Below are 288358 nucleotides of genomic sequence, written 5' to 3' on the forward strand. Positions count from 1 at the left end.
CTCTGAACTTGAAGGTGGGCTCTGCAGACCACCACAAGCCCTTTAAAGACTACAAAGCACCTTTCGCATCATGCCTTACATGGACTGGCCCTTACAGACCCCCAGGCAGTGCAAGTAAGATTCTTTCCATTTCCCAGATGGAGGTACTGAGGCCCAGGGGCAGAGGCCTGCCTTGGGAGATCAGGGGGTCACACAGCTAATAGTGAGTGCTTCACAACACCCCATGTCTCAGTATTATCTCCTGACTTGCAGAGAGCATGCCGTGGGGGACTTGATTCACTCAGGCTTGGATTCCCTTTCTGGGGCTGAGCTGCCCTGACTTGTGAATGAGCCCACCTTATCTAGCTAGCCCCAGACCAGGCCATGCTGCTGCCCTTCCCAGCCATCAGTGTCCATGGCTGCACATCAGCCAAAGAAGAGGCCCTCTGCCTCAGACAGTTTCATGCTTTTCTCTCATGTAACAACTAGCTGTGTGACCTCATCTCTAAGGAATCAGGGGATTTGAACAGGTCACCTCATCTCTCTGAGCCTCAGTCTTCTCAAGTGTAAAATGGGCTCCTGATACTTGCATGAACTCCTTTTTCTAAGGCTGCTGTAAGGAAAGGGTTTGGCGATCCTGAAAGCTCTGAGGTAACAGGTAATATCATTGAGATCTTTAAGGCTGGCAAAGCATCTTATGTGTCTAAGGGTGGGGATGGATTTAGGCAATCCACCATCAACCTCTCTACCCCACTTAGCCCCTACCTGCTTTTATCAGGGGAGATTCCATCCCAATTGAATCCATCAGAGGTGTGAACCAGGTGTGAACAAGGTCTGGCCCTCTCTGACATTTCAGCTAGGTATAACAAGAAGTCAGTCCCTAATAGTTGTGGGACTGGCTCATGCCTGGGCAGGGTTTGTACAAAACCCTCAGAGTAGTTTGGGACCAAGAGACTGGAGCCTCTGGCTATTGGGTGGTAGAAGTCTGCAGCCCAGCCCCAGAGAAGGAATCTCTTGGCGGGGGCAATGGACGATGGAGAGCATGGGCCTCAGTCTCCTCTGTCCCCTTCCCTTGAGCAGAGGAGGGTCTTGTAAATGCCACAGGGCCAGAGGATTTTGACTTTTTAGACATCCAACAGTGTCCCCAACTGATGGAAGTGTCTGTAGGAGGAGTTAAGGACAGATGGGACATCATGAGGAAAAACAGATTCAAGGATCTACAAGGAGCCCAACAGGACAGCTACACCAGAATTCAAGGAGGCATCCTGGGGGCTCCACAAAAGATTCCCAGGAGCTATGTGTTACCCTTTAACCACATGTATTCACTAAGCTTGAGTCCACTTTCATGTGTTTTTAAAAAATTTTTTTCAAATAAATATCTTCCTTCTCTCCCTTCCACTCCCTCCATTGAGAAAGTAAGAAAAACAAAATCTCCTGTTACAAACTTATATAGTTAAACAAAAAAATTTCTGGATTGTTCACATTAAAAAACATGTCTCAATCTGTACTCTGAGTCCATCACTTCTCTATCAGGAGTCCTCTGGTCACTGTGTTGATCAGAGGTCCAAAGACTTTAAAATTTGGTTGTCTTTACAATATTATTGATGAACCCACTTTCCCCAAGATTCTTTATGTAGTGGTGGAAGACTGAGTCACAAAATTGGGGAGAGGTTGTCTTGTACCAACTGTATAACAACAGTAAATACCCTTTTCTAAAAAGACAGCTAAATCAGGCAGACACATTGATATCAGTCGCTGATCCTGGGGGAAGCACACTGTTGAGAGCTCATAAGTCTTGATGACCCATTCCTCCAATTCTTCAAGGCTATATCTAGAATCTTTAAGAGAGATGCAGCAGTGGCTTTCTGTGGACATGAGCTGCCAGTGTGAATGGGAACAGGGAGAGTACCTCTAAAAACTGTGCCATAGAAATTGTCCACTATCTCATTTGATTCTTCCACCTAACTCGGAGGTATTATTATCACTATTTGACAGATGAGAAAACTGAGGCTCAGAGAGGTTTACTTACCCATGGTAACACAGCTAGGAAGAGGCAGAGGTGGGATTCAAACTCGTGCTTCTTCAGACTCAAAGCCGTCATTCTTTCCATTATACCATACTGGCTGATATTCCTCTCCCCAATAGCAATGTCACTTCTAACAAAGAAAAATAGTTAAGCAAAACTGATCCATAATGTGATCATATCTGAAAGTGTATACAATATGCTGTATCTGTAGACCATCTCCCACTCCATACAAAGAAACTGGAAGACCACACTGCCCCTTGAAGAAATGTTAGGTTCTACCAAAATTCAAGGATTTACTGTGGCTATTATCTGTAACTCTACAACCCTATCACATTTCCTCAACTTTATGAGGTGATATGGTCAAAGAAATTCATGCTGACAAGCACACTTAGCTAAGCTGGTCAAAGAATCTTAGGTCAAGAACTAGAAAGGACTTCAGAGGACATCTAGTTTAAACCCTTCATTCTGTTTATGAAGAAACTAAGGCTCAGAAAGGTTAAGTGTACCAGTCACACCCCCTCCCTTGATTTTCCCCTCCAACTGGACATCTTAAACTCAACATGTCAAAACTTGAACTCAGTATCCTTAACCTCAAACCCTCCCCATTCTCTTCCTAACTTCCCAATTACTGTCAAGGTTACCAATATCTTCTCAGTCATCCAAGCTAATAAGCTTGATGTCATCCTCAACTCCTCACTCTCAGTTATCTCTCGCATCCATCCAATAGGTTGCCAAATCCTATTGTTTCTATCTTCATACTCTCATACTAGGGGACTTCAACACACATATTGATACTCCTTCAAACATCCTGATCTCTCAGTCCCCCAACTTACTCATTTCCCATACATATGCTCCCACTTTCCCAGCCACACACAAAAATGGTTGTATGCTTGGTTTTGCCATCATCTACAAATGAACCACTTCCATGTTCATGAACTCTGAAATTCCTTTATTCAACCATAATCCGTTAGCATTTTATTTCTCCCTCTGCCTTCTAATATGAAACCCCCTGTTCTCTGTCTACACCATGACCTCCAATCCCTCAACCCCTCAGTTCTCTCCCAGGCTAACACTCCTACACTAGTTATACTCTCCTTCTTTCACCCTTATTGACCCCTTAGTGGACCAGGTCAGTTCTATACTTCCTTATTCTCTAGAGTTCCTTGTCTCTTTATTATATCACCAATTGTGCCCTCCAAAGCTTCAGTGTTGGATCACTCCCACCACCTACTGCCTTTGTTCCTATGCATATGCTGTTGAATGAAGGCAGAGAAAATCAAAAAACCATCCTGACTGGGTCCCCTATAAATTTGTTATGTAACTTCAACTGGACCCTCACTGCTACTAGACAATCCTTTTATACATCCCTAATTATCTCACTATCCCATTCATCACAATGCTGCTTCAAAACTTTTTTATCCTTCCTCAAGCCTCTCTTAGCTCCCCCTCCCACTACCCTCTCAGCTAAGAATTGTCATGAAATGTCATGTTTCCTTCTGTTGAGTTCATTGACTAGCCATTGCCAATTTATTGACAGTGAGACAGAGACGGGGCACTGCAGCTTTATTCACTCAGAGACACACTCTACCAGCAAGTAGACAGAAATATATGTCTGTTGCAAAATAGCTAGTCACATTTATATACCACTCATTATGTGAGATGAAAAAGAAAAATGTGTTTATTACAACTCAGCTTATTACATTAGATAAAGAATAAATGTGTTTGTTATAACACAGTTGATTACATGAAATAAAAAGGATATATGTATATCACTTGTGATATGAGGTTGTTGTTATTTGTCCTTTGTTTTAAAGAGGACCAATGACATCAATGAGTGATGTTTTGACTTCCAAGTGAACTGGATTTAAATGAGGCAGAGTTGCACAAAGTTGGCAGCCTCACTCTGTTTTCCAGTGTCATTGAAGTCCAGTGGCAAGACAAAAGTCATGATAACTGGCAATCGCCTGGGATGCAGTGGATAAGCTTAGCATCTTTGATGTCTACCAAGCTCTAAGTACTCGACAGCACCTGCTCATGGACGTTGGAACAAATTGTTCTCATCTGCCCATTCCTGGGGAAAGTCTTCACATGCTTGGGGTAGGCATCCCCCTAACTCACTGATGGGTTTGAGGCCTGTCAGTTATCCTCAATCTGGTTTAGCCCATCTACTGAGACAGTTTTACTGGATGTGACTGATGCACATACTATAGCCCCTTGGAGCAAAATCACAATGCAAGAAAACTCACAAACGTAAAACTAACATGAAACATAATGGATTTAAAACATGAAATAAAACTTATTGCCAGTCAAATTATATTAGTCCAGTTGAATGTATCTTCAAATCAGTTAGATGGGGGAAGAAAATAATTCTATTCATCTATTAATTTTGGTATTCTATACTATTTACATTCGGAGACCAATGTAGGGTATTATTTGTTTTGCTCTAATAATTACAAAGGTGGCTCTAGCAGTTATTCAGAGAAGTGATCAGCTAGGTTTGAAAAATAATTTCCTCAATTAATTTATCAAACCCAACATCAATCCAAATTTTAAATTGCTCAATTTAAAGTGCTGATATATGATTCCAGCTTCTTTTCCACATCCACAAGAATTTTTAAAAATGTGAAATAAAGCTTAGAAATAATGAGAAATCTCAAAACTAACTTTAAATTCCTGAGGAAGAAAAAAGTATTTCTCCAAGTAGAGTTTACAACTTTACGGGCAAGGAAATCTTTCTATTCTCCTCTTTTCTCAATGAAATCTAAAACTTCCTTAAAGTTCTGAAACAGTCAATGACCAACTCCCTGGTCCCTGGTGCAAGAAGCTTAGGACGGTGCCCTCTGTGACACATGAGCATAGCTCAACTTTAAAAGTCACAAAATAATAGGCTGAAAAATTAGCAAAAAAACAAAAAACTCTAACCACAGGGAAGATCAAAACAAACTCAGAAGAGGATAACAATGTCAAAATGCCTACATGCAAAGCCTCAAAGAGAAATAAGAATTAGTCTCAGGCCCCAAAAGTCCTCATGGAAGAGCTGAAAAAGGATTTTTAAAAATCAAATAAGACAGGTAGAAGAAAAATTGGGAGAAGAAATGAGAGTTATACAAGAGAATCATAAAAAAAAAGAGTCAATAGCTTTGAGAAAGAAAACAACTTAGGGGCAGCTAGGTAGCACAGTGGATAGAGCACTGGCCATGGAATCAGGAGGACCTGAGTTCAAATCCAGCCTCAGATACAAAACTTACTAGCTGTGTGACCCTGAGCAAGTCATGTAACCCCAACTGCCTTGCCAAAAATACAAAGAAACAAACAAAAACTCTTCAAAAAAACCCTTAAAAACAGAATTGGCCAAATGAAAAAGGACATAGAAAAATCCACTGAAGAAAACAATTCCTTAAAAACTAGAATTGGCCAAATGGAAACAGATGTATAAAAGATCACTGAAGAAAATAATTCTTTAAAAATTAGAATTGGGCAAGTGAAAGCTAATGACTCTTTAAGACATCAAGAATCAGTCAAACAAAATCAAAAGAATGAAAAAATGGAAGAAAACGTAAAATATCTCTTTGAAAAAACAACTGACCTAGGGGGCAGCTAGATGGCACAGTGGATAGAGCACTGGCCCTGGAGTCAGGAGGACCTGAGTTCAAATCTGGCTTCAGACACATGATAGTCACTAGCTGTGTGACCTTGGGCAAGTCACTTAACCCTGATTGCCTCACCAAAAAGACAAAAACAAACACCCCCCTCAAAAAAAACCCCCACAACCAACCCGAAAAATAGATCCAAGAGAGTTAATTTAATAATTATTGGACTACCTGAAAGCCATGATCAAAAAAAAAAAGAGCCTAGACATTATCTTTCAAGAAATTATCAAGGAAAACTGCCCTGATATTGTACAGCCAGAGGATAAAATAGAATTTGAAAGAATCCAATGCTCACTTCCTGAAACAGATGCCAAAATAAAAACTCCCAGGAATATATAGCCAAATTCCAGAACTATCAGGTCAAGGAGAAAACATTGCAAGTAGTCAGAAAGAAACAAATCAAATATTGAGGAGTCACAGTCAGAATTACATAGGATTTAGCAGATTCTACATTGAAGAATCAGAGGGCTTCTAATATGATATTCTAAAAGGCAAAGTAGCTTGGATTACAACCAAGAATCAAATATCCAGTAAAACTGAACATAATCCTTCAGGGGAAAAAATTGATATTCAATGAAATAAGGAACTTTTAAGCATTCCTGATGAAAAGACCAGAGCTAAACAGAAAATTAGATTTTCAAACACAAGACTCAAGGGAAGCATAAAAAAGGGCAAAGAGGAAATAAGAAAACACAAATTTTTCAATAAGGTTAAACTGTTTACATCCTTACGTGGGAAGATGAGACTTGTAACTCTTAAGAACTGTATCACTATTAGGGAAGTTAGAAGGAGTATACCTAGACAGAGAGTGTGGGTATAAACTGATTTTGATGGGATCATACAAAAAATTAAGGAATGAGAAAGAGAATTGCACTGGGAGAAGAGGGAAGGGAGAGGCAGAATGGGGTAAATTATATTGAATGAGGAGGCATGAATGACCAATTACAGTGGAGGGAAAGAAGGGAAGGATAGTGAGTATTGCTTAAACCTTACATCAGATTTGGCTCAAAGAGGGAGTAACATGCACAATGAGTTGGGTTATCTTACCCTATAGGGAAGTAGGGGGGGAGGAGAACAAGAATAGAGAAAGGGGTGATAGAAAGGAAGCCACACAGATGGAGGTGGTGGTCAGAAGCAAAACTCTGGTGAGGAGGGACAAAAATAAAATGAGAGAGAAAAATATGAACAGGAGACAAATAGGATGGAGGGAAATACACAGTTAATAATCATAACTGTGAATGTGAATAGGATGAACTTGCCCATAAAATGGAAGCAGATAGCAGAGTGGATTAAAAGCTGGAATTTTACAATGTGTTGCTTACAAGAAACACATTTGAAGTAGAGAGACACACACAGAGTAAGGGTAAAAGGCTGGAGCAGAATATATTCTGCTTCAGCTGAAGTAAAAATAAAAACAGGGCTAGCAATCATGATCTCAGACAAAGCAAAAGCAAAAATAGATCTAATTAAAAGTGACAAGGAAGGAAATTACAACTTGCTAAAAGGTACCATAGACAATGAAGAAATATCAATATTAAACATACATGCACAAAATGGTATGTTATCCAAATTTCTAAAGAAGAATTTAAATGAGTTACAGGAGGAAATAGTAAAACTATACTAGTGATGTACCAAAACATTCCCCTCTCAGAACTAGATAAATCTAATCGCAAAATAATCAAGAAAGAAGTTAAGGAAGTGAAAAGAATTTCAGAAAAGTTAGATATGATAGATAGACCTCTGGAGAAAATTTAATGGAGATAGAAAGGAATGTGCCTTTTTCTCAGCAGTACATGGCACCTACACAAAATTTAATCATATATTAGGGCATGAAAAACCTCACAATCAAATGCAAAAAGGCAGAAATATTAAATACATTTTTTTCAGATCATGATGCAATAAAAATTACATATAATAAAGGGCCATGAAAAGTAGATTAAAAATTAATTCGAAAATTAAACCATCTAATTCTAAAGAACGATTGAGTCAAAGAGCAAATCATAGAAATAATCAATAATTTCATCAAAGAGAATGACAAGAATGAAACAACATGCAAAAATTTATAGAATACAGCCAAAGCAGTACTTGGGGAAAAAATTATAACTCTGAATGCTTACATGAATAAAATAGAGCAGGAGCAGATCAATGAATTGGTCATGCAACTAAAAAACCTAGAAAAAGAACAAAATAAAACCCTTAATTAAATACCAAATTGGGGGGAAGGGCAGGAAATGGAGCTAGGATAGCAGAGAAAAGGTAGTGACTTGTCTGAGCTCTCCCAAATTCTCCTCCAAATACCTTTAAAATAGTGCCTTAGAACAAATTCTGGAGTGGCAGAGACCACAGTGGGATAGAGTGAAACAATTTTACAGCCCATGAAAAATGAGAATGTCAGCAGGAAAGGTCTACTGAACCAAGATGAGAATGGAGCACAGACCAGTGCAAGTTATGTCAGCCCAGACCAGGCAGGAGAAATTGCTCAGCAAGGCAGGAGAAGGCCTTGGGAGTGACTGATTCAGTAGTGGCAGCAACTGCTTCCAGAGCTCTCAGCCCACAAATGGTAGGGGGTCAGATAACTGGTCAGAAGGAGATTGCAAGGGTCCCTTTACTGGCACTGGGGGCAGAACTCTGTTGAATTGCCCATATTCAGATCTGGGTCACAGTCCTGGGATACAGTCCCCAGGCGAGGAGGAATGCTAGCACGCCAGAACTTGGGGTCACAGGAGAGAAGGGACCCTGGTCACAGCTCCAGGGTAGAAAGGAGTGCTTGTGGTCTCTCACAGACTAGAGCACAGGCCAGGAGAGTAGTGAACACACCTCTCCTTATATCATGTCACTTGGAAGAACTGAGAGATGGCAAATCTCCAGAACTAGCTCTGAAAACAGCTGTACAAAGAACCTGAAGCTTGAGAAAGTGCACCCTCCACCCTAGAAGCAGAGTCTCACTTCAGCATAGAATTAAAAGTCAAGAAATACGCTGGAAAAATGAGCAAACAGAAAAAATTCTGAGTATAAAAAGCTATCATGGTGACAAGGAAGGTCAAAACACACATAGAATATGACAACAAAGTCAAAACAGCTACATCCAAAGTCTCAAAGAAAAATATGAATTGGTCTCAGGCCATGGAAGAGCTCAAAAAGGATTTTTAAAATCAAGTAAGAGAGGAAGAGGAAAAATTGGAAAGAGAAATGAGAGTGATGCAAGAAAACCATGAAAAAAGAGTCAATACCTTGTGAAAGGAGATACAAAAAACAAAAAAATGGAAGAAAATAACACCTTCAAAACCAGAATAGGCCAAATGGTAAAAGAGGTACAAAAATCCAATGAGGAGAAGAATGCTTTGAAAAGCAGAATTGGCCAAATGGAAAAAGAGGCACATAAATTCACTGAAGAGAACTCCTTAAAAAGAAAATTGGGGGGGAGAAAATTCTGGGAAGATGGTGGAGTAGGTGAGAAAATTCCAAGCTCTCCAGATTTATCCCACAAATGAGATAAAATAGTACCTTAGGGAGAACATAGAACAGTAAAAATAAATAAGAGAAAGGGCAGAACAGAGGTCCTTCTGGGACAATTGGAGAAAATCTGAAGAAAAATCCCAGGACAAGGTGTGGTCCCTGTGAAGAGTAAATACCTCTAGGCTAGGTTCACTTAAACAACAAGTGGCAAGGGGCAGCTAGGTGGCACAGTGGATAGAGCACCGGCCCTAAAGTCAAGAAGACCTGAGTTCAAATATGACCTCAGACCAAACACTTGACACTTACTAGCTATGTGACCCTGGACAAGTCACTTAACCCCAATTGCCTAAAAAAACCCAGCAACAACAAGTGACAAGCCCTGGGGTTAGTTGGGTTGGGAGGCTGCCTCAGCCCCAGCCACAGGAACTCTTACCCCCGGGATGGTGAGGGGAGTTGGGCATCTGATCTGGAAAGGATTGAGGAAATCTCTGCTGACAAGGAACACCAGACCTAGCTGTGCTACAGAGATGCAGCCAGGGGTGAGAAGGAACCAGCACACTCCTGGTGAATGCAGAAGCAGTGGGATGGGGACATTGCTAGTTGTGGGCACTTACAAGAGGCTGGAGGTCTTGGTTTTGGTTCCAGTCCAGAGGGGAGAACTGAAGGAGAATCTGAGGCCAGAGGCACAATCCCCCCTATGCCAGGACTAGAGGTGATTAAAAAAAAACTAAGCTGCTACAAATTTTTACTTTTTTATATTTTTATTTTTTTATATTTTATTTTTTTTGTTTTTTGTTTTAGGCAATTGGGGTTTAGTGACTTGCCCAGGGTCACACAGCTAGTTAAGTGCCTAGTGTTTAGTCTGAGGCCAGATTTGAACTCAGGTCCTCCTGACTTCAGGGCCGGTGCTCTATCCACTGCACCACCTAGCTGCCCCCCTGCTATAAATTTTTAAAAAATGAATGGGCAAAAAAGAAAGAATCTAACCATAGAGAATTATTATAGGTATAGAGAAGACTGAGGTTCATCTTCAGAGGAGGATACTGAAGCAAAGAAACTGTCTTCTACCCCAAAGAGTAAGGCCAAATGGTCATCTGCCCAAAAAAATAGTCATAGAAGAACTTTAAAATGACTTTAAAAATCAAATGAGAGAGACTGAGGAAAAACTAAAAAAAAAAAAAAGAACAATCCGAGAAAAACAAGAAGATTATGAAAACAAAGTTAACCAATTAGAAAAGCAGATTCAGAATCTTAAAGAGGAAAACGACTCCTTGAAAATCAGAATTGGATAAGGGAAAGCCAGGGAAGTTATAAGAGATCAAGAAATAATAAAACAAAATATAATGAAAAAATAGAAGAGAATGTGAAACATCTCATTAGAAAAACAACTGATCTGGAGAATAGATCAAGAAAAGAAAACATAAGAATAATCAGACTACCTGAAGGCTATGATAAAAAAAGAATCTTGATACAATGATACAAGAAATAATTAAAGAAAATTGTCCTGAAGCATTATAACAAGAGGAGAAAGTAGAAATAGAAAAAAAAATCCACCCATCACCACCTGAAAGAGATCCTACGAGGAAAACCCAAAGGAATATCATTGTCAAATTCTGAAACCCCCAGCTCAAGGATAAAATATTATAAGCAACAACAAAAAAAATTGAAATATGGTGGTGCCACAATTAGAATCACACAAGACCTAGCAGTGGCAACATTAAAAGACCACAGGTCTTGGAACACTATATATTGAAGAGCAAAAGAACTGTGGTTCTGGCTGAAAATATCATACCTAGCAAAGCGAAGCATAATCCTGAATGGAAAAAAATGGATATTTAATGAAGTCAGACTTTCAGGATTATATTAAAAATTGAAAACCTGAAATTAATAGAAGATTTGATATACAAGAGCCAAGAGAAATATAAGGTACATACCAAAGACTAATTTCAAGGGAGTCGATAAAGGACAGATTGTCTACCTTTTATGTGTGCAAAATGTAAAATGTATGTCTAAGATTGTTATTAGTAATTGAGTAGTTCATAAGAAAGATTGGGGTAGATCTGAGTACAATATGATTTTAAAAAGGAAAACCAATTAGGAACAGCTAAAAAGAGTAATTATCTTATACAAATGAGATGCAAGAAGAAGAACCGACACAGAGGAATCAGATGGGGGAGGAAGGCTGGTAGTTCTGGAAACTTAATTTCAAAGGAAATGGGTTCAAGAAAGAACAGAGCATTATATATCTGGAAGAGTATAAAAGTCTTCTAAATTCAGAAAGAAATAAAACACTAAGGGGATAGGGAGTGGGGAGAGGATAAAGGAGGAATCTTTAGAGGGGAGGGTGAGGAAATAGGTTAAAGGGGGTATAGAAGGGTGTTTAGAGTAATGGGAATGGGAGGATAAGGGAGGGATCCTGGGGGGGGTAGATTAAGTAATAAGAGAGCAAGGTAGTGGTTAGAAGTAAAGTAGAGGAGTTAGAAAGCATAGGAAATAAAAGATATGCACAAATATAAAATAACGTTCAGGAGTAGAATTTAAGGAAAGTATATGTCTATGTATGTATGTGTATATATGTATATGTGTATGTATATATCTATATCTGTATATAAATATATCCATGCTTAACTACAGCCGAGGGAGAGGGAAAGGGTAAGAACAAAGTAAAAATTACACAGCAGTAGATGGCAGAGTAAACAGTAGATCTGCTGTCCTCTCCCATTCTCATCCCTGAACAATCATAAAATAGCACCCCAGAACAGATCCTAGAACAACAGAGCCAGTGGAAAGATTTTGGTCCAGGAAATTTGGAGGACTGGCAAAAAAGTCTGTATCACTTACGTAAAAGTGTAGTGCAATCCAGGACAGGAGGCATCCCAGCAAGCTGGTGGCAGGCTCCACCTCAGCAAATCAGCAGATCTTGAGCCACAGAGCAGTGGAGCAGCAAATGCCAACACCAGGACTCTGCCATGTACCTTAGCACAACCAGGGGAACCAGCAAACTCCAGCTTGGAGAATCACCATGTGCTTCAGTGCAGCCCTGGGTGGGCAGGCATCCTCCAGGGGCCAGACCTCCACATGCCTCAGTGTAGCACCAGAGAAATGCAGAAAAACCCCACCTGGCCTCAGCACATGCCAGACCTGACCACTAGGATCCCAGCTTGGTACCTGGTAAACTGCCAGACCCCTACAGCCTCTAGCTGCCAGCACTTGCATCCCCAAGGCCAAAGCCAGTGGTCTCTAGCACAAGAAGGTCCATCAGGAGAGCTCAACTTTAAAAGTCAGGAAATAGGCAAACAAGATGAGCAAAAAGCAAAAAAGAATCTTGACCATAGAGAGCTTTTATTGTGACAGAGAAGATCAAAACACAAACTCAGAAGAGGACGTTATTATTATTATTATTATTATTATTATTATTATTATATTCCCCAAAGGAGAATATGAAATGGTCTCAAGGCCAAAAAGCTTTCTTGGAACAGCTCAAGAAGGATTTAAAAAGTCAAATAAGAGTGATAGAAGAAAAACTGGGGGAAAAAATGAGAGGTATGAGAGAGAGAGAGTCAATAGCTTGGAAAAGGAAGGACAAAAATTGACTAAAGACAACAATTCCTTAAAAGTAGAATTGGCTAAATGGAAAAGGAGGTACAAAAGCTAACTGAAGAAAACAATTCTTTAAAAATTACAATTGTGGAATGGCTGAGCAAGTTGTGGTATATGAATGTAATGGAATATTATTGTGCTATAAGAAATGATGAACAGGCTGACTTCAGAAAAACCTGGAAAGACTTATATGATCTGATGCTGAGTGAAGTGAGCAGAACCAAGAGGACTTTGTACACAATAACAGCCGCATTATGCAATGACTAAGATTGTTAAACTGAACCCTTCTCAGCATTACGAGGATCTAAGACAACTCCAGAGGCCTTGGGATAGAAAACGCTGTCCACATCCAAAGAAAGAACTATGGAAGTAGAATTGCTATCACTTATTTTTACCTTCTGTTGAGTTTTGTTTCATCTTTCTGATGGTTCCTCCTATTGGTTATAATTTTTACTTACAATTTCACTAATGTGAAAATATGTTTAGTGGGTATGTAAATGTAAAGCCTATATCAAATTGTGCGCCATCTTGGGGAGGGTGGGCGGGAGGAAGGCGGAGAAAAATTTTCAACTCAAAAGCATATGGAAGTGATTGTTAATAAATCAAAATAAATTAATAAAATTTTTTTTAAAATTTTAAAAAATTAGAATTGGGCAAGTGACTCTTTAAGACATCAAGAATCACTCAAACAAAATCAAAGGAATAAAAAAAAGAAGAAAATGTAAAATATCTCATTGGAAAAACAATCAACCTGGAAAAGAGATCCAGGAGAGATAATTTAAGAATTATTTGACTACCTGAAAGCCATGATCAAAAAAAGAGCCTCAACAGCATCTTTCAAGATATTATCAAAGAAAATTGCCCTGATATCCTGGAATCAGAGGGCAAAAGAGGCATTAAAAGAATCCACTTGATCACCTCCTCAAAGAGATCCCAAAATGAAAACTCCAAGGAATATTGTAGCCAAATTTCAAAATCATTGGGTCAAGGAGGAAATACTGCAGCCAGAAAGAAACAATTTAAATATCATGGTACCACAATCAGAATTACACAGGATTTAGCAGCTTCTACATTAAAGGATTAGAGGGCCTGGAATATTATATTCTGGAAGGCAAAGCAGCTTGGATCACAACCAAAAATCAACTAACCAGCGAAATTGAGTATAATCTTTTAGGGAAAATAAAAGATGGACATTCAGTGAAATGGGGGACTTTACTTCCTGATGAAAAACCAGAGCTGAACAGAAAATTCAGTCTTCAAATATGAAAATCAAGAGAAGCATAAAAAGGTAAACAGGAATCATGTTATTCATTAAAGTTAAATTGTTTATATTCCTACATGGGAAGATGATACTTGTGACTGTTGAGAAATGTATCTTTATTATGGCATTGACAGAGGGTGTGGGTATGAGATGAATTCGATGTGATGATAAAAAAAAATTAATTAAGGTGTGAAAAAAGGATTGTGCTGGGAGAAGAGGAAAGGGGGAAGTAGAATAGGGTAAATTACATCAGAGGGAGAAGCACAAAGACCTATTAGAGTAGAGGGAAAGAAGGGGGGTGGTGAGCATTGTTTGAACACTACTTTCATTGGATTTGGCTCAAAGCGGGAATAACACACACATTCAGTTGGTTATAGAAATCTACCTTACTCTATAGGGAATTAGGAGAATGGGGAAAGAAAAGGGAGAGTAGATAGAAAGGAGGGAAGAAGTATAGGGAAAGGGGAAAGAAAAGCAAGATGGGCTGACAGAATGGAGGGGAGATTAAGGGAGGCGGTGGTCAGAAGCAAAACACTACTAAGGAGGGAAAGAGTGAAAGAAGAGAGAAAAGTATAAAAGGGTGGAAAATAGGATGGAAAGACACAGTAATCATAACTGTGAATGTGAATGGGATGAACACTCCCATAAAATGGAAGTGGATAGCAGAATGGATTAAAAATCATAATCCTACATTATATTGTTTACAAGAAACACATTTGAAACAGAGAGATACACACAGAGTAAATATAAAAGGCTGAAGCAGAATATGTTATGCTTAAGCTGAAGTAAAAGAAGAAGGGGTTACAATTGTGATCTCAGACAAAGCAAAAGGAAAATTGATCTAACTAAAAGAGATAAGGAAGGAAACTACATCTTGCTAAAAGAGACCATCAGTACTAAACATATGTGCGCCCAGTGGCATAGCATCTAAATTCTTAGAGAAGTGAGTTAGAGAAACAAATAGACAGCAAAACTATACTAGTGGGGGACTTCAACCTCCCTCTGTCAGAAAGAGACATATCTAATCACAAAATAAACAAGAAAGAAATTAAGGAGATGAACAGAATTTTAGAAAAATTAGATATGGTAGGCCTCTGGAGAAAATTGAATGGGTATAGAAAGGAATATACTTTTTTCTTGGCCATACATGGCACATACACAAAAATTGACCATGTACTAGGGCATAAAAACCTCACAATCCAATGCAGGAAGGCAGAAATATTAAATACATCCTTTTCAGATCATGATGTTATAAAAGTCACATGTAATAAAGGGTCTAAGATAGACTAAAAATTAATTAGAAACTAAGGAACCTAATCTTAAAGAATGAGTGGGTCAAACAACAAATCATAGAAACAATCAATAACTTCATCAAAGAGAATGACAATAATGAGACAAGATGCCAAAACTTATGGGATGTAGCCAAAGCAGTTCTTAGGGGAAATTTTATACTTCTAAATGCTTACATGAATAAAATAGAGAAAGAGGAGATCAATGAATTGGGCATGCAACTAAAAAAGCTAGAAAAAGAATAAACTAAAAATTCCCAATTAAATACCAAATTAGAAATTCTGAAAATCAAAAGAGAGATCAATAAAATTGAAATTAAGAAAATTATTGAATTAATAAATAAAACTAAGAGCTGGTTTTATGAAAAACGAACCAAAAAATAGATAAACCTTTGGTTAATTTGATGAAACAGAAGAAAATCAAATTACCAGTATAAAAATGAAAAGGGTGAATTCACCACCAATGAAGAGGAAATTAAAACAGTAATTAGGAGCTATTTTGCCCAACTTTATGCCAATAAATCTGACAATCTAAGTGAAATGGATAAATATTTACAAAAATATAAATTGCCCAGACTAACAGAAGAGGAAATAAAATACCTAAATAACCCCATTTCAGAAAAAGGAATTGAACAAGCCATCAATGAACTCCCTAAGAAAAAATCTCCGGGGTTAGATGGATTTACAAGTGAATTCTATCAAACATTTAAAGAACAATTAGTTCTAATACTACATAAACTATTTTGAAAAATAGGTGAAGGAGTCCTACCAAATTCTTTTTATGATACAAATATAGTGCTGATACCTAAACCAGGAAGAGCCAAAACAGAGAAAGAAAATTATAGACCAATTTTCCTAATGTACATTAATGCAAAAATTTTAAGAAAAATATTAGTAAAGAGATTACAGCAATTTATGATGAAGATAATATACTATGAGCAGGTGGGATTTATATCAGGAATGCAGTACTGGTTCAATATTAGGAAAACTATCTGCATAATTGACCATATCAATAACAAAATTAACAGAAATCATAAAATTATCTCAATAGACGCAGAAAAAACTTTTGATAAAATACAGCACCCATTCCTGTTTAAAAAAAACCCCACAAATGCTCTAAATCTCTATTCATTAGAGAAATGCAAATCAAAACAACTGTGAAGGGGCAGCTAGGTAGCACAGTGGATAGAGCCCTGACCTTGGAGTCAGGAGGACCTGAGTTCAAATCTGATCTCAGACACATAACAGTAGCTGTATGACCCTGGGCAAGTCACTTAACCCCAATTGCTTCACCAAAAAGCAAAAAACAAAAACAAAACAACTCTGAGGTACCACATCACACCTATCAGATTGGCTAACATGACAAAACAGGAAAATGACATATGTTGGAGAAGATGTGGGAAAATTAGAACACTAATGCATTGTTGGTGGAGTTGTGAAATGATCCAATCATTTTGAAGAGCAATTTGGAACTATGCCCAAAGGGCTATAAAAATGTGCATACCCTTTTTGACCCAGAAATAGCATTTTATGGGCTGTATCCCAAAGAGATCATAAAAATGGGGAAAAGACCCACATGTACAAAAATACTTATACCAGCTCTTTATATTTATAACAGCTCAGACTATAGTAATCTACTGTTTGATTAAACCCAAAGACTCCAGCTTCTGGGCTAAGAACTCACTATTTGACAAAAACCGCTGGGAAAAATAGAAAATAGCATGGCAGAAACTAGGCATAGAACAGCATCTTACACCATATACCAAAATAAAATCAAAATGGGTACACAATTTAGATATAAAGGCTGATACTATAAGTAAACTGGGAGAGCAAGGAATAGTTTACTTGTCAGATTTATGGAGAGCAGAAGAATTTATGACCAAACAAGAGTTAGAAACATTATGACATGTAAAATGGATAATTTTGATTATATTAAATTGAAAAGTTTTTGCACAAACAAAGCCAATGCAACCAAGATTAGGAGGGAAGCAGAAAACTGGAAAATAATTTTTACAACCAGTGTCTCTGATAAGAGCCTCATTTCTAAAATACATAGAGAACTAAGTCAAATTTATAAGAATACAAGTCATTTCCCAATTGATAAATGGTCAAAGGATATGAACAGGCAGTTTTCAGATGAAGAAATTAAAGCTATCTATAGTCATATGAAAAAATGCTCTAAATCATTACTGATTAGAGAAATGCACATGAAACAACTATGAGGTAACACATCACACCTATCAGATAGGCTAACATGACAAAAACAGGAAAATGATAAATGTTGGAGAAGATGTGAGAAAATTGGAACACTAATGCATTGTTGGTGGAATTGTGAAATGATACAACCATTTTGGAGAGCAATTTGGAACTATGCCCAAAGGGCTATAAAAATGTGCATATTCTTTGATCCAGCAATAGCACTTCTAGGGCTATATCTCAGAGAGATCATACAAATGGGAAAAGGACCCACATGTACAAAAACATTTATAGCAGCTCTTTCTGTGGTGGCAAAGACTTGGAAATTGAGGGGATGCCCATCAATTGGGGAATGGCTGAACAAGTTGTGGTATATGAACATAATGGAATACACTTGTGCTATAAGAAATGATGAGCAAATGAACTTCAGGAAAACCTGTAAAAACTTGTATGGACTGAGGCTGAGTGAAGTGAGCAGAACCAGGAGAACGCTGTACACAGTAACAGCCACATCGTGTGTTGACTAACTTTGATAGACTTAGCCCTTCTCAGCAATGCAAGATCTAAGACATCTCCAAAAGTCTCATTATGGAAAATGCTATCTACATCCAAAGAAATAACTATGGAGTTTGAATACAGATAGAAGCATTATTATTTGCTATTTTTTTCTTCTGTTTTGTTATGTTTCCTCTTTCTTGTGCTTCCTCCTATTGGTTCTAATTCTTCTTTACAACATGACTAATGTGAAAATATATAGAGAACTATGTCAAATTTATAAGAATACAAGTCATTCCCCATTTCACAAATGGTCAAAGGATATTTCATATCAGGCAGTTTTCAGATGAAGAAATTAATGCTATCTATAGTCATGTGAAAAAAATGCTCTAAATCACTACTGATTAGGGAAATGCAAATTAAAACAGCTTTGAGCTACCACCTCATACTTATCAGATTGGCTAATATGACAAAACTGAAAATGATAAATATTGGAAAATTGGAACACTAATGAACTGTTGGTAGAGTTGTGAACTGATGTAACTCTGGAGAGTGATTTGGAACTTTGCCCAAAGGGCTATAAAACAGTGCATACCTTTTGATCCAGCAATACCACTACTAGGTCTGTATCCCAAAGGGATCATAAAAAACAGAAAAGGACCCACATGTACAAAAATATTTATAGTAGCTCTTTTTGTGGTGGCAAAGAATTGGCAATTGAAGGAATGTCCATCAATTGTGGAATGGCTGAACAAGCTGCTGTATGTGAATGTAATGGACTACTATTGTGCTATAAGAAATGATGAGTAGGTGGATTTCAGAAAAATCTGGAAAGACTTACATGAACTGATGCTGAGTGAAGTGAGCAGAAGCAGAAGAACATTGTACATAGCAACAGCATCATTGTGCAATGACCAACTTTGATAGACTTGGCTCTTCTCAGCTATACAATGATCCAAGACAATTCCAGAAGACTGGTGATGGAAAATGCTATCCACATCCAGAGAAAGAATTGTTGGAATCTGAATGCAGGTTGAAGCATACTAATTTCACTTTATTTTTTTCATGTTTTTTTTCTTTTGTCCTGTTTCTTCTTTCATAACATGACTAACATCAAAATATATTTTACATGATTGCATATATATATAATCTATATCAAATTGCTTGCCATTTTAGGGAGGGTGGAGGGGAAAGAGGGAGGGAGAAAAATTTGAAACTCAAAACTTTTTAAAAATGAATGTTAAAAACTGTCTTTATATGTAATTGGAAAAAATAAAATACTATTAAAAATAAAGTTCAGCGATACTTTACTAAAATCTGGGCTTTTACTTTGGCCCACAATGGACATTTTGATAGCTAGCAAATATGTGGACCTTGTATTGTCCAAACCTGGGTGAAAAATAATCAGTTCTCTATTCCTGCTTTTGGGAAATCCAAATTGAGTTGCATTTTTAAAACTTCAAAAATCACTATTATGTACTTCTCCACTGCCCGTTCACTGAGTTTCACAGCCACACTGTATCCAAGCAAACAGTCTACAACTTCTTTCATTTTTCTTTCTATTTCTTCCAATAGACTCTGATCAAAGCCTTGCAAATCACAGAATTGCGCCTTTCTATATACACTCATTCAATGATTCATTTTCCTTCATTCCTACTTTCCCAATTCTGTACCTCTTTATCTCCAAATCATATAGCAATATGTCTCCAAAACTTTATTGCCACTGAGTCTTTCCTTTCCAAATTAGCACAAGTTTTCTTACACAACTGAAATTCATAGCAAAATTTTACTTTACCCTGATCAGAACCGATGGTTTCTCATTTTGTTAGGTAAACCACATCCAATTTGTATTCTTACTTAAGTGTTTGCAAATGTGTGGTCTATTTTGATTCCTTTATAACTTTGCTTCTAATTTACTGAGGCAATTAAGTTCTACTAAATAATTTACAGAAGAACACAGTGATAAGGTAAAACATTCTTCTAAAATGAAATTTTCACCAATTCCCAGATTATTTGCTTTCTGATTTACACAAACCTCGCACTTAACAGCTCTACTAGGTGGTTCTTAAGCACCCTGTAAGGATTCCAACTACAAAACCACATTTTTTCCCTCTCCTTTTGGAGTCATTAGAGACCCAACTTTAAAATTGGCTTAAGTTCTGTTTAAGAACTCAGCATTCTCTAGTTGGTGAAATTAACTTTTTCCCCTGCATTAAAATAACAAATCTTTTCACTCTCTAGGGAAGGGAGGGAGTGATAGAGGAGTTTGGGTGCTATTTGCATGCAAATTTTACAGCGGGTCTATTTTTAAAGGCAGCTGCCCTACCCCAAACCTACTAGGATATTTCAGCATATAATAAAAACATTCCAACTACACTCTCTTCATAATTTGAAAATACACATTAAACAGATTACAATTTAGTCACAAATTTAGTCTCTAATTAGTTTGCAATACCATTTGTTGTTGAGTCATTTCAGTCATGTCTGACTTTTCATGACCCTATTTGGGGTTTTCCTGGCAAAAATACTGGAGTGGTTTGCCATTTCCTTCTCCAGGTTATTTCACAGATGAGGAAACTGAGGTAAACAGGGTGAAGTGACTTGCCCAGGGTCATACAGCTAGTAAGTGTTTGAGGCCAGATGTGAACTCAGGTGTTCCTGACTCCAAGCCTGGTCCTCTATCCACTGTGTCACTAGCTGCCTTTGTACAGTCTTTTAAGCTAACAATAATAGTCTTTTGTTTCCTTTATTTCACCCTTTAGAATTTGCAAAATTTCATAATCAATGATACCATATGGTAGCCACAAATGTTCAGTAGAAAATGTATATGTTGGCCAGTTAGATTGACAAAGTTTAGTGAGTCTAAACTTAGAGAATTAACCAAAATATACCCAAGACAGCTTTGCTTTGGAACAGATTGACCAGATGCCATAATTATCCCTGACCACTCAGACATCTATATCAGAATTATATCATTAGAGTTAGGGATAACATTGATCACTCAAGATTTGTGTCAGAATTATAACAGACCATCATTAGGAAGACAGGAAGATTAACAAAACAATACAGTAAACATAGCTGACAGGCATCTTGCTTATTTGCCTGGAGGAGATGAGGTAGCAGGACAAAGGATATGGATTTATCCTGGTCCTATCCTGGGTAGCCACTTGGAAACAGTTCTTTGGCTGAGCCCTTGCATTCTATTCCTGAGTCACTACAAGCTGCTTGAACCAGATGGTCCCAACTCTAGGCAACAGTCTAAGAAATTCTCAGGTGCAAGAGATTTAAACCGATAATACAGAACAAAACACTAACCTCTATTTGCGAATCTCTCAGTTTAGAACACAAAGGTGCTAGACTGTAACTTGATCGGCTTTCCTGATTTTCCGTCTCCAGAAGTTTCCAAATAGGTGAACTCATGTGGTACACAATGGAAAGTTGCCAGAATTAGGGACCCAGGAGAGTCTGAGCTAGTGCAGTTCCATCTGGGTCACCAAAAATTGTAATTGTCATCTGAAGAGACAGAGACAAGGGCACTGCAGCTTTATTGACTCACAGTGAGATACAAAACAGCATATATATCCCACTCTTTACTGAAATAAAGAGGAAATATGTGTTTCTTAAAAGACAGCTGATCACGTTAATAGCTGGTTACACAAGATGAAGAAATATGTGTTTGTTACCACATAGTTGGTTACACAAGATAAAGAGCATATATATCACTTATGCTGTGGGACAAAAAAGCATGGAAAGTGAACCAGTTACAGGAGAATGGGAGGGAAAACAAAAACATTACAGGAAGCTAGGTGGTATAAGTCAATCCCATGGTTTTCCTTACAGCAGTTAGTACACACTGGAGTCATACATATCAAATGGTGAATTTGAACAAAATAGTTAGGTCAACTCTTAACAATCCACTGTTAACAAAACCTCACTTCATATTTTACTGAAAAAATTGGGGACATTCACTGACACCTCTCTCTTCTTCCCTCCTTATCTCACATTACTCAAATGCTTTCTGCCACTATCTCCTCCTTCACACCTGTTTCCTATGATTAGGAAGTCCTTCTTGGTAAGGTCAACCTTTCTTAAAAATTTCCCCCCCCAATTATATTTAAAATCTATTTTTATCATTCATTTTTTAAAAATTTTGAGTTGCGAATTCTTTCCCTTCCTCCTTCCCTTCCACCCTCCCTGAGATAGCAAACAATTTGGTATAGGTTATACATGTGCAGTCATGCAAAACATATTTCCATATTAGTCATGTTGTGAAAGAAAACATAAACCAAAAAACCCCCAAGAAGAGTAAAGAAAGTTAAAAAAAAGTATGCTTTGATCTACATTCAGACATCTTCAGTTTTTTCTCTGGAGGTGGGTAGCATTTTTCATCATGAGTCCTGCATAATTGTATGTTGCTGAGAATACCTAAACCATTCACAGTTGATCATCTTACAATATTACTGTCACTCTGTACAATGTTCTCCTGGTTCTGCTCATTTCACTTTATATCAGTTCATGTATGTCTTTTCAGGTTTTTCTGAAATCCACCTGCTAATCATTTCTTATAGCACAATAGTATTCCATCACATTCATATACCACAACTTGTTCAGCCATTCCCCAGTTAATGGGTATCCCCTCAATTTCCAATTCTTTGCTACCACAAAAAAAGAGATACTATAAATATTTTTGCATGTATAGGTCATTTTCCTTTTCTTAATCTCTCTGGGATACAGACCTAGCAGTGGTAATGCAGAGTGAAAGGGTTCACAGCCCTTTGGGCTATAAAACTGATCATACCCCACCATAGATCCAAATTGCTCTCCAAAATGATTGGATCAGTGCAAAATTCTACCAACAGTGCATTAGTGTTCCAATTTTCCCACATCTCCTCCAATATTTGTCATTTTCTTTTTCTGTAACATTAGTCAATCTGATAGGTGTGAGGTGGTACCTCAGAGTTGTTTTAATTTGCATTTCTTTAATCAATAGTAATTTAGAGAATTTCTTCACATGACTATAGGTAGCTTTGATTTCTTTGTCTGAACATTACCTGTTCATATCCTTTTACAATTTATCCGTTGGGGAATGACTTGTATTATTATAAATTTGACTCTGTTCTCTATATATTTGAGAAATGAGGCCTTTATCAGAGAAACTTGCTATAATATTTTTGGCAGTTTGTGATTACTAACTGTATATTTCCCCCCACCCTATTTCCCCTTGTTTATCCTTCTGTCTCATCTCTCTCATTTCATCCTCTCTCCCAAGTGTTTTGCTTCTGACCACTACCTCCCCCAATCTGCCGTCCCTTCTATTAGTTCCCCTGCCCTGCCTCCCGTTTCTCTTATCCCCCACCTGTCCTACTTCCCTGGAGGGTAAGATAGATTTCTGTACCTGAATGTGTATGTCATTCCCTCTCTGAGCCAAGTCTGATGAGAATAAGGTTCAATTGCACACCTCCTCCCACTTCCTGCATCTTCCCCTCCACTGTAAAAGCTCTTTCTTGCCTCTTTTATATGAGACAATTTATCCCATTCTACCTCTCCCTTTGCCTTTCTCCCCCTGCATTCCTCTTTCTCACTCCTTAATTTTATTTTTTAGATATCATCCCATCACAGCCAACTCACACCCACACCTTCTGTCTATGTATACTCCTTTTAACTGTCCTAATAAAGATATAGTTCTTAGGAGTTACATGTATCATCTTCCTATGTAAGAATGTGAACAGTTTAATTTTATTGAATCACTTATAATTTCTCTTTCCTGTTTACTTTTTTATGCTTCTCTTGAGTCTTGTATTTGAAAGTCCAATTTCTTTAGGTGTCATAGTTTATTAGTAAGGTAAATTTTGTTCCAATTTTCAAAAACAGAGTAGAGTTAGAGTTTTCAGACTCTAGTAGTCCACTGAATTTGACATAATCTCTGCAAAATTTTACAAGTATTTTTCCATTTAATAGTATCTTATTTTTCCAATTACATATAAAGATAGTTGTCAATATTCACTTTTATAAGATTTTGATTTCCAAATTTTTTCCCTCCCTCCCTCCTCTTCCCCTTCCTCAAGACAGCAAGCAATCTGATATAGGTTATACATCTACAATCATATTAAAAGTTCTCACATTAGTCATGTTGTGAAAGAAGAATAGAACGAAAGGGGGAAATCATGAAATTTAAAAACAACCAAAAAAGTGAAAATAGTATGCTTCAATCTACATTCAGACTCCATAGTTCTTTCTCTGGATGTGGATGGCATTTTCCATCATGAGTCTTTTGGAATTGTCTTGGATCATTGCGTTGCTAAGAAGAACTAAATCTATCCAGGTCGGTCATTGCACAGTGTTATTGTTACTGTATACAATGTTTTCCTGGTTCTGCTCACTTCACTCAGCATCAGTTCATGTAAGTCTTTCCAGGTTTTTCTGAAATCCACCTGCTCATCATTTCGTACAGTTCAATAGTAGTCCATTACATTCACATACCACAGCTTGTTCAGCCATTCCCCAATTGATGGGCATCCCCCTCAATTGCCAATTCTTTGCCACCACAAAAAGAGCTACTATAAATATTTTTGTACATGTGGGTCCTTTTCTGGTTTTTATGATCCCTTTGGAATACAGACCTAGTAGTGGTATTGCTGGATCAAAGAGTATGCACAGTTTTATAGCCCTTTGGCATAGTTCCAAATTGCTCTCCAGACTGGTTGGATCAATTCACAACTCCACCAACAATGCATTAGTGTTCCAATTTTCCAACATTTTCTCAAACATTTATCATTTTCCTTTTCTGTCATATTAGCCAATCTGATAGGTGTGAGGTGGTACCCCAGAGTTATTTTAATTTGCATTTCTATAATCAATAGTGATTTAGAGCATTTTTTTCATATGCCTATACATAGCTTTGATTTCTTCTTCTGAAAACTTCCTGCTCATATCCTTTAACCATTTATCAACTGGGGAATGGAAAGTCCAATTTTTTGTTCAGCTCTGCTCTTTTCAGCAGGAATGCTTGAAAGTCCTTCTTTTTCATTAAATTTGCAATTTTCCCTCTAAAAGATCATACTTAATTTTACTGGGCAGGTGATTCTTGGTTGTAAACCTAGCTCATCTGCCATCCAGAATATCGTATTCCAAACCCTCTGATCCTTTAATATAGAAGCTGCTAAATCCTGTGTTATCCTGATTGTGGCTCCATGATATCTGAATTCTTTCTGACTGCTTGCAATATTTTCTTTTTGGATTGGGAGCTCTGAAATTTGGCTGTAACATTCCTAGGATTTTTTATTTTGAGATCTCTCAGCAGGTGATCAGCGGATTTTCTCAATTTACATTTTACCATCTGGGTCTAGGATATGACAGTAGTTTTCCTTGATAATTTCTTTTTTTTTTAATTATTTATTTTATTTTATTTTTTAAACATGAGTTTTTAAAACTTTGAGTTCCAAATTTTCTCCCTTCCTCCCTCCTCACCCACCCTCATTGAAAAGGCAAGCAACTCAATATAGGTTGTACATGTGCAGTTATGCAAAACACTTTCTTAGTAGACATGTGAAAAACTAACTCTTTTTCCCTTAATCCTATCCCGCCCTCCCATCTATTCTATTCTTTCTTTTGACCCTGTCCCTCCTCAGAAGTATTTACTTCTGATTACCCCCTTTCCCAATCTGCCCTCCTCTCTATCACTCCCCTGCTCTCTTGTCCCCTTTTCCCCCTATTTTCCTATAGGGTAAGACAGATTTCCATACCCAACTGAATGTGTATGCTATTCCCTCCTTAAGCCAAATCCTATGAGAATAAGATTCCCTCATTCCCTCTCACCTTCCCCTGTTTCCTCTCCACTGTAAGAGACTTTTCTTTTCTGTTTTTTTTTGTGAGATAATTTACCCCATTCTACCTCTCCCTTTCTTCTCCAAGTATCATCCTCTCTCATCCCTTAATTTTATTCTGCAGATATGACCCCTTAATCTTCAACTCACCCTGTGCCCTCTATCTACCTATCTATCTATCTATCTATACATACATACAATTTTTTTCCTTCAACTACCCTAATACTGACAAAGTTCTCATGAGTTACGAATATCATCTTTCCATGCAGGAATGTAAACAGTTCAATCTTAATAAGTCTCTTATGATTTCTCTTTCCTGTTTACCTCTTCATGTTCCACTGGAGTCCTGTATTTGAAAGTCAAATTTTCTGTTTAGCTCTGGTCTTTTCATCAGGAATGCTTGAAAGTCCTCTATTTCACTGAATGACCATTTTTCCCCTGAAGGATTATTCTCAGTTTTGCTGGGTAGGTGATTCTTGGTTGTAATCCTATGTCCTTTGCCCTCCGGTATATTATATTCCATGCCCTGCGGTACTTTAATGTAGAAGCTGCTAAATCTTGTGTTATCCTGATTGTGTTTCCACAGTACTTGAATTGTTTCTTTCTGCCAGCTTGTAATATTTTCTCCTTGACCTGGGAACTCTGGAATTTGGCTACAATATTCCTAGGAGTTTTCCTTTGGGGATCTCTTTCAGGAGGAGATCTGTGGATTCTTTCAATTTCTATTTTGCCCTCTGGTTCTAATATATCAGGGCAGTTTTCCTTGATAATTTCTTGAAAGATGATGTCTAGGCTCTTTTTTTGATCATGGCTTTCAGATAGTCCAATAATTTTTAAATTCTCTCTCCTGGATCTATTTTCCAGGTCAGTTGTTTTTCCAATGAGATATTTCACATTGTTTTCTAATTTTTCATTCTTTTGGATTTGTTTTACAGTGTCTTGATTTCTCATAAAGTCACTATCTTCCAATTGCTCTATTCTAATTTTTAAGGAAGTATTTTCTTCAGTAATCTTTTGGACTTCTTTTTCCATTTGGCCAATTTTTCTTTTTAGGGCATTTTTCTCCTCATTGGCTTTTTAGACCTCTTTTGCCATTTGGGTTAGGCTGTTTTTTAAGGTGTTATTTTCTTCAGTATTTTTTTGGGTCTCCTTTAGCAAGCTGTTGACTGTTTTTCACGATTTTTTTGCATCACTCTCATTTCTCTTCCACTTTTCCTCTACTTCCTTACTTGCTTTCAAAATCCCTTTTGAGCTCTTCCAAGGCCTGGGACTGATTCATATTTTTCTTGGAGGCTTTGGATGTAGGAACTTTGATTTGTTGTCTTCTTCTGGTTGTATATTTGATCTTCTTTTTCACCAAAGTAAGATAATATATCTGACTCTTTTTGTGCTGCTTGCTCATGATCCCAGCCAATTACTTGAGTTTTAAACTCCTTGTTAAGGTAAGAGTCTGCTTCCAATGTGGAGAGTGTACTGTCCCAAGCTTCAGGGGTTTGTGTAGCTGTTTTCAGAGATACTTGTAGGGACCTGTAAATTTTCAGTTCTTCCAGGGTGGTATGGTAAGGGGTGAGGTGTTTACTCCATTCCTGGCCTGTGAGCACAAGTACTTCTTTCTGTCCTGTAAGTGTGAGGAGGGCTTCCTCTCCACAGCTACTCCAAGCTCCACCACACCAGTGCTCCTCCTCACCCCAGCACTGCTGCCCAGAACTGTGACCCAGATCCACACACAGGCAAAGCAAGAGATTCCTGCCTCAGCACTGGCAAAGAGATCCCTGCAGTCCCTCTCTGATCAGCCACTGGATTCCCCCTCAGTCTGTGGGCTGGAAGCTCAGGAAGCAGCTGCCCCACCTAGGGCCAGGCTCTTGGGGAATGGAGCTGAGACCCCTCCTTCCTCTCTGACCACCGACAGAAACAGACTTTTCCCACTGACCTTCTAAGTTGTCTTTGGCATTGGTGGATTGAGGAGTCTGGAAACCTCCACAGCTGCCCGTGATTCAGTCCTCTGAGGCCTGCTCCAGGTTTGCTGCAGCCTGCACACCCACGCTGCACTCCCAACCCAGCGCAATACACCTTTGTGATCAATCATCCAGGTTGTCTTGGGCTGGAAATTTGTTTCACTCTGTCTTTTTGTGGGTTCTGCTGCTTCAGAATTTGTTTAGAGCCATTTTTTATGAGTATTTGGAGGGGTTTGGGGGAGAGCTCAAGCAAATCACTGCTTTCACTCTGCCATCTTGGCTCCGCCCCTCCTTGATAATTTCTTGAAAGATGATGTCTAGGCTCTTTTTTATAATAGCTTTCAAATAGCCCAATAATTCTTTTTTTTTTCTAGGCAATTGGGGTTAAGTGACTTGCCCAGGATCACACAGCTAGTAAGTGTCAAATGTTTAGTCTGAGGCCGCATTTGAATAGTCCAATAATTCTTAAATGATCTCTTCTCAATTTGTCTTCCAGGTCAGCTGTTTTTCCAGTGAGATAGTTTACATTTTCATCTAGTCTTTCAATCTGTTGCTTTTGTTTTATTAATTCTTGACGTCCCATGGAGTCATTATCTTCCACTTGCCCAATTACTATTTTTAAGCAATTATTTTCTTCAGTGAACTTTTGTACTTGCTTTTCCATTTGTCCAATTCTACTTTTTAAGGAGCTGTTTTCTTCAGTGAATTTTTATATTTTTTCCCATGTGTCCAATTCTGCTTTTTAAGACATTCTTCTCTTCTTTGGATTTTTGTGCCTCTTTTACCACTTGGCTTATTCTGTTTTTTAAGGTGTTGTTTCTTCAGTACTTTTTTATATCTCCTTTACCAAGCTGTTGACTGTTTTTTCTTGATTCTCTTGCATCACTGTAATTTCTTTTCCCAATTTTTGCTCTACCTCTCTTATTTGATATTTAAATTCCTTTTTGAGCTCTAGCAAAAAAAAAAAAAAACACCAAACAACAACAATCTTTTTGGGCCTGAGGCCAATTCACATTTTTCTTTGATGCTTTGGATGTAGCTGTTTTGATTTTGTTGTCTTCTTCTGAGTGTGTGTTTTGGTATTCCCTGTCACCATAGTAACTTTCTGTGGTCAGATTATCTTTTTTTTTTTTGGTTGCTTACTTTTCCAGACTATTTCTTGACTTTTAACTTTATGTTAAATTTGCGCTGTGCTCCTGGGGTGGAGGGGGCACTGTCCCAGGCCTCAGGTTTTTTGTGCTGCTGTTTACAGAGCTAGTTCTGGAGGCTTGTAAGTTTTCAGTTCTTCCAAGGTGGTGTGATATAAGGAGAGGTGTGGTCACTGCTCTCCTGTCCTGTGCTCTGGTCTGTGAATGAACACAAACACTCTTTTCTGCCCTGGAACTGTGACCAGGGTCCTCCTTCCCCTGCGGCTGCTCTAGTGTGCTAGTTCTCCTCCTTGCCCCAGGACTGCAATGTATGGGCAGTGCAACAGAGTCCTACAGCTAGTGCTACCTAAGAGTCCCCTGTAATCTCCTTCTGACCAGTTGTCTGATGCCCTTACTATCTGTGGGTTGAGAGTTCTGGAAGCCACTGCTGCCAATTCAATCAGCCCCAAAGGCTGCTGCTGGCATGTACCAGGTGTGACCTAGTACTGACTGCCTGGTACAGGGATCTGGGGCCTCACTGCTGCTTTTTATTGGGCTCAGGGCTTTGTTGCTGGTTTGCTGGGGCATGGCCTGTGCTGCACTAAGCCCCACTCTGCCTAATGAGACAGACCTTTACTGCCAACCTTCTAAGTTGTCTTGGGCTGGAAAATTGTTTCATCCTGTCCTTTTGTTGGTTCTGTCACTCCAGAATTTGTTTTGGGGTGTTATTTTAAGTTATTTGGAGGGGATTTTGGGAGAGCTCAGGCAAGTCCCTGCCTTTCTTCCACCACCTTGGCTCTGCCCCACAATAAGGCCAATCCATCTACATGCATGAAGTGAACCCATTCCTTCTCATCTCCTCCAGCAGATTATCCCATCTATAATCCTCACTTTCTCATTTATCTTCAATCTCTCCCTCTTTATTGGTTGCTTCCTTAATGTCTACAAATATATTTATATCTCCTTCACTCAAAAAAATTCACTTGAGCCATACATTCCTGCTATCATCCCATATCTCTTATCCCTTTTGTGGTGAAAATCCTTGAGAAGGTGCCTCTATTTCCTTTCCTCTCACTCTCATTTAAACTCCCCACAGTCTTGCTTCTGACCTCATCATTCAACTGAAACTGCTTTCTCCAAAGTTGCCAATGACCTCAATTGCCAAATCTAGAGGGCCTTTCTCAATTCTCATTCTTGAATTCTCTGAAGTCTTTAATACTATTGATTATACTTTTCTCATTGATACTATTTTCTCACTAGGATTTCAGGACACTACTTTCTTCCTACCTATTTGACCACTACAGGTCAATTTGCTTTATGGATCTTCATCCAGGTCACACCCTCAAATCACAGGTTTTCCATAAGGCTCTATCCTGGGCCCTCATCTCTTCTCTCTTTATACTTCTTCACTTGGTGATCTCATTAGCTTCCATGGATGTAGTCATTATCTCTATGCTGATGCTTTTCAAATATATACATCTATCCCTAACCTTTCTGCTGACCTCCAGTGTCAAATCTCAACATTCCTGTTAGATATTAAATTCAACATTTCCATAACCAAACTCATTCTTTCACTCTAAATTTTCTCCCCTTCTAAATTTCTCTATTATTGTTGAGGGCACCACCATTCTTTGATACCCCCAGGCTCATAATCCAGGAGTCATCCTCAACTCCTTATTCTCTCTCACCCTACATATTCAATTTTTATAAAGTTTGTTAATTTTATTTTCATAATATCTCTCAAATATGTTCCTTTCTGTCCTCTGATACTGCCACCACCCTGTTACAGGTCCTGATCTCCTCACATCTGGACTATAGCAATAGCCTGCTGGCTGGTCTGATTGGCACAAGCCTAACCCTTCCCCAGTCCATCCCCTATTCAATCAACAAAATGATTTTCCTAAAGCACAGGTCCAATCATCTCTCTCTCTCTCTCTCTCCTCTCTCTCTTTCTCTCTCTCTTTCTATCCTTCTCTCCCCCCCCCATACACTCCAGTGGTTCTTTATCAGCTTAAGGATCGACTATAAAATCATTTAGTGTTCAGAGCTTTCCATGACTTCACCTCCCTCCCACCTCCCATCTCACCTTTCCAGTCTTCTTATGTCTTATACCTTCCACTCTTGAGGCCAAAAGATTCATCAGTGGCCAACTCTCAGATCATGAATTTTTCTGCACTTTGGTTCTCAATTGTTAGGCACAGAGTAGTTGCTAGGAATTGTACTCAATGCTTTGTCACCTTAGTAGGATCTGTCAGAACTCTGGGTCTGCTGACACAGCCTTCAAAAACTCAGAACCATCCAAAAGTGCATCAGCTGAGATGATTTACAGGTCTCAGTCATAGACAAGCAGCTAACTGGGGCTGAACCTGGTAACATGAGTCTCTATGCCCTGGGCCCTTGGCCCAGGAGAGAGCACTCTCTACAACTACATGCCTTCCTTCATTTTCAAGCTCTCCCTAGCAATTATAAACAGCCCCAGAAAAGCTGGGTTACAAGTATAAGGAAAATGAAAGTAAATTGTGCCTAGGCTTTCAGCAACTAGAGACACAGCTCTTGGTTTTTTCAGAACTATGTCCTGAGAGTAGACTTATTCATGGACTTATTGGGAGTGGCTATGAAAAGGGGGATACTGATGGTGGTTAGAACCAATAAGCTGTAGGCAGGAAGTATGGTCTCCAACTCTGAGGTCTTGCTGGAAAATTTGTTGAATCTCACCGTGATTGGGGCTATAAGAGAAGAGAATGGGAGGAGGAGTATGGACAAAAATGTGGAAACTACCATAATAGTAAGTGGGCCACCAGTTTCCCCTAGCATATGGCTTTCTCCACAGAAGGGTTGCCTAGTATGTGTCTTTCACCACCTAGGACTTTGGGAGGCTGCAGGAGAAATTCAGACAACCTCAGAAGTTACTGGAACAAGAGCTGCCAGAGCATGGTGTGATGGAGCCAATGCAGAGAACCCTCTGGCAACAGAGTTCCATGGGCTTAGGGAGCTCACCGAAGAATTACTTTTCCATACCAGATAAACAAAAGAAGAAATAGATTGTTTAAATAACACAGTATCAGAAAAAGAAACTCCTTCAATTTCTTTTTCTTGTTTTTTTGCTTATAGCTAACATTTGCAATACAATACTGAAAATAATGGTGATAAGGGACATCCTTGCTTCACCCTGCATATTAATAGAAAGACTTCTGCTTTATCTCCCTTACAGATAATGCTTACTCTTGGTTTTAAATGGATACTACCTATCATTTTAAGAAAAGCTCCATTTATTCCTATACCTTCTAGCGTTTTTTAGTAGGAATGGGTGTTGTATTTTGTCAGAAGCTTTTCTAGAAAAAGAAACTGAACAAGCCATAAAAGAAATCCTAAAGAGAAAAACGCCAGGATCAGATGGATTTGCAAGTGAAATGTCAAACAAAGAACAGTTGATTCTAATGTTATGCAAAACTTTTTTAAGTAACAGGAAAAGAATCAATCAATTAAACATTTATAAAGTGCCTACTATTTGCCAGGCTCTAAGTGCTAGGGATACAGAAAAAGGCAAAAAACAATCTCTTCCGTCAAGGAGCTTACAATCTAATGGGGGAGATAACATATAAACAAATATGCTATGTACATGATAAATAGAAAAGGGAAGGCACCTGAATGAAGGAGGTTTTGGGAAAGCTCCCTGTAGAGGTAGAATTTTAGTCAAAACTTAAAGGGAAGTCAGTAGTTGGAGAGGAAGAGGAAGAGTGTTCCAAGCATGGGGGAGAATGCCAGAGAGAATGCTTGGAGCACAGAGATGGAGTATCTTCTTTGTTAAACAGCTAGAAGGCCAGTGAAGGTATCAGAACACTAGAAAGGTAGGAGGCAATGAAGGGCATTGAATGCCAAACAGCAATTTTTTCAGCATTAAATTTTATTTTTAATTTATGTAATAAAACAAGTATTTTCATAACATAGTGATGGGGTGTGGGCCCAAGCTGAGATCTTCACCCCCTTGTCCCAGTGGAAATCTGGCTCCCATTTGTCTACAGGCCCCAGCTCCTCATCTCCCTGTGAAAGCCTTAGCCCTACCTTTTGATTTTATTCAGATGTGCCTTCGCCCTTGTCCTAAAAATAATCTGGCTCCCGTTTGTCTACAGGTCTCAGAAAATCCTTAAACCTTTAGGTTCCTTATCAACTCCCCTTATCTCCCTTTGAAAGCCCTAGTCTCACCTTTTGATCTTCCACCTTTCAAACTTCTTCCTTCCAGTTCCTCTCATTATCTATTCCCATTGTCTATTCAATCTCTCAGCCCTTCTAGTGGGAATTCTCACCTAGACCCTTTTCCCAGCCCCCTCCTCTGGCCACCCAAAGTTACTTTAGTGTATATAAGATCCACCCTGGCCCCCATTCAAATGCTGAGACTCTCTCATGCCCAAAAGGCTGAGACTTTCTCATGTCTGAGTTACTAATGTTCAGATTCCTTAAGAGTTTGGCCTGTATGATTTATCTCTAATAAACTTTTTCTCTGATTGGAAGATTTGAGTTTAATTCATTCAGTCAGGGTCCACATCGTGATTTTGGGGTTCCAGCACCCCTAAACCTCTAGACCTCTTCAATAGCATAATAAAAAAGATGATTGCATATGAAACTACAAATTTACTATGTACAAGTTGCTATTCCTTTCAAACATACAACAAAATTAGCCTGGAAATTTCCTTTTTTTCTTCTCTCCCCCCACCCCTACCCTAGAGATGGCTACCATTAGACCCAAATAGGTGTATAGACACACACATACATATTCTATACATACTTCTATTTGTCAGTTTGTTCTCTGGGTGCAGATAACGTCTTTCTTCATATGTGTTTTATAGTTAATTTGGATAATTATAATTGTCAAAATAACTTATTTGTTCGAAGTTGTTCTTAAAATAATATTGCTGTTACTGTATACAATGTTCTCTTCATCATTTCATGCAAGTATTTCCATGTTTTTCTAAAGTCACAACTCGTCGTTTCTTATAGCACAATAGTATTCCATCACAATCACATAGCGCAACTTGTTCAGCCATTCTCCAATTGATGGGCATCCCTACAATTTCCAGTTTTTTGCTACCACAAAGAGAGCTGCTATAAACATTTTTGAACATATAGGTTCTTTTCTTTTTTCCCTAACTATCTTCAGAAACAGACCAAGTAGTGGTATTGCTGGGTCAAAGGGTATAAGTAGTTTTATAACTCTTTGGGCATAATTCTGGATTGCTGTCCAAAATGGCTGGATTGGTTCATAATTCCACCAACAATGAATTAGTATCCCAATTTTTCCATATCCTCTGCAAAATTTTTCACTTTCCCCTTCTACCATTTTAGCCAGTCTGGTAGGTATAAAATGATATCTCAAGGTTGTTTCAATCTGCATTTCTCTAATCAATAACAATTTAGAGCATTTTTTAAATATGACTATAAATTGTTTTGATTTCTTCATTAGAAAACTGTCTGTTCATATCCTTTTGATGTGGTGCTTGGGTGCTTATGTTTGGGTGCTTATGCTTGGGTGCTTATCTTTGCGTGCTTGTACTTGGACCCTAATTTCTCTCAGATACCCAAATTCAAACTCAAAACAAAATTAGTTATAGTCCCAAGAGCCTTTTTCCTCAAACAGCAAGTTTCACTAATCACAGCTTAAAGCTAGATACAGTTAATTTTACTCCCATGGAGTTGCAATAAGCAATAAAGATTTACCAGGACTCACATACATAAGAGATTTCACTTAACATCTTTCTTTCCCAAATTTAAACTTGTCCTGGTGTAAAAGCCAATCATTAGAAATCATTTCTATCTACTGTACATACACTTGCAACTTCTCAGCAAGCCAAGTTCATTGTTTAAGAACTCCAAACAAGTTCTTTTCTCAGAGCAGATGACCTTGCCCACACAGATTTTTTTCCAGGGACCTTTGCAAGTTTACAAAGTAAGGGGAATTGCCATGTACCCCAGGGAGAGGCTGATCCTGGTGCCCCTGCCTGCCGAACCCCTTATCCTGAGGAAGACTGTTTTGAATGGGCAAAACCAATCTGGATAAGGCTTTTACCCAATCCTCTCTTTTTCACACAGTAATCAATTAACAATTCTAGGTTTTAACATTAAAACAGTAACTTCAAATAACTTAGTTAACAATCTTATAACTTTCATAAGTGATAGTCAGATTGTTTTAGCTATAAGCCCTTCTTTAATTACAGGTAAAGGTGGAAATACCTAGTTTACTAAATGACAGTTATAAAACATTATAAGACAGGGTTAGCAGGGCTGACAAAGTAATATAACTGGTTTTACATAGTTTTCCCACTGTCCTTCAGTTCCTTTAAGTTCACACTTTACTAACATCCAAATTATGAAAGCTGCTTGACATAACAATGCAAAAGTTTACCAATTTGAAATAATACTAGGTGTTTAAAATTAAAACAAACACATTACCAATCTGGTGACTCCAACTCTTTTGAATGCATTTCCAAATTTCCTTACACAGAAAATCAGGCATCTCTTCGCCATTGACATTGTATACTAGTCACATCTAATTAAGGAACTAATAACAGTATTTAACATTTATAGTGTCTGCCCTCTGCCAGGCATTGTGTTAGGCATCTTCCAATCGAGTGAGATAAACTGAGGTAACTTGCTTAATGTCACCCAGTTAACAAATTTCAGATCCATACATTTTCCCAATTTATCTTAGTGCCAAACAGTATAATAAATTCTGACTTAAGCATTAAATTAAGAGCATCACATTTCATTTGAAATATTATCAGAATGAATTAAATTACCTTTTGGTTGTATTCCGGTACACAAAAATTTTTCTATGAGAGGCAGAAAAGATTAAGTGCTGCCTCTCTTTTTGATCTGAGGGGAAAAGGTTCACCCTCTTTTCCTCCCTATCCTTCTCTCTTCTACATTTAACAACTTGGCCAAGGTTGGAATGTAAAGAGAGAGAGGGAGAAAGAATTTTTTCCTAACAATTCTCCAAAAGTTTCAAAACCTTTTTACTCTCAAACCTCTATTCACACTGTGCGAATAAATTATACCTTCCTTAAGCTTTCTACACATACTACTCTCTCCTACATGCTTAAACTTTCTGCCTTTCCTTCTACCTACTTATCCCTCTGATGGACTTTGATTAAAGTCCTTTTAAAACTGCACATATCTTACTACTTTCTAATTCTGACCTGACACTTCGAGGATCCTCCTCAACTTGCTTTTTACCAATCATATAACCTAAATAATAAAGTATTTTTCTCTCTTTCTGTCTCTCATCCACCTGCTCCTCTGAGGCTGCTGTTATCAGGGAGGGAAAGGGGGAGAGAAAAAGGAAAAAAATGGCATTCCAGAGTCCAGCTGCAGCCCTGGCTACAAAGGTTTCAGATTACACACACAGACGCTAACATACCACACAGACAAACATAAACACAGAACAGATATATGATAATGACAAGGAGACTCCAAAAGCTCAGAGAGACTTGTCAGAAATCCCCTGCACAAATCAGACAATTTTTTGTGGTTCTCCAGATCTATAAAAGATAACCTAGGGGTGAATCTTGAGGTGTAGAGGGAGATTGGCCCATCCTCTTTGCCTATAAGCCTTAAAAAAAAAAAAGGACTGGCTCCTGTAGTCTCCTCGCTTCGACCAGTGTCCTGGTGAGGGAGAAAAAACCTGCAGAAGTTCCCAACAAGACATCCCTTGTCATGAGGGAAATCTGCTAGAGCCTGTTGCAGGCTTGACCCAGCCCCAGCAAGCCTTCTTAGGTGCTTGAGGGGTGACCCAACTACAGGGTGACAGGAGGGGGGAGGCTTACCTTGAGTCGAAGGAGGCTTGAGACTTCAGACTAGCCCCATGTTGGGTGCCATAAATGTTGCGGTGTGTGAGGTTGAGAGGTTGTGACCCCTCAAAGACCAGAATACAGGACGGGTCATCTAGAATGAATTCACAGACTCAAGCACTCTTTAAGTCAAGCTGGCAAAGTTTATTGTTACGCTTTTCAGCAGGCAAGGATTCTTAAGGAACCTCCAACCTTAGAGAGGTACAGTTAAAGTTTATATAGGATAAAATACAATAAAACATGTGCCAAATATGCTAACTAGGGGATTCAGGGTGGGATTAGGAAGTGGTTAAGGAGTGGTCAGTTCTTAAAGAAACATGCACTTCTTGTACCTACTGTGCAGGTATTTTACCCAGAGCTCATTAGGAAAAGCCCAGAAGGGCAGCCACATGGAGGTGTGGTTTTAGGCCTGCTACATCACTAAGTCAACCAGAGTTCAAGGTAACTGAGAGCTGTCCAGTCTGCCACCAATCAATGTCTTGTTAGACAAGATAGATGTAGGGAGTATACATATGTCTTAAGTCTAGAATACAGTTAATGAGGAGCACAGGATGTAGATAATGAGGTAGTGCAGTAGGAGATAGTCCAGTGGGTAAAAATGTCTTTATGACCCAGTTCAAAGCCAGTTCAAACTAATAAATCCTTCAGGTGCTGTTTGGAACTGCACCAGGGAGAGAGATAAGGGTCTTGCTGGGGCCCACTCATGAGTAATTGCTAGGCACAGGTTCCTTGGGCTGGGGAGAAACTGTCAGGGACAGTGTTTCTGAGGCTAGGGAGAAATTGGGGTCCAAGTACAAGCACCCAAACATAAGCACCCAAGCACCACATCACTTTGATCATTTATCAATTGAGAATGACTCCTATTCTTATAGATTTGACAATGTTCTTTATATATTTTAGATGTGAGACCTTTATCTAATAAACTGTCTATAAAATTTTTCTCTCAATTTTCTGCTTCATTCTAATCTTCATTACATTTATTTGTACAAAACCTTTTTAATTTAATGTAATTGAAATTATCCATTTTATACCTAACTTTGCTCTCTATCTCACATTTATTCATAAATTGCATTCTGTATTTGTTCCTGTAGGCAATAGGAAGTCACAGAAGTTTATTGACTGGGTGTGTGTGTGTGACAATCAGAAGTGGGTTTTAGGAAGATCACTTAGTGACTGAATGGAGGATGGATAGGAGTAGGGAGAGAGTTGAGGCTGGTTGACCCACCAGTGAGCCCTAGCAATAATCAAGGTTTGAGGTGATAAGGGCCTGTCCTAGTGTGGGGGCAGTGTCAGAGGAGAGAAGGGGGTATATTTGAGAAATGCAGCAAAGGTGAAATCTACAGGCCTTGGTTACAGCTTGGATATGAGGAGTTAGAGATAGTAAGGGATCCAGGATGACTCCTAGGTTGCAGATTTCCCTTCCAATTTCTTTCAGGACATAAATATGGTCTTGATACACAAAGCAGGTAGAAACAAAGTAGAGAGAGAATTATAGGCTATAAAACCAAAATTAATAAATATAATACATCATGTTAACTATATAATTTTTAGAACACATGACAATATCAATAGATGCTGAAAAGAATTTGGAAAACATCCAAGAGTCTTTCCTGCAAAAAATACTAGAAAGCATAGGAATAAAGGGACTTTTTCTTAATATATTAAATAGGATCTATCAGGAGTATACATTAGATGCAATTAAGCCTTTCCAATAAGATCATGGGTAATAAAGTAAGGACATCCATTATCACCAATGCTATTTAACATAGTTCTAAAAATGGTAACAGTAGCAATAAGACAAGAAAGACAAATTGAAGGAATAAGCATAAACAAAGAAGAAACAAAATTGTAACTTCCTGCAGATGATACAATTTGCTTAGAAAATACTAAAGCATCAGCCAAATGTTAAATGAAACAATTAATTGAGCCAAATTGCAGGATATGGGACAAATCCTCAGAAACCAGAAGCATTACAATATGACACCAACAAAACTCAACAGAGAGAGCTAAAAGGAGAAATTACATTAAAAATAACTATATATTATTACATATGTAAATATGCAACAAAATATTTGGAAGTTCAACAAGATGCACCTAGGAACTATATGAATTAAGTTATAAAATACTCTTTGCAGAAAAAAGACAGACCTAAATTATTGGAGAAATATTAACTGCTCATAGGTCAAGCCAATATAACAAAAAAGGCAAGATTACCTAAATAATTCAAGGCTATACCAAATTATCAAAGCATTATTTTGTAGAGCAAGAAAAATTAAAGTGAAATTCATATGTAAGAACAAAATGTCAAGAATATAGAGGCCAATTATAAAAAAAAGTAGAATGGAGGGCTTCTATCAGTAGCAGAAATCAAACTATACTACAAAATAGTGATTATTCAAACAATTTGGTACTGATGAAAAAATACATCGATGAGCAGAATAGATTAGGTATACAACATGCAGAAGTAAGCAAACACAATTGAATCAAAGGCAACAGCTAATTGGGTAAGGATTCACTGTTTAACAAAAAAGTACTCTGAAAACTGGAAAGTAGTTTGGCAGAAATTGGGTGAGGAGCAATAAATCAGAGGAGCAAGGAAAATATGACCTTTCAGATCAGCAAAGGTTTCCCGACTAAACAAGGAATAGATTGTATGCCAAAAGATGAAATGGAAATTTTTGATTATATAAAATCTAAGTTTTTGTACAAACAAATTTAATGCAGTTAAAATGAGAAAAGAAGCAGGTAAGTGTGGGAAAGATCATTGCAGGATATTTTGCTGATAAATTATACAACACACATAGTGTGTGTGTGTGTGTGTGTGTGTCTGCCTGTCTGTCTCTAGAGAGAGAGACTCACACACACATATATACATACATATATACATACTATAAATACATACACAGATTGATAGAATTCATTGAAATTTGTAACAGCAAGGTATTCTTCAAAAGATTAATAGTCAAAGAATACAAAAGATACAAACAGAAGGTTTCAAAGGAAGAAATGCAAGTGATTACTAACTATATGATAAAATGCTCTAAATTGTTAATTATTAAAGAAATGCAAATGTTTTAATTTAGAAAATTAAAGGAAAAAACAACTCAAAGAGTTTAGAAGTCTGATTAATGCACTGTTATACCATGACTTCAGAGGGCTTAAGAAGAGTCACCCTATCAGAGAGATCATAGACTTAAAACCCAGAGAGATGTGCATATATAGAGTTGGCCAATATGGGAATTTGTGTTGCAAGGGGGTTTGTGACTGTGGCTCTTGTTCTGGGATGGAGGAGCAAGGAGGGGACAAAGAGAATAAAAGGAGGGTGAAATGATTGTTGTTCTTCAATTGCTTTCAGTTGTGTCTAACTCTTTGTGAGTCTATTTGGGGGTTTTCTTGACAAAGATACTGAGATGATTTGCCATTTCCTTCTCCAGGTTATGTTACAGATGAGGAAACTGAAGTAAACAGGGTGAAATGACTTGCCCAAGGTCAGTCACATAGCTAGAAAGTATCCGACTTGAATTCAGGAAGATGAATCTTCCCGATTCCAGGCCCTACACTCTATCCACTGTACCATTTAGCTGCCCTCTGGTGAAATGATAATGGCTTGCAAAAATCAATTTTGAAAAAGGTTTTTTTTTAAAATTTGTCTTTGAAAGTCAGTTAAAGCAGATACAAAACCCAGATACTTGACTATCTCTTGCCCCTTTCCATTTATCTAAGATGAGGAGTTGTGCACATCTAACCCCATAAAGAAAAATTTTGTCTGCATCCAGTTGCCTGATAAGGGACTAGAAAGGAGAGGGTAAAATTTCTAAGAGATGGTTTTTGCGGTGGTGAAGGACTTTAGCACTCTGATCAATGACCAATTCCATGCAATCCACCTTCTGACATAAAGGGAATGGACTCAAGATGCAGAATAAGACATAACGTTTTGAGACATAGTCCACGTGGGGATTTGTTTTCTTTGCATGTACATATCCGATGAAAGGTCTTTTTATTTTTCTTTTCTAATGGGGTTGGGTGGAGTGGAAGGTTAAGGGGAGATTGGAACTGCAGAAACGGGAAAAAAAGAGGGTGACTGACACATTTTTTTTTTAACGAGGTACAAAAGAAGAGCCAGGAAGGGACACAGACGGATGCCCGAAACAGTAACGCAGAGGGCCGAGGGCGGGACAGCAGCACCAGGAGACTGGCAGGTCCGGGCATCGTGTGCACGCACGGAAATGCCCGCGTGAGCGGCATCTGCCCCGGAGGAAGTGTTAAAGCCCGTACTGGGCATACCGGACACCGGCGGATGGGGAGGGCAGTACTGGAGGCCCTCCCCTTCCCCCCCCAACCCCAGGACTGGACACGGAGGCCGACCCTGGCTGTGGGGGCGGGGCGGGGGCGGGGGCGGGGGCGGCGAGCTGCACAGGACAGACGTGGTGTGGAGAGGCGCATGCGCGTGGACGTGGACAGACACACGGAGACAAAGACGCAGAACGCGCATGCGCACTCCCACACCCGCATACCGACGCAGGCACACCAGCCCATTGGACAATGGGGATCATCCAGGCGGAGGAGGGGCGGGGATGGGGAGGCGGGAGAACGTCTGGGGGCGGGTAGGGACGCAAGTGGGGACGAGGCATGTTCTGACATTACGTCAGGAGGCGGGGCTTGCCTCGGCCAATGCAAGAGAGGGACCGGGCGAACGACCTACGGCAGGTGGGGCCTTGTGTACTTCAGTGGGGATGGCCTGGGCCCTAAGCTGGTATTTATGGGGCGAAGCACGTTTTTCTCCACCCCCAGGGCAAGGCCTCGGGTCACTCAGCCTGGAGGAAGTCCCGGGTTTCTGTCTACCTGGAGGGGAGGCCGGGTGAGGAGAGGAGGGGGAAGACAAGCTCCGGTGACACAATAAACACCCGAAATAGGGCGGGGGGCGGGGCTTACGGCGGGAGGCGAGGGGCGGGGTCGGGGCGAGATGCGGCTCCGCTGAGTGTCCACCCCGCGTGGGCGTGCAGCCAGGGTGTGCGCGCACGCGCGCGTGCCAGGGCCCGCCTAACTGCTGCGGGCACCCTGCGTGAGCCCCACCTGGTAGTGACCAGAAGGCCGCCGCCGTTGGAATCGGGGCAGGGTGCCTGGGAAGGGACCCTTCCTCCTTGTAATCACAGAGAACGGGGGCGGGGGGTCACGGGGCAACTCACAACCCCCCCCCCCCCGCTGATCGTTTGTCCCGATAGAGTAGTGACCGGGGCGGGGCCGCGTGTGCCCGTTTTGGGGGGGGTCCACAAAATACGCCTTACGTGGGCCCCCCCTTGTCTTTCTAAGCACCTTCATCAGCACGAGGCAGGGAGGAAAGAGCGAGGCTAAGCGTGGCTTGCGGCCACGAAAATGGGAATTTGGTAATGAGCACGGGTCCGAGAGAAATGGGGACCCTGGGGGGCTGCTGAGAAACACGAGTGAATAGCCGAGTCATGGGCTCTTGTCCTTAATTTTGAAAAACGAAAACCAAATTATACCAGTTGCGCAAATGAACAAGAATAAAATGAAGAGAATTGTTAGGAACTGTTTTGTCCAGGTATTTTCCAACAAACCTGATAAATGGATAAATATTTGCAAAAATATGAGACACCAGATGAAGAGAAACAAAAGATGGAGCATTAAAATAGCTCCATCATAGTAAAAGAAACGTAGACCATAAATGAGCCTCCAAATTGGGGGGAGGGGAGGGCATATCCAAATATATTGAATGAAACACTTTGGGGTCAGCTAGGTGGTGCAGTGGATAGACTGCTGTGCCTTGGAGTCAGTCCTCCTGAGTTCAAATCTGGCCTCAGACACTGACTGGGTAACACTGGGCAAGTCACTTCACCCCGTTTGCCTCAGTTTACTCATCTGAAAAATGAGCTGGAGAAGGAAATGGCAAACCACTCCAGTATCTTTGCCAAGAAAACCCCAAATGGGGTCTTGAAGAATCAGACACCAGGCAAGTACAAATAATTCCAATTTTACATAAATTGTTTGCAAGAATAGGGAAGGAAGGGGTCTTGGACAGAAAAAAAAAAACAGAAAATGAAAACCAGAATAAAGAATATCAGATCTGGTAAGGACCTCAGAACAGACTCACAAATAGAAGGGGCATTAGACTACCATATTGGAGCCAAGAGTGATCTTGGAACATAAAATAGTAGATCTTGGAGGGCCTATAGAACCCATATTGTCCAAGTGTGCAGGGTGCTTAGAGCATGCATTGTCAGAGCAAGAAGGGACCTTTACAAATAGAATGTCGGGAGGGTCTCAGCTGGAAGATTTTAGAACATCTCATGGGAGGGCTCTTTGCAAACAGACTGTCAGCTACAAGGAACATTAGAACATAGAAAATCATAGCTTGTGTGTATGGGGAGGGGACTTTAAAAATATAAATGTGCATGCAGAATGTGCCAAGTGTACCAGCAGAAAAGAGTACACCCTGTCGATGTTCTATGCACAGAACAGTGTCTGAGTTGGGAGGGACCTTAAAACGCTGAATGTCAGAACAAAGACTGTCACACCTAGAAGGGACATTCTGTGACACAATGTCACAGACTAAAGGGATCTTAGAACAAGGCAGAGGTAGAGGGGAGGGGCATTAGGACACAGCATTACAGCTTTGAGAGACCTTCAAATAGAGACTGTCAGAACTGACAGGAACCTTACAGCATAGTCACAGCTGGAAGGGACCTTAGGACCTAGAATGTCAGAGCTGGAAGTGACCTTCAAATACCAAATATCAGAACTAGAAGAGGACTTAGAATATAATAAATCAGTGTCCCTGCTAGGATGGCTGCCCATAAAGGAGGCACACTGCCCAGCTTCCACATAACTATTGGAGCAAAACCTTCAATTTGCACGCAGATCAAAAAAGGATCAAGATATCCAATGAGAAGGTACAGTAGGTGACTTCTACACAAAACATGCACAAAGTCAGCCATCAGCAGCATCCCTACCCCCACCTGCCATCACACTCCATCTCTAGCAAGTGTAACCTGAGGGAGCCTTCCAACATCTAGGGACACGTGTAGACTGTAAGACTTGAACTGGAGGTGGAAAGAGTTCGGAAGGCTCTCTGGGGAAAGCAAAGCCCTAGGGTGTTTAGCCCCAGGGTGTGGACCTTGGAAGTCCACAGGAGCAACAGAGAGCTACAACCAGCACCACTACTCAGGGACAGCCCAAGGGCTCTGAGGTCCCTAACACTTGATGCTGAGGCACCAGAGATGGGCTCTGATGATCCAGAACTCCGAAGGTCAAAGATCCAAGTGGGTCCAGGAAGTGAAGGCCAGCACAGAAACCCAGGGAACCCCAAGGGAAGACCAGCTGAGGCCCACAAAAAACTGTGATAAGACTTAGGAAATCTGATCAATTCAGTGACCAACCATGATCGTAAAGGACCAGTGAGGCATTTTATGTGCTTCTGGACAGAGAGGTGGTGGATTCAGTACACAGGAGACATACTTTTTTGGGCATGGCTAGAGAATAACTTTGTTTTGCTTGGCTATTCATATTTGTTACAAGGTGGGGGGTGCTTTTATTTCCCTCAGTTAATTGGGGGAGGGGAGTGTTAGGAAGAAAGGGTATTGTAGCAAATAAAAATCTTCAAAATACTAGGCCCATTGTAATATATTTTTAAATGGACAGAAAAGAAGGAAGCACAGAAAAGCAGGACAGTTCTGAAAGTAACATGTAAAATTTATTCTATATTTTTTAAACAAATTTTAATTTTTTTGGTTACATTTTAAGTTCCAAACTGTCTTCCTCCCTCCCTACCCCACACTAAAGAGGGCCACCATTTCTCACACACACATACACACACACACCCATACTATGCATACTTCCAATTATCAGTTCTTTTTCTGGAGGTGTAGTGAGTCTTTCTTCATAGGTCCTTGGTAGTTAATTTGACTAGTTATAATACTCGGAATAACTCATTCACAGTTGTTCTTCAAACAGTATTGCTATTAGTGTATACAACATTCTCTTGGTTCTTCTCACTTCACTTTTCATTATTTCATGCAAGTCTGTCCGTGCTTTTTTCCAAAATCAACCTGCTCATCATTACTTACAGCACATTCTTACAGCATTGTATTCCACCACAATCATATACGACGACTTGTTCAGCCATTCCCCAATTGAGAGGCATCCCCTCAATTTCCACTTCTTTGCTACCACAAAGACAGCTGCTATAAATATTTTTGGACATAAAGACTCTTTTTCTTTTTCCCTGATCATCTTGGGAAATAGACCTAATAATGGTATTGCTGGGTGAAAGGGTATACACAGTTTTATAACTGGGCATAGTTCCAGATTGCTCTCCAAAATGGTTAGATCAGTTCACAGTCCCACCAACAGTATATTAGTGTTCCAATTTTTCTACATCCCCTCCAACATTTCTCATTTTCCCCTTCTATCATTTTAGCCAATCTGATAGGTATGAGATAATATCTCAAGGTTGTTTTAATTTTCATTTCTCTAAGAAATTATGATTTAGAGCATTTTTTTCATATAGCTATGTATAGTTTTTATTTCTTCATCCCAAAACTGCCTATTCATATCCTTTGACCATTTATCAATTAGGAGAATGACTCGTATTCTTATAAACTTGATAAAAATTCTTTATATATTTGAAACATGAGACCTTTTATCTGAAAAACTGTTTATAAAATCCCCACCACCAATTTCTGCTTTCCTTCTAATCTTGGCTACATTGGTTTTATTTGTACAAAACTTTTAATTTAAGGTAATCAAAATTATTCATTTTATATCTCATTATGTTCTCTATCTCTTGTTTACTCATAAATTCTTCTCCTATCTGTAAGTCTGATTGGTAATATATTCCATATTCTTCTAATTTTCTTATGATATCTCCCTTTATATCTAGGTCATGTATCCATTTTTTACCGTATCTTGGTAAGTGGTGTAATATATTGGTCTATGCTCAGTTTCTGCCAGGCTGCTTTCCAGTTTTCCCAACAACTTTATTTTTTTTTTATCAAATAATGAATTCTTATCCCAAAACCTTAAATCTTTACATTTGTCAAACACAGGGTTACTATAATCATTTATTACTGTGTGTTGTATTTCTACTCTGTTCCACTGATCCACCTTTCTATTTTTTATCCAGTACCAAATAGTTTTTGATAATTACTGTCTTATAGTTTACGATCTCTTCCTTTACATTTTTCATCAATTCATTTGATATCCTTGACTTTTTGTTCTTCCAAATGAATTTTAAAAATTATTTTCTCTAGCTCAATAAAATATTTTTTGGTAATTTAATTGGGAGTGCATTGAATAAGTAAATTAGTTTAGGTAGAATTGTCATTTTTGTTATATTGGTTCTGCCCACCCATGAACAATTAATATTTCTCCAGTTATTTAAATCTGACTTCATTTGTATAAAAAGTGTATTATAATTATGTTTGTGTAGTTCCTGGGTTTCTCTTGGCAGGTATACTTCCAGGCATTTTGTACTGTCTACAATTATTTTAAGTGGGATATCTCTTACTATCTCTTCTTTTGTTTTTTAGGCATTTGGGTTTAAGTGACTTGCCAAGGGTCACACAGCTAGTAACTGTCAAGTGTTTGGTCTGAGGCCAGATTTGAACTCAGTTCCTCCTTACTTCAGGGCCAGTGCTGTCTCCACTGTGCCCCTTACTATCTCTTCTTGCAGGGTTTTGTTGGTAATATATAGAAATGCTGGTGATTTACTTGGGTTTATTTTATATCTTGGTACTTTACTAAAATTATTCAGTTTCCATTAACTTTTTACTTGTCTCTCTAGGATTTTCCAAGATTATCATCATATTGTGTGCAAAAAGAGAGTTTTATTATATCATTACCCATTCTGATTCCTTCAATTTCTTTTTCTTCTCTTATTGCTATTGCTGGCATTTCTAATACAGTACTGAATAATATAGGTGATAATGGACATCCTTGTTTCACTCCTGATCTTATTAAGAAGGCTTCTAGCTTGTCCCCATTACAAATAATGCTTGCTGATGGTTTTAGATAGATGCTTCTTATCATTTTAAGGAAAAATCTATTTACACCTAGACTTTCAAGTGTTTTTAATAGGAATGAATGTTGTATTTGTTAAAAGCTTTTCCTACCTCTATTTATATAATCATGTGTTTTGTTAACTTTGTTATTGATAAAATCAATTGTGTTAATAGTTTCCATATATTAAACCATCCCAGCATTCCTGGTATAATGTTCTATACTTTTTTTTAAAAGCAAGTGGTGGGAAATGTAGTTTACAGTTTCATATATAATCCTCTTTTTGTATTGTGCTATATGTATAGAAATGCTTTTTTCTGTGTTTTAAGTTCTGAATAAAAAATAAAATAAAAAACAAAAAAACCCCATAGTATATAAGAGCTAGAAGGGATCTTAGAACACAAAAGCATCTTTTGGAACCAAGAGGGGCCAAAGAACTAGATTGTGCATAGAATGTGGCTTAGCCATGACAACACTCCTGGGCACACTTGGTTCACATTCTGTGGACATCCATAGGGAAAGATGATAAGAACAACTCAAATCTGTCTAGCACTGGAGGGTTTATGAATGTAAACAAAAACCTTGTGAGGTAGAAGGTACAAGTATTATAGTCCCCATTTTATAGATGAAGAGATGGAGTCAGCAGAGACTGAGGTTTAAGCTCCAGCTCAGATAGGAGCTGTGTTCCCTGTATGAGGGGGAGAAATAAGTAGCTCACATGTGTATAGTCCTTTAAAATACTTTAAAGTTAGCAAAGGGCTACCAACAAAATCCAACAGCAAAAGATAGAAAGAGAAATTCCATTTAAAGTCACTATAGACATTATAAAATATTTAGGAGTCTACCTGCTGAAAAAACCCCATAAACTATATGAACACAATTACAAACCACTTTTCACACAAAGTCAGATCTAAATAATTGGAAAAACATCAGTTGCTCATGGGTAGGCCAAGTTAATATAATAAAAATGACAATTCTATCTAAGCTAATTTGCTTATTCAGGGCCATACCAACCAAACTACCAAAAATTGCTGTATAGAGCTAGAAAAAATAATAAAAAGATTGATTTGGAATAACAAAGGTCCAGAATATCAAGGGAACTAATGAAAAGAAATGCAGGGGAAGGTGGCCTAGCCATGCTAGATCTTGTATTATAAACGAGCAATCATCAAAACTACTTGGTACTGGCTAAGAAACAGAGTGGTGGATCAGTGGAATAGGTTAGGAATAGAAGACACAGTAGTCAATGACTAAAATAATCTACTGTTTGATAAACCCAAAGATTCCAACTTCTGGGCTAAGAACTCACTATTTGACAAAAACTTTTGGGGAAAATGGAAAATAGCATGGCAGAAACTAGGCTTAGAACAACATCTTACACCACATACCAAAATAAAGTCAAAATGGGTACACAATTTAGAAATAAAGGCTGATACTATAAGTAAACTGGGAGAGCAAGGAATAGTTTACTTGTCAGATTTAGGGAGAGCAGAAGAATTTATGACCAAACGAGTTAGAAAACATTATGAAATGTAAAATGGATAATTTTGATTACATTAAATTGAAAAGTTTTTGCACAAACAAAGCCAATGCAACCAAGATTAGGAGGGAAGCAGAAAACCGGGAAAGAATTTTTATAACCAATGCTTCTGATAAGGGCCTTATTTTTAAAACATAGAGAACTAAGTCAAATTTATAAGAATACAAGTCATTCCCCAATTGATAAATGGTCAAAGGATATGAACAGGCAGTTTTCAGATGAAGAAATTAAAACTATCTATAGTCATATGAAAAAATGCTGAATGAAAATTAAAATGAAAAAATCATTACTGATTAGAGAAACACAAATAAAAACAGCTGTGAGGTGCCACATCACACCTATCATAGGCTGACATGACAAAACAGGAAAATGATAAATGTTGGAGAAGATGTGTGAAAATTGGAACACTAATGTATTGTTGGTGGAGTTGTGAAATGATCCAACCATTCTGGAGAGCAATTTGGAACTATGCCCAAAGGGCTATAAAAATGTGATACCCTTTGACCCAGCAATAGCATCCCTATGGCTGTAACCCAAAGAGATCATAAAAGTGGGGAAAGGACCTACATGTACAAAAAAATTATAGCAGCTCTTTCTGTGGTGGCAAAGACTTGGAAATTGAGAGGATGCCCATCAATTGGGGAATGGCTGAACAAGCTGTGGAATATGAATATGATGGAATACTATGTGCTATAAGAAATGATGAGCAAGCAGACTTCAGAAAAATCTGGAAAGACTTGTATGGACTGATGTTAAGTGAAGTGAGCAGAACCAGGAGATCATTGTACACAGTAACAGCCACGTTGTGCGATGACTAACTTTGATAGACAGCTCTGCTCAGCAATGTAAGGATCTAAGACATCTCCAAAAGTATCATGATGGAAAATGCTATCCATATCCAGAGAAAAAACTATGGAATTTGAATGTGGATGGAAGCATACTATTTGCTCTTTTTTCTTCTGTTTTGTTTTGTTTCTTCTTTTTTGTGGTTCCTCTTATGGGTTCTAATTCTTCTTTATAACATGACTAATGTGAAAATATGTTTAATAGGAATGTACATGTAGAGCTTATGTCAGATTTCATGCTGTGTTGGGGAGGGAAGTGAGGAGGGAGGGGGAAAATTTAAAACTCAAAAGATTTTGGAAGTGATTGTTGAAAACAAAAAATAAATTAGTTTATTTTAAAAAAATAGAAATAAAAATAAAATATGGGTCCATACCAATTTTTTTTTTTTGCAAAGGGCTCTACAGACCTTGTCTCACTGGAGCTTCACAGAAACCCACCAAGGTAGCTGCTATTGTATTATTAGCTTCATCTTACAAGTAAGGAAATTGCAGCCCAGAGAGGTTAAGGGACTTATCTATAGTCATACAGCTAGGAAGTTTCTGGGAAGAGATTCAGACCTCAGGTCCAGTGCACTTTCTGATTTCCCACACTGTCTCATGAATATCAAAGCTTGTCAACATACTGTCACTACAGTGGTAGGCCCCCTAAAGTTCAAAAGGAGCTGAGGCTGGTAAGAAAATTAATGATTTTTTTAAAAAAGTCTCCCTACTTCTACTATGCAGAGAGGAAGAACAACAAAGGCCAAGACCTCAGCCCAGGATAAATAGGATGGTGATAATTAATGTAAGATGGAGAGGTTACCCCTTGAGTTTTATTCCATTTTCTCTGCCCAGTGGCCTCTGGTCAGGAAAGCACAGAAGAAAAATGGTCTATAAGGGGCAGCAAAGAAAGCCAAGTGAGGGGATGGTAACAGAGTGCCCAGCTGCCCTTGATGAAGTCAAGTCACTTGTCCCAGGTGAACTATGTGTGACATTAGGCTGAGGGGAAGGGAGGGGAGGAAAGGGGAACGGAATAATGGGGGAGATGCCAAGGAAGGAAGAAGAGCCATGAGGCTGAGGCAGCAGGGACCCATACATAGTGGCCAGTTATTCTCCAGGGCAAACTTCACCCTTCTATACTGAAAGAACTGGCAGATGTGGTGGCTGAACAGCTAAGTGTCAGTGACATTTGAAAGTTTATGGAAATTAGGAGAGGTACCCCAAGACTGGAGAAGGCCAAAGGTCCTTCTGGTTTTCCCTAAAGGGGAGAGAATAGCATCTGCAAACTGTAAGTCATTGAGTGTGGCTCTGACTGCTGACAGAATTCCAGAACAGATGATGAAAGGGATGGCTGCATAAGATGTTGGTCTGAGCTGAATTTCTGCCCAAATGCTCAGAAAAGGCCCATGTGGGACAGTGACAGCTGGTGTTTAGAAGGCAGTCCTGCCTGTTTGCACCTGACTGGGCTTCTGTTGTAGGAAACTGGGGGCAGGGGCAGCTGGGGAGCCTGAGAGTTGGGAAGCAGAGTTTCAGGAGAGGCCTGGGGATGCTCACAGGCCCAGGATGCTGCAAGTCTTTATGATGAGCATCACCCAGGGGGCCTGGAGCATCTGAATGAGTCCAGGCAGCTAAGGGCAGGGTGCTTGTTAAGACAACAATAGGGATAGGGTGTGGATGTGTGATTGATGTGGGGGAAACTCCCAGAAGAGGAAAGTCCCTCTCTCAAATGTGATTGACCACTTCTCAGAAAATTTTCACTCTCAGAGAGTTCCCTAGAGCACTGGGAGTTTCAGTGCCTTGTTCAGGTTAATACAGACAGGCTGGGGCAGAGAGTTGAGGGATCAGCCCCCAAGGCTGCCTCCCAGTCATCCATCCCTGCCCTGAGGAGCTGGTGAGGGCAATGAACATGCTCTTCTAGCTGCATGAGAGGTGGCCATCTCAGAGGAGGGGCCCCACAGGTGAGCCCAAGGAAATGGGGAAGCAACCAAGCCCAGAGGCCATGCATCACCTGCATGATGATGCCCCTCTGTGCAATGCCCCTCCCCCAGGCAAGCCTTGGGGCTCATGCTCTTTACCCCAAATCCAACCTTCCTTTCTATTTAGGGCACCACTATCCTTCCAGTCACCAGGTTCACAGGATCACAGATCTGGAGCTAAAAGTGTCCTCAGCACCCATGTAGGCCAACCCCCTCATTTTACATTTGTGGGAACTGAGGCACAGGGAGGGGAGGTGGCTTGTCCAGTGTTACACTGGTGCCAGAGTCCAGATTCAAACTCAGGTCCTGTTACTGCCACTTCAACACTCTCTGACCCTCAGGGTCATCCTCAATTCTTTCTCCTTCCTCACACCCCCACCCTCAAATCCAACCTTCCTTCTTTCTGTTGAGGGCACCACTATCCTTCCAGTCACCAGGTTCACAGGATCACAGATCTGGAGCTAAAAGTGTCCTCAGCACCCATGTAGGCCTTCCCCTCTGCAAGATTTCAAACTACTTTCTACATGTTGTCTCATTTGATCCTTACCACAATTCTGAAAAGTAGGTGCTATTATTAACCTGACTTTACAGAAGAGGAAACTGAAGCTGAAAATTGTTGAGTGATTTGCACACCATCATTCAGTCAGTTAAAAGGATTTATTAGGCCAAGCACTGTGCTAAGCTAAAGAAAAGTGGGAGAAGAGGCTCTCTGCCCTTAAGTGCTCACATTTTAGTGCAAGAGACAAGATGCCAATTACTATGACCTTGAAAAATTTAGACATTGTAAGTGGAAGGTAATCACAGAGGAAAGATTAATGGTAAAGGGTGAACTGGGGAAGAAGGTGATATTTGAGCAGAGTTGAAGGAAGCCAGGAGGTGGAGATGAGGAAGGAGAACCTTCCACCTATGGAGGACATCCAGTGAAAAGGCATGAAGCTGGGACATGAGTATATGGAGGGCAGGGATATTTAAAGGTAGGAAGAGGTCAGGTTGTGAAGAGCTTTAAAGCCAAATGGAGGATTTTTCTGTTTCCTTGTGGAAGTGCTAGGGAGCCACTGGAGTACACTGAATGGAGGGGTGACATGTCCAGACCTGGACTTTATGAAAATCCCTTTGGGAGCTGAGTGGAGGATGGATTGGAGGGGGTAAGTACTTGACAAAGCACCCAAAAGACTACTGCAGCAGCCCAGGTGTGAGGTGACAAGGGCCTTCAGCAGAGGGGCAGCTGGGCATGGAGAGAAAGGGAAGTACAGAAGGGATGTGAAGGTAGAATCAACAGGACTGTGGCGACACACTGGACCGGGGGTGCATTTGAGTGAGGAGTTGGGAAGGACATGGAGGCTGCAAGCCTGGGTAACTGGGAGGACACAGGGACCCCCAACTGGGGAGGAGGAAATATGAGGTTTTATTTTAACATGCTAACTTTGAGATGTCTGTGGGGTATCCTTTTTGAGATGTCCAAAAGGCCATGAGTCATGGGAATATAGCAAATAGAGGAAAACTGGGGAGTTAGGGTCTGAGGAGTATCAGTATGTAGTTTGTAGTTCTCTAGCCTGGTCTGCCCACCTCAGATCCACACAGCTGTCACTCATTTCTGTTCCTGTTCCTTACCTAGTACACGGCTGAAAAGGTTCTGATTTCTAGATACTGGCTCTCCTGTCCCTTCAGGACTCTGGGTGATGAGTTGACATGACGGATATTCAGAAATGATAGGATCCTCACTTCTGGCCCTACCCTGCTTTCTGCACTGTTAGAAGAGGAAGAGAGAGAGGGAGATGCAAAGATGGGACACACTTAACAGTATTCAAAACAGCCAGTGTTTATTTATATCATTTACCTTCCAATTGGCATCTGCCTTCCCTCCCCTTCGTTTTCAGGAGCCTCATCCATCTTTGGTGTCCACCTGCCACTCAACTCTCACATGTGGCTTCAAGGAGCTGGAGTATGCGCATCAGCCACACCCAGCTGTCTCTGTAGATGAAGGTAACTGACAGGCCTCAAACCCATCAGTGAGTTAGGGGGATGTCTACCCCAAGTATGTGAAGACTTTCCCTGGGAATGGGCAGATGAAAACAACTTGTTCCAATGGCCATGCAGAAGGCTGACACAGGTGCCAGAGCTTGGTCAGACATGGAAGATGCCAAAGTCATCCACTGCATCCTGGGCCATCACTGGTCATCTTGACTTTTATCTTGTCACTGGACTTCGATGACTCTGGAAGAGAGAGTGAAGCTGACAACTTTGCGCAACTCTGCCTCAATTAAATCCGATTCACTTGCAAGTCAAGACATCACCCACTGATATCATTAGTCTTCTTTGAAACAAAGGATGAAAAACAACATATTGTTACCTATATTCTATGTCCAATTATATACAAAGAAAATCTAGCACCCACAAAATCATGGCTTACTGGGATTAATGGTGGTGAGTACAGAGATTTAGTAACAGGTTAGGATCCCTTTAGAGATGAAGGTGACACAAGGATACTTCATCAAGACCTGAAGGGCAATGCACATCTGTGTGAAAGGGAGGGAAGAGCAAAGGCTGATCCTATTTGGATTTCCAGCATACAAGATGCCCCTGTGTACACACACACGCACACACGTTTCTAAAAACCAAGATGTTGACGTGTTGCATACATGTCTCAAGACTAAATCAAAATGAGTCCTGGCAAGCTCTGACTGCCCCCTTCACATCATTGCTCTCAGAGGAGGACATGAAGGGTTGCACCAAGGTCTCTGGCCTCTCCCCTGACCTTACTCCATTTAAGGAGATCAAATTAGATTGGGGTGGGTCCTGGTCCCCAGACAAATCTCCCAGGGGACCAAAGGCCTTATGCCTCTATAATTATCCAGTGGCCACGTGGAAGAACTTGTTACTTGTTGGGACTTTTGAACCCTGGAACTCAAGTCATTCCCAGGGGTTCAAATCCATGAGATGCTAATCCACCAGTGAGATGGGCAGTAAGAGCAATTTGCACAAATGAGTATGAATTCTAGGAATTGATGTTGAACCAGCTTAATAGCTTTAATCGGCACCACCACTCCTATAACACTGCCCACATCCTAGCTTTCACAGTTGTCCAGATAACTGTCTCTAACACACTCTACTCCCCCAGTGTTGCCCCCACCTTAGTGGGTGGTACAGATCCCAGGGTAGGGGTGTGTGAAATAGATAGGTGTTGATACAGGAACTGCTGAATGCCAGAGTCCTCAGGCAAACCTCTCAGTTCAACAGTCCTATTGGGACATCATGGAAGGAAGTGGCACTTGGAGACTGACCACAGATTACCTCAGCCTGAAAAGAGGAGTTGACTTGGCTTTGGTGGTCTGTGACCATGTGACTATTAAAGAGACGTTGGTGGCCAACCTCAGAGACTGGTATGCAATGGTCGACCTGGTCAATGCATTCTTCTCAGACAGAGGACCAGGACTAGTTTGCCTTTAGTTGGCTAGACATGAAATACACCTTTTCTGGTCCTTTGACATGGCTACCTTAACAGCCCTGCAATTTACCATCAGTGGTAGCATGGACTCTGGATAAACTTAAGCTGCCTCTAAATGTAAGGGCAATCCATTATTCATATGACATCGTGTTAATAGGCCCTAATGAATAAACTGTTACTATGGCCCTTGATGTGTGAATTCATAAGTTAAGCCAAGATGGTTGGGCAACTAACCCAGACAAAATCTAAGGCCCCACTTGAGAAGGAAAATTTGGAGTGTCTGTAAGGAGGGGCTCAATGTGTTGGCTCCAAGTGGACTTCCCTATCTAAGTACTGGACATGCTCCTGGCTTTGAAGCTTCCACCAACAAAAAGTAAGGCACAGCAGCTAATTGGGTGTTTTGGATACCAAAAACAAAACATCACCTCTGTTATTGGTCAATCTTTTTTCAATTTTGTCCAACTCTTTGTGACCCTATTTGGGGATTTCTTGGCAAAGATATTGGACTGGTTTGCTGTTTCCTTCTCTAGCTCATTTTAGGAAACTGAGGCAATCAGGATTAAGTGACTTGCACAGGGACACACAGCTAGTGTCTGAGGCCAGATTTGAACTCAGAAAAAGGAGTCTTTCTGACTTCAGGCCCTGCACTCTCTCCAGTGTACCACCAAGCTGCCCATAAAACATTGCCTACCTAGGGATAATTCTGTGACCTTTAATGCCATGAAGGACCACTCTGCACATTTAGAGAGAGGCATAAAGAAGAAGGAAGTCCTGATGCTACAGAGACAGCAACCAAGCAGGTCCTACCCCTGGGCCTTCTGCTGGCTGTTATTAACACTGGACTACAAGTATCCATTAGTGACACGAATGTAGTTCGTAGTTTACAACAAGATGAGGCCAGAGTACACCAGCTATTAGGGTGCTGGACCCCAGCACTGCCTGGAACCATGCTAAACTATACTACATTTGAAAAATAGCTCCCTCCTTGCTCCTGGAGCTTAGTTGGAACTGAGAGGCTGACTGGAGCTCTCTAGCTAGAAATTCCAATCCTTCAGTGGGTGCTGACTAATGCCAAGTCCCACAAGGTAGGCAGAGACATAGAATCATCCATCATCAAATGGAAGTAATATATTCAGAGTTGAGCCAGACCAGGCCCAAGGGGAGTTAGCTGCCCACATGAGACTCTTGCTTAGCAATAGGCTGCCACAGAAGCTAGTCTTGGTGGGCCTCCAATGAAACCCCTTTTGCAAGCTAGGGCTCTTGGTTTGCAGAGCTCCCAGAAACAGGAGATGCCTGGTTCACAAATGGCACAGCCATGCTTAAATATGGCCAAACTCATTGGAATGCCACATCAATACAGTCAGCAGATAGGTCAGTTTACACTAATAATCAATTCACCTGTCTGAGGAACCTTACTGTAGAAAAGCATCTCCTTCAAGCTCACCAATTGGACATTTTATATAACTCATATCTTGGTCCACAAGAACAGACCCTTCCCAGAAAAGCTATACTGGAATGAACAAGCTAACCAGGATGATGCAGTCCAAATAGTTTCCATAGTAATGAGAAACCTATGCAGTAGTGAGGATGAGAGAAGCCTCCACATCACCCATGATAAATCAAGTCAGGCCCTCCCTCAGAAAGCGTGAAACTTGTCAACTCTGGTGTCACATACAAAATCCCCTGCCCCAGAAGACACCATGAGGAATGTGGCTAGTGCAGTCCTGGTCAACTGAATATATAGAGAGCCATGTCTACAACAAAAAGGCCACTGGTATATTCTGATGGCTCTGGATACCTATTTAGGGCATGGGGGTGGGGTGGGGTGGGGTCTGTTTCAACAATTATAGCACATACTGATGCTCAGTCCAGACAATGGCACAACTTTCACATCAGCAGCCACTCAGACATGAGCAAAACCATAACATATATCACATGTCTATTCCATGTCCCACCTCACTCACAAGTAGTAAGGACTGTGGAAAGATAGAACAGTCTGCTCAAGTAAGCCCTAAAGACACTGGACACCAAGCAAAGCCTGAAATGCTGGATCAACAGGCTTCCAAGAGCAGTCTTCACCCTCACCAATGCAATTCCAAGAAACCGATGGTCGCCCCTCACTTCTCTTCTTGTGAACCAAGTATCTGGGGATGGAGAAAGAGGTGAAAAACATATAAAGCCAATACTGGGACACATAGTCCAGAGAACAGATGTTTCTGATTGTATAAATTCACAACCAGATGCCCCTGTCTTTTCCCCACCAAAAGCACAGGAAAATGGAGATTGCACCTTCTTTATGTCAGGCCCTACACACACTGAGGCAAAAGCACCAATCTAGATACCATGAATCCTTCCAGTCACCTTATTACAATCACTCTTACAGTGTGGGTGTCCATAGTATTTTCTTTATCAAGAGTCATTAATTTTTTCCCCGAGCATCTAATATGTAACCAGGGGAACCTATAAGGAACAGACACTTTATTAAGACATCATACACTGCTTATTCCTCCACCCTCAGAGGTGAGTGGACCAGTATGGTGGAAAGATGCAGGGAGTGAGAGGTGGGCTCCCAAGTAGACAGTGGCTCAGGGGACAGGTGATACCTCGAAAATAATGAAAGGAGAGGAGATGCTCAGATTGGTGGGACAAGAAGTCACTGGAGTGGAACATCAGGGACAGATGAAGAATGCGGGATAGGGGGGCATGGGTGAGAGCCATGAGCCCAGTCTGCATCTCTTTCTCTGTTTCTGTTTCCTTACAAGTAACATGGATTGTACCTGACTACTGATGGGAACACCCCAGTTGCTATCATCTGCCTTCTGTTCTTCTTTTTACCTTGTTTTTTTTTAGAGTACTTTTTTTAATTGTTTTTTTAAATTTTATTAATTTATTTTGATTTATCAACAATCACTTCCATATGCCTTTGAGTTCAAAATATTTCTCCCCCTTCCTCCACCAGAGCACAACTGATATAGGCTATACATTTATATTCCTATTAAACATATTTTCACATTAGTGAAGTTGTAAATAAAAATTAAGACCAATAGGAGGAACCATCAGAAAGAGGAAACAAAACTCAACAGAAGAGAAAAAAAAGATAGTGATTCAACTTTCACAGTTATGATTACTATCTGTCTTTTTCTCTATCTTTTCCCCCCCATTTTTGCTTTTCTTTCTCCTTTCTCCTTTCCCCCCACTAGTGTTTTGCTTTTGACCACTGCCTCCTTCAGTCTCTCCTCCCTTCTATTTCCCTTTCCCTTTTCTTCCCCTTTGCCCTTACTGCTTCTTCCCTCCCTTCTATCCCCCTCCATTTTCTTTCCCCTTTTCCCTCCTACTGCCTATAGGGCAAGTTAGATTTCTATACCTAACTGATTATGTTATTCCCTTCTTGAGCCAAATCTGATGAGAGTAAGGTTCAAACAATGCTCACCCCCTCCCTTCTTTCCCTCTGCTGTAATAGGATTTTCTGTCTTTTCCTGTAATGTAATTTACCCTTGTCTGCCTCCTCCTTTCTCAGTACATTTTCTAAGATCAGACTAATCCACTTACTTGGATCCATTTAACCCACTTGATTAGATTTTTTTTTATCATTACATCAAAGTCAACTAATATCCACCCCCTTTATGTATACTCCTTTAACATGGTGTAATAACAATACAGTTCTCAAGAGTTGCAAGTGTCATCTTCCCTTGTAGGGATGTAAACAGTCCGCCCTTATTAACAACATTTTGTATCTTTCTGTCCCATTTACCTTTTTATGTCTTTCTTGAATCTTGTACTTGAAGATCAAATTTTTTGTTGAGCTCTGGTCTTTTTATCAGGAAGGTTTGGAAGTCCCCTATTTCATTGAATATCCATCTCCTCCCTTGAAAAATCATGCTCATTTTTGCAGGGTAGTTGATCCTTGGCTGCAATCCAAGCTCCTTTGCCTTATGGAATATCATGTTCCATGCCCTGTGGTCTTTTAATGTAGAAGCTGCAAGGTCCTGTGTAATCCTGACTGTGGTTCCATGATATTTAAATTGTTTCTTTCTGGCTGCTTGCAGCACCTTCTCTTTCATCTGGTAATTTTGGAATTTTGCTATTATATTCCTTGGCATCGTCAATCTCTTTCCGGTGGTGAGTGGTGTATTCTTTCTATGGTTATTTTACCTTCTGGTTCTAGGACTTCAGGGCAGTTTTCCTTTATGATTTCCTGAAAGATACTGTCCAGGCTCTTTTTTTTTCATGATTTTCAGGTAGTCCAATGATTTTTAAATTGTCTCTCCTGGATCAATTTTCCAGGTCGGTTCTTTTACCAATGAGGTATTTTATGTTTTCATCTATTTTTTCATTTTTTTGGTTTCTGTTTGACTGATTCTTGCTTTCTCATAGAGTCATTAGTTTCCATTTGTCCAATTCTAGTTTTTAACAGATTGTTTTCTTCTGTTAGTTTTTGTACTTCCTTCTTCAATTGGCCAATTGTATTTTTTAGGGATTTGTTTTCTTCAGTGTACTTTTTTCCAATTGGCCAATTGTATTTTTAAAGGACTCTTCTATCTCTTTCATTAGACTTTTAAAATCCTTCTTGAGCTCTTCTAAAAAGGCTTTTTGGGCTTCAGACCAGTTCATACTCCCTTTTGATGTTGCAGATGTGGGTTTGTTGACAATGTTGTCCTTTTCAGAATTTCTGTCTTGATCTTCACTCTTCTCATAATATGACTCTATGGCACGTTTCTTGTTACTCATGGTTTCTTTATTCCCTGGCCTTTAAAGAGATTGAGGTCTCCTGCTGGGGAACAGAGGGCACTGACCCAAGCTTCTTGTGTTGGGAGCCTAGGTCTTGGTCACTGGCTTTATGTGTTGGGGCCTCTTATGTTGGCAATTGGAGGCTGTAGGGTTTTGGCAGCTTACCTCATGTTGGACTGGAATCAGCAAAGCTGGAACTTTCAGGCAATTCTAGGTTGCCTGCTTTTCCTTTCCTTTAGCTTTCTATAGCTTCTTTTAGATGGGTGCTACAGGGTGTTTATCTGCCTGGGGCCCCTTGCAATACTGCCTCCCTCATTTCTGCTAATGCACTGGGAGATTCCTTTGAGGTAGAGTGCCAAGGCACCTGGTGGTTTTCTGAGCTGGTTTCCACTGGTTCCCCCACCCTCACTGAGGCACTTAGAGGTCCAGGTGTTGGTGTTTGCCTGCTCTACCACCTGGGCTTCAGGATCTCCTCCTGGTTGACAGCTGGGTTCTGACAGCTTACCTGGTGTTGGGTTGGAGTCAGCAAGGCTGGGACTTTAGGAAGACCCTAGGTTGCTTTCTTCAGCTCCTTTCAGATGAATGCTGCAGGGTGCTTATCTGCCTGGGGCTCTTTGTAGTGCTGCTTCCCTTATTTTTGCTGAGGCACTGGAGACCCGTTTGCTGGGCTGCTGCACTGCTGTTCCCCATCTTTCTTCTAGTTCATCTGTTCCAGGGTTTTTTTTTTGGGGGGGCTGATATTTTCTGGGTTTTCAGAGGTTGATAGGGGAGGGTAAGAGTGACTACCTTTTTACTCCACCATCTTGGATCCCCCTTTTTACCTTGTTTTACCTGATTTGTGACCTGTCCCACTGTCTTGCCACTGTCAAGCCTCCCTTCCCTTACCATGAAGATGGTATTCAGGTTTATGACACTTCTGGGTCAACCCTGGTCTGAGCTCTCCAGGGAGCTCTATCATAAAACCAGAATACACTAGTGAGACTGGTTGCCTCTGCCATGAAATTCATGGCCAGCTGGTTGTTCTACTCAGCCCCAGGAATACCAGATGGATAGATACAAGACTTTCCATTTAACTCCATACAGTGTCCACCCCCTCAACCAAGAGCAGGATTTAGCCTCCAGGTTATGAATCTCGAGTCAGGATTCAAACCCACAGAATGTCAGCCCATGAGCCCACTCACCTAGGATGGAGTGAGGAGTTTGGATACAAAATTCTAAATGGCAATGAATACACCACTTGTATATTCAACTTTCCAAATGGCATTTCTGAAGTGCTTAGCAATGTTATAGCCCATTGTACTCCCTTTCCTTCACTCATGCCTTCTCCACAGTTTGGGAGAAAATTAGGGTCAGAACTGAAACATTGTCCTTGTGGCCATGCAACAAATTGCTCCTATCTCTATAAGTGTTCAGTTCCTGAATTCTTTAACTGGGTGGAGGTTCCCCTAATGGCATGGACATTTTCTTCTCCAGACACTAGTATTAAAGTAAGATCTCTATTTTAGCAAGTACCTAATAGAACCAGGTATATGTGTGATGGCATATCCTCTCCCTGCCCTCTGCCCCAATCCCTAACAAGGATAGTACTACCAGGGAGTAGTAAAGGGAGGCCAGGCCCTTTACTATACACAAGGGCCCCTTGAATCCTGAATATTTTAGTTACACAGGGTCTGTCGAGACAACATTGCAAGCAATATTCAAGACACTGGGTTCCACAATTTTGCCAGGGCCTTCCTACTTTTAGGGGCTTATGAGGTAGAATACATGGCCTATAACTTTTCAGCCACCATAACCCTTATAGCCAATGGAATGGATAAGACCATCACTGCCTAGGAGGAAGAAAAAAGGCCTTAACTGTCTGGCACTGATGATTTTAGACCAGTGTATTGCCCTGAGTTATCTGTTAGCTAGTGAAAGAGGTATCTATGCCCTAGCCAACACTTCCAGTTGCTTTGGGGTGAATACCAGTGGAGAAATAGAACAGTCCCTCAAGAAGATAACAGAACAGGCCATGGCCAAGGAGACAGAGCTATGGGATTTGTTACCCTAGTCTAGGCTAGGCTCCTGGGGAAGGTGGCTCAAAGACCTTCTCCAATCAGCCACCACAGTCCTCAACCTAAGTGTCATTATATTAATATTGGTCCAATGTGTCCTGAGATGTAGTTAATGGCTCCCACCTCAGCCACTTACTGCGTGATTAGTAGAGGTTGAGTTTCCCAGGTGGTAAAGGTTATGGTGAGGCAGGCCAGGACAGTAGGATCAGGGATGTGAATTGAATAACCACAGAAGTCTATGGCTGCACTCTTCCAGGCCAAGCTTCTGTGACACAACACTGATATGCTGAAGGCTTAACTCCTCCCAGTTCTAGTAAGTCTGCTGAAACTCCTACAAGTTTGCCAATGAGGCACAGTTATAATTCCACCTTCCTCATCCTGGGTAGGCCTTCTTGGTTAATATTTGAAGACCTCCCTTTTGCTACAAGTATATGTTGCCATGGGACTCTATCACTGACTAAATTGCTGTCCATCTGTCCGTAGCCTTCTGTGTTGTGCCAATCATGAATGTAATGTGCAGCGCAATGAATCACCCACCCAAAGGTGAATGGCACAAGCCTCTACCTCTGTTCCTGCCCACTAGCTCTATCCCATGATCCTTACTCCTCTTCAGGCTTTATATCCAATCAATTGCCAAGTTTTGTCATAACTACCTCCTCAAAGTGTCTTGCATCCATTCTCTTCACTGCCTTCACACAATCTCATCACTTCTCACCTGGATTATTGCAGTAGTGAAGTTGGACTCCTTGTAATAAGTCTTTCTCTCCTTTAAGCCACCATCCACTCTGCTGTCAAAGGGATATTCCTAAAGCACTGATCAATAAACCAAACCATTTAACTGTTGAATAAGTTCCAGTGAATTCCGAGTATATCAAGGATCAAATGCAAACCTTGACTACATCCTACATTTTTATCCTTATTATATAATATTCCCTTTCATGCATTCTACTGTCCAGCTAAATCTGAATGCTTGCTGTTCTTCATATGACATTTCATTTCCCATCTACATTCCTATGCAAAGTGTCCCCCAGGACGAGCACCAAGTAGCTACTTAATAAATGCTTGTTGACCAATTTAGTTGCCATTAAGGGACATGGTACAGTCTTTTGGTGATGTCTAGTGGTCAGTATGGATATTACAATTAACTAAAAGGTTTAGAACAGATAAGGAATAACAATAAATAGGTCAAAAGGAACATCATTTTGTGGCCACTTTTAGCCTATCTTGTGTTCAACTCATAGGATTATATTCTGACTCATTCCAGAATCGACTTTAATTGAATTTTAACCCATGTGACTGCTGACTCCTGGAAGGCAGACTGGAACTAAATGAAGCTCTGAATTTATGAAGGGGAGCTAAGTAATAATTCTATCAGTGTAAATAGGAATTAAAAACAAATCTAGATATTATAATTACTTATTAAACACCACTTGATAGAGGATAAGACTTCATAGCAGTGTAAACTGATTTCTACCTACAATGTACATGTTAACCAAGTGACACATGATTATGTATAATTACATCTGATTGCACTATCATATGACTGATATTGCCCACCCCAAAGAGCCAAACTTGAAGGAAATAAATACTAAATAATGGCTGATCTTAGCTTTGAGGGAAATTTATAAAAGAAATATTAAAAAAAAATTGACTAAAACATTATCAATGCCAGACATGCAGGTAAATATTTGCCAGGTGCCCAGGGCTAGTAAAAAGAACAACAAAACAAAAAAAACCCCCAATAACCCTGGGAGTATACAAAAATCAGATAGTGAGGCTACAGTTGTAGTAGGGCTACGATTTCAATCCAGCTCCTTTACCTACAAATCCAGTTTTCTTGCCCTTGCACCATGTTCTCCATCCAACCTTCTCCAACTGTGGTGCTCTATTCCGAACAAAGCTATCTAGTCATCTCTCTCTGTTTCTCTCTGTCTCTTTGTCTCTGTCTCTGTCTCTGTCTCTCTCTCTGTTTCTTTCTCTCTCTCTCTCTGCCTCTCTCTCTCTCTCTCTCTCTCTCTCTCTCTCTCTCTCTCTCTCTCTCTCTCTGTATGTCTCTCTCTCCTTTCAGGGACTACCGAGCTTCTTGAATATATACAGTCTATATAGGCTTGAGCAATTCCTTCTCTACCCAATCATTCCTCTAAGGCCCTAAATGGGTCCACAGGATCATTGTTATACATCTAGAGTTGGAAGGGACCTCAGAGGCCATCTAGTCCAAGTCTCTCATTTTATAGAGGAGGAAACTGAGGTTCAGGGAGGGGAAGTGATTTGTTTGAGATCACCTACCTCCCATTTGTGAGGATAAAATGAGATAATAATTATAAAGCACTTAGCACAGTGCCTGGCACATAGTAAGTGCCAAAAAATGTTATTATCACTATCACACAGCTAGCAAGTATCTGAAACAGGATTTAAACACATGTCCTCCTGACTTGAAATTTGGTGTTATATATACTAGATCCTGCTGCTTCCTATATTCTCATCTCATTAAGCTATCTTCATCTCTCTACAAGTTCTAAGACCAGAAGTGTAAGAGATTGGTTTCTTTTTTAAATGTTAAAAATAAAATAATTTCTAAAAACTCTAAAGTTTCCTTTAGTAAGCTTTCAATATGTAGTAATTGGTCTGAATAAAATTACTTGACTTCCTCTCCACATAATATTCTATCCTGAATGTGTGAATTTTTACCCTAATTTTTTTTTTGCTGAAATGAGAGGTTTGAAAGGATTTATACAGCAGCTTAGTTTATCAGATATCAACAGATATAAAAATCGTTTCAGCACCAAAGATGATGGAAAGCTCCCCTAGGTACCCTGCCATGGAAACAACCAAATCCAATAATAATACTTATGTATCAGATTGCGCTTGTGGTCACACACACACACACACACACACACACACACACACACACACACAGAGAGTTCTGTTTACTAGAGTCTGATGAAGATGCATAATCTCCTTTTCACTCATTCCCACATATTTGGAGACCTCCATAGGCATCAATATGGCAAATGAGGTCATCAAAGAACAAAGAGACAGTCTATGAATCCTGGGTTCACGGTGATCACTTCCCAGAAAAAGACTCATTTTTCCTACAGGGGTTGTGCTAAGGAAACAGAATAATATAATAGCGAGATCAAGCTGCCCATTCCTGTCAGGTGACTAGAACCATTGACAGTAAATATGTTATACTTATTAAAGAGCTGATGTGAATTTCACCTGAACATTTTGTTCTAACATCAGAATGGAGTACCAAAGCTGGAGAAGTACAGAGTACACAGTGCCAGGAAGACCAGATTTGGAGGTAGAGGAACCAAATTTTAATCCCATCTTGACTACTGAGTACAATGATTATAACTGCAGCCATATTTACTATCTGACTTCGTATACTCCAAGGATATTACTTTTTGTTTTTCTTAGCCCTGGGAACCTAGGCAAATATTCACCTACATGCCTGATTTAACACTGGTAAAGTTTCAGACAAACTTTTGATATAGATATTTCATAAACTTCCTTCAAAGCTAAGGTCAACCTTTTTTTGTATTTATTTTCTTTATGTTTGGCTCTTTTGGGTGGGCAACATTAATATTTTATCTACCTAATATGTTCATTGTAGGGTAAAACCAGCTGAATGGTGTCTCCATGGCTATGAAGTCTTATCCTGTATCATATGACCTTTGATGTGAAGGAGAGTTTAATAGATAATTTTGATATTAGTGTGCATTTCTATTTGAACTGACGAAACTATTACCCACTTCATTTCACAAATTCAAAATTCCAATTGGCTCTGTACTGCTTCATAAGGAAGAGCTATGACATGGCTAAAATAGAATAGAAGTGCAGTTTGGAACGAGCCAGAGTGTAATACCAGAAACTGGACAGGAGATTGCCGACTAAAAGTATATTATTTACGTTGGCCATAAGATGCACTATGCCTATTTAGTCTTCTCTTGATCAAAACTCCCAGAAACTGCAATATCATTTTTTGCCAGTAGATGTCACCAAAAATGCAACATTAATCAGTATCACTTTTTGACCACCCAATATCACTGAAAGACTATGCTATAATATCCTTCCATATAATTTCTGACCACCAAGTGTCACCCAAAATATTGTGCTATAACCTTTAACGGAACTAAATTAGTCAAAAACATTTATTAAGTGCCTACTGTGCTCCAGGTTATACCTGGATTTCTAGAGATCCAAAGACAAAAATGAAATAGTCCCTGCCCTCAAAGAAAATATAGCCTACTGGTGAATACAACTTGTACGTTTATAAGTAATACAAAATACTACTACTAATAATAATAATCAAGAAGAAGTATGACCCTTAAGAGGTAAAAGAGGACTCCAAATACTTCCCCCCCCCCCGGTTTCCAGGAGTGAAAGACCCGCTGGCATAGAACATTGCATATATTTTCAGACATTTTCAATGTATCGATTAATTTTATTGATTTTTCTCCTTCTCCTTTCCAAAAATATTGTTTGTAATATGGGATGGTTCTCTGTATACTATAAAATGCTATGTATATACATGTGAACTATCTGTTTGGTGATGGCCCTTACAGTGAATAGGAAGGGTTCAGAGGGCTCAGCTCTGATGGGTGTCCTTCTTTCCAGCAGCCCTGACTGCTAACTTTTTTTCCATTCTCACACCCAGGTCCCTGCCCCTCTTACCTACTTACCTCTTTCAGCCCTAGTTTCCTCAACTGTAAAATGGGAATAATCCCAGCATTCTTTACCTAATAGGGCTTTTGTGAGGAAAGTCTTTTGTCCAGTTTATAGTATTACAGAAATTCAAGTTGTTTTATCATCATTATTACCCCAAAGTATCTGTATCTTAGAAACAGGAGAGAAAGGAGAGGGAGGCAACTAAGAGGAGACTTTGGCAATGGTGAGAGATGGCAAAGAAGTGAGTATAACAACCACCAAGTCCTAGGGAAGACTCGGCATGGGGGGGGGGCCCAGAGCTGGGAGTGAAGTGGGAAATGAGCCCTAGAGTCTGGGCCAGCAAGAAAGGGGCAGGTGGAAGTTGGAGCAAGAGAGGTGAGAAGGGATTTCCCATATCACCCAAAGGAAGGGAGACAGAGAGCAAGGACATGGAGAAAAAAGCTGCCTCAACCAGAGGGGAGACCCTGGTGCTGCCTCAAGGCCCCTGGGGATACAGAGCCTGCAGACATTAAACAAATGATGTCCCCCTAAGAAAAAGAAGGCAGAAAAGAGATCTGGCAATGAGAAGATCATGAAGACATTACAGAAAGGGCCCCATGGGTAGCACAAAGCCCTCCTGGGAACAATCTCTGAGACATAACACAAGATCCCCTATGGAGAAGGGACTGAGCAAGGGCACCAGTGTGTTTGCTATTGAAAGAGAAGTTGCCAAATTTCCAGGAGAGAAGAGTAAAGAAATGGAGATTTCCCTCCCTATAATCCCATCAAAGCAGTGCCAAAGCACAGAGTTCACAGGAGCCTCCAATCTTAGACCTGGAAAGGACTGAGACTCAGACTCTCATTTCCTACTTGAGACACAATGAATCTTCCCTATGATATCCCTGAGAAGAGGCCATCCAATCTCTGCTTGGAGTCCTTCAGTATTGGGTAGCTCACTACCTCCCAACATAGGTCAATCCTTTAGAAAGTTCAGTTTTTCATTAAGACAAACCTGCATCCTTGTAATCAATCTGATAAGCAATCAATCCCAGAAGTATTTATTAAGCACCTACTATGCTTAGTGGATTGATTACAAGGCTGCAGGTTTGTCTTAATGAAAAACTGAACTTTTTAACTCTAGACACACAGCCAAACAATATACAGTGAAGCATGTAGCATAGGGGATGTCATTACATGACTCAAAATTGATACCTTTAGCCTGCTCTCCTCCTATCCTTTTCCAAGGAGACTTTCATTCCTGCCAGAAGAGGTGGCAGGAAGATGGGGCTGGGGGCCACTCTGCTTTCCTCAGAGAGAAGGGGACTGGATCAGAATTATATCTATCTGCTCCCTGAAACATTTTGGGGATGTAGTTTTCAGGTTCAAGCTAAACCATGGATCACTAGTCATTAACAGGGAGAGGAGAACCTCAAGCTTCATATCCAAGGCTTGGCTCCCTTCCCACCAAACAGCAGCTCCACAATGAACACGCATAGCAAAAGAAACCTACTTATCCAAATCAACAGCAAAAGAGAAATCAGAAAAAGTGTACATAAGAGAAAATATATGTGTATATACATATACATACACAATACACACACATACAATGGACGATAAATACAGAGCAAAGGAGCTTTCCCATTGGGAGTGAGGTATCTTAGCTCAACCAAGAGAGACTTGGATCTCCCCCAAAGGGAAACTCCCAGAAGTCTCTATATAGAGAGTAACAAGCAGGGAATACAGACATGTTAGAGATTTCCAGGCCCTCTCATGTTTTCCCAGAGTCTTTTCCTTCAGCAACAGGAAGTGGAGTGGGCTTTTTCTATCTTCTCTCGAAGTTAGAGATTCTAGAGCTGATTAGAGACTGAACTTCTCCTCTCTCCAGCTCTTACTAATTCCATGCTGGTTGCCCACTTCCTAGCCCCATGTAGGTGCAGGACATTGTTCTCCACCAATGGGCTTTAGGATAAGACTACAAATAAAAGGAGCGCTGATTTGTGGCATTTGTGAGGTATAAATGCTCACACTGAAAATTTAACAAATTGGCTCTCCTGATTCAGAAGGAGCTGCTTCCAGCAATGCTGCTGGGATGACATAAGTACAGGAAGCTCAGAAAGGTTTTGAGGCAGAAAGATGCGAGTGTGATAGGAGAAGAAGGGAGGGAAGGGGAAAGAACAGAAGCTATAGATACTGGTCTGGGCTCTTCCACTTCCCTCCTGCTCTCTCTCTAGGACAAAGTCGCCCTCCTTCACACATACCCACCCATACACTCACGTGGGTACAATGCTCACACATGCATTCTGGGAGAACCACATACATTGTCTCAGTCACTCACAACTCCGTGCCTTCTAGGAGAGCTCACTCTCTTCATGTGCTGTGCAGTTGAGGACTTGCTCCCTGTGTCCTCTGGAAACCCGAGTCACTGAGACTTATATCTTGTCACCACAGGGAGTCACAGGAGAGTGACCCTTGCTTAGAGGCTCCCTCCTGTAATGAAGGGTGTAGATACATTCAAAGACTTCCTTATCCCTGATCCATTCTCTCCCCACTTCCTACTCCCTCCAGATATTATGGGAACTTTAGCATTTTACAATCCACTCCCAACTCCACCATGAGCTTTCCTGACAAGCAAGCACACAGGCTCCCAAGGCTCAAAATAAAAGCAATTTTATTTAAAAGTGAATGAATAAGTGAGCATTGGTTAAGTGCTTACTTACTACGTTTCAAGAACCATGCTAAAAGCTGCCATTACGAGTAGATAAAGAGAATCAGTGTACTCAAGGATCTTTTACTCTAATTGGGGACAACAACACACACAGGAAGGATTGCCTGTAGGGTGGATTAAAAAGCCAGAGCCACTAAGGGTGCCAGGGGCAGGGCAAATGACAAGCCCCAGGACTCCCTAGAACACACCAGGGAGCCTGCCCTTCAGAGCTGGGAGTCTGGAGGGGACTGCCCCCCACCACCACTGAGATGGGGGAGGGGAGCAGGCATAAGGGTCAGAATGGAGCAGAGATTCAGGGCTCCCTCCAGCAGGGCTGGGGCATGGGAGCATTGGCAGAAAGGTTGAGGGATGGCACCTTGCTGGGCACTGGCTGATATACAATTAATACCAGTGAACAATTAACACTTTCATCCTTCCCCACCCCTCCATAAACTCGACAGTCTCCATGACTTATAGCACTGTTATAGGTAGGGCTCTGGAAGGTGAGGGCCAGGTGTTGCTTCCCAACACTGGCCCTCCCATCCACAGACTGTGGCAGTGGAAGGTGACTAGCTTCCTGCACCTCTTACCAGGTAACATCAGTCACTGATCCCCAGCACTGCTCCTGGTCACCAACCTCCACAGTGCTTCCAGGCCAAGCCACCTGTGTACAAGCTCAGAGCGGGGACTGCCAGGCAGGCCTAGAGGCCAGAGAGGGCATAGACAGTGTACCCCAGGACCAGAGTCATTATTTCAGCTTCAACTTTCCTATGCCAGGCACCCAGGACAGGACAGAGATCATCCCTGCTCCTCCCACAGATGATACTTGCTATCCCAGATGAACCTCTCCTCTAACAACCAGCCCACTGGGAAGAACTCCCCAGTGTATTTACACACCTTTGCCCTTGGGCCCCACCACCCTAGGCCTCCCTCAGCAGACTTCCCTCAGGTCTATGGGAAATATCTGCCCTTGCACCTCCCAAGTGGTCTCCAACTCCATGGAGGCTCACTGTGACTCTCTGCCTCCTCTCTCTCCTAACACTAGGACACTGGGTCTCCTGATGACATCGGCACTTCCCATTGGGTCCAGAGGTTTAGTCAGAGCACCCCACTCTCTCCCCTCCATCCAGGGCAGCTGAGCTGGGTTATTCAAATTACCCAGGGCTGCTTACTGAAATATCTAGATAAGTTGGGGAGAGGGGAGAGAGAGGGGATGGAGAAGGTCCTTGTGGCATGGTGATAGGATGGGAGGGAGGGAGGAATATTTTGGGCCCCTAGTAAATGAGTATTATTAGCTCTGGAAGGGACTTGAAAGTATGACTATAGAATATCAGAACTGGATGTAACACTGGGTAGTCACCACACTGTGACAGGAGCAGGTGGGTATTATTCTAGTTTAAAAGGAGAAAACATTTCTCTCTGTCTTTCCACTTTCCTGAAAGTGTAGCTATGAATTCTCTCTCTCTGGGACTTCCTGTAAATGGTGCATGCCTTTCCTCGCCCTGGCAGAGATGGCCACCCTTTGCACATGGTCACTAGAGCAGACACTAATGCAAGTGACCCTGAGTCTGGATCTCAAGGCCCTAGCTGCTTCTTTGCTATTTCTTTGACTGAGTATAGCTGTCTGGACGGCAATCTGGAGATGGAGGCTTCCAGCATTGGAGGCAACCCTGTGAGTTCTGGGGGTCAAGGACTCATAGGTCCCTTAGTCAGTGCCAGCTGCATGATGGGAGGTGCCCCTTTAGCTACTGTAGCACTTTCTAGAGTAAGTGATGACCAATAGGAGGAGTAGCCCATCCATGGTCTGACTTTCCAGAAGAGATGGACCTTGACAGTAGTGTTCAGACAGCATAGGACAGAAATGAAGGTGAAATGCCTATTCAACAATCTCAATAAAGTGCTTCAGAGGTTAATGCTTTATATATTGTCTTCCCAGAAGAGGCTAAGAGGATTTATAGGTAACTGTTTCATGCCGAAGTCTTTGTCAAGGCATGCTTGTGACTCTTTTGCATCTGAAACATTTCTTTTGGTGCGGAGAAAATAAATAGCTGTCCTATACCTGCTCTATATAGTGCACTAAGGGCATTTCTAATCCTCTTGTTGAGGAGACCCTAGACATGAACCAAGCCCAAGCTTTCAGAAATTCTCCCCAGGACCTGGGATGGGGGTGTAAAGAACCAGAGAGTTTGAGAAAAAGAACATGACCCCTTCTTTTAGGTCTTGGCTGTCTCAGGACTGAAACCTGCCTACAGGTGGGTCCAGAGCTTCCCTTTAATGGATGAAAGCAAGTGCCCCAGCTTTCTGGGGCCAAGCAGTGGTTCTATGTTGCTACTGGTGACTCCATGATACCAGACTGTAGATTCTTGAAGGAGACAGACCAGTAGATTTAATCTGTCCATCCAACCTGTCCATTTGGCTGAAGACGTTACATCTACCATACCAGTAGGTGCATCTGTGATTTCATCTGATGATCACAAGGGGCCTATGACTTTATCAGTAGGCAAGTATGAGGTAGGAATTGCCCTGAGGCTCAATGTGACTTGCCCAAGATCACACAGTTGTTAAGTGTCTAAGGATGTGTGATTGCCCCCTGCCAAGACTTCCTTTCTCCAGGCTAAACATTCCCATTTACTGTAAAAGAATCTCCTATGACAAAACCTGGAAGCGCTCCCCTGCCCTGATTACTCTCCTGTACACACTCCCCAGCTTCTCTAGAACACAAAATCCCAGATGAGGTTTGACCAGGGCAGAGTCCAGAGGACAATCACCTTCTTATTCCTGGAAACCAGGCCTCTCAAGGCAGAATACATTCAGAGTGGGGTTTTTGTCTGCCAGGGGTTACTGCTGCCTCATCTGAGGCTTGCAGTCCATTCAAACCCCCAGATCTTTTTCAGACAAATTGCTGGCTAACCAGAAGGATGCAGGATCCAGAAGGAGGACCAGTCATTACATTTCTGGCCATGTTGTTGAAAAGCAGAAATGCTTGGCTATACATACATACACACACACACATACATATATATATATATATATATATATATATAACACATATATATATATATATACACACACACACACACACACATATATATATATATATATATATATATATATATATATATATATATATATATATATAACACACACACACACACACACACGTATATATATACATACATGTAACCATTCTTTGCATACTTCTGTTCAACAGTTCTTTCTCTGGAAGTGGATAGCATCTTCCTTCATAAGTCCTTAGCACTTAATTTGAACATTTGTAATACTCAGAAAAACTTCTTGTTGTTCAGTCACTCAGTCATGTCTGACTCTTTGTGACACCATAGACCATTGCACTCCAGGCTCTTCTATCCTACACTATCTCTCAAAGCCTTAAATAGTTTAATCTTTCATACTTATTCTTTTAATACTATTGCCATTACTCTATATGATGTTCTCTAGGTTCTGCTCATTTCACTCCATTATTTCTGGCAAGTCTTTCCATGTTTTTTCTAAAATCAACCTACTCATCATTTCTTACAGTATAGTAGTATTACATTACACTCATGTATTACAACTTGTTCAGCCATTCCACAATTGATGTGCATTCCCTCAATTTCCAGTTCTTTGCCACCACAAGGAGAACAGTTATAAATATTTTAGAACATATAGGGCAGGGGTGGGGAACGTGCAGCCATAAGGCCACATGTGGCCATCTAAGTCCTTAAGTGTGGCCTTTTTACTGAATCCAAATTTTACAGAACAAATTCTTTTATTTTATTAATACATTTTTGTTCATCTTTTATATTTTTGTTTTATTTTTAAAATGAACATATTGAACATACCAAAAAATAAAATAAGTTTCAATGAAATAAGCCTCCCAGAATGACTGACACAATTAGAACATCAGTAAGCCATCAGGGCTAAATTGACAGCTGTTATGCTCATGATTTAGTTCTAACTTCCCCTGCCTGACTAGTGCCACTACCACACAAAGCTGGTTGGTGAGAGTTTATGGGGGTCGAGTATGCCAGTCCGTTATCAGCTTTTGACAGTGGTGGTGTTTCTGTTTTAATTCTGTTAGAATTTGGAATAGTTGCACAGCTCCACAGTATTTTTTAATTCTGTCTGCTTAAAAGCCCATCATGTGAAAGAAGACCAAGAGAAAGCTGAAGGAAGAAAATAGATTTTTGATGAGGATTGGGAATTGCAATACTATCTTGTTTCTGCTAAAGATAAGGTGATTTGCTTGCTTTGTGATACTACAATGTCAACACTAAAGAAATTCATTGCTTATCAGCATTATAACACCCATAAGGAGTACAAATATTTTAAATTAGAGGGAGAGGCAAGAAAGGTTGTAGTGAAGAAATTAAAAGATGAAAAGCAAAAGCAAAGATAATTCTTTCAAGCAGCAATAAGACCTGGAAATAATGCCACTGAAGTAACTTATAAAGTAACTTACATACTTGAGAAAAAAGGGAACCCATTCAGTGATGGAGAAATTGTAAAAGAATGCATTATTGAAGTTTTATGATGCTGGGACCCTGATAATGTTTCAAGTACAAACAATTCCCTCTTTCAAGGAGAACTATAGCAGATTGGCAGCATGAATTACCCTTCAACTTAACAGAATAACTTCATGCAATACTTCAAAAGGAAAATATATATTATTCAATTGCTTTGGATAAATCAACTGATACTACTGATGCAGCACAGGTTTTATGTTTCACTGGGGTCATAACAGAAAATTTTCTTTGCTATGAAGAATTACTCGTTTTGGGCACTCTTGCAAACAGAACAAAGGGAATAGATATCTTCAACAACTTTCAAGATGAATGACGTGAAGTTGGACAGAATTTGGAAAATTTAGTGAGTGTATGTATAGATGGTTCACCTTCCATGACAGGAAAACATAAAGGGTTTATCACACAGATAAAAAAAAGTATTAACAGATCCAGATGCTGTCATTTCTTTTCATTGTATCTTACATCAGCAAAATCTCTGCTAAAGCTTGTATGTTAAGTGATACTTTGCAACAAGTTACAATTATTGGTAACTATATTCATGCAAATGCAACATGGCATCATCAGTTTTGTAACATGCTGAAGTTGAACGATGAGGTATTCAGTGTGGATTTGCCACATCATTCTAAAGTGCATTGGCTACTGCAGGAACTGTTGTTAGCAAAACTTTTATCTCTGCAAAAACAGATAGTTAAATTTTATGAAGAATAGAATCAGCAATGTGAATTATTGAAAGAAGATTTCTATAGGAATTCTGCATTTCTATGTGATACCATGTGAAATCAAAACGACTTGAATATTTCTTTGCAAGGTGAAACTAAGTCTATATACGACATGTGGCAAAAAATCCATGCATTTTTTTCAAAAGCTATCTTTTTTCAAAACCTTCTTCAAAAGGAAATTTTGGATGAACATTTTCCCCAGTTAGCAAAGGTCACAGATGAGCAGGTTGATATAGGGGAATTATTTGAAGACTACACAGCTGTTATAGATCTATTAATTGTAGAATACAAAAGAAAGGTTCACTGACTTTGAGAATCAGGACATCACACTCAAATTAGCATTTCAGCCTCACCTGCTTGTATCACCAAGGCACCTAAAGAACTACAGATGGGGGCAGCTAGATGGTGCAGTGAACAGAGCACCAGCCCTTTATTCAGGAGAACCTTGAGTTCAAATCCGACCTCGGACACATAACACTTACTAGCTGTGTAACCCTGGGCAAGTTACTTATCCCCATCATCTAACCAAAAAGAAAAAAACAAAAACAAAAAACAAAAGAACTACAGGTGGAATTGATTGAGCTCCCAGTAGATGACATTTTAAAGTCATTGTCTGATGATATGAAAGATCCAGTTGAAATATGGAAAAATGCAGTAGAATACCCATGCCTTTGGCAACATATCCAAAAAATGCTTACTTGCTTTTCAAACACTTATTGCTGCAAATCTACATTCTCCTATCTAACCCAAATCAAGATGCCCTTCTTAAGGTCACAAATGACTGATACCCATTTAGAGGATCAACTGAAACTGTGACCTTCATGCTGCAACCAAATATTCAAATGCTTTCCAACAAAAAGCAGACACAGCAAAATCATTAAAAGGTCAGTCAACATTAAAATTAACAAATAGTTTCCATTTTTTGAAATTATTAAATATATAGTATTTAGATTTTTACAAAATAATGTACATTTTTAAGTATATGTAATTGAAGTTTCTTGAATGCAGTCTTATTTGATTACAGCTAAATATTAATGTGGCCTTCCAATATGAAAAGGTTCCCCATCCCTGATACGTTGTCTTTTCCTTTTCTCTGATCACCTTGTGAAACAGACTTATTCATGCTATTGCTAGATCAAAAGGTATACACTATTTTATAATTCTTTGGACATAATTCCATCTTGCCCTCCAAAATGGGTGGATCAGTTCACAACTCCATCAACAATGTATTAGTGTCCTAATTTTTCTGCATGCCCTCCAGCATTTGTCATTTTCCCCTTCTATCATTTTAGCCAATCTGATAGGTGTGAGATATCTCAAAGTTGTTTTAATTTGTATTTCTCTAATTTATATTAATTTGTATTTCTCTAATCAATAATGATTTAAAGCATTTTTTCATATGACTGTATATAGCTTTGATTTCTTCAATCAGAACCTGCCTGTGCATATCTTTTCACCTTTTATCAACTAGGAAATGACTCATATTTTATGCCTGATTTGTTTTTAAAAAGAAGAGAAAAGCCTGATAGAAGGCTTTTCAACAGAACATTGCTCTGTCTTTAGTGTGGGACCTGCAGGCAGCAAGATTGGCTCCCTTGGATTAATGGACCACTCTGAGGAGTGCATTTTTGACCCCAAAGCAATTGGCTCATGACTCTCCTGAAATTGCCTGCTTGGTTTTTGTCCCCACAACAAACCTTGTGGCTTTGGGTGCCTGTAGAGGCTTTTCTTCCTTCTGTCCTTTGTCATTTTTTATGTGATTCTATGGAAATCCCTTCCTGCTCACCCTCTCCCAGCAGGGTATTTCTTAGAGGAAAGTGGAGCTCGGGGCCTTTCTTCTGATATTCATGCATTCATTCATTCAGTTATTTATTGGTGAGGCAATTGAGGTTAAGTGACTTGTCCAGGGTCACACAGATAGCGTCAAGTGTCTGAGGCTGGATTTGAACTCAGGTTCTTCTGATTCCAGGGCCAGTGCTCTATCCACTTCATCACCTAGCTGCCCCTCTCTGGTATTTATTTTAATGACCCTTTGTAGTGTCTTGTGTCTGGGTGAGGGGGTAATGTACCTATGATAGAACATTTTCCTTCAAGTATTTGGATTGGGAAATGCTTTGTGGAAAACCACAGCATGAAAGCCAGGGCAAGAGATCTTGGTTGTGTGGGACTTAACTCTCAGGGGTAGCAGGTCCCTGGGGTCTCTTCCCCAATGGGGTCCCTGGGTCTTCTAGGTACCTGCTCTACTGCTGGGCTTGTGCATCTTGTCTTTCTTTCTATACCCCAGAACAGAGATCTCGCAAATGGGGCCCTGCGGCTTGATCCCTAGTGGCAGGTGACCAACCACTAACTCTCCTTGCAATAGCCAATCATGGGCCCTGTGTCCAACACAGCCACAGCACCCCATCACATCTCAGCCCATCAGGGCAGTTATAACCTAATTTCCACTGGTGGGTGTATCCTCAGCTGAGCTGGTATCATTGAGAAAATCTCCTTCCCCCCAATCTCATTATACCTTACCCTCCTCCCAACAGTGACTAGTGAGTAAGAGCCCTGCCCCTCTGCTTTCTTGGATAAGCAGGCATGGGCAGATCTTCACCACAGATCTCATTATGTTAAGCTTCCTCCCAAACTCTCCTTCCTTTTCAGCTCTCCTAATTTCAAGAGCACCACTAACCTTCTAGTCACCCAGGCTTGGGGTCATTCTCCACTCTTCCTGACCCCAAGTATACAATTAATTGCTTTATTTCCACAGTATCTCTCATTCATGCCCCCTTCTCTCCACTCACACAGCCATCAGGTACCTGTTTGGTGCAAGGCCACATCATTAGCCCTCATCTGGAATACTGCAGTAGCCTTCTGGTTGGTCTCCCTGCCCCCAGTGTCTCCCACAGCTGCCAAAGGGACATTCCTAGGTAGAGATCTGGCCATGTCACTCCCCTCCTCAATAAACTTGAGTGGCTTCCTATGGATACAAAGATCAAATAACTTTCATCTTTAGTTGGTCTTCTAACAGACAATCTTTTCTGTTGTTTGTGTAAGCTTTATAAGCACATATATATCCTTTATAAGAAAATCCACATGCATTTATGAGGCGAGCCATCTAAAAGGATTTAGAGACCAGTGTGCTAAAATTTTGAGTAGTCCAGTATTGAGAAGTCAACCAATGAGTTCTTGGTAATGATGCCAACATATTTCATAGGACCAGACTGAGACTCTTGTAGGACAAGTCAGCAGAGCTTCTGCTTCAGCATCTAGCCCTGATGTTGGAGTGAGTCAGTCTGGCCTCTCTCTCCTCCCTCCTCCTCCCTCCCCTTTGCCCAATGAGGAAGAAGTTAGATTCTGCAGGCTGGTAGAGACTAGGAGGTTTCCCCCTTAACTATGGTCCTAGCAGCAACTAGGCTGAGGTTAGTACCTCTCTGTCCTTGGAGATTCAAATGTTCTGCTCAGTGTTCTCCTCTGCAGTTCCCTGGTTAGATTTCCTTCCTTACTCATCATCCCCACCCCCAATTTTAACATATAAATAAGGAAGGAGGTAGAGTATTAATTGAGTGCTTGCTAAGAGCTAGGGATAGTAAGGCAAAAAAGTTGCCCTTAGGGAACTCTCATTCTAATGGAGGAGATAAAATGCAAAAAAAAAAAAAGTATTTATATACAAATACGTCCAGTGCAAATTTTATTGAGTAGATCATGAGAGATGAGAGACTGGGAAATTAAGTTGTTTTGGGAGGTGTCAATATGTGTGTTGAAGTCTCCTAGTATGAAGGCAAGAGATAGAGAAATAGAGGAGAGGGAAAGGAAGGGAGGGAGGGAGAGACAGAGACAGAGACAGACAGAGACAGAGACAGACAGAGAGACAGTGAGGCAGGCACTGAAATCACTGAGGAAGGAAGGACTGTCACGGAGGTTGGTAGCTAACAGCTACCTGAATCTTGAATGGGTGACAAATAGGGATTGAATCTCCTCCAAGGAGGAGAGGTTACTGAGTGTTGGCCACAGAGGGAGAGACTGGAAGTGCCAATGTGGAGCCATGAGTATTCAGACTCCTCCACAGCAACTGGTGATGGGGGGCAGAAAAGGTGGATAATGACAGGAAGTGAAGCCAATGCTGGAAAGGGAGGCCAGGAACGTTGTGTCACCAGAGAAGAGCCAGGTGTCCATCAGTGCATGGTGGTAGAAGGAACAAGAAGGGAAAAGGTTAAAGATGAAAGCCAGTTTCCTACATATGGAGCTGGTGTTCTAGAGAACACAGTGGAAGGGCTGGGTTGGATCTGGAGTGGGATGTTGAGTAGGGAGGTTGAGAGTAAGGGAGCAGATAGTGGGGGATGGAGAATGGGGTTTGTACAATGCCATCTGGGAGTTCAGAATCACCTGGATGGGGAGACTATGATGGCATGTGAGTATACACGACCATTGAGGGAAAATGTCACACAGATTATCAGTGCTTGGAAAGAAGTCCATTGAGGGAGGAAGCTGATTAGACTGCTCAGGGCTCTCCCTCAACGTCCAACCCAGTGGCAGGTGGTGGTGTTTAGTGCTGAGAGGCATGGAAGGCCCACCTCACAAGAGGCTTCCTGAAGGAGTCTGAACAGGAGGCAGGAACTGGGCCTTTGAGGTGGGTCTGGTCTGGGAACAGCCTCCATAGCACTGGAGAAGGACCACCGGCAAAGACAGAGGCCTACGGAGGCCTGGCTCTGGGCTGATGAAAGGCACCCTGGGAAGACTGAGGACAGAGGAAGCCACAGACAGGTAGGTCTCACCAGGCCTGATGAAGTGGTGAAGGCAGAGGACACTAGCATTGGACCAGCAGCATCCTGGCAGACGGGACGACGGGATGGTAGTCTCAGCCGTATTCCTGAGAGGTCTGCCATTCAGCGCAGACCAAGTCTTCACATTCTAGCTTCTTGAGATGTCATATCACGGAGCTGACTCTTACTAAGCTCACTGCTCATTGAAATTCCCTTTTTCAGACAAATTGTTTCCCTAATCTTGTACTTGTGAGCTTGATTTTTTGAATCGAAATGCAAGAGTATGCATTTGCCACTATGAAATTTCACGTTCCTGGATTTCAGCCTAGTGCTCTCACTGTGCTGACCCAGCCATGCTATAATCTTATCAGGTTTATATCTGCTTTGGTTTCTGGGTCACCGTCCTCCCCTCCTCTCTGAGTTGAGATGAGGAAATTCTCCTTTACAGCAACACCCTATGGAAGGAACACCTTTCTATTTTATCAGAGTTTTAAGGGGAAGAAAAAGGAGAATGAGGTGGGGTGGGGTGGCTGGGAGACAATCTTCTTGTGCTAAACCTATACAACAGACAGAAGATAGCCAGTTTGCCCAGGCCTAGCTCTTCCTGGCCTCTACTGCTGCACTTGAAAGTTCTGTTCTTCCAAAGCCAGTGTTCTGCTAGATAGACCGTGATGATACAAGCACATGATGAGCCCAGGCATGGGAATGCTTTATTCCTGTGATTTTTATTTTTCTTTCCTATGGGTTTAAGCCAGTGCTTGAAGTGGGTGGCGACACTGTGGTGTCTCTAGGCTGCTGGGACATGGCTGGTAGAGGGAGAGAGGCCTGAGCCGGTGCCACTTGGGAGACAGCCTCCTCCATTCTGCTCATCACTGAGCTTGAGACAGGAACACAGAGCCCAAGTTGATGCCTGCTGGCCACGCTAGCCTCTCCACTTTAGCATCTTACTAGGTATTCTGTGGCCCTTCCCCCCAGCTCTGAACTGAAGGGGGTGAGGGGCATGTTGTGGGACAATACAGGAAGGGGAGGGAGAGGTCTTGAATAGTGAACAGGTTTCTAGTCAGCCTAAGCTGTCCAAACTGTCTAAAATGAGACACCCCTGAGTCTCTTAAGCAGATGACTTGGGAATGTCCTCTCCTCTCTCAGAGAAAGGAGCTTCTTGGTAACTATGTGGGGCAGCTCTGACCACCAGGCTCAAACTCCTAGTGCCACCCTCAAGAGTTGGGGAGGGGGGAAAGCTAAGAATCAACTCTCCTCCCATATCAAGAATTTCATTTTTCAACTGCATTCAATGATTGGTCAGTGCACACATAGCGGACATATAGATCTTAGAAGGAATACCTAATGGTACCACCTGTCATGCACTGACTTGTATCGTTCCTCCCAGGTACAATCACACAAGAACAGGGGAACTCTTTTTGATGAGGAGACCTCATGAGGGTTCCCAGCCCCAGATCCATTAGATTGTGATGGTCAGTTGGGTTCCTGAAGTAATGCTGTTTGAGGCCTTTGAGTTCTCTCTCTAGTTGGGAGAAGGTAGGGGAATCATGCTGAAATCACTGCTCTCCCTGCACAGGGCAGCTGCCCCAAAGTGGAAGAGGCTGTCTCAGGAGGAAAGGACTGAGTTCTTCCAGCACTGGCTGGATGACCACGAGTCCTGAATATTATACAGGTGATTGGCACTCAGGCCAGGGCGGGAACGAGGCATCTGAAGTCCCTTCCAACTCTGTGGGTGTGATTGGAAGATTCCATGATTCAAGGATTGCAGCCTTGGCAGCTGAAGCTCATTGCCCTCCCAGCCCTTCTCCCCTCCCCAAATGTTCCACCAGCCTGGGCTGTCACTCACAGGGATTAACTTGCCCAGCCCCTCCTCCTCTACAGATTTCAAGCCTTTCCTCAAGGCAGCTCCCACTGCCTCTCTCAATCAGCCCAGGCAATTTTCTCTTCCCAGAAACCCTCAACTGCACTTTATGCTCCCTGCCCAGCCCTAGTTCACACAGGAGCATCTCTGTGGGCAGGTTTGTGGGGTAGGCTCCTTCAAACAATCTTACCTCGGTACAAACTTTAGCATATTTACACCATCCTGGAAATACTGATTGCTCATGCCCCAGGCAGACTGGGGGACTCTGGAATCAACCTAGATTTGGAGTGGGATATTTTTGGCCACACTGATTAATTGTGGGGCAGTAGAAACCTTCTTCCCTTCCCAAGAAAAATAATGTAGTCCCCATCCACCTCGGGGTGAGGAACTATAGGGGTAGGTGCGAAGGTGAATTTACAGTATTAGAGGATGAAAGGATCATAAATCTTAGAGCTGGAAAGGACCTTAGAGACCAGTGAGTCCAATCACCCTCTCATTTTGCTCATGAGGAATCTGAGGCACAGAGGGGTTAACTGACTTCCCTGAGGTCACACAGCTATCACCTGTGTTTGGCAGAAATTGAACTTAGGCTTCTTGAATTCAAATCCAACAGTCTATCCACTATACCAGACCCCTGTTACAACATTTCTCCCCCTGGAAGAAGTATTTGCCCCCTATCCAAATGACACAATTATGCATTTAGCATTCTCAAAGAACTGGGATAGGGGAGTTTCTCAGAGCCCAGAGAATACATGTGACTTTGGGGGAAGAGACATTCAAAGTACTCTTTCAGGACAGTGTGACCCTAGGCAGCCTGGGGGCATACCAAGGAGATGGAATGGAGAAGGAAGGATCTGGGGAAAAGGTGTGCTTAAAGGAAGGTTGGAGTAGACCAAAGGCAAATTTCAATAAGTTAAAGTTTTCTTCTAAAGATAGAGCAGCCAATGTCAAAATATAGAGTTACTTTAAAACAAAGTGTTAGAACATGGAATGTTAGAATTCAGAGGGGCCTTGAATGTCAGAGTTAGGAGGAGCCTTAAAATGTATCATATTAGAGAAAGAAGAGGCATTAGAGCAAAGAATATCACAACCCTAGAGGCAGTGAGCACATAGAATGTGGGATGTTAGACCTGGGACGGAGCTTAGAACATGGAATGGATGGAAGAAACCTTAGAACACAGTAAGTGAGAGCCAGAAACATCCCTAGAACACAGAATATGTAATATTAGAGCTGGAAGGGAACAGAAAATATAAAAGCACAGAATATCAGAGCTGGAAGGGACAATAAAACTTTTAATAGGAGAACTGGAAGAGACATGAAAGACAATCAAGCACAAACTGCTCATCTGATAGATGAGGAAACTGAGGCACCATGAAGGGAGGTGACTGGTTCAATTGTTGCAGCCACAAATTACTGGTAGAGCAGAGATTAAATGCCAAGTCCTAATGGCTACTGTGGGGCTCTTCTTTTCTTTCAAAGAGTTTGGGTCACATATAAAAACCAGCTCCCCCATAAAGAGGAAGTGGAACCCCTAGGACTGATGAACATGGCATGTCCTTCCCTGAAGTCCTGGAGACTAGTCCTACTGTTTCCCTCTTGGCAGTTATTTTTGTTTCTCTCTTCTACCTTCTCCACATTTTCCTCATCCTCTTTCCAGTCAGTTAACCATCCTAATGGAGCTCTGGCCCCCAACTGACAATCTCAGTAGGACCCTGGCACCTGACTGAAGTCTTCATGGGAGTTGCCAGACCATCTGAACAGTGATCTTGGAGGAATCTGCCACAGCTTCACATGGAGATGACAAGGAATTGGGACTGGAAGAACAAACCCAATCAGTAGCTCTTCCCCTCTCTCATAATCCCAATAGCTGCAGAATTCCCAAGGCAGGTGTGGTGTTGGCCATGGGTAGTCACACTCACTAGGAGACCTACCATTAGGTGTCATGCTTGCACTGAGACTTTTACTTAACTACTTGGCCCAAATGAAAACCACCAATCAAATCCTATGCACCAGGTAAGGCCACTACTTGGATTCCAGAACCCTGCTGAGACCACCAATCAGATGCCAGAGCCCCAGCCAAATTACCCAGTGGATTCCAGACTTCCAGCCAGACCATCAATAAAATCCCAGACTCTGGAAGAGAACACCAGCCAAGTCCTAGCTGCCCTGTGAGACCACCAACTGGTCAACTGGATCCCAGCAGGGTCACCTGCTTCATTTTTCCTCAAACCCATCCCTGTCTCCACTTGCTTATTTCTTTTGAGGGAATCCACATTGGAAATGTAACTTTTATTTTCCTTTACTCTCTTCAGTGAACAAGTATTAGTTTTCTCTCCCTTCTAGATCCATTCCTTTCTTCTTGCACTGAAGACAGAAAAAGAAACATGAAGCACTGGTAACAAATATGCCTAGTTAAGTAAACAAAATTCCCACAAAAGTCTGAGCAAACTTCGAATGATCAGTTTGAACCATGCTGCTGAAAGGTCCAACCAAGGAAATATTTGCAGGATAAATAATAACTTTGTGGGGGTATATCAAGATAAGGTCAAAATGAGTACATGATCTAAACATAAAGGGTGATACCATAAGCAAATTAGGAGAACAAGGAATAGCTTACCTGTCAGACATACTGAGAAGGAAAGACTTTATCACCAAACAAGACACAGAGAACATTACAAGATACAAAATGGATAATTTTGATTATTTTGAATTAAAAAGAGTTTCTACAACAAAAGTAATGCAACCAAGATTAGAAGGAAAGCAGAAAGCTGGGAAACAATTTTATATCTGTTTTCTCTAATAAAGGCGTCATTTCTCAAAGATACAGAGAACTGACTCAAACTTATAAGAATGATAAACGATCAAATCACATGAAGAGACAGTTTTCAGATGAAGAAATCAAAGGTATCTATACTCATGAGAAAAACTGCTGTTAATCACTGTTGGTTAGAGAAATGCAATTTAAAACAACTGTGAGGTAACACCTCACACCTATCAGATTGACTAATAGGACAGAAAAGGTAAACGGTAAATGCTAAAGAGGATGTGGGAAAATTGGGACACTAATGCACTATTGGCAGAGTTGTGAACTGATCCAACCAGTCAGGAGAGCAATTTGAACTATGCTAACTATGCTCAAAGGGCAATCAAACTGTGTACACCTTTTGATCCAGCACTACTACTAATAGGTCTGTATCTCAAAGAGATATAAAAAAGGGAAAGGAACCCACATGTACAAAAATATTAAAGCAGCTCTTTCTGTGGTAGCAAAAGATTGGAAACTGAGGGGATGCCAATCAATTGGAGAATGGCTGAATAAACTGCGGTATATGCACATAATGGAATGTTTTTGTGCTACAAGAAATGACAAGCTAGTAGAATTCAGAAAAACCTGGAAAGACTTGCATGAACTGAAGCAAAGAGAAGTAAGCAGAACTAGGAGAACATTGTACAGACTAAACAGCAATAGTGTGTGATGATCAACTGTGAATCACTCAGCCCTTCTCAGCTCATGATCCAAGACAGTGACCCAAGACAATCCTAAAGGACTTATGATGAAAAAAGCTATCCACATCCGGAGAAACAACTGCTGCAGTCTGAATGCAGATCAAACATACTAATTTTCATTTTGTTTTTCGTGCTTTTTTTTCTTTCAGTCTGTTTCTTCTTTTACAACATGACCAAAATTGAAATATATTTTACATGATTACACATATATAACCTATATCAAATTGCTTACTCTCTTAGGGAAGGGGGAGGTGAGGGAGAAAGAAAATTTGGAACACAAAATTTTAACAAATGAATATAAAAAAGTATCTTTACATGTAATTGGGAAAAAATAAAATACCAGTTTAAAAGAGTTTATGGAGGCTTGGGATTCTTGATTCCTTAATATAGTTCATGAGCTGTGAGAGAAAACAGGTCTAGGAGGAAGAAGCTGGCCCTACAGGCTGATGCTGGGATGGTGGGAGGGAAAACAGGGCCTGTGTTGGGGGCTTGAGAGATGTTATGACTCCTCCCCAAGATTCCAAAGGCAATGAGTGGTAACCCAACCAGCCTGAAGTCAATTCTGGGAGACCACCCTACTCACTTGGGGATGACACATGTAAGAGTAGCCTCAAGAATGAGCCTGAGGATCTAAGACATCTCCAAAAGTCTCATGATGGAAAATGCTATCCACATCCAGAGAAAGAACTACGGAGTTTCACGGCAGATTGAAGCACACTATTCGCTCTTTTTTTCCTTCTGTTTTGTTTTGTTTCTTCCTTCTTGTGGTTCCTCCTACTGGTTCTAATTCTTCTTTACATCACGACTAATGTGAAAATATGTTTAATTAGGAATGTATATATAGAACCTATTTCAGATTGTATGCCATCTTCAGTAGGGAGGAGGGGAAGGAAGTTGAAAAAATGTAAAACTCAAAAGCTTATGGAAGTGAATGTTGGAAACTAAAAATAAATTAATAAAAAAAAGATAAGAAAAAGAATGACCTTTAGGTGATAACATAAGCAAATCAGGAGAGCATGGAAGAAATTACCCATCACATCTATAGTTAGGGGAAGAGTTCATGATCAAAGAAGAGATAGAGAAGGTTATGGGAGGTAAAATGGATAATTTTGATTACATAAAATTGAAAAGGTTTTGCAAAAACAAATCCACTGCAGCCAAAGGTAGAAGAAATGCAGGAAATTGGGAAAAATTTTTATAGCAAGTTTGTCTGAAGGAGGTCTAATTTCTCAAACATATAGGGAACTGGGTCACATTTATAAAAATAAGAGTTTTTCCCTACTTGAGAAATAGTCAAAGGATATGAACAGGCAGTCTTTAGAAGAAGAAATCAAAGCTACCAATAGCCATAGGAAAAATGCTCTCAATCACTAATAATTAGAGAAATTCAAATTAAAACAATTCTGAGGTAGCACCTTAGGCCCATCAGAATTTCTAAGATGACAGAAAAGGAAGATGAGAAATACTGGAGGGGATGCAGGAAAATAGGTCCATTAATGCACTATTGGTAGAGTTCTGAATTGACCCAATCATTGTGGAGAACAATATGAGACTATGCCCAAAGGGCTATAAAACTATGTACGACCTTAGAACCAGCAATATCGGTACTAGGTTTTTATACCACAGAGATCAAGAAAAAGGGAAAAGGACCCATATGTACAAAAATATTTATAGCAGGTCTTTTTCTGGTGGCAAAGAATTGGAAACTGAGGGGATGCCCATCAATTGGGGAATGGATGAACAAGTAATAAGTGAAGTGAGCAGAACCTGGACAATAATGTACACAGTAACAGTAATATGGTAATGATCATCAATTGTGAAAGATTTAATAACTATGATCGATAAAATGATCCACCACAACACCAAAGGACTCATGATGAAAAATACGACCCACCTCCAGATAGAAAACTGATGGACTCAGAATGCAGACTGAAACATACTTTTTTCCTTTATTTTTCTTACTTTTTTTGGAACATGGCTAATGCAGAAACATGTTTTGTATAACTTCATATGTATTATGGGTGTGGAATTTCTTGCCTTCTGAAGGGGCTAAGGAAGGATGGAGGGAGGGAGGGAATTTGGAACTGAAAATAAAAAGAAATTTAAAAAGAAAAAAAAAAGAATACCCTTGGCACCAACATTCCTCTGGGAGCAGAACGTGGGTAGCAGAGAGGCTCTAGACAGCACTGGCTCCAGTCACTTTAAACTTTATGAGCAACAACCCTGTGAGGCAGCTACAATACCCACTTTACAGATGAGGAGAGGTGGAATCTGAACCAAGGTCTTCCCAACTCCAAAGTCTGGCACTCTGGTATTAAATACAAAAGAATTAGAGAACTGACAGTGGGAAGGGAACTCAGTGGCCATCTAGGCCAACTCACACAGAAGGAGTCCCCGATATAACACTCTTGACAAGTGATCATGCAGCCTCTGCTGGAAAGGGGAACCCCCACCTGCAAGGCAACCCATCCCTGCTTGGAACAGCTCTCATTCCTAGGAAATTTTCCCTGAAACTTGGCCTAAATCAGACATTTTGCATCTTTCCCCCGCGTGCTCCTCTCCCTCTTTCAGCCAGCCTCCCACCCTGAAAACAGCTCACATTTATACAGTGCTTTAAAGTTTACAAATGTTTTACCCACACAGTCTCCTGCGAGTCTCAGGGGTGCAGCTCTAGGGCCTGGGGGCATGATTTCCAGCAGGGCCTTGGCACCCTTATAAGCCCCCGAGGCAGGTGTACTGTTGGCAGAAGGCCAGTGGCTCCCTGTGGAAACATAAGGTGACATGATGATGCCCCTATGAAGGATAATAATTACCATAATGAAGCCTCTATTTAGAAGGCTGAAGTTCCTCAGGGCACATTCCCATCCATCCCCTCTGCACGTGTGTGAGGAGAGGTACAGAAAGAGCTGTGGACAGTGATTTTCACCAAGGATTAACGGAACTCATCTTGTTGAGCGTGAAAGGGTGGATCATTTAATTAGGCTTTAAATGGCAGGGAATATTGAATGTTAGGTATCTTCCAGTAGAACACAAGCTCTTTCAGAGCACGGACTGTCTTCCTTTCCTACCCTGCCCCCACCCGCCCCCGCCGGGGTTTAGCATAGTGCTTTGAGCATAGTAAGTGCTTCCTAAATGCTTGCTTGCTTCATTCATTCGTTCCTTGGTTTGTTCACTTACTCATTTGTTCATTCACTGTCTCACGTTAGGGTGGACATCTCTGGGCCAACTGGTATAATAAGGAAGTCCTTCCTTAGGTCTCTATGTATGGAAATTAAAATTAACGGGGGTCGCCAAAATAGTTTTGCCATTTCCCAAAGGCAATCCCTCCCTCCCTCTCGTCTCTTCTCCTCCTCCTCCTGTGTAATTCTGGGCTTAGGTAGGCAGTGTCACTCACTCTGTCCGTCCCTCCACCCCTCCATCATCACATCCAAAAGGCCCCGGGTCTGGGCAGGGGAGGGGGAACGGCACCCCGGCGTGGCACACGGGGAGACTGCGACACCGCGCCGTCCCATCACGAAAGCGCCCCCTCCCCTGTCCTCCCCTCCCCTGCCTGCTTCCCCTCCCCTCGCGGGGGGGGCTGACGTTCCGCCGGGGTCTCCTAGAGACACGCGCGCACATCGCCCGTAATCGGGAGAAGAGCCATCAGCCCAGCATCATCTGGGCACACAGGCAGGCTGACGTCACCGCGCAGCTCTCTCCCTGGACTTGGACTTGGAGAGCAGCGGAGAAGAGGCGGGGCAGCGCCACGCGGCTCCCGCGCCCCCTTCCTTCCTTCCCCTGGCGGCCAGCGGGGGACGTCGGGTGGGGGGGGGAGGACGGAGCAGGGGGAGGGACCAAGGGAAGGTGGGGGGCGCAGTCACGGAAGGCAGTCTCTATGGTGAGGAGGAGGCGGCGGAGGTGGAGGCGGAGAAGCGCGACCGCAGCGGCCGCGGCGCAGGTACCAAAGTACAGGGAGACGAAAAAGGTGCTTTAGGAGGCGAATCTTGGATCTGCTGGATGAGGAGCTGCTGCCTGTTGGCGCCTGAGGCGCCCCCGCGGCGCGCCCCGCCTCTGCCCACCATGCCCACTGCCCATGCCGACCAGAGCCCGCGGATCCGGGAAGTTTGGGCTTGCAACCTGGACGAGGAGATGAAGAAAATGCGACCGGTTATCCAGCAGTACAATTACGTGGCTATGGACACGGAGTTCCCAGGTGTGGTGGCCAGACCCGTGGGAGAATTCAGAAGCTATGCTGACTACCAGTACCAGCTGCTGAGATGCAATGTGGACTGGCTGAAGATCATCCAGCTGGGACTGACGTTTATGAATGAGCAAGGAGAGTGCCCTCCAGGAACCTCCACGTGGCAGTTCAATTTCAAATTCAATTTGAAGGAGGACATGTACGCACAAGATTCCATCGAGCTCCTCACCATGTCAGGGATCCAGTTCAAGAAGCACGAGGAGGAGGGCATCGAGGCACAGTATTTTGCGGAGCTCCTGATGACATCAGGAGTGGTGCTGTGTGAAGGGGTCAAGTGGCTTTCCTTCCACAGTGGTTATGACTTTGGCTACTTCATCAAGATCCTCACCAACTCTCCCTTGCCCGAAGAAGCCCAAGACTTCTTCGAGATCCTTCGACTCTTCTTTCCTGTCATCTATGACATCAAGTACCTCATGAAGAGCTGCAAAACCCTCAGGGGTGGACTGCAGGAAGTGGCTACTCAGCTGGAGCTGGAGCGCATTGGCTCCCAGCACCAGGCGGGGTCCGATTCCTTGCTCACGGGTATGGCCTTTTTCAAAATGAGAGAAATGTTCTTCGAAGACCACATTGACGATGCCAAGTATTCTGGATACTTGTACGGCCTTGGTTCTGGAGCATCCCACGTCCACAAGAAGGCCCAGAGGGGGGCCCACAAAGGCTTCCAGAGCAGCTTCCAGAACGGCTACCAGAACGTCCAGTATGTCCACTATGGCAGAGAACCAGTATGGAGAGCAGACCAGCAAGCATTCACGAGGTGAAATAGAAAGCAGGGCTTTATTCATTTCTTTTTTCATGCCTAAACCCATCTTTTTATACAGGTTTTTATCTCCAGTTAAATCCCTTGGTCAAAATATGGGTTTTTTTTTTAAACCATACCTTCTCAACCTGTTTTCTCTTTTGTCTTTCAGTACTAATTATAACCATTCCTTCCTACCACAGATCGTGATAAGTAGAAGAGTTTTCAGGTTGAATTTTGCAGTGTATTAATTAATCCACCTGTTAGCAAGTATGTGTGGCCGTGGGGAAAAATCCATATCATACTCAATCTTTTGGTAAATATATCTAGTTGGTCTTAGTTTGGCCCCCATCCCTCCTCTCCTCCCATTCCCAGGTTAACAAGCACTGACTGTAACTTAATACCTTGTTTCATTTTTGTCTCTTCCAGTATGCAAGAGATGCCACCGTTTGAGGCTGAGGACCATCAATTCTACACCTATGGAGAGTGAATCAGCTCAGATCCTGTTTTCCTAGAAGGTTGGAGTTTCCTTGATGTTTGCCTGAAAAGTGATCATCCCTCCAATTTCACACAGCATTCCCTCCTTTTGGACCCATGGAGCAGAGTATGTTCACTGTGTTGTAAATTGTTGACTCAGCTTAAGCTAACCCAACAAGGAAAAGAAGAACTTAGTGACTGCTTTTCCTGGTCTTTCATCTTCTAAGCACCTCTAGTGTTCTTGGTTATAAATTGCTATATGTATTAGATCTGTGACTGACTAAATGTTTCAATCCAGCTTTATACCCTTCAGCAAAGTCCCCTGTGACTGGCTTTTCAAGATCTGTCAGGGAGCTGGCATCCAAGGAACGTCAGCCTGAAGTTCTGTTGACAGCATCTTTCCTTTTATCTACTCTTGCCTTTTAATTCTACTAACACTTCTTCTTTCTCCTTCCCCCTCCCTTCACCCTTTTAATATCATCATGCTTACCATGTGCTTAATTTGATGATTCTGCAAGTCAACTTCATAATAGAAAGTCCAAAGAGAGCAAAGTCACCTTAGGTATATTTTATACCAAATTAAATTTGAAGAAATAAGATTGTGCTTTTGTAGTTGCTAGAAAGACAAAACTAATTCAGAGTCTAGTTGTACAACAACAAAAGGTCCCCAAAATTAACTTGAATAATATTAGTCATCTGAGGACTATAATGATTATTTATTTTTGTGTGTATATTTTTGCCATATATTTTCTATCTATTGACAGAAATAACTGTGAAGTACTTTCTTAGCCATGCAGAGTGTGTGACCAGGCCAGATCATGTGAAGGAAGAATTTGGTCATGGGTAATTAAATACTAGTCAGAAATGATGGATGGCAAATGTGTATGTGTATGTTATCTGCACTTCAATCAGTAATATTATCTGTTTGCCAGATGAGCTTGTCTCTCTTGTCTTTTAATACCCTTTTCTCATTAAGTTTGCTAGAACCTTGACTCAGTGGGAAACATGGATTGAGTGAACTTCAAAGGAGGAAAAGTTATGGGGTGTTGGTGGTAGAAGGAGATGGCAGTGGGGAGCAAGGAGTATTCCAACTCCTCCACCTTGATGAGGGAATGGGAGGGAGGGTGGGAGGTGAGTGGGGGGGGAATGAGCAAAACTGCAACCACAGACAGGTCTTGGTGAGTGCAAAAAGAAGGAAGGAGTGGGAGAGAAGGTGGTATCACTCTTCATGCCCAGTACAGTGCCATGAACACGCAGGCATCTGATGAGTGTATGGTTCTTAGACTCTCTGTCTTCCTTCAAGGCTCAGGCAAAGGGACGCCTTCTGCAGGAGGCCTTTCCCAGCTCCCTCAGCTGCTAGTGCCTTCCCCTCGCATATTGCCTTCCACCTACTCTGTCTATATCTTGTGTGTACCTATTGTCTCCCCTGTTAGAATGTGAGCTCCTTGAGAGCACAGATAGTGTTTTTGCCTTCCATTGTATCCCCAGCGCTTAGCACAATGTTTGGCATACAGTAAGGACTTAATAAATGTTTGCTGACTAATTGCTTTGTCTAGTGTTTATTGGGAAGTCCTCCCCTGAGAAGGTCTGGCACATCCCTGGGAGGCCATATGTAGTGGGCTCAGGCCCTGGCCGTTTCCTGCTGGTCCTGCCACCTTAAGAGATGATCAGGAGGGCAAGGCTCACTGGGAGTCATTCTCCTTGGCCCAAACCCTGCTTCCCCTTGCATACCCTAGCACTAGCTCAGCATGTCCAGTACAACAGGAGGCTGGCTGAAGGACTGGTCTGGGCTTTTCAAGCCTACAGCACTGAGCTCCAGCCTCTCCTCTATCTTCTTTTTCCTTCCTGTTCTCCTTTCTCCTCTCTGATTCCTCTTCCTCTTCCCCCTCCTCTCACTCATCCTCTTCTTTCACCTCATCTTCTTTTCCCCCTCCTCCTTCCTCCTTTTCCTTCTCCTTCCTTTCTTTTTCCTTCCTACCTTTGCCTCCTCCCTATCCTCCCTCTCTTCTCTTCCTCCTCTGCTCATCTCCATCTTTCCCTCCTTTCCTTCACGCTCTGGCTCCTGGACCCTGGTGTCAGCCTGAAATCCCCTGCACCAGCTACTGCCACAGCCCTGTCCCAAGCTGCTACAGAGCTGGCAGCAGTTCTCCCCTTCAGCAGAAAGATTCCACGAGTGGGGTATTGAGCAATTTGCTGAGCCCAGAAAGGGGGAGCAGCCCTAAAGGACAATGTGTTTTAAGGAAAGAGGTGGGTAGTCTGGGTTCCCTTTCTGGGGGAGAGCAGGCCTCAGCAACGGAGGCAGAGTAAGAGGCTTTGGGAAGAACTGAGAGAGGATAATGGTTGTGGGGCACAGCAAGAAAGATTTTGGTCAGACACATGGAAGAAACCCTCATATGTTGATAGTGTTTTCTGCCTCCTGAGGATTTTCACAGCCCCTTAGTCCTGCCCCCCTCACCACACCCCCCCCCAATGAAGTAGGTGGGGCAGGTGTTAATACACCCATTTTAGAGAGGAGAAAAATGAGGCCTAGAGAGGTGGAGTGACTTGCCCAAGGTCACAGTACTAGGGAAGTGGCAGCCCCAGGTCTCAAACCCAGGTCACTGGATTTCATGCAGGATGCATGGTATGCTACTGCATAAAAGCAAAAGTCACCACCGCAATTCTGTCAGTCTGTTCACACCATATCAGAAGAGGGCTTGTCTTCTCTGTCTGCTGGTGGGGAGTGGAAGGCTTGCTACTTACTAGTGAGCACCTGCTGCTTACTAGCTGTGTGACTTTAGCCAAGGCTCTTCCCATCTTCAGGCCTCAGTTTTCCCGTCAGTAGAGATTTCTAAGCAAGGTCTTCTGACTCCCAAACCAGTGGTCTTTCCATTAAAGCCCACATGTCCATCCTAGCTTCTTTCTGCACCACTGGAATATTGTGTTTTACCAGGGTCCATCACAGCCCTTTCAACACCTGCCCCCATCTGCCCACTGAGTAGATGATTCCCCTTCCTTTTCCTCATCTTCCTATTCCACTGAATGCTTTCATCTACCCAGCCCTTGGAGCCCACCAATGCTGGCTGCTCACCGACACTTCCTACCCACCTCCCCCACCCCTTTTCCTTTCCACCCAGAGCCCCTGGTACCCAGCTCCCAGTGATGCAGCCTCAATGCCTGCTGTGAAGCTTTTATCATCCCTAGATCCCTGGGGAGGACCAAACTTCAGGACAACATCTACCCAGGGGCCAATCCTGTCCCTCAAGCCTGGGCTCATCAACAATACAGCAGTTTCAAAGCACACTTTTACAGATGCCATCACCACTTGTAAGGTATCTTTTTTTTTTTTCAGTGACAGTAGAACATGGGCTGGGGCACAGTTTCTCTAATAAACTGAAACTATTCGAGTCCTGCCCCAGTGTCCATTTGTTGTGGACTGGAATTTTAGGGTCACAATGAAATAGTAGTAACACTGGCTAAAAGGGCATGTATAGGTTAGTAATTTAGGGGCATAGTTCCAACTTGCCTTCCTGAATGTGTGAGATAGTAGCCTGCCCCAATGGTATATTAATGTGCCTGTTTTTCCCATAGTTCCTCCAACCTTTGTCATTTTCTTTTTTTTTCCTTCTACTTTACCAGTATAATGGGTGTAAGAAAGAACCTCAGTGTTGCTTTCACTTGCATTTTTTATTCTTAGTGATTTGGAAGACTTAAAAAATATAGGTATTGCTACTTTGAATTTCTTACTCCAAAAATTCCCTTTTTATATTATTTCACTATATAAGAATTGTAGAATAGTTCCTAATTTTATAAATTCCAATCGGTTCCTAATATATCTTGGAAATGAGATCTTTTTTCAGAGAAATTTGCTGCAATGATCTTTTCCCCTAGTTATCTGCTTCCCAAATCTTAGCTGCATTGATTCTATTTGCTCAAACACTTTTTAATTTTATATAATCAAATTGTCCCTTTTATCCTCTTTATCCCTCAGCTGGTCATGAATGCTCCTCCCATGTACAGATCTGAAAGGTAATTTTTTCCCCTTGTTCCTCTAATTCATTTGTCCTGTCACCTTTTAGCAAACGGTATAAGATGTTGATCTATATCTAGTTTCTGTCATTCTGGTTTCCTGTTTTCCTAGCAGTTTTTTGTGAAACAGTGAGTTCTTACTCCAGTAGCTGGACTCTTTGGGTTTATTGAACAGTGTACTACTATGTTCATTTACCTAATCTGTTCCACAGATAAACCTCTTTATTTCTAAACCCAAACCAAAATATTTTAATTATTAATGATTTTTAAGATATTTTGATATCTTCCTTCCCATTTTTTATCCTATTTTGTTTGAGACTCTTAACTCTTTATTTCCTCCAGATAAATTTCATTGTAATTTTTCCTAGCTCTATAAAGCACTGCTTTCGTAATTTAATTGGCATTGCACTGAATAAATTTATTTAGTTAATATTTTATTACATTTGTTCAGCTTACCCATGAGCAATTAATACCTTTCTAATCATTTAGGTTTATCTTTATTTGTATAAAAATGTTTTGTACTTGTACTCTGTAGTCTATATATTGATGCAGCTAGGTTTTGCTATTTCCTTTTCCAGTTCATTTTACAGATGAGGAAACTGAAGCAAACAGGGTTAAGTGGTTTGCCCAGGGTCACACAGTTAATAAGTATCTAAGGCCAGATTTGAATTCAAGAAAATGAATCTTTCTCATTTCCATGCCAGTGCTCTATCTAATGTACCACTTAGTTGCCCCAAATCACTCTCGCTCTCACTGACTGGCCAGTTATAGGCCCCAGCTCAAGCCTCACTTCTTCATTGTTTGGGACTCAGAGTGAGTGTAAATATCAGTTGTTTCTGTTCTGGTCAGAAACTCTGAGGGTCTTCCCCTCCTTGACTGATTCTTTTGTGAAAGCAAAATAGGCCATCTTTTACCTCAATTATTACCTAGCCTTTAACTACTGAACAGGTGTTGCCTCAGACAAACTGAGACCTGGGAAAGACCTTAGTTTAAAAAGGCCAAGATCTCCCACTTCATCCTGGGCCATTGCCAGTCCTCCTGATCTATGCCCTGCCACTGGACTCCAACGACTCTGGAAGAGAGAGTGGGGCTGATGACTTTGCACAGCTCTACTTCATTTAAATTTATTTCACTTGAAAATCAAGGTATCACCCTCCTGATGTCTCATTGGTCCTCTTTGAGAATGAAGGACGAACAACAACAACAGCTAGGTAGCTCAGTGAATAGAGGGTTGGAATGGGCATTAGAAAGAACTGAGTGCTAATCCTACCAAAGACAACTATTAGTTGATAACTCTGGGCAAATCACTTAGCCTAAACCTCAGTTTCCTCATCTGTAAAATGGGGATAATAATAGCACCTACCTCACAGGGCTGTTGTGAGGATCAAATGAGTTAACATATATAAAGCCCTTTCAAAACTTTAAAGAACTATGTAAATTCTAGCTATTATTATAATCATATAGTTCTTGGGTATTTCTTGGCAGGCACACTCCTAGGCATTTTAGACACTCTGTAGTAATTTTAAATAGATTTTCTCTTTCTGTCTCTCCCTAATGAATTTTCTTGGCAATATACAGAAATGCTGATGAGTTATATGTATTTATTTTGTATCCTGTAAATTTGCTGAAGTTATTGTTTCAAGTAATTTTTATTTGACTCTCTTATATTCTTTAAGTAAACCATTACATGTAAAAGAATGAGTATTATTTTCTATCTTCATATGTTTATTCCTCAATTTCTTTTCTTTCTCATTGCTATAGCTAGTATTTCTAGCCCTGCAGTATTTAAATAGTGGTGATAATGCTATATTTTATCACTGTGACAGAGAATGCTAGCTCTTACTTTTAGATAGATACTACTTATCATAGGAAAGATGCAGCTATTCCTATGCTTTTTAGTTTTGAAGAGGATAGTTGTAATCTTGTCAAAAGCCTTTTCTGTGTCTATTGATATAATCATATGATTTTTGTTGTCATTAATATGATCTATTATATTGATAGTTTTACTAATATTGAACCAATTCCACCTTCCTGGTATAAATCAAATGTGGTTATACTGTATAGCTTTTGTGATATGTTGCTATAGTCTCCTTGCTAATATTTTGTTTGAAATATTTAAATCAGCATTTATTAGGAATATTATTCTATACTTTTCCTTCTTTGTTTCTGACTCTCCCTGTTTTACATATCAGAAGAATATTCATTTCATGGAATCAATTTTGTAGGACTCTTTTCCTATTTTTTTCAGACAGCTTATGTAATACTAGAATTAATTGTTCTTTGAATGTTTAATAGAATTCCCCTTGTAAATCCATCTGGTCCCAGAAATTTTTTTGTCCCCTGGGGACATAGTTATGGCTTCTTCAGTTTCTTTTTCTGAGATTGGGTTACTAAAGACCTCTAGTTTTTTTCTGTTAATCTGGGAATGTAGCATTTTTATAAATATTCATCCAATTCATATAGGTTATTAATTTTGTTGGCATGCAACTGAGAAGTATAATTTCTAATAATTTCCTATATTTCTTCTTCATTTGTGGTGAATTATTGTTTTTTTATTTTGATAGTAGTTATTTGTTTTTCTTCTTTTTATATCAATTTAGTTAATAGTTTATCTATTTTATTGTTTAATTTGAAGAAACTAGCCACTAGTTTTGTTTATTGGTTTGCTGGTATTTTATTTCAGTTTTTCTTAATCTGCTATTTTAATTTTCAAAAATCTTTATTTTTAACTTCTTTTTTTTTTGGAGGCAGTTGGGGTTAAGTGACTTGCCCATGGTCACATAGCTAGTAAGTGTATAAGACCACATTTGAATTCAGGTCTCCTGACTCCAGGGCCAGTGGTCTTTCCACTGTTAGACCTTCCTGCCCCCAAATGCTTATTTTCAACTTTAATTGAATTTTTCTAACTTATGGGTTTTTAATTTTTTTTTAAAAAATTCCATGCCCAATTAATTAATCTGCTTTTTTCTCCTTCCGTGGATGAAAATCTTTAGAGCTATGAGGTTTCTCTTAAGAAATGTTTTGGTTACATCCCAAAAATTGTTTTCTGTTTTCCCATCATCATTATCTTTAGTGAAATTATTGTTTCTTAGATATTTTTCTTTATCCCATGCATTCTTTAGGATTAAATTATTTGTTTTCTAATGAATTTTTAGTGATTTCTTCATTTTTATTTCATTTCACTAATTACTGGAGATCTATCATATCTAACTTTTTAAAAAATTAAAATCAGGTCTTTAACTTCTTTCTTATTAATTTTGTGGTTAGATTTGTCTAATTTGAAAGGTATAGATTTTGAGATCCCTCACTATTACAGTTTCAATATTTCTCACTATAACTCATTTAACTTTTCTTTTAAGCATTCATATGGTATGCCATTCAGTACATAACTAACATTATTTCATTGTCTATGATGCTTTTCAACTAAATTTAATTTCCTTGTTTATCTTTTTAATCAAGTCTACTTTTGCTGTTGCCTTTTTTGAGATTAGGAATGCCAACCTTTCTTTTTAAATTTCAGGTGAATCATATTAGATTTTACATTAAACTCCTATCTGTACGTATGAATCTTTCAATTTCTGATATATTTCTTGTAAACAATATTTAAAAATTTCTCCTTCTTAGTGCCTTCCCTCAAGACTATATCCAATTTATACTCCATACATCTTATTTGTAAATAGCTGTTTGCATGTTTTCTCTCCAATTAGATCATGAGCTCCTTGAGAAAAGAGTTTGTTTTTTTTTTTTTGTCTTTGTATCCCCAGCACTTAGTACAGTGACTGGAACATAGGTAGCCCCAAATAAATGCTATTTAACTGGCTGATTTCTTTCTATCATCTTCCATTTTATTGATGAGTTCACCCCATTCATGTTCACAAATGTGATCATTAATTGTGTATTTCCCACCATTCTATCCTCTTTTACTTTTTCCTCTCTTTGCTTTCCATTCACTCTTTAGAAAGAAGATGGTAGCGAGGAGTGTTCTCAGTACCAATTCTAAATACTTGATGTAATTTGCTTTTGCTTCCCTACTTCTCTTTCCCTCACCCAGAGCCCATTAATGAGTTTTTATTCTTTCAATCTTTCAAATAACCTCTTTTCAATCCACCTTCATTAATTATAGTTTGTTTTTCTTACAGCCAATCCCTCCCCGAATCTACTCTCCTTTATATTCCCCCTCATCTTTCCTTTCCCATTTCTTTCTTAGTTCCATGTTAAGTGAAATGTATCTCTGTATTCACTTTTCTGTGGGTTCTTCTCACCTGTGACCAGGTCAGATGCAAGTGAATTTCAAGAGTAGCCTGCTCCCCTCACCTCTTCCCCTCCTTTGTATAGTCTTCTTTTTGCATACTCTGATTATGTGAAATAATTTCTTTCCCTTCTCCAGTGCATTCCTTTTCCCCCTTCCCTTTTTTCTTTTGAGATCATAGAAGGATAACAACAGTACTCCCAAGTTTCTAATTTTACTACCCCTAAGACCTTTGATGATATTAGCAATCCCAGAGGACACTTTTATCAGTTTCCCCTATTAAAATGTAAACATATCATCCTTGTTTACTCCCTTATGATTGCTTGCTTGTAATTATCTTTTTTCCCCCTCTCCTAATTTCTGTGTATTTCACATTTTCTACTCAGTTCTGATCTTTTCACTGGTAATGTTTGGAATTTCTTTATTTCATTAAAAGTTCTATGTAGGATTATACTTTGTTTTACTGGGTAAGTTATTATTGGTTATATGCCTAAACTTTTTATGTTTTGGATTAACATATTCCAAGCTCTCCACTTATTTATAGAGGTGGCTGTGAAATCTGTCATTCTGACTTTGGCTTCTTGAAGCATTTCTTCTCTGACACAGAAGCTCTAGATTTTGGCTATAATGTCCCTGGTAGTTTTCATTTTCAGTTTCTTTTAGGAGGTGACCAGTGGACTCATTCTAATTTCAATTTGTCCTCTGGTTCTAAAAGATCTAGGCAGTTTTCTTTCATGATGTTTTGAAATATAATGTCTAGACTATTCTGTTGCTCATGGCTTAAATTATCTCTCTTTGGTCATTTGCTTTATGTTTTCTTCTATCTTGTCAGTCTTTTAATTTTGCTTTAATATTTCTAATTGTTTCATGAAGACATCATCCTCTATTTGGCCCATTCTAAATTTCAAGCAGTTTGTAAGCTTTTGTAAGTTTCATACATCTTTTGTTACGTTGTTAATGTTCTCATTTCTTTTCCAATATTTTTAAAGTTTTTTTTAACACTTCCTTCCATTGTTCTAGGAATTGCTTTGAAGTTTTACTTATAGATGTTTGGAGTCATTCACTCTTGTGGGTTTCTGTCCCGGGCATTCCTGTCATTGTAATAGCTCTTTATGGAGGGCTCTTTTTTGTGTTTACTCATCCTTCCAGTCTTACTACCCAAATTCAGACTTTGTGTTAGATCCAAACACTGAGTACTTCTGGAAGAGGGCTATTACTGCTTTCTTGAGGTATTTGAGTGTGGTATCCCTCAAAGATCTCACGGGAAGTTCAGACTAGAGACCTAAAAACTTTGGACCCAAAACTGTATGATCCACTGAAAAGCCTGCTTTTCTGGTCTGCATTTGCAAGCTCTTGACCAAGTTTTGGGACTGGGCAGCACAACTGTGGGCTTGCCTCTGTTTGGACCTTCAGGAGCCTGCTGCTGGCCCTGACCTCTGTAGTTTACAGCAATAGAACTTCAGGTTCCCCATTGTTCTAAGCTCCTTACAGTGGTTATTCAGTTACAGGCTTGAGAATGAGCAGGGGGTGAAATCTGAGTCAACCCCTCACCCGAGGGTCAGAGTCACACAGCTAGTGCTCCCTTCTTGTTCCTGCTCCAGGACAGGTCCACAACAGTTTATTATCCCCTTGTCCAGCACCCCAAAGAGCAGGTCCTCTCTTCATTCTGCACTGGATCTGTGCCCCAGATCTAAGGTATAAGTGACAGAGATGCTTGTTGGCACTGTTCCTGCTCCTTGCAGTGTCAGGTCCCTCTGTGCTGTGTCCAGAATCTCTTCTGGCCTTAGTGCACAGCTGCTGGCCCCCTAGTTCAGCCTCCATGTTGGAAGGCTCTATGTGGTAGTTTCTTAGAAATATCCTGCCTCCAGTGTCCACAGACCACTGTCAGTCTTCCTATCTAGCTTGGTCCAATGTGAAAGATGAAGTGGTAACGTTATTCAAATGAACTTTATTTAAAGTCATAATTATATATAAAATGCAGTAATTGATTTCAACCTTAATGGAAATATGCAATGCAAATTTTTTTTAAAAGTTGTTAAATTTGGTTAGCATTATAATATAACAGGAAAAAATAAACTATATTTAGGATTTATTTATTAGTAGTTGTAGAAAATAAAAATTTTTAAATGACTGAATGCAGACCTAAAGATAAGCCTACACTGATGACATGATGAAAACATCATTATTGTCATTTAAAATATTTTAGCAGCACAGACTGACTTAACTGTCTTTTCTTTCTTTAAATCTTTATATATCATCTGGTAGGTGCAGAGAGTTTTATTCACTTCTAGGGAAATTTGCATGCTCACATTCTCACACAATGAACCAAGTATAGTTGGATACCTGGGGCATTGCCCAAAACATCAGTAATGCTTTAAACAGGATATTGTTGTTCTTGTACTATTTTTCAACAGCTAAGCTAAAACAAATTGAAGACTAGTCTTTGAAAACATCTTTAGTAACTCATACTTTCTTATTTGACTGCCAAAGAACTGGAAGTGATCAATGGTTGTAGCCTCTCAGAATGGGAGGACTGTGAGACTGATTTAAAAAAGCATTGTTTTATTTTTAAATTCCCTTCTGCATTACCTCCAAATAAAAGATTATCTATACACACTTTTAATCCAGGTTGAGTTTTTTCTTTCTTAGAAATTAAAGTTCTGGAAGAAATCCTTCACCTGAATAAGTGTGAAATTTGTTGATCAATGTATTCACCTTCTTTGATTATATTCTTCAAAACATCAGGCTATTTAGCTCCCATATTGTCTTCCTCTTGGTAATTTTAACATACAATTGAACTTAATTTTTAAAGCAATTGGATCAACCAATGCTTGCAGTAAAAGTTTCTTCAATATCCATTTCATTTTCATTTTTTCACTATTTTAAATAATCTTCAAGTTTTTGTCTGAATGGCTGCTCTGCTAGCAGGAATGCATTTTTAAAATTTCAATCTTCAATCCAAACAGCTAAAAGATGCTCTATTTCTGTCACTGTAACACTTTATTACTTCAGGTTGTCTGCAAACCAAAAAAAGCTGAAGCAACTTAGCCTTTTAAAAAAATTTTGTGTGCATTTTTTATAACATTCCACATCATATATTCAAGCATTCAGACAACTGGTCCTCTTTTAGAGTTACTATGACCACATTCATGACATTCTGTTACATCAAATTTTTGTTTTAATGTAATAATAAGATTCTTTTTTTTTTGTGCAAGCAGTGTTTCCAATCAGGAGTGTTATTCCTTTAGTCCAGACCGTTAAGGGCTCCTTTCAAAACCACTAACTTAACCCAACTGTTGGTAACATGGCACGAAGTAGCCCATTTAATACAAGCCAAAACTGACCTTGTAGAATTTCATAATTTGCACTAATTTGAATTTTGCATTATTTGAACTTGGGTTAATTGCAACCTTGTTGTACAAACCTGGACTAGAAAAATTACTGTGATCATTCTTTGTCTTTACCAATCAGCATTTGGCCTGGCATGATTTCTAGGTCTTTGTTGTATTAATTGTGATGAGAAGCTGGACTATACTGGTTAGGCTCCTTGATTATACCCATTTTCCAGATGAGAAAACCAGGATTCAGAATGGTTAATGTTATTTGACCATAGTAACACAGCTAGTGCTGTGAATGTCAGAACCTTGAAATCCCAAGCCTCAACCACACCTTTTTCATTATTATATACACATGCCTATTGACCTTGGAACTATTTTTTGCTCAGAGATCCAGGAGTGAGTGCAGAAGTGAAGGAGCTTATGCAATCTCTTTCCCTGAAGATCTTTAAGAAGAAAGGAGATGCCACCACTCCACACACCCACTTTTCTTTCATATGGACCAAGGCAGTATGCTTCATGGAGATTGGGGAACAGAACAGATGGCCTCGAGAGGCCCCTTCTATGAGTCAGACGCTAGAGTACATGTTTACCTTGGATCAAAAGTTAGTCTGGAAAGGCAGACAGGAGGGTAGCCCTGGCTCAATGCACTGAAAGCCAGAGCTTTCCGAGCCCCACAGCTCCCCACCTCTTGATACATCCCTAAGACTATCTGTGAATAGTTCTGTTTTAGAGGAACCAAGGATGAGTTGTCAAAGTTTCTGGAGCAGAAGGTGTAGGACCCCAAGAAATCTCATGCCCATCTTCCTCAGATCTCACCTCCCAAGGGCATCAGTCTGAAACCTAAGTGCACAGACTTAAGGAAAGTTCAGGTGGCTACTCTGCAGAGAGCTTGGGAGGGAAGAATTAGACAAACGATATAGCATCCCAGAGTAGAGAGTCTTTAAAAACTATTGAACTCAGCAGATCTTTCTGGATCACAGAACCCCAGTGTGCTGGCAACTGCTGAGAGTGGGATGAGGGAGAGAGGGAAGAGATCTTAGAGGTCTTCTATTCCAACCCCTACCCAGTGTAGGTATTCCCTCTACAGCATCCCTAAAAAGTGGTCATCCAGCCTGCACTGAAGACAATGGGAAATGTGAAACTCACTACCTCCTGAAGCAGCCCCTTTCACTTACGCACCCGTTCTGATCATTCCTTATGTGTGACCCACCATCAGCCTCCTTGAATCACTAGAATGTGAGCACCTTGAGGGTAGAGACTTTTTTTTTTCTTGGAATCCCCAATATTTGGCACAGTGCCTAGCACATAGTAGCCACTTAACAAATGCTTGTTGATTTTCACAGGAATCTATTTATCATAAGATTTGAGAGTCAGAAGGGACCTAGAGATCATCTATTCAAACCTTCTTACTTTACAGGTGAGGAAAGTGAAGCCCAAAGAGGTTAGTGACTTGCCGAAGGTCACAAGGTTTGAGTCAGGATCTGAACCCATGACTCCTGCTTTCAAATCTAGTGTTTTTTCTACTCCCAAATGCAGTCTCATCCCTTGGAAGAGAAGGGAAAGGAAAGAACAAACATTTATATAAATATTTATATAGCATCTACTATATGCCAGGCACTGTGTTAAGGCACTATACAAATATTATTTCATGTAAACATCACAAAAACCCTGCAAAGTAGGTGCTATTATTACCCCCATTTTACAGTTAAGTAAACTGAGACAGACAGAGGTTAAGTGACTTGCCCAGGGTTACACAGCTAGTAAGTGTCTGAGGTCAAATTTGAACTCATATCTTCCTGACTCTAAGCCCAGCCCTCTATACGCTGCAGCACCACCTAGTTGCCTCCTTGGTCCTATATTTGCCCATAGACACAACCATGAATAATTTCACTACCTTTTTCATAACCTCTCAGTTATGTAAAGAGAATTATCATCCTCCCAACCAACTCTTTTATTCTTTAATCTAAACACTCATTTTCTTTAGCACATTATTACTTAGCATCTTGACTATTAAGCTCAGAAAAGAGTTACAGGAAAGGGGGTGAGGAAGCACTGAGGACATCACAGTTTTTAACAAAAAATTGTAAGAACACCATGTATTAGGATGGACTAGAGCCAATGGACTAAAAAGGGGACTAATGGGACCCATAAGGCTCTAGGTTGTCCAAGGAAAAGTGCCTAGATCATCTGATGAGGGTTGCTAAGAAACAAGCTGAGAGAATTATGGGGGAGGTGGAGGGATCCTCCAAACACCTCCCACCAGCCAAATACACCTGAAATGATGGCTGGAGGGATGGGCACTGGAGAAAGCAACAATACCTTCATGAACTACCTGGTTGAAAGGGGAGAAGGCAGGAAAAGGGCCTCCTCCGGAGACCTTCCAGGCCAGATTTACCTCTACGGCGTTTATATCTGGCTCCTGATCCATCTGCTGAGCTGCTTACTCCAAAGTCAGTCTTTCTCCCTCCTAAGGAAGAGATCTGATAACTCAAGGAGAAGAGGTTCCTGATGGGAAGAGAGGAGGCAAGTATTTGTGAACCAGTAAGAATGGGAGGGAAAAGAAGGGAAGAAAAGGAGTCAGATCTATCTCAAACTCGTTATGTCCAAAATGGAACTTGTTATCTTTCCCTGACAAATGTTCCTCTATTTCAAACTTCCCTCTGACTCTTTTTCAACTGTGAATCCTTGCTTTTTAACTATCTGTATTGTCAGTCCTAATTATACTTACTGTTGGACAAGTTCCACAGGGTGCCCATTCAGATGCATTTTGAAATGCTGGCAATGGACATTGTTCATTGGACAGGGATGAATGGACAGGAATAGATGGATTTCATGAATGGATATCTTCCAGGAAGTTCTGCTGTGTCTTGGGGTGATGCAATCAATGCAATGTCATCTACAAACAGGAATATCTGGAGGACCTCACCATACATGTGGGCTCTTTCCTTGACCTAGAGTTTTCCCTGTATCTCCTCCATCACAGAGGTGAATACATTTGGCAAGTATATATCTGTCTCATTTGAACCTTGCCTAATATTTATTAGACAACTAGGCAGCAAAGCAGATAGATTGTTGCACCTGGAGTCAAGAAGACTTGAATTTAAACCCAGCTTCAGACACTAGCTATGTGACCCTGGGCACCTACCTTCCAGAGTTGTTGTGAGGGTAAAATTAGACTGTATTTCTAAAGTGCTGCATAAATTACCTATTATCTTTTATATAATTATTATTGAAAACATTATTTTTGTTGTTATATCTTCCAAGGAAACTTGAATGATTAAGATACATGGGTGGAGACATCTTGCTATAAAAGAGCCTGGAAGGTTTTTTTTCTACCACCAAGTCAAATGTTTTTCCATAATCAGCAAAAAATAAGCACAATGGAATCTTATGTTCTCTACATATTGTGCATATAAAGTAATTTTACAAAGTTGTCATTCTTTCTGTATTTTACTTTTAAAACTCAGAAAGAAGACATACAGAGAGATAGATATAAATATAGAATTCCACTCTAAATAACTACAAAGTGCATAAAATGTTTGAGAGCCAATCTACCAATACACATTCAGGATGTATAAGCATATAATTGCAATACAGTTTTTATCATAATAAAGTAAGGCTTACATAATCAGAGATGGCTAGGCTTTGCCAATCTAATGAAATGACGATGCCACCTAATTTATAGATATGGCAGTATGCCACTCAAACTATCAAGGGATCACTTTATAGAACTAGGCAAAATAATTAAAAATTTGTCTTGAAAAACAAAAGTTAAAAATAAAGGAAGGTGGCCTAGCTATACCAGTTCTCAAACTATATTATAAAGCAGTCATCATCAAAACAGTGGTACTGGTTGAGAAATAGACTGGTTGATCATTGGAACAGATTAGGTACACACTATACAGTAAGTAATGACCACAGTAATCTAGTGTTTGATAAATGCAAAGATTCCAGCTTTTGGAACAAAAACTCACTATTTGACAAATACTGCTAGGAAAAACGGAAAGCAATTCAGCTTAAACTAGGTATAGACCAACATCTCACAACATATACCAAGATAAGGTCAAAATGGATACATGATTTAGAAATAAAGGATGATAACATAAGCAAATTAGGGGAGTACGGAATAGTTTACTTGTCAGATCTATGGCTATGGGAAGAATTTATGACCAAACAAGAGGGGGGGGGAGAGGAGAGATGACTATGGGATATACAATGGATAATTTTGATTATATTGAAGTAAAAAGGTTTTGCACAAACAAAACCAATACAACCAAGATTTGAAGGAAAGCAGAAAACTGGGGAAAATTTTATAGCAAGTTTCTTTGATAAAGGTCTCATTCCTCAAATAGAGAATTGAATCAAATTTATAAGAATACGAGACATTCTCTAATTGATAAATGGTTAAAGGATATGAACAAGCAGCTTTCAGATGAAAAAATCTAAGCTATGTAGTCATGGGGAAAAAAGCTCTAAATCGCTATTGATTAGAGAAATGCAAATTAAAACAACTCTGAGGTACCACCTCACACCTATCAGATTCACTAGTATGACAGAAAGGGGAAATGACAAATGTTGGAGAGGATGTGGGAAAATTCAGACTTTAATGTACTGTTGGTGGAGTTGTGAACTGATCCAACCATTCTGGAGAGCAATTTGGAGCTATGCCCAAAGGGTTTATAAAACTGTGTATACCTTTTTACCCAGCAAAACTACTACTAGGTCTGTATCCCAAAGAGATTTTATTTATTTATGTATGTATTTGTTTGTTTGTTTGTTTGTTCATTTATTTATTTATGTTTAAGCTAGGCAATGGGGTTAAGTGACTTGCCCAGGGTCACACAGCTAGTAAGTGTTATGTATCTGAGGACAGATTTGAACTCAGGTCCTCCTGAATCTAGGGCCGGTGCTCTATCCACTGCACCACCTAGCTGCCCCTCAAAGAGATTTTTTTAAAAAAGGAAAAGACCTATATGTACAAAAATATTTACAGCACATTTTTTGTGGTGGCAAAGAACTGGAAATTAAGGGTATACCCATCAATTGGGGAATGGCTGAACAAGTTGTGGTATATGATTGTGATGAAATACTATTGTGCTATAAGAAATGATAAGCAAGATGCTTTCAGAACAAACCAGGAAAGAGTTACATGAATTGATACAAAGTGAAGTGAGCAGAGCCAGGAGATCATTGTATACAGTAACAGCGATATTGTATGACGATCAACTGTGAATGACTTAGCTATTCTCAGCAACGCAATGTTATAAGACAATTTCAAAGGATTTATGATGAAAAATGCTATCCACCTCTAGAGAAAAAAACTGATGGAGTCTGAAAACAGATTGAAGCATACTTTAAAAAAAAACTTTTTTGTGTTTTTTTTTTTGGTCTGTTTCTTCTTTCACAACTAATACGGAAATGTTTTGCATGACTGCACATGTATAACCTATATCAAATTGCTTGCCCTTTCAATGAGAGAGGGAGAGAGAAAATTTGCAGCTCAAAATTCTAAAAAACCTGTTACAATTATTTTTACATATAATTGGAGAAATAAGATATTTTTAAAAGTTAAGAACCTCAAGCAAAATAATGGGGAAAAAAGTAGGAATAAATGGAGTCTAGCAGTACTAGATATCAAATAGTATTATAAAGTAGTAATCTGGGAGTTCCCTATACCAATAAAATCACAAGTTCAAAAAATTTTTCCTATCCCCATCTGGTACTGGTTGAATACAGGGAAAGCCAACCTATGGATCAGACTAGGTATTCAAGACTCAAATTCAGTTGAACATCATAGCTTAGTATTCAATGAAACCAAGGAAACAGACAACTAGAGCAAGTACTCCTTATCAACAAAAGCTGATGGGAAAACAATTTAGCAGAAATTGGATTTAGATCAATGTCTTTTTGCCATATATCACTACGTTTATCAAATGGACACTTGGCCTGAAGAGAAAAGGTTATACCATAAAAATATTAAATGAGAATGAAAGGTGATAATTTTTACAACAATGGCAAGGGGAAGAATTCATAACCAAAAAAGAATAATGGTTATTGTATAAGATAAAATAGGCACTTTCTGTTAAATAAAATTAAGAAGTTTTTGCATGAACAAAATCAATGTAGCTAGAAAAAGAAAATGTGGAATGGGGAAAATCTTGGCATCAAATATATATAATAAAAGTCTAATATCCAAGTTATACAAGGAATTGATATAAATACATAAAACCAAGAGACATTCCCCAAAAGAAAAGTGGTCAAAGGAATGTGCAGTTTTCAAATTAGGAACGCAAACTATCAACAAACATTGGAAAGAAGATTCTAAATTACTATTAATAAGAGAAATGCAAATTAAAACAAGTTCCATCTGGTTGGCAAAGGTGATAAAAAATGAAAACACTAAATGTGGTAGGGACTATGGGAAAACAGACATACTGACATATTGGTAAAGGTGTGAAGTGGTATATCCACTCTAGAAAACAATTAACAATTACAGCAGGAAAAGTCACTAAACGGTACAATCCTTTGATGTAACCATGTCACTACTGGACACATATCCCAAGGAGGGTAAGGACCTCTAGATACAAAAGTAATTACAGCAGCACTTTTTGTGGTAGCAAAAACCTAGAAATAATGGGGGATTAATGCAATGATGAACTGGGTAATGGTTGAATGAATTTTGGTACTTGAATTTAATGGGATAGTATCATGTTAGAATAAGTGATGAATTAAAAAAAAATACTTGAGAAGTCTTATGTGAAGTAATACAAAGTGAAGTGACTAGAACCAGGAATACAATGTACACAAAATCACAATAACGTATAGTAAAGGAACAACAAAACTTTGAAAGATGAACTTAGATCAATGCAGTGACAGGTCTTGGTTTCAGAGGACAGATGGTTAACCATACCACCCTTCTCTCATCACAAAGGTCAGGCAATCAGTCAATCAGCATTTATCAATTACCTGCTATTTGCCAGGCACGGTGCTAAGCCCTAAGTATACAAGGAAAGTCCTCAAATTGTTTCTGCTCTCAAGTATTTTACAATCCAAAAGAGGAGACAACCTGTAAATAACTAAGTACAAATGAGACATATACAGGCTAAATTGAGAGTAGTCTCAAAAGAAACTAAGATTAAGGAGGATCGGGATTTGTTTCTTGCAGAAGGTAAGACTTAGACTATGACTTAAAGAAAATCAGGAAGTAGAGATGAGGGGGGAAAGAGTTACAGAAATGGGGGACAGTTAGAAAAATGCTGGACACAAATCAGTATCACTGGATCACAGAATATGTGAAGGAGGGAAGTAAGGTGTGAGAAGGCTGGAGTGATATATGTATTGGAGTGAGGAGAGATCAATCAGCAGGCTATTTCAACAGTCTAGGGGTGAGGTAATGATGGCCTCCAACAATATTGTGGCAGTATCAGTAGAGACAAGGTGGTGGTAGTGGTGGTATATGGTAGATGTTATGAGGGTAGAGATTACAGAACTTGAAAACTGATTAGATATTGGGGGTGAGAGAGAGTAAGCAAATGAGGATTACACCTAGGTTGTGAGCCTGGGTGACTGGGAGAATAGTAGTACACTCAACAATAATAGGGAAGATAGGAATAGGACAAGGTTTGGTTGGAAAGAAAATGGAATTCAGATTTGGACATGTTGAGTTTTACACAACTATGGGACATCCAGATCAAGACATTTAATAGGATGTTGGAGATGTAAGACTGGATTTTGGAACAGAGGTTAGGACTGGACAAATAGATCCAAGAGTCATCTGCATAGAGATGGTAACTGAAACCATGGGAGCTGATGAGATCAACAAGTGAAACAATATAAAGGGAGGGAAAAAAAGAAGTCCCAGACACCCATGGTTAGCAGATGGGTAGAGAATCAGGAAAGGAGACTGAGAAGGAGTGATCAAATAGGTGGGACCAGAACCAGGAGAAAGCAGGGGGACTAAAAACATCTAGAAAGAAGGGAGTATCATAAGGAGAAGTTAATCAACAAAGCCAAAGACTGGAGTGAGAAGAGACCATTAGATTTGGCAATCAAGAGATCATTAGTCATTCCGAGAGAGCAGAGTCAGTTTAATGATAATTCATAAGCCAGAATTCAAAAGGTGACAAGGAAAGTAAGAGGAAAGGAAGTGGAGATACTTATTGTAGATAGCCTTGTCAAGGAGTTTGGCCATAAAAGGGAGGAGAGACATAGGATGATACCTAGTGGAAGAGGATGGGGGACACATGGGCATGTGTGCAGTTGGGGAGCAGCCAGTAGACAGGGATAAAATGAAGATTAGTGAGAAAAAGAAGAAATAGTTGGGACAATTTGCTGAAGAAGATGGGACAGAATGGGATCACTTGTTCTTGTAGAAGGGTTTTCTTTGGCAAAGAGAAAGACAACCTCTTCATGTGAAACAGGAGCGGAGGAGGAGATAGTGGGGTATGAGTGATGTGAGAGGAGGTCCATGGGAGGAAAAAGCACTCTTACGACTGGCCTCATTTTTTAGTGAAATATGAGGCAAAGTTCTCAACTGAGGGAGGGAGGGAGGGAGGAGGGGACCTGGGAGAGTTTAAGGAGGGATGAAAAGACTTGTAAAAGCAGCTGTGGTGAGTGGGATAGTGAATTGATTAAGGAGGATGAAAAAGACTGCCTTGCTACAGTGAGGGCCCAGTTGAGATTATGTAACATAAAACTGCAGTGGATCCAGTCAGCACAATTTTGTTATTCTCCACCTACATTGCACAGCATGTGAGTAAAGCATTGGAAGGAGGGAAAGGAGTGGAAGGTGGGAATAATCCAAGGTTGGGGTCTGGAGGGGCAAGATCTTTGTCAGGACAAAGGTACAAAACAGTCAAGAAGACAGTGAGAGCTGAACTGGTTCATCAAGGGGTCATGATGGGGAATGACAGAGTATAGCCAGTGCGAGGGGCACTGACAGGTGGAGGGACTGGTGGTCACAGTGAGGAGGAAGAACAAGGTTTGGAGTTACAAGGCAGAGGGAGAGGTAGAATGACAGCAGAATATGATCAGATAAAGCCATTTCAGAGTTTGTGACCCTGAACAAGTGTTTGTGAATGATGGCAAGATCAAGGGTATGACCATGTCTGTGCTGCATAGCTGTAGTGGCGTGGAGGAGTAGGTCATGGGAAACGAGCACACTGAGAAATTGGAAGGCAGCACATGTTGTCAGACATGGTCAGTGTTGGTTTGTTTTACTTAAGTTTTCTTCTTCACTTCAAGGGAGGAAGATAGGGAGGGAAGGTAGAGAAAGATATTGTTGGGGATTTGGGTCAATGGGAAAGGGTAGCATTGTAAAAAGTAATAAAACAAAAAATAAAGAGAATTTCCAGTACGGAATTAGAGAGTTGAGGAGAATAAGTAGCGAATAGTTGTCACTATTTTCTTGGTAAAAATGGAGGCAAATTCCTCTGGTGAGGAAAACTGGTGGAAGAGGTCTTAGGAGCTTGAGAAAAAATAAGGTTTGCAATGGATCGCACAGGGAGAGGGAAAGAGTTGACCAAGGAAAGAAAAAGGCAGCGATGCAACAGGGATGATCCAACTGAAACTGGACAACATAAATCATCCTGGATTCCTCATTCCATTTCACTCCCCATATCCAATCCATTCCCAAGGCCTGTCATCTCAACCTTTCCAATATCTCTGGTATACATCCCCTTCTCTCCTCTGACACTGCCACTGATGAAGGCTCTGTCACCTTTTACAACCCATTACTTGGACTTCTGAAATAGCATCCTGGTTGGTCTCCCTGACTCAAGTCTTTTTCCACTCCAGTCCATCCTCCATTCAGCTATCAAACTGATCTTCCTAGGGTATAAGTCTGACCATGTCACCTTCCTTAGTCAATAAATTTAGATGGCATCTTATTATCTCCAGCATCAATCAATTAACATTTGTTAATTGCTTACTGTGTTGCCAGGCACTGTGCTAAGTGCTAGGGATAGAAAAAGAGGTAAAAGACAGTCCCTGTCCTCAAGGAGCTCGCAATCTGAGAGGGGAAACAACATACAAACAAATACATACATACATACATATCTATCTATCTATCTATCTATCTATCTATCTATATATATATATATAGATAGATAGATAGATATGCATATTTGTATGTATAACAAGCTATATACAAGATAAATAGAAAATAATAAAAAGAGGGAAGGCATTAGAATTAAGAGGGGTTGGGGAAGGCTTCCAGAAGGTGAGACTTTAGTTGGGACTTTAAAGGAGCCATAGAGGTCAGCATACAGAGTGACACCTCTTGACACTGAGAATTTTCACTACTTTTCCCCTGTATTAGGAATTTTCTCTACCTGGACTCCCATCTTCACCCAATGGATTTTCTGGCTTCCTTCAACTCCTAGCTAAAACCTCACCTTCTGTAAGAGTCTTCCCTGATTCCCTCAATGCTATTGCCACTTCTCTGTTGATTATCTTCAGTTTGTCTTGTACTTCTCTTGTTTGTACATGTTTATTTGCATGTCATCTTCCCTATTAAACTTCCAGCTCACTGAGAAAAAGTGTTGTTTTTGTCTTTCTTTGCACCCCCACTGTTTAGTACAGTGCCTCCCACATAGTAGATGATTAATAAATGCTTGTTGACTGAATAAAAAAGTAAGTCTCCCTTTAAGAACCATAGTCTAGTGGGGAGTAGACAGATGGAATGGGATCAAGGATGTGCCTAAAACCAAGTATAATTCAAGGTAGGACTCAAATCAGAGTATGTATTCCAATCCACTCCAATCCATCCTCCATTCAGCCACTAACGTGACTTTCCTAAAGTACAGGTCCAATTATGTCACTTACCTACTCAATAAACTCCAACGGTTCCCTATTGCCTCCAGAATCAAATTTTTTAAATGCTCTGTTTGGCACTCAAAGTCCATCACAACCTAGCCCCCTCCTTCCTTTCCAGGCTTCTTATACCTTACTCCCTAACAGGTACTCTTCCATCTAGTGACAATGACCTTCTGGCAATTCCACAAACAAGACACTCCAGGTCTCAGCTCTGGGTATTTTCTCTGGCTGTCCCCTGTGCCTAGAATACTCTCTCTCCTCTGCTCTGACTGACCTCTCTGGCTTCTTTTAAGTCCCAACAAAAATCTCTTCTTTTATTGGAAGCTTCCCCAAACACTCTTTATTCTAGTTGCTTCCCTCTATTAATTATTTCTTGTTTATCCCATATATAGCTTGCTTTGTATACATTTGTTTGCATATTGTCTCCTCCAGTAGACAGTAAGCTCCTTGAATGCAAGGGAGTATCTTTTACCTCCTTTTGTATCCCCAGTGCTTAGCACAGTACCTGACACATAGTAGGTGCTTAATAAATATTGATTGATAGATTGCAAATAAAGTATGCCTTGAAAAATTCAAAGTTTCATATAAAAGGCAGTAGTCATTAGACCTTGAGAGTAGCAAAGGAGAGATCCAAGACATCATAAGAAATTTGAGGAGGGAGAGAACATTTTCAGGTTTGGGTCCAGGGAAGGCTTCCTGGAGGAGGCCCCAATTGAGCTGGGATATACATGGGAAGAAGGAATAGAGATCTAGTGGAGATGAGAGAGAAAAAAAGTCTCTTCCCAACCTAGGGGACCATGCAAGCAAAGTGTTACAAAGTTGGGGGAGGACAAGCAGAAAGGAAGAGTTCAGTAGGCCATAACCTCACAGGGACATGGGTGGGGCAGGAATCTGATCCTCAGGAAATCAAAGGATACTTTATAAATTAAGAGAGGCAGCAGGGATCAATGAAAGAGCACTGACTTGAGAATCAAGAGCTTGGGTTCAAATCCTGGTCCTCTAAGACCTTGGGGAAACCTCCTTGTCCTCATGTGTAAGGGGTTGGACTACATAACCTCTGAGGCCCTTTTCTTGTTCTGACATTTTATATTCCAGTGCTCCTTCCAGATCTGGTCTGAATCAAGCACTTACTATGTGTAAAGGTCTGTGCTAAGTGCTGGGGATACAGACACTAAAGTAAGACTGTCCTTGTTCTCAAGTAGCTGCCATTCTAATGGAGAAGACAACATATAGAGAAGGTTCCAGATGTAAGTCACTGGAAAGGCCCCATGGTCTTTTATATGTGGTGGCAAGACAGATGTTAATGCCTTTTTTAAAATGTTATTTCCAGGGCAGTTAGGTAGTGCAGTGGATAGAGCTCTGGCCTTGGAGTCAGGAGAACCTGAGTTCTGGCCTCAGACACTTGACATTTACTAGCTGTGTGACCCTAGGCAAGTCACTTAACCCCACTGCCTAGCCAAAAAGCAAAAACAAAAAAACAAACAAATAAAAAATGTCATTTCCACTGAAAATTAAATTTGGTTTCTGATGTTAAAGCCAAGGGCTTTGGGGACAAGAAGGTTTTTTCTGGGTCTTTAGTAGATGTGGCTGTAGCACCCACAGGAGCAGTTGCTGGGCTGCCTGTATCCCCACAGGGTGGCTGCCCCAGATGATGGCTGTGGTTCTGGGCTAGAAACACTGTTTGCCCAAAGGCCCTTGGATTCAGAAGCCTGGGCTGTCTCCATCAGTCCAAGAAAGATGGTGGTGTTGGTGGTGGTGGTGATAGTGATGGTGGTGGTGGTGATGGTGATGATGGTGATGGTGGTGATGTTGGTGGTGGTGGTGGTTGGGGGGGTGGCAACAGTGATTCAATTTAGTTGAAATAACTGGCCTCCTGTCTCTCCCTCAGGGTTCCTCACTGCTTCAGCTAGGCTGGCTTGCCTTCCCTTCGAATAAGACTTTCTGCTAGGGCAGCTGGTCCCTTCTCCACAAGAGTGGATTCCCTGGCTGATAAGTGTTGGAGGGTTGCTCTGGAAGCTGGACCAGTGGTCTGGGGCAAGGGGAGTTGCTGGCACTTCCAGGGCTCTTGTGCTCACCAGCCTGTTGGTGGTGGTAGTTGTTGCTGGTGGTATGAGGAAAGTGGGCCCCTTTTCCACAATGATTTCCTCTGATTAAGAACATATCCTCCCACTCCCACCCCCAACCCCCATCCCCAACCAAGGCCAAATTAATTGAGCCAAGAGGCCACTTCTGTCTCTGTCTCTCTATCCAAGTGCCTGACAGTGGCATCTTTCTCCTGTAGTTGACCTGTTGCATTTGAGAAAGACTTGTCTGCAGGGGTCTTTGTTCTTTTAAGGCCCAGATTCCTCTCACTAAGCAGCAAGCCAAGCTATGGCCCAGAACTAGGCACCACTTCTGTCTCTTCTGTGCTGCATGTTGAGTGCACGTATATGTGTGGAGACTGAGGAGAGTGGGGGAAAGAAGAAGAGTCCCAAGGAAACAAGCCATTCCTTCTGTATGGGTTCCCCTCCTTGCTTCACGTGCTCAGTGGATAGAGAGCTGGGCCAGGAGTCAGGAAGACCTGAGTTCAAATCTGGTCACAGACACTGACTAGCTGTGTGACCCTGGGCAAACTATTTAACCTTAGTTTGCCATAATCCACTAGAGAAGGAAATGGCACACCACTTCAGTATCTTTGTCAGGAAAACCCTATGGAGAGCATTGGCATGCTATGATCCACAGGGTCATGAAGAGCTGGACATAACTGAACAACTCCTTGCTTCACCACTGGAGAGAGCAGGTTTTGGCTGGGGACTTGAGGAATAAGCTCACTGCCAGATGCTGAGGGTGAGCCTCGAGACCTAGAAACACCAATTGGACTTAAGTGCCTTGTGGGCTGCTGCCCTTTTGGCTTTCTATGGAAGAGTGGGTTCAGGAAAAGGGGGCTCCTTTCTGCTCCCTGTTCTAGTACATTGCAGACAGGTTCCCAAATGCCTGAGGGCCTCTGGGAATCAGAATGCTAGAGATATGAGACCCAAGTCCATAGGCTAAAAGGGACTTTGGAAGATGAATGTCAGAACTGGGAGGGTCCTTAGATCAGAAAGCATCCACATGCAAAAATGTGGCGCTTCACTGATTATCCCACCCCCTTCAAAGTAAATACAGTTGATCCTCAACTTTCCCAGGGGTAACTCCTAGAAAACCGTGTGAAAGTAAAAAATATTAATGTTGATACATTGAACCTATGGGAAATAGGGGATTTGCCAAAGATCCAAGCTTTTGGAACAAAAACTCATTATTTGACAAAAACTGCTGGGAAAACTGGAAAACAGTATGGCAGAAACTAAGTACAGACCAACATCTCACACTGTATGCCAAGATAAGGTCAAAATGGGTACATGATTTATACATAAAGGATGATTTAAACAAATTAGGAAAGCATGGAATAGTTTATCTGTCACATCTATGAATAAGGGAAGAGTTTAAGAACAAAAAAGATATAGAGAGCACTATAAAATGTAAAATAGACAATTCTGATTGTATAAAATTAAAAAGTTTTTGTATAACTATAACCAATGAAATCAAGATTAGAAGGAAAGCAGAAAACTGGGAAACAATTTTTGCAACAAATATCTATGATAAAGGCCTCATTTCTCAAATATATAGAGAACTGAGTCAAATTTATAAGAATACAAGTTATTCCCCAACACATAAATGGTAAAATATATATATGAACAGGCAGTTTTCAAAGAAACCAAAGCTATCTGTAGTCATGTGAAAAAATTCTCTAAATCACTATTGATTAAAGAAATGTAAATTAAAACAACTCTGAGGTACCACCTCACATCTATTGGATTGGCTAATATGACAGAAAAAAGGAAATGATAAATGTTGGAGGGATGTGGGAAAACTGGGACACTATTGCACTGTTGGTAGAGTTGTGAACTGATCCAACCATTCTGGAGAGCAATTTGGAACTATGCCTAAAAGGCTATAAAATTGTGCACACCCTTTGATCCAGCAATACCACTGCTAGGTCTGTATCCCAAAGAGATTAAAAAAGTTAAAAAAAGTTCTATGCGTACAAAAATATTTATAGCATCTGTTTTTGTGGTCGCTAATCACTAGAAATCAAGGGAATGCCCATTAAATGGGAAATAGCTGAACAGGTTGTCATATATGATTGTGATGGAATATTATTGTGCTATAAGAAATGACAAGCAGGATGATTCCAGAGAAACCTGGAAAGACTTACATGAACTGACACAAAGTGAAATGAGCAGAAGAACATCGTACATAGTAACAGCAACACTGTATGATGAATTGTGAATGACATTTTCTCTCAGCAATACAGTGATCCAAGACAATTCAAAATGACTCATGATGAAACATGCTATTCCCCTCCAGAGAAAGGAATGATATTATCTGACAACAGACCAAAGCATTCTTCCTCCCGTCCTTCCTATTTCTCTTCCTTCCTTCCTTCCTTTCTTTCTTTCTTTCTTTCTTTCTTTCTTTCTTTCTTTCTTTCTTTCTTTCTTTCTTTCTTTCTTTCTTTCTTTCTTGTTTCAGTCTTCTTATATAAAATGACTAATATGGAAATATTTTACATAAATGCATATGTATAACCTATATTGGATTGTTTACTGTCTCAGCGAGGGAGAAGGTAAAGGAGGGAGGGAGGGATAGAATTTGGAGCTCAAAACTGTAAAAGAAAAACAAATGTTAAAAATTGTTTTAACATGCAATTTGGGGAAAAAGTAAAATATTTAAAAAAGAGGAAAGAGGGGGCTTGGTTCCTGCCACCACTAAAAACTGTAATGTTTCACTAGAGATTGCTGAAAATACACTTTTCTGAATGTAATTCTTTATAGCAAAACATTAATTCTGATAATATGCACTTTTCTTAACACAGCAACCATGAAATAACCCATAAAATGCATTACACAAAATAAAACTGGTAATATGCAAAACTTTTTTTCTCGCTAGTAATTCCCTAGTATTCTGTGACCTTTTGGGCTAACATCTCAGTTAAAAAAAACCCAACACTGATTTCAGACAATATTCACTTTTCATGACACGAAATTTATAGTACCATAAATACTGTACAGAAAATAAAATTCTTAAAACCAAAACATTCTTTAACCTTAATCTTACCTTCCACTATGTCAGATGGTGTTGTGAGGACATTGTACTGTATACTACATAGCTAAAAACTTCTCTACCTTGGCCACCCTCTGAAAACCAAGGGAGAAGTTGCTGGGACTTCAATGTTGCTGTCTGAAGACCTTGAGACTGGTCATGACACCATCTTAGAGCCCAAAGACTTCCACTACCTTTTGGGGGTATAACTGCAACATAAAACTTGAGTTTTAAAGGCAAACAATGAAAATATGCAATGAAAGCACAGGGAGCTCTTTATCTACAACTGCAGGGTGAACAGGACCAGTGAGTACCTAAAAGGATGCCAGCCACTCCACAAATCTGTGCTCATTGTGCCTCTCATTTTTTTCTCTACTTCATATAGCTGCAAATGTGTGAGGCTGCCAATGTGAACATGAAAATGATGTTACTAATAAAATCACGTGAATTCTTGAAGTTGTTAGAGTTAAATGCTTATTGACTGTAAATACAAGAACAGTTATTAATTGAATCAACTGATCAATCAGAACCAAGTGACAACAACATCTGTATGTCTTCTAGACTCAATCAGAAGCACCACTTTAAGGGACTTGGTCATGCCTTTAGGAACTTGCATGAAAGACAGGACTCATCCCAGAAAAAAGATAGAGATTCCTAGTGTTTGGAAGGAGAGAGGAAAGAGCAGAGTCATAGCAAGCTGAGCCAAGAACTGGCAGAGCTGGGTCAACCAGCAACAGGAGAAAGAGAAGGTAGGACTGGGTGCTGGCAGAGAAGGAAAATATCAAAGATGGACACTGGATCTATGAGTATCTCAGAGTGGAAAGCTCAGCTGCTGCCACCAGTGTACCCATCCACTCAAGGCCTAAGGAAAGTTCCAAGAAGAGGTCTGCTCCTTCTCCAACTTCTCTTAATGCCTATCTAGTAATAGACACTATAGTATAATCTGTTATTTAGTCACACAAAGGTTTCCAATAACCTGAATTTTGCTTCAACCAAAAAGAGGCCAGGGGTTAATAGAGACAGATATAAATGTCAATTTAGGCAGAACCCAACTCTGCCTAAATGTTATGAATTTTCCTAACCCATAAGGTTTCATCTAAAATAACTTCCTTAATGTTGCAGAAGGGAGAACCACATGGACCAAATGGGGAATTATATTGACTCTAGACTCACTTTTAAAATAGGCTAATTAAAGCCATGATGGTGGAGTAACAGGAACTTACTTGAACTCTCCCAAATTCCTCACCAAACAACTTTAAAAGAACTCCTCAAATCGAATTCTGGAGCAGCAGAAACAACAAAAGATCAGGATGAAACAATTTTTCAGTTCAAGACAACCTAGGAGGTTGGCAGGAAAGGTCCATCTTACCAGGGTGGTGGTAGGCCCCAGGAACACACCACAGGGCAGTAAGCTTCAGGAACTCTCAGCCCATGGTAAGGAGGTCAGACAAGTGGTCAGAAAGAAATTACAGGGGACTCTTTGCTGGTACTGGGTGCAGGACATTGATGAATTGCTCATAAACAGTTCCAGGTCATGGTCCCAGGACAAAAGGAAACAGCAGCACACTGGCACATTGGCACTTGTAGTCTCGGGGGAGCAGGAGCCCAAGTCACAGTTCCAGAGCAGACAGGAATGTTTGTGGAGGCTCTTAGGCCAGAACACAGGCCAGGAGAACAGTAACCACACCTCTCTTTAGATCATACCTCCTTGGAAGAACTGAAAAACTTTCGAGCCTGCAGAAGTAGCTCTGAAAACAGCAGCAAAAAAGACCTGAAGTTTGGGACAGTGCCCCCTCCACTTCAGGAATAGAGTCCAACTTTAGCATAAAGTTAAAAGACTAAATAGACTAGAAAAATGAGAAAACAGCAACAAGAAAATAATCTTACCATAGAAAGTAACTATGGAGGCAGATCAAAGCACAAATCCAGAAGAAGACAATGAAACCAAAGTAGAGACATGCAAAGTCTCAAAGAAAAAATGTCAATTGGATACAATCTCTAAAAGAATTCCTGGAAGAGCACAAAAAGTATTTTAAAAATCAAATAACAGAGGTAGAGGAAAATTAAGAAAAGAAATGAGAGTGATATGAGAAAAGAGAGTCAAGAGCATGGTAAAAGAGGCATAAAAAATACCAAAGAAAATACCTTAAAAAGCAGAATTGGCCAGATGGGAAAAGAGGTACAAAAATTCACCAAAGAAAAGAACTCTTTAAAAAACAGAATTGACCAAATGGGGAAAGGGTACAAAAGCTCACTGAAGAAAATAATTCCTTAAAAATTAGAATTGGGCAAGCAGAAGGTAATGACTCTATGAGATATTGTGAAACAATAAAAATAAAATAAAATTAATGAAAAATAGAATAAAATTTGAAATATCTTATTAGGAAAGCAACTGACCTGAAGATAGGAGAGATAATTTAAGAATTATTGGACAATTCTGAAAACCACAATCAAAAACAAGCCTAGATATCATAATTCAAGAAATTATCAAGGAAAACTACCCTGATACTCTAGGAGCAGAGGGTAAAATAGAAATTTAAAGAATTCACAAATCACCTCCTGAAAGAAATCCCAAAATAAAAACTCCCAGGAATTTTACAGCCAAATTCCAGAGTGCCCAAATCAAGGAGAAAAATATTTTAAGCAGCCAGAAAGAAATAATTCATGGAGCCACAGTCAGCATAACACAAGATCTAGCAGCTTCTACTTTATTAGAGGGCTTGAAATATGATATTCTGGAGTCAGAGGATCTAGAATTACAATGAAAAATAACTACCCAGCAAAACTGAGTACAGTCTTTCAGGGGAAAAGATGGATATTCAATGAAATAGAGGACTTTCAAGTATTCTGATGAAAAAACCGAAGTGGAACAGAAAATATGACTTTCAAATACAAGAATCAAGAGAAGCATAAGAGGCAGCTAGGTGGCGCAGTGGATAGAGCACCAGCCCTGAAGTCAGGAGGACCTGAGTTCAAATCCAGCCTCAGACCAAACACTTGACACTTACTAGCTGTGTGACCCTTGGCAAGTCACTTCACTCCAATTCCCTTAAAAAAAAACTAAGAGAAACATAAAAAGATAAACAGGAAAGAAAAATCATAAGGGATTCATATGATCAAACTGTTTACATTCCTGTGTGGGAAGAAGATATTTGTAACTCCTAAGAACCTTATCATTATTATAGCACTTTTTAAAAGTATACATAGACAGAGGACATGGGAATGAATTGACTGTGATGGGATGATTTCAAAAAAAATAAAATTCAAGGGTGAGAAAGAGAGATGATGCACTGGGAGAAGGGAAAAGGGAGTGGAAGAATGAGAAAAATTATCTCACATAAAAGAGACACAAAAGGAAGAGCTTTTACAGTGGAGGGGGAATATAGGGCTGGTGGCAGGCAATGCTTCAACCTTACTCTCATTGGAATTGGCTTGAAGAGTGAATAATGTACACACTTGCTAAGGTACAGAAATCTATCTTACCCTACAAAGAGTTAGGAATGGAAGAAGATAAAGAGAAGGGGACAGGGCTAATAGAATGAAAGGTGGATTAAGTGAGGCAGGGATAAGAAGTAAAACAGATTTTTGAAGAGGAACAGAGTAAAAAGAGAGAAGGATAAACAAGGGGAAAATAGGATAGAAGGAAATACCTAGTTAGTAATCATAATTATGAATGTGAATGGGATGAACTCACTCATAAAACAGAAGCAGATAGCAGAATGAATTAAAAAACAGAATCCTACAATATATTGTACACACAAGAAACACACTTGAAACAGAGAGACATACACAAAGTAAAAATAAGGCACTGAGCAGAATCTATTATGCTTCAGCTAAAGTAAAAAAAGCAGTGGTAACAAACATAATCTCAGACTAAGCAAAAGCAAAAACAGACCTAATTAAAAGAGATAAGCAGACAAACTACATTTTGCCGAAAGGTACCATAGACAATGAAGTAATATCAATACTAAACACATATGCACCAAATGGTATAACATCCAAATTCTTAAAGGAAAAGTTAAATGAATTATAGAAGGAAATAGACAGTAAAACTACACTAATGCGGGACCTCAACCTTACCCTCTCAGAACTAGATAAATAAAAGTAAAAAATAATAAGCAAGAAATATGTTAGGGAGATGAATAGAATTTTAGAAAAGTTAGATATGACAGGCCACTGGAGAAAACTGAATAAGAATATAAAGAAATTTCAGCTGTACATGGCATCTTCATAAAAATTGGCCATGTATTAAGGCATAAAAACTCAAAACCAAATGCAGAAAGTAGAAACATTGAATCCATCCTTTTTCAGATCATAATGCAATAAAAATTACATTCAATAAAGGTTCACAGAGACACAGATTAAAAATTAATTGGCAACTAAATAATATACTCCTAAAGAATGAGTGGATCAAAGATCAAATCATAGAAACAATCAATCATTTCATGAAAGAGAATAACAAGAAGAAGGCAACATACCAAAATACGGGACGCAGTGAAAGCGGTACTCAGGGGAAATTTTATATCTTTAATGCTTACATCAATAAAATAGAGAAAGAGCACATCAATGAATTGGGCATGCAACTAAAGAAAAACTAGAAAAGGAACAAATTATAAGTCCCCAATGAAAGACCAAGTTGGAAATCCCAAAAACCAAAGGAGAGATTAGTAAAATAGAAAGTAAGAAAATCATTGAACAAGAAGAAAACCAAATTCCCAGTACTGAAAATGAAAAGGGTGAATTAACCAACAATGAAGATGAAATTAGAGCAATTATTAGGAGCTATTTTACCCAATTATTTGTCAGTAAGTCCAACAATATAAGTGAAATGGATGAATATTTACAAAAATATAAATTGCTTAGATTAACAGAAGAGGAAATAGAATACTTAACCCCATTTTAGAAAATGAAATTGAACAAGCCATCAGTGAACTCCCTCAGGAAAAAATCCCCAGGACCAGATGGATTCACAAGTAAACTCTACCAAACATTTGAAGAACAATTAATCCTAATATTATATAAACTATTTGGAAAAATAGGCAAAGAAGGAGTCCCACCAAATTCCTTTTATGACATAAAGATGGTACTGATACCTAAACCAGGAAGAGCAAAAACAGAGAAAGAAAACTATAGACCAATTTCCCTAATGCATATTGATGTCAAAATTTTAAATAAAATGTTAGTAAGGAAATTACAGCAATATATCACAAAGATCATACACTATGACTAGATGGAATTTATACCAGGAATTTAGGACTGGTTCAATATTAGGAAGACTATCAACATAACTGACCATCTAAATAACAAAAACAACAGAAGTCATATGATTATTTCAATAAATACAGAAAAAGGTTTTGATAAAATACAACATTCTTTCTTATTAAAAAGAACTCTAGGAAGCATAGGAATAAATCAAGCTTTCCTTAAAATAATAAGTATTATCTATCTAAAATCATCAGAAAATATTATCTATAATGGGGATAAGCTTATACGATTGGGGTGAAGCAAGGGTGTCCATTATCACCACTATTATTCAATATCATACTAAAAATGTTAGCGATAGTAATAAGAGAAGAAAAATAAATTGGAGCTATTATAATAGGAATGAGGAAACAAAACTATCACTCTGCAGAAAATAAGGTGGTATACTTTAGAGAATCCTAGAGAATCAATTAAAATACTGGTTAAAATAACTAACTTCAGTAACATGGTAGGATAAAAAATAAGCTCACATAAATATCAGCATTTCTATATATTACCAATAAAGCTTAGTAGGAAGAGATAGCATGAAATATTCCATTTCAAACAACTGTAGACAACATAAAATACTTAAGAGTCTACCTGCCAAGACAAACCCAGGAACTACATGAACACAATTACAAAACACTTGTCAAACAAATAAAGTTCAGTTCTAAACAACTGGAGAAATATTAATTGCTCATGGGTAGGCTGAATCAATATAATGAAAATGACAATTCTACCATACTAATAAAACTACCAAAATATTTTATAGAGTGAGAAAAAATAATAACAAAATTCATTTGGAAGAACAAAAGATCAAGAATGTCAAGAGAATCAATAAAAAAATGAAGGAAGATAGCTTAGCAGTACTGGATCTCAAACTGTTTACAAAGTGGCAATCATCAAAACAATCTGGTACAGGTCAAGAAATTGAATGGTGGATCAGTGGAACAGATTAGGTACACAATATACAGAGGTAAATGACCATAGTTATCTAATGTTTGATAAACACAAAGATCCCAGCTTTTTTGGGAAAAAAAATTTACTATTTGACAAAAATTGCTGGGAAACTGGAAAGCAGTTTGTCAGAAATTAGGTATAGATCCACATCTCACAATAAATACCAAGATAAGGTCAAAATGGGTACATGATTTAGAAATAAAGGGCTATATCATAAGCAAATTAGGGGAGCATCGAATAGTTTACTCATCAGATCTATGGATAATGGAAGAATGTATGACCAAACAAGAGACAACATCATGGGATGTAAAATGGATAATTTTGATTACATTAAATTAAAAAGGTTTTGCACAAATAAAACCAATGTAGTTAAGATTAAAAGGAAAGGGGTGAGCCAAGATGATGGAGTAAAAGCAGTAACTTGCTTGAGCTTTCCTCCAATTACCTGTAAAATATGGCTCTAAACAAATTCTAGAGTAGCAGAACCAAAAAAAAGACAAAGTAAAACAAATTTACAGCCCAAGACAACCTAGATGGCTGATGGGAAAGGTCTATTATGCCAAGTTGGGAGAGGAACACAGTTCAGCATGTGATACGTAGGCAAAGACCAGAAGGTAAAATAGAAATTGAAAGAATCCACCACTCACCTCCTGAAAGAGATCCCAAAAGGAAAACTTCGAGGAATATTTTAGCCAAATTTCAGAATTCCCAGGTCAAGGAGAAAATATTGCAAGCAGCCAGAAAAAAAAATCTATATCTATATCTATACCTATATCTATATCTATATCTAGGCAGAGGGCACAGGGTGAGTTGAATATAAAGGGATGATACCTAAAAAAGAAAATTAAAGGATGAGAGAGGATTATACTGGGAGGAGAAAGGGGGAGGTAGAATGGGGTAAATTATCTCACATAAAACAAACATGAAAAAGCTTTTACAGTGGAGGGGAAGTGGGGAGAGGTGAGAGGGAATGAGTGAATCTTATTCTCATTGGATTTGCTTAAGGAGGGAATAACATACATACTCAATTGGGTATGGAAATCTATCTTACCCTACAAGAAAATAGGGGGGAAGGGGATAAGATGGGGGGATGATAGAAGGGAGGGCAGATTGGGGGAAAGTGTTTTCAGAATGCACACCATCTTGGGTTGGGGGGAGGGATGACATGGGGAGAAAATTTGGAACTCAAAATCTTGTGGAAATGAATGTTGAAAACAAAAAATTAATTAATTAATTTTAAAAAAAGATTAAAAGGAAAGCAGAAAACTGGGAACAAATTTTTCAACAAGTTTCTCTGATGAAGGCCTCATTTCTCAAACATAAAGAGAAATGAATCAAATTTATAAGAATATGAGGCACTCCACAATTGATAAATGGTCAAAGGATATGAACAGACAGTTTTCAGATGAAGAAATCAAAGCTTGCTATAGTCATGTGAAAAAAATGCTCTAAATTACTATTGATTAGAGAAATGCAAAGTAAAACAACTCTGAAGTACCAATTCACACTTATGAAATTGATTAACATGACAGAAAAGGGAAATAACAAATGTAGGAGAGGATGTGGGAAAATTTGAACACTGATGCACTGTTGGCAGAGTTATGAACTGATCCAACCATTCTGGAGAGCAATTTGGAACTATGCTCAAGGGGCTATAAAACTGTGTATATCCTTTGGCCCAGCAGTACTACTACTAGGTCTGTATCCCAAAGAGATAAAAAAAAAAAGGGAAATGTCCTTTATGTACAAAAAAAATTTATAGTAGCGCTTTTTGTGGTGGCAAAGAACTGGAAATTGAAGAGATTCCCATCACTTGGGGAATGGCTGAAGAAATTATCATACATGATTGTGATGGAATACTGTTTTGTTATAAGAAATGACAAGGGGGCAGGCAGGTGGTGCAGTGGATAGAGCACCTGCTCTGAGCGCAGGAGGACCTGAGTTCAAATTCAGCCTCAGACCAAACACTTGACACTTACTAGCTGTGTGACCCTGGGCAAGCCACTTAACCCCAATTGCCTAATAAAAAAAATAAGAAATGACAAGCAGGTCACTTTCAGAAAAACCTGGAGTTCCATGAATTGATGCAAAATGAAGTGAGTAGAGCCAGGATATCATTGTACACAGTAACAGCAATATCATATGATGATAAACTGTGAATGACTTGGCTATTCTCAGCAATACAATGATACAAGATAATTCCAAAGACCTAATGGTGAAAAAATGCTATCCACCTCCAGAAAAAGAATTGGTGGATTCTGAAGACAGATCAAAGCCTACTTTTTACACTTTATTTTTCTTGTTTATTTTATTTTTTTTGCTTGTGTTCTCTTTTTCAACATGGTTAATATGGAAATATGTTTTGCATGACTGCACATGTATAATCTATATCAAAGTGCTATCAAGGAGGGAAGGGGTGATTTGGAACTCAGAAATTATATAAAATAAATGTTAAAAATTGTTGTTGATGTAATTGAGAAAAAACAAAATAAAAACATCCTTTAAAGACATAAAAAATTAGGTTAATTATTGTAAGGTGATGTTACACTTAGATCACAGAACATAGAATATCAGGGCTAGGAATGTCCTTGGGTCATAGAATATGAGATTTGAGAGGAACCATAGATTGGAGAACATGGAACGTCAGAGATAGAAGGTACTTTGAAACAGAATGTCACTCCTCCAAGAGACTTCTGAGTATAGACTGGCCACACTAGAAGGGTCCTCAGAATAAAGAGAGACAGAGCTAGGAGGGTCCTAAGAGCACTGAATCTCATTGCTGAAAGAATATTTGCCTAAGCTCACACAGTTTGTGCTAAGTATTTTCCCATTTAGGGAGCAGCTTGTCTTGGTGGAGTGATCAGCCCCACTGGGAGTGGAACTTAGACTAAGTTTATTGGTAAAATTTCTATGATTTTTAATTCTTGAGAGTTCCTTTTTCCCCCCAATTATCTGGTCAATGGCAGGACGGGGGGAGGGGTATGTATGGTGTGAAACAAGTATACCTAATCCTGGAGTGAGGTCCTGCCTGTAATTTTTAGTAAAAAAAAAATGAATAAAATAAAAATGCACTTTTCCCTAACCAGGCAGCACACATAAACCCATGTATGCCCAGCAGAGCTTAGCCCACTGCCATTGTATAACTGATTCTTGCTAGCTGTTTAAGCTAAGTCAGTCACTCTAAATGACTAAAGAAGTGAATCATTTAATCAGTGTAGATATGAAAAAATGAACATACTTGCAAGCCCCATCTACCCCAAAGCCCAACCAACGGGCCCCAGGAACTTTGACCTTGTGTTGTATAAGCAATAATAAATAGGACAAATATCTCACTTCTTTTCCAGTAGAAGGTCCAGTTCAAGATAGCCCACCCACCTTTGTTGAAGTATAATTTCACTAGAGGAAAAGTGTAGTGTCCAGGAAGGCAACATCAGTTGATTCCACTCACTGGTTACCATGGTGATAAGCCCATTACCATGGATACCTGGAATCTCAAGTTGCTGGCACTCATGCTAGCTTCTTATCAGGCCTTCATTATGATCCCTAGGCCAGGAGGAGGGGAGGGCTTCTCCCACACTTGGCTCTGTACTGCCAGCAAGACACAAACATAAATAATTAGGTAAACTACCTAAGCAAAATATATCAGGAGGTCCTCACACATGTACATATATGTATATATTGGCATTTATATTGAGAGACATAGACAGTTAGAAAAAAGAGACAGAAGTAGAGAGAGTGAAATGGTCAGACAGAGACAGAGGCAGAGAGAGACAGGCACAGATGTAGATATGGAAATATAGATGCCAACTGCAGAAGAGTATGCATAAGAACACACAAAAAGCCAGCAGCTGTTGCTATGAGACATGCACCAGGGAAGAGAACAAACATGCTATCCATCACCCCAGGCACCCTGGTGACCTCGCTCATCACCTCCTAGCCAGGTGCCAATAAGACTGTCCTGGCCCAAAGACATGAGTGAACTCTGAATTTTCTCAAGACAGTCTCTGAACTTGAAGGTGGGCTCTGCAGACCACCATAAGTCCTTTAAGGACTACAAAGCACCTTTCACATGCCTTACATGGACTGGCTCTTACAAGACCCCCAGGCAGTGGAAGTAAGATTATCTCCATTTCCCAGATGAAGGTACTGAGGCCCAGGTAGGGGCAGAGGCCTGCCTTGGGGGATCAGGGGTCACACAGCTTGTAGTGAGTGCTTCACCCCACCCCTTGTGTCAGCATTTAGATCGTTACATTTATCAGCATAAAGTTGGGCAAAATAGCTCCTACAAATTGCTTTAATTTCATCTTCATTGGTTGTACGTTAACCTTTTTCACTTTTGATACTGGTCATTTGGTTTTTTCCTTTCATTTTTTAAATCAAATTATCCAGTAATTTATCTCTATTGCTTTTTGCATAAAACCAGATCCTAGCTTTATTCTTTAGGGTTTTTTTTGTTTTAATGTCAATTTTACTTTGATTGTTAAGATTTCTATTTTGGTGTTTAATTGGGGGGGGGTTAATTTGTTGTTTTTTTTCTGTTGGTGGAGAGGTCTCTTTACTACCTTCCTGGTCTGCTCTCTGCTCCTTATACAGGTAGGGCCTCTGCTCCTTTGTGACAGTGACTGCCTCTCTTAGCCCTTGGAACTGCAACTTAGAACTGGTAAGAGACTACAGAGTTGCCAAATGTCACCTGATCCTGCAGCCAATTCATACCTAGTTCATACCTCTGATGGATTTGATTGAGATGTGATCTTGCTAAAGGCAGGTAGGAGCTAAGTAGGCAGCTACTGTGACTCACTGGATAGAGTGCAAGGAGTCAGGAAGACTCATCTTTCTGAGTTCAAATCTGGCCTCAGATACCACCTGTGTGACCCTGGACAAGTCACTTAATCTGGTTTCCTTAGCTATAAACGGAACTGGAGAAGGAAATGGCAAGTCACTCCTGTGTCTCTTCCAAGAAAACTCCAAATGAGTCACAAAGAGTCAGACATGACTGAACAACAATAGCAGCAAAAGGGCTAAGTGGGGTGGGGAGGTTGACAGTGGATTGATTTAATCTACCTCCTGCCATTTTACACTTAAGATTCTTTGCAAGTCATCATTCTTTCCACTATATTTCACTGCAGCTTTCCTTTTAAGTTTAAAAGTAAAAAGCTTTTATATTAGTCATTTGCTGATATTTGTCCCCCCAATAGAAGTAATTTCTAACAAAAGAAAACAGTTAAGCAAAACGGCCCCACAATCTGATCATATCTTCTGAAAGTGTGTACAATATTCTGCATCTATAGACCCCCATCTCTGTAAAAAGGAGTTGGAAGACCATACTGCCTCTTGAAGAAATGTAGGTACTGCGACAATTCAAGGATTCATGGTGGCTATTAACCCTAACCAAGCAATCCCATCACATCTCACAGATGGCTTTATGAGTTGGTGTGGCCAAAGAAATCCACCACAGGGGCAGCTAGGTGGCGCAGTGGATAGAGCAGCAGCCCTGAAGTCAGGAGAACCTGAGTTCAAATGTGACCTCAGACCAAACACGTGACACTAGCTGTGTGACCCTGGGCAAGTCATTTAACCCCAACTGCCTAAAAACAAACAAACAAACAAACAAAACAAAAACAAAGAAATCCACCTCATTGTAGACAGCCTTCTGGCTGCACTTAGCTAGGCTGGTCAGAGGACCTTAGGTCAAGAGCTCGAAAGGGTCTCAGAGGCCATCTTGTCCAAACTCTTCATTCTACAGATGAGGAAACTGAGGTTCAATATGGTTAAGTAACTTGCCCAAGGTCACACAGGTACTATGAATCAGAGGCAGCATTTGAACCCAGTTCCTCTGACTCCACAGCAGCCAAGATTCTTTCCACCATACATTTCTGCCTCTCAGGGAGACTTCTGTGCCCCAACCACAGTTTCCTCAAGGAGCATCAGAATTTGGCTTCTGTGTCTCCATAAGGAAAAGGAAAAGGACTTTTAGCTCCCATGTGAGCAATTGGAAATAGAAGGCAGGCTTTATTTTTACCTGGTGGAAAATGCAAAGCACAAAGGATTTGTACTTGATGACAGGGCCTGAGTGGTGCATTAATGGGACTCCAGCTCCAGAAGTGGATTTAGACAAGCTTCCACCCGGGAGCCTGGGCTACATTCTGGTGGGTGAGGAATGGTCAGAAGGCTGCTCTTCCTTACCATAAGCTGTCTTAACCAGAGCCATGCATTCCAATCCAGTGCAAGGCAATTAACCCACAAGCATTTATTAAGCACCTAGTATGGTCCAGGAACTCTTCTAGGCACTGGGGATAGGAGCAATGAAGGAAACAATCCTTACTCACAAAAGCCAATAAACCCTTTCTGATCTCCAGCCCTGATAAGCCATCTCAGAAATACACAGGCCGCTGGCATGAAGCAGGAGCTTGGATGGAAAGTGGGGATGGCTCAGTGCAGCTCATCCCCATAGGGTAAAGAAACACAAGGCAGGGCCCACAGCCTCCTCCTGCCCTGGAAGATTCCTCCCCTACTTCCTGGACTGGTGTGGTCATTCCTGCAGTGTGGCTGGGGGCAGAACTACTCGTTTCTTGAGAAACCAAGTGCTTTGGATCCCCATTGGAGGGGTCCTGACACAGGAAACAGGGAAGCTTGTCCACAGGGCTGACCTTTGATGTGGGCAGGATAGGCATCTGTCTATGTCATGTGATTTCAGGGGTACAGACAGTGCCCTCCCCTTCTCCCATCCCCAAATCTCTGACACTGACCACTAAATCCCACTCACTCACTGTGATGGAGTAGAAAGGCCTCTGGCTTTGGATGGGAAGTCAGCATGTATGGCCCCCTGCCCTGGTTCTTCCCTTGGCTCCCCTTTCCTCCTTTGTCAGGTTGAATCAGAACCTCCTCCTTTTGCAGTGTAGAGGGGGTCACAGTCTCTGCAACTTCGGAGTGGTCCTAGCCCCAGGCAGAAGGAGGCATGCTTTCAGTCCCCCTCCTCATTTCTTCTTACAGGACTGAGCAGAATCAGACACTGCCACTTGTTGCAGGGGTGTATGTATGTCCGGGAGAGGGAGGTGTGCTGGCAAAGTCTCTGGAGCAGTATGGCCCGAGGGCAGGAGCCCAGCTGCCAATTTGCCAGTTTTTGGGCCCAGGTGGCAATTGGGAGGCTTGTTGGGGAGGGGTGCTGAGTGATTGTTTTAAGGATTATTGTTCTCCTCCAGCTTATTCTACTTTTGGAGAGTTCAAAGGGTTAGGATGAGTTTCCTGACATGGAGCCTAAATTTGTCTCTCTGAAGCTTCCCTTACACCTCCACCCCACTTGCTCCAAATTTCTTCCCTCTGGGTTAAAGAAAACACAGTCAACTAGTACTTATTAAGCACCTACTGTGTGCCAGTCATTGTGCTAAATAAAGTGCAGGGATACAAAAAAAGGCCAAAGACAATCCCTGCTCTGAAGGAGTTCACATTCTAAAGGGGGAGAAAACAAGCAAACTACATACAGACCAGATCTATACAGGATAAATTAGAGACAATCAAGAGGGAAAGCACTAGCATGAAGGGTGACCAGGAAAGGCTTCCAAGGAAGTAAGGAGATGGAGATGAAGAGGTCGAGAGTTCTAGACACAGGGGACAGCCAGTGAAAACACTGGAAGCGGGGAGATGAGTGTCATCTTCCAGAAACCACAAGGAGGTCAGTGTCACTGGATCTCAGAGTATGTGGGGGGCAGCCAGGTGTGAGAAGACTGCTGAGGTAGGAAGAGACCAGGCTATGAAGGGCTTCAAAGGCCAAACAGGATTTTAAATTCGATCCTGGAGATGATAGGGAGCCACTCAAATTAACTGAATAGGGTGCTAACACGATCGGACCTGCTGCGCAAGAAGTTCACACAAGAGCTGAGCGGAGGGTGGACTGAAGTGAGAAGACCCTGGAGGCAGGGGGATTGGCTGGCAGGCCTCTGCAACAGTGCAGGCAGGAGGTGATGAGGGCCTGTGCCACAGTGGTGGCAGAATCAGAGTAGAGAATGTGGAGTATACCAGAGATGGTAAGAGGGTAGAAGTGAGAGGAAGTTGGCAAATAATTGGGCATGGGGGGCAGAGTGAGAGAGAGTAAGGAATCCAGGATGATGCCTAGGTTGTAAGCTTCAGTGACTGGGAGAATGGAGGTACCCCAGATAGTATAGGGAGGTCCCAATTAGTGGGAAGGATGGATCTCATAAAATGGTCACATATATTCAAGATTTCACACTATTGGATATTATATAAAATACGGTCACTGGTTCCACCTCAAGAGAAATATGTAGTATGAATTTAAATAATGTGATCAGTCCGTGGGATTCATTATTGTCACTAATCCTAATCAGGACCTAGGTGTAATAGAGAAGTTAGGAAGAGGAAATAGTTTTGGGGAAAAGATAATGACTTGTTTTGGACACAGTGAACTCATGATGTCTATGAGATATCTAGTTCAGTATGTCTGACAGACAGATGAAGTTGCAAGGTCAGGTGAGAGGTTAGGGTTAGGGATAGACAAATAAATCTGAGAATCATCTGCACAGTGTCAATAGTTCAATTCAAGGGAGCTGATAAGACAAGTGAAATGGTACACAGAGATAAAAGGACTCAGGACAAAGCCTTGAGGGACCCCTACACTAAGAAGGCAGGACCTGGAAAAATATTCAGCAAAGGAGACCACGAAATGGTCAGATAGTTGGAGAGGGCCCAGTCATGAAAACCCAGAGAGAAACAGCAGTTTCAAAAGCTACAGAAAACAGAGAAAAGGCCACTGGTTTTGGCAAGTAAGAGATTATCAGTAACTTTGGAGAGAGCAGTTTCAGTTGAATGATTAGGTCTCAAGCCAAACTGCCAAAATAAGAGGGAATAAAGAAAGTAAGTAGAGACACCCACTGTAGACAGCTTTCTCATGGAGTTTAGCCCTCAAAGGGGAGAAGAGACATGGTAGCAGGGATGGATGGAAGTAGTGAGGGTTTCTTGAGGATGGCAAAGACATGGGTATGTTTGTAAGGCAGTAAGGAAGCTGCCAGCAGACAGGGAGAAATTAAAGATCAGTGAGACAGTGGGGATGATAGAGAGGGGGCAGTCTGCTGGAGAAAACAGTAAGCAATGAGATCTCACCTGTGCATGGAGACAGGTTTGCCTTGGCATTCCTCACAAACTGCTCTGGATTGGGCTTTGAAAGCCCTTGAAAATCTGGCTGCAGCCTCCCTTACTCCCTTACCAGGCTGCCTACACATCACTCCCTTTCACATACTTTATGCCCCAGTCAAACTGCCATCTTACTGTTCCCAGAATGGGAGGTTACATGACCCCAATTCTGTGACTTTTCCATGGGCTGTCTGGCATACTTGGAATGCTCACTCTCCCTCTCCACCTCTTACAACCCACAGCTCCCTTTTAAGACTCAGTTCTTCTTCAAGAAAACTTTCCTCAGTGTCCATTCTGCACCCCTGCCCACTTCAAAATCACTTGACATATATCCTGAATTTACTTAATCTGTGAACATGTATCCTCTCAGTAGAAGGGAAAGATCCTTGCTGAGAGCAAGATTGTTTCCTTTTATCATTGTAACTATAGTGCCCTGCACAGTGCCTGGGGCCCAGTAGAGGTGATTCATAAATACTTGTTGACTGACTCTGATGACCCAGAGACAGACTTGGTCCAGCCCTCCACCTCAATGACTGGGGCTCTCATCACAGCCCAGTGGGAGAGATGATGACTTTGAAGTCAGTGGACATGAGCTTGAATTCCAGATCTGCCACCTGTGTGACCTTGGGGAAATCACCCTCCTCTCTGCACCTGTTTACTCACCTGCAAAATGAAAATAATTAGACTAGATATCCTCTAATGTCCTTCCCAATTCATTATGTCTTTGCTCCCATTGTAGGGGAGGGTGGGGTTAGGAATGGAGATTCAGTGTTTGAAGGTTTTTAAAGGTTTGACCTACTACTTTGACCAAGAAGTGACTTCTCCTGTCTTTATTCACTAAAATGAGTCTTTGAGGAATGTACATGTCCTGGTTAGAGTATGGGTAGATTAATGAGAAATGGGCTCTTTGTACCTGCTATTGATTCTTTCGATTAGCATCATTCCTCTTGGACTGTGGAACACACCCTTTCATGTTCCAGTATTCTGTGAAAGATGTTGTGTGTGCTTTAGTCACCCATTTCACAGTGAAGTATGTCGATGACTTCCTACTTTTTTCCCCCATAATCTTGATGGAACACCTAGAACACGTTGGGGCAGTCTGAGTCCTCCCCCCATGCATATCATTTCCGTGATCAGCTAGAGAAACATGCATTTTCTCAAGCAGAAATTATGCTCCTTACTTACCTTATTATCATAGGATAGACAGCTGGAGAGGGGCTAGGAGATTCACTAATGCCAATTGCTCATTTTACAGAGGAAGAAAAGGCGGCTCACACTGAGAGGTGAGGGGAGCAGGAACTTCTCCCAAATTACACAGATGGGATATAGCATTTGAACTGAGGTTCTTTGGTCCCAACCTAATGCTTTATCTTATTCTGAAGGAGCCCAGAAACAGAAAGTCCCAGAGAAACTACCAGCCATTGTTTAAGAAGCACGAGGAGAATTAAATAAGGGAGCTCAAAGAGACCTCAGAGACCATCGAAGATAGCTGTCTCATTTTATGGAATGTGAAACTGAGGCCCAGAGATGGAAAGGGACTTCTCTCTCAGGTCCTAGAAGTAACAGGGTACCCATTTGAGCTCAAGCTCTTTGGCTCCCAATATAACAGCTCTGTCACCCCTGTACCCACCTCCAGCGGCCTACCAGTCTTGGTCCAAGGTGTCAGATATTAAGAGTGGGCAGAGGGATTAGAGATGACATAGCGTGCCCTCATTCATTTTTTTTGGGGGGGGTGAGGCAATTGGGGTTAAGTGATTTGCTCAGGGTCACACAACTAGTAAGTGTTATGTGTCTGAGACCAGATTTGAACTCAGATCCTCCTGACTTCAGGGCCGGTGCTCTAACCACTGCACCACCTAGCTGCCCCACTGCTCTCATTCATTTTTACAGATGGGCAAATAAGGACCAGGGAGGGGAAGAGGATGGCTCAAGATCACACAGCCAGGAACTGGTAGGGCTGACATCTGCATCTAGGTCCAGCCCTTGCCACTGCACAGAGTTTGGTTTGGCAATTGGCTACCACTCACCAGCTCCTTCTGGAACTTTCTTGGGAAGGGTGGCCATTGTGGAGGCTTCTTTATAACAATGGTCAAGAAGAGATCTCGGGGCAGGGGGCAGGTCTGCGTCATCCTGAGTAAAGTCCAGCCACATTGCAGGGGAGAATGACAGAACCCCAGCTGATCTATCCTAAATAATTATGAAAGACTTGAGAATGCTGATTAACACAAGGATCATCCATGATTCCACAGGACTAATTTCTGATGAAGTAGGCTACCTACCTTCTGACAGAGAAGTGGTGGACTAAATATAAAGAAGGAGGCATGTAATTTTGGACATGGTCAATGTAAACATTTGTATCGTATAATAACACAGATTTGTTTTAAAGGTTTTCTTTTCCTTTCCTTTTCTTTTTTTTCTTTCTTTTTTTGCAATGGAAGTAGGGGAGATGGGAGAGAGAGAAAATAAATGCTTGATAATTGAAAAAAAATTTAATAAAAACATTAAAATTTTTAAAATTTAAGTGGAGGAAAGGGTGGAAGTGATAGCCAGATAGAGCAGCCTGGCATACCATGGCATACCATATGCAGGGGAAGGTCATGGGACAGAAAGGAGATGCCCCAAAGCTTCAATGGGATAACCCTGTGGGTACTGAGAGAGGTTGACATAGAAGGATGCTAAAACAATTTCATGTTTACTGAATGTCAACCAACACTTCCCACTATACAAAACAAAGGAGGAGAAAGCCCTGACTTTTTTTTTAGGTTACTTTTTTTTTAACTGGTTAAAGTTGAAAGGCTGGGGGGGAAATGGTACATTACCAACTTCAAAATAAAAATCCACAAGCCATCTCGAATCTGTTCACCTGGCTTCATAATGCATACAGTCTGTCTTTATGGCTATGGGAGAAAATGGTGTCAAATACAAGATGTCATTTCTTAAGATCTTAGGCAGAAAGGGAAAAACTAGTGAAATATCCAGTGTTGATTTAGATCCAACATGGGTGGGGATGTGTGTGAAAGTGTGTGTGTGAACAACAATTAGGGGTTGCTTGTTACAGATGTGTTATCAAACATGTGTGCTGAAACTCTCATGCCTGCATTTCTCCTATGCTCCTGGGACTAAGCAGTTTTCCATCAGAGGTTCTTTTCATTTTCCCAAACTTCTCTTTTTTTCCCAAAGATGTGGCATTAGTTGATCTTCTTCTTGCAAGTTGCTTTGATTGTTCTCAATTGTTCAGAAGTTCATCTTACATTTTCTCTCCTGGCATTCCCTGTAGCCTCCAGCTAAAACGACTAGCTATCCTTGAAAGAGCCACAATGCCATCATTATGGGTGCAGTAGGTTTTGTGAATTGTTGAGGCCCAAAGATTCATCACTGGCCAACACTGGTCATGAACTTCTCTGGTTCTCAGTTGTCAGATACAGAGTAATCACCAGGAACTGCACTCAAAGCCTTTCCATCTCAGTAGGATCTGTCAGAACTCCGGGTCTGCTGACATGGCCTTCAAAATCCCAGGACTATCCACAAATGCCTCAGCTGAGATGATAACCAGGTCTCAATCACAGACAAGCAGCTAACTGGGGCTAGACTTGGTCACACCGGTCTCTATGCAAGCACCTACCCCCCTGGCTCAGAAAAGAGTACTCTCTACAATTACATGCATTCCTTCATTTTCAAGATCTCCCTAGCAATGATAACAGTCCCAGAAAAGTTGGGTCACAAGCACAAGGAAAATGAAAGTAAACTGTGCATAGGCATTCAGCACCTTAGAGATACAACTTTAGGTTTTTCCAGGACTGTGTCCTGAGGGCAGACTTATTCATGGACTTACTGAGGGTAGCCATGAAACGGGAGAGACTGATGGTGGTTGGAACCAATAAGCTGCAGACAGGAAGTATGGTCTCTGACCCTGAGGTCTTGCTGGAAAATTTGATGAATCTCACTGAGATTGAAACCACAAGAGAAGAGAATGGGAGGAGGAGTATGGATGAAAATGGGGAAACTACCATAATAGTAAGTGGGCCCCCAGCTTCCCCTATCACTTTCCCCTGGGGTATGGCTTTCTCCACAGGAGGGTTGCCTGTGATAATCATTTAAGATCAATTGATCTTATTTGGCCCCAATAAGGGCCAAAAACCTGAATTAATCTTTTCTCTCTGAGTGAACTAAGAATACCCCTTCCTGTGTCGGCAACTACAGGACCAGATGGAACTGACCAGCATTCTTCCTGTTTGTTATCACTAAGGACAGGATACCTGGGACCAGACACTCTCTTGAATGGTGGGACTTTTCTTATCTTGGTATCCTATGGACATATGTTATGTAGGGGAAATACAGATATCCTGGATCTATAATTTCAATAGACACTTTGACATTCTCCTATTTTATTGTATTTACAACCTATTCAACTAAGAAACTTCCTTTCCCATGCTATATGTTAAAAAACATATGGAAGCTATATATTTTTTCAAAGTAACACAGACATCCTGAGTCAGGGTTTAAATGTCCTCCACAAATTGTTTGAGTCAATCAGAGTTAAAACTCTGATTCCATGTACATGCACTGCTAACTTAAGGGAATAAAACAATATGAATTTACTTATCATCTAGCTTGTTGTCTCTTTAACCAACTTTCAGGTCGACACCTGGTATGTGCTTTTCACCACCTAGAATCTTGGGAGGCTCCAGGAGAAATTCAGACAACCTCAGAAGTCACTGTAACAAGAGCTGCCAGAGCACAGTGCAATGGAGCCAATGTAGAGATCCTTCTGGCAACAGAGTTCCATGGGTTTAGGGAGCTCATAGAAGAATTACTTTTCCAAAGTCAGATAAACAAAAGAAAAAATAGGTCATTTAAATAGCCCAATATCAGAAAAACAAATTCCATCAACTTCTTTTTCTTGTCTTATTGCTATAGCTAGCATTTCTAGTACAATACTGAGTAATGATGGTGATAATGAATGAATTGATAACTAATTTATGAAATTGTGAAATGGGGGCAGGCATACCGGTTCTTTGGCTACTCACTGGAAAAGATCATGACTGGTAGCAGGAAATGGGGAAACAATCACATTTTAATAATCACAAAGGGTATGAGGGCAAACAGCACAGAAAATACAGAGACAAGTAGTGAAAAGTGGAGAGGCAAATGGGTGGGACAGGGAAATGGGATAGTGAAGGGGGCCAGACACTGTAAGGCAGAGGATGGAGTGTGACAGGAGCAGTTTCACACTAACATAACCAGGGATTAGAGGCAGGAGCATTCAGCAGCATGGGAACCTATGGTAATAGAAGAATGCTGGGGAGGGGGGCAGAATTTGAGGTTTTCTTTTTATAGTTTTTTTTGGGGGGGGAACAGAACTATGCCACCTTGGGGTTAGTTCATTAACATATCCAAATCATCTCAAAAGTATCAGTAAAACTTCAGTTACATCTCATGGTTATCAACATCTTCTTGAAGTTCTGCTGGTCTGGAAATGTGGAGTTAAGGATTTTGTCTGGAATTTACGTATTAGAATCAGAACCCTGGCAGAAATGCCTAGATTGTGTCCCCTGATTTGGCACATATTATCAAGACGTGAATTTTGGTTAATATCGGATACAAATTATAAATTATGTTCCTTTGATCTTTAGGAAGTCTGTACATGACTTCCAGGTTCCCCTTGCAATGTTATTTCCTGCTATTGCCCCTTATAAACTTACTATACTGAGTAGAAGGTAGAGTGGTGGTGGTCAGGGTAACCAGAACAAAATTCAATTTCAATACAATGGACATCCTTGCTTCACCCCTGATATTAATGGAGAGGCTTCTAGCCTATTTCTCTTATACATAATGCTTGCTCTTGGTTTTAGATAGATAAAACTTATCATTTTAAGAAAAGTTTCATTTATTCCTATACTTCCTAGTATTTTAGGAATGGGTATTGTATTTTGTCAAAAACTTTTTTAGAAACAGAATTTAAACAAGCCATAAATGATATCTAAAAGGAAAAAAATCTCCAAGATCAGATGGATTTGAAAGTGAATTTGGTCAAATATTCAAAGAACAGCCAATTCCAATGTTGTAAAGCAATTTGCAATAACAGGAAAAGACAACATCCTTCCAATCTTTCTATGATATAAATATGGTCTTAATACCAAAAGCAGGGAGAGACAAAGGAGAGAGAGAAACAGAGGGAGTGAAAGAGAAAGAGAGAGAGAGAGAGAGAGAGAGAGAGAGAGAGAGAGAGAGAGAGAGAGAGAGAGAATAAATATGAATTACAGGCCAATATCCCCAAAGATAATAAATCATGTTAATTACATAAATAATTTTTAAACACATGATTATATCAATTGAGGCTGAAGAGGCTTTTGACAAAATTTAAAACCCTTTCCTATTAAAAAAACACTAGAAATATATTTGAATAAATGAAACTCTTCTAAATATAGTAAATATGATCTAACTAAAATCAAAAGCAGATATTACATGTAACAGAGAAAAGTTATAAGAATTTCTAGTAAGATCAGGGGTAGTAAAGTAAAGACAGCTATTATCACCACTCTTTAAATGCTAGAATTAGCAATAAGACAAGAAGGATAAAATGTGCAAATAGCATAAGCAAAAAAGAAACAAAATTATCACTCTTTGCAGATGGCATGATGATTCACTTAAAAAGCACTAGCGAACCAAAAATTAAGTGAAACAATAAATTCAGCAAAGTTGTAGATATAAGATAAATCTCCAGAAATCAGAAACACTATAGCATAATACCAACAAAACCCAAAAGGCTGAGATAGAAAGAGCAATTCCATTCAAAATAACTACAGATACTGTAAAATATTTGGGAGGTACCAAGAATCACATGGGAAACTGTATAAATACAAGTATAAGATTCTCTTTGCAGAAATAAAGATAGACCTAATTAGTAGGAGAAACATTCCTTCCTCACAGATAAGTCAAGTCAATAAAATAAAAATTACAATACCTAAATTAATTATTCAATGCCATATCAATCAAACTACCAAAGTGTCATTTTCTAGAATCAGAAAACCCCCCCACAAAATTCATATGGAAGAAAAAAGATCAAGAATCTAAAGAGTAATAATGAAAAAAGATAGGAAGGAAGGGGTCTACAACTAGCAGATATCAAACTAGACTACAAAGTAGTGATTATTTAAACAATTTGGTACCAATGAAAAAATAGAGAAGCAGATTAGTGAAACAGATTAGGTACAAACATACAGAAGAAAACAAACATAGCAATAAAGTGTTTGATAAACTTAAAAATAACAGTTAATTGATTACAAACTCACTATTTGACAAAACTTGTTGGAAAAATGGAAAGCAGTTAGACAGAAATTGGGTACAGACCAATAAATCAGAGAAGTATGGAAAATATGACTTTTCAGATCAGAGAAGGATTACTGAATAAAGAGATAGAGTGGATGCCAAAAGATAAAATGGAAAATTTTGATTATATAAAATCTAAAAGTTTTTGTGCAAACAAATCTAATCAAGTTTAATCTAAATTGCAATTGAATCTAAAATGTATAAGGAAATGGCAAAGTGGGAAAAATCATTTCAGAATATTTCTCTGATAAATGAAACAATAATTACACAAGCACAGATAGAAATGATAGAAATTTATAACAGTAAGAGCCATTCTCCAAACGATGAATGGCCAAAGAACAGAAAAGATAGAAACAGGCAGTTTTCAGGGGAAATCTAAGCCATCAATAACTATATGACAAAATGGTTTAAATTGCTAAAAATTAAAGAAATGAAAATGTTTCAATTTAGAATTTGGGTGTTCAACCACTCACCCATCAGACTGACAAGGATGAAAAATGCTGTGGATAAATAGATACACTAATAAGGTATTGTTAGTTGAGATGCCATTTGATTCAGTCGCTCTGGAAAGCAATTTAGGACTATGCCCCAAAAGTTACTAAGCTGTGTGTATCTTTTTACTTAACCATATGACTACTAGCTCTATAGCAAAAGAAACCATCATATGTACAAAAACATTTATAGCATCTCTTTTCATAGCAGACCCAAATGTAAAATAAAATGGAGAATGACTAAACAAATTTTGGTATGTGAATGTAATAGAAGATTATTGTGCCATTAAGAATGATGAAATGGACAGTTTCAAGATAAATGGGGAAGATTTCTTTAACCTGATGCAGATTGAAGAGAGCAGAACTAGGAGAACAATTGAGAGGAAAGCAATATTAAAGAGAAAAAAAGAACTTTGAAAGATTGTAGAATTATAATTAAGGCAATGATATACAATGACTTCAGAGGGTTGAAGAGGAATCCTGTTACCCACCTCCAACCAGAGAGGCCACAGATTTAAAATCCTGAGACATGCATATCTGGGCTTATCCAGTATGGGAATTTATGTTGCCAGACAGTGAAGGTTGTATTTTGTTATGGTTGCTGTTGTTGTTGGGGGTGGGGGGAAGGGGTTAGGGAAGAAGAAGAATAAATGGAAGGTGAAATGATAATGGTTTGCAAAAATCAGTTTTGTAAAAGTTTTTTTTTGTCTTAAAAAGCCAGTTAAAGCAGATACAAATCCCAGATACTTGACTATCTCTTGTCCCTTTCCATTTATCTAAGATGAGGAGTTGTGTAAACCTAACCCCACAAAGAAAAATTTTGTCTGCATCCAGTTGCCTGATAAGGGACTAGAAAGGAGAGGGTAAAATTTCTAAGAGATGGTTTTTGCGGTGGTGAAGGACTTTAGCACTCTGATCAATGACCAATTCCATGCAATCTACCTTCTGACGTAAAGGGAATGGACTCAAGATGCAGAATAAGACATAACGTTTTGAGACATAGTCCACGTGGGGATTTGTTTTCTTTGCATGTACATATCCGATGAAAGGTCTCTCTTTTTATTTTTCTTTTCTAATGGGGTTGGGTGGAGTGGAAGGTTAAGGGGAGATAGGAAATGCAGGAACGGGAAAAAAATAGGATGATTGACACTTTTCTTTTTTTTAACGAGAGGTACAAAAGCAGAGCCAGGAAGGGGCACAGACGGATGCCCGAAACAGTAACGCAGAGGGCCGAGGGCGGGACAGCAGCACCAGGAGACTGGCAGGTCCGGGCATCGTGTGCACGCACGGAAATGCCCGCGTGAGCGGCATCTGCCCCGGAGGAAGTGTTAAAGCCCGTACTGGGCATACCGGACACCGGCGGATGGGGAGGGCAGTACTGGAGGCCCTCCCCTTCCCCCCCCCAACCCCAGGACTGGACACGGAGGCCGACCCTGGCTGTGGGGGCGGGGCGGGGGCGGGGGCGGGGGCGGCGAGCCGCACAGGACAGACGTGGTGTGGAGAGGCGCATGCGCGTGGACGTGGACAGACGCACGGAGACAAAGACGCAGAACGCGCATGCGCACTCCCACACGCAGGCACACCAGCCCATTGGACAATGGGGATCATTCAGGCGGAGGAGGGGCGGGGATGGGGAGGCGGGAGAACGTCTGGGGGCGGGTAGGGACGCAAGTGGGGACGAGGCATGTTCTGACATTACGTCAGGAGGCGGGGCTTGCCTCGGCCAATGCAAGAGAGGGACCGGGCGAACGACCTACGGCGGGTGGGGCCTTGTGTACTTTAGTGGGGATGGCCTGGGCCCTAAGCTGGTATTTACGGGGCGAAGCACGTTTTTCTCCACCCCCAGGGCAAGGCCTCGGGTCACTCAGCCTGGAGAAAGTCCCGGGTTTCTGTCTACTTGGAGGGGAGGCCGGGTGAGGGGGGGGGAAGACAAGCTCCGGTGACACAATAAACACCGGAAACAGGGGCGGGGGGCGAGGGACTGTGAAGTCAGATCCGGGGGCGGGGCCGGGGCGAGATGCGGCTTCGCTGAGTGTCCGCCCCGCGTGGGCGTGCGGCCGGGGTGTGCGTGCACACGCGCGTGCCAGGGCCTTTGCAAACTGCTGCGAGGACCCTGCGTGAGCCCCGCTTGGTAGTGACCAGAAGGCCGCCGCCGTTGGAATCGGGGCAGGGTGCCTGGGAAGGGACCCTTCCTCCTTGTAATCACAGAGAACGGGGCCGGGGGGTCACGGGGCAACTCACAAACCCCTCGTTGATCGTTTGTCCCGATAGAGTCGTGACCGGGTCGGGGCCGCGTGTGCCCGCATTGGGGGGGTCCACAAAGCACACCTTACGTGGGGTCCCCCTTTTCTTTCTAAGCACCTTCATCATCTCGAGGCAGGGAGGAAAGAGCGAGGCTAAGCGTGGCGTGCGGCCACGAACGAGAAGAAGCGGCCACGAAAATGGGAATTTGGTAATGAGCACGGGTCCGAAAGAAATGGGGACCCTGGGGAGCTGCTGAGAAACACGAGTGAATAGCCGAGGCATGGGCTCTTGTCCTTAATTTTGAAAAACGAAAATCAAATTATACCAGTTGCACAAATGAACAAGAATAAAATGAAGAGAATTGTTAGGAACTGTTTTGTCCAGGTATTTTCCAACAAACCTGATAAATAGAGAAATAGTTGCAAAAATATGAAATGCCAGATGAAGAGAACAAAAAATGGAGCATTAAAATAGCCCAACCATAGTAAAAGAAACATAAATCATAAATGAACTTCCAAATGCAGGGAACCTCCTCCCCCCAAATAGATGTATAGCAACTATCTCCAATTTAGGGAAAGACTGGATGCTCATCAACTGGGGAATGGCTAAAGAAGTTGTGGTATATGATTTTGATGGAATATTACTGTGCTGTAAGAAATGATGACCAGGTTGATTTTAGAAAAAAAAAATTGAAAGACTTGCATGCAGTAATGAATGAAATGAGCAGAACCAAGAAAAGGTTGGATACAATAACAGTAATATTATTGAAAGAATAACTGAATGACTAAGCTATTCTGAGTATTATAAATATTCAATTAAACTACAAAGGACCTGTGAAGGAAGATGCCATCCACCTCCAGAGAAAGAACTGATAAATAAAAGTATACATAGTATGGTTTCATAGGTAGACATAGATATCTGTAGTGTGGGGTGGGGGAGGCAGGGAGCTAGTTTGAAACTTAAAGTGTGACAAAAAAAATTTTTTTTTAAATAGGGAAAGAGGAGGTCCTACTAAACACCTTCTGTGACTAAAATATGATCCTAACTACTGAAGCCAGAGACAGAAAATTCAGAGAAAGAAACGTAGAATGCCAGATGGCAGAGCTGATAGGGACTTAGAACATAGATTGTCATAAGTGGAGGGGGCAATAGAACACAATATCAGAGCTGACAGTAATATGAGAACATAGAACATCAATTCTGGAGAGCCCTTAAAAAGCAGAACTTATTGTCTGCAGAGTACTTAGAAAATGCATTATCCGAGCCGGAAAGAACCTCTACACATAGAATGTCACAACTGGGTTTGACCTTCTGTCACAGAATATCAGACCTGAAAGGAACTTTGAATACTAAATGTCAGAGCTGAGAGGAAACAATGTTAGAGCTAGGAGGAATATTGGAAGATAGAAAATCAGAGGTTTTGTTTGGGGGTGGGTGGGTGGGGAAACCTCAGTTAAAATATGCCAGCACACCCCAGTATACCCTGCCCACCATCTATGTGTGCGCTCTTGTATTTAGAATAGAAAGTGTTCTAACAGAGTTTGATGGGAACTCAAGGCCTTCAGAACACCTCTGGAATGCTGAATGTCAGAACCAAAGGAGCTGAGAACACAGACTGTCACACCTGAGAGAGTCCTAAGAAGACAGACTGTCACAGTTGAAAGAGATCTTAGAACACCGAATGTCAGAGCTGGAAAGGACATCCAAATACCAAATATCTAAGCTAGAAAGAGACCTTATAAATCTTTTATAAAAGAAAATCTTTTATAAAAGATCAGACTGCCTGCCAAGATGGCTGCCTGAATGGAAGGCACATGGCCCAGGTTCCATGTGATTACTTAAGCAAAAGACTGAAGTTTACGCAGGGACCCCTCCCCCCCAAAGCTAAGTGCTTTACAAATATTACCTCATGTGATCCTCACAACACCCTGCCAGGCAGGTGCTATTATTATACAATTGAGGAAACTGAGGCAGCCAGAAGCCAAGTGACCTGCCCAGGCTCACAGAGCTACTACATGTCTGAGGCTAGATTTGAACTCTGGTATTCCTGACTTCAGGTCTAGCCCCCTCTCTACTGTACCACCCAGCTGCCAGGGCTCTTTCCCTAGACCAGGTTGCCTCCCATTTATAAGGCAGAAGAAGGCAGCAAAGGACAGGGAACAGAGAATCAAGATGAGAAGAACAGCTCACATCTCTCTAGCACTGGAGGGTTTACACATGTAAACAAAAACCTTGTGAGGTAGAAGATACAAGTATTATTGTCCCCATTTTATAGAGGAGGAGATGTAATCAGCAGAGACTGAGGTTTAAGCTCCAGATCAGATACAAGCTGTATCTGAAATAAGTAGCTCACATGTGTGTAGTCCTTTAGGGCCCTGTGGACCCTGTCTCATTGGGGCCTCACAAAAACCCACCAAGGTAGCTGCTACTGTATTATTAGCTCCATCTTATAAGTAAGGAAACTGCAGTCCAGAGAGGTCAAGGGATTTGTCTATGGTCACACAGCTAGGAAGTGTGTGAGGTTTCATTCAGACACACCTTTCTTCTGACCTCAGGTCCAGTGCACTTTCTGATTTCCCACACTGTCTCATGAATATCATACCTTGTCAACATACTGTCACAACAGTGGCAGGCCTCCTAAAGTTCAGAAAGAGCTGATGCTGGTAAGAAATTTAAGGATTTGTGAAAAAGTCTCTTTACCTCTGTTATGGAGAAAGGAAGAACAAGAAAGGCCAAGACCTCAGCCCAGGATGAATAGGATGGTGATAATTAATGGAAGATGGGGAGGTTACTCCTTGACTTTTATTTCATTTTCTCTGCCCAGGAATGTGGCCTTTGGTCAGGGAAGCACAGAACAAAAATGGTCCATAAGGGCAGCAAAGAAAACCAAGTGAGGGGAATGATAAGTGAGTGCCCAGCTGCCCTTGATGAAATCATGTCACTTGGCCCAGGAGAAGTCCATCTGACAATTAGGGAGAGACTGGCAGGTGTGAGCTGCTGCCAGAGGAGAGAGGAGGGTGGGGTAGGGTGAAGGAGATACCAGGGAAGGAAGAAGAGCCATGAAGCTGAGGCAGCAGGGACCATATACACAGTGGCCAGTTATTCTCCAGGACAAACTTCACCCTTGTGTACTGAAAGAACTGGCAGATGTGATAGCTGAACAGCTAAGTGTCAGTGACATTTGAAAGCTGGTGGAGATCAGGAGAGGTACCCTAGGACTGGAGAAGGCCAAAGGTTCTCCTGATTTTCCAAAAAGAGGGGAGAATAACATCTGTCAACTCTAAGTCATTGAGTGTGGCTTTGACTGCTGACAAAATTCCAGAACACATGATGAAAGGGATGGCTGCATAAGATGTTGGTCTGAGCTGAATTTCTGCCCAAATGCTCAGAAAAGGCCCATGTGGAACAGTGACAGCTGGTGTTTAGAAGGCAGTCCTGCCTGTTTGCACCTGACTGGGCTTCTGTTGCAGGAAACTGGGGGCAGGGGCAGCTGGGGAGCCTGAGAGTTGGAAAGCAGAGTTTCAGGAGAGGCCTGGGGATGCTCACAGGCCCCAGGATGCTGCAAGTCTCCATGATGAGCATCACCCAGGGGGGGCTGGAGCATCTGAGCTAGTCCAGGCATAACAATAAGGATAGGGTGTGCATATGTGATTCATGTGGGAGGAACTCCCAGAGGAGGAAAATCTCCTTCTCAAATGTGATTGACAACTTCTCAACAGCTTTACATTCTCAGAGAGTTACCTAGAGTACTGGGAGTTTCAGTGGATTGTCCAGGTTAATACAGGCTGGAGCAGAGAGTTAAGGGATCAGCCTCCAAGGCTGCCTCCCAGTCAGCCATCCCTGCCTTGAGGAGCTGGTGGGGGCAATGAACATGCTCTTCCAGCTAGATGAGAGGTGGACATCTCTCCCAAGTCCTCAGTGTTCTGTATCTCTGAAATGATGTTGTCTTATCTGACCCTCACTGGTCTCTGGGCATGGGGTATGTCTCTAGTAGAACAGTAAGCTCTCTGAGGGGTGCTTAGGGGTGTGGGATGTTTGTATCCCCAGTGCCTCACACACAGGAAGTGCTTGATACAAGTTTATTCATTAGAATGGAATGGAATTGGGGTCAGAACCAATAAGGTTTTATCAGTGGGCATGTCCCTAAACAAGGTAGATTGCCATCTGCTTTGCTGGTGCACCCCAAGGACACTGGGCCTTTCCATCCTCCCTGCTGCTGGAACCTCTTGTGTTTCAGGTTTTCCCCTATTAGATCATGAGCTCCTTGACAGCTGGAATTCTCTCTTCTGTTTCTATGCCAAGCACTTAGCAGAGTGCTTAGCCCACAGTAAGAACTCAATAACTGCTTTTCTCACTCACCCAGTCACTGAGGACAAGGGTTTAAGTCTAAGATCACCAGGGGGAAGGGCTGGGGGTGGCTGAGGGAGAGGTGCTAATGACACAGGTGAAGTTGTGAGGAAAAGCTAGCCCATATCCCCCTGCCCTTGAAGAGGAGGAGGAGGCAGGTGGGTTAAATGTGACAGTGATGAGACCACCCTGAAGCATCTTGGAGGGTCATGGTAAGGATGGGCTGTCACCAATGACCCTGGAAAGGAGGTGTTACAAATGCCTCTACCTCTGTTTTATGATTATTATCCATAATCAAAACAGCTAGCATTTATATAGAGCTCATGAAGATTTCAAAGTACTTTGTAAATGTTGTTTCATTTGATCTTCAATACAATCCTGACAAGTAGGTGCTGTCATTAACCCCATTTACAGAAGAGGAAGCTGAGGTTGAAAAGGTTTCAGTGTTTGCCCTTCATCAGGCAGTCAGTCAACAGGCATTTATCTTTCAGCACTAACCATTTGCCAGTCACTGTGCTAAGCTCTAAGGATACAAAGAAAATAGGAAAAGAGGGTCCCTGCCCTCAGGTGCTCACATTTCAGTGAGAGAGACTACAGGTAAATTACTATGGCCATACAAAATATAGACATTGTATGAAAATGGAAGGGAATCACAGAGGGAAGTAGAAGGTGAAAGTGGAGGGTGATCTATATCTATCTTATATATAGATAGATATAGATATGTGTGTATGTATGTAAAATATTTAAAACCATACTATGTATACTTCAATTTATTGGTTCTTTCTCTGGAGGTGGGTAGCAGATTCCTTTATAAGTCCTTTGTAGGTGATTTGAATATTTATGATGCTCAGAATAACTTAGTCATTCACAGTTATTCTTCAAACAATATTGATGTTACTGTATACAATATTCTCTTGGTTCTGCTCATTTCATTCTTCATTATTTCATGCAAGTGAAAAAAAAAGAAAGTGAAGGGTAAAAGGTGAACTGGGGAAGAAGGTGAGATTTGAGCAGAGTTGAAGGAAGCCAGGAGGTGGAGATGAGGAAGGAGAACTTTCCAGCTATGGAGGACATCCATAGTTGGGAGATGGGTATATGGAGGGCAGGGAGATTTAAAGGTAGGAAGAGGTCAGGTTGTGAAGAACTTTAAAGCCAAATGGAGAATTTTTCTATTTCCTTATGGAAGTGCTAGGGAGCCACTGGACTATACTGAGTGGAGGGGTGACATGTCCAGACCTGGGCTTTAGGAAAATCCCTTTGGGAGCTGAGTGGAGGATGGATTGGAGGGGGTAACTACCTGACAAAGCACCCAAAAGACTACTGCAGCAGCCCAGGTGTGAGGTGATAAGGGCCTTCAGCAGAGGGGCAGCTGGGCATGGAGAGAAAGGGAAGTACACAAGAGATGTGAAGGTAAAATCAACAGGACTTGGCAACACATTGGACCAGGGGTGCATTTGAGTGAGGAGTTGGAGAGGACATGAAGGCTGCAGGCCTGGGTAACTGGCAGGACACTGGGACCCCCAATAGTAATAGAGAAATTTGGAGAATTGGGGAGGAGCAAAGATGCATTCTTTTTTGAATGTGGTGATTTTGAGATATCAATGGGGCCTCCCTTTTGAGATGCCCAAAAATAGTGAGTTAAGTGATGGGAACTGAGTAAATAGGGCAACTGGGAAGTAGGGTCTTCAAGGGCACATCAGTATGTAGTGTGTAATCCTCTAGCCTGCTCCTGGGCTGTCACTTCTGGTCCTGTTCCTTGCCCAGCACACAGATGAGCCAGCTCTGATTTCTAGACACTGGCTCTCCTGTCCCTCCAGGATGTGAGAGGATGTTCACTACTAGCCCTCCCCTGCTTCCTGCGCTGTTAGAGGAGGAAGAGAGGAAAGGCAAAGATCTGACACACCTCACAGGAGTCAAAATGGCCAGTGATCATTTATGCCATTTATCTTCCAATTAGCATCCACCCCACCCTGCCCATCTCTCCCTAGAGTCCCATATTGTCAAAATGTTCTGTGTCCAATTACATGCAAAGATCCAGTGCCCATGAAATCCTCATCTGCTGGGATTAATGGTGGTGAGTACAGTGGTTTGGTAAAAGGTTAGGATCCCTTTAGAGATGAAGGAGACACAAGGATGCTTCATTGAGGCCTGAAGGACAAAGGGAGGGACAGTGTGAAAAGGAGTGCTCCAGTTTGGATCTCCAACATGCAAGATGCCCCTGTGTAGTACAAGTTTCCAAAAACCAAGACACCGACATTTTATGGACATGCTCTGAGACCAAATCAAAATGAGCCCTCAAAATCTCTGACTGCCCCATCACACCACTGGTCTCAGAGGGGGACGTGAACGGTTGCACCAAGGTCTCTGTCCTCTCCCCTGGCCTCACTCCATTTAAGGAGACCAAACTAGATCAGGGTGGGTCTTGATTCCCAGACAAGTCTCCTCAGGGAACCAAAGGTCTTATGCCTCTTTGATTCTCCAGTGGCCCCCTGGAAGGGCTTCTTACAATCTGAGACTTTTAGACTCTGGAACTCAAGTCACCCTAGTCCCCCGGGGCTTAAATCCATGAAGTGCCAATCCACCAGTGAGATGGGCGGTAGTGGCAGCTCCCATAATGTGGGCATTATAAAAACTGACTTGTTGAAACGGCTCAATGGATTGGATCAGCACCAGGAGTGGCCCCACTCCTATAACACTGCCCACATCCTAGCCTTCACAGTTGGCCAGGTGGCTGTCTCTAAGACTCTCCATTCCTCCAATGTTTCCCTCACCTTAGTGGGTAGTACAGATCCCAGGGTAGGAGTGTGTGAAATAGACAGGTGTTGATACAGGAACTGCTGAATGCAAGAGTCCTCAGGCAAACCCTTTAGTTCAACAGTCCTCTTGGGACATCATGGAAGGACAGTGGCACTTGGAGACTGACCACAGATTACCTCAGCCTGAAAAGAGAAGTTGATTTGGTGGTTCTGCTTGTCCCTGACCTTGTGCCTATTAAAGAGATGTTGGTGGGCAACCTCGGAGACTGGTATGCAGTGGTCAACTTGGCCACTGCATTCTTCTCAGGTCCTAGTCAGGTAGAAGACTATGACCAGTTTGCCTTTACCTGGCTAGGCATGTAATACTCTTATGGTCTGATGACATGGCCACCTAACCAGTCCTGCAAATGGCCACCAGTGGTGGCTTCAACTCTAGCTAAACATAAGCTTCCTCCAAATGTGAGGGCAATACATTATTTATGACCTCTTGTTGGCAGGCCCTAATGAGGAAGCTGGGAACCCGGCCCTTGACGTGTGAATTGACTAGGTGTGCCAGGATGTTTGGGCAACTAACCCAGACAAAATTCATGACCTTCCCCGAGAAGGAAAATTTGGAGTGTGTATGAGGGGCAGAGGTTTGGTGTATAGGGATGTCCCCTACTGGGACATCCCTACCTAAGCAATGAACAAGCTCCTGGCCTTGTTCCTATTTGGAACTGAGAGGCTGACTAGAGACATCTCAGCTATTCTCTGACCAGAAATTCCAGTCCTTCAATGGGTGCTGACTGATGCCAAATCCAACGAGGCAGGTGGAGCCCAAGAATCAGCCATCATCAAATGAAAGTGATATATTCAGAGCTAAGCCAGGCCTGGCCTAAGGGGTGTTGGCCACTTATGTGAGATTCTTGCTTAGTAACAGTCTGCCACAGAAGCTAGTCTTGTTGGGTCTCCAGTGAAACCCCCTCTTACAACCTGGGGCCCTTGGTTAGCTGATCTCCCAGAAGGAAGATATACCTAGTTCACAGATGGCACAGCCCTCCTCAAAAAATGGTCAGAGTTATTGGAGTGACACAGCACTATAGTCAGCAGATAGGCTAATCTACACCACCCATAGCTCCATCCAGTCCACCCAATGATAGAACTATAGGCAGCTCTCCTGCTGCTTGTGCAGTCCATCACAAAGGAGCCATTTCTCTTCACTGACTCATAAGAAGTAGCTAATAATCCTGTGTGGTAAGGTCAGAGGCACTCTACCAACTGGATGATTAAGTCATCTGCCTGGGGAACCTTCCTATAGAGATGCATCTCTTCCAAGCTTAACAATTGGACATTCCATATAAATCATTTACCTTGGCAGAATACTTTTCAGGGATGTCCACACGGATGATGAGGTTGATGCACATATTGCCAGAGCTAGCTCCTTGTTTGGGAGGGTCTGAAGGAAAGTGTGGGAGAGAAAAGGTTATTAGACTGCTTACCAAACTGAAGGTCTACAGGATCATTGTGCTGACCTCATTGTTGTGTGCCTGTGAAACCTGGACAGTCTACCAGCACTATGCCAGGAAACTGAATCGCTTCCATTTGAATTGTCTTAGGATGATTTTGAAGATCACCTGGCAAGGTACTAGACATCGAGGTCCTTTCTTGAGTTAAACTGACAAGCATTCAAACTCTACTGCAGAGAGTGCAACTCCTCGTGGCCTGGTCATGTTGTTCTAATGCCCGAAGTACATTTACCTAAAAGACTATTTTACAGAGAACTCACACAAGGCAAGTGTTCACATGGAGGTCAGAAGAAGCAATACAAGGATACTCTCAAGGTCTCTCTGAAGAACTTTGGAATTGATTGTGAGACATGGGATACACTGGCACAGGACTGTGCAGCGTGGTATGCCTGCATCAAAGAATGTGCTGTACTCTGTAAGCAAAGCACAATTGCAGTAGCTCAAAAGAAATGTGAGATGTGCAAATTTAGAGACATCTTCACTCCAAATGTTCACATGGACTGTTTGTGCCCAACCTGTGGGAGACAGAGCCTTCCAAGCTAGTATTGATGTGATCAGCCACAGTCAGACACACTGTGCCTTGTCCCCAACATAGTGATATCATTTTTGTCCTCTTTGAGAATGAAGGACAACAACCAACCAACCAGCCAACCTCTACCTACAACAAAGTACCCTTCCCAGAAGAATCATTGACCAGGATGTTTACCCTGATGATGATTCCAAACAATGGCACAACTTTCGCATCAGTAGTGAAATGATCAGATTGATTCTTTTTTTTAATTGATCCTATTTACAAGTAATTGCTGTTGTCCTGTTACTGCCCAAGTCTTGGTTCTTTGTCTTTGAACTTAATTCAGAAACTCAGCTAGCCTGTAATGAATTGAGTTTAAAAATACAGTTCTCCTGCTGTTCCGTTCTTGCCTCAAAGAAATCTATTATCTTTGAGAGATAAGAGTGGACATCAGGGAGTTGGGTCCAGTATCTTTACACCACCAAGATGTCCTTCAAGGATGTTTGGTTTGCTATCCAAAGATGTCTGGTTCGCCAACTCTAATCTTGCAGGTAGACTCAAACAATGAACATTTCTTAGCACAGGAGGGGAGGAGGGAGTTGTTGCTAGCCCCTCATTTCTAATTTCCAACCAATCATATTGTCCCTTAGGCCTCAGCTTTGTAACCAATCATATCAATTTCCCCATTTATAATGTTGAGCACTTTTAAGCAATCATAACTTGTTCCCTGCCTAGGAAGTCCTGTTCTTTGTTCTGTACTCCCCAAAACTATAAAAGAGAGCTGTCCATCTCATTCAGGGTCTTAGCTTTGCTGAGAAAGCTAAAATCTTATTTATTGATAAATTTGCACCTTACTAATAAATTGATCATGCTCAGAACTTTTTGCCTTAGTTTACCTTATTCTGACCTTAACAGCAGCCACTCCAAAATGAGCAAAACTGAAATATATTAGTATTCCATGTCCCATCTTATCTACCAGCAGCAGGGACTGTGGAATGATAGAATGGTCTCCTCAAGCAATTCCTAAAGCCACAGGACCCTAAGCAAAGCCTGAAATGCTGGGTCAATAGACTCACTCACAAGAGCAGCCTTCAGTTCCAAGAAATGCACAGTCATCTCTCACTTGTCTTCTAGAAAATTCAGTATCAGGGAATGGAGAATAAGGTGAAGAGCATAAAAAGCTCTATTGGAACTCGTAGTTTAGAGAACAGATGTTTCTGGTTGTATAAATCCACATCCAGACGTTCCTCTATTCTTGCCCACCAAAAGGACAGGAAAATGGGGGTTGTGCTTTCTTTATGTCAGGCCACACACATACAGAGGCAAAAGCACCAATCTAGATGCCATGAATCCTCCCAGTCACTTTTTAAAAATCATTCTTACGGAGCAGGTGTCCATAGTATTTTCTTTCCTCAGAGCCTTTATTTTCCAAAGCACTTAATCTGGAACCAGGGGAACTCACAAGGAGCAGGCACCTTGTTAAGACATCAGACCCTGTGCTTATTCCTCCACCCACTATACAGGGAGTGAGAGGTGGGCTTCCAAGTAGAGAGTGATTCAGGGCATAGGTAATGCTCTGAACATAATGAAAGAAGATGTTCAGATCGGTGGGTCAAAAAGCTTGAACATCAGGGACACATGAGGAATGGAGGGAAGGGGAAGGCAAAAGCCATGAGCCTATTCAGCATCTTTTTCTCTGCTTCTGTGCCCTTACATGCAACACAGACTACACCTGACTACTGATGGTAACACCCCAGTTGGCATCATCTGCCACCTGTTTTTTCTCCTGGTGGATGACTTATTTTACCTGATTTGTGATCTGTCCCACTGGCTTGACATTGGCCAGCCTCCCTTACCCTACCATGAAGATGGTATTCAGTTTTATGATACTTCTGGGTCAACCCTGGCCTGAGCTCTCCAGGGAGCTCTATCATAAAACCAGAATACACTAGTGAGACTGGTTGCCTCTGCCATGAAATTCATGGCCAGCTGGTTGTTCTACTCAGCCCCAGGAGTACCAGATGGATAGCTGCAAGACTTTCCATTTAATTCCACACAGTATCCACCCCATCAACCAAGAGCAGGATTTAGCCTCCAGGTTATGAATCTCGAGTCAAGATTCAAATCCACAGAATGTCAGCCCATGGGCCCACTCACCTGGGATAGAGTGAGGAGTTTTGGATACAAAATTCTGAATGGCGATGAATATACCACTTGTATATTCAGCTTTCCAAATGGCATCTCTGAAGTGTTTAGCAATGTCATAGCCCATTATGCTCCCTTTGCCTTACTCATGCTTCCTCCACAGTTTGGGAGAAAATTAGGGTCAGAACTGAAACACTATCTTTATGGCCATGCAACAGATTTCTCCCATTTCTGTAAGTATTCAGTACAAGACTTCCTGAACAGGGAGGCAGTTCCCCTAACAGCATGGGCATTCTCTTCTTCAGACACTAGTATTAAAATAAGTTCTCTTTCCTAGATGTACCTAATAGGCATACCCTCTCACTATGCCTCCTTGTCCCTAACAAGGATAGCATCACCAGTGGGGAGGCCAGGCCATTTACCGTACACAAGGGTCCTCTGAATCCTGAATATATTGATTATACAGGGTCTGTAGGGACAACATTCCAAGGGATATTCAAGACATTGAGTTCCACAGATTTGTCAGGGTCTTCTTACCTTAAGGGCTTATGAGGTAGAATACATGATCTGCACTTTTCAGCCACCATAGCCCTTATAGCCAATGGAATGGATAAGACCATCATTGCCTAGAAGGAAGAAAAAAGGCCTTAACTGCCTGGCATTGATAATTTTAGATTACTATATTGCCCTGGGTTATCTACTAGCTAATGAAAGGGGTTTCTGTAATCCTAGCCAATACCTTTTGTTGCTTTGGGGTGAATGCCAGTGGAGAAGTAGAACAATCTCTCAAGAAGATAACAGAATAGGCCATAGTCAAGCAGATAGAGCCATGGGATTTGTTTACCTAATCTGGGCTAAGCTTTTCGGGAATTTGGCTCAGATGTCTCACACAATCAGCCACTACAATCCTCAACCTAAGTGTCATTATATTGATACTGGTCCAATGTGTCCTGAGATGTAACCAATGGATCCCACCTCAACCACTTAATATATGATTGGTGAAAGTTGAGTTTCCAAGATGGTAAAGGTTATGATGAAGCAGGCCAAGATAGTAGGACTGGGGGTATAGATTGAATAACCACAGAAGTCTATGGCTCCACTCTCCCAGGGTTGGCTCCTGTTATACAACACTGATATGCTGAAGGCTTAACTCCTCCCAATTCTAGTAAGAATGGGCTGCTGAAACTCTTTTACAAATTTACCAGGGAGTCACCTTCCTCATCCTGAGTAGGCCTTCTCGGCTAATATTTGGAGACCTCTTTTGCTACAGGTACATATTCTCACGAGAATAATCCCTGAATAAATTGATATTTACCTGTCCATTCCTTTTAATGTGCACTAATCATGAATGCAGTGTGTACCCAAAATCTATTCTAAATTTGCATGACACAAGCTGCCACCTTCCTTCTCGGCCACTAGCTCTATCCCATGATCCTCACTCTCCTTCAGTACCTATATCCAAGTTGCCAAGTTTTGTCATTATTATCTCTTCAAAGTGTTTTGTATCCATTACCTTCTCTCCATTCACACGATCTCATCACTTTTCACCTAGACTATTGCAATAATGTCCTAATTTGACTTCTTGAATCAAATTTTCTCCCTCTCTACTCCATTATCCACTTGGCTGCCAAAAGGATATTTCTAAACCATTGGCCAAGAAACTAAATCTCTTCAGTGAATTTCAGGGGCCCCGGGTACATCTAGGATCAAATAAGACTTCTCTATGTCTTGTAAAGCCCTTCAAACACTAACTATATCCTTCCTTTTTAACCTTGTTATTATTCCTTTTTTATACTCTATTGTCCCCTCAAATATGCCTGCTTGCTATTCTTCCCATATGCCATTTCATTTCCAATTTACATGTCTTTGCAAAGACTGGTATCCCAGGCAAAATTAGTGCTTTCGTAAAAGTTTGCTGACCAATTGCCACTGAGGATCATAGCACAGTCTTTTCATGACATCTAGTAGCCGAAAGGGATGTTACTGTTTCTATTCAGTAAACTTCAGTGTTTGCAGGGTACACCTAGGATCAAGTACAGACTCCTTTGTTTGTCACTCAAAGCCCTCCAAACCCTGACTACATCCTATTTTTTTATGTTTATCATATAATATTTCCCTTTGTGTGCTCTACTGTACAGTCAAATTTACCTACCTGCTGTTCCTTACAGCAAGGAAATGTCATTATAGGATAGTTCATTTCCCATCTATTGTTGTTGTTCAGTCATTTGGCAAAGATACTGAAGTGGTTTTCCATTTCTTTCTCCAGCTCATTTTATGGATGAGGAAACTGAGGCAAACAGGGTTAAGTAACTTGCCCAAGGTCACAAGCCCCAGTATGTGTCATAGGTGGGTCTTGACCCCAAGTCTTCCTGGCTCTGAAGTTAGCAAGCACTCTATCCACTAAAATATACTGCTATAGTTGTTATTCAGTCATTTCAGTTGTCTGACTCTTTGTGACCCCAACTGGGGTTTTCTTGGCAGAGATACTGGAGTGGTTTGCCAAACAGGGTTAAGTGATTTGCCCAGGGTCACACAGCTCATAAATATCTCAGGCTGGATTTGAACGCAGGTATCCTGACTCTAGGCCCAGCATTGTATCCACTACCTAGCTGCCTCTATATGCTTCTATAGGCACTATATACCCCTGACTGGTGCAAGGCGGACATTTAATAAATGCTCATTGACCAATGAATGGCATTGAGAAACATAGCACAGTCTTTCCTTGACATCTAGTGGTCTTTTTTGATATTGCAGCTTTCTAAAAAGGTTTTATTTTTAATGTGCCATCTCTTGACTACCTCCTGTTATCACATTCTGTCACATTACAAACTAATTATATTTTAGCCTATGTAGCAACTCATTTCTGCTTTTGGGAGGAAAATGGAACTAAACAAAGTCTTGAATTTAAGAAATTCAGTGAGTAATGAGTTTCTTCAATGTAAATAGGATTTCGAACTAATTAATCAACATGAGAATTATCTATTAAACTCTCCATCATATCAAAGGTCATCTGCTACAAGATAAGCCTACATGGCTGTGGAGATACCACTTAACTGGTTTCACCCTGTTAATCACTTAAGATATGCATGCTCCCCACTCAGAAGAGCAAAATTTTGAGGAAATAAATACAAGAATATGGATGATCTTAACTTTGAAGGAAATTTATTTAATAAATATCAAAAGTTTGACTGAGACTTGACCAGTACATAATCAGTCATGCAAACAAATATTTGCAAAGGTGCCCAGGGTTAGTTAAAATATAATGAATAACTCTGGAGTATAAAATATCAGATAGTAAGTAAATCTACAACTATAATCATTTCACTCAGTAGTTGAGCTGGGATTCAAAACTGGTTCTTCTACCTCCAAATCTAGTCTTTCTGTCACTGCACCATGTTCTCCATCCCCCACCTACTGTGGTGCCTCATTCTGAACAAAGCCATCTCTCTCTCTCTCTCTCTCTCTCTCTCTCTCTCTCTCTCTCTCTCTCTCTCTCTCTCTCTCTCTCTCTTTTTCTCTCACTGCCAAGCTTCTTGAATACATGGTCTGTGAAAGCTGGTATAATTCCCTTTTTACCCACTCACTCCTTTAAAGTGCTAGATGAGTCCACAGGACCATAGTCATAAATCTAGATCTGGAAGGGGCCTCAGAGGCTATGTGGTCCCACCTTCTCATTTTACAAAGGAGGAAACTGAAGACCACAGAGGTCAAGTGACTTGTGCGAGATCACAAGCTAGAAATTGTTTGAGGCAGGATTTGAACTTAGGTCTTCCTGACTCTAAATTCAGCGCTCTGTCCTATAGATCCAGTTGCCTTGTATGCTCTCATCTTTTTTTTGCCTCTCTAGAAGTTCTAAGACCAGAAGCACAAGGGATTGTTTCATTTTTTTTAAATGTTAAAAGAAATAGAATTTCCCCAAAATCTAAAGTTTCCTCTATTAAGCTTTCAATACATAATTATTGGCCTGAATTAAGTTCTTTGACTTTCTATCCACATAATACTCTATCCTGAATGTGTGAATTCCTTCACTCCAACTTTATCTTTTATTGAAATGAAAGGCTTGAAAGGATATACATAGTAGCTTAGCTTACAAGATATATAAACAGATGTAAAAGTTACTTCAGCACCAAAGATGGTGGAGAGCTCCTGTGGGCATCCTATCATGGAAACAACTGAATTCAATAATACTTATGCATCAGAGGGGACCTGTGGTAACATGGTAGCACTACCACCCTGGTGTTCTCAGGAAAAAACATTCTGTCTATAAGAGTCTGATGGGAAGGCAAGTATCTGAGGATTACCATAGGCATCAGTGTATCGAGTATTGTCATCAAAAAGCAAAAAGACAGACTGTCTATAACACATGGTTCCAGGGTGATTGCTTCCAAGAAAATCTCCTTCTTCCTACGAGTGCTGTGCTAAGAAACAGAATAATGGAACACATGGGCCCAGATGCCCTTTGCTGCTGGGTGACTAGTCTCAAAACACCACAGAACCATTGACAGTGAATCTACTATACTTATTAAAGAGCTGATGTGAATTTCACCAGAATATTTTGTTCTAATATCTGTTTTAAGGCCTGGAAGGGATCAGATTTTGAGAAACTTCTGGATTGACTGACACTAGCCAAAGAAAACCTCACATAGGCTGAAGGGCCTGAAAGGCCCTTAGTGTAAGCAAGAGTCAGAGAAAGAAAAAAAATCTTAAAGACCTTTGTATATGTGGGAAAATTATGACAATTAGCAAAGATTTCTTAGGCTCAAAACCTTTGAGGAATTGCTGAGTAGATGATGAATAAACTGATGAACTAACTAAGTTAGACGTTTCTTATTTATTAGATTTTAGGTCAATTCACTCTAGAAAAAACCAAAAACATTTGCTGAGCTCCTACTGCCTGTCCAGAATATGGCTAGGTTTTGTGGAGGGGTGGGAGAATAAGACAAAGGAAGTGTAGAGATTAGGGGAACAGCATTCACTTGAAACTGTTGACTAAACTCCATCCCCAGAACCAAATGGAATTGCTTTCTTGTTCTTCTTTCCATTTCCCCTCGTCTTTGAGTCAGCGTAGACTGCTTCCAAATTAGACATTGATTTTATATACTAACACTCCACACATGGACATAGATATGTGGACTTCGAAAAGAGGAAGTCAGGATTGGAAATGGGGCCATTTTGTGTTAGAATGTAAGGAACTTGGATTTGGAGTCAAAGAGACCTGGGCTCAAATCCTACCTCTGTCACTGATGACCTGTGTAAACCTAAGCAAGTGACTTAAAGCCCCTGAGCTTCAGTTCCCAGATAAGTAAAGTGGGGAGGTTTCAATATATCGCCTCTGAGATCCCTTTCAGCTCCAAATCCCTGTTCTTATGTATGACCTTAAGCAAGTCACTTCCCCTCTCTGGGACTTAGTTTCCTTTCTCCTCTGTAAAATGGATTAGATGACTTCTGAATTTCCTATGATCCTATAGCTAGTGAGCTATGTATAGTGACTGTGGTCAAGTCGCCTCTGTGGGCCTCAGTTTTATCCTTTGTAAACTGAATAGTTCAGATAGCCTCTGAGGTCTGTCTGTTCCAGCTCCAGATCTTTGATCTTTTGTATGACCTTGGGTAAGTCACTTACTCTTTCTTGGCCTAAGTTTCCTCCTCTGTTAAATGAGGGGATTGAAATAGATCAGTGACATCAAATTCAAATCAAAACAGGGGCCCTAATCTGTACATAAGGATCCCTGTAGGCTGCATATTGAATTAGTTTTTTAAGTGTTTTAAAAAGTATTTAAAACTTAGCTTAAAAAATAGTGTTACCTATGTTTGATTATATTTTTTATTATTTTGTTAAATATTTCTTGAATACATTGTAATCTGGTTTGTGCTATACTAGGGAGTGGTGTGGGCTGTGTATTTGATACCTCTGGTCCAGAGGGCCTTTGAGGTCCTTTCCATCAGTAGAGGGGTTTAAAGGAAAGACTTGGTAGAAAGGGAATTGTACCAGCTTATGTAGACTGGGTGGCAATGCAGTAGATAGAGTACTGGGCCTGGAGTCAGGAAGACTCACCTTCCTGACTTCAAATCCTGCCTACGACACTTCCTAGCTGTGCAACTTTGAGGAAGTCACTTAACTCTATTTGCCTCAGTTTCCTCATCTGTAAAATGAGCTGGAGGAAGAAGTGGCAAACCGCTCCAGTGTTTTTGCCAGGAAAACCCCAAATGGGGTCACAAAAAGTCAGACACAAAATGACTGAAAGAATGAAAGGAGAGACAGCTTTGTTCACAATGGAGTGCTCCTATTTGAAAGGGGTAGAGAACAAGGTGCAGGGGTAAAAAGACTGGATTTGGAGCTAGAGGATCCAGATTCATATTGTAGCTCTCCTACTGAGTATAGTGATTACAGCAATATATCTCATTACTATTTGATTTTGTTTATACTCTACATTGTTATTATTTTGTATTCTTATTTTTTAATTATCCCTGGTTACCAAGGCAAATATTTACCTGAATGCCCAATTCAATGCTGGTAAAATCTTAGCCAAACTTTTGACATTTATTTCATACATTTACTTTGAAACTAAGATCAATTATTTTCTTGTGTTTATTTCATCCATATTTGGCTCTGGTGGATAGGCAACACTAACATTTTGATAGGATAATCTTTGATAGGACTGATTGTAAGATATAACATTAATATTAATGATTTAGTCCGAATTCCTACTTGCACTGAAGCAAATCATCAATCACTTCACTTCGTGAATTTAGGATTTCAATCGGCTCTGATCTGCCTCCTTTAATCAGGAGTTGAGCTGGCACAGTATATGTGCCAGTGTGTGTGTGTGGCCATTAAAATCTGATAAAAATTCATTTTGATATGAGTCAGAATGTAACACAAAGGAATGGGACACAAGATAGCAGATTAAAGTGTGCTATCTACATTGGTCACCAGAGGATGATCTTCATGGGTATTTATTTGTTTCTAGCCTAAAACTTCCAGTAAACTGCAACATTTTTTTTAACCTTTAGCTGTCCTAACTGTGCTATAATATTTGGCCATCTCAACTTTTACCAATAGATGTCAGCAAAAGACTGTGCTATAGTATTTTTCAACATCATTTTTTGACCATCAGATGCCATTGAAAAGCTTTATTATAATCTTCAAGGGCAATAAATTGGTTAAACATTAAGTACCTATTAAGTGTCAGGTTCTGCTCTCAGAGTTAGGGATCCAAAAACATAAAAGGAAAAGGTCTTTGCCATTAAGTCAAGTACATCATATTGGTGGAGACAACTTGTGTGTGTGTGTGAGTGTGTGTGTGTGTGTGTGTGTGTACACATACAAACATACACACACATATACATATATGCATATTTATTAGTATATACAAAATATGAACAAAATTCAAAATTCCAAGGAAATAGACAGGAGAAGACACCACCCACCATTCCACAGGGAGGTGAGAGGTCCACTGGTATGGAACACTGCATATATTTTCAGACATTTTAGATGTGTTTTGCTAAAAAAATTTTTCTCTTTACATGGGATGATTCTCTATATACTTTATGTTGCTATACATAAGCTGCAGGGAGAGGCTCTCAGAGTAAATGAGAGGGATTGGAATGCTCACCTCTGAAGGGTGACATTCCTTCAATGCCATTCTCTCACCCAGGCCCCTGCTCCCCTTCTCCCCTTGCTTACTGAAAACCTCGATCTTCTCAGATGAGCCCCATCTAAAAGGAATTTTAGAATCTCCCTGTCCTTCAGATCCTTTCCAATGTCTCCTGGTGGCATGGAGAGACCATGCCAGAGGGGTCTGGGAGGAGGGACCCAGCCATGAACTCTGTGTGTGTGTGTGTGTGTGTGGTGTGTGTGTGTGTGTGTGTGTGTGTGTGTGTGTGATTCGAGGACCAGCTGAGCTAAGCTTTGGGAGGCTCATCACCAGATTGACCACCACAAAATAGATTTCTTGAAGCAAAGCAGCTCATGAGAATGGGTCTCTTATGGCCCACTGGAAGGAATGACCACATGGGATAAAGTGCCCATCTTCTGAAGTCTTAGACTATGTAGTGATCCTTGAGTCCATCTGCTAGAATCCCATCATGGTAGGGAAGGAAGCTGAGTTGCAGAGAGGTGCAATGATTTAGGTCACATAGATAGTAAGTGACTGAGCTCAGATTTGAACCTAGATCTGCTCACTCTACACCCAATATTTTATAAACAGTGTGTCTTATATCTAATTAAACTGTCAGCTTCTTGAGGGCAGGAACCCTATTGTTTTTCAGATTTGAACATCTCCAGCTTCTGGCATTGCATTGGTCCCAGCTTTGTGCCTTGCATAGAGCTTGTGAAATGGCTGTCCTAGGCAACCCTCTGTTGGGTCTATTGTTGAAGGGATTCTCATTCAGAAAAATAAGTTGTTCTATCATTATTATTGTTATCCCAAAGGATCTCCATCCTGGAGACAGGAGAGAAAGGAGAAGGAGGCAACTTAGAGGAACCTTGTGCAAGGACCAGAAATGGCCAAAAAGTGAGTGCCCCAAGTACAGCAAATACCAGGGAACGGTAGGCCTGAGGAAAGACCAAGCCCTGGGAGGAGAAGCCTTCTCCGTGAGGTGGGAAAGGAAGCCTGGAGCCTGGGCCAGCCAGAGAGGGGCAGGGGTAGGTGGGAGTGGGAGCAAGAGAAGTGAGAAGAGATTTCCCATACCACCCAAAGGAAGGGAGCCAAGCAGCAAGGAGATGGAGTAAGAGCCTGCCCCAACAACAGGGAGATACTGGTGCTGCCTCAAGGCCCCTGGGGACACAGAGCCTGCAGACATTAAACAAATGATGACCCCTAAGAAAAAGAAGGCATAAAAGAGATCTGGCAATTGGGAGAGCATGAAGGAAGACATTACAGAAAGGGCCCCATGGGTAGCACAAAGCTCTCCCAGGAACAATCTCTGAGACACAGCACAAAGATCCCCTATGGAGAAGGGACTGAGCAGTGTGTTTGCTCTTGAAAGAGAAGTTGTCAATTTTCCAGGAGAGAAGAGTAAAGAAATGGAGATGCCCCTCCCTACAACCCCATCAAAGCAGTGCCAAAGCAAAGAGTTCACAGGAGCCTCCAGTCTTAGACCTGGAAAGGACTGAGAGTCAGACTCTCATTTCCTACTTGAGACACAATGAATCTTCCCTATGATATCCCTGACAAGAGGCCATCCAATCTCTGCTTGGTGTCTTTCAGTAATGGGGAGCTCACTACCTTATGACCAATGTCATTCCACTTTGGAAAGTTCAGTTTTTCATTATGTTAAGACAAGGGGCAGCTAGGTAGTACAGTGGATAGAGCTCCAACCCTGGAGTCAGGAGGACCTGAGTTCAAATCCAGACTCAGACACTTGACACTTACTAGCTGTGTGACCATGGGCAAGTCACTTAAGCCCGATTGCCTTACCAAAAAGAAAAAAAATGTATCATTATGTGAAGACAAACCTGCATCCCTGTTATCAATCCATTAATCAATCAATCCCAGAAGTATTTATTAAGTACCTACTATGTGCCAGAAGCTTTCTCTTTCGCCTGGATTCTAGGTCTCCATTCTGAAACCACACCAAAGTCACACCCTTTGCCCTGTGACAGTCCTTCAGATACGTGAGGGCACCTATCACTGCCTCTGCTGTCTTTTCTTTTCAGAGTGAAATGCTACCCACTTATAGATTCATGGAATTTAGAGCTGCCAGGGTCCAACCCCCTTAGCTTAAACCAGAGGAAAGAACACTAGAGAGGGAGGTTCAGTGACTTGCCCAGGGTCTCACAGGCTGTAGGGAGTAGAGCTGGAATTCAATCCGAGGTCCTGATTCTACATTCAGGGCTCCTTCCACCACAGGACCCTCCTCCTTTCATCTGTTCCTCACAGCGTGAGGTTTCCGGGCCCCTCACCATCCCTGTCTCTCAGTGTCTTTCCTAAATGTGGGTCCTAGAAGTGAAAATGATATTCTAGGTGTGGTCTGACCAGGACCACAGAGAGCTGCTTCTATATTTGGCATGATTATTTTATCCAGCCCTGTGATTTCTCTGGTGTGGAGGAACTTCTGCTTGGAGGTCCTGCAGCTGATGTCAGTCAGCCAGATTGGGGAGTTGCCTGGGACACAGAGGGGTTAAATGATTTGCTTATGGTCACATGGCCAAGGCAGTGGGTAGGACTTGGACCCAGGTTTTCCTGACTCCAAGACTAGCCCTCTATTGTCTACTCCAGACTCCATGGCATGCTTGTATTAATGCAACCTGAAATCACTCTAGCTAAGGCAGCTACGTGGCTAGGCATAGAGCACTAAACAAATAGACACAAGCACACGCGCACGCGCGCGCACACACACACACACACACACACACACACACACACACACAAACACACACACACACACACACACACACCCCTCTTCTCATGCCACAGACAGGGAAAAGAGGGGTCAGAGTTACCCCCTCACCCCAAATAGGGGCTAGAGATACTTCCCTCCCTCTACTGTCCCCTACCCCAGTCCTTGCATCTACTCAGGCTCGAAGAGGCCTGGAGAACAACATGAACTCCCTAGCTCTGGCCCAGGGATGCTCCCTTCCCAGTTATAGAACGGGGAAAGAGCCCCAGGGCAGCGACTGCCGCCCGCTTACCTCCTCCACTCACTGGTAAAGACTTGGAAGAGAGACGGGACAAAAGGCGGAGGCTCTTTATGCTGCTGAAACGAGGAGCTGGCATGCAGAGCCCCACCAGGAGCCCACAGAGGTTCTGAGGCAGGATGAGAGCTCTGGAGAAGAGTGGAGGAGAGGGAGGGAACAAAGGCGCTGGGCTGGGCTGGGCTGGGCTCTCCCACTTCCCTCCTGCTCTCCCTCTCTCTAGGACAAAGCCACCCATTCTTACCCACACCCTCCCATACACTCACGTGGGTACAATAGTCACACACACGCTCACTCACACTGGGAGAACCACATACATTGTCTCAGTCACTCACAACCCCGTGCCCTCTAGGAGAGCTCACTGTCTTCATGTGCCATGCAGTTGAGGACTTGCTCCCTGTGTCCTCTGGAAACTTGAGTCACTGAGGCATATATTTTGTCACCACAGGAGGTCACAGGAGAATGACCCTTGCTTAGAGGCTCCCTCCTGTAATGAAGGGTGTAGATACCTTCAAAGACCTTTCTTGTCCCTGATCCATTCTCTCCCCACTTCCCACCTCCCTCCAGATATTATGGGAACTCCAGCATTTTATAATCCACTCCCAACTCTACCAGCAGCATCAGCTTTCCTGACAAGCACACAGGCTCCCAAGGCTCAAAACACAAGTAGTTTTATTGAAAAGTAAATGAATGAACAAATGAATGAATGAATGAGTGAATGAATGAATGAAAGAGCACTGGTTAAGTGCTTACTTACCATGTACCAAGAACTATGCTACAAGCTGCCATTACAAGTAGATAAAGAGAGTCGGTGCTTTCAAGGACCTCTTACTCTAATTGGGGACAACAATGCACACAGGAAGGGTCGCCTGCAGGGTGGATTAAAAAGCCAGAGCCACTGAGGGTGCCAGGGGCAGGGCAAATGACAAGCCCCAGGACTCCCTAGAACACACCAGGGAGCCTGCCCTGCAAAGCTGGGAGTCTGGAGGGTCCCCACCACCACTGAGATGGGGGAGGGGAGCAGGCATAAGGGTTAGAATGGAGCAGAGATTCAGGGCTCCCTCCAGCAGGGCTGGGGCATGGGAGCATTGGCAGAAAGGTTGGGGGATGGCACCTTGCTGGGCACTGATATACAGTTAATACCAGTCAACAATTAACACTTTCTTCCTTCCCCACCCCTCCATAAACTCGACAGTCTCCATGACTTATAGCACTGTTATAGGTAGGGCTCTGGAAGGTGAGGGCCAGGTGTTGCTTCCCAACACTGGCCCTCCCATCCACAGCCTGTGGCAGCGGAGGGTGACTAGCTTCCTGCACCTCTTACCAGGTAACATCTGTCACTGATCCCCAGCACTGCTCCTGGTCACCAACCTCCACAGTGCTTCCAGGCCAAGCCACCTGTGTACAAGCTCAGAGCGGGGACTGCCAGGCAGGCCTAGAGGCCAGAGGGGGCATAGACAGTGTACCCCAGGACCAGAGTCATTATTTCAGCTTCAACTTTCCTATGCCAGGCACCCAGGACAGGACAGAAATCATCCCTGCTCCTCCCACAGATGATACTTGCTATCCCAGATGAACCTCTCCTCTAACAACCAGCCCATTGGGAAGAACTCCCCAGTGTATTTATACACCTTTGCCCCTGGGCCCCACCACCCTAGGCCTCCCTCAGCAGGCTTCCCTCAGGTCTATGGGAAATATCTGCCCTTGCACCTCCCAAGTGGTCTCCAACTCCATGGAGGCTCACTGTGACTCTCTGCCTCCTCTCTCTCCTAACACTAGGACACTGGGTCTCCTGATGACATCGGCACTTCCCACTGGGTCCAGAGGTTTAGTCAGAGCACCCCACTCTCTCCCCTCCATCCAGGGTAGCTGAGCTGGGTTATCCAAATTACCCAGGGCTGCTTCCTGAAACAACTAGATAAGTTGGGGAGGGGGGACAGAGAGGGGATGGAGAAGGCCCTTCCTGGCATAAGGACAGGAGTAACAGGGAGAAAGAAATATTTAGTGACTCTAATAGTACAGAAAAACTAGTGTTTGAAGGGGCTAGAGCATAAGAGTACAGAACATCAGAAGATCAGAAATGGCATCATTTGGCAGATGCTGAAACTGAGACAGAGAAGGGAACTGATTTACCCAAGGTCACACAGCTAGGGAGCAGCAAAACCAGAGTGATGACTCTCTGCCGTTAGGAGTTTGAAATCTTTAGAACAATGTTTAGACATTCTTGCTCCAAGGAACCCCAGGGCTCTGAGGCCTCCCCAGGGAAACACCCCAATTACCAAGTGCTCCTTGAAAAGAGATCCCCTGCTGCCATTTCCCAAGCTCCCAATGCGTGTACCTGTACACTTGCCATAAAGGAGCTTCAAAACAGTTTACAAGGGCCCAGTGCATCCTGCTCTGAGGAAGTGGAACCAGGGTCTGGGCTGGCCTCTCATCTTCAGGCTAGAATTCCACGTGGCCAACATCCTCCAGATTCATGAGGATTACAACGGCTATTCTGGGCCAACCTTCAACATCCCAATTCCTCCACCTATTTTTTTAATCTGTCCAAGCTCCCACCCAGCGGGCATACTCTAATCCTGGGGCCCACATAACACCAGCATAATGGGGAGAGGGACAAAAGTGATGGCCCAACCCCAGGAGCCAGTGATTATTTTCACAGTCAGACTCTCTTAGGCATCTACTAAAGCTGCTTGGCATCTGCTGACTGCATGTTGATTTTGTGGTTTCACAGTCTTTCATCTCCATCCCCTTCTCTTCATTCCCATTGCAGTACAGGCCCACCCACCACCCTTAGTACAGGCCCTCATTCCCTTTTGCCTCAACTAATGCTATAGCTTCCTAACTGGTCTTCTGGCTTGGGCTCCACACCTTTCAGCCATCCAGCCCATGTAGCTCCAACCCACCTTCCCTTTCTTTTGTCACATGCTTCACTCCTCTTTAGGTACCCCTTAAGCTGGTCTGCTGGCCATTCCATGGCACCAATGCCCTCTGCCTGCCATCTCCAGCTAGACTTTGTTCAGGTGCCAGCACCTCCATGGAGTCTTGCTTTAGCCTCTTCACCCCGCTGTCATCCCTCTCCTGAGACCTCTCAGGGCTTGGTTCATCCCCCCTCCCCATGCATTTCATACATTTAGGTGTGGAGGGAGGGAAACTGCTGAGCCTGCCCCTCTATACCCTCCCCAATCTGGAGGACCCTGCGTCATATGGGTTCTGACTCAGCACCGAGGAGCTTGGTACTTGGGGATGACACAGCCAACTCTGGGTACCTCCCTTAGTGCCCACCTTGTAACAGGATGAATTGGGCAGTATACATGTTTAAAAGAAATATCTCTCTTTCTCTCTCCTTTTACTCTTACGAAAGTGTGCCTAGGACAGGAATTCCCTTTCTCTGAAACTCCTGTAAGGGCTGGGGTCCTTTTCCCACCCTGGCAGAGACGGCCACCCTTTGCACATGGTCACTAGAGTAGACACTAATGCAGGTTACCCTGAGTCTGGATCTCAAGGCCCTGGCTACTTCTTTGCTATTTCTTTGCCTAAGTATAGCTGTCTAGATAGCAAGCTGGAGATGGAGGCTTCCAGCATTGGAGGCAACCCTGTGAGTTCTGGGGGTCAAGGACTCATAGGTCCCTTAGTCAGTGCCAGCTGCATGATGGGAGGTGCCCCTTTAGCTACTATAGCACTTTCTGGAGTAAGTGATGACCAATAGGAGGAGTAGCCCATCCATGGTCTGACTTTCTAGAAGAGATGGACCTTGACAGTAGTGTTCAGACAGCATAGAACAGAAATGAAGGTGAAATGCCTATTCAACAGTCTCAATAAAGTGCTTCAGAGGTTAATGCTATATTGTCTTCCCAGGAGAGGCTAAGAGGAGTTATAGGTAACTGTTTCATGCTGAAGTCTTTGTCAAGGCATGCTTGTGACTCTTTTGCATCTGAAACATTTCTTTTGGTGCGGAGAAAATAAATAGCTGTCCTATACCTGCTCTATATAGTGCACTAAGGGCATTTCTAATCCTCTTGTTGAGGAGACCCTAGACATGAACCAAGCCCAAGCTTTCAGAAATTCTCCCCAGGACCTGGGATGGGGGTGTAAAGAACCAGAGAGTTTGAGAAAAAGAACATGACCCCTTCTTTTAGGTCTTGGCTGTCTCAGGACTGAAACCTGCCTACAGGTGGGTCCAGAGCTTCCCTTTAATGGATGAAAGTAAGTGCCCCAGCTTTCTGGGGCCAAGCAGTGGTTCTACATTGCTACTGGTGACTCCATGATACCAGACTGTAGATTCTTGAAGGAGACAGACCAGTAGATTTAATCTGTCCATCCAACCTGTCCATTTGGCTGAAGACGTTACATCTACCATACCAGTAGGTGCATCTGTGATTTCATCTGATGATCACAAGGGGCCTATGACTTTATCAGTAGGCAAGTATGAGGTAGGAATTGCCCTGAGGCTCAATGTGACTTGCCCAAGATCACACAGTTGTTAAGTGTCTAAGGATGTGTGATTGCCCCCTGCCAAGACTTCCTTTCTCCAGGCTAAACATTCCCATTTACTGTAAAAGAATCTCCTATGACAAAACCTGGAAGCGCTCCCCTGCCCTGATTACTCTCCTGTACACACTCCCCAGCTTCTCTAGAACACAAAATCCCAGATGAGGTTTGACCAGGGCAGAGTCCAGAGGACAATCACCTTCTTATTCCTGGAAACCAGGCCTCTCAAGGCAGAATACATTCAGAGTGGGGTTTTTGTCTGCCAGGGGTTGCTGCTGCCTCATCTGAGGCTTGCAGTCCATTCAAACCCCCAGATCTTTTTCAGACAAATTGCTGGCTAACCAGAAGGATGCAGGATCCAGAAGGAGGACCAGTCATTACATTTCTGGCCATGTTGTTGAAAAGCAGAAATGCTTGGCTATACATACATACACACATACACATACATATATATATATATATATATATATACACACACACACACACACACACATATATATATATATATATATATATATATATATATATATATATATATATATACATACATGTAACCATTCTTTGCACACTTCTGTTCAACAGTTCTTTCTCTGGAAGTGGATAGCATCTTCCTTCATAAGTCCTTAGAACTTGATTTGAACATTTGTAATACTCAGAAAAACTTCTTGTTGTTCAGTCACTCAGTCATGTCTGACTCTTTGTGACACCATAGACCATTGCACTCCAGGCTCTTCTATCCTACACTATCTCTCAAAGCCTAAAATAGTTTAATCTTTCATACTTATTCTTTTAATACTATTGCCATTACTCTATATGATGTTCTCTAGGTTCTGCTCATTTCACTCCATTATTTCTGGCAAGTCTTTCCATGTTTTTTCTAAAATCAACCTACTCATCATTTCTTACAGTATAGTAGTATTACATTACACTCATGTATTACAACTTGTTCAGCCATTCCACAATTGATGTGCATTCCCTCAATTTCCAGTTCTTTGCCACCACAAGGAGAACAGTTATAAATATTTTAGAACATATAGGGCAGGGGTGGGGAACGTGCAGCCATAAGGCCACATGTGGCCATCTAAGTCCTTAAGTGTGGCCTTTTTACTGAATCCAAATTTTACAGAACAAATTCTTTTATTTTATTAATACATTTTTGTTCATCTTTTATATTTTTATTTTATTTTTAAAATGAACGTATTTGAAATACCAAAATACAAAATAAGTTTAATGAAATAAGCCTCCCAGAATGACTGACACAGTTAGAACATTAGTAAGCCATCAGGGCTAAATTGACAGCTGTTATGCTCATGATTTAGTTCTAACTTCCCCTGCCTGACTAGTGCCACTACCACACAAAGCTGGTTGGTGAGAGTTTATGGGGGTCGAGTATGCCAGTCTGTTATCAGCTTTTGACAGTGGTAGTATTTCTGTTTTAATTCTGTTAGAATTTGTGAATAGTTGCACAGCTCCACAGTATTTTTTAATTCTGTCTACTTAAAAGCCCATCATGTCAAAGAAGACCAAGAGAAAGCTGAAGGAAGAAAATAGATTTTTGATGAGGATTGGGAATTGCAATACTATCTTGTTTCTGCTAAAGATAAGGTGATTTGCTTGCTTTGTGATACTACAATGTCAGCACTAAAGAAATTCATTGCTCATCAGCATTATAACACTCATAAGGACCACAAATATTTTAAATTAGAGGGAGAGGCGGAAAGGTCATAGTGAAGAAATTAAAAGATGAAAAGCAAAGATAATTCTTTCAAGCAGCAATAAGACCTGGAAATAATGCCACTGAAGTAACTTATAAAGTAACTTACATACTTGAGAAAAGAGGGAACCCATTCAGTGATGGAGAAATTGTAAAAGAATGCATTATTGAAGTTTTATGATGCTGGAACCCTGATAACGTTTCCAGTACAAATAATTCCCTCTTTCAAGGAGAACTATAACAGATTGGCAGCATGAATTACCATTCAACTTAACAGAATAACTTCGTGCCATACTTCAAAAGGGAAATACATATTATTCTATAGCTTTGGATAATCAACTGATACTACTGACGCAGCACAGGTTTTATGCTTCATTGGGGTCATAACAGAAGATTTTCTTCGCTAAGATGAATTGCTTGCATTGGCTACTCTTGCAAAAAAAGAACAAAGGGAATAGCTATCTTCAACAACTTTCAAGATAAATGTCATGAAATTGAACAGAATTTGGAAAATTTAGTGAATGTATGTGCAGACAGTGTACCTCCCATGACAGGAAAACATAAAGGGTTTATCACACAGATAAAAAAAAAAGTATTAACAGATCCAGATGCTGTCATTTCTTTTCATTGTATCTTACATCAGCAAAATCTCTGCTAAAGCTTGTATTTTAAGTGATACTTTGCAACAAGTTACAATTATTGGTAACTATATTCATGCAAATGCAACATGGCATCATCAGTTTTGTAACATGCTAAAGTTGAACGATGAGGTATTCAGTGTGGATTTGCCATATCGTTCTAAAGTGCATTGGCTACTGCAGGAACTGTTGTTAGCAAAACTTTAATCTCTGCAAAAACAGATAGTTAAATTTTATGAAGAATAGAATCAGCAATGTGAATTATTGAAAGAAGATTTCTATAGGAATTCTGCATTTCTATGTGATACCATGTGAAATCAAAACGACTTGAATATTTCTTTGCAAGGTGAAACTAAGTCTATATACGACATGTGGCAAAAAATCCATGCATTTTTTTCAAAAGCTATCTTTTTTCAAAACCTTCTTCAAAAGGAAATTTTGGATGAACATTTTCCCCAGTTAGCAAAGGTCACAGATGAGCAGGTTGATATAGGGGAATTATTTGAAGACTACACAGCTGTTATAGATCTATTAATTGTAGAATACAAAGAAAGGTTCACTGACTTTGAGAATCAGGACATCACATTCAAATTGGCATTTCAGCCTCACCTGCTTGTATCACCAAGGCACCTAAAGAACTACAGGTGGAACTGATTGAGCTCTCAATAGATTATATTTTAAAATCATTATGTGATGCTAAGAAAGATCCAGTTGAAATATGGAAAAATGCAGTAGAATACCCATGCCTTTGGCAACATACCCAAAAAATGCTTTCTTGCTTTTCAAACACTTATTGCTGCAAATCTACATTCTCCTATGTAACCCAAATCAAGACGCCCTTCTTAAGGTCACAAATGACTGATACCCATTTAGAGGATCAACTGAAACTGTGACCTTCATGCTGCAACCAAATATTCAAATGCTTTCCAACAAAAAGCAGACACAACAAAATCATTAAAAGGTCAGTCAACTTTAAAATTAACAAATAGTTTCCATTTTTTAAAATTATTAAGTACATAGTATTTAGATTTTTACAAAATAATGTACATTTTTAAGTATATGTAATTGAAGTTTCTTGAATGCAGTCTTATTTGATTACAGCTAAATATTAATGTGGCCTTCCAATATGAAAAGGTTCCCCATCCCTGATACGTTGTCTTTTCCTTTTCTCTGATCACCTTGTGAAACAGACTTATTCATGCTATTGCTAGATCAAAAGGTATACACTATTTTATAATTCTTTGGACATAATTCCATCTTGCCCTCCAAAATGGGTGGATCAGTTCACAACTCCATCAACAATGTATTAGTGTCCTAATTTTTCTGCATGCCCTCCAGCATTTGTCATTTTCCCCTTCTATCATTTTAGCCAATCTGATAGGTGTGAGATATCTCAAAGTTGTTTTAATTTGTATTTCTCTAATTTATATTAATTTGTATTTCTCTAATCAATAATGATTTAAAGCATTTTTTCATATGACTGTATATAGCTTTGATTTCTTCAATCAGAACCTGCCTGTGCATATCTTTTCACCTTTTATCAACTAGGAAATGACTCATATTTTATGCCTGATTTGTTTTTAAAAAGAAGAGAAAAGCCTGATAGAAGGCTTTTCAACAGAACATTGCTCTGTCTTTAGTGTGGGACCTGCAGGCAGCAAGATTGGCTCCCTTGGATTAATGGACCACTCTGAGGAGTGCATTTTTGACCCCAAAGCAATTGGCTCATGACTCTCCTGAAATTGCCTGCTTGGTTTTTGTCCCCACAACAAACCTTGTGGCTTTGGGTGCCTGTAGAGGCTTTTCTTCCTTCTGTCCTTTGTCATTTTTTATGTGATTCTATGGAAATCCCTTCCTGCTCACCCTCTCCCAGCAGGGTATTTCTTAGAGGAAAGTGGAGCTCGGGCCTTTCTTCTGATATTCATGCATTCATTCATTCAGTTATTTATTGGTGAGGCAATTGAGGTTAAGTGACTTGTCCAGGGTCACACAGATAGCGTCAAGTGTCTGAGGCTGGATTTGAACTCAGGTTCTTCTGATTCCAGGGCCAGTGCTCTATCCACTTCATCACCTAGCTGCCCCTCTCTGGTATTTATTTTAATAACCCTTTGTAGTGTCTTGTGTCTGGGTGAGGGGGTAATGTACCTATGATAGAACATTTTCCTTCAAGTATTTGGATTGGGAAATGCTTTGTGGAAAACCACAGCATGAAAGCCAGGGCAAGAGATCTTGGTTGTGTGGGACTTAACTCTCAGGGGTAGCAGGTCCCTGGGGTCTCTTCCCCAATGGGGTCCCTGGGTCTTCTAGGTACCTGCTCTACTGCTGGGCTTGTGCATCTTGTCTTTCTTTCTATACCCCAGAACAGAGATCTCGCAAATGGGGGGCCTGTGGCCTGATCCCTAGTGGCAGGTGACCAACCACTAACTCTCCTTGCAATAGCCAATCATGGGCCCTGTGTCCAACACAGCCACAGCACCCCATCACATCTCAGCCCATCAGGGCAGTTATGACCTAATTTCCACTGGTGGGTGTATCCTCAGCTGAGCTGGTATCATTGAGAAAATCTCCTTCCCCCAATCTCATTATACCTTACCCTCCTCCCAACAGTGACTAGTGAGTAAGAGCCCTGCCCCTCTGCTTTCTTGGATAAGCAGGCATGGGCAGATCTTCACCACAGATCTCATTATGTTAAGCTTCCTCCCAAACTCTCCTTCCTTTTCAGCTCTCCTAATTTCAAGAGCACCACTAACCTTCTAGTCACCCAGGCTTGGGGTCATTCTCCACTCTTCCTGACCCCAAGTATACAATTAATTGCTTTATTTCCACAGTATCTCTCATTCATGCCCCCTTCTCTCCACTCACACAGCCATCAGGTACCTGTTTGGTGCAAGGCCACATCATTAGCCCTCATCTGGAATACTGCAGTAGCCTTCTGGTTGGTCTCCCTGCCCCCAGTGTCTCCCACAGCTGCCAAAGGGACATTCCTACGTAGAGATCTGGCCATGTCACTCCCCTCCTCAATAAACTTGAGTGGCTTCCTATGGATACAAAGATCAAATAACTTTCATCTTTAGTTGGTCTTCTAACAGACAATCTTTTCTGTTGTTTGTGTAAGCTTTATAAGCACATATATATCCTTTATAAGAAAATCCACATGCATTTATGAGGCGAGCCATCTAAAAGGATTTAGAGACCAGTGTGCTAAAATTTTGAGTAGTCCAGTATTGAGAAGTCAACCAATGAGTTCTTGGTAATGATGCCAACATATTTCACAGGACCAGACTGAGACTCTTGTAGGACAAGTCAGCAGAGCTTCTGCTTCAGCATCTAGCCCTGATGTTGGAGTGAGTCAGTCTGGCCTCTCTCTCCTCCCTCCTCCTCCCTCCCCTTTGCCCAATGAGGAAGAAGTTAGATTCTGCAGGCTGGTAGAGACTAGGAGGTTTCCCCCTTAACTATGGTCCTAGCAGCAACTAGGCTGAGGTTAGTACCTCTCTGTCCTTGGAGATTCAAATGTTCTGCTCAGTGTTCTCCTCTGCAGTTCCCTGGTTAGATTTCCTTCCTTACTCATCATCCCCACCCCCAATTTTAACATATAAATAAGGAAGGAGGTAGAGTATTAATTGAGTGCTTGCTAAGAGCTAGGGATAGTAAGGCAAAAAAGTTGCCCTTAGGGAACTCTCATTCTAATGGAGGAGATAAAATGCAAAAAAAAAAAAGTATTTATATACAAATACGTCCAGTGCAAATTTTATTGAGTAGATCATGAGAGATGAGAGACTGGGAAATTAAGTTGTTTTGGGAGGTGTCAATATGTGTGTTGAAGTCTCCTAGTATGAAGGCAAGAGATAGAGAAATAGAGGAGAGGGAAAGGAAGGGAGGGAGGGAGAGACAGAGACAGAGACAGACAGAGACAGAGACAGACAGAGAGACAGTGAGGCAGGCACTGAAATCACTGAGGAAGGAAGGACTGTCACGGAGGTTGGTAGCTAACAGCTACCTGAATCTTGAATGGGTGACAAATAGGGATTGAATCTCCTCCAAGGAGGAGAGGTTACTGAGTGTTGGCCACAGAGGGAGAGACTGGAAGTGCCAATGTGGAGCCATGAGTATTCAGACTCCTCCACAGCAACTGGTGATGGGGGCAGAAAAGGTGGATAATGACAGGAAGTGAAGCCAATGCTGGAAAGGGAGGCCAGGAACGTTGTGTCACCAGAGAAGAGCCAGGTGTCCGTCAGTGCATGGTGGTAGAAGGAACAAGAAGGGAAAAGGTTAAAGATGAAAGCCAGTTTCCTACATATGGAGCTGGTGTTCTAGAGAACACAGTGGAAGGGCTGGGTTGGATCTGGAGTGGGATGTTGAGTAGGGAGGTTGAGAGTAAGGGAGCAGATAGTGGGGGATGGAGAATGGGGTTTGTACAATGCCATCTGGGAGTTCAGAATCACCTGGATGGGGAGACTATGATGGCATGTGAGTATACACGACCATTGAGGGAAAATGTCACACAGATTATCAGTGCTTGGAAAGAAGTCCATTGAGGGAGGAAGCTGATTAGACTGCTCAGGGCTCTCCCTCAACGTCCAACCCAGTGGCAGGTGGTGGTGTTTAGTGCTGAGAGGCATGGAAGGCCCACCTCACAAGAGGCTTCCTGAAGGAGTCTGAACAGGAGGCAGGAACTGGGCCTTTGAGGTGGGTCTGGTCTGGGAACAGCCTCCATAGCACTGGAGAAGGACCACCGGCAAAGACAGAGGCCTACGGAGGCCTGGCTCTGGGGCTGATGAAAGGCACCCTGGGAAGACTGAGGACAGAGGAAGCCACAGACAGGTAGGTCTCACCAGGCCTGATGAAGTGGTGAAGGCAGAGGACACTAGCATTGGACCAGCAGCATCCTGGCAGACGGGACGACGGGATGGTAGTCTCAGCCGTATTCCTGAGAGGTCTGCCATTCAGCGCAGACCAAGTCTTCACATTCTAGCTTCTTGAGATGTCATATCACGGAGCTGACTCTTACTAAGCTCACTGCTCATTGAAATTCCCTTTTTCAGACAAATTGTTTCCCTAATCTTGTACTTGTGAGCTTGATTTTTTGAATCGAAATGCAAGAGTATGCATTTGCCACTATGAAATTTCACGTTCCTGGATTTCAGCCTAGTGCTCTCACTGTGCTGACCCAGCCATGCTATAATCTTATCAGGTTTATATCTGCTTTGGTTTCTGGGTCACCGTCCTCCCCTCCTCTCTGAGTTGAGATGAGGAAATTCTCCTTTACAGCAACACCCCATGGAAGGAACACCTTTCTATTTTATCAGAGTTTTAAGGGGAAGAAAAAGGAGAATGAGGAGGGGTGGGGTGGCTGGGAGACAATCTTCTTGTGCTAAACCTATACAACAGACAGAAGATAGCCAGTTTGCCCAGGCCTAGCTCTTCCTGGCCTCTACTGCTGCACTTGAAAGTTCTGTTCTTCCAAAGCCAGTGTTCTGCTAGATAGACCGTGATGATACAAGCACATGATGAGCCCAGGCATGGGAATGCTTTATTCCTGTGATTTTTATTTTTCTTTCCTATGGGTTTAAGCCAGTGCTTGAAGTGGGTGGCGACACTGTGGTGTCTCTAGGCTGCTGGGACATGGCTGGTTGAGGGAGAGAGGCCTGAGCTGGTGCCACTTGGGAGACAGCCTCCTCCATTCTGCTCATCACTGAGCTTGAGACAGGAACACAGAGCCCAAGTTGATGCCTGCTGGCCACGCTAGCCTCTCCACTTTAGCATCTTACTAGGTATTCTGTGGCCCTTCCCCCCAGCTCTGAACTGAAGGGGGTGAGGGGCATGTTGTGGGACAATACAGGAAGGGGAGGGAGAGGTCTTGAATTGTGAACAGGTTTCTAGTCAGCCTAAGCTGTCCAAACTGTCTAAAATGAGACACCCCTGAGTCTCTTAAGCAGATGACTTGGGAATGTCCTCTCCTCTCTCAGAGAAAGGAGCTTCTTGGTAACTATGTGGGGGAGCTCTGACCACCAGGCTCAGACTCCTAGTGCCACCCTCAAGAGTTGGGGAGGGGGGAAAGCTAAGAATCAACTCTCCTCCCATATCAAGAATTTCATTTTTCAACTGCATTCAATGATTGGTCAGTGCACACACAGGGACATATAGATCTTAGAAGGAATACCTAGTGGTAAGATCTGCCACACACTCACCTGACCCATTCCTCTCAGGTACAATCACACAGGGACAGGGGAACTCTTTTTTTTCTTTTTTTCTTTTTTAGGCAATTGGGGTTAAGTGACTTCCCCAGGGTCACACAGCTAGTAAGTATCAAGTGTTTGGTCTGAGGCTGGATTTGAACTCAGGTCCTCTTGACTTCAGGGCCAGTGCTCTATCTACTGTGCCACCTAGCTACCCCTGGGAACTCCTTCTGATGAGGAGACCTCATGAGGGTTCCCAGCCCCAGATCCATTAGATTGTGATGGTCAGTTGGGTTCCTGAAGCCTTTGAGGACTCTCTGTAGTTGGGAGGAGGGAGGAGGATCAGGCTGAAATCACTGCTCTCCCTGCATGAGGCAGCTGTCCCGAAGTGGAATAGGCTGCCTCAGGAGGAAAGGACTGAGTCCCTCCAGCACTGGCTGGATGCCCGTGAGTCCTGAATGTTGTACAGGGGATTGGCGCTCAGGCCAGGGCAGGAATGAGGCATCTGTAGTCCTCTCAAGCTCAGGGGGTCTGTGATTGGAAAATCCCATGATTCTAGGACTGCTGCCCTGGCAGCTGAAGCTCCTCATTGCCCTCCCAGCCCTTCCCCCTCCCCAAATGTTCCACCAGTCTGGGCTGCCACTCACAGGGATTAGCTTGCCCAGCTCGTCCTCTTCTGCACATTTCAAGCCTTTCCCCAAGGCTGTTCCAGCTGCTCCTCTCAACTAGCTCAGGCAATTTTTTCTTCCCAGAAACTCTCAATTGGAATTTATGCTCCCTGCCCAGCCTTGGTTCACACAGGAGCAGCTCTGTGGGCAGGTTTGTGGGGTGGGCTCTTTCACACAGTCTTCTCTTAGTACAAACTTTGGCATATTTAAACCATCCTGGAAACACTGATTGCTCATGGCCCAGACAGACTGGGGGGCTCTGGAATCAACTGAGATTTGGATTGGGATATTTTCAACTACACTGATTAATTGTGGGGCAGTAGAAACCTTTTTCCCCTCCCAACAAAAATAATGTAGTCCCCATCCACCTGGGGGTGACGAACTATAGGGATAGGTGGGAGAGTGAACTTACACTATATAGATCATCATAAATTTTAGAGCTGGAAGGGACCTTAGAGACCAGTGAGTCCAATGACCCTCTCATTTTGCTGATGATGAATCTGAGGCACAGAGAGGTTAAGTGACTTCCCTAAGGTCACACAGTGTTTGGCATAAATTGAACTCAGGTCTTCTTGAATTAAAATCCAATACTCTATTCACTATACCAGGCCCCTGTTAGAATATTTCTCCCCTTGGAAGAAGTGTTTTCCCCCTATTCAGATGACGCAATTATGCATTTAGTATTCTCAAAGAACTCGGATAGGGGAGTTTCTCAGAGCCCAGAGAATACAGGTGACTTTTGAGGAAGAGATGTTCAAAGTATGCCTTTCAGGGCAGTGTGACCCTAGGCAGCCTGGGGGCATACCAAGGGGATCGAATGGAGAGGAAAGGATCTGGGGAAAATGTATGCTTCAAAGAAGGTTGGAGTAGACCAAAGGTAAAGTTCAATAAGTTAAAATTTTCTTCTAAATATAGAGCAGAGAATGTCAAAACGTAGAGGTACTTTAAAACAAAGTGTTAGAACATGGAATGTTAGAATTCAGAGGGGCCTTGAATGTCAGAGTTAGGAGGAGCCTTAAAATATATCATATAAGAGAAAGAAGAGGCTTTAGAGCAGAGAATATCACAACTCAAAAGGCAGTGAGCACAGAGCATGTAGGGTGTTAGACCTGGGAGGGAGCTTAGAACATGGAATAGATGGAAGAGACCTTAGAACACAGTAAGTCAGAGCCAGAAACATCCCTAGAACACAGAATATGTAACGTTAGAGCTGGAGGAGGACAGAAAATATAAAAGCACAGAATATCAGAGCTGGAAGGGACAATAAAACTTTCAATAGGAGAACTGGAAGAGACATGAAAGATAATCAAGGGAGTAAAACGGTCGTCGCTCTCACCCTCCCCTATCAACCTCTGAAAACCCAGAAAATATCATAGCAGAAAAAAAAAATCCCTGGAACAGCTGAACTAGAAGAAAGATGGGGAACAGCAGTGCAGCAGCCCAGCAAACGGGTCTCCAGTGCCTCAGCAAAAATAAGGGAAGCAGCACTACAAAGAGCCCCAGGCAGATAAGCACCCTGCGGCATTCATCTGAAAGAAGCTGAAGAAAGCAACCTAGAGTCTTCCTAAAGTCCCAGCCTTGCTGATTCCAACCCAACACCAGGTAAGCTGTCGGAACCCTACAACCTCCCACTGGGAACCAGGAGGAGATCCTGAAGCCACAGTGTTAGAGCAGCCAAACATGAACACCTGGACCTCCAAGTGCCTCAGTGAGGGTTGGGCAACCTGTGGAAACCAGCTCAGAAAATCACCAGGTGCCTAGGCACTCTACCACAAAGGAATCTCCCAGTGCATTAGCAGATAGGAGGGAGGCAGCATTGCAAGGGGCCCCAGGTAGATAAATATCCTGCAGCACCCATCTAAAAGGAGCTGAAGAAAGCTAAAGGAAAGGAAAAGCAGGCAACCTAGAATTGCCTGAAAGTTCCAGCCTTGCTGATTCCAGCCCAATGCCAGGTAAGCTGCCAGAACCCTACAGCCTCCAATTGCCAACACAAGAGGCCCCAGCACATAAAGCCAGTTGAATAGCTATCTTTTTTTTTCTCTTCTGTTGAGTTTTGTTTCCTCTTTCTGATGGTTCCTCCTATTAGTCCTAATTTTTACTTACAACTTCACTAGTGTGAAATATGTTTAATAGGAATGTAAATGTATAGCCTATACCAGATTGCGCACCGTCTTGGGGAGGTGGGGGGTGGAGGAAGGGGGAGAAAAATTTTAAACTCAAAAGCATATGGAAGTGATTGTTGATAAATCAAAATAAATTCATAAAAAAATACAAGGTCACAATAAATGAATACATGAACACAAAAAAAGGATAATCAAGTACAAACTGCTCATTTGATAGATGAGGAAATTGAGGCTCCAAGAAGGGAGGTGACTGATTCAATTGTTGCAGCCACAAATTACTGGTAGACCATAGACTAAATGCCAAATCCTAATGGCTACTCTGGGAATCTTTCTTTCTTTCAAAGAGTTTGGGTCACATATAAAAAGAAGCTCCCTCACAAAGAGGAAGTGGAACCCCTAAGACTGATGAACATGGCACGTCCTTCCCTGAAGTCCTGGAGACTAGTCCTACTGTTTCCCTCTTGGCAGTTATTTTTGTTTCTCTCTTCTACCTTCTCCACATTTTCCTCATCCTCTTTCCAGTCAGTTAACCATCCTAATGGAGCTCTGGCCCCCAACTGGCAATCTCAGTAGGACCCTGGCACCTGACTGAAGTCTTCATGGGAGTTGCCAGACCATCTGAACAGTGATCTTGGAGGAATCTGCCGCAGCTCACATGGAGATGACAAGGAATTTGGGACTGGAAGAACAAACCCAATCAGTAGCTCTTCCCCTCTCTCATAATCCCAATAGTTGCAGAATTCCCAAGGAAGGGGTGGTGTTGGCCTAGGGTAGCCACACTCACTAGGAGAACTACAATGAGGTGTCAGGCTTACACTGAGACTTTTACTTAACTACCTGGCCCAAATGAAAACCACCAATCAAATCTAAGGCTCCAAGTGAGGGTACCACTTGGATTCCAGAACCCTACTGAGACTGCCAATCAGATGCCAGAGCCCCAGCCAAATTACCTAGTGGATTCCAGACTTCCAGCCAGACCATCAATAAAATCCCAGACTCTGGAAGAGAACACCAGCCAAGTCCTAGCTGCCCTGTGAGACCACCAACTGGTCAACTGGATCCCAGCAGGGTCACCTGCTACATTTTTCCTCAAACCCATCCCTCTCTGCACTTGCTTATTTCTTTTGAGGGAATCCACATTGGAAATGTAACTTTTATTTTCCTTTACTCTCTTCAGTGAACAAGTATTAGTTTTCTCTCCCTTCTAGATCCATTCCTTTCTTCTTGCACTGAAGACAGAAAAAGAAACATGAAGCACTGGTAACAAATATGCCTAGTTAAGTAAACAAAATTCCCACAAAAGTCTGAGCAAACTTCGAACGAGCAGTTTGAACCATGCTGCTGAAAGGTCCAACCAAGGAAATATTTGCAGGATAAATAATAACTTTGTGGGGGTATATCAAGATAAGGTCAAAATGAGTACATGATCTAAACATAAAGGGTGATACCATAAGCAAATTAGGAGAACAAGGAATAGCTTACCTGTCAGACATACTGAGAAGGAAAGACTTTATCACCAAACAAGACACAGAGAACATTACAAGATACAAAATGGATAATTTTGATTATTTTGAATTAAAAAGAGTTTTCACAACAAAAGTAATGCAACCAAGATTAGAAGGAAAGCAGAAAGCTGGGAAACAATTTTATATCTGTTTTCTCTAATAAAGGCGTCATTTCTCAAAGATACAGAGAACTGACTCAAACATATAAGAATGTAAGTCATTCCCCAGTTGATAAATGATCAAATCACATGAAGAGACAGTTTTCAGATGAAGAAATCAAAGGTATCTATAGTCATGTGAAAAACTGCTCTTAATCACTATTGGTTAGAGAAATGCGATTTAAAACAACTATGAGGTAACACCTCACACCTATCAGATTGACTAATAGGACAGAAAAGGTAAACGGTAAATGCTAAAGAGGATGTGGGAAAATTGGGACACTAATGCACTATTGGCAGAGTTGTGAACTGATCCAACCAGTCTGGAGAGCAATTTGAACTATGCTAACTATGCTCAAAGGGCAATCAAACTGTGTACACCTTTTGATCCAGCAGTATTACTACTAGGTCTGTATCTCAGAGAGATATAAAAAAAGGAAAGGAACCCACAAGTGTAAAAATATTAAAACAGCTCTTTCTGTGGTGGCAAAGGATTGGAAACTGAGGGGATGCCAATCAATTGGAGAATGGCTGAATAAACTGCGGTATATGCACATAATGGAATGTTTTTGTGCTACAAGAAATGACAAGCTAGTAGAATTCAGAAAAACCTGGAAAGACTTGCATGAACTGAAGCAAAGACAAGTAAGCAGAACTAGGAGAACATTGTACAGACTAAACAGCAATAGTGTGTGATGATCAACTGTGAATCACTCAGCCCTTCTCAGCTCATGATCCAAGACAGTGACCCAAGACAATCCTAAAGGACTTATGATGAAAAAAGCTATCCACATCCGGAGAAACAACTGCTGCAGTCTGAATGCAGATCAAACATACTAATTTTCATTTTGTTTTTCGTGCTTTTTTTTCTTTCAGTCTGTTTCTTCTTTTACAACATGACCAAAATTGAAATATGTTTTACATGATTACACATATAAAACCTATATCAAATTGCTTACTCTCTTAGGGAAGGGGGAGGTGAGGAAGAAAGAAAATTTGGAACTCCAAATTTTAATAAATGAATGTAAAAAAATATCTTTACATGTAATTGGGAAAAAAAACCAGTTTAAAAGAGTTTATGGAGGCTTGGGATTCTCAATTCTTTAATATAGTTCATGAGCTGCGAGGGAAAACAGGTCTAGGAGGAAGAAGCTGGTCCTACAGGCTGATGCTGGGATGGTGGGAGGGAAAACAGGGCCTGTGTTGGGGGCTTGAGAGATGTTATGACTCCTCCCAAGATTCCAAAGGCAACGAGTGGTAACCCAACCAGCCTGAAGTCAATTCTGGGAGACCACCCTACTCACTTGGGGATGACACATGTAAGAGTAGCCTCAAGAATGAGCCTGAGGATCTAAGACATCTCCAAAAGTCTCATGATGGAAAATGCTATCCACATCCAGAGAAAGAACTACGGAGTTTCACGGCAGATTGAAGCACACTATTCGCTCTTTTTTTCCCTTCTGTTTTGTTTTGTTTCTTCTTTCTTGTGGTTCTCCTTACTGGTTCTAATTCTTCTTTACATCATGACTAACGTGAAAGTATGTTTCATAGTAATGTATATGTAGAATCTATATCAGACTGTACGCCATCTTCAGGAGGAAGGTGGGGAAGGAAGTTGAAAAAATTTAAAACTCAAAAGCTTATGGAAGTGAATGTTGAAAACTAAAAATAAATTAATAAAAAAAAAGATAAGAAAAAGAATGACCTTTAGGTGATAACATAAGCAAATCAGGAGAGCATGGAAGAAATTGCCCATCAGATCTATGGTTAGGGGAAGAGTTCATGATCAAAGAAGAGATAGAGAAGTTTATGGGAGGTAAAATGGATAATTTTGATTACATAAAATTGAAAAGGTTTTGCAAAAACAAATCCACTGCAGCCAATGGTACATGAAATGCAGGAAATTGGGAAAAATTTTTATAGCAAGTTTGTCTGAAGGAGGTCTAATTTCTCAAACATATAGGGAACTGGGTCACATTTATAAAAATAAGAGTTTTTCCCTACTTGAGAAATAGTCAAAGGATATGAACAGGCAGTTTTCAGAAGAAATCAAAGCTACCAATAGCCATAGGAAAAATGCTCTCAGTCACTAATAATTAGAGAAATTCAAATTAAAACAATTCTGAGGTAGTACCTTACGCCCATCAGAATGTCTAAGATGACAGAAAAGGAAGATGAGAAATACTGGAGGGGATGCAGGAAAATAGGTCCACTAATGCACTATTGGTAGAGTTCTGAACTGATTCAAGCATTCTGCAGAACAATTTGAGACTATGCCCAATGGGCTGTAAAACTGTGCACCACCTTAGAACCAGCAATATCAGTACTAGGTTTTTATACCACAGAGATCAAGAAAAAGGGAAAAGGACCCACATGTACAAAAATATTTATAGCAGGTCTTTTTCTGGTGGCAAAGAATTGGAAACTGAGGGGATGCCCATCAATTGGGGAATGGATGAACAAGTAATAAGTGAAGTGAGCAGAACCTGGACAATAATGTACACAGTAACAGCAATATGGTAATGATCATCAACTGTGAAAGATTTAATAACTATGATCGATAAAATGATCCACCACAACACCAAAGGACTCATGATGAAAAAAATATGACCCACCTCCAGACAGAAAACTGATGGACTCAGAATGCAGACTGAAACATACTTTTTTCCTTTAATTTTCTTACCTTTTTTGGAACATGGCCAATGCAGAAACATGTTTTGCATAACTTCATATGTATTATGGATATGGAATTTCTTGCCTTCTGAAGGGGCTAAGGAAGGGTGGAGGGAGGGAGGGAATTTGGAACTGAAAATAAAAAGAAAATTTAAAAAGAAAAAAAAAAAGAATACCCCTTGGCACCAACATGTCCTCTGGGAGCAGAACGTGGGTAGCAGAGAGGCTCTAGACAGCACTGGCTCCAGTCACTTTAAACTTTATGAGCAACAACCCTGTGAGGCAGCTACAATGCCCACTTTACAGATGAGGAGAGGTGGAATCTGAACCAAGGTCTTCCCAACTCCAAAGTCCAGCACTCTGATATTAACAAAAGAATTAGAGAACTGACAGTGGGAAGGGAACTCAGTGGCCATCTAGGCCAACTCACACAGAAGGAGTCCCCGATATAACACTCTTGACAAGTGATCATGCAGCCTCTGCTGGAAAGGGGAACCCCCACCTGCAAGGCAACCCATCCCTGCTTGGAACAGCTCTCATTCCTAGGAAATTTTCCCTGAAACTTGGCCTAAGTCAGACATTTTGCATCTTTCCCCCACGTGCTCCTCTCCCTCTTTCAGCCAGCCCCCCACCCTCAAAACAGCTCACATTTATACAGTGCTTTAAAGTTTACAAATGTTTTACCCACACAGTCTCGTGCGAGTCTCAGGGGTGCAGCTCTGGGGCCTGGGGGCATGATTTCCAGCACTTTGGCATCCTTATAAGCCCCCGTGGCAGGTGTACTGGTGGCAGAAGGCCAGTGGCTCCCTGTGGAAACATAAGGTGACATGATGATGCCCCTATCAAGGATAATAATTACCATAATGAAGTCTCTATTTAGAAGGCTGAAGTTCCTCAGGGCACATTCCCATCCATCCCCTCTGCATGTGTGTGAGGAGGGGTACAGAAAGAGCTGTGGAAAATGATTTAGGGAAGTCATCTTGTCAAGCCTGAAAGGGTGGGTCATTTGATTAGGCTTTAAATGGCAGGGAATATTGAACTTTAGCTAGCTTCCACTAGAACACGAGCTCTTTGAGAGCACGAACTGTCTTCCTTTCCTACCCAGCCCCCCCCCCCGGGTGTTTAGCATAATGCTTTGAGCATAGTAAGTGCTTCCTAAATGCTTGCTTGCTTCGTTCATTCGTTCCTTGGTTTGTTCACTTACTCATTTGTTCATTCACTGTCTCAGGTTAGGGCTGCACATCACTGGGCCAACTGGTATAATAAGGAAGTCCTTCCTTAGGTCTCTATGTTGGAAATTAAAATTAACAGGGGTCGATAAAAGAGTTTTGCCATTTCCCAAAGGCAATCCCTCCCTCCCTCTCGTCTCTTACTCCTCCTCCTCCTCCTGCGTAATTCTGGGCTTAGGTAGGCAGTGTCACTCACTCTGTCCATCACTCCATCCCTCCATTCCTCCAACCCTCCATCACCACATCCGAAAGGCGCCGGGGCTGGGCAGGAGTAGGGGGACGGCACGGCGGCGTGGCACGAGGGGGGACTGCGACACCCCGCGGTCCCATCACGAAAGCGCCCCCTCCCCTCCCCTCGCGGCGGGGCTGACGTTCTGCTGGGGTCTCCTACAGACACGCACACACATCGCCTATAATCGGGGAGAAGAAGAGCCATCAGCCCAGCATCGTCTGGGCATACAGGCAGGCTGACGTCACCGCGCAGCTTTCTCCCTGGACTTCGACTTGGAGAGCAGGGGAGAAGAGAGGAGGGGCAGCGCCACGCGGCTCCCGCGCCCCCTTCCTTCCTTCTCCAGGCAGCCAGCGGGGGACGTCGGGTCGGGGGGGGGGGAGAGGACGGAGCAGGGGGAGGGACGAAGGGAAGGTGGGGGGCGCAGTCACGGAAGGCAGTCTCTATGGTGAGGAGGAGGCGGCGGAGGTGGAGGCGGAGAAGCGCGACCGCAGCGGCCGCGGCGCAGGTACCAAAGTACAGGGAGACGAAAAAGGTGCTTTAGGAGGCGAATCTTGGATCTGCTGGATGAGGAGCTGCTGCCTGTTGGCGCCTGAGGCGCCCCCGCGGCGCGCCCCGCCTCTGCCCACCATGCCCACTGCCCATGCCGACCAGAGCCCGCGGATCCGGGAAGTTTGGGCTTGCAACCTGGACGAGGAGATGAAGAAAATGCGACCGGTTATCCAGCAGTACAATTACGTGGCTATGGACACGGAGTTCCCAGGTGTGGTGGCCAGACCCGTGGGAGAATTCAGAAGCTATGCTGACTACCAGTACCAGCTGCTGAGATGCAATGTGGACTGGCTGAAGATCATCCAGCTGGGACTGACGTTTATGAATGAGCAAGGAGAGTGCCCTCCAGGAACCTCCACGTGGCAGTTCAATTTCAAATTCAATTTGAAGGAGGACATGTACGCACAAGATTCCATCGAGCTCCTCACCATGTCAGGGATCCAGTTCAAGAAGCACGAGGAGGAGGGCATCGAGGCACAGTATTTTGCGGAGCTCCTGATGACATCAGGAGTGGTGCTGTGTGAAGGGGTGAAATGGCTTTCGTTCCACAGTGGTTATGACTTTGGCTACTTCATCAAGATCCTCACCAACTCTCCCTTGCCCGAAGAAGCCCAAGACTTCTTCGAGATCCTTCGACTCTTCTTTCCTGTCATCTATGACATCAAGTACCTCATGAAGAGCTGCAAAACCCTCAGGGGTGGACTGCAGGAAGTGGCTACTCAGCTGGAGCTGGAGCGCATTGGCTCCCAGCACCAGGCAGGGTCCGATTCCTTGCTCACGGGTATGGCCTTTTTCAAAATGAGAGAAATGTTCTTCGAAGACCACATTGACGATGCCAAGTATTCTGGATACTTGTACGGCCTTGGTTCTGGAGCATCCCACGTCCACAAGAAGGCCCAGAGGGGGGCCCACAAAGGCTTCCAGAGCAGCTTCCAGAACGGCTACCAGAACGTCCAGTATGTCCACTATGGCAGAGAACCAGTATGGAGAGCAGACCAGCAAGCATTCACGAGGTGAAATAGAAAGCAGGGCTTCATTATTTTTTCATGCCTAAACCCGTCTTTTTATACAGGTTTTTATCTCCAGTTAAATCCTTGGTCAAAATAAGGCAGTTTTTTCTTAACCATACCTTCTCAACCTGTTTTCTCTTTTGTCTTTCAGTACTAATTATAACCATTCCTTCCTACCACAGATCGTGATAATTAGAAGGGTTTTCAGGTTGAATTTTGCAGTGTATTAATTAATCCACCTGTTAGCAAGTATGTGTGGTCATGGGGAATAATCCATATAATACTCAATCTTTTGGTAAATATATCTAACTGGTCCTAGTTTGGCCCCCCATCCCTCCTCTCCTCCCATTCCCAGATTAACAAGCACTGACTGTAACTTAATACCTTGTTTCATTTTTGTCTCTTCCAGTATGCAAGAGATGCCACCGTTTGAGGCTGAGGACCATCAATTCTACACCTATGGAGAGTGAATCAGCTCAGATCCTGTTTTCCTAGAAGGTTGGAGTTTCCTTGATGTTTGCCTGAAAAGTGATCATCTCCAATTTCACACAGCATTCCCTCCTTTTGGACCCATGGAGCAGAGTATGTTCACTGTGTTGTAAATTGTTGACTCAGCTTAAGCTAACCCAACAAGGAAAAGAAGAACTTAGTGACTGCTTTTCCTGGTCTTTCATCTTCTAAGCACCTCTAGTGTTCTTGGTTTTAAATTGCTATATGTATCAGATCGAACTGACTAAACGTTTCAATCCAGCTTTATACCCTTCAGCAAAGTCCCCTGTGACTGGCTTTTCAAGATCTGTCAGGGAGCTGGCATCCAAGGAACGTCAGCCTGAAGTTCTGTTGACAGCATCTTTCCTTTTATCTACTTTTGCCTTTTAATTCTACTAACACTTCTTCTTTCTCCTTCCCCCTCCCTTCACCCTTTTAATATCATCATGTTTACCATGTGCTTGATTTGATGATTCTGCAAGTCAACTTCATAATAGAAAGTCCAAAGAGAGCAAAGTCACCTTAGGTATATTTTATACTAAATTAAATTTGAAGAAATAAGATTGTGCTTTTGTAGTTGCTAGAAAGACAAAACTAATTCAGAGTCTAGTTGTACAACAACAAAAGGTCCCCAAAATTAACTTGAATAATATTAGTCATCTGAGGGCTATGATGATTATTTATTTTTGTGTGTATATTTTTGCCATATATTTTCTATCTATTGACAGAAATAACTGTGAAGTACTTTCTTAGCCATGCAGAGTATGTGACCAGGCCATATCACGTGAAGGAAGAATTTGGTCATGGGTAATTAAATACTAGTCAGAAATGATGGATGGCAAATGTGTATGTGTATGTTACCTGCACTTCAATCAGTAATATTATCTGTTTGCCAGATGAGCTTGTCTCTCTTGTCTTTTAATACCCTTTTCTCATTAAGTTTGCTAGAACCTTGACTCAGTGGGAAACATGGATTGAGTGAACTTCAAAGGAGGAAAAGTTATGGGGTGTTGGTGGTAGAGGGAGATGGCAGTGGGGAGCAAGGAGTATTCCAACTCCTCCACCTTGATGAGGGAATGGGAGGGAGGGTGGGAGGGGAAGGGGGAGGGGAGAGTGGGGAAATGAACGAAAGAGCAGCCACAGCCAGGTCTTGGTGAGTGCAAGAAGAAAGAAGGAGTGGGAGAGGAGAAGGTGGTATCACTCTTCATGCCCAGTATAGTGCCATGCACACAGCAGGCATTTGAGGAGTGTATGGTTCTTAGACTCTCTGTCTTCCTTCAAGGCTCAGGCAAAGGGCACCTTCTGCAGGAGGCCTTTCCCAGCTCCCTCAGCTGCTAGTGCCTTCCCCTCGCATATTGCCTTCCACCTACTCTGTCTATATCTTGTGTGTACCTATTGTCTCCCCTGTTAGAATGTGAGCTCCTTGAGAGCACAGATAGTGTTTTTGCCTTCCATTGTATCCCCAGCGCTTAGCACAATGTTTGGCATACAGTAAGGACTTAATAAATGATTGCTGACTGATTGCTTTGTCTAGTGTTTATTGGGAAGTCCTCCCCCAAGAAGCTCTGGCACGTCCCTGGGAGGCCATATGTAGCGGGGTCAAACCCTGGCTGTTTCCTGCTGGTCCTGCCACCTTAAGAGATGGTCAGCAGGGCAAGGCTCACTGGGACTCATTCTCCCTGGCCCAAACCCTCCTGCCCCTTGCATGCCCTAGCTCAGCATGTGCAGCTCAACAGGAGGCTGGCTGAAGGACTGGTCTGGGCTTTTTAAGCCTACAGCACTGAGCTCCAGCTTCTCCTCTTCTTCTTTTTCCTTCCTGTTCTCCTTTCTCCTCGCTGATTCCTCTTCCTTCTCCCCTTCCTCTCCCTCATTCTCTTCTTTCACCTCATCTCCTTTTCCCCCTCCTCCTTCCTCCTCTTCCTTCTCCCTTTTTCTTTCCTTCCTCCCTTTGCCTCCTCCCCTTCCTCCCTCTCTTCTCTTCCTCCTCTGCTCATCTCCATCTTTCCCTCCTTTCCTTCATGCTCTGGCTCCTGGACCCTGGTGTCAGCCTGAAATCCCCTGCACCAGCTACTGCCACAGCCTTATTCCAAGCTGCTACAGAGCTGGAAGCAGATCTCCCCTTCAGCAGAAAGGTTCCACGAGTGGGGCATTGAGCAATTTGCTGAGCCCAGAAAAGGGGAGAAGCCCTAAAGGACAATGTGCTTTAAGGAAAGAGGTGGGTAGTCTGGGTTCCCTTCTTGGGGGAGAACAGGCCTCAGCAACGGAGGCAGAGTAGGAGGCTTTGGGAAGAACTGAAAGAGGATAATGGGTGTGGGGCACAGGAAGAAAAGTTTTGGTCACACACAAGGAAGAAGCCCTCATATGTTGACAGTGTTTTCTGCCTCCTGAGGACTTTCACACGCCTTTAGTCCTTCCCCCCTCACCTCACACACACACACCCAGCATAATGAAGTAGATGGGGCAGGTATTAATACGCCCATTTTAGAGAAGAGAAAAATGAGGCCTAGAGAGGTGGAGTGACTTGCCCAAGGTCACAGCACTAAGGAAGTGGCAGCCCTAGGTTTCAAACCTAGGTCACTGGATCCTGTGTAGGATGCATGGTATCCTATTGCATAAAAGCAAAAGTCACCACTGTAATTCTGTCAATGAGATGGTTCACACCCAAACAGAAGAGGGCTTTTCTTTGTCTGCTGGTGGGGAGTGGAAGGCTTGTTACTTACTAGTGAGCACCTCCTGCTTACTAACTGTGTGAATTTAGCCAAGGCTCTTCCCTTCTTCAGGCCTCAGTTTTCCCTCCTGCAACCAAGGGTCTTCTGTCACTAGAGCATTTCTAAGCAAGGTCTTCTAATCCCCAAACCAATGCTCTTTCCGTTACAGCCCAGATGTTCATCCTAGCCTCTTTCTGCAAAACTGGAATATTGTGCTTTACCAGGGTCCATCACAGCCCTTTTGACACCTGCCCCCATCCGCCCACTGAGTGGATGATTCCCTTTCTTTTTTCTCATCTTCCTATTCCACTGAATGCTCTCATCTACCCAGCCTTTGGAGCCCACCAATGCTGGCTGCTCACTGACATTTCCTACCCACCTCCCCCACCCCTTTTCCTTTCCACCCAGAGCCCCTGGTACCCAGCTCCCAGGGATGCAGCCTCAATGCCTGCTGTGAAGCTTTTATCATCCCTAGATCCCTGGGGAGGACCACACTTCAGGACAACATCTACCCAGAGGCCAATCCTGTCCCTCAAGCCTGGGCTCATCAATACAGCAGTTTCAAAGCACACTTTTACAGATGCCATCACCACTCGTAAGGTATCTTTTTTTCAGTGACAGTGGAACTTGTGCTGGGGCACTTCTGATACAAAAAGAACTGGGGAAGTGCTATTTCCTTCTCAGAAAAGAGGTGGGATTGGAGTGGCCAAGGTCCATTTCAAGGTTTAACATTCCATGTGCACCCCAAGCCATGTATGACCTTCTCTGTTCCCTGGCCCCTCCCAGGTCTGACATTCCATGTTCTAAGGTCCCTTGTAGTTCTGACATTCCATGTAACAAGGCTCCTGCTGGTTCTGACATTCCATGTTCTCAGGTCCTTTCTAGCTCCAACATTTCATATTCTAAGATCTGCATTTGTTCCCATCTCTCACATTCTCTGTTCTAGGATTTTAGTCCCTTCCTGGCTCTGGCATTCCCTGGTTGATGACTCAGGTCTCTCTCAGTTCTAGCTTTCTCTACATTAAGGTCCTCACAAGATCTGACAGTCTACATTCTGGGTATCCAATTTTCTTGTACCTGTTACATTCACTCTAAGTTCAAAGTTCGTTTTTGGCTCGGATAGGCTATGATTGAAACTCCCTCCCAGCTCTGACATTGTGTTTTAAGGTCCCTTCCAGCACTTTAGGGAAAGACCTTGAAACTCCTGAAATGCCCTCGAGGACAAATGACATTCCCTCTACTAATTCAGATTGTCCCTTCTCTGAAACTTAAGGTAATAGAGTTGCCTCAAGCAATGTTGTCAAACTCAAAGAGAAACTGGGGCCACAGTCATGGACATAAGAGTCCTTGATGGCAGCATATTGACTTGGTGTTTAAAATGTAATAGTGTCTGTGTTCTACTATCTCTTTATGTATTCTGTTAAATATTTCCCAATTACATTTTAATCTGGTTCTGGCCCTGTTTTTGACACCTCAGGCCTAGATCATTGAGAAGGTAACTGACTTGCCCAGGGCCACACTGCCAGCAGGTGTCACAGTCTGGACTTGAACCCAAGTCTTCCTGGGTCTGAGTTTGGCACTGTACCCAAATACCAAGTCTGTCTTCCTAGGATGACAATAATAACAACAAAAACAATAATAACTTCCACTTCTATGGTGTTTTTAGCTTTTTAAAGCACTTGTTTCACAAAAATCCCATGAGGTGGGAAGTACAAGTGGTATTATACCCATTTTTCTTTTTAATTCACCTATTTTCAATGAACCTAAAGCTGTTTTCTCTCTCTCCCATCCTACCCCCTCTGTCAGTGACAGGGAAAAAAAAATAAAATGGTTGGTCATTGTGCTAATCTGAGTTCTTATGTCTTTCAAGGTCCTTATCTTTATAATTTTGTTGTTATTGTATAAACTGTTCTCCCCACTCCACTCTGATTAGTTCATTCAGATCTTCTTTTAAACCATCTCCTTAGTTGTCTCTTACACTATAATAGTATTCCACTACATTCAAATGCCATAGTTTGTTCAGGTATTCCACAATTGTGGAGCCCCACTTTTACTTCCCCCCCAAAAAAATTGTCTGACACCACAAAAGGAGCTGCTATAAATATGTTTGTACATATGGATCCTTTTCCTTTTTCTTTGATGTCTGAGAAACAGAAATAGTAGTGGTATCACTGGGTGAAAGAGCATGCACACGTTAGTAATTTGGAGTATAGTTCCAAATTGCCTTCCAGAATGGATGAGGCCATATCATGCTCCAATAGTGTATTTATGTGCGTGTTTTCCCACAGCCCCTCCAATCCTTGTTTTTTTTTTTAAAGTTTACCAATCATATGGCTGTGAGGAGGAATCTCAGAGTTGCTTTAATTTGTATATCTTTTTTCTTGTTGAATTGTTTTTCAGTTATGTCTGACTCTATGATCCCATTTGGGTTTGGTTTTTTTTTTTTTGGCAAAGATACTGGAGTGGTTTGCCATTTCCTTCTTACCTAGCCGTTCATTATGTTAATAATTTTATTAATATTGAACCAACTCTGCCTTCCTCATATAAATCAGTTTATTATATATACTGTATAACTTCTGTGATATATTTATATAGTATTCTTTCTAGTGTTTTATTTTAAGTATTAGGAATATTAGTCTACAATTTTTGTTTTCTGTTTCTGACTCTCCCTGGTTTACATATTAAGATAATATTCATATCATAGAAAGAATTTAGTAGGATCTCCTCTTTCCTATTTTTTTCTTATGGTTTATGTAAAACTAGAATTAATTGTTCTTTGAATGTTTGATAGATTTCATTTGTAAATCCATTTGTTCCTGGGATTTTTTTCCCTCTGGAGCCATGATTATGGCTTGGTTAAATTTCTTTTTCTGAAATTGGATTGTTTAAGCCCCCTATTTATGTTCTGTTAATCTGGGAATGTAATATTTTTGTAAATATTCACCCAAGTCATTTAGGTCATCAATATTGCTGACATGTAATTGGAAGTATAATCTTTACTAATTTCTTTTATTTCTTCTTCATTTGTTATAAATTTGTGCTTTTTATTGTTGATATTACTCATTGAGTGTGCCTCTTTTTAAAACAAATTAGTTAAGTTTTTGCACTTTATTGTTTAATTTCAAGAAACCAGCAACTATTCTTATTTATTTAGTGGTATTTTATTTCAATTTTTTAAAATGTGTTCTTTGATTTTCAAATTTTTTATTTCATAGTTTATTTTTTTAAGTTGTGTTTTCTTTTTTCTAATTTAATTTCTAATTCATTAACCTGTTCTTTTTCTCTTTTGTGGATTAAAGTGTTTAGAGGTATAAAATTTTTCCTAGGGAATGTTTTGGCTACACTTCAAAAAGTTGACTTCTATTTCTCATTGTTGTTATCATCTTTAGTGAAATTATTGTTGGATTTTTTTCTTTATCCTGCCCATTCTTTAAGATTAAGGTATTTGGTCTCTAATTACTTTTTAATGATTTTAATGATTTCTTCATTTTTATTCCTATTCAATAATTATAAGATATTTATTACATCTATTAATTTTAATGTATCTATTAATTTTTCAAAATTAAAGTTAAGCCCTTAATTTCTTTCTTATTAATTCTTTTGGGTTAGATTTATCTAAGTTTGGAAGAGATAGATTGAGGTTATTCACTATTATAGCAATCTGTCTATTGCTCCTTATGACTCACTTTTCTTTCAAGTATTTAGGTGTATATCATAAAGCATATACGTGTTTAGTTTTTATAATAGTCCCTTTTTGCAAAAATTAGTTTCCCTGTTTATTATCATTTTAATTAAGTCTACTTTTGCTATTGTCTAGTTTGAGATCATGGCTGACACCTCTCCTTTTTTTATTTCAGGTGAAGCATATTAGATTTTGTTCTAATATCTTATTTCAACCTTGTAGGATTTTTTTTTGTTTCAGCATATTTCTTATAAACAAACTTTTAAAAAATGTTCCTTTACTTCAAGTGCCTTCCCTCAAAGGTATGCCCAATTTATCCTGTATATATTTTGTTTGTACATAGTTGTTAACATGTTTTCTCTCCCATTAGATTGTGAGTGCCTTTAAAGAGGAGATTATTTTTTTTTTGCCTTTCTTTGTATTCCCAGTGCTTAGCACAGTGACTGGCATACAGGAAGCCCTTAATAAGTAAATGCTAGCTGACTAGTTCCTTTCTAGTCCATTCTATAGATGAATTCATCCCATTCACATTTACAGTTGTGATAATTAAATTTGTACTTCCTGTCATCCTTATTCTCTTATACTTCTCCCTCTCTTTGCTTCCTACCTGCTCTTTACAAAGAAGATGGTAGTGAGAAGAGTTCCCAGTACTAGTTCTATATGCTTCATGTAATTTGCTTCTGCTCCCTTGCCTCCTCTCTTTCCCTCACCCAAAATCTAAACTTCTCTTACCAATCCACCTTCTTCAGTTAGTATTTGTTTTTCTTATGGCCAATCTTTCCCTGAATCTACCCTCCTTCTTATTTGCCCCCCTTTCCCTCTCCCTCTTCCCTCCTGTTTCCCTGTTGTATTTCTGTACCTACCTTTGTGTGGATTTTTCCCTCCTTTGCAAAGGTCAGGTGCAAGTAAAGTTCAAGTGTTACTTTTCCCTAGATGAGTTACCCTACTTTGTAAAGTATTCTATTTGCACATTCTGATTATATATTAATATCTCCCTCCTTCTCTTTTTTTTACTAGTGCATTTCTTTCCCCCCTCTTCTTTCTTTTAGCTCTTTCTTTCTTTCTTTCTTTCTTTCTTTCTTTCTTTCTTTCTTTCTTTCTTTCTTTCTTTCTTTCTTTCCTTCTGCTTTTTGGTGAGGCAATCGGGTTTAAGTGAGTTGCCCAGGGTCACACAGCTAGTCCTTTCTCTTCTTCTTTTAAGATCATCAAAATATAACAAAACTATTTCCAGGTCTTTTAATTTTACTATCCCTAAGACTTCTCATGATATTAGGATTCTTAAAGGATATTATTTTCATCTCTTCCATTATAATGTAAGCATGTCATCCCTTATACTCACTTTTGATTGCTTGTCTTTACTTCTTTATATTTCTCATGATTTCTGTGCATTTGAAAATTTCAACTAAATTCTGGTCTTTTCACTAGGCATGCTCAGAATTCATTCATTTCATTAACTATCCATTTTTTCCATTGTAGGATTATGTGAAGTTTTACTGAGTAAGTTACTTTTGGTTATATTTTTTATGTTTTTGAATAGCTTATTAAAAGCTCTCCACTTATTTGTGGTGGTGACTGTGAAATTTTATGTGATTCTCTTTGTAGATCCTTGCAGTATTTTTTTCTTTTACATGGAAGCTCTGGATTTTGGCTATAATGTTCTTGGAGTTTTCATTTGGGGTTTCTTTCAGAAGGTAATCAGTGGGCTCTTTATATTTTTGCTTTACCCTTCAATTCTAACAGACATGAGCAAATTTTGTTTTTCATGATTTCTTCAAATGTGATATCTAGGCTATTTTATTGGTCATGGATTTCAAATAGTCCAATAATTCTTAAAATATGTCCTCTTGTTCTGTTTTATAGGTCAGTTATTTTTTGTGAGGTAATTTATTTTTGTCAGTCTTTTGCCTTTCCTTTAATATTTCTTGTTGTTTCAAAAAAGAATCAATTTCTATTTGGTCCATTTTAATTTTTAAATAATCTATATAGATGGGTAAAAGTTTCATAATATTTGTTAAAGTTTTTCTTCAATAACTCTCATTTTTCCCAATTCTTTCCTATAGCATTCTCATTAAATTTATAAAACCATTTAAACTTAGAAAAAATATTTGCTTCATTTGTTCTAGGAATTCTAGTTTAACTTGTGCCCAAACTGGGCTTTTCTTTGAGGCTTTATTTGCAGATGTTTTGGAGACAATCTCTTCTTCCAGATTTCTGTCCTGGGCATTCCTGTCACCATAATAGCTCTTTAGAGTGAGATGTGTGTGTGTGTGTGTGTGTGTGTGTGTGTGTGTGTGTGTGTGTTAATTATTTTTCAAGGCATACTTCTCAAATTCAGACTTTGTGTTCAGGCATGGCACTGAGTACTTCTGGGTTTGGCCTGGATCTGTTTTGTATATTCTTGCATCCTGTTGCTACTTTTTCAATGTATATGTTGCTGAGTTCTTCCGAGCTCATTATCCATCCATATCCAAATAAACTTACTGTTGAACAAACTCAATACAGTGTTCATTCAGATGCATTTTGAACTCTGGACAATAGGTATTCCTCATCCACTTGATATTTCTTGTGTGTATTGATGGACAGGACACTCTCCTTTGAGTGATCATTCATTTCTTCTGGGAGGTCATCCAATGTCTTGTGGCTTGACATAATTGACACAATGTCATAAACAAGCAGTCAGTCAATAAACATTTATTAAGCACCTAGTGTTAGACACTGTGGCAAACACAAGAAATAGGAGCATCTTGGGGACCTCACCATGGATGAGGTCCTTGACCTGAGTCATGCCTGGATCTCCTCCATCACCGTAGAAAATACTTTGGCAAATATGCATCAATCTGATTCATGTATTGCTTGATATTTATTAGGCATCTAAGTAGCACAGTGGGTATATCATTCAGCTAGAGTCAGGAAGACCCAAGTTCAAATCCTGCCTCAGACACATACTAGCTGTGTGACCTTGGGCAAGTTAATTAGGATCTGTCTCTCAGTTCACTTATCTGTAAAATGAGGATAACAAGAGCACCTATCCCCCAGAGTTGTTGTGAGAATAAAATTAAATTATATTTCTATATTTAAATTTTATTTTATTTTTCTCAATTATATGTAAACAACATTTTTTGACATTCGTTTTTTAAAATTTTGAGTTCTAAATTCTCTCCCTCCCTTCTTCCCCTTCCCTGCCCTTGACAAGGCAAGCAATTTGATATAGATTATATATGTATAGTAATGCGAAACATATTTCTATATTAGCCATGTTGCAAAAGAAAACAGACAAAAAAGAATAATAAAGTTTAAAAAAGTATGCTTCATTTTGCATTCAGACTCCATCAATTCTTTCTCTGGAGATAGATAACATTTTCCATCATAAGTCCTTCATAATTGTATTGGATCATTGTATTGCTCAGAATAGCTGTCATTCACAGTTTACCATCATAAAATATTGCTGTAACTATGAACTATGTTCTCCTGGTTCTACTCATTTCACTTTGCATCAGTTCATATAACTCTATCCAGGTTTTCTGAAAGCAACCTGCTCATTTCTTATAGCATGATACTATTCCATCACAATCATATACCACAACTTATTCAGCCATTCTCCAATTGATGGGCATCTCCTCAATTTCCAATTTTTTGCCACTACAAAAAAGAGCTACTATAAATATTTTTGTGCATATAGGTCCTTTTTCTTTTTCTTTGATCTCTTTGGGATACAGTAGTGGTATTGCTAGGTTAAAAGGTACGCACAGTTTTAAAGTCCTTTGAGTATAGTTCCAAATTGTCTCCAGAATGGTTGAATCAGTTCACAACTCCACCAGTAGTGCATTACTCCCTATCTTTCCACATTCCCTCTAACATTTGTGATTTTTTTATTTTGTCATATAAGCCAATCTGATAGATGTGAGGTGGTACCTCAGAGTTCTTTTAGTTTACACTTCTCTAATCAATAATGATTTAGAGCATTTTTTCATACAACTATAGATAGCTTTGGTTTCACTTTCTGAAAATGTCCTGTTCCTATCCTTTGGACATTTATCAACTGGGGAGTGACTTGTATTCTTATAAATTTGACTCAGTTCTCTAGATATTTAAGAAATTAGGCCTTTATTGGAGAGAAACTTGCTGCAAAAACTTCCCCCCAGTTCCCTGCTTTCCATCTAGTCTTGGCTACATCGGTCTTGTTTGTGCAAAAGCTTTTAATTTGATGTAATCAAAATTATCCATTTTACATGCTGTAATGCTTTCTGTCTCTTGTTTGGTTATAAATTCTGCCCCTTTCCATAAATATAACATGTAAAATATTCCGCGCTCTCCTAATTTGCTCATGATATCATCCTTTATGTCTAAATCATGGACCCATTTTGAACTTATGATGATATACAATGTGAGTGATAGTCTACCAAGTTTCTGCCAAACTGCTTTCTAGTTTTCCGAGAAATTTTTGGCAAATACTGATTTCCTGTCTCAAAATCTTGGATCTTTGGGTTCATCAAAAACTAGAATACTACTGTATATTGTATACCTAATCTATTCCACTGATACAACACTCTGTTTCTTAGCCAGTACCAGATAGTTTTTATGATTGCCTCTTTTAATAAAGTTTGAGACTTGGTACTGCTAAGCCACTTTCCTTTACATTTTTTCATCGATTCCCTTAACATTCTTGACCTTTTGTTCTTCCAGATGAAATTTGTTACTATTTTTTCTAGCTCTATAAAATAATTCTTTGGTAGTTTTATTGGTACAGCATTGAATAAATAAATTAACTTAGGTAGAATTGTCATTTTTATTATATTGGCTCAGCCTACCTATGAGCAATTAATATTTCTCCAGTTGGTTAGATCTGTCTTTGCATGAAAAGTGTTTTCTAATTGTGTTCATTTAGTTCCTGAGTTTGTCTTGGCAGGTAGACTCGCAAGTATTTTATATTGTCTGAAGTTATTTCAAATAGAATTTCTCGCTCTGTCTCTTCCTGCTGGACTTTGCTGATAATATATAGAAATGCTTATGATTTATGTGGGTTTATTTTGTATCCTGAAATGTTATGGAAGTTGTTTATTATTTCAACTAACTTTTTAGTTGATTCTCTAGGATTCCTTAAGTATATCATCATATCGTCTGCAAAGAGTGATAGCTTGTTTCCTCATTGCCTAGTCTAATAGCTTCAATTTCTTTTTCTTCTCTTATTGTTATAGCTAGCATTTCTATTACAATATTGAATAATAGTGGTGATAATGGACATCTTTGCTTCACCTGTGATCTAACTGGGAAGGCTTCTAGGTTATCTCCAGTACAGATAATGATTGCTCATGGTTTAGATAAATACCACTTATCATTTTAAGGAAAGCATCATTTATTACTCTGCTTTCTAGAGTTTTTAATAGGAATGAGTGTTGTATTTTGTCAAAAGCTTTTTCTGCATCTATTGAGATAATCATGATTTCTGTTGATTTTGTTACTGATATGGTCAATGACACTGACAGTTTTCCTAATATTGAACCAGCCCTGCATTCCTGATATAAATCACACTTCTTCATAGTGTATGATCCTCGTGATAGATTGCTGTAATCTTGCTAGTACTTTACTTAAAAATTTTGCATCAATATTCATTAAGGAAATTGGTCTATAGTTTTCTTTGTTTTTGCTTTTCCTAGTTCAGATATTAGTATCATATTTGTGTCATAAAAGGAATTTGGTAGGACTCCTTCTTTGCCTATTTTTTCAAATAGTTTATATAGTAATTGGAATTAATTGTTTGGTACAATTTATTGTGAATCCATTTGGTCCTCAGGATTTTTTTTTTCCTAAGGGAATTCATGGTGGTTTGCTCAATTTCTTTTTAAAATAGTTACTTAAGCATTCTATTTATTCTTAATCAGAGCAATTCATGTTTTTATAAATATTCATTTTACTTAGGTTGCTAGATTTATTGGCATATAATGTATATATGTGTATATATGTATATGTGTGTGTGTATATAATGGGCAAAATAGCTGCTAATAATTGCTTTAGTGGTAAATCCCTTAGTGGTAAATTAGCTCTTTTCAGTTTTCATACTAGTAATTTGGTTTTCTTTCTTTTTAAAAAATCAAATTAACAAACTGTTTATCTATTTTATTTCATAAAACCAGCTCTTAGTTTTATTTATTGGTTCAATGATTTTCTTACTTTAAGTTTTATTAATCTCTCCTTTGATTTTCAGGATTTCCAATTTGGTGTTCAATTGGAGATTTTTAATTTGTTCTTTTTCTAGTTTTATTAGTTGTATGCCTAATTAATTGATCTGCTCATTCTCTATTTTATTGATATAAGCATTTAGATATAAATTTTCCCCTAAGTGCTGCTTTTGCTGAATGCTATAAATTTTGGTATGTTGTCTCCTTGTTGTTATTCTCTTTAACGATATTATTGCTTGAGTGATTTGCTCTTTGATCCACTCATTCTTTAGGATTAGATTATTTAGTTTCCAATTAATTTTTTAAAAAATTTTTTCACTTTAAAATTAAATACAAAATGAGAAAGAAAAGAACATTTCCATGTACACAGCAGAATGAGAGGATTCAATATAAAACAATAAATTTCCATTTCAAGAAAATTTATGTGATAAATACTACACATTGTTTTCAAGGCTACCCAGATTTTCTGTACTTCCTTCTAGGTTTTCTTTTGTTTAGCTGTGCACTTTTTATTATCTCCTCTCCCAGAGAAGGCTATAATTAAACGTGAACACATATACACACATGTCTATAAACATACACACACACACACACACACACACACACACATATATATATATATATTTAAGACCATACTATCTTTACATTTTTCCCTTAGTTTCTTTGAAATTCTTGACCTTTTGCTCTTCCAAATGAATTTTGTTATTATTTTTTATAACTCAGTAAAATAATTTTTAGTAATTTAATTGGGATGGCATTGAATAAATATATTAGTAAAAATTATCATTTTTATTATATTGACTTTCCCTACCATGAACAATAAATATTTCTCCAATTATTTAAATCTGACTTTATTTGTATAAAGAATATTATATATTCATGTTCATGTAGTTCCTGTGTCTGTTTTGGCAGCTATACTTCAGGTATTTTATAATGTCTGGTTATTTTAAATGGTCTAAAACAATATTGAATAACATTGGTGACACATAGTGTAGTTTCCCTATTTTTCTCTTTTAATTAAATCCATTTTAGCTTTAACTTTGTCTGACATCATGATTGCTACCCCTACTTTTTTTACATAATAAATTCTACTCTAGCCCTTTAACTCTGTGTATATCTCTCATTTTTGTTGTTTCCTGAAACGTATTGTTGAATTCATATTTTTAATGCTTTCTGTTGTATCCTTTTTTATGGGTAAATTCATCCCATTCACATTCAAAGTTATAATTACTTGTTGCATATTTCCCTCCATCCTATTTGTTGTGTATTTCCCTCCATTCTGTTTTTCCTCACTATCCTTTTTGCCCTATTTACCCTAGCCCTCATTTGTCTAATTTATTTCTACCTGCTTCCTTACCTTCCTATTCTTTAATCTACCTACCCCTCTAAGAGTCCCTTCCTTATCCTCTCCCCCCACCTTCCACCTTAATCTATCTTTCTAAGAGTTTCTCCCTCATCCCCTTCCCCTCCTAATTCTTAATCTACACACCTTTCTAAAAGTGCCTCCCTTATCCTATCCCCTCTCCCTCTTATTTCTTTCTAAATTTAGAAGACTTTTATACCCTCTTGGGTGCATATGTTGTTCCCTCTTTAACCCATTTCTGATGAGAGCAAAGTTCCGGCATTACCAGTCCTCTACCCCCACTTACTTCTTCTGTATTAATTTTTCCTTTCATGCCTCATTTGCATAAAACAATTACTCCTTTTTATCTCTCCCTACACAGTTTTATTTTTTAGAATCACTCCATCATCCAGAGCTCAGCACAAGCCTTTCTTTCAAACTATTCAAATAATGATGATAATCATAAGAATACTGATAACATTTTCACATATAAGAAGTAAAGATTGACCTTATTGAGTCCCTTATAAATGGTCTTTAATGTTTACCTTATATTTCTCCTGGATCTTATATGTTGAATTTTCCATTAAGTTCTGCTTTTTGGCACAAATACTTGAAAAGTCTTTCAATTTGTTAAATATCCTTTTTTTTTCATTCAGCATTATACTTAACTTTGCTGGGTAAGTTACTTTTGTTCTTAACCCTGGCTCTTTTGCTCTATGAAATATATTGTTCCAAGACCTATTGTTCTTCAACATAGAAGCTGCTAGGTCTTGTGTAATCCTGATTGTAGTTTCATGATATTTAAATTGGGTTTTTTTCTTTTTGTTGTTAGCAATATTTTCTCTTTAACCTGAAAGCTTTGAAACTTGGCTATGATATCCCCATAAGTTTTGCTCCTGGGATATCTTTCAGGTGGTGATTAGTAGATTTTTTCTATTTCTGCTTTACTGTCTTGTTCTAGAACTTCAGAGCAATTTTGCTTAGTAATTTCTTGTAATATGTATCAAGATTTGTTTTCTGATTGTAACTTTCAGGTAGTCCCACAATTCTTATATTGTCTCTAGATCTGTTCTCCAGATCAGCTGTTCTTCAGATAAGATTTTTCACATTCTCTCCTATTTTTCCATTCTTTTGATTTTGTTTTTATTATTTCTTGGTGTCTTATAATGTTATTAGCTTCATTTTGCCCAATTCTAGTTTTCAAGGAATTATTTTCTTAAGATTTTGATTCTCTATTTCCAGTTGGTTGACTTTTTCATAATTTTCTTGCTTTACTCTTATTTTTCCCCTAATTTTTCTTCAATCTCTCTTACTTGATTTTTAAAGTCCTTTTAAAGTTCTTCCAAGAACTCTTTTGGGGCTTGTGACCATTTGACGTTTCTCATTGAAAAAGGAATGACTTTTTAAGCTCCACTATTTTCCTGTGAATATGAATACAGATCTTCTAGTAGCTATCTATGGTAGGGTTCTTTCTCCTTTGCTTACTCATTTTTCTTTTGTTTCATTTTATTTTTAGCAGCTTATTATTATAATCAGGTTCTAGCCCTGAGGTATAGGAAATGTCTCCCTAGACCTCAGGTTCTTCCTCCTTTTTTTTTTTTTGCCTGACCCCTGTCCTGGGGCCCAACCTTAGGCACTCTTCTCCACCTCTAAGTCATGGCTAGGGCCTCCAGCCACGGTGTCCCTCAGATACTCTTGCCCCTTGTGGTCTCTCTGGTGGCTGCAAACTTCAACTCTCCTCTCCATCCTGGAACTAAAACCAGGGACTATGCTGTCCTGCAAGTACCCAAAGCCAGCAGGGTCCCTGCCCCTCTGCTACCACACTCACCAGGCATGTGCTAGCTGTGCTTAGCATTCCTCAATAGCGGAAGGTCCTTCAATTTTCTCCTACTCAGGTATCTGATCCTTACACTATCCTCAAGGTGAACTTGCCTGAGGCTGAGGTTGCCTCCAAACCCAGATGTCCCTAGGGCTTGTTGTTGATTTTGTGGAGTCAGCCTGGAGGTATTTGCATTCACTCAAGCCAAACCTCCCCTTTTATGGGTGAGTTCATCCCATTCATATTCACAGTTATGATTACTAACTGTGTATTTACCTTCATTCTATATTTTTTCTGTTTATCCTTCTCTCTCTTTTTACCCTTTTCCTCCTCAAAAGTCTGTTTTGTTTCTAACAACTGACTCCCTTAATCTATCCTCTTTTTTATCACCTGCCCCTCCCACCCACCCTTATTCCCTTCCTCTCCTACTTTCCACCAGGGTAAGATAGATTTCTATACACAATTGACTGTGCATGTTGGCTCTTTGAGCCAATCCCAATGACAGTAAATTTCAAATGTTGCCCAGCACCTCTCCATCTTCCCCTTTATTGTAAAAGCTCTTTGTTTCACACCTCTTTTATGTGAGAAAACTTTCCCCATTCTACCTCTACTCCTTTCTCCCAGTGCATCTTTCTTTCTCACCCTTTCATTTTTGGGGGAAATCATTCCAACATAATCGACTCACACCCATGCCCTCTATGTCAACTCCTTTTAACTTTTCTAATAATGGTAAAGTTCTTAGGAGTTACATGTATCATCTTCCCCCACAGGAATGTAAACAATTTAACCTTACTGAGTCCTTTATAATTTTTATTTCATGTTTACCATTTTTATGCTTCTTCTGAATCTTGTGTTTGAATGTAAAATTTTTTATTTACCTCTGGTCTTTCGATCAGGAATGCATGAAGGTCTTCTATTTAATTAAATATCCATTTTTTCTCCCAGAAGGATTATACTCAATTTTGTTGGGTAGATTATTCTTGGTTATAATCCTAGCTCCTTTGCTTTCTGGCAATATCATATTCCAAGCCCTCCATTCCGTTAAAGTGGAAGCTGCTAAATCTTGTGTGCTCCTGACTGTGGCTCCCCAATACTTGAATTGTTTCTTTCTGGCTGCTTGCAATTTTCTCCTTGATCTGGGAGCTCTGGAATTTGGCTATAATACTCCTGGGAGCTTTCATTATGGGATCTCTTTCTCTCTCTTTTTTATTTTTAAAGGTAACTGTTAAGTGACTTGCCCAGGGTCACACAGCTAGTGTCAAGTGTTTGGTCTGAGGCTGGATTTGAACTCAGGTCTTCCTGACTTCAGGGCCGGTGCTCTATCCGCTGCGCCACCTAGCTGCCCCCATTACGGGATCTCTTTCAGGAACTGAGATAGATAGATTCTTTCAATTTCTATTTCACCCTCTGGTTCTAGGATATTCATGCAGTTTTCCTTGACAATTTCTAAAAATATGATGTCTAGATTCTTTTTGATCATGGCTTTCAGGCAGTCCAATAATCCTTAAATTATCTCTCTTCAATCTATTTTCCAGGTCAGTTGTTTTTTTTTCAATGAGATATTTCAAATTATCTTCTATTTTTTCAGTCTTTTGACTTTGTTTTATTATTTCTTGGTGTCCCGTGGAGTTATTAGTTTCTACTTGCCCAATTCTACTTTTAAAGAAATTATTGTCTCCAGTGACCTTTTGTACATCTTTTTCCATTTGGCCAATTCTACTTTTTAAGGCATTCTTCTCTTCAATGGATTTTTGTGTCTCTTTTACCATTGGGGCCAATTCTGTTTTTTTTTTAAAGGTGTTATTTTCTTCAGTATTTTTTTGTTCCTCTTTAACTAATCTGTTAATTCTTTTCATTTTTTTTACATCATTCTCATTTCTTTTTTTTATTTTTCTCTACCTCTCATTTGATTTTTAAAATTCTTTTTGAGTTCTTTCTATTTGTTGGGCATGTATCCAATCCACATTGTTTTCATTGAGGCTTTGTTTGTGGCATTTTCACATTGTTATTTTCTGTTTGTCTTGATCTGTCATCATAACAACGTTTTATTGTCAGGATCTTTTTTTGTTGTTTATTCATTTTTTTCCAGCCTACTTCTTGACCTTTACTTTATGTTAAAGTTGGGCTCTGCTCCTGGGGTGGAGGGGGCACTATCTCAAGCTTCAACCTTTTCTTGCTGCTGCTTTAGGAGCTAGCTCTGGGTTTGCAGTTTGGTGGTATGATCTATACAGAGGTGTAGTCATTGCTCTCCTAGCCTATGCTCTGGTCCTTACCCAGGAAGTGATCTTGTTCCCCTATAGCCACCACCACTAGACTCCTCCTGGACTTAAAAACTGTGACCAAATTTCCCACTCTCCTGCAGGCACAATTGCTTGTACTCCCCTCAGTCTTGAAATCAAGAAAAGGGTCCCTACTCCCTTATGGGTGACTACAAGCACTCCTCTCCACCCTAGAATCAAGACTAGGGCCCTTGCCCCCCAAGGCACAAGTGGTATCACTCCTTTTGACCCTGGGACTGCAACAGAAACTGCATATGGGCATTGCAACATGGTGCTGAACTCAGTGCAAGCAAAGGGTCCCCTACAATCTCCTTCTGACCAGATGTCTGACCTCCTTACTATCTGTCAGCTGAGAGCTCCTGAAGCTGCTGATCCTGCAGCCAATGCAGCTGCCTCCAAGGCCAGCTGCTGCAGTGGTATGGCCTGTGCTGTGCAATTCCTGGTGTGACAAACCTTTCCTGCTGACCCCCTAAGTTGTCTTGGGCTATAAAATTGTTTTTTCCCAACCTTTTGTTGGTTCTGCTGTTCAGAATTCAATTTGAGGCATTATATTAGTTATTTGGAGGGGAAATTGGGAGAGCTTGGCAGAGTGATTCTCTACCATCTTGGCTCTGTCTCTCCTTAAATTATATTTCTAAAGTACTATATAAATGCTAGTAATTAGCTATTATACAATCATCACTGACAAAGGATATTTTTGCTGCTATATCTTTGGAAGAGTGTTTAATGATCAAGATATATGGGTGGAGATGCTTTGATGTAAAAGAGACTGGAAGGAGCAATTTTTTTTCTACCATTGAGTCAAATGCTTTCTCATAATCAGTGAAAAAAAAAAACAAAACCAAGCACAATGTAATCTTACATTCTGTATATTTTGTGTATACCAAGTAATTTCATAAAGTCATTGTCTTTTTTTTTGTATTTTAATTTTAAAACCTAGAAATATATAAAAACAAATTCCACTCAAAATAACTAAAAAAATGCATAACGTATCTGGGAACCAACCTGTCACTACACACTCAGGAAAGATATGCACACAATTGTAATACATACTTTACCAGAATAAAAGAAGGTTTAAATAACTGGAGATGATCAGATTTTGCCAATATAATGAAATGACGATGTTGCCTAAATTAATTAGAGGTGTGCAGTATGCCACTTGAGCTACCAAGGGGTCACCTTATAGAGCTAGGAAAAATAATTCAAAATTTATACTGAAGAACAAAAGTTAAGAATTTCAAGGGAAATAATGAAAAAAAAAGTGGGAATGAAGGGTACCTAGCAGTACTAGATCTAAAATCATATTATAAAGTAGTAATTTTTCCTCATCTGGGAGTTTCCTATACCAATGAAATCACAAGTCCAGTCCCTATTTCTATCCCTATTTAGTACTAGTTGAAAAATGTTAAAGCCAATCTATGGATTAGACTAGGTATGCAAGATTCAGAATCAGCTAAATGTTGAAGTCCAGTTTTCAATGAACCCAAGATACATACTACTAGACTAGGACTCCTTATTCAACAAAGACTGTTAGGAAAACAATCTGGCAGAAATTAGCATCTTTCATCATATATCACTACATTCACTGAATGGATAATTGACATAAATATTAAAAAGTCATACCATAAAAAAATTAGAGAAGGGGATAGTTTTCACAACAATGGCAAGGGAGATATTTTTTAACCAAGCAAGAGATAGTGGTTTCTATATCAAATAAAACAAGTACTTTCAATGAAATAAAATTAAGAAGCATTTGTGTGAACAAAATCAATGTAGCTAGAATAAGAAAACATATGCAATGGGGAAAATATTTGCACCAAATATATCTGATAAAGATCTGATATCCAAGTTATATGAAGAATTTATATAAATACATAAGAACAAGAGGCATTCTCCAACAGAAAAAGAGTTAAAAGAACATGTAATTTTCAAGATAGGAATGCAAACTATCAATCATCATGGGAAATAAGACTCCGAATGATTAATAAAAAAGAAATATGAATTAAAACAAGTCCCATCAGATAGGCAAAAGTGAGAAAAGGTGAAAATGCTAAATGTGGTAAGGGCTGTGGGAAAACAAACACACTAACACATTATTGGTAAAGTTCCGAAGTGGTTAAGCAGTCTAGAAAACAATTTGTAACTAAAGTAGGAAAGTCATTTAATAGTATGCCACTACTGGACATATATTTCAAGGAGGGTAAGAACCCACACACACAAAGAAAATTATAGCAGCATTTTTTTTGTTGTTGCAGAAAAACCTAGAAACAATGGGGGATCAATGCAATGATCAATTGGGTAATGGCTGAATAAATTTTGGTATTTGAATTTAATGGAATAGTTTTAGGTTAGTATTATGAAATCAGCAATGAAATCAGAAAAATATTTGCTAAGTCACAAGGGACTCAACAAGATTAAATTGTTTACATTCCTATAGGGGAAGATGATACATGTAACTCCTAAGAACTTTATCAGTTTTTGAGAAGTTAACAGGAGTTTATGTAGAGGGCATGGGTGTAACTTGATTGTGTTGGAATGATTTCCCCCAAAAATGAAAGGGTGAGAAAGAGGGATGCAATGGGAGAAAGGAGAAGGGTGATGTAGAATGGTGAAAGTTTTCTTATGTGAAAGAGACATGCAAGAACTTTCACATTAGTGGGGAAAATTGGGGGAGGGCTGGGTAATGCTTGAATCTTACTCTCATTGGGATTGGTTCAAAGAAGGAAGAATATGTGTGTGTGTGTGTGTGTGTGCGTGTATGTGCATGTGTGTATATATACATATATATACATATATACATATGTATATATACACATACATATGTATGTATATATGTATGTACACTCAGTTGTGTATAGAAATCTATCCTACCTAATAGAGAAATAGGAAGGGGAAGGTGATAAGAGAAAAGGGGGGATGATAAAAGGGAGGGAAGATTAAGGGAGGCAGTGGTTAGAAGCAGAATAGACTTTTGAAGAGGGACAAGATAAAAAGAGAGAATAAACAGAAGAAAATGGGATGGAAGGAAATACAGTTAGTGATCACAACTGTGAATGTGAATGGGATGAGCTCATCCACAAAACAGAAGCAGATAGGAGAATGGATTAGAAACCAGAACCCAAGGATATGTTGTTTACAAGAGATACACTTGAAACTGAAAAACACACAGAGTTGAAATAAAAGGATTGAGCAGAACCTAATATGCTTCAACTATAATTAAAAAGGCAGGGATGGCAATCATGATCTCAGACAAGGCAAAAGCAAAGATAGACCTAATCAACAGGGATAATAAGTGATAATATATTGTGCTAAAAGGTACTATAAACAATGAAGTAATATAAACATTTTTTACAGAAAGTAAATGAGTCCAATTTATAAAAATAAAATCCATTTCCCAACTGATAGTCAAAGGATATGAAGAGGCAGTTTTCAGAAGAAAACAAAGCTATCTATAGTCACATGAAAAAAATGCTCTAAATAACTATTGATTAGAGAAATAAAAGTTAAAACAACTTTGAGGTACCACTTCACAGCTATAAAAAATGAGATATGTTGGAGGGGATAAGGAAAAATAGATACACTAATGAATTGTTGGTGGAGTAGTGAACTGGTCTGGTCACTCTGGAGAACAATTTGGAAATATGCCCAAAGGGCTATAAAATTGTGCTTACCCTTTGACCCTATACTATTAGGTCTGTATCCCAAAGAGATCAAAGGAAAAGTAAAAAAGACCCACATGTACAAAAATATTTATAGCAGCTTTTTTTGTGCTGGCAAAGAACTGGAAGTTAAGGTAATGCTCATCTATCAGAGAATAGCTGAACAATATGTAGCATATGATTGCACTATCGCAAAATAGTTCATCAAAGGATTATGATGGGGAATGACAGAGTATAGTCAGTGTGAGCAGTACTGGCCCAGAAAGAACTGATGGGTGAAGGGACTGGTGGTCGCAGTGAGGAGGAAGAACAGGGTTTGGAGTTACAAGGCAGAGGGAGAGGTGGAATGACAGTGGAAATGATGAGGAGAGTGGTTACAGAAAAACATGTCAAGACCCATATGAACTGATGCAAAATGAAGTGAGAAGAAAAGTGAAATTATTGTGCTCAGTAACAACAATGTTGTAATGATGATCAACTGTGAAACACTTGACTATTCTGATTAATACAATGATCCAGGATAATTCCAAAGGGCTCACGATGAAAAAATACTATCGACCTCCGGAGAGAACTGATGAACTCTGAGTTCAAATTGAAGCATAATTCTCTCATTCTCCTTCTCCATCTCCTTCTCCTTCTTCTTCTTCTCCTTCTCCTCCTCCTTCTCCTTCTTCTTTGCAATATGGCTAATATGGAAATATGTTTTACATGATTTCACATATATAATTGATATAGGCTTGTCTTTTCAATGGATGGCTGGGGGAAGAGGTGGTAGGGATGGAGAGAATTTGGAACTCACAATTTAAAAAGGAAAGAATGTTAAAAATAAATAATAATTTTTAAAAAGAGAGATCATTAGTCATTTTGAGAGAGCTGTTCAGTTGAATAATGAAATCATAAGCCAGAATTCAGAAACTTAGAGAGAAAATAAGAAAGGAAGTGGAGACACCTATTGTAGATGGCCTTCTCAAAGAGTTTATCCACAAAAGGTAAGGTGAAATACAGGATGATAACAAGCAAGGATGAACAGATCAAGTGTAAGTTTTGTGAGGATGATGGACACATGGGCATATTTGTAGGCAGTGAGGAAGCAGTCAGTAGACAAGGAGAGATTGAAGATTAGAGTCGATTAGCAATTAGTAATAGAGATTAGTGGTAGATGGGGTAATCTACTGAAGAAGATGGGATAGAATGGGATCACTTGTTCTTGTAGAAGGGTTTTCTTTTGCAAGGAGAAAGACTACCTCCTCATGTGAAATAGAGTGGAGGAGGAGATAGTGGGGTATGAGTGATATTGGAGGAGGTCTGGGGGAGAAAAGAGTGTTCTCAGTGACTGGCCTTAATTTTTTCAATGAAATATGAAGCAAAGTTCTCAACTGAGGGAGGGAGGAGGAGGGGAGCTGGGAGAGTTTAAGGAGGGATGAAAAAACTTATAAAAGCAGCTGTTGTGAGTGGGATAGTGGATTGATAAGGAGGATAAAAAAGACTGCCTTGCTACAGTGAAGGCCCAGTTGAGATTATGTAACATAAAACTGCAGTGGATCCATTCAGCACAATTTTGTTATTTTCCACCTACATTGAGCAGCATGTGAGCAAGAGGGAAAGCAGTGGAAGGTGGGAGTAATCCAAGGTTGGGGTCTGGAAGGGCAAGATCTTTGCCAGGATAAAGGTACAAAAGAGTCAAGAAGACAGTGAGAGCTGAACTGGTTCATCAAGGGGTCATGATGGGGAATGCGAGGGGCATTGGTGGTCACAGTGAGGAGGAAGAACAGACTTTGGAGTTACAAGGCAGAGGGAGAGGTAGAATGACAGCAGAATATGATCAGATAAAGCAATTTCAGAGTTTGTGACCCTGAACAAGTGTTTGTGAGTGATGGCAAGATCAAGGGTATGACCATGTCTGTGCTGTGTAGCTATAGTGGCATGGAAGAGTAGGTCATGGAAAACGAGCACACTGAGAAATTGGGAGGCAATACATGTTGTCAGACATGGTCAGTGTTGGTTTGTTTTACTTAAGTTTGCTTCTTCACTTCAAAGGAGGGAGATAGGGAGGGAAGGTAGAGAAAGATACTATTGAGGATTTGGGTCAATGGGAAAGGGTTGCATTGTAAAAAGTATTAATATAACAAAAATTAAGAGAATTTTCAGTACGGAATGTCGACCTGAAAGTTTGGTTAAAGAAGGCAAACAAGTTAGGTGATACATGATTATACAGTTTATTCCCTTTTAGCTAGCGAATCATGTTGACATGGAAGCCAGAACATGATTCTGACTCCGAGATTAAGCAAAATGAGAAGGGTTTTTATACAGCTTAGAGTGATCAGACTCAGGATGTCTGTGTTACAAAAAAAATACAGCCTCCATATGTTTCTTTAACATATAGCATGGGAAAGGAATTTCTCTAATTGAACAGGTTGTAAATACAATAAAATAGGACAATATCAAAGTATCAATAGAAGCTCAAGATAAGAAAAGTCCCATTATTGAAGAGAGTATCTGGTCCCAGACATCCTGGGCTTAGTGATAATAAACAGGAAGAATGTTGGTCAGCTCTATCTGGTCCTGGAATTTGCTGACACAGGAAGGGGTGTTTTTAGTTCACTCAGAGAGAAAAAGATTAATTCAAGTTTTTGGCCCTTATTGGGGCTCAAATGATCTTAAATGATTGTCATTTCCTCCTTTTGGTCAAAGGTAGCTGAAGGCTTTACCTGTAGACCAAAGAAAGGTGTGGGAAAAAACCTTCCTCTTCCTCAGGGGATGGAAAGAGATGTCCACTTGGAGCAGGCATCTTCAGATGATCCTGGAGTCTACATCCAGAAGTTGGCAGCTATGGGAGTAGTCTCATAGACCTGATAGGGGCTCTTAGAAGATGTATGAGTTGATAATTGAGAGAAAATAGCATAGCATAAGTCTTTAGTTAAAGGCACATAGAGATAGTTCAGTTTTCCCAGCCACACAGGACTAGGTTCAAACAATACAACAAAGTTTTCTCATAATTCACAAAATCACATAATTATATTAAGTCAGGCACAGATCAAATTACTTAGAGGGTTCACAATAGACTAGTTTTGAGAAAGGAGATTTACATGTCACCAAGATAACCAAGAAAATCTTAAACATGAACCATACAAATCAATACAATCATTACTACCAATGTTAACCAACATTAAGTTCCTTGCTCATGCACAATAGGTTTAACTCATAGGCAGTTCAAAAAGGGAGTTCTGTTTCTCTGGCTTAGGTCTAGAAGTCCCCAGATAATTCTGTTTTAGTATAAATTAGTACAATCACTAAAATTTGGTTCTCATTTTTGATATTATCTGCTGCTTCTGTTCTTACCTACATCCTATACCTGGTATAAGAATTGTTTAAAATGTGAAGGTCCAACCATAAAATGAATTTTCCTGCCTTTTAAAATTATATCTTAATAAAAGAGAAATAATTTCACTTAGTTTTTACCACTATCCTATACAATTTTTGTGTAAAATCTAAATTGGAGATCTTCTTACCTAAACATGCTTAAAGCTTGGATTTCCATGATAGCTACATTTTGGAAGTCAATCATATATATATCTGTATATAATTCTTAGAGGAATCAGCCTAATCCTGTTGCTTTTTCTCAAAATTTGCTATCCTATTTAATTAGACATCTATCGCATTACATCTTTGTCTTATTACTTCGTCTAAATATTTCCTCCTTAGGAGGATGTATCCCTATATTATTATTATTTGGCCACGAATGTAAGTTAAAATTGTAAGCTATTCATACTTGCATAGTATTATGATAACTCAGAGATGTTCCAGAGGGACAAGGTCATATATCATATCAGAAGGAAAGAACTTCCTTAGCTCTATTTGATTCCAGGCATGAGTCATATCTGATAGCCAATCATGTAGTCACTGGATGTTAAAAGCAGGGCTTAGGATTAATTAGGTGGGGAATTTTCCCTTTTCAGAAAGGAAATAGCACAATTGGGAAATAGAGTCAGGAAGATCCTACCTAGGCTGTGTCCAAGGTCGTCCTCAAAACTCTTCCCAGGCACAGACATCCACCTTTATCAGTTCTCAGCCTGCAGCACATGCCATTCTACTATTGGCTTCATGACAACTCAATTATCCTGGTAATCAAAGCTCAAAACAGTAGTAAATTTCTGTCCCATAAAATCACATATCCTAGATAATAAGAATTTAATCTCACATTGGTAACAGTAAGAGACTGATCACAGAAAAATACTACTGCTCTCATAATTCCTTTAAACAATGGGAACATCTTTAGGTGAGTCTTCAGAAGTTTGTATAAATTTCTGCACATGTTCTAATTCCAGATTAAAAATAATATTAGATTTCCCATTAAGTTAACACAAAAAGCTCATAAGTTACTACTCTTCACTAACATAACTATGCTGGAATCCTATTCCTTAAACAAAACAAAGAGGTTACTAACTTTAACCTCAGAAGTTGATGGATTTATGTCCTTGTTCACAAGCTTGTTTATTCTTCTCTAATTATACTCACTCTGAAAGAATGAGATACTTCAGATTTGAATCTTATACATATAAGTTCAAACACTAATTTAACTCTTGCTTAGGCCATGAAATGACTACAGATTCAGATCAAAACAGCAAGATCTCTTCTGCTTTACAGCTCATTACAATAATTTAGCAGTAAGTTATCTTGCAAATGAAAATTTAGTAGGCCTCAAAAAAAATTAAACAAGACATTTCTTCTAAAAGTATTTCCCTTCTTTAAAAACAGTTTAAAATTTGTCCTGATGTTAAGAAGAATAATCACTAAACTTTTATGAAGAACATTTGTTGAAATTTTTAAAGTGATAGATATCTTTCTTTCCACCTTAAAGTAAAAATAAACCTTTAAATTGGAATTCATTAAAACTAAGTTGATGTAAAATGTCCTTAAGTAACATAAATAACTTCCCAAAGTACTATAACAAACTAAATTCCTAGTTATTACAGAATTCCTAGATATCACAAAGTTCCTTAGTCAAAAAGGTGTTGTAATGGAGAAAAAAAAATTCAGTTTTTATAATGCATGAAGAACATACCCATTTAAATTAGCCTTATCACAATAAAAATATTATCAAACCTTTAAAAATTTACTCACTATTTTTTTTTCTTTCCTTTGTCTTTAAATGTATCACTGGAAAAAAATTACATTCTGGAATCTCACAAGAAGTGAATGTGGTAATCCATAAATCTCCAAATTAACATATCTCAAGGATTCTCATTTACTCAGGAATTCTACAACACAGGAAACTTTTACACAGATTTGATAAGAATTTTAGGTGAAACTTCCTCTTAAAAGCAAATAAAACTTGGAAGTTTATTCTAACCCATTCATTCTCCCCTATTAATTTATTTATTTTGGAGGGGTAACAATTCTTGATCTAACATCTCTAGATTATAAGAGAAATTGCTTTTCTTCAACAACATAGCTGATACAATTTGTTTACCAGATTACACCATATAAAAAAAATCTCAGAAATATAACCATACCATAAACAATTATCAGGTATTTAAAACTTGAAACAGAACCAATTAATTACCTGCTTACAACCAAATATACCTCATTAAATGTTAACAGTTTTCAAATTATCCAATTTTATCACATCCTTTTAAAAGACCAAACCATATGTACCATTTCTACCTCACAATGATCTCTCAAATTTTACAATCTAAGAAAGTTTTAGAAATACAATACAATTTAGAAACATACTAACAACACGAACAATAAACTTCAGATGACATTGGTTGCATTTCCAGATTATCACGTATAGAAATTATTGATCTTATTACTCCCGGTATTTAAAAACCACTTCAATGTTATCAGGTATGGAACAATTACGTTAAATTAGAGAGATAATAATAGCGTTGTCTAACATATGCCAGTCATTGTTTAAGCACTTTGCAATCATTATATCATTTTGATCCCATAACAACAACATTATTATTTTTCCTTTTACAAATCAGGAATCAGGGCAAACAGAGATAAAATAACTTGCCATAAATTCAAAACTGGAACAGAGAAGTATGGGGCTTACCAAGAGTAGAAGTTGGCTTCTCACCTCATAATGTTATTGCCAGGCCTTCCAGGGGTTTGGGTGGCTGATAACAGGGCCTTGCCAGTGGTGATAATTCTTGGTGGCAGGGCTTAGGGAATCTTATCATAGTTCTGACTTGTCCACTTCTCTCCTCCCCACAGCTGCATAGTTTACTGAGGCTGGTGCAGTTTGCAGCTGCTGGGTCAGGGTGGGCAAAATGTACTGAACCTGGATGTTAGTCCCCGGTCTTGCCTAGAGGGTGGGCTGCAAGATGCCCATGGGCACAGGGAAATTAGGGCCACTGCTAGTCTGTGATAGCTGCCCCTCTCCTCCTTTTGCGAGATAGGGAAGGCTGATTTAAGTTTTCCCTACAATTCTCCAGCATTCTCTTTTCTTTTACAATCCCCATATTGAGATGCTTATCTCTGAGGGGGGAGTGGGGAATGCTGAGGAAGCAGGATTGGGAGGAGGTGTTCTAGCAGAGGATGAGCTCCTGGAATTACCCCCAGTCTCAGAAGTTTTCTCCAACAGTACCAAAATGAACAACTTGCCCATTTCGTGATGATTAATCTCAAAATCTCCAGAATCTGCTAAGAAGTCTTTAGCTGTGTCTAACTTTTCACTGTAGGTCTAGGCTGGCCAGGCCTGGACCCACAAGAAAGGAGTTTTACAATTTGTTGCTTCCCTAGCTGCAGCCCCCAGAAGTCTCTGGCTGCATTTAAAATCTTATAAGGTACAGATACATACAGAGACACAAACCGACAGACAAATTGACAGGACAAATACAATACAAACATAATGACATAGTTCGCACTTAATGACGGGGGGGGGGGGGGGGGGAATTAGAGGCTTGTTAGAAAACCCCCAACAAGAATTGGCTATTATTATTATTATTCTGAGGAAAGGCTGTTGGGGAATTTTTGAGGATCCAAGACCTGATAGTGTAACTGGATCTTCTGAGCCTTCCTCAGAGTGCCCCTGAGATTGCAGATTTAAAGGGGCAAGTTCCAATGAAGTTAAGTTTGGGGATCTGAGTCCCTTTCAGGACCACAGCCTTTTAAGGTAAAAGGGGAGAGGGAAGGGGATTATTCGGAGCCTGGGAAAGAGTGCTGAAGCAGCTTTGTGAGCCTTAAGGGAAGAGGCTTCTGCCTTTCCTTCTCCCTTAGCCATCTCAGCAACCCAATGATGAAAATATTTCCACTCCTGGCTGGATGTTTTGTTGGCCTTTAAACTTAATTTGGTTTTTAGATAAAGTAACTTTGACTGGTCAAAAGAACTCCATATTGTGACCAACATGATTTTGGGTTATCTTTAGTTAATTGATATCAGTGCTAGCAGTACTTGTGATCACCAGATTGGCAATGGCCAATATAAGAGGCGGCAGTCTTGTTAGCCTGATTTTTAGTTTTAGTTTCTGAGTGACCCATAGCCAATTTCCCTAGATCGATCCTTACCACAGGGGACCTGACACAGTAGCCAGAGTTTCTGAACTTCGACTTGATCCCCGACCCCAGAGATAACTTACAGCACCATTACTGTCGACCTGAAAGTTTGGTTAAAGAAGGCAAACAAGTTAGGTGATACATGATTATATAGTTTATTCCCTTTTAGCTAGCGAATCATGTTGACATGGAAGCCAGAACGTGATTCTGACTCTGAGATTAAGCAAAACGAGAAGGGTTTTTATACAGTTTAGAGTGATCAGACTCAGGATGTCTGTGTTACAAAAAAAAAAAAATACAGCCTCCATATGTTTCTTTAACATATAGCATGAGAAATATAGCATTAGGGAAAGGAATTTCCCTAATTGAATAGGTTGTAAATACAATAAAATAGGAGAATGTCAAAGTGTCAATAGAAACTCAAGATAAGAAAAGTCCCATTATTCAAGATGTTGGGGTGCTTGGGTGCTAATGCTTAGGTGCTTATGTTTGGGTGCTTGTACTCAGACCCCAATTTCTCCCTAGCCTCAGAAACACTGTCCCTTGATGATCGTTTAAGATCAATTGAGCCCCAATAAGGGCTAAAAACCTAAATTAATCTTTTTCTCTCTGAGTGAACTAAAACACCCCTTCCTGTGTCAAGCAAATTCCAGGACCAGATAGAGCTGATCAGTATTCTTCCTGTTTGTTATCACTGGGCCTAGGATGTCTGGGACCAGATACTCTCTTGAATAATGGGATTTTTCTTATCTTGAGTTTCAATTGAGACCTAACCTCTCCTTAACCACTCCCTCATCCCACCCTGATTCACCTACTTAGCATATTGGGCACATGTTTCATTGTATTTTATCCTATATAAACTTTAACTGTACCTCTCTAAGGTTGCAGGTTCCTTTAAGAATCCTTGCCCGCTGAAAAGTGTACCAATAAACTTTGCCACCTTGGCTTAAGATTGCTTGAGTTTGTGAATTCATTCCAGACAACCTATTTTATACTCTGGTGTTTTTGAGGGGTCCCAACCTCTCAACCCTCATCATTTATTTGGCGCCCAACGTGGGGCCTGTCTGAAAGCTCAAGCCTTCTCCGAGTCGCGGTAAGCCTCCCCATCCACCCGCCCTGTAGTGGGGTTGCCCCTCAAGCACCTAGGAAGGCTTGCTGGGGCTGGGTCGAGCCTGCAACAGGCTCTAGCGGATTTCCCTCTTAACAAGGGACGCCTTGTTTGGGAACATCTGCGGGTTTTTTTCTCCCTCACCAGGACGCTGGTTGAGGCGAGTAGACTACAGGTGCAGTACCTTTCTTTCTTTTTTTAAGGCTTATAGGCAAAGAGGATAGGCCAGTCTCCCTCCATCCCTCGAGATTCGCCCCTAGCATGTCTTTTAAACAACTGGAAAAAGCTTGGTCTTCAAGACCTTAAGAAAAAAAGCCTTGTGCTCTTTTGCAACACTGTTTGGCCTCAGTACAATCTGGAGGACCAGGAAAAATGGCCTGTCGGGGGCACTTTAAACTATAACTCCATTCTGCAGCTAGATCTATTTTGCCCCCGGGAAGGAAAATTTACAGAAATTCCGTATGTCCAAGCTTTTATGCTTCTTTCTCAAAATTCACACTTGAGGAAACAATGTAGGATGCTTCTAGTTAAATTTACCCCACAAAAGGAGGATAAAGACCAACCTAATCTCCTCGATGATCCCCTTCTCTCAGGCCCCCGAGCTTAGCTCCAGGAGCATCTACAGAGCTCCCTATTTCCTCTCCTACCCCTTCTGCCCCTTCTCCCTTGGCAGAGCGTGGTCCTTACCAGGAAGCCAGCAAACTGCTGCGGGAGGATCCTCCCCCTTACCCACCGGCTCCGCCAGCCCATTGGTCCCCTAAAGTTCCACTTTCTCAGAGTTCGCCGCTGGTGGCACCTCTGGACTCAGTTTCCCAGCATCCCTCACTCCCCAGCCCTTCTCTTACTAGGGGTGGAACTCTCTATCTCCCTCCACCCCAAGCCCCTGATTCCTCCGTTCACTCCCAACTATATCCTTTGCGGGAAATAGCCGATTCAAGTGGGGGAACGATTAGGGTTCAGGTTCCTTTTTCTATGACTGATATCTCCCAGGTTAAGGAAAAACTTGGTCGCTACTCTGAAAATCCTACTAAGTTTGTAGAGGGTTTCAGAGCAATCTCTCTTCAATTTGAATTGTCTTGGGGAGATATTAATATTATTCTCTCCACCTGTTGTACAATTGAGGAGAAAAAGAGGATCTGGGACTTAGCCCAGAAGTTTGGGGATGAGATGGCTATATCCTCACCTGCCAGATACTCTTCAGGGGCTACAGCCATCCCAATTGTAGATCCCAGCTAGAATTATCAAAGTGACAGGGACAAGAGGGATCATATGTTACTATGCCTGGTTGAGAGAATGAAAAGGGGCTTTAAAAAGCAAGTAAATTATGACAAAATCAGGGGAAGTAAGCCAGGGAGCTGATGAGAACCCAGCTCTTTTCCTGGGCTGGTTAATAGAAGTTGTAAAGCTATTCGCTAACCTGGACCCTCATTCCCCTGAGGGAGCAGCCATCCTTAGTATGCATTTTATTAGCCAGTCCGCGCCAGACATTCGGCGGAAACTTAGGAAACTGGCAATGGGACCCCAAACACCTCAGTCCCAATTATTGGAGACGGCTTTTGGAGTCTTTAACAACAGAGACCTAATTCTGGCAGAGGAAAAAGACTGTAAATCTAGGGCCAGAAATAAAGATCAGGCTCAGCTTATAGCTGCTGCCATAGTCGGCAACCCCAATAGTGCTCCTGGCATCTTGAAAAATGCGGACACCTGCCTCCGATGCCACAAGAAGGGTCATTGGTCCCGTGAGTGCCCTTCCAGGATTTCTTCCCGGAGGAATCCTCCGGGACCGTGCCCACTCTGCAAACAAGTTGGGCATTGGAAGAGGGATTGCCCCTGTGATGAGATGCGTGGTCGAGCAGCCTCTTCCCAGTGTCCTGCCCTCCGGTCCTCTCCGGACTTGGAATGACGGGGCCCAGGGCCTGGCTTTGCTCCCACCTTCTCAATCTCACTGGCCGAGCTCTGGGTGTCCGTCGACGTGGCAGGTAAGCCTATTAATTTTCTCATTGATACGGGAGCAACTTATTCTGTGTTTTTACAGCGTTCTGGCCCCACTCGTCCCTCTAGCCACAGAGTGATGGGCATTGAAGGCAGAGCAAGGAATTGTCGCGAAACATTTCCCTTGCCCTGCCAGTTTGGGAATCTGTTGTTTGACCACTCCTTCCTTATCCTCCCCTCCTGTCCTGCTCCCTTGTTGGGAAGGGATTTGATGGTGAAATTGGGCAGCCAGTTTTCCTTAGTTAAGCCCCTTGCCTCCCTCTTAACTGTGCTCACCAGACCTTCCCACATTCCCTCAGAAGTATGGGAAATGGTTGAGCCTGTTGTCTGGAACCAGGGAATTCCTGGGTGTGCTACTCATGCTTCTCCGGCTGTTGTCCGCTTGCGGGACCCTAACATATACCCTCACCGGCGCTAATATCCAATTAAACCTGAAGCCCGGGAGGGACTGCAGCCCCTAATTGAGAAATTTCTGAAGCATGGTATTCTTGTTTCTTGTCAGTCCCCCTGCAACACTCCCATTCTTCCTGTAAAAAAGCCAAATGGGGAGTTTCGCATGGTTCAGGACCTTAGGGCAGTTAATGAGGCTGTTATCCCTATCCATCCTATAGTCCCTAACCCATATACCATACTCACTCAAATCCCAGGGGACACTCAATGGTTTTCTACTCTGGATCTTAAAGATGCTTTCTTCTGTATTCCCTTCCATAAGGAATCACAATTTATTTTTGCCTTTGAGTGGACACCCCCTGGGAAACCTAACCCATGCCAATTAACATGGACAGTTTTGCCCCAAGGCTCAGGGATAGCCCCCATTTATTTGGTCAGGCATTGGGAAAAGATTTAAGAGATCTGGAATTGCCCAACAGTAGCTTAATCCAATATGTGGATGATATCCTTATCTGTAGCCCTAGTTGGGAGGAATCTCCGAGTGCAGCCACAAAGACTAAATTTTCTAGGCAGCAGGGGCTACCGAGTCTCTCTAGCTAAAGTCCAAATAGCATGTCAAACTGTAAAGTATCTGGGCCATGAGCTGACTCCCACCTCTTGCTCCTTGACACCAGAGAGGAAATGAGCAATACTGTCTATTCCAGTCCCAGCCACAAAAAACCCAAAAAACAATTGCTTACCTTTCTGGGTATGGCTGGGTTCTGTAGGCTCTGGATCCCCAATTTTGGACTCATTGCTAAACCCCTTTATGATTCTACCCAGGGTCCTGATACACTTCCTTTAGACTGGAGACCAGACCAGGCTAAGGCTTTTGAAACTGAAATCTAAACTGACCACCTCCCCAGCACTAGCCTTACCAAATCTAGATAAACCTTTTACCTTGTATGTTGATGAAAGGAGGGGTCAGGCTTTGGGTGTTTTAACTCAGTCCCTAGGATCTGACCCTAGGCCGGTGGCTTACTTCTCTAAACAACTTGATTCTGTGGCTTCTGGATGGCCCTCATGCCTCTGGGCAGTGGCAGCAACAGCTGTCTTAATTGAGGGAGCTTCTAAGCTCACACTTGGTCAGCCCTTAGAAGTTCTCACTCCACATAGAGTCCAGAGCATCCTGGAAGCAAAAGGTCACCAGTGGCTAGCCAGCGGTAGGCTCATTAAATATCAGGCCCTGCTCCTAGATACCCCTGACTTGGCCCTCAGAGTATGCCATACTCTCAACCCAGCAACTCTCCTCCCAGACAGTGCCCACTCAGATGCCCTTGTCCATGACTGCGAGGAGACTTTAGACTCAGTGTACTTGAGTTGCCCTGATCTTAAGGATGTCCCCCTTCCTAATCCAGATGAAGAATGGTATACTGATGGCTCCAGTTTTATAGAACAAGGGGTGAGGAGAGCAGGGTATGCAGTAGTCAGCCTATATTGTACCATAGAAGCTAAGCCTCTTCCCCCTGGGACCTCTGCTCAGAAAGCAGAGTTAATAGCACTCACCAGAGCCCTAGAATTGGGAGGAAATAAAAGGGTGAATGTTTTTACTGATTCTAAATATACCTTCCATGTCTTACATGCTCATGGAGCAATATGGAAGGAAAGGGGGTATCTTACAGCAAAAAATTCTCCCATTAAACATGCCTAGGAGATTTTACAACTTCTCCAGGCTGTTCAGAAACCACAGGAGGTAGCTGTTGTATTTTGCAGGGGCCATCAGAAAGGAGACACAGATCAAGCTGTGGGGAATCACCTGGCAGATATGGCAGCAAAGGACACTGCCCGCCAACTAATTATGGTGACTCCATTACTCCCACAGGTCCCTGACTCCTATAATCCTTCCTATAGTCCCCAAGAACAGTCCCTTGCCAGGGAAAGGGGATATACTCTCACTTCCTCTGGGTGGTTTCAAACACCGACCGGCCAACTCCTTATCCCTGAGGAGAGCCAGTGGAAACTGCTGTCTGGCTTACACCAGGCCACACATTTGGGGAAGAATGCCCTTCAGTCCCTAATAAAGCCCATTTTCACAGGTCACAAGCTGGGGGAGACCATTCGGCAAGTTTGCCGAGCCTGCCCAACTTGTGCCCAAGTGAATCCTGAGGGGGCAATCAGACCACCTCCTCTTTTAAAACCTGTTCAGAGGAGGGGTACCTATCCAGGTGAAGACTGGCAAATAGATTTTACGCATATGCCCCCATGCAGGGGGTTCAAATTGCTTTTGTTTTTTGTTGACACCTTTACAAACTGGGTAGAAGCCTTTCCCTGTAGAACAGAAAAGGCTCAAGAGGTATCAAAGTGCTTATTAAAGGAAATTATACCTCAGTTTGGCCTGCCTAGCTCTCTACAGAGTGACAATGGCCCAGTCTTTATTTCACAAATAACTCAGGCTGTGGCAGAGGCACTTCAAATTGCCTATCACCTTCATTCTGCCTGGCATCCACAATTCTCAGGGAAAGTGGAGAAAATGAATCATACCCTTAAGCGAGTCCTAACTAAGCTGTGCCTGGAGACTCGTGAGGATTGGGTGACAAACCTCCCAGTTGGATTACTCAGAGTCCTTACACCCCAGGAAAATGTTAAACTGAGCCCCTTTGAGCTTCAATATGGGAGGCCTTTCCTGACATCTGATATCCTGATAGACCCAGAACGACATCTAATCACTCAATTTGCAATTCAGTTAGGAGCAGTCAGGAATGCTTTGTCAGAGTATGCTAACAAGTACCTTCCTAAACCTCCAGGCAATGATGCAGAATGTCCTGCTACTGTACAACCTGGAGACTGGGCATACTTAAAGTCCTGGAAGGCCCAGAAGGGAGAACAGCTAGATGTCACTTGGAAGGGACCCTATCGGGTCATACTAACCACTCCTACCGCTGTTAAACTCGAAGGCCTCCCTAGCTGGACTCATAATTCTAGAATTAAACCTGTTCTGCCTCCCACCACAGATTCTTCTGAACATCACCCCGAATACTCCTGTGAGCCCATGGAGGACCTGAAATTCCTTTTCAAGAAACAACACAGGACATGAACTGATGACAGTGGGGGAAGAGCTCCTTTGCATTCTCCTTCTACTTTTTGCACTCCTATTGGTTTTGTTTTATTTTCTCCAGGTATGCTGTGTTCTGGGCCCCACCTTGAATCATTTCTCCTGTCCCTAGCCCACCTTTCCCTGATACCCATCCAGTGCCTGGGGCTAAACTTGCTTCTCCGGGATTGGAAATCTAATGCCCTAATTCAAATAGGGAACTCTGTAGGGTGGGGTGGAGTAAGGGATTGCTGGGTGTGCCACCATCGTCCCCAGGATATGAGTTTACTCCCCATAGCTCTCCCTTTATCCCCCCGAAAACCCTGCATGGAATCTATCCTTTGAGTGTTCCTCTAAATATCTCTCTGCCATAGTAATTGCTCGCCTATTTTCAAACCTGACACCCGTGCTTCTGGGCCGGGGATGATGAAGAAACCACCATTACCAGCATCTCAACAAATATGGGTACAGGAGGCAAGAGCCCAGGTACTACAAAAATCTCCTTGCCTCCTCAGGGGGTGTTTGTGCTCTGGCCAACACCTCATGTTGTATGTATGTTAATAATTCTCATAAGGTAGAACTTCGTACTCAAAGGATACTACAGGCAGCCTTTTGGATGAAAGACCTCCACTCCAGCCTAATATCTCCCCCTGCCTCCTCTTGGGGGTCATGGTTCTTCTCCCTCCTTTCCCCCCATTTTGACCTCATTACTACTTATTTTGCTCGCTCTTGTATTTGGTCCGTGTTTGTTTAACCTCCTGGTTCGCTTTGTGTCTTCTCGCCTACAGAAATTCCACTTTCAACTCTTAGGGTACCAACCTCTGTCTGAGGCCTCAACCCATCACCCCTTGGACCTGGCATCGGCCAAGTTCTGGACACTGGCTGAAGAACTGACCCCTTGAACAGAGGGACCCCAGGAGGCAGGGACAGCTCTATGCCCAAACCCAGCAGGAAGTAGTTTCAGAAGCTGAGACCTTCGTCCCTTACCCCACAAGATTTTGGGTCCCATCTGTTTAAGGGGGGAATGTAGGGGTGCTTGGGTGCTAATGCTTAGATGCTTATGTTTGGGTGCTTGTACTCAGACCCCAATTTCTCCCTAGCCTCAGAAACACTGTCCCTTGATGATCATTTAAGATCAATTGAGCCCCAATAAGGGCTAAAAACCTAAATTAATCTTTTTCTCTCTGAGTGAACTAAAACACCCCTTCCTGTGTCAAGCAAATTCCAGGACCAGATAGAGCTGATCAGTATTCTTCCTGTTTGTTATCACTGGGCCTAGGATGTCTGGGACCAGATACTCTCTTGAATAATGGGATTTTTCTTATCTTGAGTTTCAATTGAGACCTAACCTCTCCTTAACCACTCCCTCATCCCACCCTGATTCACCTACTTAGCATATTGGGCACATGTTTCATTGTATTTTATCCTATATAAACTTTAACTGTACCTCTCTAAGGTTGCAGGTTCCTTTAAGAATCCTTGCCCGCTGAAAAGTGTACCAATAAACTTTGCCACCTTGGCTTAAGATTGCTTGAGTTTGTGAATTCATTCCAGACAACCCATTTTATACTCTGGTTTTTTTGAGGGGTCCCAACCTCTCAACCCTCATCAAAGAGAGTATCTGGTCCCAGACATCCTGGGCTTAGTGATAATAAACAGGAAGAATGTTGATCAGTCCTATCTGGTCCTAGAATTTGCTGACACAGGAAGGGGTGTTTTTAGTTCACTCAGAGAGAAAAAGATTAATTCAGGTTTTTGGCCCCTATGGGGCTCAATTGATCTTAAATGATTATCAGGAATTAGAGAGTTGAGGAGAATAAGGAACAAATAGTTGTCATTATTTTCTTGGTAAAAGTGGAGGCAAATTCCTCTGGTGAGGAAAACTGGTGGAATAGGTCTTAGGAGCTTGAGAGAAAATAAGGTTTGGAATGGATCTCACAGGGAGAGGGAAAGAGTTGGCCAAGGAAAGATAAAAAGGCAGCGATGCAACAGGGATGACTCAGTTGAAACTGGACAACATAAACCTGTAGCAGACCCAGCTAGCCCAGTGAAGGGACTTCCCTCAGCACCATTCATCAGCTCTGGAGAATGAGGGGAGATCAGAGGATTGGCAGGGAATGAGGAGTGGGAGGAAAAGGGGTGAGAGAGTCAAGAGAGAAGGACAATCTGCAGTTCAAGTGAGCAACTCTGGGGTCATTCCTGAAGTAAAAAAGTCAAGTTAGTTCAGGGTGCAGGGGCTAGGAGACCAGGAGAGAGGGAGAGAACAGAAATTATAGGGGATGCTGAAGAATAAGCTGAGGCCAAGTAAGTCCAAGGGAGATGAGCATGACAAAAGGGGACAGGAAAAGTCACACCGAGAGGAGAGGGGTGGGAGGAGGGAAGAGAGGGCAGAAGAGAGAGAGGAAAGGTACACTGAGAGTGGAGAAGGACACAGACAGGGACAGAAACACATAGGGAACAACGAGGAAAACAGAGACAGGAGTGGGTACACTGAGGAAGCAGAGGGACATCAGGAGAGAAGTGGGACGTGGAGAGGACTGGGGTATGTGGATGGCAGAAGTATCAGAAGTGACACAGAAAGGGAATGGACACTGGAGGAGGGGAGGAATATGACAGGGGAGGACTGGCCAGTCAGTCAATGAGCATTTACCAATCACCTATGATACGCCAGGCACTGTGCTAATCAGGGGTGGGAGTGGGGAGGAACAAAGATAAGAAAAACAAGGTCCCTGCCCTGAAGGAGCTCACACTCTAATGGGCTCACCACATGCAAACAACTATGCACAAACTAGACATATTCAGTGCAAATAAGAGGTCATCTCAGAGAGATTAACCAATGCCAATGGAGGGAATTAGGAGGGGCCTGCTGAAGAATATTTATAAATACAAAGGAGAACAGAAAAAGGAAAGCATTTGTATAGTTAATTCTTTGTTTTAAAAAATGCCTTCAATATTCTGTTCAAATGGAAGGATTTGTTCCGGGTTTTTTTTTTTAAATAACTATTTCTCCACTATCATTTAAAAAATAACATAAGGGAATTAGACTCAGTGATCCCTCCCGGCTCTGACATTCTGGAATCCTAGACAGGATTCCACTCACTTCCTTCATGAACCCCAGTATCAGACTGCTTGTGAAGGATTTCAGTCACCCAGGATGGCGAGAGCCTGTCTGAAAATGAAGCTGGCTAATTTTGTTTGGGATCCTGAGAGGCTGAGTGGGTGGATAACCTGGAATAAGAGGAGTAGTGAACTCCCCAAAGAGGAGTAGGGCTCCCAAGGCCTGAGATCCCAATCTAGTGGTGTAATGGGAAGAGTATTGACCTAGAAGTAAAAAGACCTGGTTCCTACCACCTGGGCTAAGACACCTGTGTGAGCCTGCGAAAGTCAGGGACTCTTCTTGGGCCTCCCTTTTCTCCTCTATTCAATGGGGGGGGGGTGTCCTAGATCAGAAGTGGGGAACCTGTGGCTTCAAGGCCACATGTTGCCTTTTGACTGAATCCAAACTTCACACAACAAATCCTCTTAATAAAAGAATTTGTTCTGTAAAACTTGGACTCAGTCAAAAGGCTGCACCCAAGGACCTAGAAGGTCACATGTGGCCTCCAGGCTGCAGGTTCCCCACCTTGGTCCTAGATGATCTCTGAGACCTCTTCCAGCTATGGAATCTATGGTCTCCACTTCCTACTCAGACCTTTCAAGTCAACTTGAAGAGGCCTAGAGGTTTGGGGGTGCTCCTGGGAACCCCTGAGATTGCAAAGCCGGGCCCTGTCTGAATGAATTCAACTCAAATCTTCTTCCAGCCAGAGGAAAAGTTTATTAGTGATAAATCACCTAAGCCAGGTGATGCCTGTAAGGACAAGCAGGAATGAGAAACTCTCAGCCTTTTGGGCATGAGATTCTCAGCATCTGAATGGGGGCCAGGGTGGAATTTTTTATACACTGAAGTAACTTTGGGTAGCCAGAGAAGGGGGCTGGGAAAAAGGTCTAGGTAAGAATTCTGATTGGAAGGTCTGAGAGAATGAACAGTCAATGGGAAGAGATAACAGAGGGAACTGGAAGTGTTTTATGGGGCCTGTAATGAAGGGAACTGGAAGGCATCTGAGTAAGGTCAAAAGGTAGGGCTAAGGCTTTCAAAGGGAGATAAGGAGCTGGGGTCTGTAAACAAGTGGGAGTCAGATTCTTTTTAGAGCAAGAGGCGAAGGTGCATAAGAATAAGATCAAAAGGTAGAAGGCTTTCAAAGGCAGACGAGGGGCTGGGGCCTGTGCCTACACCCCATCATTTCCCCCTCAAACAAATGGGACTCAAATTCTTTGGGTGTAAGGGGCAAAGGTCTGGGCTTCTGAAACTGCTTCCTGCTGGCAAGGGGGACAGAGCTGTCCCTGCCTCTCTGGGTCCCGTTCGAGGGGTCAGACTTCAAAACCGGGCCGATGCCAGGTTCACCAGGCTAGAGTCCTCGGGTTGGTATACAGCCTGAGCAGTCATCTGGAAGTTGATGGCTCCAACCCCAGAAGAAAGGAATCTGGCAAGAATATTTAGTAAATGTGGACCAAACAACACACAAGAGAAATACAATCAGTAGTGGAATGAGAATAGGGGCCAGTATAGAAAGAAGCCAGGACTCCCACGAAAAAGATGATTTTGGAGCACCAAAATTATTGTGAATTTCTTGCATCCAACTAGCTAAGCAATCTAAAGATTGCTGGATTTCCCAAAGACCATAAGCTGTCACATTTGCCAACTGGTGAATAGTTCCTGTACAGTCAGAGAGAATACGTTCATGTTGTAACTTATACCAGGGCATAAGATAGTATGCTCCCTTTTTAAGAGACCAGAGGACATTTCTCCAAAATCCATGTTTTGTCCTTAAGTTAGAGACTGTGGGCTGTTTGGCATTGAAAATGGAGAACGGGGGGTGCTAAAAATCCAAAGGTGCACACCCCAAAGTCCTGGTAGGGTGCCAGACATTGGGTGGCCAAGACAGTAGTTCTGGGGTCTTGCCATGTGTTGGCACTTCATTTCACCTTTTCCCCAAAATTCTCGTCACTAGTGGTGTCTGCACATGTAGTGCAGGTCAAAATATTAGCAGAAACTCTAACAAGCCCTCCTGCCACAGGGGTGTTAACTTGTCTAGTGGCCTTGGAGCTTGTCTCCCAAGTAAGGGAATACTCCCCTTCGGAGGAGCAAGGTGTAAATATAGCAAGAGTAGCTCACAGAGAAGTGGCAAGTATAAATGAGGTGGCATAAACTTCTGAGAAAGTCATATTGGGGAGGGGGGCTTTGTGGAGATGACAGTTGCCTTGTGGGTATAAGTGGTCTAACTGGTTTCCCAGTTTAACTAGAGAGTTATCTTCCCACTTTTAGAGGCCAAATGTAAATTTAGAGGCTTCCTCAATTAGGATGGCTGTAGCAGCCACTGCCAGGAAGCTTGCAGGCTTTCCAGAGGCTCCTAAAGACTGAGTTAGGGGTGTGAACGTCAATTTAGATTTTAAAATCACGGGGCAGCTAGGTGGTGCAGTGGATAGAGCGCCAGCCCTGAACTCAGGAGGACCTGAGTTCAAATCCAGCCTCAGACCAAACATTTGACACTAGCTGTGTGACCCTGGGCAAGTCACTTAACCCCAACTGCCTTTAAAAAAATGAGCTAGATTTTAAAATCACAAAAGCTTTAGCCTGGTCTGGGCCCCACTCTTGAGGGAGTGAGTCAGGGCCCAGAGGAGCATTATAAAAGGCTTATTAAAACTATTATTAGGTATCCAGAGTCTAAAAAATCTAGCCATGCCTAGAAAAATTCGAAATTGTTTCTTAGTGACTGGGACCGGGAGTTCATGGCCCAGAAACTTTACAGACTGGCATGCTATCTGGACTTTGTTCAAAGAGACCCTATAGCCTTGAGTTCCCAAGAAATTAAGCACTCCTGAGGTAGTGGAGAAAGAAGCCTCCTGGGTGGGGCTAGAAATACGGCTAAGGGAAAATACTTTAGGGTCTCAGAGGTGAACAACAGCTGGAGTGGCAAAAGTATCCCAAATTGTCTCCCACACTTCCAGGGGAACATGGGGAGGTCTGGCACACAGAGGGAAAAGGGAGATGAGAGCCTTTACTAGAGAAAATTGGCTCCCCAACTTCACCATCAGGTCCCTTCCCAACAATGGGGCAAGGCAAGAGGAGAACATAAGAGAGAGGAGTGTTTAAACAACAGATTCTCAAATAAGCAGGGGGAGGGGTATGTCTGGAGACATCCCTCAGTTATCCCTTGAATGCCCATGACTGGATGGGTCAAGGAGCGAATAGGGCCAGAGTAATTAGTTAAAGCAAAGAACATAGCCATGATAAAGTGAGTAACCTTACCTTCAGCCTCAATTTCTGCTCAGGAATTGGAGAGAGAGACGGAGAAAATGGGAGTGTTGCCCAGACCCAAACTCCCTTGTCCTCCCCAGTCTTGAGAAGACTGGAGGACAGGGTACTGGGGGGCTGCTCTACCACTTCTCCTACCTCAGGGACAATCCTTCTTCCAATGTCCCTCCTGGTCACATCTTGGGCAAGGTCCTGGAGGTGTCTGTCTTGGGGGCTTCCTCCAAGGGGGCGCCCTGGAGGGCACTCCTTGGACCAGTGACCCTCCTGGTGGCATCAAAAGCAAGTTTTCCCATTGCTCAAATTGTTAGGAACACCCTTGGGTCTTTTCCTGATCATGGCAGCAGCCAGGAATCGAGCATGTTCTTTGTCTCTAGCCCTCTGCCTGTGTTCTTTCTCCTCTGCTGCAGCTAGGTCTCTGTTGTTAAAGAATCCAGAGGCAATCTTCGATAACTGGGCCTGAGGTGTTTGGGGTCCCATTGCCAATTTCTGTAATTTTCTCCCAATAACTGGGGCAGATTGGTTAATGAAATACACGCTAAGGATTGCTGCTCCTTCTGTAGAGTCAGGATCTAAATTCGTATACTTTTTAATGGTTTCTACTAGCCTATTTTTGAAAAGGGCAGGGTTTTCCTTTTCTCCCTGAGTAATTCCCTTAATCTTCTGAAAGTTTACTTGCTTTCCAAATGCTGTTCTCAAGCCTTCTAACAGGCAAATTATCATGCAGTCCTTCTTTCCCCTATTCTCACTCTTCTGATAATCCTACCCCGGATCACTAGCAGGAACAGCAGCTGTTCCTGGGGGGTATTTTGTGGGGTCATTGCTAGAAAAAAAATCCCCAAAGTTTTGGGCTTGTTCCCAGATTCCCTTCCTCTCCTCAGTGGTAAAACAGGTGGAGAAGAGGACATGCAAAGAAAGTTCGAATTGTAGGGACACATCTCTGAATTGCTCAGTAAATTTAGTTGGGCCTTCAGAGTATGGACCCAGCCTTTCCTTAATCTGGGTGAGGTCTGAAATGGAGAATGGAACATGCACCCTAAGTGTCCCATTAGGAGAGGCAGGTACTTCCCTTAAAGGAAAAAGCCCTGAAGGCCCTGCAGGAGCAGGGGCTTGAGGGGGAGGGAGGGAGGGAGTCCCACTTCTCATGAGTGAGGGACTGGAAAGTGCCAGCTGAACTGGCAAGGCCAAGGAATCTGGCTGGCAAGGGGGAAGATTACCTGACACGTGAGGAGGGGGAGGGATCAGGGGAGAAGACGCCAAGGCGAGAGACCCTGGTCTGGAGCCTGAGTAGGGGTTCTGTCTGAAGTAGAGGTCTAGGGAGAGGCACCGAGTTGAGAACCTCGTCCAGAGCTTGAGCTGGGGTCTCTCTGGAAGTAGAGGCTGGGGCGAAGCCCTTGCTCAAGGCCTGAGTAGGAGCAGCCTCTAGAGCAGGGGCTTGGGGAGGAAATGCAGGAGCCATGGGCAAGGAGGTGGGGGCATAGGAAATGGGGGGGTAGGGGAGAATAGGGAAATGCAGGAGGGGTCAAGGGAGAATGGGGAACAGAAGGAAGGGTTGGGGAAGGATGGGGAGCAGAAGGAGGGATCTGGGGAGAATGGGAAAGAGCTGGAGGGGCCAGAGGAGAATAGGGTGGAGATAGGTGCTGGGGAGGTGGTGGCGGTGGAGGTTGGGAAGAGGGAGGTGTCATAATCCTAGGGGCCATGAGGAGAGGATCATCCAAAAAGTCCATTTGATCGCCATTCCCCATTAGTGGGGTTGCCCTGGCTACAAGCATCTTACAACCCTTTCTGAGAATGGGGTCTCTAGAAAGCTTAACAAAAGCCATTAAGTAAGAAATCTCCACCCATTTTCTTTCTCTGCGACAATATTTTTCTAACTCTGAGAGGGTCTTTACCTGTAATGTCCCCAAAAAGGGGCCGTGCCTCATAATTTTCCAGGTGATACTGAGGCCAAACAGCGTTGCAAAAATGCACCAGCTTTTTCTTTTTAAGTCCTTTAGAGAAGCTAAAATTTTTCCAATTTTGTAAAAGACAGCCCAAAGGTGAATTCTTGGGAATTGAAGAGGACAGACCCATTGTGGGCTTAGGGGAAAGGAAAAAAAAGAAAAAAGAATATCCAACAGTTTCCCAATTCCCTAGCACTGAGAGAACTGAGAAGTTTGAACCTATGCTTCCTGATAGGGAGTCCATCCTGTATGCTAAGGAAGGTATACCCAGGTCCAAGTACTCAAACAGAGGCACTGGACTGAGAGCCTGCGAGCATTAGGCAGAGTTCGAGACAGGCTAGTAGCTGTCTGACCTAGAGGGACCTGAGAGGTCAGGCCTGAAAACGCTTCCAAGCCAAGCCTAGCTAGGTGCTTGGAAATCCCCCTCCTAGCCACAAAATAACAAAGGAATTGGGGAGGGGGAGGCTTACAAGTCGTGGCTGAAGAGGAGTTTGAGATTCGGCAATTATATTCCAGTGCAGGGAACCATATGAAGAGGTCTAGGACTTTGGGGGTGCTGCTGGGAACCCCCAAGATTGCTACGCTGGGCCCTGCCTGAATGAATTCAACTCAAACCTTCCAGCAGAGGAAAAATTTATTAGTGATAAATCACTTAGGTCAGGTGACGCCCGTAAGGATGAGCGGGCATGAGAAACTCTCAGCCTTTTGGGCATGAGATTCTCAGCCTAGTAACACCAGTGGGGACGATCAGGCATGAGAAAGTCTCAGCCTTTTGGGCATGAGATTCTTAGCATCTGAATGGGGTCCAGGGTGGAATTTTTTATACACTGAAGTAACTTTAGGTAGCCAGAGAAGGGGGCTGGGAAAAAGGTCTAGGTAAGAATTCTGATTGGAAGTTCTGAGAGAATGAACAGACAATGGGAATAGATAATGGAGGGAACTGGAAGTGTTTTATGGGGCCTGTAATGAAGGGAACTGGAAGGCATCTGAGCAAGGTCAAAAGGTGGGGCTAAGGCTTTCAAAGGGAGATGAGGGGCTGGGGCCTGTGCCTACACCCCATCAAACTCAGCAAGCATTAACTGAGTCCCTATGATGTGCTGACAGGACTCTCAGTGCTCCCTGCAGGGAATAATATAAAGATGACAAATAACACAGTTTAGGTGTGTGGGGATGTAAAGGGTATGAGTTAGTAAGAAGGGATTGAAATGCAAAAACAATAACAACAAAATGTAACAGTATAACAACACAACAAAAAAAACACAAGAAAAGAGAAAAAGAATTTCTAGAGGGGTCAAAGAGACAAAGTTGGTTGCTAACTTTGTAACTCAATATGCACTTAAAAACTCCTTGTAACATAAGTCCATAGTATCATATGATGTTAAAAGAAAAATTATTTGTTCTGGCTTTCACCCTGATTAACAAGGTAAAATTCAAGATGAAGAGAATTAAAAGTTTATTAAAACTGTCAAAGTAGCATCATGTTGACACACTGATCACTGGAGATCAACAAGATTTCCAAGACGTAGCTAGTTTTAATTAATAATTTTCTTTTTTTCTTTTCTTTTTTTTTTTTTTGCTAGGCAATGGGGTTAAGTGACTTGTCCAGGATCACACAGCTAGTAAGTGTTATGTGTCTGAGGCCAGATTTGAACTCAGGTATTCCTGAATTCAGGACCGGTGCTCTAACCACTGCTCCTCCTAGCTGCCCCTTAATTAATAATTTTCATAATGAGATAAAGGCAATTCAGATAGGTTAATGTCAGTAAAAGGGGATAGGCCATTTCCTCCTCAAGGCAGCAAGTATGTGACAATTTCCAGGTATAAAGAGGTAGGGGATGACTTACTACTTGATGAACAGCTGGTGACACCTCTCCCAACACTGGGAACAATGGGTCACCAAGTCAGGTTAACTTTCAATAATGAGATTCATGTTTTTCTCCTTCCTCTGAATGTTTGAGTTTGTTGATGATTGCCAAGCTCATAAGCCAAAGAGAACCCACTTATATTACAAGTATTCTCCTCTTCCTAACCATCCTCCTCATAGTTTCCCAGACTTACAACATGGGGTTACCCTGGACTCCTCATTCTCTCTCACTCCCCATATCCAATACATTCCCAAGACCTGTCATCTGTACCTTCCCAACATTTCTGGTATCTTTTCTTCTCTAGCACTGCCACACCGCCCTGGTGACAACTCTTTCACCTTCAATAATAGTCTATTACCCGGACTACTGAAATAGCTGATGGTTGGTCTCCCGACTCAAATCTTTCCCCACTCCAGTCCATCCTCCATTTAGCTATCAAATTAAATGTCTTAAGGCACAAGTCTGACAAGGTCACCCTCCTCAGTCAATAAATTCCAATGGCTTCTTAACACCTCTGGAATCAATCAACACATATTGATCCACTACTAAGTTGCCAGGCTCTGTGCTAAGTGCTGGGGATAAAAAAAAAAAAAGAGGCAAAATGCCCTTAAGGTGCTTACAATCTAATGGAGACGACAACATGCAAACATATACATACAAGACAAATAGGAAATAATTAACAGAGGGAAGGTACTAGAATTAAGAAGGATTGGGAAAGGTTTTTTGTAGAAGATAGGATTTTAATTGGGATTTAAAGGAGGCCAGGGAGGTCAGCATTTGGAACAGAGGAAGAAGCCTGCTCCAGACACAGGAGAAAGCTATGGAGCAGAGAAATGGAGTGTCTTGCTTGTAGTACAGGCAGGAGGCAAGTATCATTGGACCTAATAGTATGCAGTGGGGAGCAAAGCGTGAGAAAACTGGGAAGCAAGGTGCTAGGTTATGAAAGATTTTGAATGTGAAACACAGCATTTTACATTTGATGTTGGAGGCAAGAGGGAGCCACTGGAGTTATAACAGGGCTGACATAATTGGACCTGCACTTTAGGGAAATCACTTTAGTAGCTGAATGGAGGATAGTGTTGCTCTTTATAATAGGGAAAGTAGTGGGAGTGGGAGGGGCTAACTAGAGATACATATAAATGTTACGAATTTTCCTAACTCATAATGTTTCACCTAAAATAAACTCCTTAAAGGTACAGAACAAAGAGGGCATTACGTTGACCCGAGGCTCATGAGCTAATTATTGTAAGGGGACGTTACACTTAGATCACAGAACACAGAATGTCGGTACTAGGAATGTCTTTAGATCACAGAATGTGAGATCTGGGAGGGCCCATAGATCAGAGAATATGGAACGTCAGAGCTGGAAGACACCTTGCCAAATACAATGTTAAGGGTTGGAAGGGTCATATTAGGAATACAGAATATCACTGCTCCAGAGGGACCTGTGACTATACATACGCTGGCCACACTAGAAGAGTCCTCGGCATACAGACAGACAGAGCTGGGAGGGTCTTCAGAACACTGAATATCACTGCTGGAAGGTGTTTGCCTAAGCTCACAGACTGTGCTGGGGATCTTTCCAGTTAGGGAGCAGCTTATCTTAATGGAGTGAACAGCCCCATTAGAAATGTATTTAAGACCAAGTCTATTGCCATAATTCTTTATGATTTTTGATTCTTCAAAGCTAATTAATACCAAACTCTTTCTACAATTTGGTCTGTGGCAACACATGTGGATGTATGTGGTACAATTTCAGTCTACCTAATACTGGAGTGAGGCCCTGCCTGTGATTTTGGTAATAAATGAATAAAAAAGTAAAAATGAATGTTTCCTTAATCAGGTAGCACAAATGAACCTCACAAGTCCAATGGAACTAAGTCCCTACCACTGTGTAACTGACTGGTGCTAGCTGGTTTGGCTTAGTCACTGTAAATGATTGAAGAGGTGAATCATTTAATCAATTTAAATATAAAAGGATAAACAGGCATTGAAGCCCCATCTGCCAAAAAGCCCAACCAGTGAGCCTCAGGATGCTAGCCCCTGGCTTGTTCAAACAACAGGGAGTGGGATAGTGGGGCTCACACTTTTTCCAGGGGAAGTCCAGATCAAGTTAGCCACCTCACCTTTATTGGAGTACATTCTCACTGGAGGCAAAACTTAGTGTCCAAGAAGGCAGCATCAGCTGATTCCAATCTCTGGTTGCCATGTGAATGGTCATTGCCAAGGATACCTGGAATCCTGAGTGGCTGGCACTCAGGTTACCTCCTTATCGGGCCTCCATTATGACCCGTAGGGCAGAAGGAGGGGAGGGCATCCTCCCAGCTTTGTCCTGGACTGCCAGCTGGGAGCAGAGCTAAGTCACCAGGGGCTACAAAATATCACCAGATACCCACACATGCACACACACACATACACACACACACAGACATTTACACTGAGAGAGACAAAGACAGACAAAAATAGAAACAGAGGGAGATAGAAATAGAGAGGGACAAAGAGAGACAGATAGATGTAGAGACAGACATAGGCAGAGACAGACAGGCACTGATGTAGAAAGAGAAATATAGACACTAACTACAGAACAATATGCACAACAAGACACGAAAAGCCAGCAGCTGTTACTATGAGACATGCACCAGGGAAGGGAACAAACATGCTATCCATCACCCTAGGCACCCTGGTGATCTCACTCATCACCTCCTAGCCAGGTGCCAATAAGACTGTCCTGGCCCAAAGACATGAATGAACTCTGAATTTTCCCAAGACACTCTCTGAACTTGAAGGTGGGCTCTGCAGACCACCACAAACCCTTTAAGGACTACAAAGCACCTTTCATGTGCCTTACATGGACTGGCCCTTACAAGATCTCCAGGCAGTGCAAGTAAGATTATCTCCATTTCCCAGATGAAGGTACTGAGGCCCAGGTAGGGGCAGAGGCCTGCCTTGGGGGATCAGGGGTCACACAGCTGGTAGTGAGTGCTTCACCCCACCCCTTGTCTCAGTATTGTCTCCTGACTTATAGAGAGCATGCCCTGGGGGACTTGATTCACTCAGGCTTGGACTCCCTTTCTGGGGCTGAGCTGTCCTGACTGGTGAATGAGCCCACCTTATCTAGCTAGCCCCAGACCAGGCCATGCTGCTGCCCCTCCTAGCCAGCAAGACCCCCCAGCCATCAGTGTCCACAGCTGCCCATCAGCCAAAGAAGAGGCCCTCTGCCTCAGACAGTTTCATGCTTCTCTCTCATGTAACAACTAGCTGTGTGACCTCATCTCTAAGGAATGGGGGGGATTTGAACAGGTCACCTCATCTCTCTGAGCCTCAGTCTTCTCAAGTTTAAGATGGGTTTCTGACACTTGCATGAACTCCCTATTCTAGGGCTGCCATAAGGAAAGGGTTTAGCAATCCTGAAAGCTCTGAGGTAACAGGTAACATCATTGAGATCTTTAAAGTCTGCAAAGCATATTGTGTGTCCATTGATGGGGGTACATTCAGTCAATCCACCAATCAACTGCTCCAGCTCACTTAGCCCCTTTGCTATTGGTATTCAGTAGTGTCTGACTCTTCATGACCCCATTTGGGGTTCTCTTGGCAGAGACACTGGAGTGGTTAGCCATTTCCTTCTCCAGCTCATTTTACAAATGAGGTAAACTCTGAGGTAACAGGTAATATCATTGAGATCTTCAAGGTTTGCAAAGTATCTTATGTGTCAAAGAATGGGGATTGTTGTTCAGTCATGTCTGACTCTTTATGAGCCCATGGACCACAGCACACCAGGCTCTTCTACCCAACACTATCTCTCAAAGTCTGTCTAAGTTCATGTTCATTGTTTCCATGATACTATCTTTCCATCTTATCCTCTGCTGCCCCTTTTCCTTTTGCCTTAACTCTTTCTCAACATCAGGGTCTTTTCCAATGAGTTCTATTTTCTCATTATGTATCCAAAGTATTTAAGCTTCAGCTTCAGTATTTGATCTTTCAGTGAATAGCCTGTATTAATTTTTTTCAGTATTGACTGATTTGACCTCCTTACTGTCCAAGGGACTCTCAAAAGTCTTTCCCCACATCACAACTTTAAAATATTGATTGTGTAGGCTCAGCTTTCTTTATAGTCCAACTGTCATGGCCATACACTGCTACTGGAAAAACCATAGCTTTGACTTATATGGAACTTATCAGCAGGGTGATGTCTCTGCTTTTTAGTATACTGTCCAGATTTGCCATAGCTTTCCTTCCAAGGAGCAAGCATCTTTTAATTTCATGGCTGAAGTTGTCATCTGCAGTGATCTTTGAGCCCAAGAATATAAAATGTGACACTGCTTCCACTTCTTCCTCTATTTGCCAGGAAGTGATCAGACCAGTTATCAAGATCTTAGTTTTTTGATGTTCAGCTTCAAACCAGCTCTTACACTCTCCTCTTTTACTCTCATCAAGAAGCTTCTTAATTCCTCTTCACTTTCCGCCATCAAAGTGGTATCATCTGCATACCTGAGATTGTTGATTTTTCTCCCGGCTACCTCAATTCCAGCTTTTGATTCATCCAGCCTGGCATTTCGCATGATGCACTCTGCATATAAGTTAAATAAATGCTGCCCGCAACCAGATAGTGCACTGAATGGAAAGGTGTGAAATAAGACATAAAGAAGTGGACCAGGCAGAGCAGAAAAACTGACTCAGTTTATTTTTCTGAGGGCACAGGATATATAGAGAAAATCCATCCTAACTTCAAAGAGTCCTCCCATGAGACACTCCTGAAACATCTGCTAAGAATGTGATAACATACATTACCTCCTTATCAGAGTTCCTAGATAGAGTTGTAAATTCCAAGGCTTTTTCCTGGCACCTGTATAGAGGAGCGAATATGTAAATCTAAGGTTCAAAGAGTGAGAAGGAAAGTCTCAGGAACCTCCTAACAGGGAGAGATTGGAGAGCCCATGCTTCTTAATTATTGAGCCCTTTGTGTAAAAGCCTGGGCAGAGGTCAAACTCTGTCCTGGATCTTAAACCCATATCAGACTCTTGAGATCAGCCCTCTACAACCACCTCCCTTTTTGAATTAGCAAGCAGCTTGAGGCGGTAAACATCCATTCCCAACACTGTGACCCTTGATTTAATTAAGATAACAATACAGGGGATAATAACACTGCCCAAGAAAATGCATGAAGTAACAAGGCAGGTAAATTCTTAAATATATTGATTGCACTTAATTTCTCTAAGATCTCTACAGCCAGATTTTTTGGGTTAATCCCTGGGGAGTGACTATCTGCAATCACCTGGGTGGTATTTAGAATTGTGTCAGGCCCCCAATAGGCAGGCACTTGTGTTGTCTCATGAGATATTAGGATCTGAAGCATCACAGGGTAGCAGGATAATGTAAATATATGAATATCTGTAATCACATTGCAATAGCAACCTTGTTTTCAAGGGTTCTAACTTATCTGCTAAATACAATACTGATTGTTCTAATAAATTGACTTTATACAATGTATCAATAGCTTCTTGTGCATTAAGTACTAAACATATTTTTTGCTAAGTCATGTACAAATTATGCAGTTTAGATTTCAGATTGTAGCATAATAGATGAAACAGCAGTAGATACAATAAAAGAAGCAACAATGATTAAACCAATAATAAGGAGACCAATAAATTGTTTTGATTGACTTAAGGAGGAAGTAATAATTTGAAGAACATGTTCACCAGAATTCTGAAACTATTCATATAAAAACATTGGTAGGGAAAATAGCAAATGATGATTGTTCTACCAAAAATACAATATAGTCATTATTATCAATACATTGTTTGAGAGTACAATTGACACAAGTAACATACTATTCAAAAGTAGTATTAGATTGAATAAAAGTTACATATCCATGAGACAAACTGGTATTAAAAACTGATGTCCTGGATGCTAGAGATCTGAGGGCAATTGTAATCTTGACTTTATCCTGGAGATAGGGATCTTCTTGTCTTCCAAATATACAGGTGTTATTAGTGTACGTATAGTCCCAATTTGTCCATATATGTGAGAGGTTGCATCCAGGGTGGAAAAGGAAAAATAAGTCCAGTGCTGAGCAGTCTGTACATTACACACTTGAGCAGAAAGTAAAGCTACTATTACTAAAAATTCAAGTTCAGAGGGGTCTTTTATCACTCAATGAGAGGGAGCTTTCACTGGACCCCATGTGGGAAGGCGACTTGTCACTGTAGATTGGCTCCTTCTGCGCTTTCCCCGAATTCTCATACTCTGTATTCAAGCTGTGAGTTGTTATACATGCTCTGACATCTTTTTCCAGTATCAGGACAGGTTTATCAAAGTTTTCTGAAAAATTATAAGCACACCCTCATCCTCTTGTTAGTAATGGATCAGGGCCTCTGGATGTTTTTAGGCTGGAGTGTACTCATCTTTGTTAATATTTAGAAAATTAATAGCCAATTATAAAAATTAATAGCCAATTATCAAAAGTTAATAACCAATTATCAATGAGGGGTAGTAGCCCAGATTCCCCCCCTTTTTTTGGAAAAGAATAATTTTAATATCTTTGTTTTTAATAATATAAAATGTTTGTGATCAGAGAAATGTTATAAGAAGCATAAAAGATAGAAAATGTTTCGCTAATGGAAGCTCCTCAGCAGCATTATCTGTTTTGATTCGTTTAAGTACACTCATAACTGTGAAGGCTTGTAAAATATGATTGATCACATATTTAATTGTACCACTTGTTTGTAAAGTGGCAAAAATGAAAGAAAAAAGTATCCATTATAACATGAGTATAAGAAAGCTTTTCAAAAGAAGGCATACAGGTTACATTCAATTGTCAAATATGTTTGGGAGAAAAGCCTCTGATACATTTGAAACAGGCTGTTAATTAAAAAAATCATTATTTTTATACTATGTTTCTAATACTGTAGGAGTTTATTTCTTCAAAAATAGTCACAAAATGTTTTCTTCTCTACAGTTAAGGTTGTTGTATTGGCAGAATATAGTTAATAAAAGGCTCAATAAAAGCTTAATAAAAGTTACGTGGCAGCATTGTAGTTAAGAATCAATAATGGCATTGCTTTCAGTATATAATTGTGTATTAGTAATATATTTTAACTTTGCAGTCTCTGTATTCTGAGAGACATAAAAAGATTACTTGTTATCAGAAACAATATTAATAGGCTCATAATATCCCGCCATACCTGTACTTAACCCATCGATGAATGTCATGGGTGCTGAAGGAATGGGGTTAAATCTAACAATCTTTTTGAAATACCTATGAATAATTAGTAAAAAAGGTTAATATCTTAAGAAATGGTAAGTAATTATCAATATCAACGTGGCCAGAAAAAATAGTAATAGCAATTTGCCAATCCTCTAAAGAGGAAACAAGAGTGTCTATTTGTCTTTTATTATAAGGTTGATTAATAACAGAAAGTAAATTTCCTGTAAGTTAAAAATTGTAGGGGACACTGGACTACTAAGAATAGCACCTGGTACCTCTTCATTTAAAAAAATATGGGTGAGTTGAGCTTCAGGAATTTTTCTGTTTGACTAAATAAAGCTCCTTTTTTGCTTCAGGAGTTAATGTTCTAGGGGAATTTAGATTAGGATCTCCTCTAAATGTAAAAAAGAAACAAATTCTGTAGTAATTTGGAATGATGGTCAAAACTAATTAGTATCCTCTAAAAGTTTCTGAAAATTCATTAAGTGCTTCACTGTTGTTTCAGTGACAATATGACCTAGGTAGGAAAATGGGGATTTTTCTTAAGCTTTTTCTGGGGCTATAATAAGCCCATATTCTTATAAAGCTAATTGAGGTTGAGGAAATAAATGTGTGAGTGTTCAGTGGAACAACTACAAAGTATGTCACTATATAGTGTATTATTTTTGCATTGAGAAATTTTTTCCTAATTGGTTGTATAGCTTTATTAACAAAATTTTGACACATTGAAGGGCTGTTTTTCATGCCTTGAGGAAGGACTTTCTATTGAAACCTGGTTGCAGGGTGTTCTGCATTAACACTGGGTATTGTAAAAGCAAAACAACATTTGTCAGCTTCTTGCAGTGGAATAGTTAAAAAGCAGTCTTTTAAATCAATAACTATCAAAGGCTAGGAAACAGAATTCATAATGGGTGAAGGGAGACTTCATTAATAGCTCAGAGGTCATGAAGCATCCTCTATTTCTCTGACTTCATTTTAATAACAAAAACAGGTGAATTCCAAGGATCTGTAAAGAGTTCTATATGTCCTTTTAAAAGTCTTGTTCAACTAATTGTTTTAAAGCAAAAAGCTTCCTTTTTGTCAAAAGCCACTGTTCCACCCAAACAAAATAACAGTTTCCCCTAGATGTAAAATATCGTGCCCCCACAAATTAAAGGGAATTAATTGAGTTTCAGCTATTATTCTACTTAGTTTAAATTCATCTTAAAATAATTGATTAGTGTGATCTACTAGGCAGGCTAAAGCTAATTAATATCTTTAAGAGTTTTTAAAGAATCTTGCGTATTTTGTAATATTTTGGGGGTCGAATTGTGGGCTGTGAAACAATATGTCCAAAGTAAGCAAAGGGTGATTTCTTCTGTGCCTTATCAGGAGTAAGTATAAATCTTTGAGACTGAAGAGCTTGTTAAAGCTCACACATTAATAAGGAAAGTTCGCCAGTAATAGAACAACTGCAAAATTTATCATCCACATAATAAATTATTTTTGTCTCGGAATATTTCTGCCTTACAAGTTTAATAGTGTTATGAACAAAATTTTTGCACATGGTAGAAAACATTCCTTCTTAAAGGAACATAATAGGAAAACTTCAAATACTGATTTAATGGAGACAACTATACTGAAATTCAAACTCAAAACAAAATTAGTTATAGTCCTAAGAGTCTTTTACCTCAAACAGTGAGTTTCACTAATCATGGCTTAAAGCCAGATACAATTAATTTTACTCCCATGCAGTTGTAATAAGTAACAAAGATTTACCAGGACTCACATACATAAGAGATTTCACTTAACATCTTTTCTTTCTCAAATTTAAACTTATCCTGTTCAAAAGCCAATTATTAGAAATCATTTCTATCTATTGTACATACAGTTGCACTTCTCAGCAAGTTAATTCATTGTTTAGGAACTGCATAATCCTAACAAGTTCTTTCTTTCTTTCTTTCTTTCTTTTTTTTTTTTCAGGGCAGATGACCTTGCCCACAACAGATAGTTTCCAGGAGACCTGGAAAATTTACAAAGTAGAGAGAATTGCCTTGTGCCCCTCCTTTTCACTCATAAGTAATTAAAAATTCTAGATGTTACTATTAAAACAGTAACTTAAAATAACTTAATTAACAATCTGGTCATTTTCATAAGTGATAGTCAAATTGTTTTAACTATAAGATGTTCTTTAATTACAGGTAAAGACGGAAATACCTAATTTTCTAACTGACAGGTATAAAACATTATGAGAAAAAATTAACTGGACTTGATAAAATAATTTAGCTGGTTTTTACACAGCTTTCCCACTATATTTCAGTCTTTAATTCACATTTTAATAACATCTAAATTATTAAAAATTGTTTGACATAACACAAAACAATACAAAAGTTTACCAATTTGTAACAATACTAGATTTTTAAAACTTGAAACACATTACTAATCTGAATGAGCTAAATTATCTTTTGATTGTGTTCCAAACACATAAAAAACTTTTCTTTATGATCTGAGGGGGTGCACCCTCCTATTCACTATTCTCATTCTGTCTCTCACACCCCAACTTGGCCAAGGTTGGAATGTGAGAGAAGGGAAGAGAATATTTTCCAATGACTTATCTTGGATAATCTTTCAATTTTACACCCAAAGCTTTGGCCAGAGCTTTAGAATGCAAAAAAGAAAGATAATTTCTTCCTAATAACTCTTCAAAAGTTTTCAAATCTTTTATTCTCAAATCCTCCGTTCATGCTATTAATACAGACAGATTATGCTATTCTTTCTACCCCTACTTCTCTCATTATTGTATGCTTAAATTTTCTTGTCTTTTATCAATCATATAATGCAAATAATAAAATATTTTTTCTCTCTTCTTCTTCCTCTGTTCCTGCCCCTGCATTTACCCTGGGCACTTTTGTTGCTAATGGCACATTCTCTGGAGGAGTGAGACATATTTTTAGCATGTTCCAAAATTCCTGTAGCTGACTATTTGTAATAAATAAACCCCTTTCTGTCACTATTTCCTTGAAAAGTTTTAGATAGCATTCCTTGTCTTTGATTCAGCTTCATGTTTGACCCATACTTTCGATCCCAGGCGCACCTCCCAAAACCAAAAGTAAGTGTGCGTGGCCGTTTCAAAGCAACAGTATTTTTTATGCTCGAGCCCCTTTTCCTTTCTATTCTTATGCTCTATTACCGAGCCTTTACTCTAATCTATTTCTCTACTCTCCCACTTAAGCCTGGTATTTCCTTTGGCCCTAAAACTGCCAAAGGACTGGGTATAAAAACCTTCGCCCTCTTACCTTGTTTCCACAGCGTTGAGCTGCCAAGGACCTTGTTCCACAGTGTAGAGCTGCCAACGGTTTTCTTTTTCTCCGGAGCACTAAGAGGACCACTCTTCTCATACTTCCAAGTCCCTCTTCGGGCTCCAAATGTTGCCAGCAATCAAATAGTGCACCAAATGGAAGAGCATGAAATAAAGAAAGACATGGGCCAGGTGGATCAGTAAAGATTGACTTAGTTTATTCATCTGAGGGTACAGGATATATAGAAAAAAATCTAGCCTAACTTCAAAGAGTCCTCCCCATGAGACACTCCCAAAAACATCTGCTGAGGACATGACAAACATACATTTCCTTGTTATCAGGGTTCCTAGATTGGGTTGTATTTTCCAAGGCTTTCCCATGTGCCTTGGCACCACCTGCATAGAGGAGTAGTATGTAAATCTAAGGTTCAAAGAGTGAGAAGGAATGTCTCAGAAAACCTCCCTTGCAGGAGGAGATTTGGAGAGCCCTGCTTTCTAAACAATTGAGCCCCATGGGTTAAGACTGGGCAAGAGTCAAACTCTGTCCTGGATCTTAAACCCAGATCGGACTCTTGAGAGCCAGCCCTCAACAAGAACAAGGTCTGGTCCTCTCTGAAATTTCAGCTAGGTGTGACAGGAAGTCATTCCTTAAGGGTTGTGGGACTTGCTCATGCAAGGGGGGTTTGTACAAAACCCTGAGACTAGTTTGGGACCAGGGGACTGGAGCCTCTGGATGTTAGGTGGTAGAAGCCTGCAGCCAGGCCCTGGAAAAGGAATGTCTTGGATGGGGAACACAGGTGATAGACAGCATATACCTCAATCTCCTCTGCTTCCTCCTCTTGGGCAGATGAGAACCTTATGAATACCACAGAGCCAGAGGATTTTGACTTTTTATTTGACATCTTAGCATTGTCCCCAGCTGATGGAAGTGTGGAGGACAGATCAGGCACCATGAGGAAAAGTAGATTCAAGTAGCCCAACAGGAGAGATACATCATAATTCAGGGGGACATCCTAGGGGCTCCACAAAAGATTTTCAGTAGCTTAGTGTTATCTTTTAGCTACATGTATTTGCTAAGTGTTAGCCCACTTTCCTCAGGACTCTATGTACTGGTGGGAAGCTGTGTCATGGAACTGGAGGGAGAAGTAGGTTTTCTTATACCAACTATAATACTGCTATAAATACCTATTTCTAAAAGGTAATTAAATCAGGTGGACTAATTGATATCAACTGATGATTATGGGAGAAGCACAGTGTTGGGGCCTCATGAGACATGAATGCCCCTTCCCCCAACCCTTCAGGGATACCTCTAAAACCCTGAGGGGAGATGCAGCAATGGCTCTCTGGGGACTTGACCAGTGTGAGTGGGGGCCTGGAGACTACCTGCAGAGACTGTGCTACTCACAATGTTCATTATCTCATTTGATGCTCCCACTTTCCAAGAAGGTATTACTGTTGCTTTTTTACAGATGAGGAAACTGAGGCTCAAAGAGGTTAGGGGACTCACCCATGGTCACACAGCTGGTAAGTGGCAGAGGTGGGATATGAACTCATATTTCTTCATACCCCAAGTCTAGGGCCATCATTATTTCCACTAAATCATATCGTAGCTTTCCTTTTCCTTTTTTAAACAAAACAAAAAAAGAGATATTTTTACATCAGTCATTTGCTGATATTCCTCTCCCCAATAGAACTGTCTCCTTTAATGAAGAAAAACAGTTAAGCAAAACTGATCCACAACCTGACTATATCTGAATGTGTTTAAAATATTACCTCCCAACCATGGTTTCCTCAGGGAAATCAAAATTTGCCTTCTAAGTCTCCACAAGAAAATGTATAGACTTTAGTTCCCATGTGATCAATCAGGCTGAAAACACAGCAAATATAAGACAGGCTTTATTTTTACCTGGTAGAAAATACAAAGTACAAAGGATTCGTACTTGATCACAGTGCCTGGCATATACACAGCAAACACTTAATAAATGCTTCATTGGTTGAGTCCATACAGAGTCAAGACAACTCTTCTTCCCTCTCCAATGGTCTGATCTATTCCCCCAGGGTCTATCCTTAGGTTGAGGTCTTCCATCCACCAAGGAGAAAGCCCCTGGGATCAGCAGAATCCACCCCTCTCCCTCTGCTGGGGTCCCCCTTCTCAAGGACTTAGATCTCCAGATGGAAGGCACTCACCTCCACCCCCTCCCAAATCATCCTATTTTACTCTCTATTTTACAGGGCTGTGGGGGATAAAGTCCTTTGCAAACCCGAAAGCCTGGAGAGGTGAGAGCTACTTCCAGTCTTACTACTATATATATATATAAATACATATATATATATATATATATATATATATATATGTATGTATGCACACATATATAGAGAGAGAAAGAGAGACAGAGACAGAGAGTACAGTTACTATGTGACAGACACTATGCTAAGTACTTTACAATTATTACCTCATTTGATCCTTGCAACAATCCTAGGATATAGTTACTATTATTATCATATTTTACAGATGGAGGAATGGAGGCAAACAGAGGTTAAGTGACTTGCCAAGGATCACATAGCTAGTAAAGTGTCTGATATTCTATTTGAAATCAGGTCTTCCTGACTTCAAGTTAGTCACTCTATCCACTGAGCCACGTTGCTGTCCCTAGTATGAGGAACACCACAAATAAAGTCTGGTTGGCCACTTATCAGACATACGGTTTCAGTAATGATATCTGAGTTCTTACCTGAGTCTTCAAGGAACTATGACAGTCTCCATAATCCCTGGAAGTCAAACATTATTAACGAGGATTACATATATTTTTCCTGGAATCTTGCACATCTCATTAAAAGGGTCTTAAACTAAAAATGGAGGGAAGAGGGAGGAAAAAAGCATCCTATGTATGTCAGCCAAGTGCAGTAGCATAGCAAGTAGCAGACGTAATCCTGGGAAGCAGAAAAGAACTAGAGAGCCTATAATTCACCAGAGATAATCTCTAAGAAGACAGGCAGAAGTGAAGTCCATGATCCAAGGTAGCCATGCAAAAATGCAAAAAAAATGCAGGTAATAGGGTAATCTAGAGATGATAATATAAGGAGGAAAATTTGGCCTCATATTATAGATGACCCTCAGATACTGACACTGTCACTTTCTTCCCTTTGATATTTTCTTCTCTCCTGGTTTTCCACCTACCCCTGACACTTAACCCCTCTTTCTCAATCACATTTACTGGAATTTCATTCAGGTTACACCCACTAATGGTAGTTGTTTTTCTAAGCATCTGTCCTTGGCCCTCTTCTCTTCTCCCTCTATACTATTTTGCTTGGTGATTCCATCCACATCTATGAATTCAATTATCATCTCTATGCAGATGATTCTGATATCTTTCTAATCTGGCCCTAATCTCTCTCCAGGGCAGGCAGGTGATGCCAAACCTAAAGTCAGGAAGACTCATCTTCCTGAGTTTAAATCCGGCTTCAGATACTTTCTAGCTATGTGACTGACCCTGGGCAAGTCCCTTAACTCTGTTTACCTCAGTCCCTCATTTGTCAGATGAGCTGGAAAAGGAAATGGTAAACCACTCCAGTATCTTTGCCAAGAAAACCCCAAATGGGGTCATGAAGAATCAGACATGGCTGAAAAGACTGAACAACAATCTCTCTCCTGACCCCCAGGCTAGCAACTCCAACTGTCTTTTGGACATCTTGAATTATTTGGCCTGTAGACATCTTAAACTCAAGATTCCAAAACTGAGGCCAGTGTCTTTCCCCCCAGCTTACCTACTTTCCAAATCCAATATTACTGTTGGAGGCAACACCATCCTCACAGTCACCTAGGCTTTCAACCTATTTGTCATCCTGAACTCCTTTCTTACACTTGCCCTGCATGTTGTAATCTCTTGCAAATCCTATTGATTCTACCTTCATAATATTTCTCATATACATCCCCTTCCCTCCTTCCAATGCTGGCACCACCCTGGTGCAGACCCTCATCACCTCATGACTAGACTATGGCAGTATCCTGCTGGTTGGTCTCATTTCCTCCAGTCTCTCCTCTCTCCAATCCCTCCTCCATTCAGCTGTCAACATCATCTTCCTAAACCACAGGATTAGGAAAGATCGTATCACCAACCTATTCAATTAAGTCAAGTGGCTGTATATAATTTCCAAGATCAAGTATAAAATTCTGTTTGGCTTTTAAAGCCTTTAATCACCAAGTCCCTTCCTCCCTGTTCAGTTTCCTTGCAATTTACTCCCTTCCATGGAGTCTAGGCTTCAGTGACACTGACTCCTTTGCTCTTCCTCACACAGAGGAAGCTATTAGACTTCGCTGATATGTGTGAGAGGCTTTTTCCCTCTGTCTTCACTCTATTTTTAGTTTAAGAACCTCCTAATAAGATGTATAAGACTCCAGGTAAACATATATAACCCCTGTTAGCAATGTCTATCTTACAGGGATTATGGAGACTGTTACTGTCCTTTGAAGACCAAGGTAAGAACTCAGCTGCCATTCCTGAAACTCTACATCTCAGACAAGTAATCACTTAGACTTTACTTAAAGGCTTAGAGTGAGAACAAGGGAATGACCCCACCCCCTTGAGCAGCTCATTATAGTTTGAATAGTTGTAAGAGTTAGGATGCTTTTCCTGACATTGAGCCTAATATGCCTCTTGGCAATTTCCCTCATACCCCAACACCACTTGCAGAAAGAGACAAAGTAGAGAGAGAGAGAATTATAGGTCAATATTCCCAAAGATAATAAATATAATAAATCATGTTAATCACATAATTTTAAAAACACACAATTATATCAACAGAGGATGAAGAGGCTTTTGACAAAATTCAGGAGCCTTTCCTCTCAAAAACACTAGAAACATAGGAATAAATGGAACTTTTCTTTGAAAGGAAGATTTATTTAACAAGTTTCTCTTGGCAAAACATGCCTAAAAAGAAATCATAACAAAATGAAAGATTTAAATCAAGGCCTCAGAATTTAATACAAACACCAAGACTAAAATCCTAAAGTATATATGTATTGTGTCTCAAAATTGTCCCCACTAACTTAGAAGTAAAAAGTTTAAAAAATGCCTTACAGGACAGTAAATTGAAACAAACTAGATCAAACATGCCAAAGGTTTCACTTTTGAATCACAAAGCTCCTATATCTGTTATACAAAAAAGCATGTCTCCCAACATGCATCCCAAACAGTGTTACATGTAATGTGACAAAAGAGCAACATTTCACACAAATGAAACTGCTTTAACTTAAATATGCTTAGTGCCTAAGTATAAATCTATAACATAACTACCTTAAGAAAAGCTGGAATTAAAGTTTGACAGTTATAGTCCTTTCTCAACTTGGGTATTATATCTTAGATGAATGTTTTTCTGTGTTGAAAAATAATGAACCTAGGGGCAGCTAGGTGGCTCAATGGATAGAGTACCAGCCCTGGAGTCAGGAGAACCTGAGTTCAAATTTGGCCTCAGACACATAACACTCACTAGCTGTGTGACTCTGGGCAAGTCACTCAACTCTAAATGCCCTCACCAAGAAAAAAAAATAACGAACCTGAAGATTTCGAAATAATCCTGATTTCACTTACAATTAAGCATAAATCAGAAGCTTGTATTACAAAACTGCTAAACTTTGTATTTGTTTGCTTTTCTTTAAAAAAAAAAGTTGAGCAAGAGTCAATGATCAGGATCACATTCCCCATCCATCACTCATACTGAATATGCCAGACATCCCTCTGATTCCGTTCAGACACATAGATGCTCAGCTCTCACTACTGTAGCAGCTGCTATCCATCATGCCTTGGCTGTAAAACTTGGTCATATCCACTCATGTGGCTTTTGACCACCACAGTCTTCTCCACAACCCCAAATCAGTTGCTGGCTCGCTGAACCACCATAACTGGACTAGTTTTACGAGCTCATACCTCTCATCATTTAGCTACCATAAGCACCACCACTTACTCCTGCTAGAGAATTCAAGAAGAGTTCTACACATCTAGGCTGCATATTTGCTTTGTCGTTTGATATATTTGCCACAGCATCTTTATGAGTAGTAAATTCAACATCTGCTTCTCCAGTCAGTCTGCTATGAGGTCTGATTTCAATGTGCATCCAGACAGGGTTGAGTGATGAAAAGAATTTGTAAAAAGCATTTTCAGTAGCTCTGTAAGGTACTCCTCTCATATGTACACGATGGCCTGTTGTACTCTGGAAAGTGGACTCACCACCTCCCTATCTATGATGAAACATTACTGAAAATTGTCATTGAGGTCTCTTCCAAATTTATCCTACCCAAAGCCACACCCACCATTATATATATTTTAGTCATCATACCCTCCATACTGCCCCCGCCCAGGAGCCATGCCTCATTTTTTCAAACCCAGCTCCCTTACCAATGCTGTAATAGCTTCTGCCAGCCTCAGGCCTGTTGTAAGGACCTGGCTGCTGGGTAGCCATTAGTTTTCAAGGACAATTATAATAAATACGAATTTCTGCCCAGCTGTTCTTGAAGATTTCAATGTACCTGTGCCATATTCTCTCCTTCTGTTTCTTTACAGCCTTTCTGACTATTTCCTGTGAAGCACACTGCACAAAGGCCTCCTCTGTACTCCTCCTCTGGAAGTCCAAGAGCAACATTACCCAACTTTGCACAATTTCCTACTCTGAACAAAACTGAACAATTTCTTCCTTGCTACAACCAAATGGGAATCATTCAAGGCACCCAAAGTTAGCATTAACAGTGCCAGGACTATTTGGACCAGTATGCATCAACACCCAATTGATTTCAATTCGTTTGACTCGAATACTTCAACATATCTGTGTCCCATAGTTTCTCTGTCTTTTTTCAGTGCCAATTTGTCTTTACCTTCTGATTCAAGTTCAACAACTGCTTCTCCACTTAGCTTTCTCGGGTATAAATGAAAAGAATGTCTGATGCCCCATTTTAAATTTTGCATTTCAAGAAGAATCATTGGACTTCACTGGCAAAGCAAGACCAGGGCAAACCTGGGACTTTCACCACAAATCCTTGTTTGCCTTTGGTGCTCAGCATCATCTTCAATCAGTGACGGCAGCTTGATACTTGACTTTAGCATGGCTATAAAGAAATGGAACTTTTCTTAATAAATTAAATATGATTTATCTAAAATCAAGAGCAGACATTACATGGAACAGAGAAAGGTTAGAAGTATTTCCAATAAGATTAGAAGAACAGCAAAGCAAAGATGCCTATTATAATCACTACTATTTAGTATAGTCCTAGAAATTCTAGCAATAGCAATAAGACAAGAAAAACCAAATGAGGGAATAAGCATAAATAAAGAAGAAACAAAATTCTAGTTCTTTGCAGATGATAAGAAAATTTACTTTGAAAATACTAAAAAGTGAGTCAAAAATTAAATTAAATACTTCAGCAAAGTCTCAGGATATAAAATAAATCCCCACAAACTAGCAGTATTCCAGTAAATAAACCAATCAGGAAGAGCTAGAAAGAGAAATTCCATTCGAAATAGCTACAGAAGTTATAAAAGATGTGGAAATCTACCAAAATATTCCAGGAACTATATGAATCCAACTATAAAACACTCTTTGCAAAAATAAAGACAGACTTAAATGATTGGAGAAATATTACTTGCTCATGAATAGGTTGAGCCAATATTAAAAAAAAAACTACCTAAATTAATTGACTTATTAAATGTCATCCCAAATTATGAAAGCATTATTTTATAGAACTAGAAAAATCATTTTGAAATTCATGTAGAAGAATAAAAAGTCAAGAACCTCAAAGCTAATGGAAAAAAAAACTGGCAAGGAAAGGAGGTCTATCAGTAACAGACCTCAAACTATAATACAAAGCAGGGATTATTCAAACAATTTGGTACCTGTTAAAAAATAGAACAATAAGTGGAACAGATGAGATGCACAACACATAGAAGCAAACAAACACAGTATCATAGTGTTCAATAAATCCAAAGACCCCAGTTATAAGGAAATGACTGATAAGAACTACTGGGAAACTTGGAAATTTGACAGAAATTGGGTATGGGATAAAAAATTAGAGGAGCAAGGAAGAAATGACCTTTTAAGTCTATGGATTGGTGAAGAGTTCATGACTACATAAGCAATAGAGTGGATCCCAAAAAATAAAATGAACAATTTTAATTATATAAAATTAAAAAGCTTTTGTATAAACTAATCTAATTCAGTTAAAATGAGAAGGAAAACATGTAAACAAAAAATCTTTGCCGTAAATTTCTCTGATAAACTTACATATCCATGATGCAAACAGAGTTGATTTCGCATCTCCAGCATCCACAGGGAAAAGGAGAAATGTCATTCCATCAAGTACCAGACTCCTACTTCCCAGGAAAGAGGAGAAAGGCAATTCCATTAAATCTCTAGCTTGGTCTCTTGGCTTGAGAGGAGAATAACACTATGCCTTCTATTCACAGAATTTGTCCCTTTGCCTGAACTAAGGCCCTGAGGGAATTCCACCCTGAGGTTATATCTCTCTGGACAATAAAAACTACCTGATATCATTCCTCAATGATTAACAACCTTAATCCAGGTCACATCCTCTCCATTCCACTGATTCTGAAACACTGCCTCCCCATCACTCAAAATCAGTTTTCTATGCCCCTTCTTTACTCCACCACTCATCCCTCAATCTCTCAATGTCGCACTCTAAAGCTCCCAACTCCTTTCACTGTGCCTTCTGGAATGCCAGCTCCATAGGTAACAAACTTGCTTACCTTAAATCTTTCCCTTTCCCAGTCTGAGATCTACCTGGCTCCCTCTTCATGAGGCAGCCTCCCTGGCCTCCCTTTCAAGTACTGGCTACACTTTCACTCATTCAACCTACTGACTTGTTAAGGAAGAACAGTTGGAGTACTTGCTTTCCACTGTCAATTCTAGGCTCTCCTTCTACCACTGTCACTCAATTACGTTTCCTCTGAGATCAATCAATCCATATTTACCACACAATGAAAAATTTGGTAGTTATTCTCTACAGACCTCCAGGATACTCCCCTGCTTCCCATAATGAGTTCAGTGCCTCGCTCATAGTCTTTCCTTTCCAACTTTCACCCATACATATATGTTGGTAGTCTCTACAACACCCCAACCTCACAGATTTCCTCAGTTTACTCATTTCACATGACTTACTTCCTCACCTCAGTTACACACAAAGAAGGTCATACCCTTGATCTTGCCATCACCCACAAATAAGACACTTCCATGTTCAAGAACTATGAAATGCCCTCATCTGATCAGTACCTATTTTCATTCTACCTCTCCCTCTGCCTTGCAACCCAAAACCATCAGAAACCCCAATCCCTCAACCCCTCAGTTCTTTCTCAGGACATCACCCCTTCACTAGCTACACTCTCCTCCCTTCTCTATCTTGACCCCTTGGTGAACTAGTTGAACTCTAAAATGTCCTCTTCTCTCCAGTGTCTTGCACGCTTATCCTCTTCCTAATCTTTCCCTGCCAAGCCTCCGTTTTGGATCGCTCCTACCATCTATTGCCTTTGCTCTTTCACACATACTGCTGAGTGAAGGTGGAGAAAAATCAGGAAATTATGATGACTGAGTCCTCTAAAATTTTATGTTAAATAACCTCAGTTGGGCTCTCCCTGCAGCAAGGCAATTCTTTTTACTAATTAACTCATGATCCCACTCACCACAAAAGCTATTACAAACTTTTTCATCTCTCCTCAAACTTCTCAGTTTCCCTTTCTGTCAGCTGAGAACCTTGCCAAGAATTTACCAAAAACCTTGAGGCCATTTGCTGAGAGCTCCGTCCTCCCCTCCTCATCTCACATCACCCACATGCCTTCTGCCACTATCTCCTCCTTCACACCAGTCTCACATAATAAGGCAGTCCTTCTCACCAGGGCAAACCCCTCTGCATGGGATTCCATCTCATCCTATTATCCAGCAGACTGCCCCTTTTATTATCCCCACATTCACTAATCTTCAGTCTCTCCTTATCTACTGGCTGCTTCCCTATGGACTACAAGCATGCTCATGGGTTCTTCCACCCTCAAAAAGTTCATTTGATCCATCTATCCCTGGTAGATATCAATTCTTAACTCTCCTGCCTTTTGCAACTAAACTCCTGGAAAAAGTCATCTACAATAGGTACCTTCACTTTTTTTCCTCTCACTCTCTTAACTCTTTGAAGTCTGGCTTCCTACTTCTCCATTCAACTGAAACCTCCCCCTCTAAAGTCACTAATGATCTCTTAATTGCCAAATTTCTTGGCCTTTTCTCAGTTCTCATTCTTCTTGACCTCTCTGTAGCTTTTGACACTGCTGATTATCCTATTCTCCTTGTTATTTTCTTCTCTCTAGGTTTTGGGACACTCTTGGTCTTCCTCCTCCCTATCTAACCACTCCTTCTCTGTCTTCTTTGCTTATGACATTTCATCCAGATGATACCTGCTAAAGTGTAGGGGTCCCCCAAGGTTTTGTCTTAGGCCCTCTTCCCTTCTCTTCTTCCTCTATACTACTTCACTTGGTGACCTCATCAGCTCTCATGTATTCAATTTTTTGTCTTGATGCTGATGATTCTCATATATACTTACCAGCCCTAATTTCTCTCCAGAACTCCACCCTGGAATCTCCAACTACCTACTGGACATCTCAAAATGGATGATCTGTAGAATCTTAAACTGAACTTATTCTCTTCCCCCTCAAACACTACCCTTTTCCCAACTTTTCTATTACTGTCAAGTACACCACCATTCTCTGAGTCAACTGAGCTTGCAACCCAGGTGTTATCCTTGTCCTCATTCTCTCTCTCACACACACCCCATCCCCCTCTTCCATATCCAATCAGTTGCCAACTCCTGTCATTTCTATCTTTGTGTTTTTTTTAAAGGGAAGTGTTTATTCTTTAAAAAACCTGAGTATTCTTAAGCATTAGAGTTTCCCAACTGAACTTTATAATCACATGGAAATAAAGGGATTTTGTCTTAAATATGATATTAAACAGTCTCCTTTCACATGCATAACTCACGACGTCTAGCTTTCAGCAGTACCAAGAGGGCAAAAACATCTACATGCTTCAATGAATAATAAGCATAGAAAAACAAAAGTAGTTGTTTGTGGCAATGAAGAGATTGACTAAAACATTTAGACATTTGAGAGAACAAAATACAAATTTTCAATTCCATTTCAGTTGTCAGTATAGAATGCAAATTATTTCCTGTAGCTATTTTTTTTAATATAAATTTATTTTTAGTTTTCAACATTCACTTCCACAAGTTTTTGAGTTCCAAATTTTCACTCCATCTCCCCCTCCTCCCACCCCAAGATGGCATGCATTCTGAATATCCCTTCCCCTAGTCTGTCCTCTCTTCTATCTCTATCCCCTTCTCTTATCCCCTTCCCCTTCTATTTTTCTGTAGGGCAGGATAGACTTCTGCACCCTGTTTCCTGTATTTCTTATTTCCCAGTAGCATGTGAAAACATTTTTTTAAACACACATTTTTAAAACTTTAGGCTTCAAATTTTCTCTCTTCCTCCCTCCCCTCCCATCCTCACTGAAAAGGCAAGCAACTCAATATAGGTTGTATATCTGCAGTTATGCAAAACATGTCCATGGTAGACATGTTGTGAAAAACTAACTCTTTGTCCCTTAATCCTATCCTGTCTTCCCATTTATTCTACTCTTTCTTTTGACCCTGTCCCTCCTCAGAAGTATTTACTTCTGATTACCCCCTTTCCCAATCTGCCCTCCTATCATCCCCCTGCTTCTTGTCCCCTTCTCCCCCTATTTTCCTGTAGGGTAAGACAGATTTCCATACCCAGTTGAATGTGTATGTTATTCCCTCCTTAAGCCAAATCCTATGAGAATAAGATTAACTCATTCCCTCTCACCTTCCCCTGTTTCCCCTCCACTGTGAGAGACTTTTCTTTTGTGTTTTTTTTGGTGAGATAATTTACCCCATTCTACCTCTCCCTTTCTTCTTCTCCAAATATAATCCTCTCTCATCCTTTAATTTTATTCTCCAGACATGACCTCTTAATCTTCAACTTACCCTGTGCCCTCTATCTACCTATCTACATATACACACATGTAATTTTTTTCCTCCAACTAGCCTAATACTGACAAAGGTCTCATGAGTTATAAATATCATCTTTCCATGCAGGAATATAAACAGTTCAGCCTTAATAAGTCTCTTATGATTTCTCTTTTCTGTTTACCTCTTCATGTTCCACTGGAGTCCTGTATTTGAAAGTCAAATTTTCTATTCAGCTCTGGTCTTTTCATCAAGAATGCTTGAAAGTTCTCTATTTCACTGAATTACCATTTCCCCCCCCCCAAGGATTATACTCAGTTTTGCTGGGTAGGTGATTCTTGGTTGTAATCCTATCTCCTTTGCCCTCTGGAATATTATATTCCATGCCCTGCGGTCCTTTAATGTAGAAGCTGCTAAATCTTGTGTTATCCTGATTGTGTTTCCACGGTACTTGAACTGTTTCCTTCTGGCAGCTTGTAATATTTTCTCCTTGACCTGGGAACTCTGGAATTTGGCTACAATATTCCTAGGAGTTTTTCTTTGGGGATCTCTTTCAGGAGGACATCTGTGGATTCTTTCAATTTCTATTTTGCCCTCTGGTTCTAATATATCAGGGCAGTTTTCCTTGATAATTCCTTGAAATATGATGTCTAGGCTCTTTTTTTGACCATGGCTTTCAGACAGTCCAATAATTATAAAATTATCTCTCCTGGATCTATTTTCCAGGTCAGTTTGTTTTTCCAACGAGATATTTCACATTGTTTTCTAATTTTTCATTCTTTTGGATTTGTTCTACTGTGCCTTGATTGCTCTATTCTAATTTTTAAGGAAGTATTTTCTTCAGTCATCTTTTCGACTTCCTTTTCCATTTGGCCAATTTTGCTTTTTAGGGCATTCTTCTCCTCATTGGCTTTTTGGACCTCTTTTGCCATTTAGGTTAGGCTATTTTTTAAGGTGTTATTTTCTTCAGTATTTTTTGGGGTCTCCTTTAGCAAGCTGTTGACTTGTTTTTCATGATTTTCTTGCATCACTCTCAGTTTTTCCTTAACTTCCCTTAATTGCTTCTCAAGATCCCTTTTGAGCTCTTCCAAGGCCTGGGACTGATTCATATTTTTCTTGGAGGCTTTGGATGTAGGAGCTTTGACTTTGTTGTCTTCTTTTGGTTGCATATTTTGATCTTCTTTTTCACCAAAGTAAGATAATATAGTCTGACTCTTTTTGCGAGGTTTGATCATGATCCTGGCCAATTACTTGAGTTTTAAACTCTTGATTAAGTTAAAAATCTGCTTTCAACGTGCAGAATGTACTGCCCCAAGTTTCAGGGGTTTGTACCGCTGTTTTCAGAGATACCTGTAGGGACCTGTAAATTTTCAGTTCTTCCAAGGTGGTATGGTAAGGGGTGAGGTGTTTACTCCTTTTCTGGCCTGTGAGCACAAGTATTCCTTTCTGTCCCATAACTGTGAGGAGGGATTCCTCTCCACAGCCACTCCAAGCTCCACCACACCAGCGCTCCTCCTCACCCCAGCACTGCACCCAGAACTGTGACCCAGATCCACACATGGGCAAAGCAAGAGATTCCTGCCTCAGCACTGGCAAAGAGATCCCTGCAGTTCCTCTCTGATCAGCCACTGGATTCCCCCTCAGTCTGTGGTCCAGAAGCTTGGGAAGCAGCTTCCCCACCCCAGAGCCACGCTCTTGGGGAATGGAGCTGAAACCCCACCTTCCTCTCTGACCACCGACAGAAACAGACTTTTCCCACTGACCTTCTAAGTTGTCTCTGGCATTGGTGGATTGAGTAGTCTGGAAAACTCCACAGCTGCCCACGATTCAGTCCTCTGAGGCCTGCGCACCCATGCCGCACTGCACTGTGCTCCCAGCATGGTGCAATACACCTTTGTGATCAATCATCCAGGTTGTCTTGGGCTGGAAATTTGTTTCACTCTGTCTTTTTGTGGGTTCTGCTGCTTCAGAATTTGTTTAGAGCCATGTTTTTAGGAGTATTTGGAGGTGTTTGGAGGAGAGCTTAAGCAAGTCTCTGCTTTCACTCTGCCATCTTGGCTCCGCCCACACCCATTTCTATCTTTGTAACATCTCTTGTATAAATTCCCTTCTCTCCTTTAACACTGTCACCAACCTGGTGAGGCCCTTGTCACCTCACACCTGGACTACTGTAGTAGTCTGCTGGTTGATCTCCCTGCCACACATCTCTCCCCATTCTAATCCATCCTCCACTCAACTGTCAAACTGATTTTCCTAAAAGTACTGCTCTGACCATGTACCTTCCTACTCAATTAACTGCAATGGCTCCCCCAAACCTCCAAATCAAATAAACTCTGACATTTGATAATTCTTTTCTCCTTGTTACTCTCCTATGTTTATTGGAAACTTTGGGTTTGGCCCCAAAAGTCCCTCATAGCCTGGCCTCCTTCCTACCTTTCAGTTTTCTTACACCTTACACTCCCTCATTCCATATAGGTATTTTATAAAAGACATTCCATCTGTTGACTCCAGACTTTTTCCTAGTGTTTCCCACGCCTACAATGTTCTCCCCCTCCCCCCCCCCTTAGCTCTACCTCCCGGCTCCCCTGGCTTCAAAACCTAGCTAAAATTCCACCTTCTACAGGATGTCTTTCCCAATCCATCTTAACACTGTTGTCCCCTCTGTTAATTATTTCCCATTCTTCCTGTATATAGCTTGCTTGTATATAGTTATTTTCATGTAGTATCCCTGATTAACCTCTGAGCTTATTAACAGCAGACTGCTCTTCACCTTTCTTTGTATTCTCAGGGCTCAGCATAATGCTTTGCACATAGCAGGTACTTAATAAATATGTACTGATTAACTGATTCAAATTTATAAGAATAAGATCCTTTCCCAAAAAAATGAATGAAAACAAAACCATTTAAAATTTATTTTTCTCAATTAAATAAAAAATTAACATAATTTAAAAAAATTTTGAGTTCCAAATTCTCTCCTTCCTCTCCCTTACCTTGAGAAGGCAATTTGATATAGATTATACAAGTTAAGTCATGCAAAACATATTTCCATATTACTTATGTTGTGAAAGAAAACACAGAGAAAAAAACCAAACAAACCAATCCAACCCTAAAGTATGTTCAATTTTCATTTAGACTCCATTAGTCCTTTTTCTGGAGGTGGATAGCATTTTTCATTATGAGTCCTTCAGAACTGTCTTGGATCACTATATTGCTAAAAATAGCTGAGTCACTCACAGTGGATCATTGTACAATATACTGTTACTGTATACAATGTTCTCCTGATTCTGCTCACTTCATTTTACATTTAGTTCATGTAAGTCTTTCCATGTTTTATTGAAAGTATCTTGATCCTCATTTCTTAGAGCACAATAGTATTCCATCAGAATCATATACCATGACTTGTTCAGCCATTCTCCAATTGGTAGGCATCCTTTCAATTCCAATTCTTTGCCACCACAAAGAGCTACTATAAATATTTTTTTTAACACATAGGTCCTTTTCCTTTCTTTTTTGGATGTCTTTGGGATACAGACCTAGCAGTGGTTTTGCTGGGTCAAAAAATATACAAAGTTTTATAGCCCTTTGGGCATAGTTTCCAATTGTTCTACAGAATGGTTTGATCAGTTCACAACTTCACCAACAATGCATTAGTTTCCCTATTTTCAACATCAAACAGGAATTTTTAAAATTAATTTATTTTGATTTATCAACAATCACTTCCATAAGCTTTTGAGTTTTAAATTTTTCTCCCCCTCCCTTTCCACCTCTCTCCCCAAGAAAGCACACAATCTGATATAGGCCATACATATACATTCCTAAATAGGAATTTTAAAAGGAAGAAATAAAACCTGTCAAAAACCATATAACAAAATGCTCCAAATTACTAATAACTGAAGAAATTCCAATTACAGGAACTCTGAGGTTCCACCTCATACCCACCAGAATTTGGAAAACAAAAAAGTCTTGAGGAGTTTCAGGAAAACAGGCATACTAATGCATCATTATTGGAGACGTGAATTGTTCTTGTAACTCTGGAAAGCAAGTTAGAATTATGCCCCCAAAGCTCTAAAACGTGAATACATTTTAAACCAATAATACCAATACTAGGCCTATTGCAAAAGGAGCCATCCTATATACAAATTATTTATACCAGCTCTTTTAATAGTAGCTCAAAACTAGAAATTAAGGAGGTGGTCACCTAAAAAGGAATGTGTAAACAAATTGTGGTAAAAGAATATAACGGAATATTATTTTGCCATAAGCCATGGCAAAATGAATAGGTCCAGAGGAAAATGGGCAGACAACTATATTGTGATAGAGTGAAGTGAGCAGAACTAGAACAATTTACACAACAACATTAAAGGGAAAAAAAGATATTGAAAGCTATTGGAATTCTAATTAATGCAATGATAAATCCTGAATTCAGAGGACTGAAGATGAATCATGTCAGCCACCCATGGCTCTTGCGATAAGGTCTACTCATTAAAATTCTGAAAGAAATGCACATCTGGATTTCATCAATAGGGGAATTTGTCTTTCTGGACCCTGAGCACTTACTGTGAGGCTTCTGTTAATTATGTTGTGGTTACAGACTTAAACTGAATTTCCTAAAAGTTTGTAAACATCGGTCTGCAAGAGCCAGTTACATGGGTGACAGTCCTAGGTGGGAACTATCCTTTGACCCTTCTCAGTGGTCTAAGAAGGGGGGGGTGCAAACATGGCCCCCACAAAGACACATTCTTCTTGCACCCAGGTCCCTGCGGGAGGGGACCCCCAGGGAGAGGCAGGGACCCCTAAAAGGTAGGTTGTGTGCCCCGCTGACAGACTGTCCCTGAAGGGGCCCATGAAGGACATGCCCCCCACCTGGGACCCCAAGGTGACAGGCTCAGGAGGAGAAGGAGACAGTGCATTTTCGGACTCGGCCAAGGGGGGAAGCTGAGGACGCCTCCTTGTGTAACAGGGATTTGTTTTTCTCGTGGGGTTGGGGGGTTGGAGGCTCAGGGGAGATGGGGTGGAGGAAGGGGAAAATAAGGAGAAGAGGGGGGGCTGAGACGGGGTCGGCCCGACGAAGTCCGGGGAAGCGGGGCGTCCTTGGAGGCGGGAATAAAAACAGCCGCACAATGACAGGAAAAGTCGGGAAACAAGGGATGGGGGGCGGCTCCGCTCCCCAATACGCTTTTTCCCCCCAGGACCGGAGGGACCAAAAGAACCACTAGGCCCCCCTTTCTGGACTCAGCCCCGGGCACCGGAGAAGGGGGAAGGGGAGGAGGGACCCCACAAGGGCTCTCGGCAGGCCCCCACCCCACCCACACCCAGGCGTGGTCAGGGAGGCCGACCTAGGGATGGGGTGGAGGAGTCTGAGGGGCCCAGGAATAAGGTGGGGTACGGGGGTCAGAGTGAAGACCTCCAGCAGCAGCGCAACCCCCCCCCCCAACTGAACCTGGCCCTCCTCAGCAGGGCAGAGACTCCACGAACCCTGCTCTGAGTCACATCCGGAGGCGGGGCTTACCTCAGCCAATGGAACGCAAGTAGTAACCATGGAGGGGGCGGGGCTAGTCCCAGGATGCTGAAGAGGGAGGGTCCTGTGGCCTCAGGCGGGGACGTGGGGCACCCCTTGTGACCCCTGGCTGGGCCAGAGAGGGCCAAGGTCTGTTTCCCTCAGCCCTCAGGCACGGCCTACGCTCAGTCAGCCAGGGCAGAGGCCCTGGTTTCTCTCAGATGGGCCTGGGTGAGGAAGGGGCGGAACACAGGCCCATTGACGTAACAAGCCCCGGAAACAGACCCTGGTGACCCCGGCAGGTGCAGTGGGAAGGGGGCGGTGGGCCACCTGTGATTAAAGATCCGGAGGCGGAGCTCTGGCCCAGAGGTGGGCGGGGCCATGCCCCAATCTGCCCCCGGGAGGCGGGTCCAGGATGAGAGAAGGGGGCGGGGCCCCAGAGGGAGGGAGGTGGGAGGGGCCAGGGAGTCCCCAAAACTAGCCTCATAGTAGGTAGGGTGCCCCTTGTTTATCTAAGCACCTTCATCAGTAAAAGACAGGGAGGAAATAGCAAGAATAAACGTGGCATTGGGCCACAAAAGGTACTGGGAAAGCTGAAGCAGCTGTAAGGGGCAGCTAGTTGGCGCAGTGGATGGAGCACTGGCCCTGAAGTCAGGAGGACCTAAGTTCAAATTTGGCCTCAGACCAAACACTTGACACTTACTAGCTGTGTGATGCTGGGCAAGTCACTTAACCCCAATTGCCTGAAAATTAAAACAAAACAAAAATACAAGAAGCAGCTGTAAAAATGAGAAATTCTAATTATCACTTAGAGTCAAAGCTGAAATGGTGAAAGTGGGAGGCTGCCTAAAGAAAGAAAAACTAGTGAAATATCCAATGCCAGGATCACAAATGAAAGAAGATAAAATGGAGGAAGTGATTAGAAATATTTTTGTCCAACAGATCTGATAAATGGATAAATATTTATGAAAATTTATATAAAATATTAGATGAAGTGATTAAAATAGCCAAATCATAGTCAAAGAAATGGAACAAGTGATAAATGAACCTCCAAATGAAGAGGAAGAAATACCAAGGAATACAAGCATACCTCATTATATTGTGCTTAGCTTTATTGCAGTTGGTAGATATTGCTTTTTTTTTTTTTAGCAAATTGAAAGTTTTTGGCAACTCTGCATGGAACAACTCTATTTAGTGCCATTTTTCCAGCACCATGTACTCATATCATATCTCTGTGTCATATTTGGGTAATTCTCCCAATATTTCAAACTTTTTCATTGTTATTATATCTGTTATGGTGATCTGTGATCAGTGATCTTTGATGTTACCATTGTGAGGTGCCACAAATCGTACTCGTGTAAGACAGCAAACTATTAATAAATGTGTGTATTCTGTTTCCCCATCTCTCTCCCTGTTCTCAAGTCTCCCTATTCCCTGAGACGCAACAATATTGAAGAATATTATATAAACTTAGTTGCTAAAGCAGCAGCAGAATATGAAAGGATTGACTCTAATTTTGAAAGTTCTGCTGTGGGTAAAATGCTATCAAACAGCATTACATGATACAGAGAAATCTTTTATGAAAGGATGGGTCAATTGATATGGTATACTTCATTGTTGGCTAATTTTAGGAAATTACCACAGCCTTTACCAACCACCACTCTGATGAATCAACAGCCATCAACACTGAGGCAAGAAGCTTCATCAGCAAAAAGATTATGACTTGCTGAAGGCAGAGATTATGGTTCATGTTTTTTTTTTTAGCAATTAAGTTGTTGTTGTTTTTTTTAGGCAATTGGGGTTAAGTGACTTGCCCAGCATCACACAGCTAGTAAGTGTTAAGTGTTTGGTCTGAGGCCAGATTTGAACTCAGGTCCTCCTGACTTCAGGGCCGGTGCTCCATCCACTGCGCCAACTTGCTGCCCACAATTAAGTATTTTTAAACTAAGATATGCACGTTGTTTCTTTAGACATAATACTATTGCATACTTAATAGACTTTAATCTAGTGTAAACATAACTTTTATATGCACTGGGAAACCAAAAAATTGCATGACTTACTTTATTTTTGTGTTTTGGAGCCAAAGCTACAATATCTCCAAGGTATGCCTGTAGATGGATTTATAAATGAATTCTATCAAACATTTAAATAGCAACTGTCTCCAACTTTATACTGTTTACGAGAATAGGGAAAGAAGTCCTACCAAATGCCTTCTGTGAGTCAAAAATGATCCTAATTGCTGAAGCCAGGAACATAAAATTTAGAGAAAGAAAACCAGAATAAAGGATATCAGAGCTGATAGGGACTATAGAACATAGACTGTCATAAATGGAGGGGGCATTAGAATTAAAATATTAGAGCTGAGATTAATCTGAGAACGTTTGTTGTTTAGTTGTTTCAGCATCACCCAGGGGCCTGGAGCTCCTGCTTAAGTAAGCCCAGGCAGCTAAGAGCAGGGTGCTTGTTAGGATAAAATAGAAATAGGGTTGATTGGTTGTTGTCCTTTTTTCTTGAAGAGGACCAAAATGACATCACTATGTTACAGTCAAGTTACAGTGTGTCCGACTGTGGTTGATCAGACCAATACAAGCTTGGATGCTCCACCACAGGTTAGGCACAAATAGTCCATGTGAACCTTTAGGGTAGATGTCTAAGTTTGTGCAACTTGCATTTCTCTTGAGCTATTATCAATTCTGCTTTGCTCATAGAGCACAACACCTTCTCTAATGTGGGCAAGCCATGCTGAGCGGTCCTGTGCCAGGGTCTCCCATGTCACACAATCAATTCCAAAGTTCTTAAGAGAGACCTTGAGAGTGTCCTTGTATCATTTCTTCTGACCACCATGTGAATGCTTACCCAATGTGAGTTCTCCATAAAAGTCTTTTTGGCAAGAGTATGTTTGGCATTTGAACAGTGTGGCCAGCCCATCATACTGCTCTTTGAAGTAGAGTTTGAATGCTTAGCAGTTTAATTCAAGAAAGGACCTCAGTATCTGGTATCTTATCATGACAAGTGATCTTCAGAATCTTCCTAAGACAATTCAAATGGAAGCAATTCAGTTTCTTGATATGGTGCTGGTATAATGTCCAGATTTCACAGGCATACAACAATGAGGTCAGCACAAAGGTTCTGTAGACCTTCAGTTTGGTAGTCAGTCTAATACCTCTTTTCTCCCCCACTTTCCTTCAGAGCCTCCCAAACACTGAGGTAGCTCTGGCAATGCATGAGTCAAGCTCATTATTATTGTGTACATCTCCAGAAAGTATACTGCCAAGGTAAATGAACTTATCCACAGCATTCAGAATTTCTCCATTTGCTATAACCAGTGCTTACACATATGGATGGTGTGGTGTTGGCTGATGGCGCACCTGTATTTTCTTGGTGTTAATTGTTAGGCCAAAATTAGCACAAGCAGCAGAGAATTGATCCATACTTTGTTACATGTCAGTTTCACAGGCTACATTGAGTGCACAGTCATCTGTGAACAAAAAATCATGTACCAGCACTCTCTCCACTTTGGTCTTGGCTTGTAGCCTTTTCAAGTTAAAGAATTTACCATCAGGGCAGTAGCTGACCATGGTGCTATGTACATCCTTATTGAGGGTGTTTGACAATATGGCAGTAAACATCATGCTAAAAAGCATGGGGGCGAGCACACAGCCTTGTTTCACTCCATTGGTGACTGGGAAAGCACGAGAGCATTGTTCATCATACAGAACCCAGGCAAGCATGCCATCATGAAATTGATATACAATGCTGATGAACTTCTCTGGGCAACCAGATTTTGACATGATTTTCCATAAGCCTTCATGACTGACAGTATCAGAGGCCTTGGTCAGATCTACAAACATTGTGTATAGACCTCTGTTCTGCTCCTGGTATTTCTCCTAGAGTTGTTGAGCAGCAAATACCATATCGACCATTCTTTGGCCATTTTTGAAGCCACACTGGCTCTCAGGTAGATGAGCATCTGCCAGGTGAAGGATCAGCCTATTAAGGAGGACACTGCCAAGAACCTTGCCAGCAATGACTAAGAGAGAGGTCCGCCCCCCCATCCATGATTGTCACAGGACAATCTATTTCCTTTACCTTTATAGCAATGGATAATGGAGGTGTCCTTGAACTCCTGGGGGATAACCATCTCTTGTCATATAACCTGGAAAATTTCAGTCAGCTTTTGTATGAGCAATGGACCCCCTACCTTGTAAATCTCAGCTGGAATAGAATCAGGGCCAGGTGCTTTGCCACATGAAGGAAGCCCAATGGCATTCAAAACCTCTTCTTCAGTTGGAAATTTGGCTAGAGAGGGATTGACTTTAACCTGAGGTAAATGGTCAATGGCTTCAGCATTTGATGATGGTCTGTTGAGAACATTATGGAAGTGTTCAGCCCATCTCTCCAGGATCGTGTCTTTATCACTAATCAGTGTGGCTCCATCAGCACTGAGAAGCTGAGATACACCATAGGTCTTTGACTCACAAATAGTCTTCAGGGCATCATAAAAGCACTTTGCATTGTTACTATTAGCATAAAACTGAATTTAATCTGCCTTCTTACTGAACCAAGAATCCTTCATCTCTGTAAGGTTTACTTGTACTTTACTTTTGATGGAATTAAATGCTGCTTTCTTAGAGATGAATGAACTATCCTGCTGGTAAACCCTGTGGAGTTCTTGTTTTTCATTTAGCAGCTTCTGAATTTCCCTATCATTTTCATCAAACCAGTCTTGATGTTTGTGAGTGTTCTGATCCAGATGAACAAATGCAGTGCTGTAGACCAAATCTCTGAAAGCTGCCCACTCCTTTTCTGCTCCACTGTTGCCAACTGTGTGTTGGATCAACTTTCCCTCCAAGTTAACAACAAACTATTCCTGCTCAAAGAAGAGCTCTAATCTATTGACATTAATTCTTCTGGTAGTCATTTTTGCCTTGGGGCCATTGCTTTTGTTGAATGTGAATATTTAGCTTGGAGAGGATAAGTCTATGATCAGTCCAGCTCTCTGTACCACACATTGCCTTTGTTACTCTCACATCCTGTCTGTCTCTTCTCTTTACAATCACATAATCTATTAAATGCCAATGTTTGCTATAAGGGTGCATCCACAAAGTTTTATTGCATTAAATGGAAGATGGTATTGGTTGATGAGAAGGTCATGAGATACACAGGTCTTTAGTAGCAAGTGACCATTGCTGTTGCTATTTCCAAATCCATTTCTCCCTAGGACTCCCTACCAAGTCTGGTAGTTTGAGCCTACTCTACCATTAAAGTCACCTAGAATTATAAGCTTGTCTTCCTTTGGCACATTGATGATAAGGGTCTCCAGCTCTTCATAAAATTTTTCTTTGATCTCATCATGGTTTGTCATGGTAGAAGCATAGGCACTGATGATGGTAGCGTGACGTTGTCCTGCAAGTGGCAATCACATTGTCATGAGCCTGTTGTTCACTCCTTTTGGTAGGCTTATGAGCTTTCAGACTAGATTAGTTTTGATTGCAAAACCTACACCAGCTTCATGGCATTTCCCCTTCACTGCGTCCACAAAAACATGTATCCATCTCTGACTTTGGTAAACTGCCGTCATTTGCCAGCCTTGTTTCACTCGGGGCTGCTATTTGGATGTGATACCTATTGAGTTCTCTCGCAACAAGAGCTGTTTGTCTTTCAGGTCCACTTGATTTTACATTGTCAGTAAGTGTGTGCACATTCCATGTACCAATGGTGAGCAGAATCATCTTTGCAGACATTTTTGTACATTTCTTTTATGTTTCCACCACAAGGTGGGATCCCCACCTGCCGTGGTAATCAGGCCAGGGTTGGTTACACTGACAATTTTTAGGGCACCTTTTCTAGCCCCTTCCTCACATCAGGAGGTGAGTGGTATGATCCTTAAAAAGCTGCTTAGACACCCAGGGGGCTGCTTAATCCCACTGCTACTTCCATTGAGAAGACGACCCTATGGCTAAGGCTGCGTGTGTGCAGGATTGTGACTATAGCCCCAAGTGTATCTGCACCTGCTGTTTCATCACTTGCCTGTCACCACAGGACTTTGAGATAGGTAAAAATGGTAAAATGGTATGGGTGGTGTCTTTTGATTCATGTGTTAATTGGATTTAAGTGAGGCAGAGTTGCACAAAGTCTGTGGCCTCACTCTCTCTTCCAGAGTCATCACAGTTCCAGTGGAAGGATAGAATCAAGATGACTGGTGATGGCTTGAGATGCAGTTGATGACCTTGGCGTCTTCAATGTCTAATCAAGCTCTAAGCCCTCCACAGTGCCTGCTTCAGCTGCCTTCATGGCCTTAGGAACAAATTGTTCTCATCCATCCATTCCCCCAGGGAAAGTCTCCACATGCTTGGGGTAGACACGCCCCTAACTCACCAACAGGTCTGAGACCCCTCAGTTACCCTCGACCTGGTGTTAGCCCATCTGCCAAAAAGGTTCACAGGGGTATGACCACTGCACATACTCCAGCTTCTTGGAGCCACAGGTGAGAGTTAAGTGGAATAGGTAGACATCAAAGGTGGAAAGCAGCCCTGAAAAGGGCTTGGCAGCCCTCACACCAGAGGTACTGGTCTTCCCTGAACACACCCTACACCCCATGGGGTTACAGTGTGGATGTGTGATTGATGTGGGGGGAACTCCAAGAGGAGGAAAATCCCTCTCTCAAATGTGATTGACCACTTCTCAGAAACTTTATACTCAGAGAGTTACCTAGAGCACTGGGAGTTTCAGTGGCTTGTCCAGGTTAATACAGACAGGCTGGGGCAGAGAGTTGAGGGATCAGCCCCCAAGGCTGCCTCCCAGTCATCCAGCCCTGCCCTGAGAAGCTGGTGAGGGCAATGAGGTTCTCTTCTAGCTGCATGAGAGGTGGCCATCTCAGAGGAGGGGCCCCACAGGTGAGCCCAAGGAAATGAGGAAGCAACCAAGCCCAGAGGCCATGCATCACCTGCATGATGATGCCCCTCTGTGCAATGCCCCTCCCCCAGGCAAGCCTTGGGGCCCATGATCTTTACCCCAAATCCAATCTTCCCTCTCTCTGTTGAGGGCACCACTATCCTTCCAGTCACCAGGTTCACAGGATCACAGATCTGGAGCTAAAAGTGTCCTCAGCACCCATGTAGGCCAACCCCCTCATTTTACATTTGTGGGAACTGAGGCACAGGGAGGGGAGGTGGCTTGTCCAGTGTTACACTGGTGCCAGAGTCCAGATTCAAACTCAGGTCCTGTTACTGCCACTTCAACACTCTCTGACCCTCAGGGTCATCCTCAATTATTTCTCCTTCCTCACACCCCCACCCCCAAATCCAGTGGGGTCCTATTTTGTGTCTGTCCTTCTACTCCCATGGCAGTCACCCTGATTTAAGCCCTAACCACCTCTCATGCCTGCATTGTTCCAATTGCCTCCTAATTGATCTCCCAGTCTCAATTCTCTCCAGACTCCAATTCATCTTCCACTCAGATCCCAAATTGATCATGCCTAAAGCAGATCTGACCCTGTCCCTCCCCTACTCACAAACCTTCAGTGCTTTCCTTTGGCCTCTGGGATTAGCTGCATGATCATTAGCCTGGCAATTTAACCCCTCCACAAGCTGGCACCTACCTTCACGTGCCCTCCATTGCAGTTAAACTCCCCTTCTGGCTCTTCCTCATACATGCCTCTTTTCTGGCTTCCATTCCTTGACACACACAAAGTCTCCCAAGTCTAGAGTGCCCTCCTTCCTCAGCTCCAATTCTTAGAATGCCTGTCTTCCTTCAAGGTGTAGCTCAGCCACCACCTCCTCCATATGGCCCTTCCTCATCTCTCCTCATCAACACCCCCTCCCCCAAGTCCTCAGTGTTCTGTATCTCTGAAATGATGTTGTCTTATCTGGCCCTCACTGGTCTCTGGGCATGGGGTATGTCTCTAGTAGAACAGTAAGCTCTCTGAGGGGATGCTTAGGGGTGTGGGATGTTTGTATCCCCAGTGCCTCACACAAAGGAAGTGCTTGATACACGTTTATTCATTGGAATGGAATGGAATTGGGGTCAGAACCAATAGGGTTTTATCAGTGGACATATCCCTAAACAAGGTAGATTGCCATCTGCTTTGCTGGTGCACCCCAAGGACACTAGGCCTTGCCATCCTCCCTGCTGCTCGGAACCTCTTGTGTTTCAGGTTTTCTTCTATTAGATCGTGAGCTCCTTGACAGCTGGAATTCTCTCTTCTGTTTGTATTTCAAGCACTTAGCAGAGTGCTTAGCCCATAGTAAGAACTCAATAACTGCTTTTCTTACTCACCCATTCACTGAGGACAGGGGTTTAAGTCTAAGGTCACCAGGGGGAAAGGCTGGGGGTGGCTGAGGGGGCAGTGCTAATGCCACAGGTGAAGTTGTGAGGAAAAGCCAGCCCACATCCCCCTGCCCTTGAAGAGGAGGAGGAGGCAGGTAGGTTAAATGTGACAGTGATGAGACCACCCTGAAGGCATCTTAGAGGGGCATGGTAAGGATGGGCCATCCTCAGTGACCCTGGAAAGGAGGTGTTACAAATGCTGCTACCTCTGTTTTATGATTACTATCCACAATCAAAACAGCTAGCATTTATATAGAGCTCGTGAAGATTTCAAAGTACTTTGTAAATGTTGTCTCATTTGCTCTTCAATACAATCCTGCCAAGTAGGTGCTATCGTTAACCCCATTGTACAGAAGAGGAAGCTGAGGCTGAAAAGGTTTCAGTGTTTGCCCTTCATCAGGCAGTCAGTCAGTCAACAGGCATTTATCTTTCAGCACTTACCATGTGCCAGTCACTGTGCTAAGCTGTAAGGATACAAAGAAAATAGGAAAAGAGGGTCCCTGCCCTCAGGTGCTCACATTTCAGTGGGAGAGACTACAGGCCAATTGCTATGGCCATACAAAACATAGACATTGTATGAAAATGGAAGGGAATCACAGAGGGAAGACAACTAACAGTGGAGGGTGAAAGGTGAACTGGGGAAGAAGGTGAGATTTGAGCAGAGTTGAAGGAAGCCAGGAGTTGGAGATGAGGAAGGAGAACCTTCCACCTATGGAGGACATCCAGTGAAAAGGCATGAAGTTGGGAGATGGGTATATGGAGGACAAGGAGATTTAAAGGTAGGAAGAGGTCAGGTTGTGAAGAACTTTAAAGCCAAATGGAGGATTTTTCTATTTCCTTGTGGAAGTGCTAGGGAGCCACTGGAGTATACTGAGTGGAGTGGTGACATGTCCAGACCTGGGCTTTATGAAAATCCCTTTGGGAGCTGAGTGGAGGATGGATTGGAGGGGGTAACTACCTGACAAAGCACCCAAAAGACTACTGCAGCATCCCAGGTGTGAGGTGACAAGAGCCTTCACTAGAGGGGCAGCTGGGCATGGAGAAAAAGGGAAATACACAAGGGATGTGAAGGTAGAATCAACAGGACTTGGCAACATGTTGGACCGGGGGTGCATTTGAGTGAGGAGTTGGGGAGGACATGGAGGCTTCAAGGCTAGGTGACTGAGAGGATACTGGGACCCTCAATAGTAATAGAGATATTGGAAAGGAGGGAGAGTTGGGGAAGGGAAAAGATGAGTTCTTTTTTATACCTTGAGATATCAGTGGAGCATCCCTTCTCATATGTCCAAAAGGTAGTGAGTTAAGTCATGGAAACTGAGTAAATAGAGGAACTGGGAACTTAGCATTCTTGAGGGGACACCAGTGTCTAATTTGAAGTTCCCTAGTTTGCTCCTGGGGTCAGATCCATACAGCTGTCACTCATTTCTGTTCCTGTTCCTTTCCCAGTACACAGCTGATATAGCTCAGATTTCAAGACATTGGCTCTTCTGTCCTGACAGTGGAATTCAAGTCACCATAGTTCCCAAAGGCTCCAATCCATGAAGCTCCAATTTAGTAGTGAGATGTGCAATAGTGACAGCTCCCACACATTAGTACACATTATGGGAATTGACTTGTTGAACCAGCTTAATGGTTTGAGTCAGCACAAAGGATGACCCACATTCTAGTTTTAAAAATTGGTTAGGTGGCTACCTATGACCCACCCCAATCTCCAGTGTTACCCCACATTTGTAAGTGTACAAATGAGGTAATATTGAATCCTGGGGAGGGGGGATATGTGTGAAATAGACATAACTGTGTTGATACTGGAACTATTGAATGCCAAAGTCTTCAGATGAATTATCTCTTGGTTTATTAATCCTGTCAGGACATCATGGAAGGACAGTGAGATTTGGAGACTGACCATATATTACCTTAGCCTAGAGAAGTTGACTTCGTAGCTTTGGTTGCCCCTGACATTAAGAGTATTACAAAAATGCTGGTGGCCATCCTCAGAGAGTGGTATGCCATGGTTGATTTGGCCACTGCATTCTCTTCAGGACCTAGTCAGGTAGAAGATGAGGACCAGTTTGCCGGTATCTGGATAGGCATGCAATGTGCTTTTCTGGTCCTATGACATGGCTATCTTAACAGTCCTACAATTTGCCACCAGTGGGTGGCATGGACTCTAGCTAAACATGTTTCCTCTAAATGTGAGGGCAATCCTTTACATACATTAGGGCTTAAACTTTTTCCACTTGCGACCCCTTCAGCACTTCAGCACAACCCATATAGGGTCACAACCCACAGTTTAAGAAGTGCTGAATTATAGATGACATCTTGTTGGTAGGCCCTAATGAGGAAGTTGTTACCTTTGCCCCTTGACATGTAAATCAACTGATTAAGCTAAGATGGTTGGGTAACTAACCCAGACATAATCCAAGGCCCTGTCTGAAAAATAAAGTTGGGTGGGGGGAAGAGGGCTCAGTGTGTGGGCTCCCAGTAGAACATTCCTGTCCAAGTAGTAGAAAAGTTCCTGGCCATGAAGCCTCCACCAATAAAAATTGGGCACAGAAGCTGATTGGGCTCTTTGGATACTAGACAAAAAGCATCACTTACTTAGGGAAAATTCTGTGACCCTTTAATGCCATGAAGTTCCAGTCTGCACATTTAGAGTGGGGCACAAGGAAGCAGGAAACCCTAGAAGCTGCAGAGAAAGCAGTTGAGCAGGCTTTAAACCTGGACCTTCTGCTGGCTGTTGATAATAGTTGACTTCAAATATCTATTAATGATACTAATGCAGTTTGTAGTCTATAACAACAAGATGACGCCAGAGTATACCAGTGCTTAGGGTGCTGGACCTTAGCACTGACTAGAGCCATGCTGAACTATACCACATTTGTAAAATAGTTCCTTTCTTGCTCCTGAGCTCTGTTTGGAACTGAGGATCTGACTAGAGGCATTCCAGGCACTCTCTGGCCAAAAATTCCAGTCCTTCAATGGGTGCTGACTGATGCCAAATCCCACAAGGCAGGTGGAACCCAAGAATCAGCCATCATCAAATGGAAGTGATATATTCAGAGTTAAGCCAGGCAAGACCCAAGGAGAGTTAACCACCCACATGAGACCCTTGCCAACCAATAGGTGTACACACATCCCATTCCCTGTGCTTCCAGTAAAACCGTCTTGCAACCAAGGGCCCTTGGTTTGCTGATCTCCCAGTAAGAGGAGATGCCTGTGATCCATTTCACATATGGCACAGCCCTCCTCAAACACTGTCAGATTCATTGGAATGCCACAGCAGTACAGTCATCAGATAGGTCAGTCTGCACCACCCATAGCACCATCTAGTCCATCCAATGGCAGAACTCCAGGCAGTTCTGCTGTTTTTGTGGTCCATCACAAAGGAGACATTTCTCTTTACTGATTCCTGTGTAATAGCTAATGGTCTTACTATGTGGTCAGGCCAGTGGCAAGGTACCGAGTAGATAATTATGTCATCACGTGCCTCAGGTAGAGAACTGTAGAGAAGCATCTCCTCTAAGGTCAACAATTGGACACTAAATAATTCATGTCTCTGCCCACAAGGAAGGACCCTTCCCAGAAGAATCATACTGGAATGAAGAGGTTGACCAGCACATCCACCCTGATGCTGAGTCCAGACAATGCCCAGTTTTCACATCAGCAGCCACTCCAACATGAGCAAACTTGCAAGATATAACATGATTATTCCAGGTCCTATTTCATCTACCAGTAGCAAGGTCTGTGGAATGATAGAACAGTCTCCTCAGGTAAGCCCTAAAGACAAAGGACCCTAAGCAAAGCCTGAAATGCTAGGTCAACAGACACCCAAAAGCGGTCTTCACCCTCAATACAGCAATTCCAAAAAATGGACAGTCGTATCTCACTTGTCTTTTTGCAAACTCAGTATCAGGGGATGGAGAAGGAGATGAAGAACATGCACACATACATATACATACATATATGTACACATATATACATACATACATATATATATATATATATATATATATATACACACACACACACACACATAGACATACACACATACTCACATAGTACTAGAACTCAGTAATTCTGATAGGAGACAGGTGTTCCTGATTGTATAATCTGCATCCAGATGCCTTTTTTTTTTTACTAAAATCATATAAAATTGGGGTTATATCTTCTTTATGGCAGGCCCCACAAATACTGGTGGCACTAACACCAACCTAGATGCCATGAACCCTCCCAGTCACCTTATTACAATCACTCTTACAAGGAAGACATCTGCAATATTTTCTTTCCCCAGAGTCACTAATTTTTCTCAGGCACCTAATTCTGGGGAATCCACAGGGAATAGGCATCTCTTTAAGATATCAGATCTTGTGCTTATTCCTATACTCTCAGAGGCAAGTAGACCAATATGGTGGAAAGATGCAGGGAGTGAAAGTAGACAGTGGCTTGGGGCACAAGTAACACCCTGAAGATAATAAAGAAAGAGAGGAAATGTTACAATTAGTAGGACAAGAAGTCACTGGATTGGAACATTAGGGACAGATGAGGAATTGAGTGGGGTAGCAAGAGCCCATTCTGCATCTGTTTCTCTACTTCTGTCTGCTTACATGTAACACAGACTATACCTAACTACTGATGAGAACACACCACTTGCCATCATCTGTCACTTGCTCTTCGTCCTGATGGATGTCTTAATTTACCTCATTTGTGACCTTACCATGGTGATGTTATTCAAGTTTGTGATACTTCTGGGTCAACCCTGGCCCGAGTCCTCCAGTGGGCTCTATCACAAAACCAGAATACACTAGTGACTCTGACCCAGATGGTTGGCTCAGCCATGACATTCATGACTTGCAGGGTGAGCTACTTAGCCCCTGGAATACCTGACAGACAGATTCAAGGTTTTCTGTTGAACTTCACCTAGTATCTCCCCCTCAACCAAGAGCAGGATTTAGCTTCCATATTCTGAATCTCAAGTCAGGAGTCAAACTACTGGAGTGTCAGCCCAATGAGCCAATTCACCTGGAGTGAAGTGAGGAGTTTTGGATACAGTTTTGGATTAGTATGTAATCAAATGGCAATGAAAACAACACTTGTATATTCAGTTGTACAAACGACATCTCTGAAGTGCTAAGCAAGGTCATAACCCATTGTGTTTCCTTTCCCTCAGTCATGCCTCCTTCACAATTTGGGAGAAAATTGGAGTCAGAGCTGAAACGCTGTCCTTGTTGCTATGCAACAAATTGCCCCTATTTTTATGTGTTTACTCCCAGACTTCTTGAACTGGGAGGGGGTTCCCCTAACAGCATGGACATTCTCTTTCTCAGACACTAGTTTTAAAGTAAATTCTCTATTCTAGAAGGTCCTCAATTTATGAAAGGAAATTAGTAACAAATTCCTTCAGTGTAATAGGAATTCAGACTAAATTATCAACATCAAAATTACCTATTAAATTCTCCATTATATATCTGATACACAATAAGCCTTCATAGCAGTGGAGGCACAATTGAGCTGGTTTCATTTTAGAATGTACCAGTTAATCAGGTAAGATTCTGATGTTGCTCACTCACAAAAGCAAAATTTAGAGGAGATAAATGAAAGAATATGGCTGATCTCAATTTTGAAGGAAGTTTATTACATAAATATTAACAGTTTTTTACTTTACCAGTGTAAATTAGGCCCGTAGGTGAATATTTGCCTAGGTGCCTAGGCCTAGTGATAACAAAAAATAATCACTCTGAATATAAAAAAATCAGATAGTAAGTGAAGCTATATAGCTGTAATTATTGTACTCAGTAGGACTGAGATTTGAAACTGATTCCTCTACCTCCAAATCCAGTCTTCCTGTCTCTATACCATATTCTTCATCCCTCTCCAACTATGGCCCTTCATTTTGTTTAATATTTTTGTTTTTTTCCCAATTACATGTAAAAACAATTTTTAACGTTCATTTTTTAAAATTTTGGTTCCAAATTCTCTCCCTTTCTCTCTCACTGCCCCCATTGAGAAGGCAAGCAATTTGATATAGGTTATACATGTGAAGTCATGCAAAACATATTTCCAGATTATTCATGTTGTCAAAGAAAATACAGACCAAAAAGAAAAAAAATATGAAAAATAAAATTTATAAAATATGCTTCCATTTCCATTGAGATTCCATCAGTTTTTCTCAGGAGGTAGATAGCATTTCACCTCATAAGTCCTTCAGAATTGTCTTGGATCATTGCATTGCTGAGGATAGCTAAGCCATTCACAGCTGATCATCATACAGTGTTGCTGTTACTATGTACAATGTTTCCCTGGTTCTGCTCACTTCACTTTGTATCAGCTCATGGAAGTCTTTCCAGGTTTTTCTTAAAGCATTCTGCTTGTCATTTCTTATAGCATAATAGTATTCCATCGTAATTATATACCACAACTTTGTTCAGATGTTCTCTAATTGATGGGCATCTCCTTAATTTCCAATTCTTTGCTACCACTAAAAGAGCTGTTATAAATATTTGTGTACATGTAGTTCCTTTTCCTTTTTTAAAAATCTCTTTGGGATACAGACCTACTGGTGGTTTTTGCTGGTTTAAAGGGTATGCATGGTTTTATATAGCCTTGGGCATAGTTCCAAATTGCTCTCCAGAATGGTTGGATCAGTTCATAACTCTACCAATAGTACTTTAGTGTTCTGATTTTGCCATGTCCCCTCCAACATGTGTCATTTTCCTTTTTTGTCACATTAGCAAATCTGATTGGTATGAGGTAGTACCTCAGAGTTGTTTTAATTTGTACTTCTCTAACCAATAGTGATTTAGAGCATTTTAAAATATAATTATAGATAGCTTTGATTTCTTCTTCTGAAAATTGCCTGTTCATATCCTCTGATCATTTATCAATGGGGGAATGATTTATATTCTAATAAATATGATTCATTCCTCTATATATTTGAGAAATGAGGTCTTCATCAAAGAAACATTCTTTTTCTGCTTTTCTTGAGTCTTGTATTTGAAAGTCTAATTTTCTATTCAGTTCTCATCTTTTTATAAGGAATGCTTGAAAGTCCTTTTTTCACTGAATATTCATTTTCCCCCTGAAGGATTACATTCAGTTTTGCTAGGTAGGTGATTCTCGTTGTAGTTCTAGCTCCTTTGCCGTCCAGAATATCATATTCCAAGCCCTCTTATCCTTTAACGTAGAAGATGCTAAATCTTGTGTTATCCTGAGTGTGGCTTCATGATATTTGCATTATTTCTTTCTCCCTGCCTGAAATATTTTCTCCTTGACCTGGGAGCTCTGGAATTTGGCTGCCATATTCCTAGGATTTTTCATTTTGGGATCTCTTTCAGGAGGTGATCAGTGGATCCTTTCCATTTCTATTTTACCCTCAGGTTCTAGGTAATCAAGGTAGTTTTTCTTGATAATTTCTTGAAATTATTGAAATTACTAGGCTATTTTGGATCATGCCTTTCAGGTAGTCCAATAATTCTTAAATGATCTCTCATCAATCTATTTTCCAGGTCAGTTGTTTTTCCAGTGAGATATTTCACATTTTCTTCTATAGTAAATGTCAAGTGTTTGGTCTGAGGCCAGATTTGAACTCAGGTCCTCCTGACTTCAGGGCTGCTGCTCTATCCACTGCGCCACCTAGCTGCCCCATTTGATTGTTTCTTAATGTCTCATGGACTCATTAGGTTCCACTTACTCTATTCTAATTTTTTAAGGAATTATTTTCTTCAGTGATATTTTGTACATCCTTTTCCATTTGGCCAATTCTGCTTTTTAGGGGTTACTTTCTACAGTATTTTTTGTGCTTCCTTTACCAAGCTAATTGACTCTTTTTTCATTATCTTATTGCATCACTGTAATTTCTTTTCCCAATTTTTCATCTACCTCTCTTATTTGATTTTTAGAGTCCTTTTTCAGTGCTTCCAGAAATTCTTCTTTGGCCTGAGAACAATTCACATTTTTCTTTGAGGCTTTTCATGTAGTTGTTTTGCCTTTGTTGTCTTCTTCTGAGTTTGTGTTTTGATTTTCCCTGTCACCATAGTAACTTTCTATGGTCAAGTTCTTTTTTTTTTGTTGTTGTTGCTTGTTCATTTTCCTAGCCTATTTCTTGACTTTTAACTTTATGTTAAAGTTGGGCTCTGCTCCCAAGGTTGAGGGGTCATTGTCCCAAGCTTCAGGTTTTTCTTGCTTCTGTTTTCAGAGCTAGGTCTGGGGGTCTGTAAGTTTTCAGTTCTTCCAAGGTGGTATGTTCTAAGGAGAGGTGTTTTTTCTACTTTGCTGGCCTGTGCTCTTGTCTGTGAGAGACCACAATCACTTTTTTTCCACCCTGGAACTGTGACCAAAGTCCCTGCTTCCCTGTAGCCCCACACTCTACTGTGCTAGTGCTCCTCTTCATCCTGGGACTACGACCTGGAACCATATGTGGGCAATGCAACAGAGTCCTCCAGCTGGTGCCACCTGTTATCTCCTTCTGACCAGTTGTCTGACCCACTTACTGTCTGTGGGCTGACACTATAAGCCACTAATGCCAATTCTGTTACCTCAGAGGCCTGGCTTTCTGGGGCATGGCCTGTGCTGGACTGGGCTCCACTCTCACCCCAGTGAGACAGACCTTTGCTGCCAACCTTCTAAGTTGTCTTGGGCTAGAAAATTGTTTCACCCCATCCTTTTGTTGGTTCTTTCCCTCCAGAATTCTTTTTGAGGCATTATTTTAATGTTGTTTGGAGGAGCATTTGTGATAGTTCAGGTGAGTTCCTGCCTTTACTTTGCCATCTTTATGGCACTTCATTTGAACAAAACTTTCTCTCTCTCTCTCTCTCTCTCTCTCTCTCTCTCTCTCTCTCTCTCACTCTCTCTCTTTCCCTCCCTCCTTCACCCCCTCCTTCACTCCTCCCCCTCTCCTTTCAGGCACTGCCAAACTTCTAGTTACTGTATGGTATATATCTATAGCCTCAGATCTCTCTCCACCCACTCATTTCTTTAGTCCTTCCTTTGGGTCCTTAGTGGGACCATAATCAAAGCTTTTAGAGCTGGAAGAGACCTCAGAGAGCATGTAGTCCCACTCCCTCATTTTTCAGAAGAGGAAACTAAAGATCACAGAGATTAAGTGACTTGTCTGACATCATACAGATAGAAAGTATCTGAGGCAGGAACTGAACCAAGGACTTTCTGACTCTAAGGTCAGTGCTATATTCACTAGATCCTACTGCCTCCTATACTTCCATCTTACTTGGCTACTCTCATTTCTCTAGAAGTTCTAATATTAAAATTATAAGGGATTAATTTATTTTTTAAGTGTTAGAAGAAAAATTATTTCCCTAAAATGTAATGTAAACTTAATAGATACTTCTTTGCCTGAATTGAATTATTTGACTTTCTGTCTACATAATAATCTATCCTGAATGTGTGAATTTCCTTACCCCAACTTTCTCTTTTGCCTAAATAAAAAGTTTGAAAGGATTCACATAGTAGCTTAGCTTACAAGATATAAATAGATGTAAAACTCACTTCAGCACCAAAGATAGTGGAGAGCTCCCGTGGGCATCTTATCATGGAAACAATTGCATTCAATAATACTTATGCATCACAGGGACCTGTGGTGACATGGTAGCACTACCACCGTGGTATTCTCAGGAAAAACATTCTGTCTACCAGAGTCTGATAGGAATGCATCATCTCCTTCTCACCTACTTCCAAGTATCTGAGGATTACCACAGGCATCAGTATATTGAGTATTGTCATCAAAAAGCAAAAAGACAGACTGTCTATAACACATGGTTCCCGGTTGATCACATCCCAGAAAAGCTCCTTCTTCCTACGAGTGCCGTGCTGAGAAACAGAATAATGGGACACATGGGCCCAGCTGCCCTTTGCTGCCAGGTCTCAAAACCCCATGGAACCTTTGACAATGAATCTGCTATGCTTATAAAAGAATTGATGTGAATTTCACCATAGTATTTTTTTTTCTACTTTCTATTCCAAAGCCTGGAAGGGGACATCAGAGATGTCTATTCTAACTGACAGTAGCCAAAGAAAATCCCATATAGGCTGAAAGACGTGCAGGGCCAAATATTTTAGTATATGAAAGAGTCAGACCAGAAGAAAAATCTTAAAGACTTTTGTATTTGTGAAAGAGTTTGGACAATTAGCAAAGATTTGAGGAAGTGTTGAGTAGATGGTGAACAAAAGCTAAGTATTAAATTCTTTATTTATTAGATTTTAAGGAGACCCACTTTAGAAAAAATCATTTGTAGAGTCCCTACTGCTAATTCAGCACAAGGCTAGGTTCTGTGTGTGTGGGGGGGGTGGGGTGCATCTTCAGTTATCCTGGTCCATATCTTGCTACTGGACCCAGATGGCTCAGGAGGAGAGACTGAGGCTGGTGACTTTGCACAGCCCTCCCTCACTTAAATCCAATCCACTTGCAAGTCATGGTATCACCTTCCTGATGTTGTGGTCCTCTTAGAGAATGAAAGACAAACAATAACAGGCTCTGTGGAAAGGTGGGGGTGGAAAATAAAACAGAGGAACAGCATTCCCTGGGAAATGTTGGCTGAACTTGGCTCCCTGAATTAGATGGACTCATTCTCTTCTCCTTCCCATTTCCCCTCATGCTTCAGTCAGTGTAGACTGTTTCACCAAATTAAACATTGTTTTTATATTAACACTTCATACATGGATACAGATTTGTGAGCTTCAGAAAAAGAAACTGGGGGTTAGCAGTGGGAGTCATTTTATGGTAGATGGAGTCAGAAGACCTGGGCTCAAATCCTGCCTTTGTCACTGACTACATACTGGTCTTCAGTTCCCACATTTGTAAAATTAGAGGTTTTCATTAGAAAGTTTCATTCTTATATGTAACCTTAAGTGACTCATTTCTCTCTGGGACTCAGTTTGGGCATCATGATCTAGTGGATACAGAACTGAATTTCAAGTGAGAAAGACTGGGTTCAAATCTTGCAGCTGATGTGTGATATCTGACAAGTCATTTGACCTCTGTGATCTTCAGTATTCTTCACTACAAAATGAAATGGCCTCTGAGGTCCCTTCCAGATCTAGATCTATTACTAAAGAATCCTTTGGACTCATTTAAGGGCTAAAAGATTGACTGAGCGAAGAGAGAACTGAGGCCAGATATACAGCATACATTTGAGAAGCTTAGCTGTACCTGAAAAGAGAAGTGGCTTTGTTCAGAATGGAGTGACACAGTTGGAAAGGGATGGAGAAGACTGGATTTGGATATAAAGGAGACAGATTTGAATCTCAGCCAGACTACTGGCTATTACAAGTACAGAATACTATAATTACAGCTATAGTTTCACTTAATATCTGATTTTGAATACTCCAGGTTATTGTTTTTTGTTTTCACTATGTCCAGGCACCTGGGAAAATGTTTATCTGCATTCCTGATTTAACATTTGTAATGTCTCAAATTTTTAATATTTTTTCATAAATATCCTTCAAAGCTAAGATCAGCCATTTTCTTGTATTTATTTCCTTAATGTTTGACTTGTGGGTGGGCAACATTAATACTTTACCTGGTTAACATGTAACATTGTAGGGTGAAAACAGCTCATTACTGTTTCCACTGTCATGAAGTCTTCTCCTGTATAAGATGATCTGTGACATGAAGAGTTTAATAAGTATTTTTATGTTGATGGATTAGTCTGAATTGCTTTTTACAATGAAGGAACTAATTTCTTATTGAATTCAAGATTTTGTTTGGTTGTGTTCTGTCCTCTTTAATCAGGAGGGAGGAGCTGTGACATGGGCTAAAATCCAATAAAAGTACAGTTTGGGATAAGTCATAACACCAAGATGGCTGATTAAAAAATGTAATATCTAGCTCAGATTCTTAAGATCTGGCCCACTTGCATTAGCAATATAAATGCTTAGATCCCTTAAGAGTCTGGCCAATATGGCAGATGTTCTAGTAAACCTTGCCTTTGGCTAAAAGAAGGCTTGGGTAGAGTTCTTTCGGACAGGACCTGTGTGTTCTGATTTTGGGGTCCCTGCACCCCTAAACCTCTAAACCTCAACAGGTAGAGTCATGGTGTTATTCTGTGGAATCCAAACCAAGCAGAGCTGCACATAAAAATGGAACTATCAGGAAGCTTGTGAACCCTTTACAAAAGAAGACTTTGGGAGGAGCTTAATGCTCTGTCCTTCAGCCTTCCAACCAGAGGGAAGAGGCAATTGAGGGTAAGTTGAGAAGGTGATGAGTATGGAACCTTAGTCAATCTGCTTGGTGATGAGATTTCAGGGGATCAATTTAACCTGGGACTCTGTATGGTGTTGCATAGAATCAAGCCAAGCAGAACTGCTGATGGAGAATCCATTTCACAAATTTTCCAGATATTTTAAAAAAGTGCATGCAATTAACATGCTATGTAAAACTGTGAATATGTCCAACCACTCTGGAAATCAATTAGGGATTATATGAAGGAAGTGACTAAAATGTTCACACTCCTTGACTTGGAAATTCCATTGCTAGGCTAGCATCCTCAAAGAGACCACTGACAAAAAGAAAGGCCTCATTTATACCAAAATACTTATAGCAATACTTTTCAGAGCATCAAGGAAATAGAAACAAAGTAGTTGCCCACTGATTTGGACATGGCCAAATTAAAATATGGGCCATGAATACAATGGAATATTACTATGCTGTAAGAAATCATGAAATGTGATGAAGCAGGATATGTCTTGTATGAACTATACAAAGTGATATAAGCAGAACCAGGAAAACAATATATACAATAACTACAAGAATGTACATAGAAAGAATAACAATAAAACAACCAAAACTGCATGCTACAAAGTTGTAATGACCAAACTAGGCCCCAAGGAAAAGGTATGACAGGAATGGGGGACCATGGGCATGAAAAACTTTACATTGTCAGACTCCCCTGCCTTTTATTGTTATAAATGAAGTCTGGGGGAAGGAGGGGAGGATACATTGGGAAATGTAGGTAATTTTAAAAAATCAGTTAAATATATTTTTCAAAAATAAAAAAATTTAAAATGTACTATTTTTATTGGCCACAAAATGTTGATCTCCATATATATTTATTCTTCCTCTGGCTTAAAACTTTCAGGAAAAGAACTGATGGAATCTGAATACAGATGGAAGCATACTATTTTTCACTTTCTTTCCTCCTTTTTTGTTTTAGTTTTCTTCCACAAAATGACTAATATAGAAATATGTTTTATTTAATTGCTCATGTATAATCTATATCAGATTGCTTACTGTCTCAGGGAGCTGGGAGGGAAAGAAGGATAGAATTTGGAACCCAAAACCTAAAAAAAAAAATTTAAAACTTTTTTTACATGTAATTGGGGGAAAAATAAAACATTATTAAAAAAAAACTTTCAGTAACTATTTTATCATTTTTGGTCACTAGATAGCAACAGGACATGGTGCTGCATGCACCGATATAATTTCTGACCAATAGATGTTACCAAAATCATGCTATGCTATTTTGCAATATCACTTTTGACCACTAGATGTCAACAAAGGCCATCATATAATACCCTTCCATATTGTTTTTGATCTGATGGCAGAAAAGTGAAGAGGAATTAAGAAGTCTCTTGATGAAGGTGAAAGAGGAGAGTGTAAAAGTTGGTTTTAAGCTTAACATAAAAAATTCTTAGATTGTAGTAACTATTCCCATCATTTCCTTGCAAACAGAGGGAGAAGAAATGGAAGTAGTATCAGATTTTATATTCTTAGGCTCAAAGATCATTGCAGATGGTGACTGCAGCCATGAAATTAAAAGATGCTTTTTCCTTGGAAGGAAAGCTATGGTAAATCTGGACAGCATACTGAAAAGGAGAGATATCACCTTGCCAACAAAGATCCACATATTCAAAACTATGTTTTTTTCCAGTAGCAATGTATGGCTATGAGTTGGACTATAAGGAAAATAGCAGAATTGATGCTTTCAAATTGTGCTGGAGAAGACTTTTGAGAGTCCCTTGGACAGCAAGGAGATCAAGTCAGTGAATACTTAAATCAATTCAGGCTATTCACTGGAAGGTCAAATACTGCAGCTTAACAACTTTTAAGCTGAAGCTTAAAATACTTTGGCCACATAATGAGAAGATGGGACTCATTGGAAAAGACCTGATGTTGGTAAAGATTGAAGGCAAGAGGAAAAGGGGATGGCAGAGGATGAGATGGATCGATAGTATCATGGAAACAATGAGCATGAACTTGGACAGATAGTAGAGGATAGAAGGGCCTGGCACACTATGGTTCACAGGGTCATGAAGAGTTGGACATGGCTGAACAATATTATTTTTGACCACCAGATGTCACCAAAAAAATAGGTATAATCTTCAATGCCAAGGAATTAATTGGTCAATAAACATTTATTAGGCACCTAGATCTCTAGGAATCCAAAGACAAAAATGAAACACTCCTTACCTTCAAAAAAAGTAGGTCCTTTTGGTAGAAACAACTTGTACATTTACGAGTAATACAAAATACAAAAAAATACAGAATTTCCAAGAAGTATGCCCCATAAGAAGAAGACAACTCCACTCAAATCCAGGGGCAAGAGGCCCACTTGGCTTGGAACATTGCATATATTTTCAAACATTTTCAATGTATTAGTTAGAGTTACTGATTTTTTTCTTTTTAGGCAATTGGGATTAAGTGACTTGCCTAGGGTCACACAGTAAATGTCAAGTGTTTGGTCTGAGGCCGGATTTGAACTCAGGTCCTCCTGACTTCAGGGCCAGCACTCTATCCACTGCGCCACCTAGCTGACCCCTGAATTTTTTTCTTTAAAAACATTGTTTATGTGGGATGGTTCTCCATACACTCTATAGCACTTTGTAGACATGAACCATATCTTGAGTGAGGCTCTTAGAGTGAGTGAGAGAGGACTAGAGGGCTCAGCTCTACTGGGAGCCCTTCCTTCCAGCAGCTCTGACTGATAACTTCTTTGCCATGCTCTCACTCAGGCCCCTGCTCCCTTTGCCTGCAAACCTCTTTTAGCTTCAGTTTCCTCACCTTTAAAATGGAAATAATCCTGACATTCTCTATCTAACTGGGCTTTTGTGAGGAAAGTGCTTTGTTTATCTCTGAGTCCTCCAGAAATATGAGTTATTCTATCTAATTATCATTATCCTAAGGGATCTCTATCCTGGGAATAGGAGAGAAAGGAGAGGGAGGTAACTAAGAGGAGACTTCAACAATGACTAGAGATGGCAGAAAGTTAATACAGCAACCAGGAAGTACCAGGTAACACTAGGTATGGAGGGGCAATTGAGCCCTGGGAGCATCAGACTTAACAATGAGGTGGAAAATGAACCCTGGAGTCTAGGGCAGCAAGAGAAGGGCAGGAGCAGGTGGGAGTGAGAGCAGGAGAGGTAAAGAAGGATTTGGCATACCACTCAAAGGGAGGCAGACAGCAAAGACATGGAGAAAAAAAAAAGCCTGCCCCAACAAGAAGAGAGAGACACTGGTGCTGCCTCAAGGCTCCTAGGGACATAGAGCCTGCACACATTAAAAAAAAAAATGTCTCTCTAATAAAAGAAAGGCAGAAAAGAGATCTGGCAATTGGGATATCCTGAAGCCCATAAAGAAAGTGCCACATAGGTAGTACAAAGCCCTCCTGGGAACAATGTCTAGGGCCCAGCACCAGGTCCCTTATGGAGAAGGGATTGAGGAAAGCCACCAGTGTATCTGCTCTTGAAACAGACATTGCCGACTTTCAAGGACAAAAGAGTAAAGGAATAGATGGTATTGGCACTACAATACCATCAAAGCAGTGCCAAAGCAGACAGCTCACAGGAGCCTCCAATTTTAGACCTGGAAAGGACTGAGAGTCAGACTCTCATTTGCTACCTGAGACACAATGAATCCTCCCTATGAATTCCCTGACAAAAGGCCATCCAATTTCTGCTTGGAGTCCTTCAATAATGGGGAACTTGTCACCTCATGACCTAGGTCATTCCACTTTGGATAGTTCAGTTTTTCTTTATGTTAAGACAAACCTGCACTTGTGTAATCAATCCATTAATAAATCAATCCCAGAAGTATTTATTAAGTACCTACTATGTGGCAGAAGCTTTATCTTTCCCTTTGGTTCTAGGTCTCCATTCTGAAGCCACACTAAAGTCTAATCCCTTTGCCCTGTGACAGTCCTTCAGATAGCAGAGGAGAGCTATCACTGCCTCTGCTGTCTATGCCACCCACTTATAGGTTCATGGAATTTAGAGCTGCCAGGGTCCAACCCCCTTAAGCTAGAGGAAACAGGTCTAGAGAGGGAGGTTCAGTGACTTTCCCAAGAACTCACAGGCTACAAGGAGTAGAGCTGTAATTCAAACAGCATAGGGTGAGATTTCCAGGCCCCTCATCATCCCTGTCTATAAATGTGCTTCCTAAATGTGGATTGTAGAAGTGAACATGATATTCTAGGTGTGGACTGACCAGGACCATGGAGAGTTGCTTCTATTCTTGGCATGATTATTTTATCCAGCCCTGTGCTTTCACTGGTATGGGGGCACTCCAGCTTGGAGAGTCCTGCTGTTCATGTCAATCAGCCAGGGATTAGGGAGTTGCCTGGGACACAGAGGGGTTAAATGATTTGCTTGTGGTCACACGGCCAAGGCAGTAGGTAGGACTTGGACCCAGGTCTTTCTGACTCCAGGACTGGCCCTATGTTGTCTACCCCAGGCTCCATGACATGCTTGTGTTCTTGCAACCTGAAATCACCCTAGCTAAGGCAGCTACGCAGCTAGGCATGGAGCACTGTACAAACACACATGCCATGTGCGTGCACACACACACACACACACACACACACGCACACATACCATGCAGCTGAGAACTTGGTCCCTATATTCCCTGGAAACCAAAGTCACTAATGGGTATACCCTGTCACTCACGGAGGTCATAGGAGAGTGACCCCTTGGTTAGCATTTCCCTCCTGTAATGAAGAGTGCAGATATTTTCAAAGATATTTCCTGTCTCTGGCCCATTCTTCTTCACTCTACCCCCATTCCCCAATAATATGGAAACTTCAGCATTTTATAATCCACTCCCAACTCCACCAGCAACATCAGCTTTCCTGACAAACACACAGGCTACCAAGGCTCAAAACACAAGTAGTTTTATTGAAAAATAAATGAATGAACAAATGAATGAATGCATGAATGAGCATTGGTTAAGTGCTTACTTACTTTTACCAAGAACCATGCTAAAAGCTGCCATTACAAGTAGGTAAAGAGAGTCAGTGCTCTCAAGGACCTTTTACTCCAACTCGGGATAACAATGCACACAGAAAGGATTGCCTACAGGGTGGATTAAAAAGCCAGAGCCACTAAGGATGCCAGAGGCAGGGCAAATGACAAGGCCCAGGACTCCCTAGAACACACCAGGGAGCCTGCCCTGTAGAGCTGGGAATCTGGAGGGGACTGGCCCCCCACCACCACTGAGAAGGGGGAGGGGAGCAGGCATAAGGGTCAGAATGGAGCAGAGATTCAGGGCTCCCTCCAGCAGGGCTGGGGCATGGGAGCATTGGTAGAAAAGTTGGGGCATGGCACCTTGCTGGGCACTAGCTGATATAAAGTTAATACCAGTAAACAATTAACACTTTCTTCCTTCCTCACCCCTCCATAAACTCGACAGTCTCCATGACTTATAGCACTGTTATAGGTAGGGCTCTGGAAGGTGAGGGCCAGGTGTTGCTTCCCAACACTGGCCCTCCCATCCACAGACTGTGGCAGTGGAAGGTGACTAGCTTCCTGCACCTCTTACCAGGTAACATCAGTCACTGATCCCCAGCACTGCTCCTGGTCACCAACCTCCACAGTGCTTCCAGGCCAAGCCACCTGTGTACAAGCTCAGAGCGGGGACTGCCAGGCAGGCCTAGAGGCCAGAGAGGGCATAGACAGTGTACCCCAGGACCAGAGTCATTATTTCAGCTTCAACTTTCCTATGCCAGGCACCCAGGACAGGACAGAGATCATCCCTGCTCCTCCCACAGATGATACTTGCTATCCCAGATGAACCTCTCCTCTAACAACCAGCCCATTGGGAAGAACTCCCCAGTGTATTTACACACCTTTGCCCCTGGGCCCCACCACCCTAGGCCTCCCTCAGCAGGCTTCCCTCAGGTCTATGGGAAATATCTGCCCTTGCACCTCCCAAGTGGTCTCCAACTCCATGGAGGCTCACTGTGACTCTGCCTCCTCTCTCTCCTAACACTAG

At 41.2% G+C, this 288358-nt stretch overlaps 2 protein-coding genes, 2 long non-coding RNA genes and 1 pseudogene across 8 annotated transcripts; 2 read left to right on the top strand and 3 right to left on the bottom strand.

Annotated features, from left to right (window-relative positions):
• Window positions 1-52850: 52850 nt before the first annotated feature.
• LOC110202178 (uncharacterized) lies at window positions 52851-164425 on the bottom strand. 4 transcript variants are annotated; one of them, XR_013483557.1, is made up of 6 exons: window positions 164277-164425; window positions 154181-154269; window positions 150832-150917; window positions 86629-86750; window positions 76677-76837; window positions 52851-53266 (listed from the first exon to the last, which is right to left on the bottom strand). It is a non-coding gene; the product is annotated as an uncharacterized LOC110202178 (long non-coding RNA). The 4 variants fall into 4 exon arrangements; XR_002322656.2 differs by lacking the exons at window positions 52851-53266; window positions 76677-76837 and adding an exon at window positions 86138-86297; XR_013483558.1 differs by lacking the exons at window positions 52851-53266; window positions 76677-76837; window positions 86629-86750 and adding exons at window positions 148655-148874; window positions 149498-149665.
• On the top strand, window positions 87837-90547 carry LOC110202176 (CCR4-NOT transcription complex subunit 7-like). The gene is made up of 2 exons (XM_020978213.2): window positions 87837-88983; window positions 89395-90547. Exons 1-2 carry the CDS (start codon window positions 87986-87988, stop codon window positions 89453-89455), a joined length of 1059 nt encoding a protein of 352 aa, XP_020833872.1. The 5' UTR covers window positions 87837-87985; the 3' UTR covers window positions 89456-90547.
• Window positions 164426-186305: 21880 nt separating the features above from the next.
• LOC110202162 (CCR4-NOT transcription complex subunit 7-like) lies at window positions 186306-189004 on the top strand. Its single transcript, XM_020978210.2, has 2 exons — window positions 186306-187448; window positions 187855-189004. Exons 1-2 carry the CDS (start codon window positions 186451-186453, stop codon window positions 187913-187915), a joined length of 1059 nt encoding a protein of 352 aa, XP_020833869.1. The 5' UTR covers window positions 186306-186450; the 3' UTR covers window positions 187916-189004.
• A 49472-nt stretch (window positions 189005-238476) lies between these two features.
• LOC110202175 (uncharacterized) lies at window positions 238477-245914 on the bottom strand. Its single transcript, XR_002322653.2, has 3 exons — window positions 245805-245914; window positions 244296-244418; window positions 238477-240134 (listed from the first exon to the last, which is right to left on the bottom strand). It is a non-coding gene; the product is annotated as an uncharacterized LOC110202175 (long non-coding RNA).
• A 4125-nt stretch (window positions 245915-250039) lies between these two features.
• Window positions 250040-252653, bottom strand: LOC110202173 (heterogeneous nuclear ribonucleoprotein H2-like; annotated as a pseudogene). Its single transcript, XR_013483545.1, has 3 exons — window positions 252566-252653; window positions 250959-251393; window positions 250040-250568 (listed from the first exon to the last, which is right to left on the bottom strand). The product of XR_013483545.1 is annotated as a heterogeneous nuclear ribonucleoprotein H2-like (transcript).
• Window positions 252654-288358: the final 35705 nt, after the last annotated feature.

This window comes from Phascolarctos cinereus, unplaced genomic scaffold (assembly GCF_003287225.1).
Source record: "Phascolarctos cinereus isolate Bilbo 61053 unplaced genomic scaffold, phaCin_HiC Scaffold_8;HRSCAF=390, whole genome shotgun sequence".
Classification (NCBI taxonomy): Eukaryota; Metazoa; Chordata; class Mammalia; order Diprotodontia; family Phascolarctidae; genus Phascolarctos; species Phascolarctos cinereus.

Excerpts from the sequence above, each read along its gene's own strand:
- LOC110202176 (XM_020978213.2), top strand. The coding sequence starts at position 87,986 with ATGAGGAGCTGCTGCCTGTTGGCGCCTGAGGCGCCCCCGCGGCGCGCC. Across the intron at positions 88,984-89,394 it reads GACCAGCAAGCATTCACGAG|TATGCAAGAGATGCCACCGT; the intron begins GTGAAATAGAAA and ends TGTCTCTTCCAG.
- LOC110202162 (XM_020978210.2), top strand. The coding sequence starts at position 186,451 with ATGAGGAGCTGCTGCCTGTTGGCGCCTGAGGCGCCCCCGCGGCGCGCC. Across the intron at positions 187,449-187,854 it reads GACCAGCAAGCATTCACGAG|TATGCAAGAGATGCCACCGT; the intron begins GTGAAATAGAAA and ends TGTCTCTTCCAG.